The following is a 288,358-nucleotide window of genomic DNA, read 5'->3' as shown; positions in this document are numbered from 1 at the left end:
GTTCCCCAAGACTGTCAAATTTTGAAAAAATTCTGAGGTGTATGCAAAATAGACATAGACAGGAGTTCTGGGAAAATAAGTAGAAATTGTGAAAGAGAGTCATTGCTTATTAGAATGTATATATTTAAGCTTAGATAAAGTAACCTGTAAAGTAACCTGACGTCACATGTGATGAAGACCATGGAGCGGCTGCTGCTTCACCACCTGAGGCCACAGGTCCGCCTCGCCCTCGACCCTCTGCAGTTCGCGTAACAGTGGGAGTGGAGGATACCATCATCTTCATGCTACACTGATCCCTCTCTCACATGGACAGGGGCAGTGGTGCTGTAAGAATTATGTTTCTGGACTTCTCTAGCGCCTTCAACACCATCCAACCTCTGCTCCTTAGGGACAAGCTGACAGCATGGATTGTGGACTATCTTAAAGACAGACCTCAGTATGTGCGTCTCGGGAACTGCAGGTCTGACATTGTGGTCAACAGCACAGGAGCGCCACAGGGGACTGTACTTTCTCCGGTCCTGTTCAGCCTATGTACTGTACATCGGACTTCCAATACAACTCTGAGTCCTGCCAAGTGCAAAAGTTCGCTGACGACACTGCTATCGTCGGCTGCATCAGGAGTGGGCAGGAGGAGGAGTATAGGAACCTCATCAAGGACTTTGTTAAATGGTGCGACTCAAACCACCTACACCTGAACACCAGCAAAACCAAGGAGCTGGTGGTGGATTTTAGGAGGCCCAGGCCCCTCATGGACCCCGTGATCATCAGAAGTGACTGTGTGCAGATGGTGCAGACCTATAAATACCTGGGAGTGCAGCTGGATGATAAACTGGGCTGGACTGCCAATACTGACGCTCTGTGTAAGAGAGGACAGAGCCGACTATACTTCCTTAGAAGGGCTGGCGTCCTTCAACATCTGCAATAAGATGCTGCAGATGTTCTATCAGACGGTTGTGGTGAATGCCCTCTTCTACGCAATGGTGTGCTGGGGAGGCATCATAAAGAAGAATGACGCCTCACGCCTGGACAAACTGGTGAGGAAGGCAGGCTCTATTGTAGGCATGGAGCTGGACAGTTTGACATCCGTGGCAGAGCGACGGGTGCTGAGCAGGCTCCTTGTCAATCATGGAGAATCCACTGCATCCAGTAAACAGTATCATCTCCAGACAGAGGAGCAGCTTCAGCGACAGACTGCTGTCACCGTCCTGCTCCACTGACAGACTGAGGAGATCGTTCCTCCCCCAAACTATGCGACTCTTCAATTCCACCCGGGGGGGTAAACGTTAACATTATACAAAGTTATTGTCTGTTATACCTGCATTGTTATCACTCTTTAATTCAATATTTCTTGGGATTAATAAAGTATCTATCTATCTATCTATCTATCTATCTATCTATCTATCTATCTATCTATCTATCTATCTATCTATCTATCTATCTATCTATCTATCTGCGTGTTTACAGTATGCTTGTAAGAATATGTGAAATGGAGGCTTGGGACTTTAAGATGAACATGTTTCATGTTAATCAATAATCAGCCATACCATTGGAACTTATCAGTTGTCCCAAACTTTGACTTATGCAATGTCTTACGTAAGGCTGGGTTGTATTGTCAAAAGAGGCAGTCAACAAGACCCTAAACATTCCAAGGGTTTTAAAAAGGCACTGCCAGAGAGACGTCATAACTGCCAAAACTAGGAGGAGAGAGAGAAACAACTGCCAACGAGAAGACCACTCAGTCTGACTTTGCCACCTACAGACTTCCTCTTCGCTACCAAGCACCATGCCTGGGTTATGAAACCAAAGACTGCAACAATGAAAGCCAAAGCCACCTGAAATGAAGCTTGCTGTGTGACCCTGATTTGCATGATTCAGGTTCTATGTTTTTAAATCTTATATTTGCACTAGGTTTCTCCTTTCCATAAACATAATCAATGATTGAAATCGTTTGCGTATTGCTTTGCTAAAGCTGTCCTGATGTTTACTGACATTTAGCAAAGACCAATGATTGTTAATAAAATGAACTGTCTCCATTTAGGTATTGTACTGTCAGGGGTAGTGATTAACCCTTGGCTTCTGTTAGCTTGTGTAGCCCTTTCAAAGGTAGCCATCAAGATATGAAAGCCTGGCAGGAGTTGTCATTCCTGGTTTTTGCTAGGATGTTCTGAAGGGGGAGCAATCTGGAAGTAGATTGACATGTAAGTCAATCCCGGAAGGGACGCCTCGTGAGCGGAATGGCTTCTCACCCCTGGTAAGGTACCAAACTTGAGGTAGCTAGCCTTGGCCAGTGTTTTGATATCCTTGCACTGTATTTTGAGTTTTATCTGTACTAAGTGAATGTTGAATAGCTAGTTTTGCAGGACATATGTGTGATTCGAGGCTAACAGTTTAGGCATTTCCAGTATTAACTGGTCCACCAATACAAAAAGACCCTTAAGAGGTTAAAGTGCCACCACAAAATAGGGCTAAATGCTTAATAATAATTCTTTGCATTTATATAGCGCTTTTCTCACTACTCAAATTGCTTAGAGTGTCTTTCTGAGGACTCGTCACATTAAATTACTTTTCCGGTGATTTTCAGTTGTGGCCTTCATTTACATAATCTTAGCAAGTAAGAGGTAGACAGCAACGCTCCTGTAAAGGCAATTGTGTTACTGTAACATGCCCAGTGACTCAGTCTGACTAGTCTGTGACTCTCTCTGACAGACAGATTTGAATTGGTCTTTAGTCGTAGGAGCCGGCTGTGTGTCCCTGTGAGGGCTGACAGCCAATGAATGCGTATCCGGAAGTACAAGACGTGTAATGCAGCCATGAGACATGGGGAATGCAGATGTTTTAAACCACAAAGAGAAACTTGTCTGTCTGCTGTCTTGTGTTTTACGTACCACGTCAGATTGGGGAAAAAAAAGGGCACAGGTTGCAGCTGAACTTACCATACATGTTAACCTTTCGTACAACAGCCGCTCCATTATTAACTGGAAAGAAAAAGGGCAAGTACAGCTATGCTGGAAGGTTGGTATGCAATCACCAAATTTGACATACCTAGCGATTTTTGGTCAGGTAAATTGAAATGGTCTGTTGATAAGATCAGCAACTGCTGTAGACAAATGTGACATACCCATCAATTAGGTTTCTAATGTGATATTGGCTTAAGCCAGCGTTTCTCACCCTTTAAGTATTTGCGACCCGAGTTTTCATAACAGTTTTAATCGTGCCCCCCTAATGTTTTTTTGAAACCCTAATAAAATTTATTCCTGTATTTTTTGCTGCCGATACAGCGCTACAAGTTTAAAATTTCCCTACGAATAGCGAAATTACGCCACATATGGCAACATTTGCACCCCCTTTTTTGTTACTTCCCTAGGGGGGCGCACCCCATGGTTTGAGAACCTCTGGCCTAAGCTGCATTATGACAGAAAGGGCTACCACTAGGTGACAGTTGATAGTTGCACATGGCACCTGTAGGAGTTAGCAGCTTAGGGTCAGTAAAGACTTCACAGCCAGTAGCGTGCATCTTATGTGGGTTTTGCGTCTTTAAGATTTATTTTATTCATTTCTTTACTTTGTATTGTTTGTTTGACTTATTTTGTTTCAGGGTCAATGTTGACTGGCAAGTAATAACATTATGTGGGATTGGACATGTCATGGTATTGTCATTGTGGGATGTCACACAGGTGTAGTTCGGGCAGCCATTTTGTCCAACTTGAAAAATGTCAATGTAAGCACTTGATATCTTTTTTTTTTTGTTTTACTTGTTTTTTTGCGTGTTGTTTCCTAATACCATTAGCAACTCGGCAGTTTTATCTTTTAAGCAAATAGATTTTTAAGAGGCAACATGATTATTAAAGAAATTCAGTACAGTAGATCAGGCTGTTGCTTTAAAATGAGTTAAAAAAGAACATGGGGGTACGGTTGGAAGTTTGTTCAGTTAAATTGTGCAAAGCTTTAGTAACCTTCAAATCTCGAGTTCAAGTTATTTTAGATGGCCTTCTTGAATAGGATTGGTAAACTTTGCTGGGCTGAATTGCCTGTATTCGTCAAAATATTTCTAATGTTTTAACTCACAGTCAGGGCCTGCTCTAGCATTTTGTCATAGTAGGCAGTTGGCTAGGGTAGCAAAGTTTTGTCAGCCATCATAGATGTTGCATATACAAACACTTTCTCTTGAATGTCAATAAGGGATCCCACAACAATCTAATGTCTGTGTTATGTCAGGCTCAGAAGTTAAAGGGACCTTGACTTCAAGACTCAGTGGTTTGGGCGCAACATTTTCACTTTCGCCTTAGGCAGCAGAAAAGCTGTTCACAGTGGCGTCAAAGCCAGGCCCTGGGTGACTGCAGTGGCTGCAGGTTTTCATTCTAACCATTCTTTCAGGTGCCTTCTTATACAGGGTGTCCCACTCGGGAGTACAACTTTAAAAATGCGAATTACTCGCGAATGCGTGAACGTAAAGGCGAGCTGTAAGAACTGAACATACCTGTATTTAGTGGAAAACAAGTCCATATTACAAAAGGTGCTAAAAATGTCCTCCCCCAACGTCCGCGATGCTCCATATTTGAGAATGTCCTCTGCAACATGTCACTGTCGATGGAAACAATTTCACGCTCGATGTTTGCTTTCAGTTGTTCGATGGTCCTGGGTTTGCTTGCATAAACCTAGCCCTTTAAATATCCCCACAGAAAAAAATCTGGGGGAGTTAAATCGTGGCCACAAACCTTTCGAGATCACCCTGTCTCCAAAAAACGATCGGATCTCTTCCATACTGGCATGAGAGGTATGGCACGTTGCCCCGTCCTGTTGCCCCGTAGTGGCGCCCGCTATAGTACCCGCCTCTTTATGACACAGAATCAATTCTTCATTAAATAAGGAATATTTTGAACCTTGTTGCATGATGATACATGTACGCGTTGCAGAGTAATTCTCATTTTTAAAGTCCCGAGTGGGACACCTTATATAATGCACAGAGCACCTACTGTGATAGCCATGTCTACCTGTCTGTCTGTCTGAAACAACACATTCCACCTTGGACCGATTGTGTTGAAATGTGGTAATCCTGTTCTTCAAGGAAACTAGTCTTGAACAGATCACACTGTACACAGTTTTAAAATTTCAAAATCCATTATTGAAAATCATTGGTGCTTTTGTGAACTTGTCTGTTTTGTATATCTTCTTCTGTTTCCACTCCAACAGCAACTACCGATGGTAAGCAGATCCTCAGTACATCCATCCATCCATCCATTTTCCATCCCACTGAATCCGAACACAGGGTCACGGGGGTCTACTGGAGCCAATCCCAAGTTAATGAAATACCAGCAGACTGCATTTGCAGGTAGAACTCACCATCACTGGCTGCTTGCATTTGCACTCCTCTGTCGGTGAAGTCCGGCTGGGCATGCAAGGAAACCTCTGCATCACTAAGCTCCTTCTGCTTTATGAAGTCTTCCCAGCTTTGGACCACAAGCAAAAGACAACCAATGCATCAGCATTTTACATCTCCTAATGCTTTAAGCTGTAGCAGTACATTAAATGATCTTCCTAACCGTAAAATTATAAAATGCAGGCAAGTAAAACAAAATGTTATCTAGATATGAATGAAATGGCATGTTTTGCACACAGTAAACAAACATTTACTCCGTATTTACCTTACAGTGAATCAGCCTCACAGCTACGTTATCTACAGTTTATAATGCGTCGCTATTTCACTGTCAATATAGTTTAGTGGGGAGACCAGACATTCCTGAATTCAGGCAGTGTGTCCCAATAAGTGACTGAAGAATATCAAAATGTCCTGAATTTAACAGGCTACCCATCTCAAATGACCCCCCCACCCATACCACCCGTTTCCCCTCAATATAATAGCACAGTCAAAAATTTATTTATTTATTTGTCTCCACATCTACCATTATGAAAAATTGTATGTGCTCACTGATGAAAATGTTTGTTTTTTTTTCTCTCTCCGTGCCCTGTCCCCTCATTGATGAGAAGAAATCAAAGCAGCCATTAAACAAATGAGGATCGACTTTCTGCGTGGGCATACATGCTGCACAAGTGTTATAGTCTGAGACTTTGAAAATCTGCTTACATAATAATTTTACTATTTGAGTTCCACATGTACCTGAGAGCCATAATGGTCAGTCGTTGTAACAAATATTGTTTTTCACTTAGGTTATTACCTAACATTTCTCATAACTGAGTAGGTTTGCAAGTCCCATTTCTTGAAAATTACAACAGGTAGACATGCACAGGCCAGGAAAGTATTAATTCCAAAAGGTTTTTTTGATCCTGTTGAAACAGACTTTGGCTACTACAACTACAACACCGAAATGGACTGAGAAGTTGTGGAACCATCGTGATGAACTCAGTCCTCAAACGCACCTGCGTGCTACACCATGTGTAAATTTTCTAACTTGTTTTAATAGTAACTGATTACTACTGCTAATGGGACAGACTTCGTTTGATCATTATACAATATCTGATTAAATAAAATATATGTGTGGCATGGTGGTAGCACTGGTGCCCCGCAGTAAGGAGATCAGGGTTCACGTCTCGGGTCTTCCTATGTGAAATTTGCACATTCTCCTCATGTCTCTGTGGATTTCCTCTGGGGGTTCTGGTGTTCTCCCACAGTCCAGAGACATGCAGGTTAGGTGGACTAGTGATGCTAAGTTGGCCGTGGTGTGTGTATATTCACCCTGCAATGGTCTGGGCGTAGAGGCTTTTGGTGTGGCAAAGATCAATAGCCAGTTCTTTAGTTTTACTGATGTTAAGATTCAGATTCAGATTCAGTTGGGCAATGACAGTGAGACCTGGAAGGGCGTGATTGAGAGGAATGGTCCCCCCGATCTGAACCCGAGTGGTGTTTTGTTATTGGACTTCTGTGCTCATCACAGGTTGTCCATAACGAACACCATGTTCAAGCATAGGGTGTTCATATGTGCACTTGGCACCAGGACACCCTAGGCCTCAGTTCGATGATCGACTTTGTGGTTGTGTCGTCGGACTTGCGGCCACATGTCTTGGACACTCGGGTGAAGAGAGGGGCGGAGCTGTCAACTGATCACCACCTGGTGGTGAGTTGGCTTCGATGGTGCGGGAGGATGCCAGTCAGGCGTGGTAGGCCCAGACGTGTTGTGAGGGTCTGCTGGGAACGTCTGGCAGAGCCCCCTGTCAGAAGTAGCTTCAACTCCCACCTCCGGCAGAACTTCGACCACATCCCGAGGGAGGTGGAGGACATTGAGTCCGATTGGGCCATGTTCCGTGCCTCTATTGTTGAGGCAGCTGACCGGAGCTGTGGCCGTAAGGTGGTCGGTGCCTGTCTTGGCGGCAATCCCCGAACCCGTTGGTGGACACCGGCGGTGAAGGATGCCATCAAGCTGAAGGAGTCGTCCTACCAGTCCCTTTTGTCCTGTGGGACCCTGGAGGCAGCTGATAGGTACCGGCAGGCCAAGCGGAATGCGGCTTTGGTGGTTGCTGAGGCAAAAACTCAGGCGTGGGAGGAGTTCGGGGAGGCCATGGAGAACGACTTTTGGACGGCTTCGAGGAGATTCTGGTCCACCATCCGGCGTCTCAGGAAGGGGAAGCAGTGCAGTGTCAACACTGTATATGGTGGGGATGGTGCGCTGCTGACCTCGACTCGGGACGTTGTGGGTCGTGGGGGGGGGGGGTGTACTTCGAAGACCTACTCAATCCCATTAACATGCCTTCCAATGAGGAAGCAGAGCCTGGGGACTCAGAGGTGGGCTCCCCCATCTCTGGGACTGAGGTCACCGAGGTGGTCAAAAAACTCCTTGGTGGCAGGGCCCCGGGGGTGGATGAGATACGCCCGGAGTTCTTCAAGGCTCTGGATGTTGTAGGACTGTCTTGGTTGACACGCCTCTGCAACATCGCATGGACATCAGGGACAGTGCCTCTGGATTGGCAGACCGGGGTGGTGGTCCCCCTCTTTAAGAAAGGGGATCGGAGGGTGTGTTCCAACTACAGAGGGATCACACTCCTCAGCCTCCCTGGAAAAGTCTATTCAGGGGTCCTGGAGAGGAGGGTCCGTCGGATAGTCGAGCCTCGGATTCAGGAGGAACAGTGTGGTTTTCGTCCTGGTCGCGGAACAGTGGACCAGCTCTACACCCTTAGCAGGGTCCTGGAGGGTGCATGGGAGTTTGCCCAACCAGTCTACATGTGTTTTGTGGACTTGGAAAAGGCATTCGACCGTGTCCCTCGGGGAATCCTGTGGGGGGTACTCCGAGAGTATGGGGTACCGGCCCCCTTGATAAGGACTGTTCGGTCCCTGTATGATCGGTGCCAGAGCTTGGTCTGCATTGCCGGCAGTAAGTCGAACCTGTTTCCAGTGAGAGTTGGACTCCGCCAGGGCTGCCCTTTGTCACCGATTCTGTTCATAACTTTTATGGACAGAATTTCTAGGCGCAGCCAGGGCGTTGAGGGGGTCCGGTTTGGTGGGCTCAGGATTGGGTCACTGCTTTTTGCAGATGATGTTGTCCTGTTTGCTTCATCAGGCCGTGATCTTCAGCTTTCTCTCTGGATCGGTTCGCAGCCGAGTGTGAAGCGGCTGGGATGAGAATCAGCACCTCCAAATCCGAGACCATGGTCCTTAGCCGGAAAAGGGTGGAGTGCCCTCTCAGGGTTGGTAGCGAGATCCTGCCCCAAGTGGAGGAGTTCAAGTATCTCGGGGTCTTGTTCACGTATGAGGGAAGAATGGAGCGTGAGATCGACAGGCGGATTGGTGCGGCATCCCCAGTGATGCGGGCTCTGCATCGGTCTGTCGTGGTAAAAAAGGAGCTGAGCCGCAAGGCGAAGCTCTCAATTTACCATTCGATCTACGTTCCTACCCTCACCTATGGTCATGAGCTATGGGTAGTGACCGAAAGAACGAGATCGCGAATACAAGCGGCTGAAATGAGTTTCCTCCGCAGGGTGTCTGGGCTTTCCCTTAAAGATAGGGTGAGAAGCTCAGTCATCCAGGAGGGGCTCAGAGTAGAGCCGCTGCTCCTCCGCATCGAGAGGAGTCAGATGAGGTGGCTCGGGCATCTGATCAGGATGCCTCCTGGACGCCTCCCTGGTGAGGTGTTCCGGGCAAGTCTAACCGGGAGGAGGCCCCGGGGAAGACCCAGGACACGTTGGAGGGACTATGTCTCTCGACTGGCCTGGGAACACCTTAGGATTCTCCCGGAAGAGCTAGAAGAAGTGGCCAGGGAGAGGGAAGTCTGGGCATCTCTGCTCAAGCTGCTGACCCCGTGACCTGACCTCGGATAAGCAGGAGACAATGGATGGATGGATGGAAGATTCAGATAGTTTTCTTTGCACTAAAACATAATGTTTTCTACCTAACTCCGATACTCAGTCTTCTCCCCCATATCAATAAATTAATTTAGTGCAGAATATCTGAGAATTTCTTCAAGTGACGTGAAATCAGATGTTATGTTTATAGTCTGATACATACAGAGTAAAGAGGAAAGGAGGCAGGACTGTTACTTGTAGTGCTCCATTGTTTCACACATCCATATCAGAGACACAGCCACCGAGTCTCAAAACTGCCCTCTGTCTGACAGATAGTCCATCATACAAGACATGATGGGCTTATCCACCTGCAAATCCCTTTAACAAGGATGGTACTGGAAAACAGCACAGGAAAAAATATAATCCTCATAGTGCGGTAGATAATTGCATTTTCCACTCCAGTCTTTGTCCGCATTGGGTGGTCTTTCACAAGAAGATTTCTATAGTCCAGGACCATCCTCTCAAAGCTCTTCATGATGGGTGGCATAAGGGCCATTGGTCTGAAGTTGTTACTCGAAGATGAACCTGCCTTCTTTGGAACTGAAACAATGTAAAAAAACATGCTGCAAGAGTGGCACATTCTGAAGCCTTGGTGACAGACATGAACAGGTGACAAAGTGGGTCAATGTAGGCTGACTCCATCTGTTCCCAGAGCTTTTCTTGCATGTAGCCTCCTTAATTGGCACCTCACTTAGTCATTAGTTATCAATGGCTCATATTGATGGTCAGAGGTGGACTCATCACTGTCCATACCAGTTGAAGTGGTAGGAGTTGTTGATGTAGTAAGGATAGCGTGGAGGGACTGGTTGCTGGAAGAAGGTGGTGGCGGAAGGAAGAAAAAACTATTTACATGATTGGTTTAGGACGTTAGCTTTGTGCAGATTCCCTCCTGGCACCTGAGCTCTGGATTGCTTGGGTCCAGTAGTGATGCCCAGTTATTCTGAGCGAGTCTGTTTTCTATTTTAGCTCTATATGCTTCCTTTCCTTCAATCAGTTTTTTCTTCAAGATTCACAGTACATCCTTTAGATCCTCTTGGTCACAAGATTTAATGCTCTCTTCTTAATGAGGAGACTTTGTAGCTCCTTGGTAATTTAGGGCTTGTTGTTTGGAAAGCTGCATACTATTATTGAGGGTACAATAGTGCTGGCACAGAACTTAACATATACTATAAGCATATTCCAGTATTCCAGGTAAAGTCACCAAGTAACGCACATCAGAGGAACTGAAGCATCCAGGTACAAAACATGAATTCAGACAACAAGAGATCATCCAGACACTACGTAGGTAATGAATGGGCATCTACAGCTATGAGGCAGCATTCCTAGTCGCTGTGTTACCATGTCACTCCAGTTGACATTTTGAATAATAACAATCTTATAAAGGATGGAGGAATGTTCTGTTTGGGAGTGTTTAGGTGTCATAGACTTTATATGCATCAAAAATAAAGGCATTTCAAGACCTTCATGGCAGATACAGGGCCAATGAATAGAATAAGACATCGAGAATGCAACTAAGAAATGGAGCTCCACAAGACTGATGGAAGTCTGCCAAGAGGAGCGCAGGGAGGACTTGAATTACAGCCAGCGTCCACTCTCCACTGACTCACAGGTTTCTACTGAGTAACCTGGGATTGAGATGTACCAACTCTGTCAATGTGTTGGGCATATCAGTGGTGGTCAAAAACAATTTGACATATTGAAACCCTGCTGGCCTGCAGCACAGCTTCCACACTTGGCACTCCTGTTTGTGACGCATAGGTTGCCAAAACTGCCATTATGTTAAACATGGGCCCTCGAAGCAAAACCCAAAGGATTAGCAGTTGCCAGCTACTGTAGCACAACAGGAAATACGGCAAACATGTCAACAGCAAACAAATTGTTAACTGAGACGTGCTGGAAAGCTTAGTTAGCCAGTGCCACAAAGACCAAAGTCTAGTGTCTGGGTGAAAGGCAGGAACCAAAACTGAATGGGATGAAAGTCCAGCACCCTGGGTTCAAAATCCATGTCTAGTCAATTCAAACTGGCACCTCTGTAGGTGGGTGGGTGCCCCATTGTGTGTTGTTCCTAACCTTGCTGTTGGTATTGCTGGCATAGACTCGGGCTTCCATGAGCCTGAATTGGATTAAGTGGGTTTGAGAATATATGTATGAAAACTTTGGATTTGGGTTCATGCTATTGCCACAAAGGGATTGAATTCCCTGTCTCTGTGGGATTTGCACTTTCCTAAAGCTTGCAAGACCTTTATCAGGTTCTCTGGTTTCTTTATACATCTAGAGATATATGGGTTCAGCTGGCTGGCACATTTCGAATGTGGGCAGTAACACAAACTAGTGCCCAGTTATAACTAACCAGAGCACCTGCATGTCTCTCTTAATATACAATGCAAATTTGACTGACTGACTCATTCACTCATCAACAATCGCATTATTTCTCATTTAGTTAAAAAGCTGAAATTTGGCATGTTTGTACATCTAGGCCAGTAAGTATCCACTAAGAAAGCACATTTTCACATATCAATATATAGAGGTAAAAAGAAACGCAATAGAAAAACAAAATACCCCAAAATCTCAAAAATGCTTTGACTGATTTAATTAAGAAAAACATAATTAGCTAACATTTTTGTATTTGTCAATATTTATTAATTAACTTACATGTGCTGAGCGTTGTGGTGGCTTCATGCAAATGAAGGACACGGCATCAGCACAAGTCAGTAGGTTGGATGGATGACTGAAGAAGAGGTGGTGTCCAAAAACAGGACAAAATGGACTCAATCAATGACGTGTTAACTGGAAAGACACAGTTAGACGATGCTCAAGGTAGATGCAAAGCTCAGTGGTTAACAAGCGCTATAAAGCTTGAGTGCCGGTGCCAGACATTGTGGTTGTGAGCGTTGGTGTGGCATCAGTAGACACCAAAACGTCAGGGAGAGAGAAGCAGAGACAGAAATGGTGTTACTGGATCCAACACAAAGGGGATAGACATTGCAAGTTTAATTTAAACGAGTCTCCTATAAGCTACCACATTGTTATATACATTCACTTCTGTGAGCTTTGAAAGAGAAACCCCCACCATGCCCTCTGAAACTGTTTACATTTACATGAACGTCTTTACACATACATGTGCATCTGCAGAATTGAAAGGAGTAACCAAAGATTATTTAAAATTTCTTTAAAACACAGTACAAGAGTTATTTCCTTCCATTTCGAGCACTAGAGAGAAAAACTCCAAAAGTAAAAACATTCAATTCATTACTTGGGCAGCTTAAGTGTGCAGCCTGTAAACGTCATTGCTGTTTGTAATATGTTAAAGTAAAACACGACGTGTCAGAACTTTGTTCTCTAACTATGGCTACAGCAAAAAATTACAAGCTTAAACATACAACTGGTGAAAAGCATAAAAAGTAATACTTGAGTGAACAGCATAAACATCTAATGATGATAATATTCAAATTTCACATTAATAATACTGGTTACATATTTAAATTCTAAAGAATACACTGTTCCTGAAAAATTGTGTTTTGCAAAGACCATCAACAAAAGCCAAGTCACTAGGAAGAGCAGAAACTCATGTAATTCAGGAATGTTTTCCTCATGGGCAATTGTGTCTAGCATGTTCAAGAGTAAGCAGCTCCAGTGACCTGATGATGTTATTCTTCCTTATTATTTCACTGATGTGTTTATCCAAGGCGTCTTATAACATTTGAGATACAGTTTAGTTACATTTCATTTGTTTTTCCAGTTGGAGCGCAGACAAGTGAAGCGGCTTGCTCATGGTTACAGTAGCGGGACTTGAACCAACAAACTCAGGGTTCAGATCCTTCAAGTCCAGAGCCTTAATCAGTACACCTCAAAAACAATAATTATAATAAAAAAAAAATGCAAATATTATATACAGAAAATGTATATAGTGGTGTACTTCTGATAACATCCAATTAACTGAGGCCACTATAACTGATGCTCATTGTCTTAAGACATTTCCTGGGCAGCTAATTTGTACATAAAACAATATAATTTCTGTACTATGCTCTGTTTAGGGTAGGTTCCTGCCTGGCACCTGATGCTACCCAGATACACTCTGGGTCCTCATAATTTCGAAATTGAAGTACACAGGTGGATTATTATTATTATTGTTATTTCATTCATCCACTATCTGACCAGGCAATATAGCTGAGCTTTGTCAGATTCTGGGATTACCAACTGCAAGGCAAGAATCACTCCACGCCAGGCCACTAGTCCATCACAGGCATCTCACATTGTGTTTATTTGGAGCTGACATTTGGTTGAGCTTATCTGCTTTTGCGATGTAGTAAGAAAGTAGAGAAAAGAATGCAACAATGGTAAGAATGTACAGATGCCACAGAACTGGTGAACAGGTCAAGGTTTGAACCTAGGATTCAAATTGTGAGTCAAATGCATTGACCATTGTTCTTGGATTATGATTTATGTATTATACATATTGTACATATTTTACAAGCTACAGAGAGAATGTGGGGATAAATGCCAGCTTAGAGCTGTTTGAATACGAGCACACAGAGTGATGTGTCTCAAGCCAGCTAAAATATTTAGTCAAATTGCTTATTTTGCAGTCCGTCCTTTGTATTTCACAAGATAATCAGCAATCTAAAAACAGTGGGTCCTGGCACTTTGTGTGCCACATAGTTCACAAAGCTAATTTGCAGCAGCCCCCTGTGGTGCAGAGTATTTGTGAATGTGTCAAAGGGATTACAGTAGATTGCTAAATCCACATGAGCCTTTTTTTTTTGCCAGAATATGGATTTTACAGGAGGCCCTGCAGAGCAAGCCTGCAATTTTATCCTCTTTCTTTCACCTTTAGAGAGTTTTAACAATAAATTGAAGCTAGTTGTTAAGAAACAAAACGAACCCACACTGCAAAGTTGGCCCTGCTTTGAACTATAAAGATCACTTTTTATTCTCCGTTCGAAGGGTACACCAACGCCTGGCACCTTCTCAGTGTGTTTCTTCTCTTTGTGAGCAGTTTGCTTTAACACAGTGACACATTTGATGAGTTTACAGCAATTTTCAGTCGTAGGCTTCGTTTACATCATTGTAACGAGTTGGAGGCATTCCTGTGAAGGCCAGCTGCGTAGTTCGACATATAACCAGCAACTTACTCCAACTACTTTGTGACTCACTCTGATAATATCAAACAGGTTTAATTTTATCATTGGTAGTAGGGGTGGGCTTGTGGGCTTGAAAGCTAACAACCCAGTGAATGCTCATCTGGAAGTCGAAAGCAGTGTTAAATACTGTAATGACTGTAATAAGGGATGTGGATGTGTTGGACTTCACAAACAGAAGCTCTTCTGTCTGATGTCTCATGTTTTATGTACCATGACCGAATGGAGAAAGGACAAAAGGGGCAAAAATTGTGGCTGAATTCTCCATACCTGTTACCCATATACAGCTCAGTCAGGCAGCATGTTATTGATTGTCACAAAAAGGGACAAGTGTGAAGAGAGGACAAGTTGCATTACAGCAAAGAATACTATGCTATGTCATAACAGGAAGACCACAAGATAAAACCATGGGTCCGCGGTTCTTGAGGCTGATCCTCCAATTAGCTGTTAACCACCCACTCTCACTGAGATTGAACAGGTGGTGAACCAGCTGAGGGTAAGGAAGTCTGCAGGGATCTGTGGTATCCAGGGTGAACATCTTCAGGCTGGTTTAAAGGCTGTCCTCCTGGCATTGCAAGCAATCTCTGCTTGGAACTGATTGGAAAACAGGACTTGTCGTTCCTATCTGGAAAGGGTGATTGCGGCAACTACAGGGGGATAACACTGCTCTCGGACCCTGGCGAGGTCCTTGCTAGGGTCATCCTCAATAGGGTGTTTGATCACTTGCTCACCTACCAGTGACTGGAGCAATCTGGTTTCATATCTAAGAAGTCTACCATCGACTGCATCCTGGCACTGAGGGTTCTCATCAAGCGGAAACATGAATATCGCCAGAGTTCCTTTACAGCCTTTGATTTTCGTAAAGCATTCAATTTAGTTGATCGAGCTGCCCTGTGGGACATCCTGAGACTTTGTGGGATCCCCCAACAGTTGCTGGATATCATGGCCATCCTGTACACTGGTACTGTGAGTGCTGTGCAGAGTGGAGGCAGAACCTCTGCATTTTTCGCAACTGATTCTGGGGTTCACCAGGAGCGTTTTCTAACTCCTACTCTGTTCACTGCTTGTATGGACTGGGTACTGGGCAGGATCATGGGGGTCCAGCAGCTGTGGGGCATCTGTTGGTGAAGAGAGATTCACTGATCTTGACCTTTCAACGTTGCTCTGATTTTTGTGGAGTCAATGAAGGCTTTGCTCAGAGCTCTCAAGAGAAACATCCCCACATCATTGCACCACCACTAGCAGCATGAACTGTTGAAACAAGGCAGGTTGGATGAATGGATTTATACTGTTGACACCAAATTCTAACCCTACCATTCTTCTCTGACCTCTCTTATCAACAAGGCATATCTGCCCGCAGATCTGCCTCTCACTGGATGTATTTTGTAACATTCTGAATAAACTCCAGAGACTGTTCTGTGTGAAAATCTCAGTAGATCAGCAGTTTAAGAAATACTCCAACCAGCCCGTCTGGCACCAACCAACAAAACCACTATTATCACATTATTTCCCCATTCTGGTTTGTGATGTGAAGATTACCAGTAGCTCCTGACTTGTTTTTGCATGATTTCATACATTGTACCAATGCCACCTGATTGGCAGATTAGAGATTTGCATAGAAAAGCAGGTGTACAGGTTATCCTCTTAATTTGCTCTGTGAATGTAAATTTTTAAAAATCTTTTTTCATTTAATCCAAATTTGTTTTTGTAGGTGTGGCATGCGGCTGGGGGTGGTACCCAGCTGGGATGCCCAAGAGGACCGGAGGAGGGCTCATGCCTCCTCCAGACCACGAGGGGGCAACCACCCTGGTTGCTTTGGGGGCCCTGGGTGCGGAGCTTTGAAGCTCAACCCTGTAGGGGCCTGTGGTCACCGCCAGGGGGCGCCCGGATGCCTTGGCAGCCCTGGACCTCAGCACTTCCGCCACACCAGGAGGTGCTGGGGGGAAGAGGAGCAGGGACACCCGGAGTGCTTCCAGGGATGCAGCTGGCACTTCCGCCACACTGGGGCGTGTCAGTGGAAGATTGCCGGGACACACCTGGAGCACATCCGGGGACCTATAAAAGGGGCCGCCTCCCTTCATTCAAGGCTGGAGTCGGGTGGAAGAGGACAAGGTCTGGAAGGAGAGAGAAGGAGGCGATCTGAAGGAAAGGCATTTGTTGAAGGCCTGGACTGTGGTGACTGGTGCTGCGGCACTGGGTTTTGTGCGTGTTCACACATTGTACATATTGTAAATAAACGTGTGCTGGGTGACAAAATGATGTCTGTCTGTCTGTGTCCGGGCTGTTTCCCACATAGGATAAACATGCCTATTGTCTCATTTAGATAGATTGGCCATCTTAGGCTCACTCTATCATCTGGATGTCAGTAAGAAAGAGGCCAATAATTGGGTTCTACAATACAATAGCGTTATGGCCCAGAGTCCATCAGTCTGTTTTGGGTATGCCCAAGCCATTTGATAAATAAAAATGGCAAAGTTCCTTTACGGGCGGCACGGTGGTGCAGTGGGTAGCGCTGCTGCCTCGCAGTTAGGAGACCTGGGTTCGCTTCCCAGGTCCTCCCTGCGTGGAGTTTGCATGTTCTCCCCGTGTCTGCGTGGGTTTCCTCCGGGTGCTCCGGTTTCCTCCCACAGTCCAAAGACATGCTGGTTAGGTGGATTGGTGATTCTAAATTAGCCTTAGTGTGTGCTTGGTGTGTGGGTGTGTTTGTGTGTGTCCTGCGGTGGGTTGGCACCCTGCCCGGGATTGGTTCCTGCCTTGTGCCCTGTGTTGGCTGGGATTGGCTCCAGCAGACCCCCGTGACCCTGTGTTCAGATTCAGCGGGTTGGAAAATGGATGGATGGATGGAAGTTCCTTTACTGTTTTGTTTTTTTATTCTTGTTTTGTTGATTTGCTTATTCATTTTTGTTTTTTCATCAGTGCCTTTTGTTAAATTATTTATTGGTTCATTTAGTTGTTTTGTTGATTCATAAACTTATTCCTTATTTCATTTATCGGTTTGGTTACTCTTTGTTTGGCTTGGTTGCTCATTCATTTCTTCATTTATTGTTTGGTTTAGTTATTCATCCATCCATTTATTCATCTTTAGGTTGGTTCAATCATTCATTCACGTATTTATTCATTAGTTGTTTAATGGGTTTGTCAGTTCATAGTGATGCTCTGATCAATTGGCCGATCACAAAAAACAAGTTTTGTTTAGCATCTGCTTTCCTAAGCTTTACGGTAATTTAGTTCTTTGAGATATTATGGTTGTTGAGCTAGCACATTATTTATTTATTTGTTTGTTTGTTTATTTTTGATGAATTTACTACAGAGAGAGAGAATATTAGCCTTTACAGTAAAGAAAAGTGGAGTAATAAATTGAGAAGGAGTAATAGGAGGAGCCGCCCTGTGCAATTAGACAAATGACAAGAAAAGCTACTTTAATGAATTCAGACCTTTTTATTTTGTTCTTTAATTAAAACAGGCACTGCTTGTCTGAGTTTGAACGGAGAGGGAGCTTGTGTGAAGTACAGAGCACACATTTTCAATTAGAAAAAGAGGAGATAAAGAAAAACTGGAAAGTGCTGACTAGTAAAGAACAGGCTTGTTAGCTTAAAAGCAAAATCTGTTTTAATTGTAAACTTGTTAAGTATGTTAGCTTTGTATCTTCTTTATAAACATCTTATGAACATTTGATAGATTTGTGGCTTTTGAAAAGTTTGGACTTTTCTGTTTGTGTGTGTCATATGGTAGCAGTTTTAGTAAGAAGCAAGTACTGCATAATTACAATGGTAATCCATATTTATAATTACACTTAATAATTAGGAATATCTAACTTGTGCACTAAAAAACCTGCATAAATATAGTAAATGTATATTTTAACAGCAAATATATAGATATATAAATTATATTTATTTATATATATATATATATATATATATATATATTGTGGGACATGGCCGGCCTTTTATCCCGGCCAATACCCCCAGGCCGCCAGGTGGAGCCCTGCCTGCAACATAGAGGTGCCCCGAGTTCCAGCAGGGCATCATGGACAGTGGAGTTTTTCATCACAGCCCTTCTGGATACCATAGGAACTTCCAGGGGACGCTGCAGGAAGGCCCCGAGACTATTATGTGCCCTATAACCCGGAAGGATGTCGTAGTCATAGTGACAGGAAGAATGACGTGCTTCCGCTTTGAAGAAGAAGAGTTTTTATCTGACCCGGAAGTGTTCCTAGTCACGTGGACAGAGAGGGCGAAACACTTCTGGGGCAAGGACTATAAAAGGACTATGGGAAATCCCAGACGTCGAGCTGAGCTGGGTGGAAGGGTGGCAACACGTCTGGGAGTGGAGGATTGTAGTGACTAGAGCATTGATTAATTTATGAGTATTGTGGAGTGGAGGGTGCTTTGTGCACATTTATTATTATAATAAATAACATTTTGGATTTTTATCTGGTGTGTGAGGGTTCAAGGGGTCATGGGGACCCTCTATCTGTCACTATATATATATATATATAGTTTGGCATATGGTGAAATGTACATTTTTAGTTAAGCTTTGTTTCAGAGAAGTATTACAGAAGAAATTAAACAATAAGACAGCTAGTAATTATGAAAAGCATTTTATTTTCTTTTATGCCATATGTATTATGGATAAATACATATTTTGTAGTTAAAAAAAGCATGAATTTTAAGGTTTTTTTATTTATTTTTGTATTTTTATCTTCACTGAACAGTAAGTCTACATTTATTTTGTCAGTAAAAAAAGAACAATTAATATCTGTGGTCTACAGTTTAATTATAAAAATTCTCAAAGCTAACTCTTTAATATAGAACATAAGGCTTCTACGTACAGCATCTGGTTATGAATGGGCTTAGTTTTTTAAAGAGATAAAAAAAATTAGAATTGATATTGGAATCAGCTATTTGAAAATCAGTAAAAATAGTAAAATAACTTGAAATCAGTAATAAGCATCAGCCTTAAAAAAAAAACGGATCTCAGCATCCCTATAATATTTCACTTCTTTATTCATTGGGTGTTTCATTTGTTCTTTCATTATTGGTTTGTTTGTTTTTTCACTCCTTTCTTTCATTCGTCACTTAGTTATTCACTCACTATTTGGTTCATTCATTCATTCATTAACCAATGTGTTGCTTCTTTGATTGTTTAGTTTATCTGTTCATTTCCACCCCCACTTATTCCAATACTGGTTAAGAGGGGTAGAGCCCACCCTGAAGCAGTGGGCACAAGGCAGGACTCAGTCTTAGATTGGTGCTGGCCCACACAGATATCCACGTGTTTACCTACATTTCATTGAAGAGGCGTTAGTAGTTTTATTTGATTTCTTTTCCAGTCTGTTAAATATGCTTAAAGACTTCAGATGTCCACATTGTCCTGCACACTCTTGGTCTCTTTTGACCACTCCACTCTAGAAGATCATGCTGAACAAACAGAAATGCTGTACACATTGAAAAGACAATAAGATTGTTTTTGTCCAGAACAGAATTTGGGTCCCAACACATTTTATCCTGAAAAAAAATGAAAAGTATTGTGTTTAGCAGGCAGAGAGTGAATAGAAGCATTATATCTCAGAAATGGGCAACAAAAGAAGACTGAAGAAATATTAATTTGTACTTTCCACTTCATCTTCTCTGTTTAAAGAGCTCTCACATCCTGTCCACAACACAAATACCTTCTCCGTTTTAGAAGACCACAGTGCAGCAGGCCCCGAGCAGCCCCTTGGCTGTAAATGAGTCACGGCGAAGTGAGGACTCATCTGAAATGCTGCTGTCCACCACTGTCCTTGTTGCATTAACTTGTGTCAGAGGCTGCAGAGAGTTTGACAAGTGGAGGGCTGATCCAGTGTTGTAATTTTAGTTGTAAACATCTCTTAATGTTTTCCTTTTTCTCATTTCTTCTTGTGTTGAGGATGTTCATTTTCCAGCTTATTGCTTTCTTGATGTTCATGTACACCTTTTTTTTGCCGTCTTCTCTTATTCTTATGTCCTACATGGTTATCCTTCCTTCTGTCTTGATCCGACCCTGGCACCTCAGGGAGCTGAAACCGGACTCGCCTGCCCGGGCGACACGTTTGCTTGAGTTCTGCTGTCACCTCAGCTTTGAGAATAGACTTGATCACTGTGCCTTCTTGGGGTGCTTCAGAAACTTTCTTCTCTGTGTCAGTGTTTAAAGAGATTTCATTTGGTGTTTCCAAATGCTGGGCTACTTTTTCTTTTTCTTCCTCTACTTCTTTTTTTTGTTTTTCTTGTTCCTCTTCTGCTTCTTCGAAATATGGTGGATTAAGTGTCTGTTCATCAGGCAAGTAAGGATCAGCAGAAAGGATGAGGTCCTTTGGTTGTAGTTCTTCAGTTAAGAGTTTCATTTCATCCGTGAAACCCTCAATCCGCATCATTATAATCCAAAGCAATGGGTTATCTGAGACCAGCTCATCCAGTGCAATGGACTTGGACATCTGATGTCTGAGGTCTTTGTTAGCAGTTGAAAGGTTAGAGAGGCTGGCAGCCATCTTTGCCCACTTCTGGTGCTTTTGGCTTTTTTCACTCTCCAGCTTCTCGAGCTTCTCCTTCAAGCTGTGTAGCTCCTTCTGCATTGCAGTGAGCTGATATATGTTGCCTTCCTCTTCTTCCTCTTCTTCCTCCTTCTCCCCCTTTTTAGCCTCATTTTTGTCTGTCTCTTTATTTTTGATTTTCTCTAGAAGAAACGTATGGTCACCTTCTGACATTGGCTGAAAACAAATCTGGAAAGACAAAAGATATGTGTCTTAGAAATCAGGGGGAAACAACAAGAAGTGCTAAGGGGCCATATTTATAAAGGGCCTAAACTGGGCAAAGCAAAAACTGATGCTGGCAGCTGCTAGCTCTGTATATGTATCTGGTGCCCTTAAAAATCGAATAGTCTCCAGTGGTCTGTTAAACCGCTAAATGACTTCCCATGGGCTCTGAATACTGGCATGAGTCTGGCCCTGATGTGTCTAGCTTCCTGGCCTCAACAGGGTCACCCAGATAGGGGGCACTATGCTGCTACTGACTAAGATAAAGCCAACAAGCAGCTAGTGTGTGACGTACCCAAAGTGGTCATGTTGCATGTGGCCTTGAAAATTTCTAGTTTTAACACTGACACCCAAATTGAGCCCAAGAGTGACCTGAAAATGACCTCTGGAATGGCATTTAGAGTTAGGATCGAGTCTACATTCAGGGAAAAATGTTCAGACAAAAGGAGGGCATCTGGCTGGACTCTCAGTGAGGTGAAAGAAACGTAAGCGAATATTTATGCCACCTGTTACATGGATAGAAGTCATCTGTGCACTTTAAAAAGGAGCCACCTTCACTTCATTAAGTGCAAAGGCCTGCAAGAATGGCCATTTTTATAGTGATGTGGATATGTCTTTGAAGTGTGGGCCTTTGCCAATGCTACAAGAATAGGCTCTCACTCCTTGGCACCATGAAGTGAATTAGCAGGTTAGAAAATGAATGGCTGGAATATTAGCAGAAGAGTTCAGTCGAGGCATGTTACATGTTAAACTGTGAGAAATAATTGGTTGTGCTGTGACTTGCATTTGATTGTTCTGCATCTATTACCTTTGAATTGGATCCAGGAGGATCATGAAATGGATGGATTCATCCCTAATCAATTGAAGTCTTGTATGCTTGATGTAGATTTATGAAAATGTCTTATGCATCTTATTTGGAAGATGGTAGTTTTTCCTGTGACAACATGTTGAAGACCATTTGACTTTTTTTTCTGGAAAATGTTCATTATGTTACAGAAGCACTGGTGACAACACAAGAACCAGCCTTGGACAGAATGCCAGACTATCAGAGGGCACACTTAGGTCCTCAGAGGTGGCGCAGTGGTAGTGCTGCTGCTTTGCAGTAAGGAGACTGTGGAAGATTGTGGGTTTGCTTCCTGGTTCCTCCCTGTGTGGATAGTGCTTTGAGTACTGAGAAAAGCGCTATATAAATGTAATGAATTATTATTATTATACATACACTCCTTAACTCATTTACACTGGGCCAATGTAGTGACACTTTTCAGCCACGTCTTTAATGAAGTCCCAGAGAAAACTCAAATTGTTAAGGGGTGAGCATGCAAATTCCATGCACAGTGAGAGGCTAGTTTCTCAGCTGTATGACAGGTATCTCCATTATCACACAAAATGTTTTATTGGGATTAATAAAGATGTGGTGTGTGGTGTATGACGACGCTAACCCTGCCTCACCTTCAACAGGCTCAACGCACAAACCAACCCTGTCCTTTACGCACAGAGAAGTGGCAGATTTTATTACTTAGGTCTTACAGTCAACACTTTCAAAGTACATATGAGGCCATCCCAAAAATATCTGATTCATCTACTCATTTTCTGGTACACATACACCAATTCATGGTTGTGGGGGCTGGAAAATATATTTCCTAGCAGCACTAAGTGTAAAACAGGGTCCATCTCAGGGCACTTGTATTCATACATGACTCACTCATATTGGGCCAATTTGGAGCATCCAGTTAACACAAAGTAAAATTCTTTGGGAGGTGGAACATTGAAGTCCATGAAGAAAACCAGATGAGACCCAGAAAGAATAACAACTCGATAGAGAAAGCAATTTCAATCCAGGACTTTGAAACTGTGAAGCAGCAACACTAATAATTGCTACTGGCTGAGAAGTTACTAATTCCAGATGTGTTAGACACTCGACATCATGCTTGTTAGAAATTAAAATGTAAACCGTGTGTGTTTAAAAGCCGTAACTACTTCATGGGGACAAATATGGCACACAGTGGGGGTTTCACTGTCAGTAAATAAGCAGCAAGGCTTTATGTTTCTAGAATCTGGCTTGCTGTGATCCAGAAATGGCTTGTGTAGATTCAAGGAATGAAGGTATGAATGGTTTTAGGATGTGAAACGATTAGTCTAGAAAACGTGAACATGTTTTATTGCATAGTTATGAGTCTGTCAAAACTAAAATACAGTAGTTTATATGAAAAACCCACCTAAAAGACGGTTAGTTAAAACGACCTCATATTATGAGTTTTCTAAGTCTGCACAAGTGTCTCCCTCTCTCATAAGTTTGAATTTTCCTGTTCAATAAATTAATGTACAAAGGGACGTTACCTTATACTAATTGACTCTCTAGATAGAGAGTAGCCTCTTCTGATAGCAATGCCAATAAAACAGGTACAATTTACATAAAAACGAGTACTACTTTGTGATGATGGATATTTTACTCTTTAAAAAAAAGTATTTTTTTCAAAAACATTTCTAAATTTACCCAAAAAGTTCTATTTGACCAAATATGTTTTGTACCTCCACAGAAAAGTCCTAAAAACTTGACACCAATAGTGCGAGAAAATGGTCCTTTTGGCTATTCTGTTGAGGCACTTCTTTTGAAATGTTTTGTGTTCATTAAATATAAGCCTTTCTCATGTGAACAAAATAAAAAAAAATAATTATTAAAATGATTAGCAAAATCATATACAAGGTAAACTAAATAATTTAAATGACTAACAAAATCACATGACTTTGCATTTTGAAATGTATTAAACGTTTGCAATAAGGATGCAACGTTTTCAAGCCTCTCCCAATAATTCTAACCTCGGCATATATCTTTGGGAACGTGAGGGGAAAATCCGCACAGACAGAAATGTGCAAACAATCAATGTACAGATTCAGGATTCAAACCCCCAGAAGCTGACATGGCGGCACAGTAGCAAGTGTAAGTGTTGACTTCTCCAGGGACCTGAATTTGATTCCTATCATCATAACTACATAGGCAGAGCAGACATGTTCTCTCCATGCAAGTGTGAGATGTTACGATGTCCTTTTATATCCTCAAGATTTAAATGACTAGGAAATACTCTGACCTCTGACCTCTGGTCCTCGACAAAAAGCAGTTCATACACTTCTTAGCAAAATGACACCTTTTATTGGCTAACTAAAAAGATTACAATATGCAAGCTTTCGAGGCAACTCAGGCCCCTTCTTCAGGCAGGATGTACTTGCTTGGCTTTTCTCTACATTCATAATGGCTAACACGGTACAACACCCTAGTACTACAGATACACTTCTTACAAAACAAACCACCCCAGGTCACTCTGGCAAGTGTGCCACCATCTTTTTTGTATTCTAACGATGTTGCCGGTTCGAATCCCGTAAATGCAAATAGGGACTCTGCTCTGTTGGGCCCGTCAGCAAGGCCCTTAACCTGCAATTGCTGAGCGCTTTGAGTAGTGAGAAAAGCGCTATATAAATGCAAAGAATTATTATTATTATTATTATTATATGACTGTATTTTGTGCTTGGAGTGTATGAATTGCATTTCAATTGAGAACAATCAGGTGATCTGTCCAAAGTGCACCGCTGCTCTAATCCAATCATCTATGCCTCACAGCTGTGACGCTTTTTGTTGTGAAAAGGACCTGAAGCCCAGTTATGTTGCAGAGGTAGTTGCACCTCCCAATTCTTTACACTTGCATGACATTGTGATGCCTTTAAGAGTGTATGACTTGCATTTGCAATAAAAATGATCAGCGAGCCTGTGCAATATGGTTCATTGTCAGCAAATGTCACCATGGCTCTTTTCCTGTCAGTCATTTGCTGTGAGAAGGACCTGAAGCCCAATTACATTTCTGAGGAAGCCCAAAACTTTATTTGTGAGTCGTGTTACACGTATCACATCATAAGGTGTTGATTTAGACCGAGATCAAGGTTCACAGCTCAGTAGTTTATACGTTTTTGCTTTAGTCAGACAACCCCTTACCTTTTTATATTTATAGATAATAAAATGTAGTATTATTATTATTATTAACTCTAAACTGGTGTGATGTGAATATACAACGTGAAGAATTCATATTGTTATTGAGGAATGTTTTGTGCCTCATCCTCCAGCTTTGTCACTACTCAGAATTGAAATAAGCCTTTCAGAAAATGCATTTTTTCCCAGAATTAAACACAATGTTTTTAACATTCTGTCAAGATGAGATATGACATTTACTAATTTGGCCTTTGCAACATGGAGCACTTTCATTTCAGTGTATCTCTTAACCTAATTAACTCGTCTTTGAAATTTGAGAGGAAACCTACAAGAAAGGGTGAGAACGTACAAAGTCCATACACAAGTCTCAGCTTCTGTGGTCCAATGCTCTTGTTTTCCCTGTATCCCAATCTGCTAGCAGTGTTTCCCAAACTCGGTCCTGGGGACCCCCTGTGGCTGCAGATTTTGTCCCCACCAGCTTCTGTTTTTTAATTGAACTCCTGGGCTAATTAAGTGAACTGATATTTCCCAAGGGCAGCACGGTGGTGCAGTGGGTAGCGCTGCTGCCTCGCAGTTGGGAGACCTGGGGACCTGGGTTCGCTTCCTGGGTCCTCCCTGCGTGGAGTTTGCATGTTCTCCCCGTGTCTGCGTGGGTTTCCTCCGGGCGCTCCGGTTTCCTCCCACAGTCCAAAGACATGCAGGTTAGGTGGATTGGCGATTCTAAATTGGCCCTAGTGTGTGCTTGGTGTGTTTGTATGTGTCCTGCGGTGGGTTGGCACCCTGCCCGGGATTGGTTCCTGACTTGTGCCCTGTGTTGGCTGGGATTGGCTCCAGCAGACCCCCGTGACCCTGTGTTCGGATTTAGCGGGTTGGAAAATGGATGGATGGATGGATATTTCCCAAAGTTCTGTGTTTAGGGAATAATATAGAAATTAGAAAACTAAGTTTGCTACAAAAAAAATATTAAAATGTACCAAGCAGTTATATAGGAATAATGTATTTTTTTTCTTTTTAACAGTATTTTTATCTTGATTTTCATTCTACTTTTCTAGGTCTTCTAATTGTTTAATTAATCCATTATTTACTCATTAGTGGGTCCGACTCTAAAGTAGTTGCAGCCTTTGATTATTTAGTGTTGTTTGCCAGCGTGTCTGCTCTGCTCGTTTTAAATTGTCATTATTAAGATACAACAAAGGGGGAAAAACTGCACATCCATCTATCCATTATCCAACCCGCTATATCCTAACTACAGGGTCACAGGGGTCTGCTGGTGCCAATCCCAGACAACACAGGGCGCAAGGCAGGAAACAAACCCCGGGCAGGGCGCCAGCCCACCGCAGGGCAAAAACTGCACAGAGAAAGGGCAAAATATAATGAAATCAACAATAGAGAGTTAAGCATTTAAATTTTATAGCAAAAGCAGAAATATTTCTAAATGTTGTATAAATATAAAAATCATGCTGCTGTGCTTTTCTGAATGTCGAATAAAAGAAAAAATACCAGCTAATAAAATGAGCTCAGTGCTATCAGGTGTTGTCACTGATTAGGAGTCCGGTTGGAACAAAAACCTGCAGCCACCGGGGGTCCCCAGGACCGAGTTTGGGAAACACTGCACTAGAGAAATGAAGGTTAATGAGTGAGCTCCTCTGATATGAAGGTCGGCTGCCAAAGAAACAGCAGAAATCTGCTAACTGATCATTCATTTTGTAACCTGCTTATCCTGTTCTGGGTTGTGGGAAGCCTGAGCCTATGCAAAAGATGGCACAAACACACCCACACTCCCTCAGACTGTGCTAATAAGGAGTCACCAATTAATCCAATTGATCACGCAACCTCATTCCAGCGTTAACAGCCATCAGATTTTAGTTTTAAGGCAATTTGACTTTGTTGGTGTTCCCTGATAAATTTGCTTGGCATCAGAAAACAGTATGCTGAGTTTCATTCAAAGCTTTTTGAGCTGTGCAAACAACCACATTGAAAAGCTACTTTGAAAACAGCCAAGCAGAGCCCTGCCGAGTTGTCACCTCTACACTTACATTCCTCCCTGTTGTGTTCACCCTGCTTCTCTTTGCAGCTGCTCTCCGGTTAAGACAAGTGTCCCACGCTGCCAAGACGGAGACTAGCACAAAGAGGAACAGAGCTCTCACACGGATGCAGATAAATGGCAGAAAAGCAAAACCCGGCAAATGAGGATCCGGAGCTTCAGCCTCAGAACCAGGCATGAGCAAATCACGAACCATTTGGCTCTGCTCTCTAACTCTGTACTCAGCAGAAGGAGTGCTCACTTTACCAAGTGTGATTTTTTTAACTCAAGCCGGTCTCCTGCCTGACCTTGCACTCGGGAGTTCCAACAAAGCACTGACATACTTGGCAATGGGACCCACACTTATAGCTGTGATGACATCACAATTGCGACTCGTGCAGCTCCCTGTCAATCAAGTTAATCCTTGTATGACTTTAAAGGCCCATTACTGGCAGAGCAATCACCTAGCAGCAGCTTGAGTATGGGGTCATTATTGTTATACATGTACAGTGTATCAAGTACAATGATGTTCTGATTTGATTGTACTACTCAACATGCAACATGTCATCCTTTTCTGGCGCCATGATTAGTGAGTAAAACTACCTCACCTTAAAACTGTTGTCCACCTTTCCTGAAAAATCTTAGTATTTGTGTTAGCATACAGATTATACCCTTCTATCTCTTAAATGTTCCTATATAATCCACAGAATAGTTAACAACAAGCAAGTTTGGAAAACAAAGGTTATTATCACATATTCTAATAAACAAATACAAGGTGGCTCATTTATCCTGGAAACAGACATCATTGATTTAACACAGTGAGCTCCATGCCTGATTTGTTTAATTGGCCTTAGCATAAACTTTATTCACTTGCAGTCAGTCCATCCATTGTCAGACCCTGCTAAGTCCATTGTCTTCTCTTAATAGGCTCTAAGTACTGTATACTGCATTATATCAGGTTTGTCTACAATGGTGACCTCACTCTGATAAGCCCAGCAATGTAGCAAAAGAACGAGTGACTTAACCTGCTAATGAAGCAGTTTTCCTATAGTCTGGGAGACTGGGGCAAGTTGGGGACGGCACTATGCTGCTCAGTGAAAAAGTTCATCATTTAACTCGCCCGAATCTCTCTTTGTTCAGTGTGAATCTTTGCTGTTGTGTTCTGTTTTGTGTCGCCGTGACTGCTCCAGTTCTCCTCCCGCATCCCAGATGTGTATATTTTAGGTTTATGGATGACTTTAAATTGGACCAGTACCACTACCACCTTTTTGAATTGCATTAAGCGGGTTCAAAAATGGATAAATGGATAATATTCAAACATGAATCTATTTAATTCTTTAAAGTTTATTTACACTTGCTAGAGGCAGTAAAATTCTTATTTGCATGTGCTAATTAGCATGATACACATCATCTCTCTCTGGCACCATGATTAGTGAGTAGAACTACCTTAACTTGAAATTGCTGTCCTCCTTACCTGAAACATCTTAGAAAATGTTTGCCAATTGGGGATAACCTGTGCGCTTTGTTTGAAATCTTCTTATGTAAAGATGGCCTCACACTCATTAGCCCAGTTAAACTTTCACATTAAAGCCCTGCCACAATTGTGCATTGTCTAATTTTCCACTTTTTGTCGTATTAACAGTTGTAACAAAGGTGCTACAGTGGTGTGAAAAACTATTTGCCCCCTTCCTGATTTCTTATTCTTTTGCATGTTTGTCACGCAAAATGTTTCTGATCATCAAACACATTTAACCATTAGTCAAATATAACACAAGTAAACACAAAATGCAGTTTTTAAATGATGGTTTTTATTATTTAGGGAGAAAAAAAAATCCAAACCTACATGGCCCTGTGTGAAAAAGTAATTGCCCCCTTGTTAAAAAATAACCTAACTGTGGTGTATCACACCTGAGTTCAATTTCCGTAGCCACCCCCAGGCCTGATTACTGCCACACCTGTTTCAATCAAGAAATCACTTAAATAGGAGCTGCCTGACACAGAGAAGTAGACCAAAAGCACCTCAAAAGCTAGACATCATGCCAAGATCCAAAGAAATTCAGGAACAAATGAGAACAGAAGTAATTGAGATCTATCAGTCTGGTAAAGGTTATAAAGCCATTTCTAAAGCTTTGGGACTCCAGCGAACCACAGTGAGAACCATTATCCACAAATGGCAAAAACATGGAACAGTGGTGAACCTTCCCAGGAGTGGCCGGCCGACCAAAATTACCCCAAGAGCACAGAGACGACTCATCCGAGAGGTCACAAAAGACCCCAGGACAACGTCTAAAGAACTGCAGGCCTCACTTGCCTCAATTAAGGTCAGTGTTCACGACTCCACCATAAGAAAGAGACTGGGCAAAAACGGCCTGCATGGCAGATTTCCAAGACGCAAACCACTGTTAAGCAAAAAGAACATTAGGGCTCGTCTCAATTTTGCTAAGAAACATCTCAATGATTGCCAAGACTTTTGGGAAAATACCTTGTGGACTGATGAGTCAAAAGTTGAACTTTTTGGAAGGCAAATGTCCCGTTACATCTGGCGTAAAAGGAACACAGCATTTCAGAAAAAGAACATCATACCAACAGTAAAATATGGTGGTGGTAGTGTGATGGTCTGGGGTTGTTTTGCTGCTTCAGGACCTGGAAGGCTTGCTGTGATAGATGGAACCATGAATTCTACTGTCTACCAAAAAATCCTGAAGGAGAATGTCCGGCCATCTGTTCGTCAACTCAAGCTGAAGCGATCTTGGGTGCTGCAACAGGACAATGACCCAAAACACACCAGCAAATCCACCTCTGAATGGCTGAAGAAAAACAAAATGAAGACTTTGGAGTGGCCTAGTCAAAGTCCTGACCTGAATCCAATTGAGATGCTATGGCATGACCTTAAAAAGGCGGTTCATGCTAGAAAACCCTCAAATAAAGCTGAATTACAACAATTTTGCAAAGATGAGTGGGACAAAATTCCTCCAGAGCGCTGTAAAAGACTCATTGCAAGTTATCGCAAACGCTTGATTGCAGTTATTGCTGCTAAGGGTGGCCCAACCAGTTATTAGGTTCAGGGGCAATTACTTTTTCACACAGGGCCATGTAGGTTTGGATTTTTTTTCCTCCCTAAATAATAAAAACCATCATTTAAAAACTGCATTTTGTGTTTACTTGTGTTATATTTGACTAATGGTTAAATGTGTTTGATGATCAGAAACATTTTGTGTGACAAACATGCAAAAGAATAAGAAATCAGGAAGGGGGCAAATAGTTTTTCACACCACTGTATATTGCGCTCGACCCGACACAGATGGACACAGAGGCACGTAATGAACCAATGGTCTTTTTATTTTTCTTCACCCGTGGGTGCACGTCTTCCCCATGACCCACAGGCAATACACAGTCCCACAAAGCACAATTACCACACAACACTCTTCTCTTCTCTTCCTTTACCACCACTCCTCCTCAAGCTTCGTCTCCTTCCTCCCAACTCTGGCTGTCAAGTGGTGGTGGCGGCTGGCCCTTTTTATAACCCACCCGGAAGCGTTCCAGGTGCTTAACCACCTGGTCCTATTTGCACTTCCGGGTGGGGCTGCAGATTCGTCCAGCTGGGCTGTTGGAAGGAGACAGCCCTCCCTAGCGGCCACCCCGGGCCCCAACCAAGCTGTGGAGGACTCCATCTCCCATGGAGCCCTGCGGGAGGTTGGGGAATCAGCGTTGGCCAGGGAAGCTGCCACCAATCGCCCTGGGGGAGGTATTGAGCTGTCCATGGCTGCTCCCCCGGAACATACACAGCAGGGGCGACCCAGTCGTTCATCACACAGTGTAGTTTAACTTTATAATTAGGATGAGTTTTATAACCAAGAAATCATTTAAGTTTTCACTGACAATGTCTACAATAGAAAAAAAAGCAGCTGAGTCGAGCTTCTTTCCTTAAAAAGCAGTAGATTGACTTTTTAGAGGAGCAAAAACCTGCAGCCTTCTGTCATGAATCCCATTTTCAGTTCTGCTTTGCTTATGTCCATTTTGAGTATTATTATTTGTTTTTTGTTATCGTTATTTTGGTGATATCATATCAACCTATGGAGATTTCTTCTTGGTCATAGCCAACCTACTCATGGTTGCTATGTGGTTACCATGCATGGTGCCATCACCTGAGGGACAGAGTTATAAAACTTGCATATGCACAAAGAGTGGAAAGAACTTGCTTATATTTATGGCCACTCTGACCCATCCATATGTAACATTTCAAATAAAATAGGAAATGAAGACTCCCTTGGTGAAGTAGAGCAATGCAGCCAAACCGGCCAAATGACTACTCACGTGCATAATAATCCATATATAATGAGCTGTTATTACAATGGGTGTTTATGCAACAAACATATTAAACCTTAAAAGTGTTGAATATGATGTTACAGACTGTACTTTAGTTAAGAGGGCCAGTTCTGCGTATTTGCACTGAAGAACCTTTTCGGTTATTTGTTTGTTTACATCAGCAACCTGTTGTCACTTCTAGGGGAACTGGCTGACTGGTCAGGAATATCTCAACCAAGCTTCACTCCGTCATGCCCGCTGTGCTAGAAGCTGTTAACTGATTAACGAGGCACTAAATTCAGTTTTCACATGGTGGGTGAACATGCATCAAATATAACATTTTTTTTTTTTTTGCCAGCATCAGAAAGCAATTTATAGCCGTGTCAAGTTTTCTTAATGTAATCGGAGCATTTTACTGCACTTATATTGTAATAAGGGCACCAAATGAGAATGAAGCTGCACGTGTTTACCATAAGCAGTGACATTCCATTTTTGCACAAGTCACCTGTGATGCCAAGATGAGACTGACAGAAGTCGTGGATCAGTGACCATGGTCAATCTGTGATTCATTTATTTTGAGACAAAGTAGCTTTAGCAGGTTTGATGGTGCTGTACGTGGCAGCTGGCTTGTTGGTAAGGTAACTGGGTGAACTTTCTGTTTTTCATTAGGCCTGTACTAATCATTGTAACAGTAATCCTGTCATTACATGTGTCCACTCAGATGCTGGTGTCTTACACCTTTCCAACTCCCAGAGGGCAGAGGAGAAAAGCTAATATGCCATGCAGGGTCGTACGCACTCAGTTACGAAGCACAGTGTGTAGGACTCGATGGATCAGATTGGAGGCTGCTCTGCCAGTCAAAGTCTGCAGCATTGTGGTTGCATATGTACAAGTCTGATTAGCATTGATGTCAGGGTGGCAACTGGGCGGAGTTCTTGGAACATTCACATATGCACATTTACAAGATGATTGCAATTTATATAGATCAAATTATATAGAAATGTGAGTATTGCATGTTTTTTTGGCATATGCATTTTCCTGTTTTTGGCGTACACTTATTTCCATGCTCAAATCCACGCAAAGTTTTATAAATGGGACCCCTGGGGAGTACTCATGATGGTGAAGCAGTAGAATAATGGACATTCCAGCTTCTGGATATAAAACAAACAATTTTGTGTGCCTCGTGGTTTCTTTTATCATATGGGAAATTCATTTGGTTAGTTTGGATTTTTACCTTGGCTCATGTATTTGATTTTTGATTCAGTGTAGTATTTGAGCTTTGCCAGCTGTCTCTTTTTACTTTAAGGTTAATCAATCTCAGCTTTTCTTTTTGTCTTCTCCATTTAAGCTGATTTTTATATCTCAAAAGTCCTAGTGAACATTCTGTTTTTACTCAGAGCCTATCACAACAACCTTCAGGACTGAACACCAGCTCCCTTGGTCTAGTCAAAACCCAAAAGTCAGAAGCTAGCCGTGTGTTAACTATTGATAGTCATCCAATGATGAAACAAATTTAGGATTTATTCATGTGTGAAAATTTGTTAAAATGTTTGATTACAGGCAATTTGAGCAATTAACCATTTGGTCCAGCGACATATTATAAGCAAAAAAGACCAATAATAATATTTCTAAATAAACAACAAAAAAGTAAAAGCGATAGATAGATAGATAGATAGATAGATAGATAGATAGATAGATAGATAGATAGATAGATAGATAGATAGATAGATAGATAGATAGATAGATAGATACTTTATTAATCCCAAAGGGAAATTCACAAAGGTAAGTTCTTTGGAAACGGGTACAACCAGAATCTGTCCACACCTGACTTGTGCTCAGAAGCATAAACTGTGCTTTCAGCAACTTTGTCTGAGTTTTGGAGTTGAGAATGTCTCTGACTGCTTGACAGATCTTCAGCAGTAGGTTAGTGACAGTGTTCAAGGTGTATAATGTTGTCCCTTTCAAGTGTATCTTAACAGCTGTGCAGTTAAACTCTTATTTGTAAGTAGGATGCCTGAACAGTAAACATATGGTAGTCCATTTGTTCTGTTAGTGGCGGACAGTCGCACAGTGTTTCTCCATTGAGTTGTCTCAGTTGGCAGATGCTGCTGATCAGACATTGATCACCTTTTTGACTTCGTCCTCACACGATTTGCTTTCTGTTTCTCAACCTGAATCCTGAATTACTACTGTGAGGCCTCAGACCTGAATATAATTTAGCTGCAGGAAAACATGAAATGAGTACTGTTGGAGATTCACAGGACCTAAATGGATCAGCTTTTCTACCCACAGCAAACATCAAGCTAAGCTACTTTAAAGGTGTAGCAGTCAAACTAGAGGATATGACACCTCTGTTATACTGGAGGGATATACTGTAATCATATCAATCGTATTTGATCCCTCTTAGGCGCCTATGATGGTTTATCTGGCATCAAATCCCAGTTGTGTTCACAGTTCCTACACCGAATGGACATGTAAGCCACCTTTGTCCTGGGCTAGTGACAGAAATTTGGTTTAGCTGTGACAGCTCCTTATTGTAGTTACTCTGTGGAACATTTCTGCAGTATTTTACAATGGGAGTGGATTCCAAATTCCGCAAATGTGAGGTGGTTTGTTGGTACTGGGCAACACACTTTAGCAAGTGTGTCTGTAATAAATTGTGTAGTAAGCAATAAATGAGGAGTTCAACATTGCTAGCTTTATACACCCGGACAATCATTTACCACACCAGATGATAAATGTTCAAGTGGACATTATGTTGACAAAACGATTACTACTATCTCACAGGAATGCCAATGTTAAGTTAGTATGTTCTTCCTAGTTCTTTGTTAAAGTTCTCTAAGTATTTTGGTGGATTACTATATCCTAAAGATGTATTGCTCAGGTTAAATGCTAATTGCCAATATTAAGGTGAATATGGATATGTCATCATCATATCCATAGGTGTGTCCTGCCTCGTACTCAGTGTTGACAAAGTAGGCCCCGACAGCCATGTTTCTGAATTGGATTAATAGAGTTTGATAATGAATGGCTGAAAGACAAAAATAAAAATACATAAAAGTAGAGGGCTTCGCTCGTTAACCCCCCCGGCCAGTCACTTAGCGTATCTGCCGCTTGCATATGTGGATTTCACTTTCACCAAACAGTAAATCTTTTAATTCTCGCAGATATGCCTCTTCATTGGAAAGAAACACCACTTTTCCCTGATGGCAACACGAATTAGACGATCTGCAAGTCTCCGACTTAAAGATTAAATTCGAACAATATATTTGATCTCTTTTCGCTGTTCTGTTATTTCACCGAATAATAATTTCCGTTTGTTTGTGCCAATGTGATGTTTACTATCATTTTTTTAGACTTTCAGATTTTAGTACTTTCATTATCTCTAACCTGCTCTGCTGTGTATCGTACCAATGTTTTTGAATTCTTTACGACGTTCTACTTTGTCATCTACTCTTTGTTTTTTATTTCTGGCCCCGGGCATGGTTAAATCTCGGCACAAAGTCCAGCCTCACTCGACATGAAAATATCTCTCTGAAAAAGTCATGTCTCATTCCAGAATTTTTTTATTGTAATAGAGAGACATAAGTAATGAAGGACATGTAGAAATGGCAGAAAAGAAAATAAAGCATTTAGACAGAAATTCAATAGATCAGAACAAGCTGTAAAGCTTTGATTGTTCATTTTCCTAACAGAAAGGCCATTTTCTAGTAGCATTCTAAGAGAGTACAGCTGGAAATGGTAAAAGGCCAAGACAAATGGTCCAACAATGGAGTCATAACAGGATGTCAGAATGCTGCTTTTCTTATCTGCTGCTAGTCTGCTGTTTACAGAGATTAGATGACCAAGGGTGAAAATGAAGCAGAAGTATCCCAACAGTTGAGCAGAATTAAAGAGTAACAGTAGATAGCATTAGCAATGAATAATATTTTTGTAATTATTAATCATTGAATATGTCTTTTGTTGTTGAGAAGTTGTACTGACCCTCAGTGTCTTTAAGAGCCCTGGAATTCATTGGGAGTATAACTCAACCTTTCTTTTACTTCATACATCATGATGAGATACCTAAAATAAGTTCTTATCTTTGAAAATTCTGTGAAATATTCACCACATTTTATTAAACAGGTCCCATGATGGACTGACTTCCCTACCCTTGGTTATTTTCTAATTCACACCCACCTCTCTGCAACTCCATAAATAAATTTGCTTAATCCTTCTAACGATGTGGGCCTAGTCAAAATGCCTTGTTAAATTCTGTTAGACAAGCTGAAAAGGATTCTTTGCTGGTGGAAATTTTAGCTTCCAAATTATACCGATGCATCAGTCACCAATGCTGTCCTGTTCAATGTAGCCCTTTTTGAGTCATGGAGACCTGGCAGGGTCCTAAGGCTTTATTTATATTTCACACAACACGACGCATGCTGCAGAGGACGCTGCTGCTACGCAAGCGTTGAACTGTTTATACTTGCCCGTGTACTTTTCATGTAAATCTGGAGGAATCCACCAGGTGGCAGTGCGAGATATCATCACGGTGAGAACAGGTTCAGCTTCGCTGTGTTGTGAATTGCCTGGAACATCCATTAAATTCCAATGACACCTGAAAAGGATGTTTAATGATTAAATCCATCAGTCCAGGGATTTGTCCAGTTCAGCTAGCATTGGGCACGAGGCAGAAACAATCCCTGGACGAGGCATCAGCTCATCGCAAGGTCAATACAACCACTCACATACACTAGCGTCATTTTATGTAACCAAATCTGCATATCTTTGAAAAGAAACCCAGCAGGAAAACATGTAAACTTCAGGCAGGGAATATCAGCGATTTGTCACCCCCATGTGTGTAATTATTAACAGTATTCATTATTTAAACAAAATTACCAATTTATTGTATTGTAACATGTAACATACATACTTTAATGCATTTCATCATGAAAGTGATATCAAGTATACTGTAAATCTAAGGATTCTAAATGTGCAGAGAGTTGGAATATCATACATTTAATGTGCTCAGTGTGGTGATCTATTGCTGGCGATCCGCTGCTGTCAGGACCAGAGGAAGCCCTAGAAAAAAAGACGGCACAGAAGATGGTATGTGAGACTTTTAAAATATATTGTGTCATTACGATCGGGAATATGTGACGCTTGAATATAAAAGCACCACAAATACATCTGTATGTCGGCATTTTGCTTCACCACATCAAACCATACAGTACACCAAACATCAAAGCGTGCACACCGATCTCGTAGGATCCGCAAAGCGGCTTTCTGTCACATGTAGATAGTAAACAGAGATTCTGATGTCACATTCCAACTTTTAGCACACTGCGCCCCTCAACTTTTTGCTGGTACTGCAACTCGCGCATGCGTCGTGTTAATTTCTGAGGACCTGCTCAGAGGACACATCAAATGAAAGCTGGGAACGCGTGGCAGCCATGATGCGGGCGCATATGCGTTCTGAGCGTGAAGTATAAATGAGCCCTAATTCTGCTTCTGGGGTAGGGTCTTCCTGACTGAAGAGGAAAATGAAAAACATGTTAGTCAGTGGTGAGCTCATACCCATGACAAAAACCTATGAGAGATGAATAGAGACTTCACCAACTCCAGTCCAACTCATTTACAGTCTTCCTTCTCCTTTCACAATGTTAAAGGCATTTACACATTTAAAAACAGTGCATAGCATGCAGTAGCTGAATAAAGCACATGATAGTGTTCAATGAAAGCACAAACACCATACAAAATTAGAGTACAAATACTGTATACATTATAGAGGGAGTGTTGTGACTTTGAGGGTCGGCTCCTTGCTCCCTCTTTGTTTTTGGGAGCCTCTTGAACCCAACATCGTCGATAATCATGACCGTGATGAGCTGAGCAGATGAGGACAAACACACCTAGCAAGTCGATTGTAAAAAATCCACTTGCTTGGTGTGTTAAAAAGAAGTCAAAACTAAACAAGTGTTCAAAAAGTGCAGTGTTTCAATAAGTTCAGTAAATCAATAAATAATCCATAAAAAGAAGGTGACTCTGTGGAGGTTAAATTCAGAATAAATAAAGTCACTAAAACGAGGTCAAAACCAACTGGTAGGAAACTGTCTTTTCCTTAAAGCCACGTGCCTTCTTTCTTACTGGCGGCTCCACTGCTTATTCCATACAGGCCTTGCGACAGAGGAGTCACCCTACTGACAAACGCAATTGACTTTCCACAGGTCTGGGTTCTTGCTGTCCCATGGCTACAGTAAGGCTCCCTCTCTGGACTTGGTGTAGGTCCCCAGTGCCCATGGCGCTCACGTTAGAGCTCTCCTCCCAAGCCTCTTTGACCCCCACCGCCTTCCTGGCTTTCTATGGTGAGTTGCTCCTTTTAACACGCATCACTCTGCCTGCCTTCACCCACTCTCGAACTCACTCACATACACTGGCTCATTCTGCCTCCTGCCTTCTCTTTCTCTCTTCCTTTAACCTTCGCTCTTTTCTTGTTTTTTTTCTCTTTCACACTCGCGCTTCCCTTTTTAAACGGGGATGTGACACAGCTGCAGCAATCAGCAGCTCCCGGTGTCAATTAGGGTTGCGGGCCATCCTGCACCTGTGCACTAAGTGCAGGGCCGTCCGCTCCCACAGTGCGCATGGGAACTGCTCTTGCCACACTACCACGCCCCCACATGAAGACGCAAATCTGGCAATTATTTATTTAAAACAGCAATCAGCCGTGGACCTCACTTTACTACAGGGGTCTTCAGGAACTGGGCCACAACCAGCTTCCTTGTGTTTATGATGGGGGTCTGGTTGTAAGCTGTGCCAGTGGGTGATCAGTTTGGTCAATTTAATTTACTGTTTGTCAGGAGTTAATTGTTTGATGTATAGAGTTGTTCTTTATGTTTGTAGTAGTATACTGTGAACTTCTGTATATGGAAACATGGTTTCGTGGTTGAAAAAATGAAAGAGGGTAGAAGAAGCAGAGCTAATTTCTAGAACAATTGAACCTCGGTTTGCGAGTAACTTAGTTTATGAGTGTTTTGCAAGACGAGCTAAATGTTTTAATAAATTTTGACTTGATAAACAAGTGAGGTCTTGCAGTACGAGTAGTGTGTATACGCTTTGTCTGCTGAGTGTCCTGAGATCACAACTGAGCTGATGGTTCTTCTCTCTCTCTCTCACTGTGGGATTGTGGGCAATTGTCTCCTATTCTCCGTCTGAGTCGGCGTGCCTCACTCATATAGTCAACATCCGTACGAGCGTATACTGTTTACTACAGTATTGTGTGTGTGTGTGTGTGTGTGTGTGTGTGTGTGTACGTGTGTGTGTGTGTACGTGTGTGTGTGTGCATGTGTGTGCTGTAATGTGCGAGTCTCCATCTTGCACCCCAAAACACAAAGCTGAGTCTCAATACTTTAGCAACACCAGCTTTATTCAGTTTGAAACAGTAACAGCGCGGTTATTTATTGTAGCGGGATCTGCCGCTCTCCTATACACAGACACAGCAGTCTGGCAGGGTCGTGGCCAAGTAGTACTGTGCCCTGCGCATTTATAATGTTCCTTGTTCCTTGTATCACCCATCAACGGCAGGCACTTATAGCATGTCCACGATCTTTTCGGATTCGCTTTTACGGCGAACTACTACATCACTGAGAGACTGTGATTGCTTTGGGACGCTCTTCCACGTGTCGTCCCATTGGGTGGAATCCCACAAGAGTTTAGAAACTCACTCACACCAGCCATGATTCTTTTTAAAGGTAAAGTGCAGGTTAACTTGTTTTATGTATTTTTACTTTATATTTTGTATTAATCATTTTTATATGAATAGTTTTGGGTTGTGGAACGAATCATCGGAGTTTCCATTATTTCTTATGGGGAAATTCACTTTGATATACGAGTGCTTTGGACTGCGAGCACGTTTCCGGAACGAATTATGCTTGCAAACCGAGGTTTCACTGTAATAGTAGAAACCCCAGAGATCCCATATTACAGCTCCTTCTCCATTTATCACAGTATGGATTATGAAAATTCTGAAAGACACAACAAAGATGATACCCTGTTTGACCAAGGTGATCATCCAGAAGGGTCAAAGGAACAGTTTGATTATTTCTAAAAAGTTACAACTAGCTATTGCTTCATAACATTAAACTGTGAGGAATCATAAATAAGTCATTAAATTTGCTTTCCCTAACTACAAGTCAGTGACTTAGTTTGTTAAATGAGTGGAGTCCATATACGGTCTCCTCTCGTGGCACATACAAAGATGGTCACCAGACTTCACTAAGAAACAAAACAAACACCTTCAAAGAATCAAAAGTGCACATTTTCTATGAAATAAACTTAATAAAATGCATCTTATATGAATCTGATTATGTTCTGTATCCTTTTTGTGTGCTTTTCACATCACCTTCATAATTGATTCCAGTCTTTTTAGAGGTTTAAGTTTCAAAAAACCCCTGTTGCTTCCTGAGCACATTCGGGTTTATGTTACTGATTTTGAAATGCTAATCACAAAAATCAGCATTAAAATGTCTTGTCATACACTGTTTTATTGCAATTGCCTGTTTTTATGATCTAAAAGTGGTGGTACTGCTACTAGGAATGCACCTCAGATAAACCATATTACAGATGGGACAGCCATGGTAAAGAATTTCATTACATTAAAAAGAACTGGCCGCTCCGTAAGCATTTGTTTCCAGGGTACATAAATTACTTGTCGGTACAGCAAAGGTAACTTTTGCCTCATCTTTTTATAAAACGTGGGACTGATGAAGCACCAAACAATGCCCAGCTGGTTGACAGCATGCTTCAAGAATGCAAAACCATAAACTGGAACATTGAGGAGTACATCTGTGAGTGGGTAGGGATGCATATGGCCGACGACATAATCAGATGAATTCTACTCTGGTGATAGAGACACCATGTTGTAAGCATCCCATCGTGGAAATTATTAAAGTGACAACTGAGTGCTGATGTGAAACAAATGAGGCTGCCCCAGAATTTGAGTTTTTATGAGAATGTATTAGTTTTGTATTCATTCATTTCGGGCTTTTGTTGGGTTTTTCCAATATTGCCAGATGGGATGGATCTGTTAAACATGGCACACAGAGCAGTGAAGAGAGAGAAAGTTTATACAGATTTCCATCCATCCATTATCCAACCCGCTATATCCTAACTATAGGGTCACGGGGGTCTGCTGGAGTCAATCCCAGCAAACACAGGGTGCAAGGCAGGAAACAAACCCCGGGCAGGGTACCAGCCCACCGCAGGCCACACACACACACACACCCACACACCAGGGACAATTTAGGATCGCCAGTGCACCTAACCTGCATGTCTTTGGACTGTGGGAGGAAACCGGAGCACCCGGAGGAAACTCACGCAGACACGGGGAGAACATGCAAACTCCACGCAGGGAGGACCTAGGAAACGAACCCGGGTCTCCTAATTGCAAGGCAGCAGCGCTACCCACTGTGCCACAGTGCTGCCCTATACAGATTTCATTTTGTTATTTTTATTTTTATTAGTTTTTGTGAAGAACATCATGATTTTACACTTTGATTGACAGGGCACCAGCCCACTGCAGTCAAGAAATTCAGTCAATCAGAAACCTCCTTACCAGGGCCTGACCAGTTTCTGCTACCTTATGTTGTGGTCTTTTGCTTCTCCTAGGATAGACAATTATGCCTTGAATATGAATTCTGGATGAAGCATCTCTTGACACTATTCACACGTTGGAAGCAAGGTGGCACTGTGTATAACACCAGTACCTCACTGTTTCAGGGGCACAGGTTTGAGTCCTGGCATGGTTACTGTCTGTAGAATTTGAGTGTTCTCTCATTCAATTCTGATGTCAGGAAGACCACCATAACAATAAAAGGCCTGTGAAGAATGATTGCCATTATTAAAAAAAATCCATATGGACATTCTCACCAGCAGCTCTACACCTGAATATCTGAACTACACACCACACTGGAAAAAGTGTGGCAATTGAATTTGTTGAGTAATCATTCATCTTATATGGCAAGGAGCTCTTTTAAATATTTTTTTTCAAATTTTGTCATTTTTCCTAGTGGGATGTATACCTCCCCTGCTGTTATGTAGATTAGTTTGCTATTTGTGTAGGTTGGCATCGGTCACTTTCTGGGCCTAAGTGTGAAGTCGCTCAACATTTTTAACTTTAATCCCACAATGGAAGCCACCTCCTTGTCAGTTTTCCAAGTCAGTACTGAATGATTTTTGCAGTATGTCATTCAGTGAAGCAATGACTCCTATGCAAAGTGTCTGCATGCAAAATGTCCTCTTCCATCTGCATTAATGATTAATGAGGTGTTTAATTTGTATGGCATGACATACTCATGGAGCCACTGCTTGCCAGGTGCCCTTCACTTTCATGTCATCTGCTCCTTTGCTGGCCCTCTCGGCTCTTCCATCACATTGCCATTTCTCACAATATTCAGTGTCTGGTTAGGTAGTTTCTTAAGACTTGTATATTTTGTCATGGGATTGTCCACTCAGTAAGTGAGACTACAACATGGAGAGCCTTTTTCAAGTCTTGAAGACACACAGAGAAAATGAGACAGAAAGGGGATGTTGGGACCAAGGAGAGGGGCTCACAATTTTTTCTTGCTAGTAGGGCACTCCCTACTTTTAGCAGGTTTCTGAAGGCTGGCTTTTTTGATTACAGGTATCCGTAATATCTGCCTGCTGGAGGAGAACTAAAGGTTGGAGGGCTTCTGCACTTTTTCCATACTAACACTATAGATAGATAGATAGATAGATAGATAGATAGATAGATAGATAGATAGATAGATAGATAGATAGATAGATAGATAGATAGATAGATAGATAGATAGATAGATACTTTATTAATCCCAAGGGGAAATTCACAAATTAGTAAAGCCTACACCATATGTTGGCGTCAGAGTGTGTCAGCAGTAGGGACCTGCTGTTCAGAATAGGTTTACATTCAGCCATTGAAATAGTGTATCCATAAATCAGAGGCACAGTGGTCTTCCTGGAAGCTCTGGAGGTGACCACTGATCTTTTAATTAACCCTAACTAGGGAATTTGACATGTCAGGCTTGGCTAATGTGAAGCCCGGGCACATACAGCTGCTCTAACCCCAACACAGACAGGCAGGACACAGGTTCAGTACACAACACACACTTTTATTTTGCCCAGGGACGCTCTTTCCCTTGCTCCCCAGACCAACACAGTACAGCAAAGCACCAGCCCAGTCCCTTTGCCTCCCCTTCAGTCCTCCACACTATGGGAAGGCAGACTTGGAGAGGGAGGTGGGAGAAAGAACTGCTTCACATGAAGAAAAACCTCTACAAATTGAAAGGAATGCTAATGGAAGAAAAGGACATAAGTGGCCAACCAGTCAATCAAGAAAGAAAAGCTTGTTTAATAAAGCCTAAGCTTGGCAGAGAGACACTTTTTTGCATGGCCGTGTTGTAAAAACCCTGTTTTTGTATTGCTGGGTGTGATTTGTTTTGGATTTTGTTATTCTGCAAAGGGATGGATTTAGTGGACATAAAAGGATCTTAAAGGACAGCAGACAATGTAGACGTCTAGCTTACCTACTGAGAGTTTATAACATAAAGCATATGACTGCAGGTTTACTTACCACCACTAACAATATCTGTGACATGTGTCACAAAAACAACCATAAGACGTTGAGAAGGTTTGAGGCAGCCACCTGTATAATTGTTCCCGGCTGCAAAACTGATTCATAAACAAAGACATGTTCATTCAACTGAGTCCAAAACAGAACTGATTCTCTTGAGAGAAGATGGCGGCTTTAAAGGCCAGTGAAGGAAGTGATGTCATCAATACCGGAACTGGAAATGACATCATTGGCTGCCCCAGAGCTGGGCAGGGTTTCCCTAGAATGGTCTGCAAAAGATCGAGAGGGAAAATTAGTGCACTTCGCCACCCCCTGGTTTGGCATGGAATCACATGTATTCAAGCCCTTTAGTTGTCTCCTAAACACACGTGTGTGACACATGGAATAATTTGTCAGATATTTTAGTACTTATTGTAAATGTTCTAGGGTAAACACACAATGAACCTGTTACAAAATGAACACTCCCTCAACCAAACACCCAAACAGTGTTGAGGTCAAGTGGCTCTCCATGCAAGTTACAGGACCAGTGCTTATAAATGCTAGAATTCCAAGGCGTGTAATTGAAGAAGAAACCTTGACAACCTTTAGGAAGTATCTGTACGAAATATTAGGTCAGCTTGGCTATTTAGCTAAATAAACTAGCTTGATGGGTTGAATGGTCTCCTCTCATTTGTTACATTTCTGATGTTCTTGTGCTCTAAGCACAATATGAACCTCATTGCCTATACAGCTACTGATACAAGATGGCATTTGTAAGTTTTTTTGGATGATGAATTAGCAAAATAAATGAATATAACATTAACAGTCATCTGAGCATTTCCACACAGGAAGCAGCTCATAAATACGACAATCCATGAAACCAGTGACAGCCATTCAGGTCCTCTTACTGAATCAAAATCAGGTAGCAAGCTACTACATTCTAAACAATTTACTCCAGAGGAGCCCTTAAGGCCTTTTAACCTTACCTAAGTTATAGACTATGCTGTTAATAATTATGCTACAAGAGCAGCACAGTGTGGGAAACATCCCTGCAATCACACCTCTGAGAGACCAGGATTTACTGATCCACTCCGAGACTACAAGACTAGCCAATTAGCTACAAGAGAATTCAGAATTTAAACAACCATCTCTGAGAAGTCCAGGAACAGCATTCACTGCTGTCAATCCAAAAATACCTGATCACGTTTGAAAATACAACATTAACTTATTTTCTCTGACAACAGAAAACTTACCAGTTCTCACTGGGGCGAGTTATTGTCCTTCACAATTTACAATTAAAACATCTAAAAACAACTCTAAGAGTCAATGATAAACTCAAGGAATAACTGAGGACCTATGAGAGACCAAGGCTTAACATTCACCTCCAAGATTTAAAGAATAATTCTTCTTCTTCTTTTGGCTGCTTCCGTTAGGGGTTGCCACAGCGGATCATCTTCTTCCATATCTTTCTGTCTTCTGCATCTTGTTCTGTTACACCCATCACCAGCATGTCCTCTCTCACCACATCCATAAACCTTCTCTTAGGCCTTCCTCTTTTCATTTTGCCTGGCAGCTCTATCCTTAACATCCTTCTCCCAATATACTCAGCGTCTCTCCTCTGCACATGTCCAAACCAACGCAATCTTGCCTGTCTGTCTGTCTGTCTGACTTTGCCTCCCAACCGTTCAACTTGAGCTGACCCTCTAATGCACTCATTTCTAATCCTATCCATCCTTGTCACAACCAATGCAAATCTCAGCATCTTTAAATCTGCCACCTCCAGCTCTGTCTCCTGCTTTCTGGTCAGTGCCACCGTCTCCAACCCATATAACATAGCTGGTCTCACTACAGTCCTGTAAACCTTCCCTTTCACTCTTGCTGATACCCGTCTGTCACAAATTACTCCTGACACTCTTCTCCGCCCATTCCACCCTGCCTGCACTCTCTTTTTCACTTCTCTTCCACAATCCCCGTTACTCTGTACTGTTGATCCCAAGTATTTAAACTCATCCACTTTCACCAACTCCACTCCCTGCATCTTCACCATTCCTCTGACCTCCCTCTCATTTACACACATGTATTCTGTCTTGTTCCTACTCCCCATTCATTCCTCTCCTCTCTAGAGCACATCTCCACCTCTCCAGGGTCTCCTCAACCTGCTCCCTACTCTCGCTACAGATCACAATGTCATCATTAAACATCATAGTCCACAGGGACTCCTGTCTAATCTCATCTGTCAGCCTCTTCATCACCATTGCAAATAAGAAAGGGCTCAGAGCTGATCCATGATGTAATCTCACCTCCAACTTGAATGCATCCGTCGCTCCTACTGCAGACTTCACCACTATCACACTTCCCTCGTACATATCCTGTACAACTCTTACATACTTCTCTGCCACTCCCGACTTCCTCATACAATACCACAACTCCTCTTGAGGCACCCTGTCATATGCTTTCTCCAGGTCCACAAAGACGCAATACAGCTCCTTCTGGCCTTCTCTAAACTTCTCCATCAACACCCTCATAGCAAACATCGCATCTGTGGTGCTCTTTCTTGGCATGAAACCATACTGCTGCTCACTAATCATCACCTCACTTCTTAACCTAGCTTCCACTACTATTTCCCATAACTTCATGCTGTGGCTCATCAATTTTATCCCCCTGTAGTTACTACAGTCCTGCACATCCCCCTTATTCTTAAATATTGGTACCAGTACACTTCTTCTCCACTCCTCAGGCATCCTCTCACTTTCCAAGATTCCATTGAACAATCTAGTTAAAAACTCCACTGATTTAAAGAATAATAATTCTGAGAATTCAAAGGTGACCAATCACCTCCAAAATCTGAAACTAACTGATAAAATGATAATTTATTTCTCTTTTCTCACTCACTTCTACAGATACACAGAGAAGTCCATCCTGGTATGGTACCTGCTCAGCTCAAGACCGTGAAGACTGCAGAGAGTGGTGAACTTGGCACAGGTTGTTACCAAGCAGCCTTCTGTTCTGGGCAAATACAACACTCACTGCTTTAGAAAGGTAAACAGGATAATTAAAGGCTTCAGACATCTGGCACAGCCACTTCTCTTACCAGGACTATTGGCACTCGCACCAGTAGACTCAGGGAAAGTTTCTGTTTATAGGCCATAAAGTGATTGAACAGCCAATCATAATAACAAATACTGAAACAGAATATACTTGCTGGTATATATTATATACAGTATGTGTATATAATATATATCTTGTACTATATAATAAAATGCTACTCGATGTGTGTGTATGTATGTATGTGTCTGGTCACTTTAAGCAATCTGATTGGTCGGTTTAACTTTGGTGTGATTGGTCAATTTAATTTTTGCTGCCCTGTCAAATGTGATCAAGATAGGAAGACGTTGGCAAAAGTGATTGACATGCATGAGGATACAGAGAAAAGGCATAGGAGGAATGCTGAAAGTCACCTTCAGGCATGTGTTGTATTTGCAAGGATATGAGTGATGCTTTCTCAGCAGGCAAAGGGGGTCTGTCTTCCATTGGTGTTAGTCAAAAAGCAGATAGGAGGCAAATAACACACCTTGAAATGACAAAGTCTGTGAAGCAGGCTTTACGGGAACACAGATGAGAGAGGAAGACAGGTTGAGACACATGATGATACCGAAGAAAGGCAAAGGATGAATGCTGAGGGTACACTTATGGCAAGAGATATCAAATGTCAAATATTTTCTATTACCTATCTTCGACAGGTAATTCAGCTGGCATACATATCATTTATATACACACCCAGACATACTGTATGTAAACAATACTGTGAAAAGTCTTAAGCGCTTTAGATAGTTCACAAAAATATTTGTTTTTGATGGTTATTTTATGTCTTCTGAATCCATCTGAAATAGAAAATGTTCTAGAAAGTAATGTATTTAAGAGTTCTAATCATTACTTTTGAATGAAGAGATACAACAAGATTGTAATAGAGGACTTTACAATAAAAAAACTTGATCTCTGACACATTATCATTAAGTACATTCAGCTAATAAATTATTCAGCAGAAACGTGTCAGGAAACAGTAATAGGGCTCTCTTTATTTCAATGGCAGTACCACATTATAATGCTTCGCTGTAAATGGGACTGCTCTGTTTACCTTTAGCCCAGTCAGACGTTTTTGCTTCTTTTTAGTAATTGTGTGTGTCTGAGGTGTTTGTTGATGGTTGTTATAATATTTAATTATTCAGCTTCTCTAAAAAACTAAGTTTCACCCTTGGGAGAAATAAAGTGCTGTCCTCTCAGTCTATTTAGCCCAGTGCTTGATTAAGCATATGTAACAGATATTTGCTATTGATGAATGATATAATGCATAAAATGAATTCATGTGATTAACTTAAAGAGAAACATTTATGTAGGGAATAAAAATAGGCGTGGGACAACCATACTAAGAAGGTGAGGTTCTTTTAGATGTGACAACCTAAAACATTTTGTGCAAAATTGAGCATAACCACAAGGCACAAGGTGATCATCTTGCATCATCAAGGTCTCTCTCAAGCAGAAAGGTGTTTTCAGATGTGCTGTCCAAACTGTTCTGCAGAAGCACAAATAAATAAGCAAGCCTGAGGATAGAAATGCAGTGGTTGGCCATGAAAGCTGAGTGCAGTAAACAAGAAATACTGTACATCAAGCTTACCAGAACCGTTATCAGCTCTGAATTCACAGAAACCACTGAGACACTGGTACAGCCGCCCACAGTGCAGAGAAATCTTGTCAGAAGTGGTTTTCAAGGAAGAGCAGCAACCAAAAAGCCATTCCTCTGAGTTGGATATAAACGTCAGCTGACTCAACTATGCATGAAAACACAAGGATTGGGATGCAAAAAAATAGCAGTAGGCACTATACAGTAAATAAAGAGAGCAGGAGACTCAAAAAGGTTGGGGATGGCCACCCGGTACACTGAAAAATGCAACTGTAAAATGAAAAGACCTTGACACAGAAAGTGGTTTGGGACAGCCACCCGTATACTTGAATAAGGCTGCAAAAGTAAGATTTGGTTGCACAGAAGTGTACAGATTGAGTCCACAGCAGAACTGAGTTCATGCAGGAAGTGGTCTGGGTTTTCTGGCAGTTTTGCGGAAATGATGTCATGGCGGCCGGAACCGGAAGTGACGTCATGGACCCCAGAACCAGAAGTGGTGTCTTTGTGGCCAGAACCGGAAATGACGTCCCAGAAATTTCCATGTCACTGTTAGAAGTTGACCTCCAGCTCTCCTCCGGCTGTCTCCACGTCCATTACTAGGTCCAATGTCTGTTATGGGGTGGTGACTGTTAAACTGCTTTTACTATCTGACCAGTCTCTGGCTAATATTGCAGATAACAGTTTTTTTCATAACCATAAACATTACCGCCAGTTTTTTTACAGTCCCCTCGTAGCTGAAGTAGCATGAGGTGGACACCATGCACACAGGTTAGACTGGTCTTATGTTTAAGCCATTGTCGCGGTAACACCAAGTGGCTAGCAACCACTAAAATGTTACTGCTGGAATCAAATAATGCTGTTACTTTAAATCCATTTACTATAACCACTCCCATATGAGAAAAGGCCAGAGGGTTAGCAAGAACACAACACCTCTCTCTCTTTTTCTCCCCGCAGACCCCTTCGTCACCGCGCCGCCATGTATCGGGAGTTCCTGGTGTTCGCTTCCACAGCGTGAAAATGGGGGTCAGATGTAGAGACACAGGTACGTCGGTTTTACACAGGGCCCATTCTGGTTCTATCAAGTATGTCTCCACTCTTATGCTCTCTATGATCACTATTAGGGCCACCATGTTTTTAATTGGCAGTCCCCATGCCGACAGAGCAAGATCGAGAGGAAAGGCTCTGAGCAAAATTTGCACAGGCTATCTGCTCCACCACTTGTCAGGCATTATTTTTGATCTGGCCGTAGCCAGCACCTGATTTTAGCCCATAAGTGGAACACATGGGGAGCAGCTGGCAAAGATAGCTTCAATTCCCACTGGGATATTTTCCTTGCCTGCTGAGCTGGGGCACCCCCACCTATCTCAGAGGCTTTTTCCTTTGTGGGGTTCTGCAGAGTGGTTCCTTTTTTTGGGAGCCCATAATAAGTCCCCAGTGTGTCCCCCTCTGAGCCCGGCTCTAGTCCGTAGGCCCCTTGTCCACGTGCTTAATGGTCTATACTAGACCCCTGGGTCGAAGCTCGCCCCAGGTTCTCCTTACCCACAGCAACTGTCTCCAACCTGCCAACTCAGGAATGGTACTGTCCTACCTGGTCCTTTAAAGGTTGGTTGTCTTGGTTGTGTGTCAAGGTCTTCTTCTGATTCTACTCCTGGTCCCACAAGGAGGCAAACATCCTGCTGACTACACCAATGTATAATGAAAAGCCACCTGTATACTTGAATAAGGCTGCAAAAGTAAGATTTGGTTGCACAGAACTGTAGAGATCAAGGCCACAACAGAACTGAGTTTATGCAGGAAGTGGTCTGGGTTTTATGACAGTTCAACAGAAATGATGCCATGGAGGCCAGAACCGGAAGTGACGTCATGGACCCTGGAACCAGAAGTGGTGTCTTTGTGGCCAGAACCGGAAGTGCCGTCATGGGAGTCAGACAGGATTTCCTGTGTCTGATCTGCAGAGATTAAAGAGAAAGGTTTAAAGCACCCGCCACCCCCTGGACTGGCATGGAATTACCTTCTTTTTGTCCTTCTAGCTGCCTTCCATGCGCAAGTGTGCCACACAAAAAAAAAAAAAACCATGTGGTTACAACCAAGTCCAAATCAGAAATGAATACAGATGGGAAAACAGAAGCATTTATATGGTGGAGACAGGAAAGGAATGGTTCAGGGTGGCCAGAAGAGAAAGTGGTGTCTTTGGTAGGTGCCTGAGACTCCACGATTAACAGATTAATTCTGAGAGTTAAATTCACCACAGGTGAACTTGTCAACAGTACATCTGAGTGTTAGCAGACCTTGGTGTTTCCTCTTCAATGCCCTTCCTCTACTTTACCCATTGCTCTTTGTGCTGTTTTTAATCTTCCCACAATATTTTTATCCAAATGCTTGTCCAAGATTCCACATTGTTATGAGATACAGATGATAAAACACAATAAGCCTTTTCATTTGATAAAGCATTTTCTATAAAGTATTGAGCAATATCACCTGCGGCTATAGGGTGCCACTCAGTCTGTTGCCACACCCGAGTCCCAGCTGTCTGAATCCGTCAGATCACAGTGTAAGAGTTGAGGTAGGTGTGCTAGTATTATTTTAATCAGCACTTTAGACATATTCTACTGTTTTTGTGTGTTAAGGATTAAATTCTATATGTCAATAAGATCAATTACTTTCTACAGTCATTTTTTTCATGATTAGATTGAAGGAGGAGACAGAGTCGATCTCAGCAGCAGGTGCAAGGTAGTAATGTGCATTTGATGGAAGGGCAATCTGCAAACAGTAAAGTAATAAATAAATACCCTTATCATAAGATGGTACAACTTAAATCTAAATATACTGTATATATATCCAACACATATTATTACATTTAATTTTTGTAATTAATGAATTAAACAGATTTAAGCCCAGCAGTGGACTGGCAAACTTTCTTGGGGCTATTATAAGCCTTGTGCACCAGTGGTGTTGTGACCATAAATTGAACTAAGTGGGTTTAAGAGTGTTTACGTCATGTAAAATTGCCTTACCTTCACACCATTGCTAAGTTAGGTCCTCATTATATATTTTCTTTAGCATTAACTGACTAGTCCTTCTGACACTTGCGAAGGAGTTGTCATCTTTTTGGCTCCCCTACAGCTCATGACAGCTTGTGGAGAATGTAGATGGGTTGTAATTTAGGAATAGATTACAGTGTCAGAGCTTACTTGGTTCTGCCTTTTAGCTGTTGACATTACCATTAATTTGTACATCCATTTTCCAAACCATCTTATGTGCTGAATCACATCTGATTCTAGATGCTGTAGGACAAGTGGGCATTGCCTATCCTGCTAGGCTTTAGTGGCACACCAGGACTGTTAAGAAATCAAATTTAACAGGGAAGCAGACATCCATCTGTACCTCCCCCATTTGCATTCCAAACTAAGTGATTGGACTCAAGCTTGTACCGGGGTGTGCCTGGACTTCAGCTGATAACAAAGATGTAGATCAGAGTTGCACTGACATCTCTCCAGTGGCCCATCAGCAGCCCTCTTGAGCCAGAAGACATGAGATGGACTCAAGGAAGTACAAAGACCTACAGTTCATGGGATGACAACTCTGATGGGCAGAGGAACTTGCCAATGAAGAGACTCCAATTTTTTTAATTGAAAGTGACATTAATCCAATCAGAAGAAGGTTCAACCTTCCTTTAAAACCACATGCACCACATCCCTCAAAGAAGTGAGAAGAAGAAAGAGAAGCAGAGAGTGGGAAGAAATAAAGTGAGGAAAGAATGGACACTCACTGAACTCCCTGGCGTTTCTGTCAAAGATGGGGGAACTATCCAAAATGACTGAAAACATCTGAACCTAAAAGCCACTCTTGCTAGGAGAGCTGAAGCCAATGGACTCTTCTCTTTGTGAGCCTGAGAGCTGAGATCCAGATTGCCAAACTAATCACTGAGCCCTTTCTGCTTAGGAGTAGCCATTACTTCAAGAACTCTTGGGCCAGAATGAATAATGTCATATCCCTGTGAAGTGGAATAAGTCAGCAGAAGGCACGCTGAGGAGGTAGCAGCAAAGCAGTGACAAGAATCATGCAGCAAAGAGAAAGAGTGCACTCCAGTGCTTGAACCTGGAGCATCAACAAAGCAACAACTCCACACAACATCAGACATCCATAAAATCTAGGTATTGTAAAACTATTCATCTATACCAAGATAAAGTAGAACCCTAAATACCACTACACTGCCAGGTTATATGTTTGTCTGTCTAGTCTGTCCGTGTCCAGTCATCTATTCCAACATACAGTCATAGGAAAAAGTTTGTGAACCCCACTTAATTCTTTGAATTTTTGTTTCTCATTGGCTGAGCTTTCAAATTAGCAACTTCTTTTTAATATATGACATGCCTTATGGAAACAGTAGCATTTCAGCAGTGACATTAGGTTTATTGGATTAACCCAAAATTAGACAGGTGCATAAATTTGGGCATCCCAACAGAGATATAACATCAATACTCAGTTGAGCCTCATTTTGCAAATATAACAGCCTCTAGACGCCTCCTCTAGCCTTTGATGAGTGTCTGGATTCTGGATGGAGGTATTTGTGACCATTCTTCATGCAAAATCTCTCCAGTTCAGTTAAATTTGATGGCTGCCGAGCATGGACAGCCTGCTTCAAATCATCCCATAGATTTTCAATGATATTCAAGTCAGGGGGCTGTGACGGCCATTCCAGAACATCGTACTTCTCCCTCTGCATGAATGCCTTTGGAGATTTCGAACTGTGTTTTGGGTCATTGTCTTGTTGGAATATCCAAACCCTGCATAACTTCAACTTTGTGACTGATGCTTGAACATTATCCTGAAGAATTTGTTGATATTGAGTTGAATTCATCCGACCCTCAGCTTTAACAAGGGCCCCAGTCCCTGAACTAGCCACACAGCATGATGGAACCTCCACCAAATTTGACAGTAGGTAGCAGGTGTTTTCTTGGAATGTGGTGTTCTTCTTCTGCCATGCAAAGCGCTTTTTGTTATGACAAAATAGCTCCATTTTTGTCTCATCAGTCCAAAGCACTTTGCTCCAAAATGAATCTGGCTCATCTAAATGAGCATTTGTATACAATAAGCGACTCTGTTTGTGGCGTGAGTGCAGAAAGGGCTTCTTTCTCATCACCTTGCTATACAGATGTTCTTTCTGCAAATTGCACTGAATTGTAGAACAATGTACAAATACACCATCTGCAGCAATATGTTCTTGCAGGTCTTTGGAGGTGATCTGTGGGTTGTCTGTAACCATTCTCACAATCCTGCACATATGCCGTTCCTGTATTTTTCTTGGCCTGCCAGACCTGCTGGGTTTAACAGCAACTGTGCCTGTGGCCTTCCATTTCCTGATTCCAGTGCTTACAGTTGAAACTGACAGTTTAAACCTCTGAGATAGCTTTCTGTAGCCTTCCCCTAAACCATGAGACTGAACAATCTTTGTTTTCAGATCTTTTGAGAGTTGCTTTGAGGATCCCATGCTGTCACTCTTCAGAGGAGAGTCAAAGGGAAGCACAACTTGCTATTGACCACCTTAAATACCTTTTTTAATGATTAGACACACCAGTCTATGAAGTTCAAGGCTTAACGAGCTAATCCAACCAATTTGGTGTTGCAAGTAATCAGCATTGAGCAGTTACATGCATTCACATCAGCAAAATTACAAGGGGACCCACATTTGTGCACAGCCAGTTTTTCACATTTCATTTAATTTCAAATAACTAAATACTGCTTCACTAAAAATCTTTGTTCGGAAAACACCGCAGTACTCAGATGTTCCTAGGAAATGAAAGACATATCACTCTTATCTTTTTTGTTGAAAGTAGAGTAAATTATTATGCAGGCTGAGAGGGGTTCCCAAACTTTTTCATATGACTGTATATATGCAGTTATCAAGAAATTGTGATATGCTCTTTCTCACAAGAGTGGGCTTCAGTTACCTTGTTAGAAGTCTAAAGGCGGGAGACCTCCCTCATACCACAGAGACGGTTAAGGTACAAAAAGTAGTAGCATTACTGAATTATTGGATTAATTACTGGTATTTCCAAAGCTGATAATTAGTTAACCAAGTAAAAAAAATTTTTTTAAATCCCACATTTTTATGGCATCTTCCTAGATGTGTGTCTTATTGACTATTAATCATTAAAAATCCTACAACACATTCAACACAATGTAGAAACTAGCCTGAATCACACACAACCTTCCTCATTGACACATTCAGGTCAACAATTAACCTGATACATGTGTCTTTAGTATATGGCGGTCCCTGGAGTACTGTTAGAATATTAAAACCACTGCTTTTAGGCCAGGGATCAAACACAGGTCCCTAGTGCTAAATGACCTGATGTAACAATGTGTGGCATTACATGGCAAAAATTGAATAACAGAATATTTTATGTAAAAATTCTAGCATCCATTTTGTGAATGTGTTTCTTTCATTTCTGGTTTGTAGAGGGCTGGAGAAAATTCCATCAATATTGAATACAAAAAGGAACCAACGCTGAGTAGGGTGCAGGTCCACAGCAAAGCACACAAACACACACACCAAACGTTCACTCATACCAAGTCTACTTGTGTACCGTTACATTACTAATATATCACATTATGTAATAATAGTACTTTTTTGTGTCAGGAGTGCTATAATATACAGTACTCCTTTTGAAAAAATGAGAATATTACAATTACCTTGACTTGGAAAGTAACTTTTGACAAACTACTTACAGTCTGCACTGATTTTCTTGTTCCCGATGTATTAGCAACAGTACCCTGCAGGCAGTACACTTTCACTGCTGTATTATCATCTGTTTGACCACACATGTTAATAAAAATTGAAATTATTGAGGGAAACCTTTTACTTACTTTGCACAATATCTTGTGGGTCTGTGCCCCAGTGTCCTTAATGCAGAAAATGCAATGGTGGCAGGTCATCTGGTAATGCTAAATTGGCCCCGCATAAGTCAGTGTGCAATATAATGGACTAGCCCCCAGTCGAGAGTTGTTTCTGACTGTGTTCAAACAACCAGGTATTGGATTAAGTGGATCAGATCATGGATGGATGGCACACAATGATATCACAATGTCTTTGTTTCCAGTAATTTCTGAACCGTCTTTATCATCCCATCTAATACAAGAGCCAAATTTCTGTTGTACGTGCTCATGCCTATAAATTTGAGCCAGGGGTGTATGGTGGGGTTAGTATAACTCATTATTGCTATTCTTTAATTGTTTTCCAGGATGACATACAAAGCAATCAATAATCAACATAATATGAATGATTAGAAAGCACAACTCTAATTAAAGTTTCTGGGATTTTTATGGCAGTATATTAAATATATATTTCTCCAAAATAGGATGAAGTTGAAGGAGATCTTTAATGTCCTCTAAAGGAAGCAGATTTTGTCACTAGGGAAGCAAGTGGATTCCGGTAAGTTGAGAAGAAACAGATGATTGTGATTTCCTTATGCCACTCTTGAGGCAATGCCGCATTTAGAAGCAGCAATATGATATTCTGGAGAAGGAGGAAGTCACTTAAATCTTCTGTACTCCCAGACAACTATTCATGTTATTCCTTTGGTATTCCCCGGTAAACACAACTAGAAATAGAATTAAATCCATGCAAATGCCTGTCTTAGCTTTTCCCATGTAAAGTAAGATTGGCACACAGGGCATCATACAGGCTTTGGAGAAGATCACCTTTGAGACTGAAGTAGTGAAGGGTGGAGGAAGCCAAACGGTATGCTGTGCAGTTAAGGCCCCCTGTGGCTGAGGTGTGCTAGTTATCACCTCATAAAGAAGCTGCAGAACAGATGGAACATTATATACTCATTATATATTCATTTATAGGAGAGTAAAACTTCAACCAGTTATTTCACAGCATGCAAAATGAAAAATGTGTAGGGATCAGACAGCTAGACATATGTTCCAAATGAAACAGTTTTTTAGATAATATTTTCAAACCAACTTAGCCCCAAAAGTGTTTAGGGTTGGTCAGAGCCCATCCTGACAGGGTTGAGTGTAAGGCAGGAATCAGCTCCAGACAGGGCAGAAGTCCACAGCTGGCCCTTCTATAGCACACATCCACACCCACCGTCACACTCGTTCAATTAAATGGTGCCCATCACCCTAAACTACACGGATGGGAGAGGAAAATTGAAGTACCCTCAGGCAATCCCACATAGCCACAGGGAGAACTACCAGGTTTCAAAGTGGCAGCAATATGATATAAAAGAACTCACTAACGCTAACCACTGTGGTACTGGGCTGTTCCAGAGTTTTGTTGTTTATGTTAACATTTTTTCTTGAAATACTGAAGCGTGAGTCAATTATAATTTTTTTATTTATCAATTAAGCATAGAACAGACAGCAGGGTGGCACAGAGGTGCAGTGGTTAGGGTTGCTGGTTCCAGTTCTCCCACAATGACTACCTTTGTGAAGTCTGCATATTCTCCTGGAGTCTGTGTGGGTTTTGTCAGGGAACTCTGGCTTACTTAACACATCCCGACAACATTATGGTGTGTTATGGTAGTCAACATCAATAAATTTGAAATGCCTGGTGTTGTGTGGTGAGTGTGCTCTGAATGTGGACTGGTGCCCTGTCCAGTCTTGGACCCAAACTTGCGCAGGGTGTACGGTCTTGCCCCCATAATGCCTCCATAAGAGAATTAGCAAGGTCAGAAAATGGATGGATAACATTCAAATTTAACTTTTGTCCATTCTTACTTTCAGATGTTATTTGAGGTGTAACAGATCTGTATGGGCAATCCTTTAAAATGTAAACAACAAGACTGAAGGTTAACTGAAATTGGATTCCTGGCTGTACTTCTTACCGGCTGCCGCCTGCCACTGGCTAAGTGCTTGTAAAAAAAGCCTCAGCTGAACTCTTTAACTTTTCCCTCTAGTAATCACTGGCTTAAGTTGTGACACCCACTTCTCTTGATGTCTCAACAAAAGCCCTAATTGCGTGTTCAAATCTCTCTTTGGGACTAGAATGACATCATGGTCGGGGAGACATTCGACAAGTCAGCCAAAAACAGTTACAGCAAGTGAAGCAAGAAAGCTTGTTTTGAGCACGAGGAAAACTGTTATTCTTGGAAGGCGCTAGCACACAGCTGCAAAAGTAAATTACCTTGCGTCACAAGACGAGGATAGATGGCCTGCCACTCTCCCCACTCCAACATCCATCCATCCATCCATTTTCCAACCCGCTGAATCCGAACACAGGGTCACGGGGGTCTGCTGGAGCCAATCCCAGCCAACACAGGGCACAGGGCAGGGAACCAATCCTGGGCAGGGTGCCAACCCACCGCCACTCCAACAATAGGATGATTTATATACAGTACTTTATATAAAGTAAAAACTCACTGAGTTTGAAATCTCATATTCATTTGTGCTCTCTGAGCAGCAGAGAGGTGTACTGTTTGCAAAGATTGTCACAGTCTGTGCAGTTTTAAAAAGCCCATCAGGTACGCAGGCACAGGGTGTGGTGGAAGATGAGCCCATCCAGAGGCTAACGTGGGTAACCACAGATCACTAGGTGGCACTAGACCATTTATATTTATGGCCGGTCCCCTTTAAATGTAATCTTTAAGGAGGTGACACGGGATTCTGTAAGTCTGTAATTTATGTTACTCTGTGACAATTATCCATTTTCCATTGTTAGAGAGGTGCCAAGTACAGAGATACAATGATCCTGAACTGGGCAGGGATGCCAAAAGCCACCCAAGGGTACATAACTCTTTAAATGAAGGGATGTGTCTACCAGGTACTAGACAGGGTTACATGCTGGTGACTTTGGTACTTTATAATTAATGAGTTTCATTTTTCATTTCTCCTATACTGTAATTTTATTTGCCTGGAATATCGCAATTGTAAAAATTGAAACTCTCTAAAACAAAATTTGGGGTATTTTTAAAGTTTTATTTGGGCTGGAAAGCAAGGAATATACAGTAGTTCCCTCTGAGTTATTCTGAGGATGAAACCACTGTCCCCTTCTTGGACAGCCCTCCAATGTCTTGATGCCACGTGATCTTCTACAGCTCAGCCCACATGCTCTCATCTGCTAGCGCACTGCACATTTGCACCAATGGTTCCAGTTTGCAACACTTATTTGGAGTCAGGGGTAACGCTCACTTTTCCCTGCTCTGTAAGCTGATCCAAGCCAGGATCCTTCCAGAGACCCACCAGTAGTCATAAATTCAGCAAACAGACTGAAGGCCATGCCACCTTAGGTGATTTTTGGTCATAACCTTCATTTACATAATCATAGCAAGTCGGAGGCAGTTGCATACTGTGACATACCCAACGACTTATGCCAACACTTAGTCCACCACTCACTGCAAGCAGGTTTGATTTTTCTTTAGTCACAGGGACAGATTCTGTGTGAATAAAGTGCTGACAACCAATGAATGCTCATCCAGAAGTGCAATACATATAATGCAGCGACAATGCATAAAGAACTCAGGTGTTTCGGATGTCACTAACACGACGGGAAGCTCATCTGTCTGATAGCTCAGGTTTTACGTACCAGAACAGAATTCAAGAAAGAATTAAAGGGCCAAGATTATGGTTGAACTCGCCCATACCATACCTCGCCCAGCACTTTGTACTGCACCGTCTCCATCAGGCAACATGTTATTGACTGTCAAGTGCAAGCACAACTGAGCTGGAAGGTCAGCATGCAGTCACTAAATTTGATATGCCCAGCGACTTCAGCTGACATGGCCCGGTGATACAATCGGCAACAGCAGTAGTCTAGTCCGACATACCCCAATGACTAGAAGTCATGTAAAGTGGCATCGGCTTTAAACCACAGACAAGTACCCCAGAAGTGCATACAGGTTTGTGACCTCCACCTAAGCTCCCCCGCTTTCCACACTCTGCACCAGAATACATTTTCCCATCCTTTTGCACATGGTGTAGAGCAGGGGTAGGCAACGTCGGTCCTGGAGTGCCACAGTATGTGCAGGTTTTTGTTCCAACCCAGTTCCTTAACGAGAACTCAATTATTGCTGATGAAGCACATATTGCTTAAGTGACATTTTGATGCTTCATTTTAGTGGTCTCGCTTGTTAAGGTTCTCCAACCTTAATTGCTTATTTCAATCTTAAACTGCTGCATTCAGTGTTTTAATTGCTCCTTATTAGCAATAAGATGTAAAACGGGTAGGCAATGTCGGTCCTGGTGAGCCGCAGTGGCTACAGGTTTTCATTCCAACCCAATTGCTTAATTAGAAACCAATCATTGCCAATCTCAGACCTTATTTAATTTTATGGCTTGTTAGTCTGTGCAATGTAAGGCTCTTATATCGTAGATTTTTTTCCTTTCCAAGGATATCATCCAAATGATTTGAAGCCTAAAACAGATCATTTTCAGTCTGTCACATTTTTCTATTAAGTGTTTTATTAAATCAAACCATGCATGATGAACACACACAGATGTAATTGGAAAAAAGCTAGCTGGAGAACTGCTGGCTGCTTTGTCTTTTACATCTTATTGCTAATAAGGAGCAATTAAAACACTGAATGCAGCAGTTTAAGATTGAAATAAGCAATTAAGGTTGGAGAACCTTAACAAGCGAGACCACTAAAATGAAGCATCAAAATGTCACTTAAGCAATATGTGCTTCATCAGCAATAATTGAGTTCTCGTTAAGGAACTGGGTTGGAACAAAAACCTGCACATACTGTGGCACTCCAGGACTGACGTTGCCTACCCCTAGTGTAGAGGGTCACAGATAAGATGAAGATATAAATGCTAATACTGAGAATTCTGATGTTCGCAAAACACTATTTGTTTCACTAAATATTTCTGTGAAGCAAAAGTTTCTCTGAAAATACAAATTTGTGTCAAAGTCTGTTCACTCCTCAGTATTTGTACGATACCTGAAGTGACCTCAATATTAAACTGCCAGTTCAGAAAGAGGCAGAATTTTAAATGAAAAGACTAGGAGATAATTTAAGTCTTTAAAGAGCAAAGGAAATCAAACACCTAAGCACTGGCCAAAAAATGTGGTCAAAGGTAGTTGAATTCAAACACCAAAAAAGTCAAAGAAAAACACAAAAAAAGGTTTGTTTGTTTTCCACAATCTTGGAAATAGAGACTTGGTACATCACCATCTTAACTACCGTAGCATAGACATCACACAAAGCAACTTCTGGTCAGCACTTACTTGCAATGGGGCTCATTACCAGATAATTGCAAAATTGCGGTATCTGTGGTAAATACAGTAAATATGTTGATGAGAAAAATAAACAAAAAAATGATAAAAAATATTAACAAACTCCAAAACATTTTGAAATTCGGAAACAAGTGCAGAAATAATACCTCAATAATTTAATAGCAAATTCTGACTGACCTGTAAAGTGAGCAGATGCTTTTTGGGTCTACAGGTGGTCAGCAGTGCGCTCAGAGATGCTGCATGTAGGAAGGACTGGGAGGTCAGATGCATCTTTTGTGGGGGAAAAGAAAGAAGACCATCCCACCCTAATCATGATTTTTTGCTTGTGCTTCTTCAGTGATATTTAGTCATTTTTGTTCTCGACCCATGTGGGCTATCGGTTATGATTTTTAAGTCTACCACCCCCAAAAACACCCCCAGTAAGAGAATGTGTGGGCGTGTTAGGGCGCAGTGAGATGGACTGATGTCCTATCTGAGATTATTTCGTTTGTTTTTCATGAATTCACACATATACTGAATGTGATTAGCCATCTTTTATATCATGGTTGCCATGATCTTATACATCACATTGTGCATGCTTCACTTACCTAACAATCATGCAACATATTAGCAGCGAGGCGTAGAATATGGCAGCAACAATAACAAAAAAATGGTGTCACTACTATAATGCTAATGACATTCTGTCCATCTCTCATTATTTGAGATTCATCCTTTGTTAAAGAATAACAATGGAGACAAAACAAAATGAATATTTCAGTGCTTCAAGCAGCTATACAACACTCGATACAACATCAGAATTTCGATCTTAATTTTCTTGGGTATGTTTGAATGGTGAACCAAACCGTCCCTAAATATCTCCCATTTTATCTCCGGGATGGAAACCTCCAAAGTCACCTCAGTTCTTGTTGTGCTGTTTTCATAAGTACATAGTGTGGAAGGTCATTTGCATGCAATATAGCAGCAGAGTCTTGTTTAGACTGGCAAAAGTGCTTTCCTCTTCACTGTAACAAGTTTTTGAAAATTCTTTTCCTGCAGGCTATCATGACTCAAGGATCCGCCCTACAACAAAAATAATCGCATAGGTTGTAGTCGGCTAACAGCACTGCAGAAGAACAGCTGAATTATCATGTATCCACAAGGGCCTGAAATGCTGGCTTAATTATTTTTTTCTCTTGTCCTTTTCTGAGTTACATTAACAGCCTTTCCCAGATGGGACATTGCCTTTTGACTGCTGGATTGGATTCAGGCTTAAGTGCAACTCCAAAGAAAAAAACGGATGAACTGGCAGATGGATTTTAATGTTTCTTCATAGATGAAATGGTGTTGGGATAGGATTGTCCCTTTGGAAAAGGGGAACCTAGAAGAATAAAAGCCAAATTTATTGATGACATGAAGCTAACTAGTATGCTTTCTCAATGAATGAATGCAGACCCCCTAAAACTGAACATGTGCAAAAGTATATCAGTAAATGTTAGCATATACAATAGGGAGGGCACTTTAAGGATGTTCACAGAGGAGCCAGAAATCAAGCAGTTGTGCCAGGGAGTGTCAGTGGACAATGGTTAGTTCTTCTTCTTTTAACGTCACTCCTGCAATATTTGGTCCAGCAAGCCATGGAAAAGCAAAGGTGATAGAAAAAGGCAGTTTGTTTCTTAACTTTTCAACAGTAGCAGGCTTCTAAATTAGTATATATGAACATTAATCAGAATGCCTGTTTGCAGCTACATTGATAGTCATAGCAAAGAGTCCATTGTGGGACTCGGCGATGATGGTACAGTGTCATTTTATTCAGTTCATTTGTGGTTTATTTTTTATTTTAACTTAAATTTGTGTTAATGTCTTTTGTTATTTATGTGACGTTCTAAGTATTGTCACATGACCAATTGAGTTGCTCTGTTGACATCACAGGATATGACACTACAGATGTGGCAGAGTTTGTATCACTCACTATCCTTCGGTGAAAGGGAAATTGTGAAACCTCTGGCCCTAAAGAATAACCAAGGCAAAGTTTCTTTATTAATAAAAAATTGATTTAAAGGAAAAATGAATAATAAAAAGGCAAGGCAGGGGAAAAGGTGAAAATAGTTTTTACCTAAAAGGCAAAAACCTTAGGCTAGCAACCCAAATCAGAATTCAATAAACAGTAGTTTATAACAAAGACAGGGATCAAAAGCTAGTAAATCCAAATATGAAGCAGAGATGAAAAAACAGGAGACAAGAACAAAATTACAATGCCAAAGCTCCAGTGTAACTGGAACTGCCCCATAAATACTAACTGTGGGCAGTATCCCAGTAACATGTTTGGTGGCCCTGCCTCCTTTGGCTCCACGTAAAGTAGACAGCAGATAAATAATTAAAATACATATATTCAAATTTTAATACAAGAATATAAAATAGTCCATAAACACAGTACCAAAGTAAATCATATTATTACTCAACAACAAAATGAAACCAAAACAATATACAAAATTATATTGTGATGTGTGAGTCTCTGTCTTGCACCCCAAAAAACGAGGCTGAGTCTCAGTACTTTAGCAAAACCAACTTTATTCAGCTTGAAACAGGAACAGCACGGTTATTTATTGTAGCGGGATCTATCACTCTCCTATACACAGACACAGCAGTTAGGCAGGGTCGTAGCCAAGTTAGTGGCCAAGTAATTCTGTGCTCTGCATTTATAATGTACCTTGCATCACCCACGATGATGGCGGTTGTAGAGCAATGCAGTCAGCTTGGATTTGCTTCTGTGGCGAGCCGCTGCAATGCTAGGAGCCTGCGGTTGCCCCGGCAAAGGATAAGCTGTCTTCTACAGACGCAGAGATCGCGCTTCAGGATGCTCTTCGGCATGTTGCCCTGTTTGGGAGAGTCCCAAAAGAGTTTAGAAACCTTACAATATTAAAAAAAAATTAAAGAAGCAAAAAATAAGCCCAAGAGTTAGAGTGATTGAAATTAGTTTTCAACCCCACACACTTTTTCTTTTTTTTTTAAATTTTCTCTGGTTTTCTTTCTGTATTTTTCTCATGCTTCCCTTTTTTTTGCTTCAAATCAAAGGTTAGGTTTGGGCATGGTGGTGGGGGGGTACTGCTAGTCAGAAGGATCAGGTAATTGCAGGGGGTCACTGAGGTTGAAGTGTTGGCCACTATATTACACCTTTTCAATCTCAAAATATCTCACTGTCTCTGTCTCTCTCTTGGCTGAACTCAGTGTGTGGCCTTATAGCACAGCCACAGAGAGAGTGGACTGCTTGGAGTTGTCCTGGTAGTCTCAATGACCAGTTCATCCTTTATTTTACCTTAATTTTCAATGCTGCTCTATTAATCTGTTTTGGAACAACCTTACACATCAATTGCACAGAAAAAGAATGCTGTCTGTCATAATATGAGTGCTTTCCCAAACCCAAGTCCACTGACAGGCTTTGGCCTGCACATGCCTAAAATGGGGCCCTGACTTTAAAGATTTAAACTATATTTCAATACCCCAGAATATCAAAAATGCCCTTCAAGGGAGAGAGCAGACCGTAAAAAACCTTTAACCTCCTTAGTGTTACATTTTTTCTCACAAAAACATTTAAAAAGCATTGCATTTTTTGGTTTGAAAGTGACATCTTAATTAAATTTCATCTTTCTACTGAAAAATAATAATAATAATAATAAATTTTATTTATATTGCACTTTATATTTTAGCAATCCCAAAGTGCTAAACATGCAAAACACTAAAAGTACAAAGTCAGCAATGTAGAAAGTATAACAATATTAATAATACAAACAGTACACTGCACATATGCAAGTCACATGAGCGTCACTTTTGGATCTATCAAAATCCCTTTTCATTTCACTGTCTGTTTCAATTTCTGAGGACAGTCTCACCTCGTCATCACTGCTGATGAGAGGCGTTTCTTACAAGACGCCATTTTGAGGCTAGGAGAAGACGCATCTACACCATTGCCTGGGTAATGCTTGGGCCTGACGTTTACACAAGACATGCCTATGTCATTGCCCGAGTAATGCTTGGCACTAACGTTGTTGGCACTTTTACTTTTAACACTTACGTGAGACATGCCTATACCATTGCCTGAGTGACCCTCAGAACTAACACTTTTAGCACTATTTTTACAGCCATAGTGATGCTCAGGTCTGACATTAAGGAGGTTAACTTAAGGACAAGGCAAAAAGCAAAAAGTCTTCATAAATAGAGATATTTATGTGTAGGTCACAAAAAAGAAGCACAATTGGTGAAAGGTGAAAAAATAAGACAAATAGGTTTTGTCTAAAGGGTAATCCAGAGTAATCAAGTCCCAATACATAATCTAACTATTATGACCAGGAACAAAAACAAATATAATAAAAAATAAAACACAGAAAAATCAAATATTTACAATTACAATCTAAGAACTTAAATGAAGCACTTTTGGGACCTTCTCTTTATCTGAATATAAAGGTCGAGGCAGCTGTGCCATCAGGGTGGCCCCGCCTCCTGGGGTTCCACCTACAAACTACACTTAAAGATACTAATACTAAACAATAATTAAACATAGAAAATACATAAAAACATGAAAAATACTTCAAACACCACAAAAAAAAGAACACAACCCAGTGAGTAAGCCCTGGTTGTAATACAACAATATCACTTTTACACCAACTCTTCTGAAACAGTTCACCTTAGATTATGCCAGGAGCAGAATCAATGATCACATTCTGTGATATCCAGTGGGAAGGCGCTCTATAAAATGGTCTTCAGTTCATGAATGACTCAAGTTAATCAAATTTAAACTTGTACATCCTATGCCTCTGTCTAAGCTTAAATTCTCTGAAATGTTCCCAGTATTAATTATAATTTACAGGAGATGTAACCTTTGCCAGTACATAATGGTGTTACCTCCAGATTTTGCATTATTGTACTCATAATTGTACTCTTGGATATTAATATCATCATATAGGCTCGTTTTTTTTTCTTTTATATTCTGATAGTGTACAGGTAATTCAGTTGAATATTTCTAGTTTCTTATTAAATCTGCATCCATTTGCAGTTATGGCAGATGGGACCCCTTTCTCAGTGCTGAGCCTACTAAAGTGAATATAAGAACCAATCTTAGGAAGCTAATGTTAATGGTAAATTCATGTACGTTTTTGCATAATTAGAACAGAATGTAAGTTTAGCATCACTACATAGGTAATGAAAGATTCTGGTTTATCTCACGTAAGCTAACTTGTTAATGGAATATTTCTAATGCACTTCTGTATTTCTGGTGTGACAATAGAATGGTCTCAGGCTGTTAGACAGATACATGAACTGGGAGACTGATTAGACTGAAAGGTATAGCAGCATATAGATTTGTGAACGGATGTCAAAACGCAGGTCATTGCGTATGTGCTAACTTAGCTACCTTAAACTGGAACCTCATAGACAAGAAGTATTTTTCATTTTCACTCATTATCAGTGTTTTCCTTTTTTTTTGTGAACTTTTTGCTTTGTATTTCACTAAAACTTTTAAAATGAAGATAGTTGGACTTGAATTTTTTAAATATGCTAATGATATGATAATGCTCAAATATTTAATATAACTGTTTTTCAAACTGTTTTGGAACAAATACAGCTTCGATGAGCGTTATCGGGTGAAACCTGCTGTACATTTTCTCTGACTGGTTTAGACTTTTTTTGTATTGTATGAAACTGGGAAAAACAGTGATGGTCAACCTGTTGATTTTACGGTAGATTTCCATAAATGCCAATCTTTACTCTCAAAGTAGATAGCAGTTGTAGACATTCTTTTTGTTCTTTGCTTTTTTTACAGTTATCCTGATTCTCATCTGCACAAGGCAGAAGAGGGATGGAGAACATCACTACCTTGTAGAACTTCTTTCGTCTGTCTCCATTTATTTCAGTTTCTGGATAGCAAGGGGCGAAGCCTGTTCAGACAGCACCAGACTACAAGGTAAAAAAAATAAAACTGGGTGGGTCACTAATGCATCAAAGGCACATAGCCCATCCATCACTCAAGCTCTTCACTAATAGCACTGGTGATGGGATCTGAACCCTGAACACTCTGTTAAGCACTGTGCCACCATATTTAGTCATACAATTGCAATATCTCCATACAGGCTACTAAAAAGGTTAACTGTAAGATAGATGCCATCTTTACAATTCAATGTCTCGGGTGTTACAGTCAGGTTCAATTTTAGATTTCTAGTGTTTTTTAGATTAATAGATTCAAGCACTCTTGTATTTTCTCAAATTCTCTAAATCTAAATCATAAAATGAGATGTTGGTGAGGACCGAATGACCAGTGAAAATGTCACAGTACACTGTCAGAAGTCACTCTCCTTATTGGTGAGAATGCAGTCAGCTTTTGTCCTTGTCTTCCAGCTGTGCTTGATTTGTTTTACTGCACCTCAGACTTGCCACGTGTGTGTCTTTCGGCTGCAAACATTCCCGTTTAATAATTGTGCAGTATGTCTTCAAATTTAATAAGGTGTATTTTGGTGCTCTATGTATCAGATTAACAAGTCAGAGCCAAAATCTCACTTGGGAAAAGGCTTTTTCAACCAGAGAGAATAAGAGCAGGATATGGTCAAACAGACAGATCAGTTCATATTCTGCATTTTCAATTCTTAAATGGAAAAAACAGATCTACATTACAGAATCATGGAGCACACTGGCCAACACAACATTAGCTAATTGTTGGTTAAGCCTGTTATTGGGCAGTGCTACCATTTAAGAATGCAGCATCTTCATGAGAAAGGACATAGTTCAATGGAGCTACGAGGGTTGGATTATAAGTAATGAACATATTGGAATTGCCAGGGACATTGCCTGACAATGTTAATTGTGCCCTATTGTAACTAGAAGTTTCATTTGTCTTCTCACACCTAAATGGAACACGTTGTCCCCTGGTCTAGTCATGTGTGCATATTTCAATGAGAAAAACATACAACAAAAACACAGGGAGATGGAGGAGCTTGCTTTTACTCATGTACATGTGCCACTTCAACATGCTCATGGAGTACTTTAGAGTTTCAAATACAGACATCATCAATCCACCCCATAGCGACTATCTAAAACGACGCCACCACTGGAAGATGGCAGTCATTGTTAGACTCACTGTCACTTGGCAGTGTTGGCTGTTTTTGCAATCAATGTCTTGTGTGTTGCCAAACCAATCTGCCATTTACACGAGGTTCATCATTTGGTGCCTCAACTCTTAATATTTGTTCTTTATGTTTATTACACTATTTATAGTCCCAGACATGTAGAAGATGTAGGCTAGCCATTTTAGATGGGTGGGAAGACACTCATGGATGTCAAGAAAGTGTTGGGGTACCAGCAGGGTAACCCCTTTTAATCCTAACACAAATGATATTAATGAAAAAGAAAGCTTGATGGCGCTAATGGTAATTAAATAAAAACAAAAAGCAGTCTTCATGACTTTTCCTTCAAACGTAGTAGCTCGATAGAACAGGTCTTCCTCTGGAGCTCTGTTCTGGTGGCAGTTCAGGTCCGAAATGAGACTCCTATCTCTGGGATGTCCGCTCCTTTATAGGGACGGAGAAGGGACGGAGTCATTTGTCCTCAATGGGTGTCGTTCTGCTGCTGTGGGTGGAAAAAGAAACAACAATATTAGTGACAGCGCCCCCCAGCGCTTAAATCCAATAAACCTGGAAGGTGATCTTCCGATGTGCATGAAAATTTGTATCATCTGAAACGGCCAAGTGTTGGACTGAGAGTTTCCTCTTTGCTCACTGCATCACCCCTAAATCAAGCCAGTTATACTGGTGAATCTCTAATGATAAAAATATGGATCTTAAACTACAGTATAATTAGCTCAGAGTTGATATTTGCAGTGAATGGTGCGGTGTCAAAAGACACAGCTAAAGAAGTGTTAAAAAAATAAAAATTTAAGAATAGTCTTTAGTTGTTTTATACTGATATTTAAGTGCAAGGAAAACCCACACAGGCAGAGGGAAACTGTGCAAAATCTACACAGACAGCAACTGGGCCTGGCATTTGAGCTGAGGAGTTGCATCTGTGAAGCTGCAGCCCTTATCACTGCTCTACCATCCTAACCCTATAAATACATTGTGCACTGTAATTATTATAATCATATATAATAAATGCTACAATTATATCGGTTCAACTGAAAACAGGTCTCGTTTCAACACAAAAGGATAGATTCTGCAAGGTTTTGAATTAATCTCTAAAAAAGCCAAAATCAGATGAGCATAACGAAGACTGGAGGTGCTTTCTGTATACCGTAAGGACCATGGTACACTTTAAGGGTTCTCCAACAATGAAAACTGGCACCTCAACATCAAGCATTTATAAACATCTGCCATGAAATGAGGAAAAACACATCACCGGATACACTTGATGACACAGTCGAAGTTAGTCCAGTTATCACTTTATGTTTTTGCGCGCTGCGGATATTTAAGAGGAATTCTTTAAATTTGCCTTATGCCTTTAAGGATAATCCACCTTTGTTACTCCATACCGAAGCGAGCTTACTAATAGGCTTTGATTCCCCTCCTCTCTGTTTTCTGCTGTAACTCTTTGAGAAAGCGTCCATTCACTTCCAGCTGGACCTTGGCCAGAGGCAAAGGCCAACATCAATTGTAAAATTCCACATCTTGACAAGTTCAAGACAGCAATTCAGATTTTTATTGGGTGTAACTCTGACTGTCTTACTTATCTTCAATATTAGATAATACGTGAAATTAGGGAAAACACTAAATAAATTTATTCCTACTGAAGAATAAGTAATGTCAAATAAATAACTGATCTTATTCATAGTGTTAGAGTGTTTATTAGCTTATTGGTAGATCCTGTTATGGGGATCTTTTATCCAATCTATTTTATTTTCTTTGCATTCACTGCAGAACTTGCAAACAATATATAGTAAAGTTGCTCATAGTCTGAACTAGAAACTGCATGACCATCCATCTTCGCACATATGACTGAGTCTTTAGGAACATGAAATGTCTATGCACAGTGCATCAGACAGACAGACAGACAGACAGACAGACAGACAGACAGACAGACAGACAGACAGACAGACAGACAGATAGATAGATAGATAGATAGATAGATAGATAGATAGATAGATAGATAGATAGATAGATAGATAGATAGATAGATAGATAGATAGATAGATAGATAGTGGTCTCTAACAAGTATAAATAAGCAGACACATACAGCTGTATGGCGGCTTTTTTCTAATAATACATCTGAATAAGTTGGCAGACAGGCACATTGCTGACAGTCCATACGTGCACACGGTGCCAAGCACTTAGGCAGAGCTTATGCAAGTTCTGTTCTTGTTTGTTCTGAGTATGGACTCAAGCCAAGGGTCCAGAGATCAGAGTTGTAGTCTAACAGCGGTGTTGGGGGTGGGAGAAATCTGGAAAGAGAAAATGGACAAACCACAGCTAAAATTCTTTCAGTCTTTATTTCATAGTTTGCCATTCAAGTTCTAAATCATGAGGCAGCAAACTAGGATATGATTTCACTTTTAGGAAATTTTAAAATTTTGTATTATTTTTAAATTTGGAAAATACACTTTTAGATATTTCTTTATTTATTGTGTGTTATTTCTTTAAATATTGTGAGTGGTATATTAGTTGTATTTTATTTGGTGTTTCATTTTAACTTTATTGTATGTGTTGTATGCATAAGACACTTACAAGTTGGAAGTGGAACTTAAATTGATTTTCCTTCTTTGTCTCTGACAGGTTCATCGAAATGCACTGATAATTGTGTTTCATTTATTTAAGCAGCCATACCACCTACACTTCAGAACAGGTCACCCACCAGAAGGTAAGCATGTTTGGGCCCGGCCAGTACTTGGATGGAAGACCATCTAGGAAAGACTTTGAGTTGCTGCTGGAAGAGGTGTTGGCAAGGCCAGCAGGGGGTGCTTACCCTCTGATTGTGGATCCCGATGCAGTGATGGGGTCACTGTGCTGTACAAATGGTGCTGTCCTTTGAATGAGATGTAAAACTGAGGTCCTGACTGTCTGTGGTCATAAAAGATCTCTGGGTATGAGGATTCTTTGATGGGTGTATCCCAATGTCCAGACTAAATTGCCTATCACAGCCTGGTCATTCCGGCCCTCTAATCATTCTGTGTCCCTCACTGGCTGACTATCGCGCTCATGTAATGAGAGTACTGGTGCAAGGCTGCCTTCTGTCGCATCATCCACATGGATCCTATACATTGGTGGTGGTTGATGTGGCTCCCTGTTGTTTATGCAAAGTACTTTGAGCAGTTATAAAAATGCTATTTAAATCTGATTAATTATTATTATTATTATGATTAATTTAACAAACCACGATAACAAACCTGGGTTTTCCATTATAAAGTCATAGAACGATGGGGCCTACTTTTATCAGACACAAGGCTGTGATTGACCCTGGAAGTGACACGTCCATCACTTGACCCACTCCTGTCCCACTCATTACAGGACACTTCAGAATTTAGATTTCTAGTGCCTTTTGTCCTTCTTGCCTTATTTTTTTATTATGAATTTTGTCAAGCATTTTGTAAACCTTTGCTTATTTGTTGACTTGTGCCTGATTCTGAGTTGGATACATTAAAAAAAAAATGTTTTGGTTTTTTCCTATGGACGAATATTTCAGACAAAATTAAATAAATAAATACATATACAAATAGATAAATGCATTGTGGAATCTACTCTCTCTCTATATATATAAAAGCCTAAGCCTAAAAGTGCAAGAATTTTGTGCAACAATTTTATGTAATGTTTTTATGTCAAGTTTTATGTCACACTATTTTAAAACCTACATATATATGTTTGGCATCATTCTTTTCAGAATTTATCGAACTTTAATGTGATGTTGTTAGATTTTCAGATTGTTACTCCATTTTTAAATAAACTAAAAAATATCACGAACTCACGTCCTGCGAGACGAGACTTTGTGCAATGATATTTAACCACGCCTGGGCCGGAAATAAAAGACAAAGAGTAGGACAGCTGCTGTACAGGCTTTTAAATGTTCAAAGTGCCACGCGAGATGCAGATCACACAGCATGGCAGCAGCACCAAGCCAGCAGCTGGTCGAGCAAAGAGGAGGTAAAAAAAAAAAACAAACTGCATTTGTTTCCCATTGTATCACCATTTAAGAGGGGGTTTCGGAGGAGTGACTGCGTTTCCTTGGGGTGCATTCAGCCCCCCTCTTCAAAACACAAGCAGCAGATACATGAAGTGGCTGTGCATAGTGCAGGCCGGGGGGATTGGCGAGTGAAGCGAGCAGGGGGAGAACCCCCTAGTATGACAATAATAAGGAAATCATACATGAGCATAAATAATTAAATGTGTCCTGATATATATTTCTTGCTGCTTATTTATTTATGTACTTATTTAATTATTTCTTCATTAATTTATTTCAGTGATGCCTCACCCAGCATGAAATAGGCCTTGAAATGAAAACTGTCATTTTCACCCATCATAGCTAAGAGGGTGGGCTCTAGTGAGTCCTGTTTTTTGATTGGTGAATTGCCAGTAATGTGTTTGCTTAAAGTTGTGGCTGTTTGAATCCGCTACATTATACACGTTTTCAAACTATATAATGCGCTAGTGAGACCACATCTGGAGTATTGTGTGTAGTTCTGGTCACTATGGTACAAGAAAGACATAGCAGCACTTGAAGCTGTGCAGAGGAGAGCAACCAAGTGCATCTTAAGACTTATGGACGTGTCCTACTGTGACAGACTCAAAGAGATAAACCTGTTTAGTCTCGAGCAGAGGAGACTGCGTGGAGACCTACTCCAGGTATTTAAAATCATGAAAGGCACTGATAATGTAGATCCAGCAGACTTCTTTCAGCTTAAGGATGAATCACACACTTGAGGGCATCAGTGGAAATTAAGGGGAAGTTCATTTAGGACTGAAGCTAGGAAGCACTTCTTTACAAAAAGAGTTGTGGGACTCTGGAACAAACTACCAAGGCATGGAGTTGAAGCAGAAACCTGGACAACCTTTAAGAAGAATCAGGATAAAATACTGGGACAGCTTAGCTATTAGCTAAACAAACTGGCTAGATGGATTCCTCACGTTTTGTCAAATTTGTCATTTTCTATGTTCTTATGTACATTAATTCATGGAGCTGTCTACTGTTAATGTGGCTGTTGATGAGCAAAGATTTTCACCCACTCTGTCAATTCACCAATCAACAAAACAGTACGTGCTACAGCCCACCTTCTCAACTTTGAAAATGACAACTTTCATTTCAAGCTGTATTTCACATTGCATGCTGTGTCACTGAAATAAATAAATGAAGAAGTAATTAAATAAATTTACCAAGAAATGCTTGTTAGTTTTTATTTATTTTCACATTTCACAGTGAATTTGTTTAATTTCTTATTTGTCTGAAGTATTCCTCCATATTTCCCTGCTCATTTTGCTTCTTCTCCATGTGACTGCTTCTCCATATCTACACTTTTAGATCAGCATGTGCCGATCACTGATCATGACTTGGCATCTCCCTAGTCTTTACTGTCTGCATATCAGATGGACACACTGAGAAAGTGACTGTCTGCAATGATGTGTTAGTTTCGTGTTTGTCTACCACCTCATCTAGAGACCCCGCACTGCCACCTGTCGGACTGGAGGTCTTTTATACTTCACTCTGTCTTTTCTTGCCTCTGTTTTTTTATCTTTTCCAAGTAAAGGGTCAGGCACACTTAGCCCTGTTTTAACTTGGTCAGGCCTATTAGGTTTTAATCAGTTTTTATTTTATATAGCATCTTTAATAGAATGCAAGGCATTTAAAAAGCAAACAAGTTTACAATGCAGCTGACAAGATGTGACATATCTTGGTATAAAAACTGAATAAGTGAATGACTGATTATGATTAATGGCTGGTCTTCCTATTACATTCTTTAATCTGTTATTACATCTGTTTAATCCAAGTAAGTGTTGCAGTGCTTTATGTGAGACATTAGTCTTTATTTTCACCATTCATTCACACTGCCCCAACGATTTTAACCCCTGAAAATGGAGACACCGGATTAGTGTTCCAGTGTGGACAGATGAAAGTAGACTTTTAAAACCACACTCTAATCATGCTGTACATTTGTTTGTATTTATTATGCTGCCCTTCCCTTATTCACTCTTATTCATTACAATGTCTTGTTCCCTAATTGGTCCCACTTCATGGAAGAAAATCAAATTCCAACATAGCAGACATTAGGGAATCCATTCCCGGACGGGTTTATCCATTCCCAGGAATTTGGGAATCCCGCATTTCATTCCCGGGCTCCCGGTGATGACACAGTGCACGGGCATCTCACATGTGAACGGTTTTAGAATGACTGACACTTTTTTTTAATAAAACTACTGCAATATGTTGACACAAATAAAAAACTAACCTTATCAACAAACAGTTCATGCTGTCATAGAAGTACATGTATCTTTAGTTGCGGTAATAAGAGCGTAGAAAGTACAACGTCCTCACAGGTGGCGCAGTGGTAGTGCTGCTGCCTTTGCAGTAAGGAGACTGTGGAAGATTGTGGGTTTGGTTCCTCCCTGTGTGGATAGCGCTTTGAGTACTGAGAAAAGCGCTATATAAATGTAATTTATTATTATTAACGTGTCCAGCGTGCATTCGTCCAGGCAAGAACGCATCTTCGTGCAGAAGTACGCCAGCCACTGAGAAAGCAGCACAATCATCAAATACTGATACACTTGTTCAAAACAACGCCCGCGCTTGCCGTTGCTCTGAAACACCGCCATTTCAGCTTTTACTGATGCATCCAGTTTCTTGTCATCATTCTGTGATGGCATGTTTCTTGGCACAGATAATGCGGATGCAACAGACTGACGCATTGCAATTTCAAGTTGCTGTTCAAAGCTGTTGTCTGATGAAGTGCAAGCTGCAGCAATGGCACCACCTTAATTATTTTCAACTATAACTCTGTTATTTCTTGATCGATTTTTACACTTTTACACACTATATATGCGAGCTTGGCCATTCCCGTTTTCCCGGGAATGAAACTGCTGTAATGCAGGAATGAAAAATGTCCGGGAATCCCGGGCTCCCGATGGGATTCCCTAGCACACATAGAGGATTTGCTTTCCCTGGCGCTTGTTGTGTTGCTTACGTGTATGCATCTAAATTGTGTTTCGTTTAGTTTGAATGCTGCATACATGCGCAAATGGGAAATCATTTACTGCTTGCTACAGTTTTGTGAATAATCTCATGGCCGGAGGAGTTGCCATTCTGTGAAGGATTTTCTTGCCAGTGGAGGTGAATGTCTGCCTCATATGCGTTTTTGGACATTTTAGTGTGGACTGAGATACACTAGCAGTCAAACGTTTTAGAACACCTCAGTTTTTCCAGTTTTTCTTCAGATTTAATAAGTTGAAATGCAGTGAATGACCTAATTTTGTACAATTGACTTATCTTTTTTATTTGCCATTGTTTATTTGTTCTGTGCCAGTGTAATACTGTCCAAGTAGTACTTCAGAGGGCGTAGTAACACAATCTGCTCCAACTCTGCTTTAAGACAGACAGAAGGTTTTTAAGTAATCAACAGAAGTTGGGACACCTGTGCAAACTGTTTGATTCAACTTGTAAGGCTTAATTTACTTGAATTGCTGCAGAACATCTGTACGTTGTAACCAATTACCTGTTCCCTGAAGAAGACCTATATGTAATATTCTGATATTTCATTTTTTTCAACTTTTTGCTAACCTAAACTTTAAATTAAGATCTCTGACAGTTTACTGCTTACCTTTCCACCATTTTAGCTCATTCATTACATTTCAACTGATTAAATCTGAAGAAAAACTGATATGTTCTAAATCTTCTGACCTATAGCTCACTTCATAAAGGATATGGAAACACTAGTGTGGATAGAGATTGTTTTAATTTAAATACACTGTTTTTTAATTAAAATGCACTGGTGTGGATGTAGTCTAAAGAGTTATTAAGGATGAAATCCATAAGGAGACAAAAGGAACAAGCAAACTTCATAACAATAGTGACCGGGCAGGGATTCAAACCCAGGACTCTGGATGACTACACTGTGATGTACCACAAAACCTGTGACCGAAGTGAAATGAGCACCAGGCGGCCATTAAACCTCAGGAGCAATAAAACAGAAGATGGGAGCCTGGCTAGCTCTGACTCTTTTCAGTCATGTTAGCCATGTCAAATGGTGTCTAGAGAGCTGGCAGCACAAAGCTTTTTTGTTTTTTCTCCTTTTTTTTGCCAAAGATATGCATTTTTAAACCTGAATTGTTAGGCTGCAGAGAAGAGCATTCACTCCATGGATAAATAAGAATGAAAAAGGCAAATGGAGAACTGTCTTTCCATCTCGCTAAATGTTCTTTTTATACTTTGAATGGAATTATCTCGGCTTCACGGGAAGGGGAAACAATAAAATAAGGTTCAGTGTGTGTTTGTGTGTGTGTTTTAATGAAGTTCATTAAATTGCCCCAGTTTCCGCAGGACAAAGCTATTAATGACTGCGGCGGTACCAATTCAGCCAAAGCTTGTAAAACGGGTGGGGGTGGGCAAGGCGTCAGTGGGTTAAAGCCGTATGACAACGCATCGCTCATTTCTACTGACCCAGTTGAATTACTGTATTTTTTTGTTTCATTTATACAAATGGATGGATATACAGTATGAATTAAGCAGCAAAAATGCAGTGCCTTTTTAATATAATGGGGTGGGATAAGAACAGACTGGGGGATGGGAAGGGTCTAGTTGGAAAATGAGCAGTGGTTCATTAATTACCGCTGTGTCCACCCACTGTCTGACTTCAGAGTTATGGGGAACAGGAACTTATTCCAGGAGCATTTAGTGCAGGGCTCCCACACACTGGTCAGTTTAGAGTTTCGGGCTAACCTTGCACACACACACACACACACACACACACCCACACACACACACGTCTTTACAATGTGGAAAGAAAACTGGAGTTTTGAGAGAAAAACCTAAAAAAAGACATTGGCAGAACATTCAGACTCCACACAGAAAGGAACCTGTCTGCAATAAGGACCCTCGTCTCTTTGAATTTGTGATTTTATTATAAAGCAATACTGTAACATTGCCGTTGTTTTTACAGTAAAACTTACCATTCAATCACTTAATGAATCGTAACAGTAGTTTGCAATGCATGATGGGTCCCAATTTGAAATACAGAAGATATATTATGCAATAAACGATGAACACACCTACAGGTATGAGGGGTTCTGAATGTTGTGTGGCTATTTTACAGTAATATACTGTAATTCTTTTTTAAGTAGTTAACAATTTTTCATTGTGATTAACATTTTTTCCAGTTATTTACTGTAAACTCTGCAGTAAAATAATATTTCTTTACACTTATATAGCACCTTTGTCGCTGCTCAAAGCACTTTACACAATAAGTGGGGAGCCAATTCAACCACCTCTAATGTGTAGCATCCGCGTGGATGATGTGACGGGAGGCATCCTTGCACCAGTACACTCATCACGTGACTGAGATAGTCAGCCAATGAGGGACAAGGGATGATTAAGGTGCCGGAATGACCAGGCTGTGGTAGACAATTTAGCCTGGACATTGGTATACACCCTACTCTTTATAAAGGATGCCCAGAGATTTTTGATGACCACAGAGTCAGGAGCTCGGTTTTACTTCTCATCTGAAGAATGGCGCTATTTTTACAGCACAGTGTCCCTCATCCCTGCACGGGGGCATTGAGATCACATTCAGACCACAGGGTAAGCGCCCCCTGCTGTCCTCACCAACACTTCCTGCAGCAGCAACCCAAGCATTTCCTAGATGGTCTCCCATCCAAGTACGGGCCGGGCCTGAATACGCTTGATTTCAGGTGGATGACCCGTTGTGAAGTGCATGCGGTATGACTGCTGATGATTTTATAATATAATATGTAATGTATAATTTTATAGAGTGGTGTAGCGGGTAAGGCTTTGAGGTCAGGGGTTCAAATCTTACTACTGACACTGGGTGACCATGAATAAGTCACTTCACCTGTCTGTACTCCAATGGGAAAACCAAAAGAAATGGAATCAATTGTGTCTCAGATGTAGTAAGTCCCCTTGGATAAAGGCATCAGCCAAATAAGGAAATGTTCTGGTATAATTGTTATGTTTCCAATTATTTTATTGTAAAAATATTTTTCAATATAACATGGTCAATTTAGAGTATTTACAACCATTTATTGGCAACTTGAGTTTTCAGGTAACTACCGTAAATCAAGAAGATCCCAAGAAACTGCTGTAAACTTGATTACAAGTACAATACATTGCTACTGTAAAAAGAAACAAAAAACAGCCATAAGCTGCATATCATTTATAGGAAGATTATACATTTAATCTGGCAATATACTGTAATTAGTTTTCACAGTAATTGACAATTTCATAGTATCCTATTGGCACCTCTTTTTGCCAGAGTTGTACTGTAAAGTACAATACAGTTTACAATACAGTTTATTTTTGTATAGCCCAGAATCACACAGGAAGTGCCGCAATGGGCTTTAACAGGCCCTGCCTCTTGACAGCCCCCCAGCCTTGACTCTCTAAGAAGACAAGGAAAAATTCCCAAAAAAACCTGGTAGGGAAAATGGAAGAAACCTTGGGAAAGGCAGTTCAAAGAGAGACCCCTTTCCAGGTAGGTTGGGCGTGCAGTGGGTGTCAAAAGAAGGGGGTCAATAGAATACAATGCAGTACACAGAACAGAACAATTTCTCAATATAGTAAGAAATAAAAAATATAAATTTTAGAAGTACAGAGCAGAATTTAACAGTAGATGATATCACATAATAAGATTTGGATAATTTTAGACTCCTGGAGACCTCATCCATCAAGCTGCCTCCCCCATTTGGCCATTCCACGGCTGAAACAGTGTTGGGCCAGCCAATCCGATGAAAGGACCCCTCTTTCCCACGATTCCTGCGATCCTCCATCAGGGATGACTTTACCTTAGGCAGGCAAAACAACTTGGCAGGTGGGCCGTGGCACCAAGTGCCACATTTGAGTATCGAGAAGAGAAACAGAATAGGTGAGGGTTAGTGTCCAATTCTAACTATCATGTTACTTATGTTTTAGTGCTAATGACTAACAACAGAGATGCAGTCTGTACAGTTAATCAGCAGCTCTAGTCAGGATATGCTAAACTGAAGTAGTGAGTCTTCAGCCGGGATTTAAAAGCTGAGACCGAAGGGGCATCTCTTATAGTAGCAGGCAGACCATTTCACAGTTTAGGGGCTCTGTAACTAAAAGCTCGACCTCCCATTGTTATTTTATTAATCCTTGGAACCATAAGCAATGCGCTCTGGTTTGTAAGTCATGATAAGTTCAGACAAGTAAGCCGGACCTCGACCATTTAATGCTTTATATGTTAAAAGAAGGATTTTGAAATCTGCCCTAAACTTAACCGGGAGCCAGTGTAAGGATTTAAGAACTGGAGTTATGTGTTCATATTTTCTTGTTCTTGTAATAATTTTTGCAGCCGCATTTTGTATTAATTGGAGGCTGTATAAAGAACAGTTTGAACATCCAGTGAACACCGCATTGCAGTAGTCAATCCTACTAGAAATAAATGCATGAATTAATTTCTCAGAAATTAAAGTCTAAAGTAGATTTTTTTACAGTGAAAGTGTTGACATTGACAGAGCAGCTGGTGCCGCTGATTTACAACTCCAAACGCCAAGTTTCCATCCCAGAAGGGCAGATGCTTCTGGGATGCTGGCATTGCCATCAATGGCTTTAAAAATCATGGCACAGTCAAAGTGGCTGACATCACAGTTAATGCCCATTCTAATTTTTGGCCAAACACCTAAAATCATTGAGTTGCAGCCACATGGATTGGCAGTCTGGGGAGACGAGGTCTGTCTGTGTTTATACCTAATAAAGTGGCCCCTGGGTTTAAGTATCTGGTGTGATCACCTTTTTTTCTCATGGGTCAGGTTTTCAATCCATTAGGTGGGTTGGGTGAATGGGAAGTTCTTGCGAAGCTGCTAAACATTGAGTGCCGTTTCTTACGCCTTTACTATGATTAGTGCCATCGTGAACTTTGCTGCGCTCTCCTGTCTTCGAGGCGTACAGGTGGTTCTTTCTAAAGACATAATAATGCTTTTATAAGCAGAGCTGATGGAAGAGCAGTGTTACAGTGTAAGACAATACAAGAAACGCTATTGAATATCACAGGGTCTGTAAAAATAGTCACTATTCTATCATTCTGCGATAAAAAAAGAAAGCCCAAGAAAACAGCCATTGTGTGGGAATTAGCAGGGTTTTCAACAAAGGAATTATTGTTGTTACTTTAATCCTTTACAAAGTATTACTTCTTTACACACTGCGGACTAAACGGGGTATTTAAAAGCTTTTGATGTTTTTACTTTTAATAAAGAGAAAACTGATACACTTTATTCTTTTATCTAATTATGTGCCTTTTTATAGAAACCCTCGAAATGTAAGATGTCTGGCACAACACTTTGAAGCAACTGACATTAAGGATGATACAGACAGGTAAGCGCAGTGAGCCAGCTACATGGCACTGGAGATGGACGGCTTTATTTTATTTAAAACTTCCTGTGATAGCGTGTGGGTTTTTTCTAAATAAACGTTCTCTCCAGTACTGTAAGTCCAAGGCTTGGCACAGTGGTGGACATAATGAGACTGAAGTATGTCCTTTTCGTTGTTTCTCTTCCTGTCAGCAGCATAATGTGGAAGTGAGGAGAAAGTTTATGTGTGTTGTGAAATGTATTTTTTGAAAGATGAGTTGAATGGATTGATAAAATCATCTCATCAGCAAGGTGTTCTTACATGCCTTTCTAGTCAGATGTCATATTATGCCATTATCAAGCCTGCTTAATCTAATTCAGGGTCACGGGGTCTAGCAGCATTGAACACAAGGCGAGAAACAGCCTCAGTTCATTGTGGGGTCTACTGACACACACAAATCATTGCAGGTGAAACTTGCAGTATTCATTAGGCTGAATTCAAATGTCGAATCAGACTTTCTCTATCACGCATGCATTTTAAGTGACACGCAAATCAAGTTTACAATAAACATATATTTACACTGTACATTCATAATGAGGGCATCTCACCCCAAAGGTAGAAGTGTCCAATCTTCTGCTGTACTTGGCCTCTGGAGTATCTCCCCCCCGCCCCACCACCACCCCACCCCATAAGGGCCCAGCAGTAAGTTAGTAAGGACACGGGGACTCCACTTGCCTTGGTATCCTGGCCTTTCCATTTCACAAATGTCCTGATCAGACTTCGTAATGCTTGTTGCTGACCGTTCTGAGATTTCCAGGGAGAAAGTCAGTCAGTCGGTCATTGTCCAACCCACTATATCCTAACTACAGGGTCACGGGGGTCTGCTGCAGCCAATCCTAGCCAGCACAGGGTGCAATGCAGGAACAAATCCCGGGCAGGGCGCCAACCCACCACAGGGCACACACACACCCACACACCAAGCACACACTAGGGACAATTTAGGATCGCCAATGCACCTAACCTGCATGTCTTTGGACTGTGGGAGGAAACTGGAGTACCCAGAGGAAACCCACGCAGACACAGGGAGAACATGCAAACTCCACGCAGGGAGGACCCGGGAAGCAAACCCAGGCCTCCTTACTGCGAGGCAGCAGCACTACCCACTGCGCCACTGTGCTGCCCCCAGGGAGAAAGTCCAGGTGAGAATCCATGAAGTGAATTTGTAAAGATGGAAACACATGGATGTTTGCACTTTGACATCTGACCACCAACTGGCATGGAGCTGCGCCTCAGACAGGGAGTGAGCGCCTCACGTCCAAACAACTCGGGCACAACTGACTTAATTTGTACCCTTCTGGGTAGTTATAAATATTCACAAACAGCAATAAAACATTTTAAATCTGAATTTAACTTTAAAAAACCTGCCCACCTTAATAAGGATTTATATACTAAGTATACAGCCTTTTTTAAAAAAAGACATAACAACTGTGATTGATAGAAACATTTTTGAAATCAGCTTGAAAATGAGCTACTTTTAAACACCACCAAGTTCTTTATTGGCCGGGGAAAATACCTGGAGAAAAATCCATGTAGACATGGGAGAACATACAAACTCCATCAGGCAATGACTAAGCACAGGATTCAAACCCCTGGCAGTGAATCCATGATGCAGCAGCACTGGCCACCGTTCTATTGTAGTTAAATAGTTGTACTTATTACATTAAGGGAAAGTACATACGTTTGCTTACATAATAATGATTATAAAGTCTCCAAAGATGATATTATTATCTGATAAAAGATGGAATGAAATGAACATATTCTTTCTCTACAACTTCCCAGTCGATTTATCTGTCAGTATGCCATCATATACCTGATGCTGATTTTCTGCCTGCCTTATACCTTCTAATTCCAACAAATGTTTTTGTTTTTCTTTGTTTGAGGAAGCTTGACGGTAAGCCCCTGCTAAAGTTTCATTGGATAAATATTACCTTTGAATTCATTTTAAAATACTGGTTCTAACGGTATGCCTTATTTACACAAAAAAATATCATGTATGTCGGAGGCGAAACTGCCAGCCTCCATTATCAATTGCTTCTGGTTTGTAGCCCGTCCACTAAATTACACTGCCATGTAATTAACTACCAAGGCCTGTTGAGAGCCGAGTGTTTTCTCATTCATTGCCTTTAAAACTTCATTACAGCAGCTCCTGTGCACAAATCGATGAGTAAGCATTCATCAAACCCTTCTAATAAAACACTTTTCAGAAATGTGAATACATTAAAACATTACAGAACAAACATGTAGATTCTACATTAGCATATTGAATAACATTTTTTGTTGTATTGCTGTTGGTGAAGCAGAAGAAATCAAACAGGTACAATTCAATTAAAAAGTGCCTTACTGAGTCTTAAAATATGCTGCGATAGAACATATGCTGTTATGCGTTACAATAAAACTTAACAGTAATATCTTATTGATTATAGAATTATAAGGAATCAAAGCTTACCCAGCAGCACAGAGAGTTACGCAGGGGCCATCTCGTGCAAGACACAGGCCCTTTGCAAATTATATTCATGCAAACCTCCAAAATAACCCAATTGAAAGTTCTAGTCAACTTATTATCTACGTCTTTGGAATATGGAAAGAAATTCCACACAAAGAAAATATGGAAATTCAATGATTCCTGGTCCACCAAATTGTGACGTAGCAGCACCAATTGCTGTGCCACTGCGCTGAACATGATAGTAATGTTTGGTCTAAAACATGGTAATGAGAATTCATGCACTCTTCCATGGTCTGATTCCTGAGGCTGTCCGAGTAGCACACGTATCATGAACCGACCTCACGAGCACAAATCGCACACAACAAGCCAATGTAAAGATGCTAACAAACCTTCCCTGCACTTCTTTTGCATAAGGGCAGAAACTCATACGGACACCGGCAGAGCATGTAGACTCCACACAGAAAGTGGCCTGGCCTGTCTAGGAAATGTGCCTGCCCTGGTCCATAGATTTTAGAGGTGGCAGCACTAACTGTTGTCCATTGTTTGCTTTTTTTTAGTATTGTATACTCCTGTCAGTTTAATTCAGTGTATACGTAACATACTCTTGATTGATGTAACCTCCTTTCCAACCCCTACCCATATTTACCCACTCATACTCCAAACTCACATCCTTGAAAACCTCTCATTGGTGCTCTGGAATTTCAGATGGTGTTGAATAAATCGGAACATCTCGAGAAAGAAAAGAAGAAAATAAATCAAAGAATCTACCAAGGCACCAGCCATAAAAGCAATGAAAACAAATTGAAGCATGAGGGGGTGATACAGAAGTTAGTTCTGCCATGTCTTTGGTCCATCATCCTCTAAGTTCATATGCTGTGTCTGGTCGCTCATTGTATAGAGTGGGGCTCCTCAGTTACATCCTGGAGGGCTGCAGTGGCTGCCAGTTTTCATTTTAACCAAGATCTTAATTAAAACCCATTTATTTATTACTAAAGCAATATGTTCTTTGGGCTTAGTTTTAGTAGTAGGGTGTTGTTACTGTGTTAGCCATTATGGATGGAATGAGAAGTCAAGCAAAATGACACCTTTTATTGGCTAACTGAACAGATTACAATATACTGTACAAGCTTTTGAGGTAACTGAGGCCCCTTTTGTGACAACCTGCCTAAAGAAGGGGCCTCAGTTGCCTCGAAAGCTTGGCTATTGGACATAGTTTTAGTTACTTTGCTTGTTATGAGTCAAAACACTTAATCACCCATTTTAATTTTAAACAGATACACTTAGGTTTTAATTGTTGTCTTTTTACTTATCCAGCCATCAGTTAATAATGTGGTGCAAATGAGAAAGGAACCACCAGCTCTCCAGCTAACGTCCTTCAGTTTAAACCTGTGTATGTGAATCATGAAGTATCTGTTGTGGAGGACGGCCAGGGTCCATGCCTGGCCAGGACGTCCCTTCTACTTGTATTCCGGGGGAGCAGCCATGGACTCCTCAATACCTCCCCCGGGACGCTTGGTGGCAGCCTCCCTGGTTAATGATGACGCCTCAGTTTCCTACAGGGTTTCATGGGAGATGGAGTTCTTCCCAGCCCTGTGGGGACCTGGGATGGCCACCAGGGGGCGAGGCGGAGATAGTTAAGCCCAGCTGGTCTAATCATTGGGCTCACACAGGAGTGCAATTGGGAACAGGTGAGCAAGCAACAAGAGCACTCCCGGGAGGGCCATAAAAGGAGCCAGCAACCACCACTCAGGGCCAGAATCGGGAGGAAGAGGACGAGGTGCCTGAGAGGAGGATGAGGATGAGGATGAGGATGAGGATGAGGAGGAGGATGAGGAGGAGGAGGAGGAGGAGTGGTGGTGCCAACAGAAGAATTGCTGTCATTATAAAGAGGTGCTTTGGGACTGTATTATACCTGTGGGGTTCACGGGGAAGACGTGCCCCACAGGTGAAGAAAAAAGATTTATTTGTGTTGATTGTGTTAAGTGCTTGTGGGACTGTGTTGGGCCGGTGGGACACGGGGAAGACGTGCCCCACAGCTGAAGAGAAAATAAAAAGGTTTGTGTTCAATTTATACGTGCCTCAGTGTGAATCTGTGCCGGGTCGGACGCTTATATAGCGCCTTATTCACACTGTGTTAATAAAATGACAGTCTAGCGAGGTGGCTTGTACCATTTGTCCAAATCATAAACAACAATTACAAGACCTACTAGTGAGTCTTTGTCTTAATTTACTTCCCCGCATGTGAGCAGCCATTTAAACAACTAGGGGTTCTCTTCCAAGCTGTCCCATGCCCAATGGCATTAAAAATTAATGTCATTGTCTTAATATGTCTATTACTTTTGCCCTCTTGATGCTTGACAATGGCCAGTAAAGTGCTACTAGCTCCCTTCTGGTCGTTCCTTTCTTTTTAGGAGTCATAATCTCTACTTTTCTCAGCTCACCTTCTAGCTTCTCTGCTCTACTATACTGATTTTAAAACATGTCAGTATGATCTCCTAATGGCACCTGTTTACCCACACAGAATCTGGGGAAGTTCGCCCTGCCGGTGACAAGTCTTTTTACGTATGGTCCTCACTCAAGCTTTCTCGTGCCCTTTTCTGCCTGCAGCACTTGTCACTACTTGTATTGAAACACTATGACACAACAGATTTAAGAACTATTTTATTCCTAGAGCTATAAGCATTTTAAATTCTGTTACTTGTAGGAATGATGCTAAATGTTAAATTCTGCATTATTATTTTGTATACTGTTGAAAGTAATTATACTTCTTTGTGTTTGATCTTGAGTGTGTATTTATGCAATAACATTGGTTGTCAAATGTTGTGTCTTTGTTGTATCCATTGGATCTCTGTAACCATATCTTCTGTTTTTGTACTTTCCTGCTGCAAATGAATTTCCCTCTCAGATTATAAAGTCTACCTAAACCTAAACCTACGAGATACGACAGAAACAAAGAGTTGGAGCACCTCTGCAATGAAACCCAATTTAATTAAAAGAAAAGCAAAAAATTAAATATCCAGAGCAAAACTCAAAGGTTTGGATGGCCTCAGCTGCTTGGCACATAATATCAGGCTTGTGTAGTGCACAGAATAGGAGCTCCATCTCCTGTCCACTCTTGTCCAAGAATGATCAACCTGTTTGGTTGGTTGGTCGGTTTACATAGTGCAGGTCCCAGAAATGGCGGCACTTCCAGGGACATGAGGGAAGTGACCTTAGTCCTGCTATTGAGCACTCTTCAGAGCTGCTGAGAGAGAGAGAGAGACGGCATTAGCAACAGCGCCCTCTATTGGGGTGGAGTGGTACCACTTATACTATTAGAGCCCAGAATGTGTCCCCTAAGTGCTTGGGTCTGAGAATATATATTTAAATATATATGAAATCACTTATAAGCTTCACCGATGCATTTTACGAGACAGATGTTTTACGCTGTTATTCACATTTCTGTAATTACTCTTTATCGATTAAGAATGCTTCAGCGCATAATCAATTTGCCATCCAAACAGATCTGGAACTTTTTAATTATTTTTTTTAATGGAAAGACTTGAAGTTGACTGAAATTTGATGACTGTAATATTTCAAAGTCATTTGTGACCTTAAACGTCTAGAATAAATTACTTTTTAAAATTATATAGAACATTTAATGCCATTATTCCAGTGAACATTCACATGTACAGTAAATCCCATTTTATAGATTCATATGACTTGGGTAACGTGGCTTTCATGGAATTTAGACCTATGATCTTATTATTTTCAGTTATTTTTCTTACACTGTATGCAATATGCCATTCTTAGACACACACACTATTCGTGCATGCGCGTGGGCTGGGATTGAAGCACTGAACTCTGGAGCAGTGCTAACTACTGCACCACAATAAAATCTGAACAACCTAATTAATATCAACTTGAGGTTAATGCGCCCTTCTCCGCAACTCACAGTCTGGTCACTGTCTACATAGAGTTCTCCATCTATTGCCTGGGTGTCGAACTCTGGTCCTGGAGGGCTGCAGTGGCTGCAGGTTTTCATACTAACCATCTTCTTCATTAGTGACCAGTTTTTGCTGCCAATTAACTTCTTTCACCTTAGCTTTAATTAACTTGACTCAGGCCCCTTAGTTGTCTTTTTTTCCTTAATTAGCAGCCAAACAATAATAAGACACAAAACAAGCCGCCACATGAGCAGCTCACCTGTGCCCATCACACAATATTTGAAAATAAAGAAAGGTGATGGTCTCGGTAAGGTTGATCTCTCAGGTCACCAAAACATTTTGACGGTGTTCTTAGAAAAAACAGAAAAATCGACATGTTTTGGAAATGTCTGCTATGGCAGAATGACAGCAGCAACAAGCTATGGAGTTAAATAACAAGTTTAATTAATGGCAAGAATCAGCTTCTCATTAAGAGATTGGTTGGAGTTTGAAATCCCAGTTTAGCTGGTCGTTTGTTGGCTCGTTTCACATCTCATTTCAGTTTGGCTATCGTTTAATGAAGACTGAATTCTTAAAAACAAGGCTATTAAAATGAAGGGAAAAGAAGTTAATTAGCAGTGAAAACTCGTCACTGATTAGTAAAAGGGTTAGAATGAAAACCTGTGCCCCTCCAGGCCCGGAGTTGGACACCCCTGATATTGTGTAATCTTGTTAACTTTTCAATGAGGTTTGTGAAGCTGCATGATGATAACAGTGCTATGTAATATTATATTGATTGATTGACTCATTGATTAATTGTCTGATAAAACACAAGTCATTGTGGTGCTTAAGTAATCACCATTACATGCTATACTCCGCTGTGTATTTAAAGCAAAAGTTAATGTTTTGGTAAGAGGTGCGATTTCAGGAATTCTAAATTAGAATTTTTAAGTATGAATTAAACAGGTGATTATAATTTCCGTTATCAAATGTAATGTCCTCTTAGGCCTATTCTTAATCTAGTGGCTTACTACATGGAGATGGGGGCCCCTTCATATGTTTTCTCCTTTACTGTTTCTCCTCGTTTCTTAATCTTTTAAATTCATCCAAAGGGGTTAACTAAAAGGGAATCTGTAAATGTTATGTAAATGTAATTAAATTTCGTCTTGTTGAAATTCATCCAGTCTCACAACTCATTCAATTCCATTTAGAGTTCAGTTAAAATTATTTCATACTAGCCATAAACCCCCCAAAGGCGCCGCCTGCGTATTAGTGAAAAACTGCCTGGCTCCCTACTCCTGACGTCACGCTGCCCCCTCCCCTCGGCCTGCAGCATCTGTCTCGGATTAGCACGAATATATCACTCCTGCAAGCAAAGTATGATTGTTAGTGCGATGAGAGAAGTCACAAAATCAACCAGAATGTTCAAGCAAATTATAGAATAAAACCCGATCTAAATCCGTTGAGTAGTTCTCTCGTGAAAAGCGGACAGAAATACAGACAGACAAACGTTGGATTTTATATACTGTATATAGTAATAATGCTTTTCACAAGACAATTGGCAACATCATTATAAAAATTCAAATGAAGACCAATACAAACTAGCTGTAGTTTCCCTCGTCATCCCGTCCAGATGATGTGTACACTAATCTGTGCATTACATTTGGCCAACAGCAGACAAATTAGCGGCAAGACTTAACTGCACTTAATGGAAAATAACTTCGTCCTGTAGCAGAGACCACGAGACAAATCAGGACAAGAGGACAAGATGTGGCTAGAGACAGACAAGGCCGATACACAAGAATGGTTAGGGCAAATAAACAAAAGACTAACCAGAGGTACACATCAAGGGACAGGAATGAGACCAGGTGCACAATAAATCATTATCAAAAATGAAGTAGTGGGCTTTAAGATAAGTAAATCTGCAGGGTTTTAATCTCCAAAAGACATTTTACAATCAGTTTTTGTTATTATACACACCATGACAAACTTTTACAGCATGACTTTAATATGTTAGATTGTAATTGAACTATAAGAAGACCCCAACATTGAAAAAACAGCAAGACAGGACAGCAGGCCATACTGAATGGAGCACCAGTCAACTGCAGGGCACACACTTGCACGCTCTAATTTAAGGTTAATTTAAAGTCACCAGTCAACTCAGCAAGTACGCCTTTGGGATGTGAGAGGAACCTGGAGCACCTGAACAAAAAGAATGAATTAATGAATGAATGTGGCAGATGCAAAAAATGTAAGGCCTGGTTACAGAGCCTCATGGCTGTTTAGGAGCACAGCTATAGTAATGAGGTGTTTGCCTCTTTCTTTTTTCAAAGAAAATGTTTAAATGCCTTTGCGAGGCCTATTTCAGTTGTAATTGATTTCCAGCACTGTGATGTGTATTCTACATATAACACATGGAATCTGATTAATGTTTTTCTTACTTTATTTACTAAGTAATGGTATCTATATATATAATTCACTAAGCCGACAGAACAAGCAAGACAACCATGGGATACACAGAGCATAGCCACACCCGCCAACTCACAGAGACCCGCCCATAAACGCTAAGACCATGGGATACGATGACAACTCACAGAGCCCCGCCCACCAACAATTCACTAAGCAGCCAACATTGGCACACGCCCGACAACAATTCGAGCGAGAGTGAAAGCATTTGCCAAGAATGTTTTCATTAATCAAGAACGAAAGTCAGACGGTCACATACTCGTAGTTTCGACCATAAACGATGCCGACAGGCGATCTGGCGGCGTCATTCCCATGACCCGCCAGGTGGCCAACCGGGTAACCAAAGTCTTTGGGTTCCGGGGGGGAGTATGGTTGCAAAGCTGAAACTTAAAGGAATTGACGGAAAGGCACCACCAGGTGTGGAGCCTTTCGCTTAATTTGACTCAACACAGGAAGCCTCACTCGGCCAGGACACGGAGAGGATTGACAGATTGGTAGCTCTTTCTCGATTCTGTGGGTGGTGGTGCATGGCCATTCTTAGTTGGTGGAGCGATTTGTCTGGTTAATTCAGAAAATGAACAAGACTCCCGCCTGCTAAATAGATACGCGACCCAAGAGCGGTCAGCGTCCAACTTCTTAGAGGGACAAGTGGCTTTCAGCCACGTGAGATTGAGCATTAACAGGTCTGTGATGCCCTTAGATGTCCAGTACTGCACGCGCGCTACACTGAATGGATCAACGTGTGTCTACCCGACGCCGAGAGACGTGGGTAAGCCGTTGAACCCCATTCGTGTTGGAGACCAGGGCTTGCAATTGTTCCCCACGAACGAGGAATTCCCAGTAAGTGCGAGTCATACGCTCGCACTGATTACGTCCCTGCCCTTTGTACACACCCCCCCTCGCTACTAGCATAGTCGGGTGACTTGGTGGATTATATATAGAAAAGCAGCCGGAACTGCAAAGAACAATTAAAAGACAACGTGGCTCAGAGGTGCATGTGGACTATAGCAGAGACAAATGCGACTGAGGCGGTGTTTGGAAAATGAACAGTCAACGTGACTCACAGGTGCATGTGGACTATACACAGACGAAAGCAACTCAAGTGAGGAGTTGGGGGCGGGCACATGAGCAGGCAGTGCGTACTGAACGATGATTGTATGTTGGTTCGTAGCGTTCATTGTTGTAATGTTACTTTTCTTGGTGGTTTATTAAATTACGGATTTTTCAAATGTCATTTTTTTCCCTGTGCATAAAAATCATTAAAAAAGCAGCGTGATTATGTGGCCGCGGGTTGGCTAGTATGTTATAATAACTTTCATTGATATTTAAGGACTGACATAGTGAACCTTAGTTAAAGGAATACACAGGAGATCCAATTAGATGTCCACCTCTAATCTTCCTGTAGAAATCTTTAATCTTTTTTAATAGCCTTGGTGACAGTGTGTGAGGCAATACACTGACTCTGGAAACAAAGCTGATCTTGCTTTAATGCACAATTCTGTTTTATTACAAATCCTAATCTTTCTGAGATGTCTTAAAGTTGGGGGATTTTAGAACAATTCTTTATCTACCTTTTATAAACTGCTTTTTTATGTAGACTCCTAGGGCCAGTAGATGCCAATGCAAATAGAACATCATCAGATAATCAGTTCTTATTGGTAGATGATGAAAGGAGAGAAAATCCCTTTTACCAATTTTTTATCATATAAAAATAAAAATTGAGTGCCCATCCTGTTAAGACATTGAGACACACAACAGGCCTGGGCTCTTATTTCAACTCGCTCACTGTGTGCATGAAATTTGTCCATTCCCACTTTATCAGCATGAGGTTTCCTCAGAATGGCCTTCCAAAGACGGGTGCCTCTGTGTTGACCTGGCATAAATGAATGTTTAACTTTGAGCCAGACTGTCTTGCAATTGATCTTCCCATTAAGAATTTGCTTCCATGTGCCTAAATCACCAAGGGGCACCCCTATTCAGTGAAATGATGACGTGCCAACACCCCGAAATCATCAAGGAAGCCCACCTACTCAGTGAAATGATCAAGTGTCTGCATGCCAAGGGCAAAAATGGTAATTAGCGTGCTGCATGAAAAGACCATGTGTCCGCACGCTGCATTGTTAAAAGTATGAACGACACTCTGTTCATTAAATCACCCAGGGGCCTGTGGGGGTCTTAATCCAGGCTTGACATAGCATCAGTACATCACAGGACACTCTGAATTATGTCTAGATAACAACTGCATATTATTTGTAAAGTATGATGGGTGTTTACTTAATTTCAACAGTTAACCAGGATCGTTGGTAAAATACAAGGCTAACAATGGACCAAATACGTTATTAAACTCCTTAGGCCCATATTTAGGAATTACTTGTGTAACTCAATCACTTCTAATCTCTGAAGAGATTAGCAAAATCCCATGCTCAGAAAAATGACAAAAGAAATCCCAAAATGAAGCACCCTTTTTTTTTTTTACAGTGGACATAGAAGTAATCCATGTTTTTGCTTTATATATTTTGTGAATGCAGTTACTAGTTCTTTAAAGGAAATATCTGCTAATCTGATATTTTCTTATTGTTTTTTTCTCAAAATAAACTCCAAAAACACTCACGTTGCCACTCTCCGGTGTCATGATTGGTGATTATAACTACTGTAGCCACAAGGGTACGCCAGAGAGTGCCAAACCACAGACACGGCAGTGCAACACACATTGATGTGGTGAAATAAAGAATGTTAATTCACACCAAACACCTTTTCCAAATATCTCTCTCTAATAATCAGCCGCTGAGTGTTGCCTGCTGCCTCCCGACTCTGACTCGTCCATGTGTGGCAGTGGGCTCCACTTTAAGATGGACCTGGGAATGCTTCCAGTGTCATTCTGTCTCCTTGAGGAAGCACTTCCGGGCCATAGACAATGTTGGGTGGTCCTCCCCTGACAGTGCCCTCTTTAGACCTCAAGGGACCCCTACAGGGCTGCACTTCCATCTCCCTAGCAACCCTGCAGGTGTCCCGACTGGGTTCTCATATGAAGACCACTCCCACCTTGCGCATGGGGGATGGAACCACTTCCACTCCATGTCTTTTCCCCATCTGTCTGATATGATATATTGGCTGGGTGTAAATGTATTTCCTTGTCGTTCCGGCCCATTTGCTTGAGTCCTTATGTTGGCATCCCATACAAGTAAGGGGAGATTTTCAATTCTGGTCGGGAGATCCATTCCCCTCCTACACTACCTTACCTTGGAACTTCTGTGTTCCTTACCCATAATAACTATCTAACCTCGAAAACTGTTGTCTTCCTTTCCTGAAAAATCTCCAAACATATTATTAACAAAGGAAGAAAGATATTGATAACTGAAAATTGCTCAGCATAATTAAGCCAATCAAGATAATTTAGTTTGATTTATCTGCAGGAGACTGCAAAGGGGTTGATTGCTTGTGGCAGGTTGGTTAGCACATGAAAGTCAGAACTTCAATGTAGATAGATAGATAGATAGATAGATAGATACTTTATTAATCCCAAGGGGAAATTCACATAATGTACACAATGTACTCGGTCCATGTGACAATAGTGATGCTGTAAAGATATAAACCTGCAATATCAACTGTGTACAATTATTTTTGTTCTGTCCTGAATGGCATGCTTTGCTGTCTTATATAGTTGGATGTTTTTCTGGCTCTTGTACACCACTTCAGACTTTGACAAGGCCACTTCTCTTTGCTATGAAATATGACATCACACTAGTTATTATAACTGAGGTGTTATTCCACTTTATTCCAAAGTCCTTGGTCTCTTTCACAGCAAATTGTCCCAGTATTGTCCTATATGTAAAAATGGGTGGATGAACTGAATAATCAATTCATCACTTAGAAAATTCTGTAAATGAGAGACTGTTTAATTAATTGAGATCCATCCATCTTTTTTCTAACCCACCTGCCCAATTCCAGATCATGGAGAACCATTACCTATTCAAGATTTATTGGGCCCAACGCAGGAACCTGATTTTGCCATAAAGAGTTTTGAAATTCTTACTCTGTCTTTCTCTGTAATTCTAAAATTCCAAATTGAAATAGCTTGATTGGATTACTGATGATTGGTGCCCCATGGAGGGTTGTTTCTGCGTTTGACTTTGGCTCCCTGTGAACTTGATCCAGACTATGTAGTTTCAAAAAGTGGGAAGATGGATGGTCTACCTATGGCTGTAAAAAGCAGCCTATCACAAAGGCAGAACAAGAGACAAGCAGTGACTTTGGAATGCATGGTGGAAGAAGATCACAGGGTGTATGATGGAGAAATCATTAGAGCTCAATCATCACTGCTCACTGGAGTCACCCATATCTAAGGTGAAGTCAAAATATGGTGATTGCATTGGCAGAAACAAGGGACTCCTAGAATAGATACTGATGCCAAGAAAAAGGTAACATTTCTGATGTAGATAGCTAATGTTCTACATATAATGCCAAGAACTGGCGTGCATTATCCTGGAGATATTGTCCAGCTGGGCCAAAATACCAAAACAAGTGAATTGATCAAACAAAAAGGGAACATCCTAAGCAATAAAAATAATGATGTTTACAGCATCTGCATGCATTGAAACACATTGAAGTAATGGTTTATTACAAAGCAATAACACGATGTTGTAATTAAGTCTGCCTCAGGCACTACACAGTGATGAAGTGGGTAGACCTGCCACCTCACAAGTCTTGTCTTCCACTTTGATCCTGGCCGGAGCGCCCTCTGTGTAAAGCTTATAGGCTCGGTATGGGAATTCCCTGGAGGCTCACATTCCTCCCACGCACAGTCCAAAGATAAGCCATTAGCTTGATTAGCAGCTCTAAATTAGCTCAGTGTTCACAGCTTTAGCTGTGCATGATGATTGGACATTTGTCTAGGGATGGCCCTGTTTGGATTGGCTAAAGTTTACTGCAATACTGTGCTGAAAGAAACATTCATTAAATAAATAGATATATTCAAATATCTCTCTGCATGTACTATTTACATGCAGCAGTTTAATTTGTTTGAACAATGAGAAGAAATCATTAGTTAGGCCTTTCTTACATTTACATTAACAACTTTTGCTTAAACTGCCAGCTTTGAGCAATGTAACCATTTGCCACCTCTTGCACCCTAACCCTGCTACTCGCTAGTCACTCCCTCAGGCAGCCTTTTATGCATGAAGAACCACATAAAGTGTTCCTTTTTGGGTCAGAGACTGAATGATTTTTTTTAAGCTGTGTTTTTCCAGTTTCAATTCAGTCTGTTGTGAGGACTTAGCCGCTATAGACTGCACCAGACTTTACAACCTAACACCTACAGGCACTGGGACTTAGCATCACAACCTTTTCTATAATTTTCTCTAATGACTGAAATTAAGCCATTTTCAATTGGTCATACATTGTAACAGCAGGCTACTTTTCAATCTGCATTTTTCTGATACATTATGCACTGAAACAGGCCTATTGAGCCGTGCCATTTTAATTTAACATCTGTCTATATAAAGAAAGATAGACACTATGTGATAGATAGATAGATAGATAGATAGATAGATAGATAGATAGATAGATAGATAGATAGATAGATAGATAGATAGATAGATAGATAGATGTTTGTGTTATATGAAAATCTTGTTGAAAGAGTGCTGGTCACTCTTCCTGCAGTGTGGTGGGCATTGAACTCCAGCAAAAATAACAGAAACAGAACAGGCCACTTTTTTGTTCATGGGTGAAAGGATTGTAGGTTAATACTGTTCGTAGTCACCTGGATGTCATATTTGGTTTCCTTTATGACATTTTGTTTTATCTTAACGATATTTGTTACTCTTCATGCTGGAGATAGTGCGGTTATCATTTATTTATTTATGTATGTTACACTTGCCTTATACATCGCTATTTTAAAGTGAATATTTTCCTGAATGTTTCAGTTTAATTGCACTTTGACACGTCGTGTTACAAAAATAGAATTTCCCAAAAAAGTGATAACCTACTGTGTACAGAATTCAACGCAGTGTTGTCTTGTTGCTGTACATGTCCTTAGGAAACCGGCACAATTGTGTGAACAGAACGTAAGTGAATAAATACGAGTAAATAAATATATAGAAAGCATAAAATAAAAAAAATGGAGCTGTGATCCATGCCGCCTGATTGTGTACGATATACTTATAGTCCTTTGCTGCACCGAAACGCTCCAAGTTGAACGGCGCCTTCTCTTCTCTGTTTAAATGACGTTTGCGCGACTAAAAGCCGACCACGCCCCCAAGCCACGGGCCGTGACGTCAGGTCCTAACGCTAGTCCTGCAGCAGCTGGCGGGCGGAGCTGCTCCAGAGAGCTGCTGTCAATACTTGCCTAAAGCCGTCACCCGTGCTCCAGTGGCTCACTAAGATGTAGAGTAAAATACACAGAGCTGGACAAGGTCTTCTCTGAACTGAACGGGCCAGCTGCCGCGGTGAGTGAGCGAACGAACGTAGAGGACGACGTTGTCCCGCTAGGTGAAAGTCGCGCTTTTTATGTGCAGCGCATTGCTCACACCTGTAATCCCGCCGATCATGTAGCCGTTCCACGGGCAAAGAACTCGAGCGTCAAGAGCACCCAGGTGAAGCAACATGGGAGGGAATCTGGGCTGCCACCGCTCCATCCCTAAAGACCCGACAGATCTTTGCAACAGCAAACGCAAGTTCAGCACGGCATGCAACTTCAGTAATATTCTGGTGAACCAGGAGCGCCTGAACATTAACACTGCTACGGAGGAGGAGCTGATGACCCTCCCCGGGGTGAACCGCATGGTGGCTCAAAATATAGTGGAGTATCGAGAATGCATCGGCGGCTTCAAGAAAGTGGAGGACCTGGCCCTGGTAAGCGGGGTGGGCGCTACCAAGCTGGAGCAGATTAAGCTGGAGATTTGCGTGAGCAACAGGACTGGCTCCTCCACGCAGCAGTCTCCCAGCTCGGTGCGCCGAGAGCAGAGCCCCGAGCAGCTGGCAAGTTGCAGGATCAACATCAACACGGCCACAGCAGCCCAGCTCATGAGCATCCGGGGGGTCACCGATAAAATCGCAAAGAGCATAGTGGACTACCGTCGGGAGAACGGGCCCTTTAGGAGTATCGAGGACATGGTTAAGGTGCCCTGCGTCAACTCCTCATTTCTGGATAAAATCCGCTTGCAGATCTTTGCCGAGCGCTCAAGAGCGCCGTCCACTAACACAAATGGTGGGGCGCTGCCCCTTAGCGGCAAGTCGCACCCGAGCCCCACCTCCATTAGCCTGCACAGCGAGGACTTGGACTTTCCCCCAGGAGGGCCGATTCAGATCATATCTGTGAGACCCAGCGTGGAGGTCTTCTCAGGACTCAGGGACGGCAGGTGCGTGCTGCGCCTGGCCACTTGGAACCTGCAGAGCTGCTCCACCGAGAAGGCCAACAACCCGGGAGTACGGGAGGTGGTCTGTATGAGTCTTCTGGAAAATGGGTAAGTACTCGATCCTGTTTTAAAAGTGTGCGTGAGTACATACGCTTTTCAGTCAGATATTCACTAAAACATCTAGCCATTCAGTGAGTTGTCTTACAGGTATGTTCGTTATGTTTCATGAGTTCTGTCAAGGTGTTCTTCAGTTATTTCCTCCATTGCTACCGGATGAGGTGCTTTCCGTGCGAAGTTACATCCATTTTTAGTGTGGATTCAAACCAGTATACCAAGTTTCCTTTCTAAATGGCGAAGTAGTTAGAATGACCTGTCTGCGTGAGTGAGAATATGGTGGTCCCCTGAGGTGAAGTTTAGGACAATCCAGATTTAGTATCTTCCAAGCATAATTTCCAGGATGCAGCTGCAGTACACAGTTGGACAGGTTTATTGTAGTGAATTGCTAAACTCCCTGCCAGTCCCCGTAATAGCAAGTAAGTTAATCAACTCAAACGTAAAGAACATCATACTTAAATGTATACATGTTAATTCATTTTATTTATATAGCGCCTTTCCCATGCTCAATGCACTTCTCAGAGTCTCAGAAAGAAACAGCAGGTATATGTAACAGTGGATACAAATGTTTCTGGAGTAGAACACTTAAAACAGATGAATACAGGATATGCAAAACATTAACTAGAATAAAAGACAATAAACCTGAGTATAATGCTAAATTTAATACAAAAAGAAATGCATAACAAATCACATAATTTGTAATATAACACACACACAAATTCTCCTGAGCATCTGGTCAGAGAGGTAAACTGAAAGAAGGGGCAGAGAGTTAGGGTTAAGGTAAAAGCCTTCCTGAATGGATGAGTTTTAAGTTGTTTTTTTAAAAGAATGATTGGAGTGCACTGATCTAATTAATTTAGGGTGGTCATTCCAAAGTCTGGGTGCTATACGGCTGAAGGCCCTGTCACCCGCAGAGTGCAGGTTAGTGTGGGGCACGACAAGATCGCAAGACTCGGAGGGCCTTAGTGGGCAAACAGGAGCATAGCGATGGAGCAGGTCACCGATGGAGTCCGGTGTGAGGCCATTTAAAACTTTGTAGGTTAATAATGGAATTTTACATTCAAACCTGTAAGACACCAGGAGCCAGCAGATGCGAAGCAGGATCATTGTATGACGTGCTCGCTGTTGTGGTTCATGTAAGGACTCTACCTGCAGTGTTTTGAATCAAACTGTCATTAGCATGGAGAGACTCCTTCTGGGTATGGGGCCTTGTACAGAAAATAGCAGATGCAGAAAATGAATGAATACATTTGATATGCTTAAATTTTGCAAAGCCATTGTATTTTCCTATCTTGCCCAGGGCAGTCTCATCACCTAATTAGTTACTTAACATTTCTCTAGTGAGGGTCGTGGTGGCAACCTGCCGAGTTGGAAAATCCGGATCACTTTTTCTTCAGCAAGAGTCTGCAGCCCCTCTATGGGAATTCCCAGAGTCTCCCAAGCTAGCCAAGATGCATTATACGGCCTCTCCAGCCTTTCCTGGCTCTGCCCTGGGTCTTCTCCCTGTGACTCATGCTTAGTACACTCTGGTAGGAGACACAGGGAGCATCCTAAGTATGTGTCCAAACCACTACAAAAGGCCTCGCTTGGTCTGCAGAAGAAGCAGCTCTATTCCGAGGTCCTCCCATTTGGCTGAACTTTTCGCTTTTTCATGACAAGTGGGCTTCGCGCAGGAACCTTATTTCAGTTGCCTTACACTCACAGTCTCATTCTTCAAATCACTAGCCAGTGCTTGTGATTGATCATAACTAAGAATGGAGGTGAGAACTGGGTAATCAGTTTTTGTTTTATATAGTACCATCAAGACGCAATATAAGACTCGGTTCAAATCATTCCCTGTCACTGTCTGTGTGGAGTTTTCATGTTTTTCCTGTGTTATGCGTGTTTTTTTTTCTCTGAAGTATTTTACATTTCCCTTCTTATTACCAAAGATTCTCATATTAGATTTATTGGCAACTGTAAATTAGCTCAGCAAGTGTGAGTGGGTGTGTGTGTGAGTGTAACATCTCTGGGTCTGCTTCCTGCATAGTGCTATATACTTCCAGGATGGTGATAATTCAGGGAAATGTCCCCCATCTGTGAGAAAAGAAACGGATGCACTGCTGGAAAGCAAAATGTAGAATTCAGGAGAAAAAGATGATATGACTCTGCTACTCCACTTGTATGTAAAATATATGTGAGACGTGGCACTTCAGCAGTGAGTCAGTTGCTCATGTGCTTTTGAAATTGGCAAAATGAAGGAGAGATCTGAAAGCAATGTGCAAATTTGTACCCGATTTCTGTCTGTAAGATGAACGTTGCTTATCAGCATCCAGCTGTGCTCCATAGTTGTTCTTAAAGTTTGGTTCAGCTTTTAGTGTTTACCTTTGTACAATTTTGGATGTGTCAGTAATTTGTAAGTGCTCTGTTTCACTGTTGCTGCAGTTTTCTTCTCCGACAGATTTACTAATCCGAGCCGGAGGTTTTGCTTTAATTGTGTATCCTGCACAGTTCATTTTGTCTCTGGATAGCATAGTCCAAGTGTTCTAAGAACAATTAGAAATTAGATTCTTTTATGTCTTTTTTATAGTTTGTAGCTCATTCAATTACTATCATTCAAAATTTTCTTGTAATCTCTTATTAGGCTTTTTATATTGTTTATTGAGTAATCAAAGTAAGAAGTAGTCTCAAGTAAAAATAATAATAATGTGCTGTGGTTCACACATGCAGCTAGCTAATTCCGCTGTTTCTCAACCTGTGTTTAAATCAGACGTCCTTTTGTTGTTGTTAATCGATCCTTTTGTGTAATATGACACTTTGTTACGGATCTCAAAAATTCACATTTGCATGAAACTTCCTTGTGTTTTAGTACTCATGGCCATTTATTTTTCTGCATTTAGGCCTTATCTTAAACTGTGTAAGAATCTCTCACCTTACACGTTTCCATTAAAACTAGCAGACAAGGATGCAAGTAAGGGGGAGCAAAGAGGAAGAGCTCATTCCATGTTATTTCTCTTTTCTGAGATTATGAATTGGTGAGCTTTAAAATATTTCTAAAAAAAAAAAAGAACAAAACAGCTTCAGGTGCAAAGAGGTGTGCTCATTTTTTGATATATTGGGGGGGGGGGGGGGGGGATGGGAATGTCCCAATTTCTAATGAAGAAAATATATGATATGAAATATAGACAGAAGCTCTTTTGAAAGCTGGTGTTATTTTGTTACGTTTTCATTGTCCACCTAGGGTGTGAGCACTGAACGTGTTAGAGTTTGAAAAGAAACATGGCACTTTAAATGTGTTAACAACTGCAAAGCCTTAGATCTGTTGTTAACAACTGCTGTGGTATTCCCCTAACCTTTAGAGTCCCCTTTGTAGCCCTCCATCCTACCTACATCAGCTTTATATTCTTTCAAGGAAAGTGGCAAAGGCCCTCTGACCACTGCACCCCCTACCCGTTTAGTACACTACTGACATTTCTGTCTATTTATAAACCCGACTAACACAAAGACCAGCAGCCACGGGGTTCTCCAAGGACTAAGGCTAAGGAGCATTGATTTACAACTGGTGTGTTTTGAGCATTCATTAAAAAAATGGAAAGAAATAAAAACAAAACCTTGAAAGTTAATCCAATATTGTTGAAGTTCTATAAAAAGCAAAACATTCATCAGCTTTAATTATGAAACTGAAACCTCCATTGAGTTTTTCCAGATACAGTTTGTGCTGAGTCCTCCATTGATGAATGTGTTACTATTATTATTATTATTATTATATTTATTAGTTGTTTTTTCCACTGCTTTATTGTTATACTGCGCTAAATCACATTTCATTGTAGCTTTTGTGACATTGATCCACAGAAAAAGACTCTTTAATGTAAACATGAAAATAGAACTCTGCAAAGTGATCTAAGTTAATTACAAAGTAATATGACCCACTGGTGCAGCCAGTTGATTTTAGAAGTCGCATAATCAGTTAAATGGAGATCTGCCTGTAGTCAAGGGGCTTCAAGTTTATAGAAATGGTAAATCGAAGATGCTGAGTGGGCTGAGGTGTGTGTGAGTACCCAACATTGAGCTGTCATCCACTCTCTTGGTGGGCCCGACTGATTTGCACCCACTGGGTCTTGAAAACAGATGAATGGATAAGGTTAACAGAGTAACCTGCATCTTTCCATAGGCAGCAAGCTTGAACATTTCCTTTCCTATTCTCATTCCCATTTATGTATAATACCCTGCACTCCCTTAGTGGCATTACACAAATATTTCAAGCCGTAACGTTTGTGTAAAGTGAAGGCCAGAAGAAGACATAAAAGCACAGTATGAGGTCATTGCAAATCACGCCTCTGACTGTGAAGTAGTGTCCAGTGTGAAGAAATGTTTCTCTTTTTATGGTTCTGTTGTTCCTTAAGGTGATTTTTTTAATGTGTGAATTGTTAGGAAGATTTCAGTTTATAATTATCTGAAAATTTCAAATAACTGGCACCATGCAAAAGCAGACAGGCCTTGTCCTAATGGAACTTTGCTCGAGTATTGTATACAGCACAGGTGTCAAACTCCGGTCCTGGAGGGCCGCAGTGGCTGCAGGTTTTCATTCTAACCATCTTCTTCATTAGTGACCAGTTTTTAATTCAAATTAACATCTTTTGCCATTTTTTAAATCAGCTTGACTCAGGCCCTTTAGTTGTCTCTTTTTCCTCAATTAGCAGCAAACAATAATGAGACACAAAACAAGCCGCCACATGAGCAGCTCACCTGTGCCCATCACACAATATCTGAAAATAAAGAAAGGTGAAGGTCTCCGTAAGGTTGATCTCCGAGGTCACCAAAACATTTTGACAGTGCTCTGAGAAAAACAGTTTTGGAAATGTCTGCTGTGGCAGAATGACAGCAGCAACAAATCATGATATTCAGTAATGGCTTTAATTAACAGCAAGAATTGGCTTCTCATTAAGAAACCGGTTGGAGTGAAATTGGCTGGAGTTTGACGTTCCAGTTTAGCTGGTCATCTGCTGGTCATCTGTTGGCTCGTTTCACATCTCATTTCTGTTTGGCTGCCATTTAATGAAAAAAGGAATACATTCAGAGGACTGACTCCTTAAAAACAGGGCAATTAAAATGAAGGGAAAAGAAGTTAATTAGTAGTGAAAATTGGTCACTGATTAGGAAGAGGGTTAGAATGAAAACCTGCGACCCTCCAGGCCCAGAGTTTGACACCCCTGGTATACAGTTTGTGATGACAGCTGAGTTTCCTAAGTGTGCTTACTCTACAAATTTCACTGAAAATGAGTTTTAATCTCTTACTGCTTTTGGTATATTTGTTCATTTGTAAATTTCAGTATACTTGTACTGTATATTTCGATCTATAGTATATGCGATATACAGTATAACATGCAGAATGCTCAAAATTCTTAATATTTGTGAAAAGATACACATATATACATTTCAAGAATGTTACTTTGATGCCAGGATATGCTGTTGCTTCTAGGCAGACTACAGTGAGTTAAGATGACTGATTAAATGGAAGGTTGAATTTTCACTTCCAAAGATATGTCATCCTTCTGGTTGCTTTAATGCAACAGGCAGGGCTGGTTCTACCAATAAGGGGAATTCGGCGTTTGCCTAGGGTGCAGATCATAAGGGGTTGGGGGGGGGGGGGACCCAACTGCAGGGGTTAGCTACCAGACAGTCGCTTGGCCTAGGGCGCAAAATAACCTAGCACCAACACTGGCAACAGGAAAAGGAAAAGGAGGATAAAGTTGGGAAAGGTATACTGGTTGTCCAACGTCCAGGTGCTCCTTCCACACCAGCTCACAGCTAGATGCTCCTAAATATATCATACCAGTAACGGTGCACTGCAGAATACACTTGACTTGAGCATTCCTAGCTTTCATACTCTTTCTCTGTATGTTTATAGTATTCGTTTGCTCAGAGGTTGATGCACTTGCTGCTTCCTGAGCAGCTCTTCTTTCCTTTACCCTAGTGGCCCGCTTCTTCTCTTCTTTCGTTTGCATATTTTCGTGTTAAAACTGATTAAGTCAGTGTTTGTGCTGCAATTACTTAGTACGTTTTTCTTAATTTTTCACTTAAGCTGGCACTTAAGTCTTCCATCTGCCTCAAGAATGATTTAAGATATGAAGAGGTAGGGGAAGTGACGGCGAAGGTAAGGATTGAGAACGGCGCCTGTATGCAGTCAAGAGTTGATTCTACAATAAAATAAAATAATAATAAAAAGAGGAATAACCTTGGAGGTCAATCATCACCCCGAACGTGGATAGTAGATGTCATGTAGTATATGTGTACCAAATTTCAGGTCAACAGTTCAAACAGTCTGTGAGCTACAGGTGATTTAAAATCCTGGACAGACAGACAGCCACAGTAGCGTATTATATAAGAAGAGCTTCAAAAGTAGCGCCACCATGGACGATCCCTGTGCCTGATCTTCTTTAAAAAAAAAAAAAAAAAAATCATACACCAGCTTTAATGTATAAAATCACAAAACAAGAAATGGATTCAAAGGTTTGACACACTAGGGAAGGGTGTGAATTGATTGATTGATAGTCAATTCATGGCGCCTCATGTTCTAAACATAACCTTTTTTTAAACACTTTGCATTCCTGCTTTTTGGGATCACTTAGTGTGTTTTAAAGGTCTTTGTCCCACACCCCTTGCTCTTTTTCGCCTCACAATGGTGCAGGAGGACTGCACTAATGTGGTGGTTTGTCTTCTGAGGAAACGTCTGCACATTGTATTCTTGAGACCCTTGTGTTCTCTTTCAGGTAGGGTACTTTGTCTGATCGATACCTGCATGTTGGCTGCTAGGAGTTACACACCAGTCTTATTTTATATGCAGTACTTTGTAAGGTAAAAGAGAAGCATTGAAACAACACTAGTCTTCTGAAACAGCCAGTTGGGTAAAGCTGTAAAGCATGTTTTGTGTGTTAAGTGGATCTATAGATAGCTGCTTTCCAGGTCTGTGCTTAGTAGTAGGGTGTTGTACCGTGTTAGGGGCCTTGAAAGCTTGCTTTGTATAGTTAGCCAATAACAGGTGTCATTTTGCTTGACTTCTCATTGCAGGTATGTGTTTGTAATCTCATTTGAATCAGTGAGGCATTGATGACTGTATGAGAACTCATCGTACTGCTTGTACAATACAGGGTGTGACATATGTGCACGCGCCCATGATTTATATGTTTTTTTCCTTTTTTTATTTCTAATTGTACTGTTTTCCCTCCACCTTATATTCCAAATGTTTTAAATGCAGGTAATAACTGCAATTATCAGACTTTGAGCTTTGCAGTTGAAAACTTCTTTACAGTTCAGTGCTAAAACCTTTAAGACGTGACCAACTGAGACATGACAGGTGTGATCTCTCCTAATATACTTGAAAACTTGCAGAACACCAAGAGGGGTACAACATGTGCCAAGCATGAGAATGAGGCAAGAACTTCCGTTTTTTTTTTTTTTTTTTTTGGGTCTCCCTAAGTCATGCTGTTTGAAGCGAGATTCACCAGCGCACTTCCCAGAGGCCCTGCAGGCTTTCATTCAAACCCATTTTAGAATGAAAAGTCAGTCGTTGCAGTTGCTGCATTGTGTCCAAAAGTGCTGGCTTCTAGTGCTAGTCCCCCCTTATGTTTGCGTGTAATTGTTCGTTTGAAGTTAGTAAAGTGAAAAAGAAGCAATGAAGGGCTACATGTAGTGTGTCCATCCATCCATTATCCAACCCGCTATGTCCTAACTACAGGGTCACGGGGGTCTGCTGGAGCCAATCCCAGCCAACACAGGGAGCAAGGCAGGAAACAAACCCCGGGCAGGGCACCAGTCCACCGCAGTACATGTAGTGTGTTTTAAATGTATTACCTTCATGGCACTGAATCTTAACTAGCAAGTGATGGGTCACAAATTTATAAATAACAGCAGGACTATTCAAGTGACTTACACCTTTACCAGAAATGATTGACTTCTAAATAAAAAAAATGGTTGGAATAAAAAAATTGCAGCCTTCCTCAAACTAAGTGCAACACCCAACTTTAGGGTTATGTGTCTGATTAGGAGCTAAATAAATCTGGTGGTGTTTGTTTTGTCTTGGAAGAGTAATATATTACTCTACTTTCCCCTTTTGTATTCTTTAATATGTAGCCTTTGTCAGAATGCCTCAAATCTGTTTATAAAGTATCATACCATATCTCTTCTCCCCACCTTCCCTTCTACATCTATAACCTCGGGCAATAGGCAATTAGGTGTAGTAAAAGACAAGCAGGAGTTAAGTTACAATTTTAACAATGTATTATTGATAATATTCATAAATAATAACAATATGCAAAGTACATTTGAATACTGGCAACCATACAACCTGATAAATGATGATGTGTAGTTTCAGGCGGCACACAGACTTGTTAGTTACTTAAAATGTTTCTAGTTAAGGCATCATTTGTGGTCAGCTTTCTTCAGGACAGGCCGCATGCCTGTCTCAATATGGCTGCCGAGCTGTGCTCTTCATTGTGTTGTCCTTTTCAGTTTATGGTGTGTGAGATGGTCTTTCATCAGTTTGGTAAGAGAGAGAGAGAGAGAAGGGGGTAAAGCAAGCACATTTATAGGTTTTCTGTCCAACCCCTAGAGCCAATAGGGCGTCATGGTACTTAAGGGCTTCTGATACAAGCCAATTCCAAACACCCATACTTCAGACCAATGGGGGGACAGAATACCTTTACACCTGCCCCCCAAACCATGTTTTAAGGTGAAGCTTGGCAGTTAGGCAGCCTGGCTTTCCTAAGGGACTGAGAGACTCCAGCAGAGAATCACTGGCCAAACTTGTTGGAGACACTTCCCCCAACCCTGTCGTAAAATTCACTTTCCTGACTTAGTCCTAGGGGGGTAAACATGAATGCTTCTCACTATTGTAACACTAATATTACATTGCTTTGCCTAAGTTACAAATAAAGACATACAAATTATTTATCAACATATATGCAAAATTTCACATCACAACAGTGTTGTTTGTCCAGAATTGCAGGTACAAAATTTGAAATAGATTAAGTTAAGATTTGTTAATGGCACTTTGATGTAAGCTGTCCAGCTGAAAAATATTCAGTATATACTGTAACTTTGTGCTGCACTTTTCCATGGGAGATCATGGAGGTCAAGCAATAAGTAAAGGGTGACAAAAGTAAATTTCATAAAACGTGCAGTTCTTTTGTGTTTTTCTGACAAAAATTGTTGTCCTGTATAAAGTGTATTGGAAAATAAGTTGTTTTTCCAAGGGCTCCAAAAATAAAATAATTTTACTTCTGCTGATATTTAAATGGATGGCACAACAGGTGCAGTGGTTAGCGCTGCTGCTGTTTTCCATTCAAATCTTTGTCCCAGACATTGCCTGCAGTATTTAAAGTTTTCATATCCTCTTGTGCACCTGCACACATTTAAGTGTGGATACTCTAGACTTCTTTCCAGCAACCAAATATATTGGGAGATTTATATTAGCTCGGTGTAAATGAGTCTGGGGGTCCGTGTTAATGTACACTATGATGGAGTGCTTCCCCTGTCCAGGAGCATTAATAAGGTTTCTGAAGAAAAAAACAATTAGGGGTTCTGTTTTATTTCTATTAAAGCGAATGGACTCTTGAAACTCCTCTCATAGAAAGCAGAGCATATTGCAGTAATGCTAAACAAAGTAACACCACCAAGTGTATTATACGACATTTTAGAGGCAATCATTCAGTTCATCATAGCTAATAGCTAAATTGTCCCAATATCTCAGCCAGATAGGATTTGTTGTTTAACTGAAAGAATTCCACTGAATCCACTTTATCAGCGGCTTGACAATGTCAAAGACCTGGATTAGGTCCTCTTGCAGCCTAAAGAGGTTTAAGTCCCTCAACTTGTCAGAGCTGGACATGCCCTCTCATTCACAGTTTCATGAGCTGCTTTGTCTTTTTGTGGTGTGGTGACCAGAACTGCAAACAGTCCTCCATGATAAGTCTTAATTGCCCCTTGATTTATATTGGACAATTTCTGCAATATATTGACACAGGTTATTTGCTTTGTGGCAGATGCCCAGAACACAGACAGACACACAGACTCAGAGGTCCCAAAATCACACACGTTTATTTTGTTTCTTCACTGCACACAGCACCATGCACCATAAATATCTCACAATTACTCAGTCCTTTACTCTTTCTTCTGCTGCCTCCACTCCCTCCTTCGCAAGCTCCGTCCTCTGCCTCCCTGAATGGTGTGAGGCGACCCTTTTTATAATGCACCCAGATGTGCTCCAGGTGCTCCTTGATAACCTTCCTGCAGCACTTCCTGGATGCACTCCGGTTGTACCTGGTTCCTGTTCTGGCAGTACTTCCTGGTGTGGCGGAATTGTTCGGTCCATGGCTCCGGAACCATCCAGGAGCTCCCTGGCGGTGGCCACGGCACCCTAAAGGGGTTGAGTTTCCAAGCTCTGTGGCCCCCATGCAATCCAGGGGGGCTTCCCTCTTGCGTCCCAGGGAAGATACTGCCCCTCTCTCGGTCCTTTCCTTCTCCAGGTGTCCCGGGGGGGGGGGGGCAAGGTCCCCGGTCATCTATCAGCTATTTGATTGCTTCATCATGTTACCTACATGCTCAAAACATTGTGGATTAATTGACAAATTATAGGCAGTGCATTCAAAGCTAACAGACAAACTTAATATAAGTATACAGTGTGGAAGTGAGAGTTCTGCCTTACAGAATAGCTAGAACCACTGAAATTTCTAAAGGAAGGGACTGCATTAAAAAAATTTTAAAAATATAGAGAGAAATTATTTTTTATCGTTCTAAATATGAATGTCAAGACAGATGGAAACTTACAAGTAATATGTTATATTGTTCCTTGTTTCCTGGTGTCTTCGGCTATACTTTAGTAAATTTGGTGGTCCTTTCTTATAGGATCCTGTAACTGTTTTGTTATTTATTGAATTGTAAAGGAACATAACAGGCACATTTGATTATTGCTGTGTGTACGTTTGCCTTGTGCCCAAATACGAAGGCAGATTTCAAGCTTTGATTTACTAAATTAGGTTGAAAGTGATTTGATTTAAATGAATGAGTATTGGCATTAAAGGTAACTCCCTCACCCCGCTTTTTGGTAAAGATGTCATTCCCAGATCCTTAATATCATATGGAAAGTTTCAGATAGTTATGCTTGTGTATTGCCTTTATCTCATTTCATGTTGTGTTGGTGTTAAGGAAAATGTGTTGTGCTGTTTCAGGATGTTAGTCAGCTGCTATGTGATGTTACTCTGGTAGAGTGAATTTTATTTTTTACAAATCCTTCAGTTTGTACTTTCATTTTGATGCCTATTCATGTCAATTAGTGCAAAAATAATTGCTTACTGCTTTTTTACTTCTTAATTTTAGGCTATGTTATGACAGGTTTTCGTGGTGCTCCTTTGCCTCTTACAGCCTCCAAGTCATAAATCTCAGACTTCATCCAAGCTTAATATGTACATAAGTAATGAATTAGGAGATCTTTGTATAATCACATTCTCATGAGGAGTCTGCACATACAGTACATGTAGTCCGTCAAGGAGGAAAAACCACAGCGTCTCCTAAATCCAAGCACGGATAACAGGTTAACGTTTCATGCCATCAGTAAGTAATAAGCTGTCAGTGAAGTGAGACCGATAATCAGAATCAGAATATCTTTGTTGTCATTGTAACAAATACAACAAAATTAGGTGCAGTCCCTGCGGTGTCAAAATATAAATACAGTAAATATAATTACAAAAGGATAAGAAAGGATAAGAAGAAATAAGGTAGAACACAAACATTCAAATAAGACCTTAATTGCACAAGATGTCATCTATTGCACTGCTGCATTGGAGGTGATTAGGTGACATTCAGTGCCCTAATAGCACCAGGTATTGAGCAGTCCTGGAACACTGACGATTTTATACTGTATACATGTACTGTATATATATATATATATATATATATTTTATACTCTGCGGTGGGCTGGCGCCCTGCCCGGGGTTTGTTTCCTGCCTTGTGCCCTGTGTTGGCTGGGATTGGCTCCCACCCCCGTGACCCTATAGTTAGGATATAGCGGGTTGGATTATGGATGGATGGATATATTTTATACTGTATATATACAGGTATATATTTTGACTGGGTAGGAAGGACCACCTGGAAATTCTCGAGGAGGAGTCTGTAGCTGCATCTATATCACTATGTTTCCATTTAAAAAAAAAAAAAAAAAAAGTGTTTCCAAACCACACTTTCACATCTTTTGCAAAAGTCTCTCCATCCACAGTTAAACGACTGAAAACACATGTGACATAAACATTCGCCTGCACTCTGTATGCACACATTGGCAGAGAAATCCTTGCAGGAGTGATAACACTGTCGGCCGTAGTATTTAACACAAAACTGTAGCAACTGGTAAATTATTTGCCTTTTGCACATGTATGCAGCGGGTCCTCCCTGCGTGGAGTTTGCATGTTCTCCCTGTGTCTGCGTGGGTTTCCTCCGGGCGCTCCGGTTTCCTCCCACAGTCCAAAGACGTGCAGGTTAGGTGGATTGGCGATTCTAAATTGGCCCTAGTGTGTGCTTGGTGTGTGGGTGTGTTTGTGTGTGTCCTGCGGTGGGTTGGCACCCTGCCCAGGATTGGTTCCCTGCCTTGTGCCCTGTGTGACCCTGTGTTCGGATTCAGCGGGTTGGAAAATGGATGGATGGATGGACATGTATGCAGCATTCAAACTGTACAAAACACAATTTAGATGCCTACAGGTAAGCAACACAACACACACCATGGAAAGTCTTCAACACCCACTCTGTTTCAATAGGGTTTTTTTTATTCCGTGAAGGATAACCAGTTAGGTATTGAGATGTTATAAAGAGCAGGACCCAATCCAGAAAGGGCAACATAGTAAGCATGAACCAATCAGATTGTGTTAGGTAATGAGATGTTATAAAGAGCAGGACCCAATCCGGAAAGGGCAACATAGTAAGCATGAACAAATCAGAATGTGTTTTTGCCCATCCACACTAAAACCCTAAGCTGGTGTTTTCAGAAGTATACAACTCTGGAGGGAGTTTTCAGGAGTATTTGTTTCCGTGGGTTGCAAAATGCTGGAGTAGTGTGGACAAAAGGTATAAATGGAGACTAATATCTGCGTTTTTTTTTTTTTATGAAAACATAGTGGTGTGGACAGGGCCAAAGATAACCAGGCAGTGCAGTGCAGTGGTTAAGGCTTTGGACTCCAAACCCTGAGGTTGTGGCTTCAAATCCTGCTGCTGACGCTGTGTGACCCTGAACAAGTCCCTTCACCCACCTGTGCTCCAATTGGAAAAAGAAAAGAAATATAACAAATGTTGTAAGTCACTTTTGATAAAGGCGTCAGCCAAATAAATAAATAAATGTAAGCAACCTCTTCCTTCACAGAGACCATACAATCCTGTAGGTGCATATTGTTCCTGTTTAAATATATTATTTAACAATAATACTGAACAAGTAGTAAACTAGCTAACAGAAAAGCAGATTTCAGTAATTCGTATGCGTACTAATCAGACAGAACTGTTATAATTTATTTATTAATAATGTTGGATTGAATTAATCTAAATTTGTGTATAAACACACTTAAATACCCTCCCTAAACTCTTCACAAAACCTAAAACTCATACTTTTTATATTTCTGACTTAATGGTAAACAAATTCAGTCCACCTTTCTGAACATTCACAGTTCAATCCCATTAAAATAACTGATTACCAGGACAGCTGCAGCTCACAATTTTTTGTTTTTTCTTATGCGTCTTACAGTTGCCAGTTTGGCCAAACTCTCCACTCAGTTGTGACCTCTTAAGATTTCTCTTTGGGACAGCCATTTGTAACCTTAACCCCATTTAACAGTTTGAGTAGGTGAATGGACAGACATTCAATTTTTAAAATAGGACAAATGGAGCTTTTATTTGTTTGCTATGCTTCATTGTTGCTCCTTTGCACATATAAACTGCACCTTTATGTGCGTAGGTTTAATGGCTGCTAAGGGTACATATTAATAGAAAATGTAAAATTGGCACACTGCAGTTAACGAGAAAACATAGCTGCTTAAATTCTCACTAGACTTGATTTTATTTTAGAAGAAGTAAGTGGACAGCACTGGGGAGCTTTGGTAAAATGAATGGTCTGTTCTCGTCTAGATTGTTGTAGTGATAAATCCACGATAAATGCAAGTTAGATGTGTTATCATCAGTTTTATAGTTTTAAACTACTAGCTGACTGAATTGAAGCAGGGTTATGGAAAAAAAAAATGAAACTCAAATTACAACATGGAAAATGTTGTATGTAATAAAAATCACTGTCTTTTGGTCTGCAATTGGCATTGATCTTCTTTATAAGCAATGGTTTCAGTTTTGTGTGGTTACTGTTTTTCTGCCTCGTCATGCATAGCTTAGAGTAGACTAACAATACTAAACCATGCTATGTTAGCCCTTAATAATACTTTAACATGCTAATGTCTCATTTTTAATTTCTCTTTCCCCATATCACCAATAAAAGTCATTTAATTGAGTAGCTTGGTAGGATGAACTTCTTAATTTCTACTTAATAATAATAATAATAATTCATTTCATTTATATAGCGCTTTTCTCAGTACTCAAAGCGCTATCCACACAGGGAGGAACCGGGAAGCGAACCCACAATCTTCCACAGTCTCCTTACTGCAAAGCAGCAGCACTACCACTGCACCACCTGTGAGGACTTCCACTGGCTTAATTTATGTCTTATTTCTAAAAAGGGTTTAAGCTAAGTCTAAAGTACCTGAAAAGTGGACGTGCCAGTGTGGAACCCAAATGCCAGGCAAATTATGTTTTCCTCTAAAAGAGGCAGGCAAAGCACGGCTCCTTTTGCCAGGTTTTGCCAGTGTGCTACAATACATTCACCTAAACTGCTTGATAGCTCTCCATGCTTACCAGGATATTTTTTGATATACAAAAAAGTAAAATGACACTTACAATCCAACACAAAACAGGTTCAATTAGAAAGAGTTAGCAATTTTGTTAGCATAATAAACACTTGGATTTCCAATTTGAAATCAGATTGCACTTTATTAAGTTAAGTATTTCAGGAAATGCTATCTGCACCCTGTCTTTTAATTCTATTAAATAACCTACTTACTCAGATTAACGGCTAGAATGATTATGTTATTATGTAACTGACAATCACAAGCAGCATACATCTGAATCTGTTGCTGTTCACACTGAAGATAAGTCTCGTCTGTAGGCTGTGTTTCTGAATCCATGCAGATTGTGCTGATAATTTTTTTTTCTTTAGCAGCTCTGAGAAATAATGTACATGTTCATAGAACTTACTTATTATTCAGGAGAAGGAACATAAATATCTTTAGTTACTTTCTTGGTTACTGGGTAACTATTGAGCACCTTATTTTTAAACACACAGATGCCTTTCTCCTTGAGTGGTTTTGTTGTCTACAATAAAATACAGAAGAAAGAAACAGTATGATCAGACATATTCACAGTAAAACAAGGTTGATGAATATAAATCAATTGCTTCAAATGTTAATCAACCAGTTTTCATTTTCTAGCACCATTCATAATAATGACATCTTTAGTAGCTTAATAGCACATGTACAATTTTATCCAAGTACTTGGAGTCCATGCAGGTGAGGTAGGTTAACAGGAAGTATAGGGAAGTGGGATTTGTACTTGCAAACATGTGGTTCAAAATCCAGCTACTTAGCATACTAAACTATGCTTTCTCACATTGACATGATCCATGGCTTATTATTTGATCGTGTTTTCATTGTCAAACATTTTTGTAGTATACAGTAGGCTGTTGTTCTGTGGTACTGATGTGGCCTTTTCTTGAATTTCTGTTTTTGCTGTAGCCACCATCTTAGGAAATCTGCAGTGACTACCAGCATCTGAAAATTATGTTGCTTATCTTCTGCATATTTTAGTAGGCAGGCACTGCATTTATCTAAATTTGAGCTGCACCACATCCAGGTAGCTTTTTTCTGTTAGTATTGTAATAATGCTTAATACTTTGTTAGTTAGTTTATTCAAGATGTTACTATAAAATTTTGGATTCAAACGTTTTCCTTAAAATTTGCTTGGACCTGCTGCATAATGAGGCAGGAAACTCATACCTGAATGGAAACAACAACAAAAAAAAAAAACACTGCATAGTTGGACTAAACAGACTATTTCAAAAGTCACTGCATTTAGCCTTACTTTTAATAGTATTTGAATTTACAGTGCATGGTACTGCCTGGATTTGAATCCCTGCCTATTAATTGCCTGTGTGGAATTTGTTTCTCCCAGAGCCTTCATGGGTTTTTCCTCTGGCAACTGTCATTTTTCCTGACACCTCCAAAAGGTGCATGCATGTTAAGTTAATTGGTGTCCATAAACTGGCCTGTTTTGATCCATTGTGGGTATTGTGGCTGTGTCTAATGGAGTATGTGTATTTATGTGTATATAGTATATAGATATATATTATTAGAACACTCTAGACAAGAACAGGCCATTCAGCCCAACAAAGCTTGCCAGTCCTATCCACTTATTTCTTCCAAAAAAACATCAAGTCGAGTTTTGAAAGTCCCCAATGTCTTACTGTCTACCACACTACTTGGTAGCTTATTCCAAGTGTCTGTCGTTCTTTGAGTAAAGATAAAATTACTAATGTTTGTTACGAAATTTACCCTAAGTTTCCAGCTTTGTCCCCGTGTTCTTGATGAACTCATTTTAAAATAACAGTCTCAATCCACTGGACTAATTCCCTTCATAATTTGAAACACTTCAATCATGTCACCTCTTAATCTTCTTTTGCTTAAACTGTAAAAGCTCAGCTCTTTTAATCTTTCCTCATAATTCATCCCTAGTAGCCCTGGAATCAGTCTAGTCGCTCTTCCCTGGACCTTTTCTAGTGCTGCTATGTCCTTTTTGTAGCCTGGAGACCAAAACTGCACACAGTAGTCAAGGTGAGGCCTCACCAGTGCATTATAAAGGTTGCACATAACCTCCTTGGACTTGTACTCCACACATCCTGCTATATAACTTAACATTCTGTTAGCCTTCTTAATGGTTTCTGAACACTGTCAGGAAGTCGATAGCTTAGAGTCCACTATGACTCCTAAATCCTACTCATAAGGTGTACTCTCAATTTTCTGACCGCCCATTGTGTATTCAAACCTAACATGTTTACTTCCTGTGTGTAATACTTTACATTTACTGACATTAAATTTTATCTGCCACAAATCTGCCCAAACCTGTATGCTATCCAAGTCCTTCTGTAATGATATAACGGATTCCAAATTATCTGCTAATCCACCTATCTTGGTGTCATCTGCAAACTTAAACCATCTTGTTACTTATATTCCTATCTAAATCATTTATATATATTAAAAATAGAAGCGGCCCTAGCACTGACCCCTATGAAACACCACTCTTAACATCGACCAGTTCTGATGAGGTTCCTCGCACCATCACCCTCTGCTCTAGTGTCTGAGCCAATTCTGCACCCATCTAAAAACATCACCCTGAACTCCCACTTCTTTTAATTTGATGCCCAACCTCTCATGTGGCACCTTATCAAATGCTTTCTGAAAGTCCAGATAAATAATATCCTATGCTCTACTTTGATCGTATCCTTTTGTTGCCTCCTCATAGAATTCCAGCATGTTAGAAAAACACGACCTCCCACTTCTGAACCCATGCTCAGAATAACTCCTGTCCTTACCAGGTGTTGCTCAATCTTATCCTTAATAATTCCTTCCATTAATTTTCCTGTGATGCATGTTAAGCTTACTGGCCTATAGTTGCTTGGATCTGCCCTGTCACCCTTTTTATATAATGGGATGATATTTGCCATTTTCCAGTCCTTCGGAATCTCTCCAGGGTGCAGTGACTTCCTAAAAATATGTGTCAAGGGTTTATATATGTACTTGCTAGCCTCCTTAAGAACTCAAGGGTAAATATTATCTGGTCCTGGTGATTTTTTTGATTTCAGCTTATTTAATCTGAGTAGCACTTCTCCCTCTACAATTTCCAAATCCCTCAGTACCTCCTTAGTAGTCCCTGTTACCTCTAGGAAGTTATCCACTTGCTCACTTGTAAACACCTCAGAAAAATGTAAGTTTAGGGCATCCGTTATTTCACTGTCTGTATCTTTTAATTCCTCTTTACTATTTCTGATGCACTTGACCTCCTCCTTGACTGTTCTTTTACTACTAAAATACTGAAAGAATCTCTTAGGGTCGTCTTTCGCCTTATCTGCTATATTCCTTTCCAACTGTTTTTTAGCCTCCCTGATATCCTTCTTAATGGTTGCCCTCATGTTCTCATACGCTCTATGATTCACTTTGCAGTCATTAGTCTTATATGCCTTATAAAGCAGTTTTTTCCTTTACAACTTCTTTTTTAAATCTTTATTAATCCACCGTGGAGTTCTTTTTAGTTTCCTATTAATTCCAAATTTAGGTATGTATCTGTCCTGCATTACATGTAAAACATTTTTAAACCTGTTCCACTGCCCCTCAACTGTCTCCACACTTGAAAGCTTATCCCAGTGTATCCTACTTAGACATTGTCGCATCTGCTCAAAATTAACCCTACCAAAGTTAAACTTAACAATTTTAGTCTTTGCATCTATACTCTTACAAAATACTGAGAATTGTATTACATTATGGTCACGTGACCCTAGTGGTTCAATCACCTCTACACCATCAATTCTATCCTGATTATTACAAAATACTAAATCCAGACAGGCTTCACCCCTTGTTGGTGCTTTAACATGCTGTGTTAGAAAACAGTTACTGATTACTTCTAAGAACTCCTGCTCTTGTGCTCCTCCATCTGCAAGGTTATCCCAGTTAATATTTGGATAATTAAAGTCCCCCATGACTATAATATGTCCCTCTAAACTTGCCTTTTTGATGTTACTATAAAGATGTGTGTTGAAATTACTGTCTGAATTGGGTGGTCTATAACACACTCCTAAAATAAGACCTCTTTCCCTAAAATTTTCCAGGCGAAGCCACATGTCCTCACTAAGATGGGGCTCATCATCCAATTGAAGAGGACTTACATTTAAATCCTGTTTGGCATAAACAGCAACCCCACCTCCTTTTCTGTTCTGTCTATCCTTCCTAAAAAATGTGTATCCCTCTATGTTACACTCATCCCCATCTTTGTTATTTAGCCAGGTTTCCGTTATTGCTATAATATCATAATTATGCTCTGCTACATACAACTCCAACTCACTTATTTTTGATACGTCAAGCATTAAGGCAAGCTATTTTTAATGTATTACTCCTTCTACATTTAAATGTTTGCTTAGAATTTACATTAATGTGCATTTTTATTTCGACACCATTGTTTGTTCTTCCATGTATAGATCTAAACCTGGCCTGTCCTAAACTCCCCCCAACCCCCCCCCCCCCCCCCCCCCCCCCCCCCCGGCCCTAGTTTAAACAATCCTCGACTGGTCTACACATACGCCTCCCCAATACATTGGTGCCCCTCCAGTTCAGATGTAACCCGTCACGGCGGAATGTAGTACCTGTCAAATAATGCATATTTGGGGCTCGAACTTCAAACATCAAGGCGGAACACATGTTGTGTACTCTTTGTATTATTTCACAGGTACTCTGTGAAATATATATAATGATGGCTATATACTATATATATAATATTCTATTGGTAAAGTGCTTTGTCAAATGTGCCCTTTGAGGGGTGCTTTATAAAATAAATATTGATTAACCTTTCGGGCGATAGCATGTGGGCACAAACAGGAGAAACAGAAGTTGTGTTGCCCATTCCAGGGTAAGGTCTTGCAGGGTCATCATTATATTATAAAGGAATGTGCTATTGTGATATTTCCTTCCAAACTAAGGTTTACAGGGAGTAGCAGCAAGCTTTAAAGCCGCATAATGGCAGAGTTACGCTTCAGCATATTGTCAGGAGGAGCACCCAAACAAAGGCTTGCCCTGTGGTAGAAAGAGATCGGGATCTTCTTTGAATTAAGTGCTTTGAGCATGGAAACAGTGCAATGTAAATAAAATGCATTCTGATTTAAAAGGCTGTAGGTTCCAAAAATCAAAGTCACCACGAGTCTACATCCAAAGATCTTGCCCAGCTCCAACTTAAAAGATAGGCCTACAGCTTGTACATGCCCCAAAAAATGGGACAAGGCTTTTAAATAGCAAAATATTAAAAATGTTTGCAAAAGGAGGAGAGGAACACTGTTAAAAACTCTGGTCCAAGTATAAACAAAGATCCTTTAATGTTTTTAAAAGATTTTTTACATAGATTCAAAAGGATTTAAAAAAAAAAAGTATACAGTGATCCCTCGCTATATCGCGCTTCGCCTTTCGCGGCTTCACTCTATCACGGATTTTATATGTAAGCATATTTAAATATATATCGTGGATTTTTTGCTGGTTCGCGGATTTCTGCGGACAATAGGTCTTTTAATTTCTGGTACATGCTTCCTCAGTTGGTTTGCCCAGTTGATTTCATACAAGGGACGCTATTGGCAGATGGCTGAGAAGCTACCCAACTTACTTTTCTTTCTCTCGCGCTGACTATCTGTGATCCTGACGTAGGGGGTGTGAGCAGGGGGGCTGTTCGCACACCTAGACGATACGGACGCTCGTCTAAAAATGCTGAAAGATTATCTTCACGTTGCTACCTTCTGTGTGCAGCTTTTAAGTATGCTGCATGGTGCTTCGCATACTTAAAAGCTCAAAGGGCACGTATTGATTTTTGACTTTGTTTCTCTCTCTCTCTCTCTCTCTCTCTCTCTCTCTCTCTCTCCCTGCTCCTGACGGAGGGGGTGTGAGCTGCCGCCTTCAACAGCTTTGTACCGGCGGTGCTTCGCATACTTAAGAGCCAAACAGCCCTATTGATTTGTTTGCTTTACTCTCTGTTTCCTTTGAAGAGGAAGATATGTTTGCATTCTTTTAATTGTGAGATGGAACTGTCATCTCTGTCTTGTCATGGAGCACAGTTTAAACTTTTGAAAAAGAGACAAATGTTTGTTTGTAGTGTTTGAATAACGTTCCTGTCTCTCTACAACCTCCTGTGTTTCTGCGCAAATCTGTGACCCAAGCATGACAATATAAAAATAACCATATAAACATATGGTTTCTACTTCGCGGATTTTCTTATTTCGCGGGTGGCTCTGGAACGCAACCCCCGCGATGGAGGAGGGATTACTGTACAAGAAAAGGAAGGCAGGAACAAAAAGTAAAAATCTAAAAGTAAACAAATCTAATTAAACACGTTCCCGAAATAGTACTTTTAATTGGCGGCAAGGGGTCAGAGCCAGTATATGCAACATCATACAGAATCACAAACCAAATGACAGAAATCAAAAGCAATTTCTTCTTATATACTGCAAGGAGGCTGTCCCACCTCTCTAGGCTCAACATGTAGGAGACAGGGCAGAGAACAAAAACATACATTAGTAACATGACCCTAAATAGCGAATAATTAAAATACAGTAACATATTCAATAAAAAAACTTATAACTGAAAATGCAAAACAACATGTAAAAGATGACAAAAATATCAAACAGAGAAAATATACGAGAGCTGACTAAAACATAATAGAAAGGGTCAAATGAGGTTATATCCTTGAAACAATATTCATTATCTGACTGATAGAAAATATTTTACTGAGAGATGATAACCTAAATGTGTGTTGTACCAACGCTAGCATGAAAACAAAAGTAAACAAGAGTTATGAAGTGTGTGGTTAGGTTGTCTGAGTAGCAGTGATACACACCAAGGCATGGCACATGACATTCAAGTTTCTAACAGGCTCCAGCTGTAACCTGTAAAAAAGGATCTAGAAAGAGAAGGTTAATGGTTTAGCCTACAAGGCCTTATTTAGCTCACAGCGTAACCAAACTTGAGTGCCTGCCTAGCTGAATAGATGCCAATGATCCAAAAAAACACTAAAAACCAGAAAAAAAAATCATTTTTGTTTGGATTATAAAAACAGTCGCATGAAAGTAAAAAAAAATGCAAATCTACAAAAGAAGGTTACCGCTAACAAAAAAAAAAGAACACTGCAGAAATGATGTCTGGCTTTCTAATGAAATCACAAAAGCTGACAGTCTCTTGGTTTATGAGTTCCTTTTGTGGGCAAAAATTGGCCGCAGTGACATCACATACACAGCACATATGCATCGTGGTGTAGCACAGAGCACATTAGACAAAGTTGCCATCTGCAAAACATCTGGAGAGACTGAAAATAACTTAATAAACTGAAAAATGCTTAACTACATTGTACTTACTTGGCGGGAGAACTTGACTATGTGTTTTGTGAGTGATACTCATTGCATCCTGTACTACTTTAGTACCATCTGTATAAGAACAGTTTACCAGTTTGAATGTTTGTAGGGATGGAGTGCAGGAGGGCTGAGACACTTGGCCTGTCACCTATGCCAAGTTCAAATTGAAGTGAGCAAATTCTACCAAGGCCTATCCAGCTTCCTTTTGGACTGCATGAATTAAGGCCATATCTAATTTAGAAGAGGAATAGACTTGGCTGCAGCTAGGTAAGACAAAACCTGTAGAGCAACATAAGTTAAAGAAGACAGTCAAGCAATAAATCTGTATTAAATTTCGAATAAAGCTATAGATGAAGAGATTAGAGGAGATCCATTAGAAGGGGCACTCTTTGGGCTGGAAACACTCTGGGCATTTGAAAAGCCTTTGTACAGCAAAATGTCAGCATGAAGAGATGAATGCTTATCAATGTTTTCCTATAATTGATTTTCCTGATCAGCATGATTTTTTGCAGTAGACTTGTTTTTTTAAGTAGAGGAGCCTGATATGCTATTAACGTGTCATGTTGTGTTAAGCAATGTACTGTTCTACAAAGCTGCATGTACATGGTGTTACAGTAGACATTTTTTATTAAAGAGGAATTAGTGTTTTTGTAGCCTTTTCAAAACAGAGTTTTTAAAGACAAAGAAAACCAGACTTGGTGTTATTGACATGTCCGATGAAATTATTCTGGTGTTTGGTTATTGGCTGTTTATCTAGCACTCAGCAGTCTCTAAGTCACATGCCTCCTGTTGATAAAGAGAGTCCATGTTGGCTCTTTTCCAAACAGAAACTAAAGTAACTTGAGGTCAATGAACTCCTTAGCGGTGCAGTTTTATTAAAGGTCAGCACTCAAGGATTCTTCATCTTATACTCTGGAAGTGCAAGCAGATATTAGGACTGTATTTCCAGCCTTCTCTTCATCTGAATCAACAAAATGACATGTAACACTTTTACAAAATGACTTTTGGGGTACATTTCTATTTTAAGAGACAGTCATAAGCAGTCTTGTTGTTTTAGTGTCTTTCCTATAAAAGGTTAAAGATTAACTTTTGTATGCAGTGTTAGTTTATTATTGTCATAAAACCTTTTTGTATTTAGAGATATATAAAATACCTATTTTGTTAGACTAGACATGCATTTTAAATATGGGTAATAATTTCTGGTAAAAATTAAAATAGCTGCATATCTTTTAAAAAAAAAAAACATAAAAAAAAAAACAGTTTTCCCAAAGTTTGTTGTATGGCTTACGAAATAAGAGAAGAGAAACAAAAGAAGGGTTGGGGCACCAGGGATGACCCCTTTTAATGACCGAGTTGAAAGTGAAGAAGAAAATGGCATAAATGGATACATCTGTGTTGTGGTTAGTTAGCTTTCTTTACAGAGATCCATTCTACTTGGAAGCAAGGTCCAGACTGATGGGGACTTCCTGGGTAAGCGGTTTATATAGGGTGGCGAAAACAGAAGGGACATAGTGGCTGGGGTCCAGGGTGAAAGAGATGTCTTTGGTACTCCACATAATTTAAGGTTTAAGGTTTCTTTATTTAGTCATGTTTACACAAGAAAACATGAAATTTGCCTTCTCAGTTGCATCTAATAACAGACAGAATGAAATAAAACAAACAAATAGAAACAAGACAGGTTAAGGTAAGGCAGTTAGATAATGCATATTTACATCAAAAAAAAAAAGGTTACAGGATATATATCAAAACCTTATATGTATATCTACGATATTTCTTATTGAAAAGTCAAATGACACAAGGAAGAAAGGAATTTCTGGAACGATTTGTGTGGGTTTTCAAAGCAACTATCCTTCCTGATTTACTGAAGTTTAGTTCTACTTGTAATGGATGTCTGTCATCAGTTGAGATGATTTCCAGTTTCTTTAACATTTCCCTCTGACACGCACTAGTCAAATCATCTATATCAGCCCCAATAACTTTAGCTGCATACTTCGTAATCTGCTGGTGCACTTTTGAGTTTTGGTTTGTCAGACTATTAAACCAGGCAATGAAACTGAAAGTGATCACAGACTGGATCAGACTGCGATAAAAGGACAACATGAGGTCCTTGTGTACTTTAAGTAGTTTGAGTTTCAAGCAACTAGAAGTAGTGTTAGTGGCAGGTTCACGTCCAACTTCTTCTGCATTTATTAGTCGATATCAGACCCATGAGACATGCCAGAAGCTCATGTGTGGCAGGCTTATAGTGCAAGTCTAGTGTTTGCGAGAACTCGAGGCACATAGAAGCTGTTATTAATTAGATTTCCAGGTAGGAGGATATGGAACACCACTGAAGAGGAACAAACCGGGGTTACTGATACACTGTTCTAAAGACTAGACCCCGATCTTCTAGATCAGTGTTTTTTAAGCTTTTTTTTTTTCTTCAACAACCCAGTCTTGCCCCTTTTAGTGTTTTCCAGACCACGAGAATCACTGCCGACAGACATTCCATCATGGGTGGGGTCACTATGGGAGAATCGCCACCAACAGTCATAGTGGAGCAATGTCAATTGCTTAAACAGGCCATTGGATCCAATCGCAGAACTCTTCACAAATCATACATGACCCTTTTCCATTAAAAGCAATGATGAGTCACAACTCTGCCCGACCCAAAAGACGGCAACTCATGAACCCATTTTGGGTCACCGCCAATAGTTTGCTCCAGATAGATCAGGGCATAATAAAAACAGGTTCACACAGGATTGAGCTTCTGAATTAAAGACCTGCCACTCCTCCTCATTCATTGGTCAAGAGTCCCATCTTCAGTTCAAAAGCTTGTTCATGTGTTCTTTTTATTGCACAAGTAATGTGAGATTTTTTTTTCATAGATAATTTTTATATTATTTCTTGTGGTCCAGTGTTAGTCTCTGTAGATGTTCATTCTGTCAGAAAGTTTGTTGTATTTGTTTCCCAGGAAAGTATTTAGATTTAAATATTTTCTCCGCCATCACTACAAACTACATGAGGTAAGTAAGGAGAGGGAGGTTGGGAGTGTGTACTAATTACAGAGTGTTGCCGTACCTACCACACGGCAAACCATCCAGATTGAGATCTGAGTTCAGCTGTGCAACGGGTGACACCTCAGCACCCCACTGAACAGTTTGAGTTTTTTTTACAGTGGCTGGAGTGCCAATCCTGCCACCAACCTCCAAGTTGGAGAACCTGCTTGCAGGGCTGGAAGCAGATTAACGTCATACCAAGGATGGAGCAATTGCAGATTAAGGGCCTTGCTCAAGGGCCCAAAGGAGTAGAGTCACTGCGTAAGTAACATATAAGAAAAATATTAGTTTTGGGTGGAGTATTCCTTTAAAATCTCAAAGATTCTGCCAGAAACCTAAAGCATGATGTGAACATAATAGCACAGATTTGGTTAATCGCCTCCCACACTTGATCTTGTGGAGTTTGCAGCTTAATCTGTTATTTGCTTCAGGGTTTATGTTGTGATTCATATGTTGTTCGAGCAGTCAGCACACTGGGGTAGCAGCCACTGTGAATCCTACTTGACATTTTACAGTCCAAATAGCCATAGTCTTTCCAGTCAGTAGCACTGGAATTCTATGAATTTATTTTCATTGATTTGTTAGCAAGCTTAAAGTGCTATTGACACAGTATTAAAGATGCTACGTTTTTGAATTTTTGTTAAGAAGGAATGAAATTGTCAAAGTTATGCTATACATAGCAATAAGAATAGTGAGGCATTTTTAAGAAATACTGAACATTTATGAATTTGATGATATAGAATAGAAACTTAAAAAATTGTATTCTAAATAAAATAAACTTACATTATCAGTCATTCCTGAATTTCATTTAGAATTTTGGGAAATCAAAAAGTTTGAGCTCAAGACAGAAACCGCCACTACTGTTTCTACATGACGCGTGAGCGTGCATTCTGCATTTCTTTTGGCTTCTCAGTACAACTTGAATATTGTCCATATTCATTTCAGTTCAATTTCATTTTTATAAAGGGCATTTCCCATTTAAAGTATGAGAACACTAGTTGCTTAACTTAAGATTTTGAAACACATTTCTGTTTCTGAGATGAGGGAAAGCCAATGCCTATTGTGGCCCTCTCATACACAAGTCAGGAGCCAAGCCTGTATGAGATAATAGGCCTTAATCGTACCTTCTCTCAAGGGACAGTTATCCTTTCAAGCATGTCATTGGTGGGCGGGGGTGTTGGGGGTCTATAGAAAATTGAAATACCAGGGGATGAAACAACAAAGAAACTGAGAGAACTTCCACATATAACTATACATTCAGCTACATATAGTCTTATAGCTGTAAAAATCTTAATCCCCTCCTTCAAAAATAATACCTTTCCCTACCCTCCAGCTCTCAATGTGCTAGGCTTTTTGACATGGAAAATTCTTTAAAGTCAGTGGGACCTTGAAAAGGAGATTTTAACTACTTTTAATATGGAATTCAGATCATGCACAAGCTTAAATTGGCATAGCAATTATTTGCAGGGCTCTGATCCCGCATGCCTTCCAAGATAAACGGGCTTCTGAATGAATTCCAACTGCAAGTCCGTCCGGATTCCAGGTTAAAAAATGCTTTACAGCAGGTAACCCTGTACTTGATAGCATAATATATTTACAGGCCTTGCTTCTGAGTTGCTGTACCACATAGAGAATCCGTAATGAATGTGCAGCGTGGTTACGTAACATTGTGTCTGTAAGGCTGGACTTCTGACTTAACTCTGGTTACAAACACTCTATGGCTGTGGCCCTCGGCTTAAATACAATTGATTTTTATATTATTTCAATTGTTTATTTCAATTATTTCGTTACTGCATATGTAACTGATGAAATGTATGTTTCTATAAGAAAACTGTCTGTTGAGAAGGTGTGAAATAAAGACTAATGATTTGTCAGTTCTCTTTTCAAATCCCTGGATGATGTGGTGTGTTTACTGATTTGAAAAGCTCTGTAATATATGTAATGTTTTTCAATGGATTCATGGAAACGTCTCATATTTCCTTGAGTTGCAGAGCTATTTTTAATTGTTTTGTTTAATGACAGGATGTTTGGGAGTGTGATAAGTAAGCATTTTTCTCCTTTACTTAGAATATGAAAATGAATGATTATTTGAGCAAAGTACACTATGAACTGGAGTCGGCTGCTAGTCTTTCTTTGGCTAGGATATTAATTGTGAATTTCCCATTGGGATTAATAAAGTATCTATCTATCTATCTATCTATCTATCTATCTAATGAACTTGGGTCACGTTTGGGAATGACGGCAGGGTGCAAGTTCTTGATTCTACAAATCAATTTAAAAAGAGTGAAAGAAATGTGCTCATATTGAGCTTCTTACTTAGAATACAGCTAGTTCTTAAATAAATCTTCAATGAATTCATAAGCCAAAGTAATGAGAGAACATGCCTGAAAAGCAGGACAAAGGTGAATGCACTCTGCCTTCTTTCACTGTGAACTTTCTGCCAATGGCCTGTTGCAGTTATTACATCATCTTTTTCAAAATGTCCTGGAAGGCATTTGCTGATGAGCTGTCACTGCTTTTTTTTCTTTTTTTCTCTTGAGTAATGACTAGTAAATGACTGATATTTTTGTATTAATGAAAGGCTTCACAGTGAGTGTTTTACCCACTGCTTCAAATTACTTGAGCAAGTGTGAGCAAAATCCTTCTGTGCCATATTTAACTCTGTATTTATCTTTTGTTGTCTTATCATCTTAAGTGGGAAACAATATTGCACTGGGCAGTACCATTAAGTTTCCCAGGGGTTACCCATCCATGTATCTGACTAATGTCATGTCCATGATTATGAAGAAGAAGAAGCTAGGTAGCTGAGCTGCTTTAGTGACTTGCCTAGATCAGAGGTAAGCAGACTCGGTTCTGACTGTGGTTCCTGTGGCCATTTTAATGGTGAAATGATACATAATTGATTTAACTAAACTCCATATTCCATATCAGTTTTTATTTTAGCAAGTTTATGTTGTCATTCAGCCTCTTTTAGTCTCCTCTTTTGTGAAGATGACTATAACGGAATGAGTTTGTAATGAGCAGACACTGGTGTTAGTGATCAAACCATCCATCAATTTTTCAATTTACTGAAAAAGCCAGGGCCTGTCCCAGGCTGCACTGGGACAAGACAGGAACTTCCTCTTTTCAGGGCACCTTTGAGATTCACACTCACACACACACATGCCAGCACTGCCTCAAAATGCACCAATTTATAATTACCAAACATAAATGTTTTTGAAATATAGGTGCAAGCCAGAGAAAACCCAAACAGGCATGGATTGTGTGGAAACTCCTCACAGAAAATGTCACGCCAAGCAGTGAAACCAAGTTGTGATGCTGCCATTAGTAGTTGCTTCATGACTTTGCCATACTTATTCATTAAACCGTTTCCCTTACTCCCTTTGTCCAATTTATGGTAAAAGATAATCTGAGATTGTTCTGACAGAACTAGCCACAGGGACCATCTCATTTTAGGTACCATAACATAGCATTCTCAAATCTGTTTAGTTCGGGATCATAGGGGGCCATCTGGACAGTGATGGGTGTAAATAAGGAATCAACTCTGACAGGGCACCAGCCCAACTGAGGCTCATGCGCGCGCACACATACACACACACACACACACACACACACACACACACACACACACACACACACACACATACAATCACAGTGAATTTAGAATTGTTTGTTAACCTAACAAAAATCACAGTACCTGGAGGAAACAATTAACTATTTTGGCACTAGATCCATGCGACAACAGTGCTAAATATCACACGGCCATGCCACTCATGCACAACCCATTGGAGATATTAAGTATTATTGTAGTTAGTAATTTTCTATTCATACACAGTGACCATAATTTTAGGAATTGTGTCCTCTGAAGTAAACTGCAGAGTAAGTGACATAAATCTGTGTTAATATTTGGGGAGAAAAGACCCTACAAAGTTATTTTAAATGTATGGAGCTAAAGAAGATGTAGCATTACGCATAAGGCACACTGACTTGAACCAAGTGGTGAAAATCGACGGAGCTGCTGGACTGAGCTTACCTACCCCGAAGTTCATATTGCTGTATTGCCACAGACTTCCTGGCTCAAAATGGAAAACAAATGTCTGCCATGGGGGTGTATCGCATGTTGGTTGAGCATGCAAGTTTAGAATTTCAGTATACAGTGCGCACCTGGCATACATTTACTTAGAATATAAGAAATTTGACAAACAAGAGGAAGCCATTCAGTTCATCAAGCTTGCTTATTTAGCTATTAGATAAGTTGTCACACGATTTCTTCCAGATACTGTACAGTAGTTTTTAAAGGCTGTCATGGTTTCCGCTTCAACTACTGTACATGTCTTGGTAGTTTGTTCCAGATTCCCACAACTCCTTGACTAAAGCAGTGCTTCCTTCTTTGGGGGGGGGGGGGGGGGTATGCACTAATACACCATATTTCTGCACCCACCGCACAATAAACCACCTCATGATCAAAAATTAGGACCCAAGCACAGCCATGCTATTGGTGACACCTTAGCTCCATGTTGGTCTGAATGGAGTGGAACAGTGTGAGGTTTTTTTTACAGTAGCTGGAGTGCCTGTCCTGCCACCAAGCCCCAAGGTTTCCCTGCAAGTTGGAGGACCTCCTCGCAGGACTGGATGCATACCCAGGATGGAGCAATTGCACGTTAAGGGCTTTGTTCAAGAGCCCAGCGGAGTGGAGTTGCTTCTGGCATTTATAGGATTTGAACTGGCCACCTTCCAATTACCAGTGCAGATTCCTAGCCTCAGAGCCACCACTCCACCTGATATCATCAAATGAATTAATAAATAACAAGTGTGTGACAGGTCAGCATTGAAATGTACTTGTTTGTGGCAGGTGTGGTTCATAGGCGCAAAAAGGCAGAGGATGAGGGCACTTCTACACTGGCATAGACGGCAAAGTGAAGTCCAGAGGCTTCTTCCTTTCCTTGCTAAAAAATGGTAGCTGTTTTGGGTAGTGGAAAATAAGTGGCCATCTGTTAGTCCTCAGATTCTTTTTTAGAAAGAAGATTATCGCTTTTTAAATGTACTTTCATTTTTTGATATTTGCATGTGAATACTGCAGATGAATACAAGTATGATCAACAGCTGGCCATTGTTCGCTGCTCGCAGCGGCATTGCTATGCATACCACAGCAAGGCACAGAGAATAAGGGCAGCGGACGAGATGAATAGCAATTCCACTGGGAAGATGAGTGTGAACTCCTCAAACTTATAAGAACGCTCCACCCTTACTGTAACAATGCATATTTAGTTAAAGTTCCACTTTTGAGTCAATTAATAAAGGAACCACCTGTGTGCAAGCATTGTGGCAGAGTTATATGTCCCCTTTTTCCCCTTTGAAAAGAGTTTAATCCTGTTAGATTGACACCATCCAGTGTTGTTTCCTGCCTTGCTCCTGAAAGTGGCAGATCAGGCTCTAACTTGAAATCGTATTAAGCAGGATGGATGAATGGGTAGGTTTAGTACAGTCATATGAAAAAGTTTGGGAACCCCTCTCAGCCTGCATAATAATTTACTCTACTTTCAACAAAAAAGGTAACAGTGGTATGTCTTTCATTTCCTAGGAACATCTGAGTACTGGGGTGTTTTCTGAACAAAAGATTTTTAAGGAAGCAGTATTTAGTTGTTTGAAATTAAATCAAACGTGAAAAACTGGCTGTGCACAAATGTGGGTCCCCTTGTAATTTTGCTGATTTGAATGCATGTCACTGCTCAATGCTGATTACTTTCAACACCAAATTGGTTGGATTAGCTTGTTAAGCCTTGAACTTCATAGACAGGTGTGTCCAAAAACACAAGAAAAGGTATTTAAGGTGGTCAATTGCAAGTTGTGCTTCCCTTTGACTCTCCTCTGAAGAGTGACAGCATGGGATCCTCAAAGCAACTCTCATAAGATCTGAAAGCAAAGATTGTTCAGTCTCATGGTTTAGGGGAAGGCTACAAAAAGCTATCTCAGAGGTTTAAACTGTCAGTTTCAACTGTAAGGAATGTAATCAGGAAATGGAAGGCCACGGGCACAGTTGCTGTTAAACCCAGCAGGTCTGGCAGGCCAAGAAAAATACAGGAGCGGCATATGCGCAGGATTGTGAGAATGGTTATAGACAACCCACAGATCACCTCCAAAGACCTGCAAGAACATCTTGCTGCAGATGGTGTATCTGTACATCATTCTACAATTCAGCGCAATTTGCACAAAGAACATCTGTATGGCAGGAGATGAGAAAGAAGCCCTTTCTGCACTCACACCACAAACAGAGTTGCTTGTTGTATGCAAATGCTCATTTAGACAAGCCAGATTCATTTTGAAACAAAGTGCTTTGGAATGTTGAGACAAAAATTGAGTTATTTGATCATAACAAAAAGTACTTTGCATGGTGGAAGAAGAACATCGCATTCCAAGTAAACACCTGCTACCTACTGTCAAATTTGGTGGAGGTTCCATCATGCTGTGTGGCTGTGTGGCTAGTTCAGGGACTGAGGCCCTTGTTAAAGTCACAGGTCAGATGAATTCAACTCAATATCAACAAATTCTTCAGGATAATGTTCAAGCATCAGTCACAAAGTTGAAGTTACGCAGGGGTAGGATATTCCAACAAGACAATGACCCAAAACACAGTTTGAAATCTACAAAGGCATTCATGCAGAGGGAGAAGTACAATGTTCTGGAATGGCCGTCACAGTCCCCTGACTTGAATATCATTGAAAATCAATGGAATGATTTGAAGCAGGCTGTCCATGCTCGGCAGCCATCAAATTTAACTGAACTGGAGAGATTCTGTATGGAAGAATGGTCACAAATACCTCCATCCAGAATCCAGACACTCATCAAAGGCTCTAGGAGGTGTCTAAAGGCTGTTATATTTGCAAAAGGAGGTTCAACTCAGTATTGATGTAATATCACTGTTGGGGTGCCCAAATTTTTGCACCTGTCTAATTTTCTTATGATGCATATTGCATATTTTCTGTTAATCCAATAAACTTAATGTCACTGCTGAAATACTACTGTTTCCATAAGGCATGTCATATATTAAAAAGAAGTTGCTACTTTGAAAGCTCAGCCAATGAGAAACAAAAATCCAAAGAATTAAGAGGGGTTCCCAAACTTTTTCAAATGACTGTAAGTGGATGGATGGTTTTCTGCCTTCTAGTTTGTGGTCAGCCCAATAACACACATTGTGGTACCTCAGTAACCGTAATTTCCACATCATACATGCAAGACAAAGTTTTAAAGATAAATCTGCACCTCTCTAGAAAACATGTGCTGTGTCCCACTAGAAAGGTGAGTCTTCTTAATATGTCAGTGGGAGTGCATTCTGTTGTGCAGTGAATTGGCTCCAGTGTGAGTGAGTTTGAGTGTATGAGTGAGTACTGGTGAACTTGTCCTGCGGTGGACTGGTTTTCTGTCCTGGTTTTATTTCTGTCTTGTACTTGAAGTTCCTGGAATTAGCCGTGGCTCCATGCAAATCTAAACTGGCCCAGTACGAATGACTCTGGGTGTGTGTGGGAATGCGCCTTTCACCTGATGTTGTTGGGCTATGTTGTTGTTCCACAGAACCCTAAATTAGATTAACCAGGTTTGACTGACTTAGTATTGCGTATGAAAGTGTTAAAGAGGAAACTGCCAGTACTGAAGGCCTACTTTGTGTCTTTTACACTTGAATATTGCACATTAAAGCGTAACACCCAATGCCACTTTTTGAATGTGTGATTCCTTTTGTTAAGCACACAATCCCCATAGGAGCGCTTGTGTGCGATTTCATGCACCCTGAAGAGGAGGACAACCAGAATTTGCAGAATGCTCTGCTATTCGAAACCATACCTGTTGGGGGTTTTTGGTTCCTGTTTAGATAAATTGGAGATATCACTGGCAGGTACTTATCAAGGTACGCGTTATCTGTCAGTGTGTGTAATTGTCCTTGACATCAGCTGTTTTCAGTCATGATCATAAACAGTGTCATAATGGATTTTAATCTTTTTCTACACTGTGACTGGTAATTCCATCTCTTTTACTTAAAACGTTATTAGGAATTATCCTTCAATTATTAAATTTGCTTAAACCAATTCAGGATCTCAGAAGAGGTATGGCTGATTCTGGCAGCATTGGGAGTAAAGAAGAACCCAAATTTGGATGGGTCAGCAGACCATTGGCAAGGTAAATTCACATACAATCCCACATACTCATACAGGGCCAATTTTAGATGTTCCAAATAATCAAACACTCACATCTTTGGGATATGGAAATAAAACCCACAAAGACATGGGAGAGTATTTATAATTTTCAAATAGGCAGTGACCAAGATGGGACTTAAATCCACAATTCTGGTGCTGTGGTCAGCAGCACTAACCAATACTCCTTCATATAAAGAACTAGCTGTGCTACTGTGTTGAAATCTAAGTAATCACTGTAGACCCCAGCGTTAGCGTTTGTAGTGTGCCATCTATTAGAATGTATTTCGTAATGCATGTAGTTTTTAATTCAACAGATGGTGCATCACAAACATTTGTAGTGTTAAAATGGATTAGTACAAATCTTTGTGATGTGCCATCTGTTGGAATGACAAATGCAATGCACATGTCTCTGTTAGATGCTATTTGGTATGAGACTCGTAATAGCAGTGTTAACATATGTGATGCACCATCTGTTGAAATGACAAATGCAGTGCATTGTATTAGATAGATAGATAGATAGATAGATAGATAGATAGATAGATAGATAGATAGATAGATAGAAATGCTTCCAGTGCACCATCTGTTGAAATGACAGAGACATAGCAGTTGGACAGACACAAAGACACTTATTTTTTATTGTGGATGATAGTGTTCAACAATTCAGGAAGGAGTTGAATCTGAAAGAATAGCTTAGTGTCCTGTCTACTGCATGTCTCTTGAAGGAGAGCTGGAAAACTGTGAACATTTAACAGCGACTGTGAATTTGTAGATATTCTAGAGCAGGGGTTTTCACACTCAGTCCTGGGGACCCACGGTGGCTGCAGGTTTTCCTCCAGCCAGATTCATAATCAGTGACAACACCTGATAACACTGATCTCATTTGATCTGCTGGTACTTTTTTTCCCTCTCCTCTTATTCTACATTCAGGAAAGCACAGCAGTAAAATTTTTACATTTATAATACATTTAGAAATATTTCTGCTTTTACTATAAATTTAAGTGCTGAACTCTCTTTTGTTGATTTCATTATATTTTGCCCTTTCTCTGTGCAGTATTCCCCCTTTGTTGTATCTTATTAATGCCAATTAAAAACAAGCAGAGCAGACACCCAGGCAAACAACATGGAATAATGAAAGGCTACAACTAATTTAGCGTCAGACCCACTAATTAGTAAATAATGGATTAATTAAACAATTAAAACACCTAAAAAAGTAGAATGAAAATCAAGATGAAAATACTGTTAAAAAGAAAACAAAATACCATTATTCCCATATAACTGCTTAGTACATTTTAATATTTTTTTCAAACTTAGTTTTCTAATTTCTGTATTGTTACCAAAACATAGCATCTGGGAAATAACAGCCCAGGAGTCCAATTAAAAACAGAAGCTGGTTGGGACAAAAACCTGCAGCCACAGGGGGACCCCAGGGCCGAGTCTGAAAACCCCTGCCATAGAACATTAGGTTGAAGAATGGTTTAGCCTGAGGCAATGTTTCTGTTATTCATCAACTAGCAGAAAGCCCATAAAGGGGTTTAGAGACCCCTTTGTAGGGAGTGGGAAAGAGTTTCAACCACATATTAAGATGTAATACTTGCTTTTCTGTGCATTGTGTTTCTTGTAGGTGTCTTTGTGGGCATAAAGACACGTGACCATGGCGTGTTGACATGCCTGCCATGTGAGGGCAGGCCCTACAGTACGGATCAGTGACTCGCCCTAGCATGCTCTGGCTGTGCTACAAATGCCAAGAAGTTATATTAGTCATAGTAAGCCTTAAGAAAGCTCAAAAATACTTGTGTTGACAGGATTTGAATGGTGTGCTAATGTGCAGAAAAGAGACAATAATGATGCAGCCAAAAAGCTGGAAAGGCAAGGGTAGCACATACCTAAAAGTAATGTGCATCACTAGTAAAGCATGACAATGCTCAGACTGGAAGACAATCACTGATAGAATTACTGGAGATTATGGGCACCACACGGAATCATAAGTGCCCATCAAGAGTGTGACATCGAGGTTTTGGAATAGTAAATAGGCCAGTTTCTTAGGTCTTTGACCATTTTTACTTCTAACTTACCATAACACGTTGCAGAAGATATTAGATCCAGTTTCAGGAAGTTAAAGGTGAACCCCCTATGGTCTTGAAAAGGTAGCTAAACAGGACAGATGAGACAAACATACGAAGCTGAAAGCAAGGGCCTGTATGACCTGCTTTACTCTTGGCTTACACAGCCGTAAATTCAACTCCCCAGGCCGCTTATCATTACTGCTTGGCCGATACAAGCTTGATAGACACCTCGGATCTTCAGCCTTCTTGCCATTCCAAAGCTTTAAGGAATTGTCATTTGTGTTTTATAGCCTGCATTCTGTGTTTCAGTCTCTCCATGAGACTACTGTCAATGTTTAGATTCAAAAGTTAATATTTATTTTGAATGTTTCCTTACATGTGGAATCTGAGTGTTAAAAATTACAAGAATTTGATAAAATGTATTTATTCACACAGACCAGGATAACCTGCTATTTTCTTATATCGATCAAATTCTTTCATGACAATCCCATCTCACTGGGGGTGGAGATTTGTGACCACATACAGCCCAATATTTGTTGTTTTTGAGTGAATTTAAAAGGGCCAGTGAGCAGCAGTGATCAAGCCTGCCACCACGTTTTTCTGCCTATGGATCCATTTTCCGAACCTAGTTCAAATAGATATATTTGTTTTGCCACCCTGCCCAAGAGCCAATCCAGGCAGCATCAGGTACAAGGCAGGTGCTGATGATCGACTGAGGGAAAAGTTTGTTTCAAAGGAACATTCATTTTATTTTCAATATTTTTCCTGTTTAGTGTGACCCTATCTCTCAACAAAATTGTGCTCAAGTCAGCAAGTCTGTATAGGCGTAGTGAAGCACTCACTTAAACAAACTCGTACTGAGATGTCTTAGTCTCCAATTAACTTAACATATCTGACATTTGAATGATGAAGGAAAACTGGGAAACCTAGACAAACGGCTATAGACTTGTGACATATGGTGGCGTGTGGTGCACATATTCCCTGGTAAGCATATCTGTGATATTCTTCCACTTTCAGCATTGTCAAGCTTTACTAGTGATATAGATGTCTAAAGTCCTCTTCACTAGTGACCTAGTTAGAACCTTCTAACAAGGGCAGTGTAATATCACTGATCCCTCAGTCTTTGCATTGTAGAAAGAAACCTAAAATGAACATTCAGAGTTGACATAAAGGACAAACCAGCCAGGTATCAGCTTGTGTTTTAAGCACTGTGAGGTGGTAATGGTGCCCACTATCCCATGCTATATGTGTCTTTAACAATAAGGCCATTCAATCCAAACCACAGTCAGCCAGTTAAAGAAAAACTTCACCACCTCCATAATCTATCATGGGCCATTGTTCTCTCAGCAGAGAGCCACCATGATTATATTATATACACCTCACCTTTAACTGTTTATTATTTGAAGCTTTGCACTGGGATCAGCTGTATGGTGCCGTCCCCAAGAAATTAATGAAGGCAATTTAAATGCTATTAAAGACAAGCAGTCTATTGTAAATGTTTCTTTGTTTAAATTTAGATTTCTCTGATTATAAAATGAAAACCTTATCAGCCTATAATGAGCCTGTACAATCAGACAGCAGAAGTGACTAAACTTTCCTCTGACTTCCTTTACTATTTGGCTTGCCTTCTGTTGTGGTCAAAGCAAGAAGCACGGAAGACCTCAGCAGAGCACGTCATGTCCTGTTTAGTCATGCTGCTCCTGCTTTGTTTTTCTTGTTGCTGAGCATTGGTTTAAAATTTTAGAACTTTTTTTTTTTTTATCAAAAAGTATACTGTATGTGGGGCAGTATGAAGAGGTTTCCTTTAAACCTAAAAATGTTGACCTCTTGTGCTGTTTCCATAGCTCCTCTTCCACTATTGCCATTCATTTTCTTTTCTTTGGCTTATTTTATGACATGGTAATTATGAAGCAGTCAATCAGCAATCATTTTATATTCAATTAAAATGTGTTTTTGTAGATTCTCCCTATTTGTAAATGCTTAAGTGAATGGATGTTAAAAATGAACAAAGTCATATTGACAGCAGAGCAGAGAGAAACAGAAACTGCAGCATGAGGAACAAACTCTTGGTAGGGGTATGATTGTGGCAGAAAGTAAGTTCTCATCCAGCTGAAGCTAGTAGGCCACCAGTACCCAGAAAATGCCATCTAAGCAATTGTCCATGACTGAGGCAGTGATGTGACAATGACAGTCAGACTCTAACATCAAACTAAGCCTTCTAACATATCTTATCATTTGGTGAACCTCCTGCCATAATGAGCAGAAGTTGGAAGTATTTAAGTTACTATATGCAGTAGCCAGAATTACAGTACATTGGTAAAGCTGTCAATCCATAAATTTAATTTATATGAAACCGCCTTATTCAGTACAGAGGTGCGTGGATCCAAAGCCCATTCTAGCATCATCAGGAACAAGGAGATGGAATTGTTCCTGGACGGGGCATCAGTCCATCGTAACTTTCACTCATTTACACACACACACACACATTCCCAGCTTCTTTAGAGTCTTCAGTTAATGTTGCATTCTTGTTTGTTAGGGGGGGGGGGGGGAATACAACAACAGCATTTCTGTAGCATGTGAAAGTAGCTCAAAGTGCTTTACAGTAATAATGGCTAAATGGAGTTACAAAACAAAGTAAAAACTAAACAGTTATGAATAACAGTAGAGAATCAAAATGTTCAGTGTAATTAGAAATGATGATCAGATGGCCATGAAGGACAGGAAGATAAAAAAAAAATCCAGTTGGCAGGATGTTGGAGAAAAAAAAAACTGGGGGTTCCAAGGCCAAAAGACCACCCAGCCCCATCCATGCATCCTGCAGTTCAGGAGTGTGTCACCCTTAACAGGATACACTTGTGGAGCTCTCTTCATCTTCACTGCATCTTGGGTGGCTGCAACATACATAGACCAGGTGACGCAGTGGGGCATGGTGTCACTACGGTGTACCGGGAGGGAAAAATAGCACAAAAGTCGTGATACGTGGCCAGCCTATTTTCTCCTCATTTATTTACTTATTTGGCTGATGCCTTTATCCAAGGTGACTTCCAACATTTATGATGCAGTTGGTTGCATTTCGTTTTGGTTTTGCAATTGGAGCACGGGCAGATCGAGTGACTTGCTCAGGGTCACACGGTGTCAGTAGTGGGATATGAAGCCTCTACCTCAGGGTTTGAAATCCAAAGCCTTCACCACTACACCACACTGCCTCCTCCCCTCAGAATAAAGAAATGCTATTAAACCCAGTGATTTCCTAAATGTCAAAGGAATGCCAGGTTAAAGAGGTGGGCTTCTAGTATTTTTCTGAACTGTTCAACTGTACTGGCCCGGCAAATCTCTGTCTGTAAAATATTGGTGTCAACAACCGCATCAAAATGTGGATTTATAAGGCAACCACAGGAGGAAGCCACCGCAAATCTTCAAAAATCAGTTTTGTGATTCAGATGAGCCTTGGTGAACACACATCAGTTTTTTCATTGCCTAGTTTTGAGCGTTTTAAATTGATTTGCACTATTTTATGTGTTTACTTGGTAAGAGTCTAAAGCTCATCTTTTGTTTCATCAGCTGGCTGGCTGCCTGAGGTTGGTGTCTGACTTGTGTTCTCTATGTGCTGAAACTCACTATTAGTACAATAATTTAAAATAAGGCCATGTCGCATTATGCAATGTTTCCAACAATTTTCACTCACAGCGCTCATTTACATAATCTAAGCGGCAGTTAGTGACACACTTCCGTGAAGTCAGCTGTCAAATGTGACATGCCCTGCAACTCACTCCATCAGTCCATGAGAGGTTTGATTTTGTGTCCGTGTGTCTGAGAGCCGACAGCCAATGAATGTTCACCTGCAAGTGCAATTCATATAATGCAGGAATAAGAAATATAGATGTTTTGGTCCACACAAACAGAACAGAATCTTGTCTGTCTGATGTCTTGTGTTTTACGTACCACGACAGAATGCAAAAAGAAAAAAAAAGGTCAGAGGCTGCAGCCGAACTCGCCATAACTGTTAACACTTTGTGCAGTGCCGTTTCCTTCAGGTGTCACATTATTGGCTGTCAGAAAATGAGGTGAGACCCGGTGTACTGGGAGGCTGGCACTCAGCTGGTAAATGTAAGGTGCCCAGTAAGTTTCTGTCATTTAAACTGACATGGTCAAGCAACAAAGCCAGCAAATGCAGTTGGCAGGTGTAATATACCCAATGACAAGAAGTCGCTTAATGCGACATTGGCATTTAGGATGACCTGGGAGGTCATAGTTGCAAGTTCAGAGATTAAGATCATAGACAGAAGCATGACAGTGTATTAACTAGGAGTAAAAAACCATTAAGAAGACCATTACCTTGAGCACATCCAATAAATTGTATCTAGAATGGTGGTTGTTGTTCTTAGATGGTTGATTTATTGTATCCTTAGAGCTCTTACCTTTCAGTCCAGGGTGGTAATCCAAATTGTTTAGTAACATTTTAAAGGAACTCGGATCTGTCGTTTATTGATTTTTGTTGTGCAATGTATTGAGCTTTACTTTTTATGGCTGTGCAATAAAAAGTATGCAAAACTCTTAAATAGATTTGTTCAGCAATGTGATGGCTACAGGAATAATGGAATGTTTATTTTGGCCAGCGGCTGACCAAACACTGTAAGAAAACAAGGCACACGTGGCATAAAATTAACATGTCCTATATTTAAGATAATCGCCTTTCAGTCATTCTTTACATTTTCCAAAAAAGAAAAGAAACAGTATTTGCATGCTGTATAAGTAGGTGCTATCAGCATCTGTTGAAAATATACACTTGTTACTTGCACATGTTCCGACAAGATGAAAATAATCAGGTCAGGTTTATTTTTAGCAGTCAAAGTCATTCAAAAGGAAAACTTATATGTTTAAAGCGCATTGGTCTTGAGCAAAACTTTATAAAGAGCCTCACAAAGTGGGCATAATTTTGATATCTCTACACATGCAGTACAGCTCTTTACATTTCCGTATTTCAATAACTTGATTTGTTTATTGGTGCTTTGCGCTTTCACTGTTATATTTTAGCACCAGCAGAATGTCAAGTATGCTACAGGGAAGAACCACTTTAATCTGACGGAGATACAAAATGTACCCTAAAACCCTGTTGTGATGGTTGTCTGTGCATTGTGGGATGGGATTGTGTAGCAACACCATTTTCATGTAGTGGTTAGATCACTAAGCATAATGGCAAAGCACAGTCACGAATCAAGGGGAGAGGCTGGAGAGTTTCAACTAGGAGCTTATTCAGAGACTGAAGGGGCCAGAAGTTAAAATCATGTTTTCTGTTTTGACTTGGCTTTTTACTCATACAAGTATCAATGATTCATTCATTAACTGTGAAACTCTCAATTTATTTCAAGGTTACAGGGAACAGAGTCCCTCTTGGAAGTATTGTGCCCAATGAAAGGACTAATCTGAAAGGAGCTGGATTCCATCACAGGGCTCACTTACATGAGACCAGTTTAGAGTTGCCTGTTCACGTAACATTCACATGTTTGAGATGTGGGAGCAAAACCCAATCCTGTAAACTACCCACACACATGAGCAGTTCACTGCATTTCTTAAAAACACTGTGAAAAAGGCAGCCATACACTAGTTACTTCATCCTTCTGTAACACTCGGTGTGAATTCCCAAAGACATTTGGGCCGATCACAGCCTGTCACCAGGCAAACCTCCACACACTCAAATGTCATGCTACCCTGATTAATAATTCACTCGGTAATGTATCACCACTTGTGATTGGTTGAAGAGAGGCCACTTGTATTAGTTTTATGTTCAGACTTTCATTCCTTCTCAAGGAACTAACCCTTTATAAACATTGCCAGTCCTTATGATATTCTTCTGATGCTTTGTTTATCTAGTTTTATCACTTACACAATCTTGTTTTATTATGATGGTACCAGGCTGTAACTCTCTGGTATAGATGAGTCACTTGCAGATAAGGGGGTGTCCTTATTGATTGGTTTACGTGTTGGCCTGGTTTAGTGATCTAGTCAAGTTGATAGACATTTTTGCACTGTATCTGCAAAATATGGTAAAGAACCATTATAAAGTTCATGTGGCACAGACTCTCCCTGCACATTTTAACAACACACAGCCCAAAAGTGCCTGATATCCTTTTGAAGACCTAAGGTAGTAACATAACGGATGTCCATCTTGGACCAAGCTAGACCAGTCTCAGCTGGAATTGGACGAGGATCAAAAGATCAAAATGGTCTTCATAAGCTGGACAGACAGTAGTAAAGTCAATACAAACTGCTTCAAGCTTCCATTCCATCTTCGATGAGGCAAGATGACCACGGCTGCCGTTCATTCTTGTCCAGGGCCGGATTAAGGCATTTGCAGGCTCAAAGCACTTAAAAGATTTTGGTTCCCCCATATATATCTAATTCAAAATATAATCAATAAAAAACTGTAAAATAAAATTTCATTTTTCGAAGTGAAACAAAATTTACCGTAAGATGGAAAATAATGTTTATTTTTGTATACTTCCACATTATTTATATTTGAAAAAGTAGTTAGTATATAGCGGGTTGAATAATGGATGGATGGAAGTTTTCTCTTACATTTTCTAATTACAAAGTCTTGGATGAGCTCCTCAAACCTAACACTTGTGCTTCTATACTTAGTAGAGAAAAGGCATACAGCTTGCCTTGTTGCATAGTTGTTCTGTTGGGATTTTTAATATACTTCAACCGAGAAAATGAACACTCAGCTAAGCAATATGTGACCATTAATGTTAATAATAATATTAATTCTTTACATTCAAAATATACCAAAGCAAATGTCTACATTTGGAAAGGCACACTCAGTATTGTCTTCTACAATTATTTTATATATTTCAGCATGACTGGACGACTGACCAGGACAGCCGACATGACCAAGACGAGAACAATTACGTGAGCCTCGGTGGGCCTTGTGGCATTTACCAGATTCTAATTTTGTTGTATTCCTAAGATTAATATATATCATTAACCTGTATTATTATTATTTTATTATTATTTTTATTATCGTATATATATATATATATATATATATATATATATATATATATATAATATAGTGTGTGTGTTTGTGTGTGTATGTATGTATGTAATTTTTTCATTTGATGTGGGCGCCCCTTTTTGTGGAACCTGGTTCAGCTGCATCATTTGCAGTTTTGCACCATATGGTCCATGGTAAAACCAGTAATAGCACATTTTTGTGGTGCCCCCCTTCTCTTGATGCCCTAAGCATGTGCTTATTTTGCTTACTGGTTAATCAAGCCCTGTTCCTCTCCTACTATCCAGCTAACATTACCTATAAATGATCTGTTTAGAATTTGTAAAATGTTATTTTATATCTCTGTACAGTTTACTAGTAATTGAAAATATAATGCCATTTTATAAGGAAGAACGAGACATTCCAAAAAAAAGAGAAACATTAAATATTGAATTCAAAGAACATCTTAAGAAGTTAGTTACCCATTTGAACAAAATCACTAGCTTAGAGGGCAGATCTTGTAATTCTATGCAGTTGACTCCCTGGTTGGCAGCGTTTTAGACATGATACCAGACAGTGATCCTCCGTTATTTATGCAATGACAATGGCCTCTTCTGAAGCAGTACTATTTATTTCTACAGTGCCGAGTTGCATTTTACCAACTGAGTGTTCACCCTGCACTAGTGGAGTTCACAGTACATACACATCTACCACTCTCAAGATTCCATGCATATTTATCTTCATGCAATATTGCACTTCAGCAGTGTCCAGTTTCAGGATTCTTGAAGCCATCATGGATCATTTTAGGTGACTTCGTCATTATCTGATAGTGAATATGGAGCATTGAAATTCAAGTGTAAGTTGCAACAATAAATATACAACTGACCTTCCCTTTCAAGTACTGTATATGAGTTGATTTCAGTTGAATTGACTATACTCTTTTGTGTCTTTTTTCAATTTATAAAGCTCGAGAAGCAGGGACCAATACCTTTGATTTCATGCAATGACATGGGATTATGCTGAAGTATGAGACCCTCTCTTTCAGTCCATCTCCAAAAAGTAGAGTTTGAAAGAAATTAGGCACCACTTACGCTGTTTTTTCCTAGTTAACAGGGCACAGCAAAGGTAGCCAGCCTTCAAGATTTTAGCTATTGTTTTATACTAATTAGTCATTTTAAAAAGAAAACTTTAAAAAGTAGTAGGACCAAATGATCACCTTAATAATTAATAGACTCCTGTCCCTGGGGTGCTCATTGGAAATTCTGCCTATGGTTAAGGGACAATTGGAAATGAAAATTGCTTACTAATTGTACAGGAAAATCTCCTTTTCATTTAAATTTATTTGGCCTGTGTGAAAATAATCAGCCTCAACGCAAGAAAAAGGTTTGGGGCAGCCACCCATATATTGTCCCTGGCTACAAAAGGGTTTTTGAAAATTAGCACACATGTGCTCTTGGTTGAGTTCCAACTGAACTGAACTATTGTGTGAAACATGGCGGCTTTAAAGGCCAGGACCGGAAGTGATGTCTTCAAGGTTGAATCAGGCAGGTTTTCCTGTGTTTGGTCTGCAGAGACAACAGAAGAAGGTTTGGCGCACCCCTCCACCCCCTGGCCTGGTGTGGAATTACCCTCACTTGGTCCATACAGCTTCCTCCTGCTCGCACATGTGTGACACCTGTAAAATCAAAAATGCTTGAAACAAAAATGAGATTGGCTTAAATCCTAAGGTCTGCCCTTTGGTTATCATGATATGATGGTGTGAGGAGTATATCTGTCATTTAACACCATATATTACTGCTCATTTTTATCCTTGCTGTGCCTCACCCTTTGTCGTATTTGTCACACAACGATTACATTGCCATTACCATCTTTTTTTTTAAATCTTTTTGGTCTCTTTTAACTGAAGCAGCACCTATTTAACACCTGATCGGCTTGCTGACCACGTTGCTTACTGTTGAGTATGTGTCTCAGTCCTGTGTCTATCAATCTTAGTTAAATTTATCCAAACTTTAATAATGTCACTCTCTCTAACTTAGTCTCTCCAAAACCCGCTGAGACTTCTGCGATTTCAGACAACCCTTAACTCAGCTATTAGAGAAGCAGTCCGGTGGGGGGCAATTACAGCTTGTGGGTCAAAGCAAGCAGCTGAATTTTCATTGTTGACTTGTTTTTGTGCATTACAGTTGGCTTTCCCTGAACATTTGACTGTTCAGAGTTTCAGCTAACACCATACCTCAGAGTGTGCCTAGCTTAGAGACTTCAGTTGTTCGCGTTAGTGGCATACTTAAACCCAGGTAGCTTATCCATTGGCTCATTTAATTTAAAACCTGACGTGGTTTGGTTTTTCACTTAATGTATTTAAGACAGGAATCTTATCTTAATGGTTATGTATTATTAAGCATTGATGTTAGTTTAGTGTTGTGTCCTGATCACAAACAAAGAGCAGAAAATTGAAGTAGAGTTGGTAAAGATTATGAGAGGGAGTGTGAATTGAATTATTTTACAGGAAAAATCAGTGTGACTACTGTTGTTGGTCAACCTGGCATTTTAATTCTCCTGTTAACCCCAACAAACCACTGGCTCAGCTGACCCTAGCGATCGTATCATCGTTGAGATCTCTTCTTATCCCTTGTTTACTTGTGAGAAATCTACTATTGTGCAAACAAACCTTCAAATGGCATATTGGAAATCTTAATATAGCTACATCAACAAGACTTGTCTGCCAAAAATGGATAAACAAGGAAATGAAATGTAATAATGATGAAAATATGTTTGCTCTTTACCTTCAGTCTGTCCATTATAAGAATGAACTGAATTTGACAGATTTCTTTAATATTTTTATTAAATATGGTGTTTGTGTGTGCATGGAGGTTTTTTTCTGGGTGCTGTGATTTTCCTGCCGCATGTCAAAGATGTTTGTGAATGTGCTCTTGATGATCTGGCACTCTCTTTTCTTCCTTTTGCCAATACTTTTGGGACAACCTTTGAACAGAATCAGATTGATTTAAAAATAGCATGTGGCAAGTTATATGACATACCTCTATGCTGTGGTGCGCTGGGCTGGTAACATCACCTCAAGAGAGGCCCACCAAATCAACAAACTAATTAAAAGGGCAGGCTCAGTTATAGGACACACTCAGGACCCCCTGGAGGTCATAGCGAAGGAGAGAATGCCATTGTGAGCAATGCTGCTCATCCACTCTGTGACACACTAACACTGAGGACTGTCAGCCAACAAATTGTTTAGCAGAAGTTTGTCAAGAAACTCAATGGGGGCTCATTTATATCAACAGCAAACGTCTACATCACTGTGACTGGGACTGCCAAGTCAGAACTTTTCTTTCTTTTGAATTTTCTTGCATTACAGTCATTCTGGTGTGTTTTCAGACCCAAGTGTGTTTGTATATTTATTTATTTATAGAGCTTCTGTAAAAAGTCACATTTCTCACTGGGAAAAATAAAGATCTGTCTAGCTAGCTAGCTAGCTAGTTACTAAGCAACAAAAAATCAGACTTTTGTTTGTTTGTATTCTCTCCTTATGAAAACTTATGGTTTACAACCCCTTCTTAATTTCTTCTTAAACTTTATTTTCTTCAGATGTTCAGTACCCTAACTGTATGCTTTTTACTTTGTAACTTTATTTTTTTCTAGTTAACTTGATTTTAGAATAAGAAAGTTAGCAGTAGAAACAATATTTCTATGGCAACACCAAAAGAAAACACCTTGGGTTTACTGAGGAAGTACCCTGAGTAAGATCTTACAGAAATGATTCAGCAAGTAGTTACCAGAGAAATGATGAACTATTTTTTTCTCTAAAGTCTTAAAAATATAACTTGAAGTCTTGCTAGCAATTAGTGACTAGTGAGTTTCAGTCTAGGAATTCATGTTTTCTTGGCCTAAGCTAATGTTTTACTTCTGGCAATAATATTGATTTGCTGACTTTGAAATACATGTTGGTGAAAAAAGCAAAAAGTCATATTTGAATTGTTGCTGAAGACTCATGAATGTGACCAAAAGTAACCTTTTAAGTTTTGTGGGTTTGATTTTTTTTCCCTGATTGAGCAGGTTTTTTCTTACTAATTACTCAATAGGGATGAAACATTACGCTGCTTGCAAAAATTCCAGGAGTGTTACAAAAGCCATTTCTGCATTCATGAGATTTTGGATGTTACAGTATTCTGATTGTTAGAGACAATTTACAACAGTTATATGGTTGACAGCTTGTGTTTTCCACTGTCACACTGAATTATACACTGAAAAATAAACAACATGTAATTGAAGCATATTCAACAAACAAATAAAAGACTGAATATTTGACAGGCTTTATGGACATTACTATTGTGTAGCATCGCCAGCCCATCACCACTCAGTTATTGCTTCCTTACTTTCATGCCTTATAGGTGGTGTTTGAATGTTTTGTCAGTGCTGACATAAATACATCTTGTAAATTAGTACTCTCATAATTTTACAAACATTTTAGATGTATTCAAATGTTTATTACAATCAAACTGAAATTTTAAAATGCTACCTGCTCAGCTTTGTGTTACTCTTGTCACTGCCACGCAATATTTTGTAGGATTCACCATCTAAATCAGATGTATTTGGTCATCACTTCTAGTAGCACGATATTTCTAGTTTTGGACAGATAACTTGTCATTAATGAAATGGGTAGCCTACCATCTAGTAAGAGATAGTGACTTGGTCTTTTTTAATGTGGGCTGCTGTCCAAAACTCTTGTGATTTGTCTTGACTGTCCCTTTTAACTGGATCTGCAACATTAGGACTCAGCAGACACTAAAAATGGTTTGAAAGCATACTGGCGAGTCCCTAAGATCTTATTAGGCAACAGATTACCAGTAATGTTGAATGACCTCCTAACCTGCGCTAAAAATCATCCTGACAAAAGAACTGAAACAGAGGCCTAATGGTCTCGCCTTTCTTATATTCAGAAATGAGCACCTTCTTAACTTAACTATCACCTAAAGAGAACAAACCAGCAGCAGAGTGCTGAAAAAGGAAAAATAAAGTACAATACGTAACCTTGTAAGAAATAGAAACTGTACATTGGATAACAGCACAAATGACAAGAAAAGAAAACAAAAAATATTGAATTCAATTAAAAGTGAATCCCATGGAGAAATGGCATATTTCTATCCTTCCTGCCCAGTTTTATGGGGGAAGATGGCTTCAATTTGATCACATACACCTTGAGATTCCAATGCAGTCATTTTGGATCTCTGCAGAGAAGACAACATTGCAAGCGAAACAAAACAATAAGCAAAAAGAAAAAAAGATACCCTTTACAATAATAGAGCAACATCTCACTCACTTACAGAGGATGTGTCACTCTTCTGCTTAGGTGTAAAGATAAAATGGAGTAACACAATTTTCTACGTGCTGACAGTAGGACTGTTGGACAAATGAATCTCAGTGCTTGAGTGCCAGAAGTGATTTCATAAACTTGCCTGAAAGATTTCAGTTTGTGGCCTTAACTGACAACATGTGGCTATGAGATCTCGTTAGGGTTATTAAAGTTTAAATCTGTGGTTGCTGGCCTGGGATTGAAAAATACAAACGTACTGAAGAGTGGCTCTGATGTACAGCAGCGTCACCTGACTGATGCCATTTGTTTTAAGAGACTGTGCTGGCTTAAAGCTGCCCTAAAGGCTTATAACTATGAAAATCAAAATCTGTAAATATACTCTATTCTGTTTGTTTTATTTTTTTTTACAGCAAGAGGAAACCTAAATGACTTAGACTGCACATTAAACATGATTTTCCATTAATCCATGCACACACATTCATCCGTTTTTATTACTTAAAGTTACCTTCTCTGGGTGCTACCAGAGGCTGGAACAGGAGCTCTCAGTAAACTGGGGCACTTAGTCCTCAGGTGCATCACAAATGAGACAATGGACTGTACTGTACGTCATATTGTAATAAGCAGTAAGTGATTCATCATTATTATATTATTTTACATAAAATAGATTTGAGCAAATAACAAAAAAGTCAGTCAGTCAGTCATTGTCCAACCCACTATATCCTAACACAGGGTCATGGGGGTCTGCTGGAGCCAATCCCAGCCAGCACAGGGCACAATGTAGGAATAAATCCTGGGCAGGGCGCCAGCCCACCGCGGGTCTCACACATACATTCACACACATACACCCACACACCAGGCACTCATTAGGAACAATTTAGGGTCACCAAGGCACCCAGCCGGCATGTCTTTGGACTGTGGGAAGAAACCGGAGCACCCGGAGAAAACCCACGCAGACACAGGGAGAACATGCAAACTCCACACAGGGAAGTGAACCCAGGTCTCCTTACTGCGAGGCAACAGTGCTAGCACTGCGCCACCGCGCCGCCCCTAACAAAAAAGTAAACATTTTTTCTTATTTTATTTTATTTATAAAACAAACAACAATAACAAACCACTCAATCAAGTGAAAATATCATAAGGAAGTATGGCACTGCAATGGGCTGTCGGTTTGCACCTCACTATGCAAACCTATTTATGGCAAAATTGGAGGAAGATTTCATGTCAATGTGCATCGTAAAACCAATGTTGTATCTCCATTACATAGATGACATCTTCATAATCTGGACTGCCAGTGAGAAGGACCTCCTCCATTTTCATAATAAATATAATTGTTTTCACCCCAACATTAAGCTGAAGCTGAATTACTCAAAAACAGAAGTCAGCTTCCTTGACACCACCGTTCAACTGAAAGACAACACCCTTGTAACTTCTGTTTTTCACAAACCGACAGACAGACAGACCTACCTGAAAAGTGATAGCTTCCAACCCAAGCATACTGTATAAGGTGCTCCATTATTTTCAGCCAAGCAATACGGTACAATCGTATTTGCTCAGACCTGACAGACCGGGATCAACAACTGCAGGAGCTCAGACAAGATTTCATCAGACAAGGTTACACCCCCAAAATAACAGACACTCAAATAAAAAGAGCTACTGCCATACCCAGAGACAACCTTCTGGAATATAAAAACAAAGACAACAAGAACCGCATTCCCCTTGTAGTCACCTACAACCCACATCTTGAAACACTTCGAAAAATTATAAAAGTACTTCAGCCAATACTAAACAATGACCAAACAGTGAAAAATGTATTTCCTGAACCTCCCCTCCTGGCATACAGACAACCACCAAACCTTCAACAACTAATTGTCTGAAGCTCCCTAAGTGAACCAACAGAAAATGGCACATCTCCATGCTTACAGAAAAGATGCAAAACATGTGCCCACATCTATGATGCAGACCGTATAGTTATACCACACTGCAGACTTGAACATCACATAAAGGGATTATTTTCCTGCAGATCTTCTAATGTAGTCTACCTAATTTTGTGCATGAAATGTCCTGACACTGCACTCTATGTTGGAGAAACTGGACAAACACTCCGCCAGAGAATGAATTTACACAGGTTCCACATTAAACGTGGCAACACAGATGTTCCTGTAGCGGCCCACTTCAACAGCCATGGACACTGTGAGAGGGACTTTAAAGTCACAGTGCTTATGGGCAAATTCAAAACACAGCAAGAGAGAAAAGAATGGGAAGTTAAACTCATGCTAAAATTTAATACATTACAACATGGATTGAATAGAGAGAAGAGTTTTATGGCCAGATATGAGGATTGTTTACATCTCTCAGAATGACAGACAACCTGTCTACAGATCCACATTGTTTTGAAAAAACTCATTACAAACTTCAAAAGACTTTGTTGGACAGTTATCTTATCCAGAGATCTTGACCATACATTGTTCTTCTCTCTCTTGTTAAATTAACCATAGCCTGAATGAATCTATTAATTTTTTACATTTAAAATTTCTCCTTTAAAGATTTACCAATGTTGTTTCTTGTCCTAGAGTGTGTATATAAACACAGGGAACTCCAGTCTCTGTATTTCATCTTGCCTGAAGAAGGGGCCTGAGTTGCCTCGAAAGCTTGCATATTGTAATCTTTTTAGTTAGCCAATAAAAGGTGTCATTTTGCTTGGCTTTTCTCTATAAGCAAGTATAATACTTTATTCCAAAGACACTCCATAATAAGCACAACAGTGTAAAAAATTAACAAAATTTTAAAGTAGACAAGAAGCTTAGTACTACAGTTAGTCCCAATGGTAGATGAAAACCAGCCGTCTACCAAAACCACGGCTGGCTGACAATGAACAGGGGCTATGTAAGCAGTAAGTCCCGAAGGACTGTAGAGATTTGGAAAGTCTCAGCGGGACAGTTTGGATATTTGCAGGCTACTTCCATTACTTCAGTATCTCACTGCGATTTTATGTGGTATTTGAGATAGCTTGTAATATAAGTATGACATGCTGTTTTGAAATATATGCATCTGTCTTCAGTCTTTCTAACAACAGTATGTGAATACTGAGCTCTTCGTTATATCTGCAAGTGCTCTGATGGCTTTTTCCAAATTATTCTGAGTTTGCCCTCCAAATGAATTGTAAATCCAGCCTAGGCTGCAGTAAAACATGATGGGCAAAAATGTATAAAAGAAAGTCCTTAAAAACTGGAATAGGATTTAAAACATTGCAGTACTTTTATCATAAATATATACAGTACTGTGCAAAAGTTTTAGGCAGGTGTGAAAAAATGCTGTAAACAAAGAATGCTTTCAGAAATATAAATAATGATTGTTTATTGTTATCAATTTACAAAATGCAAAGTAAGCGAACAAAAGAAAAATCTAAATCAAATCAATATTTGGTGTTACTACCTTTTGCCTTCAAACCAGCGTCAATTCTTATAGGTACACTTGCACAAAGTCAGGGATTTTGTAGGAATATAGTCAAGTGTATGATCAACCAATTGTACCAGACAGGTGCTAATGATCATCAATGTCACACGTACTGTAGGTTGAAACACAGTCATTAACTGAAACAGAAACAGCTATGAGGAGGCTTAAAACTGGGTGAAGAACAGCCAAACTCTGCTACCAAGGTGAGGTTGTGGAAGACAGTTTCATGTCATGGCAAGATTGAGCACAGCAACAAGACATAAGGTAGTTATACTGCATCAGCAAGGTCTCTCCCAGACAAAGATTTCAAAGCAGACTGGGGTTTCAAGATGTGCTGTTCAAGCTCTTTTGAAGAAGCACAAAGAAACGGGCAACGTTGAGGATCGTAGACGCAGTGGTCGGCCAAGGAAACTTAGTGCAGCAGATGAAAGACACATCAAGCTTATTACCCTTTGATATCGGAAGATGTCCAGCAGTGCCATCAGCTCAGAACTTGCAGAAACCAGTTGGGACCCAGGTACACCCATCTACTGTCTGGAGAAGTCTGGCCAGAAGTGGTCTTCATGGAAGAGTTGTAGCCAAGAAGCCATACCTCCGACATGGAAACAAGGCCAAGCAACTCAAGTATGCACGAAAACATAGGAACTGGGGTGCAAAAAAATGGCAGCAGGTGCTCTGAACTGATGAGTCAAAATTTGAAATATTTGGCTGTAGCAGAAGGCAGTTTGTTCGTCGAAGGGCTGGAGAGCGGTACAATAATGAGTGTCTGCAGGCAACAGTGAAGCATGGTGGAGGTTCCTTGAACATTTGGGGCTGCATTTCTGCAAATGGAGTTGGAGATTTGGTCAGGATTAATGGTGTTCTCAATGCTGAGAAATACAGGCAGATACTTATCCATCATGCAGTACCATCAGGGAGGCGTCTGATTGGCCCCAAATTTATTCTGCAGCAGGACAACGACCCCAAACATACAGCCAAAGTCATTAAGAACTATCTTCAGCGTAAAGAAGAATAAGAAGTCCTGGAAGTGATGGTATGGCCCCCACAGAGCCCTGATCTCAACATCATTGAGTGTGTCTGGGATTACATGAAGAGACAGAAGGATGTGAGGAAGCCTACATCCACAGAAGATCTGTGGTTAGTTCTCCAAGATGTTTGGAACAACCTACCAGCAGAGTTCCTTCAATAACTGTGTGCTTGTGTACCTAGAAGAATTGATGCTATTTTGAAGGCAAAGCATGGTCACACCAAATATTGATTTGATTTAGATTTCTCTTTTGTTCATTCACTGCATTTTGTTGATTTGATGAAAATAAATGATTTAACACTTCCATTTTTGAAAGCATTCTTTGTTTACAGCATTTTTCTCACCTGCCTAAAACTTTTGCACAGTACTGTATATACTGTATATAAGGCACTATATAAGAGATATGAAAGGCTCTTTATTATATATTTAATTAGACATATATAAATGAAAGACCTGTGTGTGTTTATGGAGCAGTCCGCTCTGCTCATGATCAACCACAACCACTAGATGGCGTATGCATGCACTTTTAAATTTTTTCAGCGCTTGCCTGCCCCTCAGTTCTCACTACGAAAGACGTGTGTGTGGGTGTGTGTATGGGAAGCAGTCCACTCTGCTCACACTCAACCACAGCCACAGGAGTGAGAGTGAATTCTACAAAAGATGTAGAAGCTTATACATGTATGACTTACACTTGGTGAGATGGCATATGCATAAAATTTTACATTTTTTCAGCGCATGCCTGCACCTTAGTTCTCACTACGAAAGGCGTGTGTGTGTCTGAATGGGGAACAGTCCACTGTGCTCACACTAAACCATAGCCACAGAAGGTGCTTGCATACACCTCACCTCTCATTCAACCCAAGCACACAAACTCAGCTTTGTGGTACATGCATGTTATGCGTTAACACAACGAGCTACCATACGTTTGCCTGGCACAGGTTCCGGCCTGTTCTGCTCAATTTGTGCCACAGCTGCACTCGACTACACATCCGTGTCGGACAAGATGCAGCCGTTCTCGGCCCACTTAGCTGATACCTCTGTAAGGTCCCCAAGATAGTAAAACCGCTAGGGAGCCTTCGGGTTGTTTTTTGTCCTGAAGACCACACACAGCTAGCTTAGTTGATATTTAAGATACAATTGAACTTTTCATTTTACATTAATGCCATGATCTGTGTAAAACTTGAATGATTTATTATAAAAGTGGCAAACTATTTTCATTGACTTTCTGTGAACACATGAACGTAGCCTGCAGAATTTTAAATCCATAATTAAATATATTTGGCATGGCATGAGTGAGTATGAAAACAATTACTGTGTATCATTCTAACCATGTTAAAAAATTGTACGAATAGATTTGGGGAATCCAACTGTGCTTTCATTAGTTTAAGAACCCATCAAACATCCATTCACATTTAACTTCTACAGTAGGTGAATATTTTCAATTTAATTCTTTTGCAACTCTTGTCTGGATTATGTTGTTTTAAAATGAGGTGGACGGTAGATCTCCTATATTTTCAATTCAGTTTATTTTTGTATGGTGCTCTTCACTGAGTGCAGGCATAGAACACTGTGGCAAGTTCTCATTTAAAATGCAAGTGTACATTTTTCCAGTTACTAAATACAGGATTAGTACACATACACACAAAGATTTGTTTAAACACATAGGAAAACAAAGTAGTCTGAAAGTGATTAACATTAATGGAGCCAGGCACTCTCTGTCCATTAATTAAATGTTGAACTGTAGTAAGTTGACTGTGGAGGAGAGGAAAGCAAAGCATCCACTCAGTAGAATTCCTGGAGATAATAAACCCCTGGATGGTCCATGATCAGTTATAACAGAAAACGTTAAAGACAAATTCAAGACACAGAGATGTGGAGACCCAGAGCCAATGCTGGGCCATCCAATCTGATGACAGAATCTTTCCATCTGATGATTCCAAGACTCCCAGTATCTTGGAAAACTTTTCTATGTGCAGAAGAGCAGCTTGGCACTAGAGCAGTAGCACCAAGTGACACAAGAAGATATCGAGAAGAGGGTTAGTAACAGCTTATAATTGTTCTGATTATTTTCTTACTTAATATTTTTGTACAAATGACTAAGAAACAAAGATGCAATATGCACAGCTAATCGGCTTCTCTAGTCAGGGTCGGTTCAGCTAAATTCGTGAGTCTTCAGCCTGGATTTGAAAGCTGAGACTGAAGGACATCTCTTAAATAAACAGGCAGATCATTTCACAGCTTCAGAGACCAGTAACTAAACCTTCCTACTTTTATTTTATTAATCCTTGGACTTTTAAGCATTTTGACATCCTAATAATGCATGCTCAAGTTTGTAAGTACTGATAAGTTCAGATAGGTAAACAGGGCCTTGGCCATTTAAAGCTTTATATGTTAAAAGAAGGATTTGGAGATCAGCCCCAAGCTTAACTTGGAGCCAGCCATATTTGACTCCAGCATAGATTTTTTTGAACTTTATCCTTTTTGCCAGGACTGTAAAGGTATACCCTTATCCTCCTGTTTTTTTTTTAAACACTGCTTGTATGTGATACCCAAAAACACTGGACATGAACCAAATGAAACAAATTGCAAAGATGTAGGCTTTTACACTTGGAGCGTGGGCACACTAAACAGCTTTTACGCTGAGATCATGCAGTTGCTACTTGCTAATTATTACATGTTAATGCAAGCCTCGATGTAAGACCTACTTAACTTGGAGTTTGTTCAGGCTTTCATTACATGAAAATTTGATGGTAAGTTTCAAAGCTTGGCGTCACAGCGGTGGTAGTCAAATGAGCTGAACGTTTCAGTAGATTGAGAGCAGCGGACCTGTGGCTTTAATATCTCAGCTCTCGATAAATGTAATTTAGGGGAAGTGCTTATATCCAATAAGGGGTTTTGTAAACTAGTCTGAAAAATTTTGGTTTGTGGCCTTAACTGACAACATGTGGCTGTGAAATCTCGTTAGGGTTATTAAAGTTTATATCTGTGGTTGCTGGCCTGGGATTGAAGAAACAAACGCACTGAAGGGTGGCTTTGCTGTACTGCAGTGTCACCTGACTGGTGCCATGTATTGTAAGAGACTATGCTGGCTTAAAGCTGCCCTGACAGGCCTATAACTATCAACATCCAAATCTGCAAATATACAGTATTCTGTGTGTGTGTGTTTTTTTTAGTAAATAATTTTTAAAAGAATGATGCAGTCATTGTAGATCAAACCCTTAAAAAGAAGTTCTCATTTGTGTGACAGCTGGCATCTCCTAACTGCTGAGCTGACTCCTATCTTGTGAATATTTTTCAAAACTGTGAAAGTGGTGTTTGGATAGCAAAGCAAAAAAAAAAAAAGATTATACAGGAGGCAATAAAATTAAAGAGCACAGTCAACCAGGTAAACAACTCTTTCAACTGTAATCCTTAACAAAACATTACCAGGTAACTTAAAGCAGGAACAGCTCAGCAAGTCAATAGTTTCTTTGTGATTGCAGATGAACTTTTGATTTGCTTCCGTCTTCAGACAAGATACAAGACCTCCTTCTGCTATCACCTAACCCAATTTATGATTACTTGTAACAAATTAGAGTTCAATTGTGACTGTTGTCATTTTTCATTTAGTTTTTATTGCATAATGTGCACAATGTTTTCAAATTCTTTTGTTGAATATAATGTTGTAGTGATTTTGTATGGTAATTATATGTTACTATTCCCATATCCCCCTCCTTTAACCGCCACCTTATCGTGGTGGAGGGGTTTGCGTGTCCCAATGATCCTAGGAGCTCTGTTGTCCGGGGCTTTATGCCACTGGTAGGGCCACCCAAGGCAAACTGGTCCTAGGTGAGGGATGAGACAAAGAGCGGTTCAAACCTTCTATGATGAATGAAAACTTTGGACGCCGTTTTCCCTTGCCCGGACGCGGGTCACCGGGGCCCCACTCTGGAGCCAGGCCTGGAGGTGGGGCTCGATGGCGAGCACCTGGTGGCCGGGCCTGCACCCATGGGGCTCGGCCGGGCACAGCCCGAAGAGGCAACGTGGGTCCCCCTTCCCATGGGCTCACCACCTATGGGAGGGGCCAAGGAGGTCGGGTGCAGTGTGAGTTGGGTGGTGGCCGAAGGCGGGGACCTTGGCGGTCCGATCCTCGGCTACAGAAGCTGGCTCTTGGGACGTGGAATGTCACCTCTCTGAAGGGGAAGGAGCCTGAGCTAGTGTGCGAAGTTGAGAGGTTCCGGCTAGATATAGTCGGACTCACCTCGACGCACAGCTTGGACTCTGGAACCAATCTCCTTGAGAGGGGCTGGACTCTGTACCACTCTGGAGTTGCCCCCGGTGAGAGGCGCCGAGCGGGTGTGGGTATACTTATTGCCCCCCGACTTGGAGCCTGTACATTGGGGTTTACCCCGGTGGACGAGAGGGTAGCCTCCCTTCGCCTTCGGGTGGGGGGACGGGTCCTAACTGTTGTTTGTGCGTATGCACCGAACAGCAGTTCGGAGTACCCACCCTTTTTGGAGTCCCTGGAGGGGGTGCTAGAAGGCATACCTTCTGGGGACTCCCTCATTCTGCTGGGAGACTTCAATGCTCACGTGGGCAATGACAGTGAGACCTGGAAGGGCGTGATTGGGAGGAATGGCCCCCCCGATCTAAACCCGAGCGGTGTTTTGTTATTGGACTTCTGTGCTCGTCACGGATTGTCCATAACGAACACCATGTTCAAGCATAGGGGTGTTCATATGTGCACTTGGCACCAGGACACCCTAGGCCTGAGTTCGATGATCGACTTTGTGGTCGTGTCGTCTGACTTGCGGCCACATGTCTTGGACACTCGGGTGAAGAGAGGGGCGGAGCTGTCAACTGATCACCACCTGGTGGTGAGTTGGCTTCGATGGTGGGGGAGGATGCCGGTCAGGCGTGGTAGGCCCAAACGTGTCGTGAGGGTCTGCTGGGAACGTCTGGCAGAGCCCACTGTCAGAAGTAGCTTCAACTCCCACCTCCGGCAGAACTTCGACCATGTCCCGAGGGAGGTGGGGGACACCGAGTCCGAATGGGCCATGTTCCGTGCCTCTATTGTTGAGGCGGCTGACCGGAGCTGTGGCCGTAAGGTGGTCGGTGCCTGTCGTGGCGGCAATCCTCGAACCCGTTGGTGGACACCGGTGGTGAAGGATGCTGTCAAGCTGAAGAAGGAGTCCTACAGGACCCTTTTGTCCTGTGGGACCCTGGAGGCAGCTGATAGGTACCGGCAGGCCAAGCGGAATGCGGCTTTGGTGGTTGCTGAGGCAAAAACTCGGGCGTGGGAGGAGTTTGGGGAGGCCATGGAGAACGACTTTCGGACGGCTTCGAGGAGATTCTGGTCCACCATCCGGCGTCTCAGGAAGGGGAAGCAGTGCAGTGTCAACACTGTATATGGTGGGGATGGTGCGCTGCTGACCTCGACTCGGGACGTTGTGGGTCGGTGGGGGGAGTACTTCGAAGACCTCCTCAATCCCATTAACATGCCTTCCAATGAGGAAGCAGAGCCTGGGGACTCAGAGGTGGGCTCCCCCATCTCTGGGACTGAGGTCACCGAGGTGGTCAAAAAACTCCTTGGTGGCAGGGCCCCGGGGGTGGATGAGATACGCCCGGAGTTCCTCAAGGCTCTGGATGTTGTAGGACTGTCTTGGTTGACACGCCTCTGCAACATCGCATGGACATCAGGGACAGTGCCTCTGGATTGGCAGACTGGGGTGGTGGTCCCCCTCTTTAAGAAGGGGGACCGGAGGGTGTGTTCCAACTACAGAGGGATCACACTCCTCAGCTTCCCTGGAAAAGTTTATTCAGGGGTCCTGGAGAGGAGGGTCCGTCGGATAGTCGAGCCTCGGATTCAGGAGGAACAGTGTGGTTTTCGTCCTGGTCGCGGAACAGTGGACCAGCTCTATACCCTTAGCAGGGTCCTGGAGGGTGCATGGGAGTTTGCCCAACCAGTCTACATGTGTTTTGTGGACTTGGAAAAGGCATTCGACCGTGTCCCTCGGGGAATCCTGTGGGGGGTACTCCGAGAGTATGGGGTACCGGCCCCCCTGATAAGGGCTGTTCGGTCCCTGTACGATCGGTGCCAGAGCTTGGTCCGCATTGCCGGCAGTAAGTCGAACCCGTTTCCAGTGAGAGTTGGACTCCGCCAGGGCTGCCCTTTGTCACCGATTCTGTTCATAACTTTTATGGACAGAATTTCTAGGCGCAGCCAGGGGGTTGAGGGGGTCCGGTTTGGTGGGCTCAGGATTGGGTCACTGCTTTTTGCAGATGATGTTGTCCTGTTTGCTTCATCAGGCCGTGATCTTCAGCTCTCTCTGGATCGGTTCGCAGCCGAGTGTGAAGCGGCTGGGATGAGAATCAGCACCTCCAAATCCGAGACCATGGTCCTCAGCCGGAAAAGGGTGGAGTGCCCTCTCAGGGTTGGTAGCGAGATCCTGCTTCAAGTGGAGGAGTTCAAGTATCTCGGGATCTTGTTCACGAGTGAGGGAAGAATGGAGCGTGAGATCGACAGGCGGATCAGTGCGGCATCCGCAGTAATGCGGGCGCTGCATCGGTCTGTCGTGGTGAAAAAGGAGCTGAGCCGCAAGGCGAAGCTCTCAATTTACCAGTCAATCTATGTTCCTACCCTCACCTATGGTCATGAACTATGGGTAGTGACCGAAAGAACGAGATCGCGAATACAAGTGGCTGAAATGAGTTTCCTCCGCAGGGTGTCTGGGCTTTCCCTTAAAGATAGGGTGAGAAGCTCAGTCATCCGGGAGGGGCTCAGAGTAGAGCCGCTGCTCCTCCGCATCGAGAGGAGTCAGATGAGGTGGCTCGGGCATCTGATCAGGATGCCTCCTGGACGCCTCCCTGGTGAGGTGTTCCGGGCACGTCCAACCGGGAGGAGGCCCCGGGGAAGACCCAGGACACGCTGGAGGGACTATGTCTTTCGACTGGCCTGGGAACGCCTTGGGATTCTCCCGGAAGAGCTAGAAGAAGTGGCCGGGGAGAGGGAAGTCTGGGCATCTCTGCTCAAGCTGCTGCCCCCGCGACCCGACCTCGGATAAGCGGGAGACAATGGATGGATGGATGGATATTTCCATATCTAGGACTTTAACACAAAGATTAAATCCTAGCAACTATGTACCTTGGTAGAGAAGTTTATGTATTCATGCATTCTTTCATTCTTGAACTCTTATCCCTTCTCTATTCACAAAGCTCATTCCCTCTGAAAAGTTAAGTGTACAGTAGACTGAAGCATCACCTCTTTGTTGTTGCATCTAAAGCTTCTTGGCAATCATGTTTCTCCTTCTTTTTCTTTATTTGAGGTCCTGCCTTGTTGTTTTTTTCTGATTGTAACTGCAGTTTGGTTCATGCTTTCTTTTGGCCCGTTTTAAACCAGAATATAAATTACTTTGTGATACTCCTCAATTGAAAAGGCCCTATTTTAAATAGAGAAAGTGTATTTCAGCTTTTATCCCACAGGTCGATCTCCGTGGACATAGATTTTGAACCCCTTAGCTACACAATCGTATGAAGGTTATTTCACTTTTTATAAAAGACTAGCCAAAGTAATAATAATAATAATAATTCATTACATTTATATAGCGCTTTCCACAGTACCTGGTGTCGCCAGTAAAAATAAAATTTGAACTTTTTTTTTTGAAAATTCAGCATGGCTAAACACAAAAATGTGAACTGTCAGACAAAAGCTGTAATCTAGCAAGGCAATGAAACCTTTCCAGATTAGTTAAGAAGAAAACACTGTGTGTACCTGTGGTCTTTGAGATTGTTCTTTGGCCACTAGAAAATAATGGCACTCAGTGTTGTTTTAATTGTCTCCTTCACTATGACTTCCAGAGGGTCTAGACTTTGTACTATAACTGAGCCTGCCCTTTTATTTAGCTTGTTGATTCAATGGGCCTCTCTTGAGGGGACGTTACCAGCCCAGCACACCACAGTGTAGTAGAATATCACACTGGCCATCACAGGGTTGTAGAAGATGTGAAGAGTTTGCTTTGTTCTTTCTTATATAGTTTTTCTGTGTTGCGAAGCCTGTCATTGATGTGAACCCTCAAGTACTTGTAGGAGTAGACCACCTCAACATCCACTCCCTGAGTAGTGACCGGACATTATCAGAACAAACTTGTGTTAGAACCTAAATCAAATATAATCCTTCACATTCAGGAATTAAACTCTCTTCATGATGTTCTGACAGCATTTCTAATTCACAGTTGCTTACTTTGAAGCACAGCCGTTAGAAATGATGAAGCTTTTGTCCATATCAGAAAATCTTTGTTAACTCAGCTAAACATGGTTTTGCTATATCTAGCAGTTATTATTGTTGTGATGACTGGCTGCCTGAAAGAGCCATCATCTGAACTCTAGAAACCCCTGCAAACCTCAGACGTACAGAAGCGCGTGCCTCTGCCAAGCTGGCTAAAAATAGATGCAGTCAGTCTTCGCTGTCACACCGCTCAAATTTTATTAACATGCTGAAATTGGTGTCTTCCGTCGTTCATTTTTTCTTTTTCCTGTTGATCTGTAAAAATTGTTTTATTTTGGATTAGGCATCCCAGAGATGTATTCAAATTAACATTTGCTGCATCTAAATTGTTTTGACTTTAATAAGTGAAAGCTTATATTTTCACATTGTTATAAATACATAATCCTCCTCCGCAATAAAGTTTGCCTCATTCAGCTTAAACGAAACTGCATGAGTGGGCCCATCTCGATCAATATGGAGAGTTTTCGGTCTCCCAACACACACATCACAATTTTTCACCTCTGCTCTCTCTCATTTTACTTGTAATCCTTTCATCTTCTTGCACATTACAAAATTGCTGCAGGTATCTGTCTTTGCTACCCTGTGCTTAAGATGTGCTTTTATGCCCCTGTGTGTATTCCAAGTGCATTTCCTTTGTGTTGACGATTCGTATTCCAGTGCACCCCTCCAGGGATTCATTTTCTATCTCCACAGTGTATCTATTCACTATTATCATAGGGGGGATAGAGCTGTCTAAATGCCATTCAGATTTGCTGTACTGCCCATTGCTGGGCACCTTTGGCCTGAATATTTTAGTTTTTCTTGTAATTAAAATTACTTTTTCTGTTTTTTTTTCTATAATTTTAAAATGATATGATTACAGTCATGATAACAGAAGTTCACTCATTCCCTAGGATTGGCTAGTGTTCTGTTTTATTTAGAATTTTCTTATCTGTACTATGCCATATGCCAATGTTCTCACGTTATTATTTTCATTCATTCATACATTCACTTTGCTTGCTGTGTTTGCCCAGGTCAGTATGTGAGAGCCTGGAGCTTATCCTGGCAGCATTAGGCACAACTCTGGACAAAGCCAAATTAAAGTCTCCAGTTAACTTAACCTGTACATCTTTGGCATGTGGGGGGAAAAGAAAACCCTGGAGTTCTTGGAGACATTCCTGTGTAGACACAAGGAGAATGCACAGATACCCTACGGACACTAACTGACAGAGCTTTAAACACAGCACTCTGGATCTGTGAGACGGAGCGTCAAACACTGCACCATCATGCTGTCAAAACTATTTTCACTTTATTTTCAAGAAGTTCCCTGCATTTTCAGGCAAGACAATCTTGTGTCTGCAAACACAATGCCTGGCCAGGTAGTCCTCTAGTAAACATAAATATGAATTGAAGATATATAAAGAAATTATAGACCAGGAATTGATGAGTGAAAATATTTAGCATTTGACTGTTCACACAGGATTAGGTAACAGTTTTTGGGTGATATCACTAGATAATAGGCCGAACGACAGGACCAGCTGCACAGTATTGTACAGAATAAGCAGCAAAGGCGAGGAGGCTGTGGGGTTCAGTCTTAGATGCTCGTCTGTGAGTGTTATGGTTCTGATGGTGATCGGGTGATCTGCTAGAAGCTTAGAGTTTATGGCACTTATTAATAATTAGGTTCCTGCATTGTAACATCACAACAAGAATGACTTGACCACCAGGTCTATGTGTGACTTCCTAAGTACATGCCACTCTCATCTGATTTGTTCTTGAAATGCCCTGCCTGTTTGTTTAGTAATGTCCTTGTTGTGTTTCTGGCACTCCCTCCATTGATTCTCATCATTCTCTAGAATCAAATAAAGAGAAACGCAATATGATGGTGGCACCCGAGGTTATACAAGTACATAGTGACAAGGTGTGGTGATCATTAGCCTAATCAAGGTTAGGATTTTGTCCTGTGGGAGGCTGAAAATTACAAAGTTTAGGCTAAAGCTTATGGATTTCCCAGCAGGCATATGGCACAACTGGTGTACAACAGGAACAGCTGTTCATAAATTCTGTGGAACAGGAGAGAGTGCTTTTACACCTGGAACGATGTCAGGCAAACTTAAAGATAAAAAAAAGTTTGTTTATCCCTATCATAAGTAACTTTATAATAAACACTGGGAGTATAAAGTATAATGTGAACAGAAGCAAACCCTGCCACCTTTCTGGACCTGCCTAAATAGGTCTTTCTGTTAGGTGGGGTGCCCCTTTTATCAAGTGCCACAGCACACTCATTTTCTCACCTTCTGGCCATCTCTCTGTCCTCCTGTACTGGTCTATCCTCCGTTTACTACAAACTCCAGACTCGGTTGTGCCTTTCTTTAGGTCATGTCTGGTGTATAATCGCCCCAAGTGTCCTTGTGCTCTCCACATTTCACTAGTTCTAAAAGGAGCAGGCAACACTTTGGTTGTCCAGTCTTTAAAACAGTCAGCTGTATTCTTCCCTTATAGTGGCTGGGCAGTGATGCTCTGGCTTCATATCAGTCTTCCTTAAAAGGGCATCCCAGCTGCCTTATCCAAGGGGTAGTATGGAACCACCTTTCAGCCAGGAGGTCTTGTGCCATCTTACCTGTCCTCCAGGAGGTCTTGTGCCATCTTGCTTATCCTCTACAGTCTGTTTTCTCTCCTGTTAGACAATAAGCTGACCCTGACACATGCTACCTTCTAGTATCATGGGGTGGCATGCTTCCTGCCATAACGCCTCTGCTTTTCAGTCATGCCCTTACCCCACTGCATTTCTGAGAAGCGTGTCTAACATGTGTTTATTGACTCTTATCCCAGCCATTGTGGATCTTTCTGTATTTGAGATTTGCCATAGAGTCTTTCGTGGCTTTTGTCATTGTAGTGGTGCTCTTTCTCCAGAAAACAGCTTGCCATCTGGGTAACCGAAAAAATATGGCCAAATCCTCTTCACATTTTCATGGTTTTCAATTTAAATGCTATGTTAAATGAAGAATGATTGCCTGAACTGATGTGCTGACCAGGCCTGGTTCCTGTCTTGCACCTGATGCTAGGTTAAGGTTACAGCTCCTGGAACCCTAAACTGGTATTATCAGGCATGGCTAGACAATTGACCGATCTTTCAAATTGCATGCCTAGCTTGGTTTTCTTTCTTTAATCAAGGACTTGTATTTCCACATCAGGTTTCTTCTCTGTATTTGACTATTTAATTGGTGTTTTTAATTTGTGGTGTAATTCAAGATGGTGTGGCCAGTAGCATGGAAGATAGAGCATCAGGGCACAGACTTTACAGTAACCTGCTTGGGATAGAAGAAAAATTGACTTCATTTCAAGAGCAAGTTGATGCGCTGCTGCTGATCTGTGGCAATCTTCAGTCCCAGGGTTTGGGTGTCAGCCAGGCACGCTTTGTCTGGTCAGCAGAATGTAATTAAATGGTTTTAGTTGCAGCAGCCACAGGACCAGGTAATGAGGTCAGATCAGCTTGTGCACCCTAGCAGTACAGATGGAGCCTAATATTGAACTGCAGCATTTAGAAATGATTGGAGTGACGCAATGTCTTACTGGTAGGTGCTTCTGTCTCACAGCTTCAGAGACGTGTGTTCAAATACCAGTCCTGGTCACTTTCTGTGTGGAACTTACATGTTTTACCTGTGTGCCCCTCTGGGTTTTCACCCATGTAATCTGCTTTTCCTTCTGCATCTCATTGTAGTAAGTGGCAACTCTAAATGCTTCAACTGGGTGTGTACCCATCTCAAGGTTTATTTTTTCCTACACTTTGATTCATCTGGGACCGCTAGAGTTGTATTTAGCAAGTATGCAAATGGAAGGATGGACTTAGCCATTTCTTGTCACCTTTAATGTCCTTTTACTTAAAAATGTTCCTCTCTTGGAAGTAGGATATAAAATGCTTTAGTGAAGGGTGGGACAGAAGTAGTTGTTTTTGGAGTCTGTGACATAACACTGAATAGCATAACATTCTCAAATATGCTTAATCCACATGAAGGTCACAGAAAGGCAGAGCTTACCCTGGTGTGTGTGATGTTTTCTGAAGAACTATATGGGAATGACACCAAAAATTTAGAGAGAGCCCAGTATATACCTGGAGATCACAGCCTGAAAACCGGAAATGCTCATTGTGTTTTTATACTTTCTGGATGCTGTTATAATAAAATAATAAAAGTCTCCAGAACGCAAAATAGGACCTTGAGCAGACATAGACTCAACCTCAGTCAAAATTTTGCACAACAAAAAGAAATAATTACTCAACACTTCATAAGATAACAATGTTACAGTAATTCTGGGAAATTCTGGTGAAGTCTGCTAACATGTTTTTTTTTTGTTCTCCTACAGTGGCCCTACATTTAATAGCACATGGACTTAGTCACCAGTTTCTGTTCTAACTGGAAAATTAATTAGCCCCCATAAAAAAACTAGCACTACATTATGTGCTAAAATCCTGCTGCAATTTTCATAAAACAACATTGTCATAGCTTCATCTGGGAGGTATTAGGTCACTGGAAAACACATGGAAGGTAATGCTTTATAGTGATCACTTTTTATTTTTAGAAACGGTCTCCTCTTAAACCTTCAGTCAGTCTGATATGCAAGATTGACTGAGCCTCACAAATACGAGGTGCTAATTATGTTGCTAGCATGTATTGAGAAAACGTTTCAGCGTGGCTTTAAACTCTGAGACAGTACTCTGTAATAGTATGGATACCAACATACATATGGAGAGAGTCTGTCAAGTAAATGAGTGCGAAAAGGGCGAAGGCCTCCACAAAATCCACAAGCAAGGCCTTCCTCAGGCAGCCTGACCCCAAATTCCACAGGCTGGCTTGCACAGGCCTAAACGCTGGCACTGGCTTTTACATTTCAAAATATCTCTTTAATTTTCAAAAAATATAGTGTCACTGAGCCCCAAGCCACAGGTACGGCTTTGATCTCAAATAAGTAATTTTATTTGACAACAAGCACCTTTCCAATTGAGTACCTACCAGATCAACACAAGAATGTACACAATTAATAAGTTCTTCTCTCCTTCCTTCCTCCAAGTGATTTTTGCCCGCTTCCTCCTGACTCCGATTTCCTGAGGAGATTCAGCAGGCTTCTTTTAAATCGGACAAGGGAATGCTTCCCGTGTCACAGCAGTGGTCATCCGGAGCTCTTCCAGCTTATACAGAAACAAGCTCAATCTTCCCCTGGCAGCACCCTCTTGCTGACCCAAGGGTTCTGACAGGGCTGCACTCCTACACTACAACTCTCACGCAGCCCTGCAGGAGTCCTAACTGGGACCAGCCTGGAGGGACACTGCCACCTATTGTATGGGGGAAAGAACTACCTTTGGCATCCATTTTTGCCTAGTTCATTCATTATCTTTTTTATCTTGTCTGGGATAAGGATCACTAACCATGCTGGCTGGATTGTAGCCTGTTCTGTTATGGCCTTCCGGCCTGGTAAGCAGTCACTCTCCATCTTAAGCACATTGAGCTACATTATTGTATGAAAATGTGCTATATAAATAAATGATGTTGTTGTTGTTGTCACATTCAGGATGCCAGTCCAATTGCCTTGGCACCTAAAATAGCAAAATAAATGGTCTTCTAGGAAGAGGCACTTTATAAAATCTCTGACCTGTATCTTTATAAGTGCAAGATTGTTTTTAAGGTATCGAAAGAAGGAACAAAAATGGCAAAAAATGTAGGAAAAGGGATTGACTAATGCTAGGCATATACTGTGTGATTTTTTTGGTGTTATTTTAAGCCCGATTTGCAGTTGCAGAATGCCCACAATGATATGGTAGTGAATCAGCAAACTCTGCCTTGACAGATACGGAGCGGAGGATTAAACTCAAGTCATGGGTGCCAACGGTGTTTGTCCACATTAACGATTTTGGTTGAAATGCATGTTTCGTTAAAATCCAGCCTTCCTTTTATTGTCTAATATCCGTTTCCTAGATTCTTATCTCTAAAGACTTTTAGGCAATCTGTAAATCTTCATGTTATATCAGTGGCATTCACCGTGAGAAGTGTCACAAGGTGTTTTTAATGTATAACGTGCTGATGAGTTACATTACAAGACAGTAAATAGCCTGAAAGAGAACACTTGATTGTTTTCTGGCATTATAACTAGTTTCTCCTCTCATTGTCAGCCCTGGACCATGTGCTCAAGGAGATCTGACTTTGAGGTGTAAAAAGCGTCTGTGAGGCTATCCTGCTTGCAGTCCTTGGCACTCCTCTGTGGTGGGGTCATGCTGTACGTGAGAAGACACAAAGGCCCATGGAGCACCCAGACATGATCACATTACCACACTATGCTGAATTACTTTGTGTTCATATTCAGTGCAAATGTTCAGAAATATAATTTCATAGTGACAGTGGAGACCTGTGTGTTGTTAAAGTGCTGATGTTTAGTGGGCTTAAGCATTGCTGCCTTTTTCTTGTAAACGTAATAAACATAATGATATCCACTGACTGGTGGTTTTGATTTGCTACTAGAATATGTACAATGTTTTAATGTGATTAAGATTTAGATTGCACTTTTTAGTTAGTAACTCACTTGTCATTAAAAGCCTGTGAACCTTTTTTTTTTTATTCATGTTTCTTAAGCAGCACAAATATCTATCGATCTGTTCACCATCTTGCGCAGGATCGGGGGGACGTTGGAGCCTTTCTCAGCAAGCATAGGGCACAAAGCAGGAACCATCCCTGGACAGGTGGCCGGTCCATCATGGGGTGAACACACACACAGGCCAATTTAGCTTTGCCAGGCCCCTAACCAGCATGTCTTTGGACTTTGGCAGAAAGTCAGATCACCCAAAAGCAACCGACACAGATATGGAGAGAACATGCAAACTCCACACAGGGAGCACTCAGGACGTGAACCATAGCCTCCCTGTCACAAGGAAGCAGCCATACCACTGGGTCACAGTATCTCCCAGCAGCACAAATATTTAAAAGTTAAATTGCTGAGTCCATGTTAGTGGTCAATGTATATTTATTTAACAAATAAATACTGTAATGAGTTGCCTTGTAGGAAAAGGTGGCAAAAGACAAAGGCCCAAGTAAGTCGTCAAACTAGAGACAGTAGCAGTATTGTCCCATGACAGTAGAGGACAGATGACCCAGTAGTCCACTCAGATAATCTGTTTAGTTTTAGGACGCAGAAGAGATTCCTCTGCTAAAAGGAATTTGATAGTGTGTCACACATGATGATAAAACAATTGTTGGCTGAAACCAAAAAGCTGACCAGAAAGCAAAATCAAAAATCAAATAAGTATCATAGCAAAAAAGTTCTGTGGTGTTTTTGTTTTTTTTGTAAGTCAAAAAAGAATTTGGCCTTAATATTTAGATGTTTCTGTCATCATATGGCAATTTTTTATAACCATGACTTAATGATACCACATGTAGACAAGCTTTGGAAGCATGTGATCAGCAACAGAAGGCTTTAGTATGAATAACATGGCTGTGCCTAGGAAAACCTCTCCAAAATGGCTGCAGCTACAAAAAATACAGACTACAGAAAATCGTAGTGGTATGGTATCGCAATAACATTAAAAAATTTTCAAATCTGAAAAAAAAAGTTTACAGCATCCTAACGTAAAGAACTAAACATATGTGAGCAAGAGGGTGGAACACCTCCTGAACGACAGATGGCAGCACTTAATCTTGGAATGACATTGCATTGCACCTGGTCTGGCAGGAAGTGCATTACAGTAATCCCTCCTCCATCGCGTGGGTTGCGTTCCAGAGCCACCCGCGAAATAAGAAAATCCGCAAAGTAGAAACCATATGTTTATATGGTTATTTTTATATTGTCATGCTTGGGTCACAGATTTGCGCAGAAACACAGGAGGTTGTAGAGAGACAGGAACGTTATTCAAACACTGCAAACAAACATTTGTCTCTTTTTCAAAAGTTTAAACTGTGCTCCATGACAAGACAGAGATGACAGTTCTGTCTCACAATTAAAAGAATGCAAACATATCTTCCTCTTCAAAGGAGTGGTGTCAGGAGCACAGGCTGTCAGAAACAGAGAGCAAAGCAAACAAATCAATAGGGCTGTTTGGCTTAAGTATGGGAAGCACCGCGGCACAAAGCTGTTGAAGGCGGCAGCTCACACCCCCTCGTCAGGAGCAGGGAGAGAGAGAGAGAGAGAGAGAGATAAAAACAAAGAGTGAAAAATCAATACGTGCCCTTTGAGCTTTTAAGTATGTGAAGCACCGTGCAGCATGTCGCTTCACGAAGCAGCTGCACACAGAAGGTAGAAACATGAAGATAATCTTTCAGCATTTTTAGACGAGCGTCCCTATCGTCTAGGTGTGCGAACAGCCCCCCTGCTCACACCCCCTACGTCAGGATCAGAGAAAGTCAGCACAAGAGACACAGAGAAAAGTAAGTTGGGTAGCTTCTCAGCCATCTGCCAATAGCGTCCCTTGTATGAAATCAACTGGGCAAACCAACTGAGGAAGCATGTACCAGAAATTAAAAGACCCATTGTCCTCAGAAATCCGCGAACCAGCAAAAAATCCGCGATATATATTTAAATATGCTTACATATAAAATCCGCGATAGAGTGAAGCCGCGAAAGGCGAAGCACGATATAGCGAGGGATCACTGTATTGCCCTCTCCCCCATTGGAAGGAATGGGATGGTGTTGTTCTTTTCAGTAAGCAGCCCAGTGTCTACCTATGAAAGTGGATCCTTTATGGACTACAGAAGGCTTAAGATGAATCTTGGAAAAACATAAAGCCACAAGCCTTTATATACCTAGCCACTTCTAAAATCATTCTTATTCAGCTTTGAGGTGACCACAAAAAAGATTTTAAAGTCACCCCCAAAACAGAAGACCTTTGAGTCAAGGCTCACAGGAGAGAGATCTTATACCAGCAATATTGGGATGCAAGACAAGAACCAGGGAAGGACAAGGCACCAGTCCATCACACTGAAAATCAATTCTTTTATATCAGTCCTAGGAAAACCAGCTGGGTGTATGTGCTTCGGTTTCCCATAATGGTAGTTTAAGATCTTGTTGGATGTTTTCAGATTGACATGAGAGATGTTTTTACTTGGAACCCTTTATAGCACCAGATTGTATTAACTAAAGGAAAATTGATAGTTTGTAACTTTTTTTCTTTCAGGATCAAGCTTTTGGCAGTTCAAGAGCTGACTGACAGAGACGCTTTGGAAAAGGTACAGATCTTTTTGTAACTTATCTTAACACAAACTTGCAGCTGCTAATGAAAAAAATGATAGAAGATACTTATCTGGATGTGCTGTAGTCCACATAAATGAGATTTAAATGAGATTCAGTTATCTACGCGAAAGACTTCATTACAGATGACCTGCCTTTGTCAGCCTGCCATTTCCAGGATGGCTAGGGAAATAATTTTGGCTATTGTTACAAACTTGATTTTATTAAATAGTCTCATCTTGCTTTCATATTCATTTTGAGCACACTTAAGTCAGTTCAATGAAAATATGGGCAATGTATAGAAGTGCTATATACAGTACATACGGTATACTTAATCCATCCATCCATCCATTGTCTCCCGCTTATCCGAGGTCGGGTCGCGGGGGCAGCAGCTTGAGCAGAGATGCCCAGACTTCCCTCTCCCCGGCCACTTCTTCTAGCTCTTCCGGGAGAATCCCAAGGCGTTCCCAGGCCAGTCGAGAGACATAGTCCCTCCAGCGTGTCCTGGGTCTTCCCCGGGGCCTCCTCCCGGTTGGACGTGCCCGGAACACCTCACCAGGGAGGCGTCCAGGAGGCATCCTGATCAGATGCCCGAGCCACCTCATCTGACTCCTCTCGATGCGGAGGAGCAGCGGCTCTACTCTGAGCCCCTCCCGGATGACTGAGCTTCTCACCCTATCTTTAAGGGAAAGCCCAGACACCCTGCGGAGGAAACTCATTTCAGCCGCTTGTATTCGCGATCTCGTTCTTTCGGTCACTACCCATAGCTCATGACCATAGGTGAGGGTAGGAACATAGATCGACTGGTAAATTGAGAGCTTCGCCTTGCGGCTCAGCTCCTTTTTCACCACGACAGACCGATGCAATGCCCGCATTACTGCGGATGCCGCACCAATCCGCCTGTCGATCTCACGCTCCATTCTTCCCTCACTCGTGAACAAGACCCCGAGATACTTGAACTCCTCCACTTGGGGCAGGATCTCGCTACCAACCCTGAGAGGGCACTCCACCCTTTTCCGGCTGAGGACCATGGTCTCGGATTTGGAGGTGCTGATTCTCATCCCAGCCGCTTCACACTCGGCTGCGAACCGATCCAGAGAGAGCTGAAGATCACGGCCTGATGAAGCAAACAGGACAACATCATCTGCAAAAAGCAGTGACCCAATCCTGAGCCCACCAAACTGGACCCCCTCAACACCCTGGCTGTGCCTAGAAATTCTGTCCATAAAAGATATGAACAGAATCGGTGACAAAGGGCAGCCCTGGCGGAGTCCAACTCTCACTGGAAACGGGTTCGACTTACTGCCGGCAATGCGGACCAAGCTCTGGCACCGATCGTACAGGGACTGAACAGCCCTTATCAGGGGGGCCAGTACCCCCCACAGGATTCCCCGAGGGACACGGTCGAATGCCTTTTCTAAGTCCACAAAACACATGTAGACTGGTTGGGCAAACTCCCATGCACCCTCCAGGACCCTGCTAAGGGTATAGAGCTGGTCCACTGTTCCACGACCAGGACGAAAACCACACTGTTCCTCCTGAATCCGAGGCTCGACTATCCGACGGACCCTCCTCTCCAGGACCCCTGAATAGACTTTTCCAGGGAGGCTGAGGAGTGTGATCCCTCTGTAGTTGGAACACACCCTCCGATCCCCCTTCTTAAAGAGGGGGACCACCACCCCGGTCTGCCAATCCAGAGGCACTGTCCCTGATGTCCATGCGATGTTGCAGAGGCGTGTCAGCCAAGACAGTCCTACAACATCCAGAGCCTTGAGGAACTCCGGGCGTATCTCATCCACCCCCAGGGCCCTACCACCAAGGAGTTTTTTGACCACCTCGGTGACCTCAGTCCCAGAGATGGGGGAGCCCACCTCTGAGTCCCCAGGCTCTGCTTCCTCATTGGAAGGCATGTTAATGGGATTGAGGAGGTCTTCGAAGTATTCCCCCCACCGACCCACAACATCCCGAGTCGAGGTCAGCAGCGCACCATCCCCACCATATACAGTGTTGACACTGCACTGCTTCCCCTTCCTGAGACGCCGGATGGTGGACCAGAATCTCCTCGAAGCCGTCCGAAAGTCATTCTCCATGGCCTCCCCAAACTCCTCCCACGCCCGAGTTTTTGCCTCAGCAACCACCAAAGCCGCATTCCGCTTGGCCTGCCGGTACCTATCAGCTGCCTCCGGGGTCCCACAGGACAAAAGGGTCCTGTAGGACTCCTTCTTCAGCTTGACGGCATCCTTCACCGCCGGTGTCCACCAGCGGGTTCGGGGATTGCCGCCACGACAGGCACCGACCACCTTACGGCCACAGCTCCGGTCAGCTGCCTCAACAATAGAGGCACGGAACATGGCCCATTCGGACTCAATGTCCCCCACCTCCCTCGGGATGTGGTCGAAGTTCTGCCGGAGGTGGGAGTTGAAGCTACTTCTGACAGGGGGCTCTGCCAGACGTTCCCAGCAGACCCTCACAACACGTTTGGGCCTACCACGCCTGACCGGCATCCTCCCCCACCATCGAAGCCAACTCACCACCAGGTGGTGATCAGTTGACAGCTCCGCCCCTCTCTTCACCCGAGTGTCCAAGACATGTGGCCATGTATACTTAATACATCCTATATATTTATATAATGATATATACACAGGTACGTACTGTAAGTAAAGGAAACACTTGAGGAAATTGAACATAACAAATATAGAACAGGTGTGTGCAAATATGTAGGTGTGATCATCACATTCAGCAATTAGCATTCCACCACTTTTAGGGTCATTCATGAAACTTGGGTTCTCAATATGATGGCTGCTGTGGCTCAGAGGAGATCTCAGACTGATGACTGAGCCGAGTTTGTCAAGAGATTCAGTGCTGAGGATTACTCTACCTGCTGATGTTACACAAGGAACAGTATGAGATCAGCAAGGGGCAGCTGTGGATGATAAGACCAATTGTTTGATTCTAATGTGGTTGCATTGCTTTGTACTGCAGTCCTAAATATGAGATGTGCATTTCTAAGTTTCTTTTTGCAACTTTAGAGAAGTCTTCACTTCTTAAAGAGCAATAATTCAAGAACTCCGAGGAGATTTTATCATTGGGTTGTAGTTGCAAAAATCCAATATTATGCTTAAAAGTGCACTTTTATTGGAAGCATTGTGTAAACATCACAAGTGGTGATCTCCTGGGCAATGGAAAAATATCTTCTTACCACATCAATTACATTTCACCATAGTGTCAATAAGCAGACTCATGTTGTAAAACTACATTTTGATGCCTAAAGAAATAGTTTTCTCCATTTTTAGGTTTTTATTATTTTAATGTTATATTGATGTCATCAAAGCACAATTTTAACTGCTTTTTTGCCACACTTGCTGCCATGTCGTGCTTGATGCTGATGACCACTTTGTATATATCTACAGTACATTGCTCTGCCTGCGTCACTGAGTGCGCTGCTATTATGTGACAGTATTTAACATCGCAACTCAGAAGCTTGTGTGTCTTAGTTTTGGGATTACATAAAAAAAAACTCTGCTTTCTGATTACTAAATATTTAGGTTGTCTTTCTGGTTTAGACCCTTAGGCTTTGTGTTTCTGGCTCATATTTTGACTACAATTTTTTCAGGTTTTGTAACTGTTGCAGTTTCTGACTTCCAACCATCATTTGTGACGTTGGCTAACCCCTGACAAGATCTCTATCCGCTCTCCTTTTTTTTCCCATTTCCTTCCTTTCCTTTCCTCTCCTTTACTTTCATCTCCTGGACTTGTTTTTTTCATTCTGCCTATTGACACTTGTGAGAGTTTAGCAAACCAGAACATAACAACAACAACAACATTTATTTATATAGCACATTTTCATACAAAAAGTAGCTCAAAGTGCTTTACATAATGAAGAAAAGAAGAATAAAAGACAAATAAGAAATTAAAATAAGACAACCTTAGTTAACATAAAAAGGAGTAAGGTCCGATGGCCAGGGTGGACAGAAAAAACAAAAAAAAACTCCAGAAGGCTGGAGAAAAAAATAAAATCTGTAGGGGTTCCAGGCCACGAGACCGCCCAGTCCCCTTTGGGCATTCTACCTAACATAAATGAAATAGTCCTCTTTGTAGTTAGGGTTCTCACGGAGTCACTTGATGCTGATGGTTATACAGACTTCTGGCTTTTAATCCATCCATCATTGTTGGAACATCATGGTGCTTTGGGTAGATGGTGGTGGCACAAGCCACCACCAATAGGACACCGGAAAAGGAAACAGAAGAGAGAGTAGGGGTTAGTACAAATTTTGAATGAATAGTTATTATAATGAATTGGATATACAGAGTGTCAGGATTAAATTACAGTGAAGTTATGAGAAGGACATGTTAAAGTAATGTGTTTTCAGTAGTTTTTTAAAGTGCTCCACTGTATTAGCCTGGCGAATTCCTACTGGCAGGCTATTCCAGATTTTAGGTGCATAACAGCAGAAGGCCGCCTCACCACTTCTTTTAAGTTTTGCTCTTGGAATTCTAAGGAGACACTCAGTTGAGGATCTGAGGTTGCGATTTGGAATATAAGGTGTCAGACATTCCGATATATAAGACGGGGCGAGATTATTTAAAGCTTTATAAACCATAAGCAGAATTTTAAAGTCCATTCTGAATGACACAGGTAACCAGTGTAGTGACATCAAAACTGGAGAAATGTGTTCGGATTTTCTTTTCCTGGTAACAAAACACGTCCACAGACCTGAATGTTTGTTTCCAGGTTCTGGTAACTGTCTTCTTGTTATGGTCTGCTGTTGCTCTCACCGTGGGACTTTGTTTCTTGTTGCTTTTGTATCATATTTTTTTCTCTTTTTCTTGAGATGTTCAGTTTTGCTTAGTTTTTTTTTTTCATTATTGTTAACCATTTTCTTTTAGTTTATTTTATTAGTTTAATTGTACCCTTTGTCTTTCACTAATTATGATAAGTGTCTTATTGTGTTTAATGGTGGTGTGGTAAGACCACTAATTAGATTACAGGCGGCAGTTGCATTAATTAGCCAGAGTTCAAAAGCTGGAGACTATTCAAGGTTCTTACAGCCACTGCCTCAGTGCATTAGCATTAACCTAGTATTCTGTTTTTCTGTTTTGCATTTTGTGCTTTATATTTCTTTCTCACTAGAGAGAAAGATCGAACGAGTTGCATCGACAGGGTCATTCCATAGAAAGGTGAGACAAAACAGAAAGAGAGCCAAGTGCAGACGTAGGTTGGGAGCATGCGCTGATGGCACATTGCTGCACACAACGAGCCACCTGGAATGGGACCCGAGTGCAGCAGGTGATGCCTCAGCAGCACACTGGAACAGTGTGAGGTTTTTTACGGTGGCCACCAACCCCCAAGTTTTCCCTGCAAGTTGGAAGACCTGCTTGCAGGACTGGATGCAGATTAACGTCATACCCAGGATGAAGCAATTGCAGGTTAAGGGCCTTGCTCAAGGGCCCAACAGAATAGAGTCACTTCTGGCACTTACAGGATTTGAACCGTCAGGCAGAAGATCCCTAGCCTCAGAGCCACCAGATGTAAGGTTGTTGTGAATGTCAGGTGACTTGTAACATTAGTTTGTTTTCTTGCAACTGTTCTCAAATTTTGAAGTTATAAAATGAAACTGGTCCAAGAGCTAGACAACTACATTTGTCAAGTGCGGTTAGTAAGCCAAAATACTGTTTGTGCTGGAGCCCCTTAACTGCTCTTTTTCAGATGACAGAAGGTAAGAGAAGAGGTACGATCCAGTACTTGGCTACAAGATCTGCTCACTGTGTGCTACATGGGTCACTGTAATTTAAATCAACAATTTGCATTATTTAGAGGCTTGGACTCCATTTCTCAACACATACCTGTTCAAGAAGCAATTTGACGCTGATGTTGCACTTCATTTTTATATGAAACATTTATATATTAAATCCTATAAAAGAGGTTTTCTATGGTAGCATAACAATTTCTGACTTCTACTGATTGTATGAAATACAATATTTCAGTTTGTGATCACCATATAAATCTACATTCATTTTCAAGCAAAAACACATTACCTTTGTTAGTAGAGTGCTTGAATCACTAGACATGGAATTAACAATATGTAAACTTCTCAGACTTCCAGATATTTGCCAGATCATACTATAATGGCTGAGCAGAGTACACCTCTTTTGACTATTTACTGTAAGTTCACATTGATTATCACCAAAGTCAGAGCAGCGAGATTGCGTTGGTTTGGACATGTGCATGGGGAGAGATGCTGAGTATATTGGGAGAAGAATGCTAAGGATAGAGCTGCCAGGGAAGAGGAAAAGAGGAAGGCCTAAGAGAAGGTTTATGGATGTGGTGAGAGAGGACATGCAGGTGATGAGTGTAACAGAACAAGATGCAGAGGACAGGAAGATATGGAAGAAGATGATCCGCTGTGGCAACCCCTAACGGGAGCAGCCGAAAGCAGAAGAAGAAGAATTTAAGCTCAAGAAACATTTAGGTCTTAAGTTGCTATGATGCAAATTCTAAAATTCTAAAAGCGCAATCTTCTCTGTACAGTATACACACTTCTTCATGGACGAGACAAACAAGACTTGTTGATAATATATTGAGGGATTTGAAGGTAAAATACCATTTAAGCAAGCAAGGCTGAAAGCAATAGCAATATCAAAAGTATAAAGCAACATAGAAAGTCAGTATAATTAAAAATATCAACTATCACAGCAGCTTTCTTTAATTTGTGTACCTAGTACAAGGGGGGACCCAAAAATAATCGTAAATTTCTCAGAACATTTCCAAACTTTAATCACCCTCAAAATACTCTCCCTGAGACGCAATACTCTTGTCTCACCGCTTTTTCCATTGTTCAGAACTGTTCTGAAATTCTTGCAAAGAATAGCATTCAGTGCCTCCGTCGTTTGCTTCTTGACCTCCTCTACATCCTGAAAAGGCTTTCCTTTAAGGTCTCTCTTCATTCTTGGAAATAAGAAAAAATTGTAGTGTGCAAGGTCCGGGGAGTAGAGGGGGTCGGAAACCGTTGTCATCCCATTTTTCATGAGAAGCTGCCGCACACTCAGTGCTGTGTGAGCGGGAGCGTTATCGTGATGCAGAAGCACCTCGCCTGATTGCTGCAATTCAGGTCGTTTTCTCCGCACTGCATCACGCAATCGCTTGAGCATTTCAAGGATGCCACTTGGCCTAATAATACAGAGGGCAGTCTAGTACACGCACCTAACGGCAAACGTCGGAACTAACTCCTCTCCAGCCTCCAGAAAAAATTTTGCGTTATTTTTGGATCCCCCCTCGTATATAACATAACATTGCCAAACTCATTTAATGTGATTCAGGATGACAGGAGGGCCAATCCCAAAAGTATCTGGCACAAAGTACTGCACACCCATGGATGACACCAGGGCAATTTAGAATTAAGCTAACACACTTGTCTTTGTGGATGTGAGAGTAAAACAAGAGTAACCAGAGAAAGGTCTTACACACACACAGGGAGAACATGCAGTCCTCATGCAGACAGTGACCAGACCTGGGATCGAAATTCAGGATGAATGGCGTTCCTCTCATAGTGCAGTGCTTTGAAAATGTACCTTACTTACAACCTCTTTCATCTTCTGAATTATTGAATACTTTTCACAATAGATTGGAATAAGCAGCTCTGGAAAATCTTACCGAGTCTTTGAAGAAAATCTAGGCACAGCCACAAATTATTCATATTAATTTTTTTAATGTATGCCCTGTGTAAAATTTGAATTTTCCCTTTGGCATAAAAACTGCTTAGAACCTTTTTCCAACTGTAACTCGATACCAGCATCTCCTTTTATTATTGATAAGCTTATTGTTAGGCAGTGCAGGAATTTTGACCCAATGCTCCTTACAAAACTGCATCATATCAGTAATTACTTGAGCTGAGACACTTCTTTAAGGTGCCATCACCACACATCAGTGGGGCTGAGGTCTGTTTTTGGGCTGGGCCATTCCAGGATTTCAGTTGTCCTTTTCTTCTTCCATTCCAATGTAGACTTGTAGACTCCTCTATTGCAGAGCTGAATTTATGAGCCAATCAATGATGGCAAGTCATTCAGATCCTAATACAATAAAGTGTCTGTAAGTCGTGACACTGACTTGGCTTCACTTGACAGCTGGTGTGAAGATTTTACTGTCAAATGCACTGTTAGCTGTTCATCGGACACACATAACAACACTAATGTGAACCAAAAAGTTTCTCTTATAAGCAATATTTCTGTTGATCAATGTTACAGCAGTCTTTAGGACAATTTGACGTGAAGTATTTTTTATTATTGTTTTTCTACTATCCAGTCTACAGTGAATCCTGTCTTTGCACCTTGCCTTTGTGACGATGGACTTGAGAACACAGCAGATCTTCAGATTTCTGCAGACCTCTCCATTTCTGCAGTCCCCTTCAGTATTCGAGCATCTGCCTACCGCAGCTAATTCATAGCACCCAAGTAAAATTAATTATATTCTGTGGGACCTGTTCTTATCACTGTGGAGGAGTGCTGTGTAGTTAAAAAAAAAAAATTGATATGGTGCGTATTTCTTCTCCTTCCTACACACTTAAATTAAACAAGAAGCAGATGTATGCAGAACAGCGCATGAAGACACGTCAACCTGTGAAAATGAATGTGCATTAATGCGTGCAAAAAAGCAAAGGTGTGAATCTAGACTTTGGGTTCTTTGAGGGTTCCAGTAGAATTGTTCTTCTTGCTAATTTGGAATTGTTGGCAGATAAAGTCATTCTTGGAGACATTGGTTATTGTCTGGAGTGGTGGACAGCATGGCTTTGACTGTGGTTTATTTGAGCCCAGAAACCTAATACATTTAAAGAATAATTCACATCAACAACTTTTTATTTATTTATTTTCTCAGATATTTCCAAGAATTTCCTTTAATTGCGACGTGAAGTGCCTCTAGAAGTTGTGTACTGGCATAGGCGGAGTGGTGGCTCTGAGGCTAGGGATCTGCACTGGCAATCGGAAGGTTGCCAGTTCGAATCCCGTAAATGCCAATAGGGACTCTGCTCTGTTGGGCCCTTGAGCAAGGCCCAAGGCAATTGCTGAGTGCTTTGAGTAGTGAGAAAAGCGCTATATAAATGCAAAGAATTATTATTATTCACTCATATTTTAAGGGCCATAGTTCAGTAATTCAAAGTTAGTCTCACCTGATCGCTGGATTACTAACCCAAGTATTCAAAGACTGACTTTAATTATCCAACATATTGGGGGCAGTGATGTTTTTAGATCTGATGGCATATTTGATTATCTGGTACACCAAATAAGTAAAAGATGCGCTCAACTTTGGAGTCTTTTTATCTTTAGACTCTCCTCTGTTCTCTACTTCAGCCTATTCAGGTATAAAGACCTGGCCAAATTCACTATAGAAAATATGAAGTACTCCAGAAAATGATACCATTGCGAGGGGTTACGTGTTTTTTCACAGCACTGCATTTTCGTTTTAGGTTTCTGTGCTTCAAGTCAGCTTTATAGTATGTGTGAAGTCTGCAGCAGAAAGCCCAAGCAGTAACAGACATTTTTGCAGATGTTATATTTCTATACATACACCAGTTAGAGTAATTCTGATTAATTGTTAATGATTCTTGCTCTCTGTCGGCTTTTGTGCAGGTAGTTGTCTAATTCTGTTATTTTCTGAGAGGGCTTAAAGCAGGCCCATCAGGTGCAGCCTGGCCTGTCAGTCTCACATGTTCCTCCAGCAACGTCTCTCTTGAGGATGAGTGTGACCTGCCAGCTGACTTTTCACCCACTCCATATTTGACAGCAAGGTGCAACAAAACAAAATATGGGAAACAAATCACAAGATGTCTAGCATTGCAAGAATAGTTATTACCAGTTGCTTTGTAATGATGCTGCCTTCAAAGAGTGGTGTTCTTGTAGCCATCTGCTTTCCGTTTCCTCTTGTGATGGACGGCTGGTGTCCTTTTCTGGCCGGGAGACCATCATAAAGTAAGAACCGGGGAGCAGATGTGCACAAGGCACTGCCTCCCCCGGAGCACTAAGTGACAGCCCCCTTAAGTTGCAGTGGTGCCTTGGATTCCTTCAGGGCTCCATGGGAGTTGGCACAGCCCAGTTGGTTTCCGTGGGGGTGCCAGGGTGAGCTGCAGAGGCCTACTATGGGCTTCCACCACCCCTAGGAGTTTTTCTAGATAATGCTGATGTGTCACCTGAAGTGTTCCCAGTGGCAGCATAAAAGGGACCTCCTCACTTCACTCAAGCGAGTCAGAGTCGGGAGTAGGAGAACGAAACTTGCTGGAGGAGGAGTGGAGGCAGAAGACGGAGAGAGAGAAAAGGAGAAAGAAGAAGAGAAACTGCTGTACTCTGCTGTTTAGTGGTGCGTTGTACTGTGCTGAGCACTGGGCAACAAAGTAAAGGGTTTCCACAGCGGAAGTTAAAACATGTGTGTTGCTGGACTTGTGCCTGGTGTCTGTATGTGTCGGGTTTGGAGATCTGGTGCGCCCCCTGCAGGCCCTTCTCAGATATTTTATTCAAGAGTGTGCTTTGTTTATTTTTAGGGGCTATGATCCCTGCAAAACTATGCCTAACAAAAGATAGGAAAGTGCCACGAGAGACGGAACAACCAGAAACGTCAACTAACATTGGGTTTCGTTGTGTGCTGTATGTGTGAATCTGTTTGCTTTTGTCCTGTTTGCTTTTGTGTAATTGTTCTTTCTTGGGGAATTCCTCTTATCGCATATGACCTGCGCAAATAATTTATGGCATCGGAACAGGGCACAAGGCTCTTTACAAATTAAACAATAGTCCGTTTTAAAGCAGTATAAGGAGAACACTTTATAAACTAATCATATGACCTTGGCTGATGAAGCTCAAACTGCAATTTGTGATAGTCACCATCCCAACAGGCTCTCGGAAAAAGAAACAGCACACCTTACAGTCCTCACTCTGTGACTTCCTGAATGTCACACAATGACTTTAGAGGGAGATTTACAAGCACAGCCTTCCTTCTGCCTTAACGTGTAGATCCAACCAGACCAGTGATGCATTTGCATTTGATGCAGTGGTTCATGCTGCTGTTTCACATTTTCAAAGTCCTGGGTTCAAATCTTGGCATGATCAATGTGTGACATTTGCATGCTGTTCCATTGTTTTAATTTTCCTCCCACATCCCAAAGACATTTGTGTAAAATGAGTTGGCAGCTCTCAGCTGCCCCTATATAAGGTGGCTTCGTGCTTGATTGTCCCCTATAATGAACTGTGACTCACCCAGGGTTGGTTCCTGTCCTTTCAATGCTGCACAGACGTGTTCTGGCTCTTCGTACTCTGAACTGGATTAGTTGCTTGTGAGAATGATATGTTAAAGTAGATTAATTTTACTTGACAACTCTAAACTGACATGGTGTTGAGTGAGTGTGGCTGTGCTCGTGAGTGTTCCCTGTAGTGAACTGGCACATCATTGAGGGTGGATTCCAGGGGTAGGCTCTGACCACTGCAGCCCTGAACTGGACAATAATGGAGAGAGGCTGGCAGACGTATTTGCACAATAATCTGGGGAGTCATTGAAAATTTTCCCAGCAGTGCTTTGAAAGCTTAGCCGAAATGAAACATCATTATACTGTATACCTTTTGAAGCCAACTGAAATACTGCAGGGTTGTAAGAAGAGGGTGAAGCACCCAATTTGAATCCATTTAACTGTATGTTAAGTTTGTGTAGCTTTTATTTATGATGTGAAGCATATACGTCTGTGGTCATAGGTAACAAAACAGCAGAATTAAATATGTTTTACACACATCTCTCATTATATAACCATACCTCATTTACAGTGCAGTTCGACCACCTCTCATATAACTTGGAAAGCCTCCATTGAAGCTGTAATGACACCATCAATGCTGTCAAAATGAAAACCCCACAGTGCATCTGTGAGTTGAGGGGTGGGGAGCATGCACTGATACACGACGACCCACCTCAGGACCCCAAATTAGAACCCAAGCACAGCTGTGCAACAGGGGGGTACACCTCAACACCACGCTGGCTTTTTTTTTTTTACTGTGGCTGGAGTGCCAATCCTGCCACCAACCCCCTCTGTTTTCCCTGCACCTTGGAGGGGTTGCTTGCAGGGCTGGATGCAGGTTAACATCATACCCAGGGCAGATCAATTTGGAGGTTAAGGTCCTTCTTTAAGGGCCCAATGCAGTGGAATTACTTCTGGCATTTACGGGATTCGACCTGGCAACCTTCTGATTGCTGGTGCAGATCCCTAGCCTCAGAGCCACCGCTCCACCTTGAGTTGAGGAAATAAAAATGCAAAGGTTGCTGAGTGAATAATGGAGAGCATGCCACAGTATACGTGGCAGTACCAGCATTCCGTGTTTTGCCAGCTCCTGCTGGTTACATGGCATGGCAGCATTGAAAGCGAACACAACATAGCTTGGTCACCATACCGCTGCTCTAATGTCTGCAGGCCTTCAGTTATTGATTTACCAAGAAGCCTGCAAAATCTGACTAGCTGGTTGCTCAAAAGTGGAACGTTTTTTGCTTTACTGATACACAGTGCACACCTTACCTTAAACCTCACCTGACAACTCCTGACCAAGCGAATGTTTGGCTGGTGTGTCAACTCCTCACAAAAAAGCTTACAACCTCTTCACTGTGCCGTGTACTGCACTTCACATTAATGTACTTCAGTTTCTTTAGTTTTTCTGTCCCATCTTCTTATATAATACGCTACCGTGGCTGTCCGTTTGTCTGTCCAGGATTTTAAATCACGTGTAGCTCGCAAACTGTTTGACCTATTGACCTGAAATTTGGTACACATATACTACGTGACATCTACTATCCGCTTTCTGGGTGATGATTGACCTCCAAGGTTATTCCTCTTTTTATTTTTATTTTATTTTATTGGCTCGGCAGTGGCCAGCAGGGCGGCTGTGCAGCGCATATGTAACAGGCACCCTTCTCATCCCTACCACCTTCGCCGTCACTTCCCCTACCTCTTCATATCTTAAATCATTCTTGAGGCAGATTGAAGACTTAAGTGCCAGCTTAAGTGAAAAATTAAAGAAAACATACTAAGTAATTGCATCACAAACACTGACTTGGTCAGTTTTAACGCGAAAAGATGCTGACGAAAGAAGAGAAGAAGCAGCCCGCTAGGGTGGAGAAAAGAAGAGCTGCTCAGGAAGCAGCAAGAGCATCAACCTCTGAGCAAACGAATGCGAAACATACAGAGAAAGAGGATGAAAACTAGGAATGCTCAAGTCCTGTGTATTCACTGCACGGTATCGGTTTTCATATATTTGGACATTGTTCAATTAGCTTTATTAAGTTCAGAGTCATTTCCGCCAGTACTTTATGCAGGTCAGAAATTAACCTTGTGTGGGATGTCAGTCAGAAATGTATAACGTTTTAATGAAAAGACATGTTTTCCTGGAGACACAGAGGCCAGTGGATACAACACAGAATTGCAGGAAAAGTCGTGTAATGTGACAGGGCCTTAGATTTTTAGTACTACTGCCTTTTCTCATTCACATTCACTTTACCTTAGTTTATTAATACAAAAAAATGCTCCCAGGCTGTGAAGTTTTTCTTCTGTGACACACATTTCACTTTTTTATCATTTTATTTTATTTAATACAGTATAGCTCTTTTTCAAACAATACACAGTAGCGATGTCATCAATTATGTATACTGAGTGGTTTATAAAAATTATGAGAAAAAGACAAAACAGGACTTGTTCTGTTAGTACAGTAATGCGCGTTCCTGCATTTATATTTTGGTTTGTTTGTTTTTCAAGATCAACATTCCTGTCCTGTTTACCTTGTCTTTGTTTCAAGTGTTGCAGTGAATGCTTTGTGCTGCACGGCCCCTGTGATCAGAGCCCTGGCTTGTTTTGTTGAAGGGACCAACGGCCTTTAAACAACCAGTCACCATGTCAGCCAGGTGTGTCTTCCTGGGTTTCCGTTCACAGCAGGAACCATGGCGCTGTGTGCATCTCATCTTAAGAGGTGCACAGTCTAAGTAATGCGACAGATGTGCACAACAATCGGGTTAAATGTGTCCATGTGCATAGTGCTCATGGCTGTAAACTCTCACTTTGACTTGGGGGAGTGCTTGTTTCCAGCACACCCAGTTATTCATTTAGTTAAAGCTCACTAATGCAAGGTAAACAATGTAAAGCTGGACTTTTGTTAAAAGAATAAAATATAACTCAGACATGAGGTTAGTGTTCAAAAGTGTCTAACTGATTTAAATAAAGAGATTCTTCTAAAATCAGTGAACATACTACACAGTAATGTTTCACATCATTGAGGTGTCTGGCATCTCAGTGTTAACTTGCTGGCTTAGTAACTCTGCCCAAATATGGTAGATTAAGAATTCATAAATAGATAATTCAGACCCCTTCAATTTTTCAAATTTTGTTATGTTGCAGCCTTGTGTTAAATTTTTTAAATTCGTTTTTCCCCCCCATCACACAACATGAAATACCCCCAGAATGACAAAGCAAAAACAGGATTTAAGAATTTTTTGCAAATTTCTTAAGATTAAAAAAAAATTAAATATCAGATTGACACAAGTGTTCAGGCCCTTTCCTGTATCACTTCAAATTTGGTTTGGTTGCATCCCGTTCCAATGATCAGCACTGAGATGTTTCTACAGCTTGTTTTGGAGTCCAGCTGTGGTCAATTCAGTTGACTGGACACACCTGTCTATAGAAGGCCCCACAGCTGACGAGGTGCTTCAGAGCAAAATCCAAACCATGAGGTCAAAGGGGCTGCCTGCAGAGCTTAGAGACAGGATTGTGTCAAAACACAGATCTGGGAAAGGCTGCAAAAACATTTGTGCACTGAAGTTTTCCAAATGCACGGTGACCTCTGTAACTCTTACATGGAAAATATTTGGAAAAACCATAAGCAATTGGTGGAGAAGAGCCATAGTGTAGAGAGGTGACCAAGAACCTGTTAGTCACTTTGGCTGAGATCCGTGTGTGGAGATGGGAGAAACTTCCAGAAGGTGAACAAACCATTCTCCACTAATCTGGGCTTTACAGCAAAGGAGCCAATTGGCATCCTCTCCTAAGTAAAAAAAAAAGACATATGAAAGCCTGCTTGGAGCTTGCAAAAAAGAAACTAAAGAACTTTCAGACTGTGAGAAACAAGATTCTTTGGTCTGACAAAACCAAAACCAAACTCTTTGGCCTAAATTCTAAGTGTCATGTCTGGAGGAAACTAGGCACCATCCATCACCTACTCAATACCATTCCAATGGTGAAGCATGGTGGTGGCAACATCACACTGTGGGGTTGAGGACTGGGAGACCAGTCAGGATTAAGAGAAAGCTAAATGGAGCATAGTACAGATATATCCTTAAGGAAAACCTGCCTCAGAGCTGTCCAGCCCTCAGATTGGGCCTTCCAACACAGGAGTTGCAGAGTTGTGAATGTCCCTGAGTGGCCCAACCAGAGCCCGGATATAAACTCAATCAAGCACCTCTGGAGAGACCTGAAAACAGCTGTTCACTGACATTCTTGAAAGGATATGCAGAGAAGAATTACAGAAAATTTCCATATTCAGGTGTTTGAAGCTTGTCACATCATAGCCAAGAAGATTCCAGGATGTAATCACTGCCAAGAAGTGCTTCAATGAAGTACGTGGTAAAGGGTCTGAATACTTCAATCAATGGGGTAGTTCAGTTTTTTTATTTTTAATAAATTTTCAAAACTTGTATTACTGGTGTCCTGCAGGATTGTGTCCATTCCCCACTTCTCTTCTCACTATATACAAATGGCTGTACCTCTCGTGATTCATCTGCCAGAGTTCTTGAATTTGCAGATAACCTCACACTAATAGACCTCATTTCAGGAAACAGACAATTGCTCACCTATGACTTGCTGTAAATGGTTCAGCCGTTGGGACAGCAGAGTCATTTAAGTTACTGAGCACTGTACTGTCACAAAACCTTAAGTGAGACAAAAACATCACATGTATTATCAAGAAAGCCCATTAGAGAATGTTCTTTTTGCTCCACCTGAGGGAAAATCTCCACCAAGCAATATTTGTCCAGTTCTACACAGCCATCATTCAGTCCATTGTGACTTCATCTGTAACTGACTGATCAGTGCTGTCTCTGTTTAGGCTAAGGTCAATTTGCAGCACATCATCAGAGCCTGTCGAAAGATCATAGGCTGTAACTTACCACCCATTGGAGTCCCGTGTAAGTCCAAGGTAAGGAAGTGTGCAGTAAACAGCGTTGGTGATCCAAGTCACCGTCAGCATCAGCCATTCCAAAGACTTTCCTCTGGCAACCGCCTTCAGTGAAAGTTCAAAGAAAATGTCACTTCAGTACTTTCTTTTTATTTTATATTTTGTCATATTTTATTCTAGTGTGTTGCATCAATGCTTCCAAGACAAATGCCTAGTCTACCTAACCAATTAAGCGGATTCAGATTCTGAAATAATCAGTAAGTGTTTCATTTCCTTTAGCACAGGTTCCCAACCTTTTTTTGCCCCATGTACCCCGTGGCAACGTTTCAAAAGTAAATTTTTCCTCACCCTGTTTTGTTCTGTAATTTGAGTTCATACTTCTACCATAATAAAGCGATTGACAAAGGGGAAATTTTAAGATACCATTTTTATCATTTTTATTTCCAGTTCATATAACAATAATAGTAATAATAGGACACAGTAATGCTGTTTCACTTATTTTAAAACCAACTAATGATGACCAGATAACAGAACAAAACAAAACACACAGAGTGGATGAGAGCACATCAACCAGTGAGACACTTGTTCTCATTTTTCATATACAATTTTGGATATTTTTGACACAGTTGTTGAAAAAGGAACTCTCATGTCGTCCTGTTCATCACGAGATCTTCACGACTTAACCTTTTTTAAGCAGATTTACCCCATGACTAGGTGAAATTTACCCTCAGTTGGGAAGCTCTGTCCTATAGCAACATTTTGGTAATTCCTTTGTATTAAAGCACACAATCCTTCTCCCATTTAGAGCACCATTCCCAGCCAATAAGGTGACTGATAGGATTCACCTCCAAATTTGCTAGATTTACAAAATCTTCTATGACATGCCAGTGGTCACCTGATGGTCCGTGGTCACTTTGCAGGTGCTCAGATTGCACGTGTTCTCACTGTTTGACAAAGGCAATTGAAATTATTTAGGGGAGTTATGGAATTTGGCGGAGGCACCTACTGTGAGATTATTTCTGCTATACCAGCACTAAGATAATAGTCATTTGGTAAAGAATAATGTCTTTAACTCCTGCTATAACAACAAAAAATCCCTGCAATTTGCCTGCAGCGCGTGCACACATGTCAGACCAGCTGTACGCGGATTTTACTGTCTTTATCCATGATTACTAGTCCCCTTGGGAGCTGGCCCCCCAAACACAGTCTTGCATTCGTTTCTCATTTTGCACACTTTCCATTCCGTGCTTCTGTTTTAGTCCCAATGCAAATTCTTTCCACACAACGGGCACATGATGGGAACAGACTGAGACAGTAATAACCCTTACTGGCAGAGCGGATTCCATATCACAGCGCATGACTTGCCTGCAGTAGTCTGGTGAAGATGGACAAGGACCAGTCTGACCACCATTCCCAGACAATAGACATATTTTTGCCAGTCCCTTTGCAGTTTGATTTTTCTTTCAAAGTAAGAATCTGTTTTAGGAACAAAAAATACAAAATAAATATCTGTGATGATTGTGTTTAATAGAACAAAACTCTTAATTCAGCTGGCGGCAGAGACCAGTAAGGAGGGCTGTAATGCAGGAGGCTGCCAGCTGTGGTTTAAAAGTCACTTTGGATAAACACATCAAATAGATAAATGAACCTAAATGCAATCAATAGGCTAGTGACTAAGGGGGTGTATTACAACTAGAGGGGCTGAAAGGGAAATTAGAAATTCAATTCCTTGGCTGTGAAACTTAAACAGGAGACATTATTTAACATAAGGCCCGTTTGTATATCTTAGTTGGATTTGTTTTATTAGCCTCTCAGATCTCCCAATTGACTCTTTGCCCAACCTATTTTATTACCTCTTTTCCCTTTTGTTTAACTCAAAATGTGTTAAAGCAAGAGGAAAATACAAATCTAGCACTTTTCAGAGGGTTATCCATAAGTTTACCAGGGTTGTTTAAGTTTATAAAATGACAATAGTCTGTTTTTTCCCACACCTTCAAGTTTACAAGGCGGCTTCCTCCCAAGTCTCTCTTGTGTTTTGTCCTGCCGCTCCACTCCCTTTTCCTCGGAAGCTGTGCCTGCCGTGCGTTGTCGTCACACCCCACTGCCGAGGTCCAGATTTTACACGCTGCCTTCAGATAAACAATGAAAGATGCCAACAGTGACAGAGGTGAGTGCTGAACTGGCACTTCCATATGTGCCTGTGAACAGACAACTGGCAGATTAGCTCTTTTTATTGTTTTAGGTTTTCATTTACTTATCAAATACTTATCTTCAAACTGTACGTTGCATTTTTTGATATCCGCTTAATCTTAATGATGGACATGGGGGGAGCTAAAGTCTACCTATCAAGAGAACTGTTGGAAATAGTTTTTGGAAAAACATTAGCATTATTGCATATCCCACCCAGAATTCTTCATTTCCCTGGAAACAGGCATCACAGACTAAAGGGTCCGTGTTTTTCAGTATATTTAAAAGCTTGAGAAAATGGGAATAAAAGAAACGATATGTGCATTAATGTTTTCAACAAGAAGCCAGAATCATTAATAAATTAAGCCCTTGAATTTCTTGTAGACCCAGATGTCTTTTATACCCAGTAAGTTATGTCGACTCCATACAGCTCATTTCTAAGTGGTCTGCCATTCAGTAGTAAGCTGTAGGTCTGATTTTGTGGTTAATGCGTTTGCTTTTAAGTATGGCATGAGGCTATAATTTACGATAAAAAATACAAATGTGAGAAATGTCAGTCTGCTCAGTGGTCTCTTTTAAATGCTTCTTTCTAAAGCTGCCATAGTAGCTCTTTGTGCTGACTGTCCTCCCCAGAAGAAGGAACAATAACTGAGACAATCGCTTTGCTGGCCTGAGCTCAGCTAGCCAATGGCAGCGCTGAGTGTCTGAGTGCGGTAAAGCAGCCAAACTGATGAAAGCCCTGCAGTCTCATTAGTAAGAGACCCCATCACTGACAGAAGAATACATTTTTTTTCTTTTTTTTTTAGTAGATGGCTTACAGTATGTGATGGCATACTCGGTCGTGTTTTTAAATGTCTGCACATATTAGGGGATTACAAACACGTATTTCCTTCAATGTACAATTATCAATCATGTTTTCAACAGGCATTTGCCATTAGATGATTGCTGAGGAGCCACAAACATTTGAAGCAGAATCAGACAAATGGGAGCCACCAAACCTGGATGAGAAGCATTGTTGAGCAGAATGCCTGAGGGAGCAGTGATTGTCACAGAAAGATGTGGCGCAGTGGTAGCGCTGCTGTCTCACTGTAAGGAGATCATGAGTTTGTGTTCCGGGTCCTCGCTGCATGCAGAGCGCTTTGAGTAGTGAGAAAAGTGCTATATAAATGTAAAGAATTATTATTATTATAATCGCAGACATCCACAGCGTCACTTACTCATGCAGGAAAAAATCATGCGAGGATCTGCAATGATGGAGAAGAAACAGAATAGCTGGACATAATCCACATGACCACAGGGAGAACATGTAGACACCACACATGAGAATAATGACCGGGCATGGAGGAAAATCAAGGTCCTTGGAGCTGGGAAGACAGCAAAGTGAACCAGTCTGCCGCTATGATGCTTTATAAGATACAGAATATCCAAAACTATTAAAACAGATAATTGATTTATTGTTATTTTTTTTTTACTACACTTTTTCCGTTTTTGCTGGAACAGGCTGCAGCCACCCACAGTTTCACACTCCGCACAGGAGTTATTAAACATGAATGCAGTTATTCTGTTCAGTCCACCACAAAGGTGAAATACTATAGAGGGATGTAAGGTAAGAACCAGCATTGAAGATGACAGGGGTGCAGGTTGATAGGGAAGGGGCTTTACATGGCCCTGATAGTTTGGACCTAACAAGTGCCGCAGATGTAGATATGCCAGGAGCCTAGCAGGGTCCAACCAGGACTGGCAACACTCATGTTTGTGAAGAGCGCCCCAGAAGTAACAAGTCTACGGTCACAGACATTCAGGGAGGACCCCTAATGTGACAGGTGGCAGTGATGAGGTCTGACACAGTGTGTGTGGCCTCCTTCCATATGCCCAGACAGGGCCTATAAAGAGTATTCACCCACACATTTGCATCATTGTGGATGTCATTGGCTTTTTTGACACTGATCAACAGAAAAAGGTTATTTTAATAATCTCTTTAAGTGGTCTAAATTAATTACAAATACAAAACGCAAAATAATTGATCATATAAGTATTCAATCCCCTTTAATATAACACACCTAAATATGTGTCATCACTGGTGCAGCCAGTTGGTTTTAAATGTAACATAATTAGTTTGGGTTTTTTGGCCATCAAATTAAGCGTCTGATTTGTTTTCCAGCAAGATAACGAACCCCAAGCAAAAAAGCCAAAGCTACACAGGAATGGCTTTAAAACAACAACAGGGTGTCTGAGTCAGTGTCCAGATCTCAATCCAATTGAGAATTTCTGACAGGACAAACCCAATGCAACTTGACAGAGCCTGAGCAGCTTGGCAATGAAGAATGGGAGGATAATGGCAGTGCCTAGAGGTGCAAGCAATGACTGTTGACCCGGTGCTTTGCCAGTCACAGCCCTATGGGAGAGTGGCAAAGAGAAAACCACTATTTAAAAAAAATGCACCCAACGTCTTGGCTAGAGTTTGCCAGAAGGTGCACGGGGGACTCCAAAGTCAGCTAAAAGAAGGTTCTGTGGTCTGAAGAAAATTGGGCTTTTTGGCCATCATACTAAAGCTAAGTTTGAACAACTGTATATTATCAAAAACACGCCATGGTGGTGGAGCATCACGCTGTGAGGATGCGTCTCTGCAGCAGTCGCTAATAGGTCCCAGTCTAACTGAGATTTGGTGGCTGGACTTGATCTGATAGAGAGGCCTGTGCACACAGACTCAAAGCTGTCACGGCTGATTAAGGTGCACCTACTAAACACTGACTTGAAGGAGATGAAGACTTATGCAATCAATTATTTTGTTTTTTATATTTGTAATTATTTTAGATCACTTTGCAGAGATCTGCTTTTGCTATTTTTCAATATTATATAACAATAAAAGGTGAAAACTTCAAGGGGGTGAATACTTTTTATAGGCACAGTACTATGTACGTGTCTGTCTAACCATGAAGGTCAACTCCCCAGAGGTTTTTAGTCAGTCATTATCCAACCCACTATATCCTAATACAGGGTCACAGGGTTTCTGCTGGAGCCAATCCCAGCCAGCACAGGGCACAAGTCAGTAAACAAAACCTGGGCAGGGCACCAGCCCACCACAGGACATACACACACACACACACACCAAGCACACACTAGGGACAATTTAGGATCGCCAGAGGAAACCCACGCAGACACGAAGAGAATATGCAAACTCCACGCAGGGAGGACCCGGGAAGCAAACCCAGGACTCCTTACTGCGAGGCAGCAGTGCTACCACTGCGCCACCGTGCCGCCCAGAGGTTTTTATTTTCTAATAATAGATAGATAGATAGATAGATAGAATACATGTTATTAAAATAGCACCTTTCCTCTCCTCTTACAGGGGCTGTGGCCTGGGATTTTTGTTTTCATCTCCTCTGTTTTCAACTGGCCATTTCACGATTATAACATGAATGAAGTTATTCTGCTTTGATTGTTTGTTAACTAAATTGGATTTGCTGCATTTTAGTTTTTGTTTAGTGAGAGTACCACAGTGGATGGTCAGGCATCCCAAAGGGGATGGAGGATGATTCCTTGCCTGACAGGGACACCATAATAAAGGAAAACAGACAGACGGGCTTTACAGCCAGGAGGCCAATATATTGGAAGGACCAGGAGTGACAAAGATTTGGTTGCTTTACTTCCCAGTACACTAGATGGCAGCATCCCTGGGTAAGGATTCCATCACAGACAACCACAGGGCATGCTAGAACCTGTAGTCCAGTGGGGCAGCCCGGTTTGGTTCTGAGGGGGCCGCCAGGGGGATCTGCCGGGATTGGTAATCCCTACTTTTAAGGGCTTCCATTTCATCCCGAATTGCTTCCAGTGGGCTACACTCTAGTACTGAAAGTACTCCTTGGTCAAAGATAAAAGAAGCTGCTTGACCTCCTCCATGGAGTCGGAGTTGGGAAGCAGAGGACAACACTTGCTTGAAGGAACAGGAGAAGGAAGTGTTGTGTTATATAGATGATTCCAGAAAGCCCTCTAATGAATGTGCTGGAATGAATAAATCCTCATGTTTGAACCTGTTCTGTGTCCAGGGTTTGGGGGCTCAGTGACACCCCCTGTCTTTCAGATTAGCCCAATTTGTGTTTTATGTATGTACATTATGCAGTAGCTATAAATTTGTAAAGAGTGCTATACAAACATAAGTGGCCATGATGGCATGGATCACTGGGCTGGTAGATGAAGTTCTCTTCACTGAGTGCAGGCGCAGAGAGCTGTGAACAATTCTCATTTAAAACACAAGTACAGATTATACTGATTATAACAAGAATGGCCTCAGGGACTCCACAGAGCAGTCATGTGGGGGGGTGTGGGGGGGGCTCAGTTTTAATCCCTGGTCGTCGAGGTGTTAAAGCCCCTCCTAACCAGAGCTGACAGGCAGGTGGAAGTGTGGCCAGTTATCAAGAGGGTACAGAAGGGGGAAATTTGAGCGATAATTTACAGTGTTTACAGTTGGGCAAGTGACCAAGCCATCTGACGTGACTGACAGGCTTTCAGACTGGTTGAAGCAGGCCCAGAGAGGTGGTATTGTTTCATGTTTTTTCCTTTTATTTTTCACTTGATTATTCCCTGTGTTCATTCCCTTTCTTGTTTTCTTTATTTTGATCAGGAAATGCCATATGGTTGGCCTCTTTGGCATTTATTTTGGTTTCAGAGATACCTTGAGAGTGACCCATGTCATCTAAAACGTACAAAATGCCATAGAGGCAACTGTTTCAATGTCAGGTGGAAACTAGCATATCTGGAAGAAACCCACCCCATGCTGACAAGACATGTACACTCCACACACCGTGGCCTGGCCTCCAAGCTGCTGATCCACTGAAATTTAGTAATGTGAATAACTGGAGATGAATATTTAACCAAACTGTAAACAGAATTTATGTAGTTACACAGTTATTACATTTTGCTGACTTAACATTACAAAATCAGGATATTTTAGAGTTCTTTCAATGCTTTCTTTTACAGTGGGAGTGAGGCAGGTTACGTGATTTCTTTAGGACCACAAAGTGAGTCAGAGGTCGGAAGTGAACCGTCAAGCTTGGGGTTTAAAGTCCAATGCCTTGGTCATCCATTTGCACTACAGGCCTAGCCCAGCAGCAACAGGCAGTGATCCAGAACTAACCCTGGACAGCAAACACTCATGGCCATCACGGTGCTGGGCTGCTTATGGAGACGCCTGTCTACCAAACACACACACACACCTTTGGGCTGTGTGGTAACACCAGAGGGCCCCTGTGGAAGCCATGCAGATTCTACACAGAGTGGCGAGGCTGGAAATTGAACCAAAATTTGTTGTCACTGTGAGTTTGCACTGCTAACCATTGTACCACCAAAAAGCCATACAAGATTATTTATGTCAAGCCTAATTTACTCTTTCAGGACCACCTTCACATCCAGGGTCCACTCCACCACACACTTAATCTTTCCATGGTGGGTTCTTGTGCCTTCCACCATGTACTGTATTTTTAATAAGTCAGTTTGGAAAATTAAAGGATGGATGAATGTTCAACTTGTTTATTATTGTGAGATAATTAAGCAGACCCCAAAACCTCTGGGATAGAAAGTTGAAATTAAACAGCAAAGAAGCTGACTGGCTTTCCGAAACAAACTCCTGACTCATGGAATTGGAATGGAGAGTCTAACGGTTTTAAATAGCGCCTGGATGAGATCTTGGGACAACTTAACTATTTGTTGCTCAGATGAACTTGATGGACTGAGTGGTCTTCTCTACTTTATAAAGTTGGTGCTCTTAAGTGATAAACATTATGTCCCTCTTAAACTCAGTGTTGGCCCTAGAAGGGATTTTTAACAGATGCCAGCTGACAAAATGCAGCGGAGCGTTAAAGGTTTTTTACGACTGCTTTGGTTATTTTAAAGTGATTCAGCTAAAGCACTTAGTCGGGATTTTTTTTTTTTTTTAAGAGGATCATCAGTTGAAATTCAAAGTAACTTCAAACTTGAGAGGCTTCTGATTGGCTCAGGCACCAAACGCTTCTAACGATAAACAGCAGCATTCTTTTAGCATTCGTCAGCGTTCCAAACTGTCGAAAAAGAGAGGCTTTAAATACAAACTGTTACACGCATCCGGGTGATTCATTTCTGGACATTTGCAGCTTCACTTTTGGGATCAAAAACAGGCATAAAACAAACAAACCAACCAATAGCTTCATATCAGGGTTTTACTTCCTTTTACATTTTGAACATCAGGCCACTCTGCCAATTGTTCCAATACAGAGTTTCTCCTTTCTGAAGAAGAGAGAGACAGACAAAGTGGCTTAGTGGACAGTAACTGACTGGACAACAGTCTGCCTTCAGCTGGACTTGGGTTGGGTTATGAGGAGAGTCTAACTGGTTTAAAGAATGTGGACGAGAGTCCCTAAGGCCCATCAAACTAGGGTCTTAATGGCCAGCCACCCTCATTCACCCGTACAGTAATCCCTCCTCCATCGCGGGGGTTGCGTTCCAGAGCCACCCGCGAAATAAGAAAATCCGCGAAACCATATGTTTATATGGTTATTTTTATATATTTTAAGCCCTTATAAACTCTCCCACACTATTATAAACATTTCACGCACAGTTATACAGCATAAACCCTTTGTATTCTCTTAGATATTAGGTAAGATTCGTTGAATACAGTAAAACCTAAATATTATTTTAAAGATATCGAGCGTCTCCGATATCAATACGTTACAGCCATTACAACAGACAGGCCACGAGCAATAAATACGTACAATACAAGAAAAATTGTATACAGTAAAATGTGTGTACAGCGACACTAAACTATGTACATGTAATAAGTACTGTACGTAAATAATTAATTATGGTTACTCACCAACAATGACACGACGACTTGTCCGATAACGATGAGTTTAATTTTACTGCACAACAAAGGATAGCGTTACAGCTCTTCTAAAGGAGCCTCTTCAGGCGACTGTTTAGCACCGCCGTTGTTCTTCTTCCATCACTCTTCAATCCAAATCCCGAAAGCAGATTCCATCCATACTACTGCCTTATCACGTCCAATTGCAACTCGTTTTGCGCCCTGATTAAAGGACACTGCGGCCGTAGATCTTATATGCTTTTCCTCCTTTTTAAATAAAAAGAATCGTGGACTCATTGATGCTGTAATAATGTCCTGCAGCGGTGTAGCTGTTCCCTTCCTTCAACATATCCAAAACTTTTACCTTTTCTGCAATCCTGAAGCATTAGCAGTAATGTGCATTAATTCTGAATGAGTGAGATTAGACTTCCTGGTTAATGCAGCATTCCATTGCTGAGCCAATCAGCAGCACACAGGAACTTAACCGCATGCTCTGATTGGGTAGCTTCTCAGCAATCCACCAATAGCGTCCCTTGTTTCAATTCAAATGCGTCCCTTGTTTGAATTCAAATGGGCAAATCAACTGAGGAAGCACACGTACTGTAGACCGCAGACATCCGCGAAGCAGTGAAAAATCCGCGATATATATTCACATATGCTTACATTTAAAATCCGCGATGGAGTGAAGCCGCGAAAGACGAAGCGCGATATAGCGAGGGATCACTGTACATCATGCAGAAGACTAAAGCCTCCCTCACATGCTGCCTGCTGCTGCCACCACCGCCAAACAACTCCTGAGTCCTTTACTGAGATCTCGGCCTAGTCACTGGCTGTGTGCAGTCTGTGTGCCATCCCACCTGCACTTCAGAACAGGTCATCCACCTGAAGCTAGGTGAGTTCATACCTGGCCAGCACTTGGATGGGACACCATCTAGGGAAAGTATGGGTTGCTGATGGAAGAGGTGTTGGTGAGGCCATCAGGAGGCACTTACCCTCACAGGTGGCGCAGTGGTAGTGCTGCTGCTTTGCAGTAAGAAGACTGTGGAAGATTGTGGGTTTGCTTCCTGGTTCCTCCCTGTGTGGATAGCGCTTTGAGTACTGAGAAAAGCGCTATATAAATGTAATGAATTATTATTATTATTACCCTGTGGTCTGTGTGTGGATCCCAGTGCAGTGATGGGGACACTGTGCTGTAAAAATGGCGCTATCCTTCAGATGAGATGTAAAACCGAGCTCCTGACTCTCTTTGGTCATAAAGGACTCCTTGGCAACTTTCAAAATAAAGTAGGGTGTTTTCTGATGCCCTGGCTAAATGGCCCACCATTGCCTAGTTATCCTGGCCCCCTAATAATCCTAATTTTCTCAGTCATCCTTTGACCCCCTAACAGCTAATGTGTGGTGAGCATACTGACACAAAAATGGCTGTCATCGCGTCATACAAGTGGATGCTGCACATTGGTGGTGGTTGATGTGACTCTCCACTGTTTATGTAAAGAACTTTGAGTAGGTTAGAAAAGCGCTATATAAATGTAATTATTATTATTTGGAGTTTGTTTACTAGATCTTCCTGTCTCTTACTCTCACATCCCATAAACTTACTGTAAATGGTGATTGTAAATTGACCAGGTGTGTGCACTTGAGTGCCATGACACCAGGTCCAGAGCTGGTTCTTGCCTTGTGCCCAATGCTGCCCAGGTAGGTTAAGATGCATATTAAGAAGTCTAATAACCAAGAAGATTTCAGTTACAGGTTAGTGAGAGATCACTAACAGCCTTTGAGACTACTCATAAAAGCAGAGTGGGACCCCCTGGCCAATTCTGCCTCCACCTGTACAAAGTCAGAGGTGTCTTCTGGTGGACTCCTCCACAATGGAGTCCCACATCGTTATCATGTATCATTTACAGAAGCCTCCTTTACGTCAGATCCCATGTGGCTGCTGCCACCTAATGGCTACCTCATAAACTGCACTTTTTACTGTCAGGGTCATCATCTGCCAAACGTGCCATGCATTTAGCATCATTTAGACCCTTGACTAGTCACCTGTGTGCATGTTGTCCCATTCAGCTGACCCAGTAACCTGCCACACATCCTCACAAACTTGTTTGGGTCTCTGTTGCCATATTACAACCTCCTGTGTTTTAGTGCGACAAAATGTCAGAGTCATTTGAGTTGACGGAGGTTAAAGAGGACAGCTTTGTGATTGGACTCCATTCACCCATGGCTGCCAGCACTGAAGTGTCAGGAGTCTGTTTTGTAATAATTGCATCAGGTGATAATAGTGGAGGACATAGTGATGGCTCAGTGGTTAGTGCTGCTGCTGCTGCTGCTTCAGGCTCCATTGAGTAAGGGTCACTTCCCAGCCTGGTCACCATCTCTGTTGACTTTGCATGCTCTCCTGTTTGTGTGGGTTTTATTTAAATATTCTATTCTCCATCCATCCATCCATTTTCCAACCCGCTGAATCCGAACACAGGGTCACGGGGGTCTGCTGGAGCCAATCCCAGCCAACACAGGGCACAAGGCAGGGACCAATCCCGGGCAGGGTGCCAACCCACCTTGTATTAAAATATTAAACACAAAAAATCTTCAGTTTTATTTCTGCAGGGTTATGTTAAAAATCTTTTTGTTAACACTAAGCAGGACAGACAAAGTGCACTCTCCCATGCATGTCTGTTATGCCCAGTGCCTTTGAACCTTTGCACGTGGCACATCCCTGGGCATCTTGTAGTTTATGAATGGAGCTAAACCAGTGAGAGGATGAGAGACACAGGCAGGAAACAGCAGATGGTGCTAAAGAGATGTTCTTCAATTAATAAGTGACAAAAACAAAATCAAGTGCCGTGTCATGCAGTCAGACCAAACAGTTCAGTAATGGTAACACACTATAAGAAATAGATTGCAAAGAAAATATTTATAGAAGGAAACAGCAAATCTTTTCTTCTTCCTTCCACAAAAAAGCTGATCAATGGTATAAACAGGTTCTTCAAAGAAAACTACACAAGCATAATCACAAGTTGTGCTCACCAGCTTAACCGCAGCCATTACCCCTAGCGGACTTAATATCAGGAACTGTGATGCGCTTCTCTCCTATAGCTTATCCTGAAGGTCTTGCACTAAAAGACGACCCCATGTATCTGCAGATCAGTATTAGATGGCCGCTGGGTTTTCATAACCAATCCATGTCGAAGCCCATCCTGTCCAGCTCCAACTGGGGAGGACATTGTGACACTGGCTACGCTCCATGCTCACTCCAACAGGGGCACTCAGACTGACTCGTGTGTGCATGGCCACAACTTCAACACCCCCATCTCTGTGGTAAGTACTCCTCAGCTCATTACCAGAGACATCCTGGTACCTAACAGCAGTTATCAGGGTACTGTCATCCAGCATATGGAGGTCTGTGTAACGCTCCAAGTTATGCCACCCCAGGCCTTCACTCACCCAACGCCAAACTAGTCATGCTGGATGACATTGCAGGCTCCATAACGTTCATCATAGCATCTCCAGACTCTTTCACGTCTGTCACATGTGCTCAGTGTGAAGCTTCTCTCAACTGTGGCGGAGATGCCATTTATGTATTCTCTGGTGAATGCCAATCAAGCTGCACGGTGATGGGCTGTTAGCACCGATCCCACTAGAGGACATTGGGCCCTATTGCCACCCTCATGGAGTCTGTTTCTCACAGTTTGGTCAGAAACATGCACACCAGTAGCCAGCTGGAGACCATTTTGTAGGGCTCTGGCAGTGCTCCTCCTGTTCATCCTCACAGAAAGGAGCAGATACCAGTCCTGCTGCTGGGTTGATGCTCTCCACGGCCCTGCCAAGCTCTTCTAGTGTAACGGCTCGTCTCCTGGTCTCTCCTCCATGCTCTTGAGACTGTGCTGGGAAGCACAGCAAGCCTTCTTGTGACGATGCATATGGATGTGCCATCTTGGAGGAGCTGGACTACCTGTGCCATTAGAATCAGCTGCAGGTACCACCTCATGCTACCAGTAGTGACAAGAACACTAGAAAAACACAAAACTAGAGAAGAATCAGTCAGGAAGGATAAGGAGAGAGCAAGTGTCCGTGGCCACCGCCTGTAAAGCCATTCCCATTTTAGGGGGTGTCATGCCATTGTCTCTCCAGTGCACCTGTTGTCACTTTCATTTGCACCAAAGCAGGTGACGTCGATTCACAGTCGCTTATGCTTACTAACTGGACAGATTGATACCCTGAAGCTTAATTGACTTGGTGTTAGCCAGCGAGGATTAAGTGTTTCCTTCATTTTTTTGAGCAGTGTAGTTATTATAACAAAGACAAACTAACCCTGTGACAAGGCCTGCCACAACGGCCATTCCAAGTCACTTTGACAGAAGCCTTAAGCCTGTGCCAGCAGCGTCGATTGCAAGGCACCATTCCATGAGAGCACACACACATTCTCTCCCCAGTTACCCTCATGCATGGTTCTCGAACCTCTCAAGTTGCTGATTATTTTTTTAATTGAGTTACTTTGGATGAAGTTGACCCACGAAGACTTAACTACCTTGGTTGGAATCATCATTTTTATTTTTTTTTTTTTTGCAATTGTAATTTAGGTTGATTATAAATAATCGCCTGTCATCTAACAGCTCATACAGGCACGCACCTCTCAGCAAGTGGACACCAGATGAGCCGAATTCACTTGTCCAGATGTTGGGGCTGCATTCCAGATGGAAAAAGTGTGATTTCTTAAAGGCCGGAGTTTAATACACTTCCCACATGTTGGCTTTTGAACTTTGAGCTCTTCATCTGGAATTTCTTTAAGTCGCCACCCTGTTTCAGGCATTCAGGGGAAACACATTTCCAGCATTCCTTCTCACTTATGTTTCACCAGCAGCAGTGGCAGCCATTCTCATCACTAATGTTGCATTCACTACTTAAGCAGAGTTCAGACCTTAATGGCCACTACGTCTACAATCTGTGTGTAAGGAAAGCCTTTGTCTAAATTGCCTGCACTGGAGATGAATAGCTTGTGAGGTGAGACGTGTTGTTACCTCAAGCTGGCCACTGAGGCTGGGTGGTGCTGTGTTTAGCTGAGTTGACTGCGCCTGTGTCTGTGTATGTTCTATAGGAGCTCCTGTGTCTTTCCCATAGATGTGGTAGTTTAAAGACTAACTGAGTGAAATTCTCCCGCTCTCAGTGACTGCGCCCTGCGATGGACTGGCATCCCACCTAAGGCTGTTTCCTAATACTGCCATAGACCCTGAATAGCTGGATGAATCCTTTCAGTGGCATCCCTGCAAAGCTTTGTCTTCCAAGAATTGAGGTAGTACGGTGAAACACAGCTTACCTCAAGCAAACATTGCATCTCTCATGATGTGTTTTCAGCAGAAAACAACGGGCACTGGGAAGGCATTATGATTAAAACACTGCAGCAGTGCTCCACCTAAGAGACACTATGATGTGCTTTCTAAGAGTCTCAGTAATGAAGGAAAGCTCCAGCAGACATGTCACTCGATTGCTCTTTCTGCAGTCCAAGTCTATTTAGGTGTCGGCCCAAAGCTGTGAGAGCATCATGTGAATTCTAGTTATATTTAAACATTCCAGTCAGGTTTGGCTGTCAAGCCGCTTTCCTTTAGACTCCATCTTAAAAAGCCTTTAGAATATACACTGAACACAAGTTCATTTTCACTTATCCCTTTTGGAGTTAAAACTGCTTTATTATCAATCCTACCCATAATGACAGTCATCAGATTCTCAGTACTAATTCAATATTAAGTATTATAATTCTCCACATCTGGAATTAGGATTGAGTGATTGTGCAGCCAGTAGGTAGAATAATGGAGAGCGGTAAACAGACAGGAGATGGAAGGGAGAAAGGGCTAGTCAAGAAAAATAATCTTTAGTCTTAACAGGTTGAAGTCAAAACTAAGTGAGAATATTTGAAAAAACAAAATCACCAAAACCCAAAAATGTTAATCAGCAGTTGAAGTCAAAGCACACATGAAGATTCTAAGCCCTAAAGTAGTTTCAAATAACTCATCTAACACTATAATCCAGAATCTTGGATGCCACGATTACAGTTGCTGTCTCCTTTTATACCCCCTGGTGATCAAGTCACGATGCGCTATATTCTACCGGCATGTAATGATAACGGCTCAACATTGCTATCTACAACGTGATCAGCGATCCACAAAATGGTGGCAATGAGCCAAATAATAATAAAGAAACCCAAAATAATCATTCATAATTCTTCCAAAACACACAAAATGACTAAAATATACACCAAATGAAAACTGCGATAAGCCTGTTTAATCTGGCATACAAGGTGAAATTCTTCTTGTGATATGAATTACGAAAAAAAATGTTTTACCCGTATGCTAAAAAATCATGAAAAACTTGCAAACACATTTATGTGTAAAATGGACCCTCTCGAAAAAATGTGCAAATCTGTGCATGCAAAAGAAAACAGGAAATGTGATTGTATGTTGGTGTATTTGTACTCCCCATTCTGCTCTTATGAGTACTGGCAGTTATGGTTTGGGCCCAGCGCTTCCTGGCACTTCTCCCCTTAACCAACTCGTATTTTTACACTTTCAAGGTGGAACCGCCAACCTCTCCCATCAATCTGCACTGTAGATTTTCGTTATCATCATTCAGAATGACCTTTAAGGAGGACCCCCTCCTCACTGCTGTATGAAATTGTTCCATTACTCATCACCCAGAACAATGGGGGGTGCTGCCAGTTCTTTCTTTCCACTTTAACTCCTGCTTAAAGGTATTATATTTGCGTGCTCTTACCTCAGGAAACTTTTTGCCACTCGTGACACCCCTCACAAACTCAAATCAAAAGTAATGTTGCAGGAAATTTGTGCCAAACAGCCAAAATACGGTGGAACATCAGCTAAAAGACAAACAGACTTCTGACGTGTTGTAAATGGGAGGCCTGGTGAAAAGGCGTAGTCAAATGGGAAACATGACAGGCAATGAGAAAGCAGATAAGCACTTCTGGGATATTCACGCTTTGAACCCGAATTGTGTTACTCACTCAAGTTGGACGGGGAGACCAGAGATATGGGACTATATGGCTGTAGCAGAAAATGACTGGCATTAATGGAGTTTAAACATCTAAAGGGAGCAGCGGAGGAGTGTGACATTGGCCTGACTGTTCATTTATTCACAATGCTGACAAATGTAAATGTCTCTCAAGTAATTGCAGTCTGAAGGGTCAACACGCTGTAGTGACTGACTCTGGTGTCAGGAGACCTGTGTTAGTCCATGATACATTACTGAGTTCCTCCCCAGGTTGTACAGGTTATCAAGTGTCTCTTTATTGAAGTACTAAGAGGAACAGAAGACTGAAGCTACCACTCCTCCGTGTCTCAGTAATCTCCAGACCTTTTATAGACTATTGTATATGGAGCCCGATACATCCATAATGTTGAAAACACCACTGTCACTTGAATTTAGATGTGCATGATCTTGATCGGTGGTCTTTAGCCCTTTTGACTTGTAGACTAGCAGAAGACAGAAAATCTGCACGGACGGTGGGCATGGAAAACATAATAACTTATTTTGTCTGGATCATGATTTGTCCAACCTGTTCCTGAAGTAGAAATAAGTAAGCGCCGGTACTCGGTCTGATTTCTTAGTCGAGTCGAGATTCTGCTGTGCAGATTTATTAACATTAAACTGGAGAGCGTTGTTGCCCTGCGAGTTTCGTACATCTGGCTTTACTAACATTGGATCAGAGGCACGGGTCCTTCTTCCAAGTTTCGAGCATTGAAAATTACTACCATTAGATTGTAGGTCGAGCTCTCCCTTAAAGATAGGGTGAGAAGCTCAGTCATCCGGGAGGGGCTCAGAGTAGAGCCGCTGTTCCTCCACATCGAGAGGAGTCAGATGAGGTGACTTGGGCATCTGATCAAGATGCCTCCTGGACGCCTCCCTGGTGAGGTGTTCCTGGCACGTCCAACCGGGAGGAGGCCCCGGGGAAGACCCAGGACACGCTGGAGGGACTATGTCTCCCGGCTGGCCTGGGAATGCCTCGGGATTCTCCCGGAAGAGCTAGAAGAAGTGGCTGGGGAGAGGGAAGTCTGGGCATCTCTGCTCAAGTTGCTGCCCCCGCGACCCGACCTCGGATAAGCAGAAGAGTATGGATGGATGGATGGATGGAGATCGGAGGTCGCCTGCTTGGAATTTCCAGCATCCAGAGAGAATATGATGCGATTTTTCATTCGAAATGTTATCTGAAAAGTGTTCATGTTGGTTTAAAAACATCTTGGAATTCACTGATTTTTGCGAACCAGCAATACGGACCGCCATGGGTCCAAGGATCAGCTTTTGGGAAACACTGATTCAGATGAAGGGCATCAAATTGACATGCAAAAGTTATTGTTATGTTTAAGCCAGGGTTCCCCTTCTGGCTTATATTTAAATATAATTTTTATGTCTTTTTTGTGTACTTTTGACTCTTTTTTTATTTTGATTTTATTTTCTATTAATTTAGTTTCCATGTGTGTAATTTTGTTTTCTGATATTCCGTGTATTTTGTGTGTGGGTCCCCAAGAGATGGGGCCACCTGTCCATCATAGTTTAGGGCAGTTCATTTGAATGCACTCTGCTGGATGTTGGTGGTCCACTGAGTGTTGTGTTTTGCTTGGTTTGCATCTCTGTTTTTTTTCGACTAATTTTGTGCTGCTTCTTAGGATCGTTCTTGTGGATTTTGTATTGGGGCTTGTTTGCTTTGGATTGCTTTGTGGGCAACTCCTTTTGCCTCCTTTTTTTCTCTTTTTGAATATTTTATTATTTTCTAGTCTTCTGACTAAATCCTTTATTTATAAAAATTATTTTTAGGATTTCATTCATTTTACAGTTCTCCCTCTTGTGCAGCATATTTTTTTTTTTTGAGACTTTAAAGAATATTTTGAATTGTTGGTGCCAGAGCCCCATTTGGCTTGGTGTAGGCCAAAGCCAGCCTATAGACTGGGAGCTCAGGCTGCCTTGGAGTGTTGTCTTCTCGGGGCAGGCTGGTGAGGATACCAGCCTGCTTTTGGCTTAGTTTTGGTGGCCGCACACTCGCAGGCTGCTGAAATAATGACAGATAAAGCCTGTTGCTCCATGATCTTCATGTCATCAGTATCTTCCTCATTAGTCATGTGTAGAGATCTTACAAATTTTATACACAGAGATGTAGTCTGAATGCTGAAAGACATCAAAGCAAAAAATAACAACAGGCAAGATACTGATCTCATTGTTCCAAGTGTTCGCCTGGTAGTAAATACATGGAAAATCATTTATTAAACAAAGTAATAATGTGCTTATTTTTCTATTATTTTCATCAATTGAGTTATCACTTCATTCTGCAGAGTTTGAACATTGTGGGAACAAGCAGGTGTCATGCGCTCCATTTCTCCAACTGCACGTACAGTATTTATAGTGGTGTTAAATTCAAGTGGGTTATATAATAATCTGTATTTATCTCTGCTAAACCTCTAGGTTGTGTGCATGGAGGGTTCGTATGAATGGTTGAAAAGTTAACAAAAGATGAACCAAAATGATCCACCACACCTCCTGCAGCCCAGTAACCTTTGCCTCCTTTGACGTTCTTACATAATGACTGATTAGCGCCATCTCTTTTGCAGCTTTGTGCAGAGCTAAACCAGTCGACTCTGCCCAATGTCCGCAAGTGGAAAGGCTCAAGAGGATCGTGGAAGTGCGTCGTAGCTGACAGGCCTGCAGGACACTTTCACAAGGTAAAGTCTTTAGGCCCAGCTAACTCCTCCGACCTGCCCGGCTGTGGCAGATCCACACCGAGTTTTATGTGCTTTTACAGTTTTACCTCCCCGAAATGCCTCGAAAACATAAACGTTAGTTTAAGAGGTGACTTTAAATCAGTGCGTGGTGCCCACCTCCTGCATTACACTCAGTGCAGCTGGAATTGGTTCCAGTCACACACAACCCTGGTTTTAAATAAGAGTGTTTTGTAATGTATGGCTGCAAGGATTATAAAATAACATTTTTATGAAATATTCCCAGCAGGCGGCAGAGTGGCACAGTGGTTAGCACAGCTGCCTCATGGCATCAGAGACCTGGATGCAGATACGTGGAAGTGTGGTGTGTGTGCCGACGTACTGGTGTCTGCTCAGGCTTGATTTTTGTGCCCAATGATGTGAGGAGAGGCTCAGGCTCCCAGTGACTTTAAACTGGTTAAGTGGGTTTGCAAATGTCTAAGTGAACACTTTTACAGCACAAAAACAGATAGTGAAGTTACTGAAGGGCTGTGTCAGTGTGTGTCTGCAAAGGAAAAAGAAGGGTTACCGGTTATCAGATAGATAGATAGATAGATAGATAGATAGATAGATAGATAGATAGATACTTTATTAATCCCAAGGGGAAATTCATATACTCCAGCAGCAGCATACTGATACAAAAAACAACATTAAATTAAAGAGTGATAAAAATGCAGGTAAAACAGACAATAACTTTGTATAATGTTAACGTTTACCACCCCGGGTGGAATTGAAGAGTCGCATAGTTTGGGAGAGCAACGATCTCCTCAGTCTGTCAGTGGAGCAGGACAGTGACAGCAGTCTGTCGCTGAAGGAAGCTGCCTCTGTCTGGAGATGATACTGTTCAGTGGATGCAGTGGATTCTCCATGATTGACAGGAGCCTGCTCAGCGCTCGTCGCTCCGCCACAGATGTCAAACTGTCCAGCTCCATGCCTACAATAGAGTCTGCCTTCCTCACCAGTTTGTCCACGTGTGAAGCATCCTTCTTCTTAATGCTGCCTCCCCAGCACACCACCATGTAGAAGGGGGCACTCGCCACAACCATCTGATAGAACATCTGCAGCATCTTATTGCAGATGTTGAAGGACGCCAGCCTTCTAAGGAAGTATAGCCGGCTCTGTCTTCTCTTGCACAGAGAATCAGTATTGGCAGTCCAGTCCAATTTATCATCCAGCCGCACTCCCAGGTATTTACTGTATAGGTCTGCACACTCTGCACACAGTCACCTCTGACGATCACGGGGTCCATGAGGGGCCTGGGCCACCTAAAATCCACCACCAGCTCCTTGGTTTTGCTGGTGTTCAGGTGTATGTGGTTTGAGTCGCACCATTTAACAACGTCCTTGATGAGGTTCCTATACTCCTCCTCCTGCCCACTCCTGATGCAGCCCATGATAGCAGTGTCGTCAGTGAACTTTGCACGTGGCAGGACTCCGAGTTGTATTGGAAGTCCGATGTATATAGGCTGAACAGGACCGGAGAAAGTACAGTATTAACATGCTAAAAAGGAAAAAAGGTTAAAGACCTTCATCAGGTGTGTCACTGAAGAGGAAAGAGCAGGTCACATACAGTATATAGGAGAGGAAGGAGGGAACAAAGCCATGGCAGATGAAAGGAGAGGAGGTGAGAGTAGCAGCCATTTAAGAAGATGGAGGGAGAGATGTTTGGTCATTAAGAGCTGGAGACGTGTGAAGCTGGGGTGAGAATGAGCTGAGCTTCTTCTGTTTTTACTTTGAGAAGTGGCTCTCCTCGGTGAAGTGAGTCGTGCATGAGATGATTGTGTAGGTTAGGTGATCGATATAAGGTTAGAAAAGAGGATCAGTCTGCAAAATTGGGAAATTTTGTTTGATGACCTGCGGGAGACAAAGAGTGTTAGTGTGAAATGGCAGGACCAATGGGATGTGGGGTTCATTATTGGGGCTCCTCTTAGATATGAGAAGGATATTAATATCACAAGTCAACTTGGTAGAAGACCACCAAGATTCATTATAAACCCAAGATGGGGTGGATGGGGTTCCTCCATTAGAACTTTAAAAATATGGAAGTAAATCTGTAATAAATATTTACACTTCCTAAAGTTTTGTGGCGTCCCTTCAGACTGTAAATGTCCCAAGTGGTAGCTTGTTTAATTAATGCCTAAATCTTACTCTGCATGGGAACCTCCTGCTCACTGACCCCAGAGCATTCTTGAAGTCTCCCTCAGGCCTTCTTTTACCCATTGCCTCCTAATTGACTGGCCTGGTCCACATGTGGCCGCTAGTTCTGCTGAGGGTCAGGCCAGGCCACTGATTCCTAGAAATGACTCGCAGCCATCCAGTGACCTTTACATTATTTCTTTCTGCAGATTCCTAGGATTATATTAATAGTAACCCAAATATCACTGCCAAAAGGTCAAAAACCAGGCATTCTGTCACTACTGTAAATTAACTTTTGCTGCTTTCTATTCTTGTTCTTATTTTTCCTAGACGGCTGAGTTTTCAGGTTTCCTATGGGACAGCAGTTTTGGGATCGAACTCAAAGAGTGCACTTTACTGGAGAGCCCTCCTGCTAATGGCAATGGAAAACAGACTTGCCCCAAACCATATCTTGCACATTTCAAGGTAGGACTTTTTACCAAGATGTTTTTAATCTTTAATATATTTCTGATCACAATTGTAAACTCTGCCATCATGGAAATCAAACAAAGCTGTTACTAATTATAATCAAAGAAAAAGACATTTAATGAAAGGTTCACATCAGATTGATGCTTAATCATTCTTAAATGCCAGACCTCTTGTTACAGATTAATTTCTTAAGGAGTCTTCTACAGTATAAGAAGAGGTACATTAAAACAGGATTCATTTTCATAATCATAGGCGATCAAACACTTCCTTTATGGTGTACTTGGAAAATTATAATAATTTTTGTAAGAAGTTTTCATGACGTTGACAAAGTTAAGAAAGAAATGCCTTCTGTAACCACTGGTCAACTCGGAGGCACGCAACAGAAAACTGATGTGGGCTAGAAGAGGATAGATAGATGGATAAATAAAAAGGCACTAAATAATAAATAGATAGATATGTGAAAACACTATATAATAGATAGATAGGTAGGAAGGGTGCTATATAACAGAGAGATAAATGGATAGGGGTTAGGGATCATTTGTAACTTCCTGTCTATAGAAAAATGGTCAAAATAATAAAGTGATATTTTCAATACATTCCCTCCTCTAAAAAGACTAATTTTCTCTATAGATATATAGATAGATAAAAAGGCATAATATAACAGATAGAGAGACAGACAGATAAAAAGGCACTATATAATTCATAGATAGATAGATAGATAGATGCGAGGGGCACTATATGATTGATAGATAGATAAATAGATATGTGTAAAGCACTTTATAATAGATAGACAGATATGTACGTACTTGATTTGTCGTTACAGTAAATTTGGCTTGTTACAGAAGCTCAATAAATAAGTAAGCATTATAATATAACAAACAACAACCACAAAATGGCCAATAGGAAAGAAAACTAAAAAGAAAAAACAACCTCTCAGTCCCAGTGAGGCTTTATGCAGACATATTCCTGTTGGTATAAAGGAGCCCCAGTCGTGTTTCTTGACACACTTTTGCTGACCGAGTCGTTGGCTGACAGTCCTCAGTGTCTCACAGAGAGGATGTACAGCTTTGTTCATAATGGCACTCAGTTTTGTTTGATTTCTCTCCTTTGCTGCAACCTCCAGTGGGTCCAGAGTGTGTCCCATAACTGAGCCTGCCCCTTTTATTAACATGTTGACTTGGTGGGCCTCTCTTGACGTTACCAGCCCAGCACATCACAGCTTACAAAACCACACTGGCCATCACAGTGATATGCTGTAGAAGATGTGAAGGATGCCACTAGACACATTAAAGGTCTCCTAAGGAAAACCGCCTGCTCTGCTGCCCTTTCTTCTCTAGTTCCTCTGTGTTCTGAGACTAGTCCAATCCATCATTAATGTGGATCTCCTTGTACTTGTAGGAGTGGACCACCTCAATGTCCACTCCCTGAACAGTGACTCGGTGCAGTGACTGGTCAAATCACTGGCTCTTTGGTTTTGCCAATGTTCATTTGCAGACAGTTCTCCACCCGACTCCAATATTGAGTCTCATCTCCCTTACCAATACACCCCAAAAGTGACATTTCCAGGGTGTCAGTCCTGTTTAATTTGTTCACACTAACAATTCTCGCTGGTTTCTTTTGTTATGGAGAGAGACGCTAAAGCAGTGGTGTGGAATTTTCACCATTTTCCTGTTAAAAAAGCACACTTATTAAAATAAAAAATGTATAATGAAATTAAAAGCACCTCAAAACCTTATCTAATGATATTTTTTTTTGGGTTGCAGATTGCAGGCTCCAGTTTAATCCTGGTTAATATTCACTTGAAAAAGGAGCTAGGAGGAGAGAGCAATGGCAAGCTTCACAGTACAAACCACAAAGCGTCCCACTTCACAGAAATACTACAGGAAACGCTGAGAGGTAGGAGGTTTTCATTGCGGTCCTCATTTGCCTGCTGCCTGTGAATGCCTTGAAGCCTTTTGCTTGTAAATTTGTTCCAGAAGGTCACATTGGAGACATCCTGGCGCACAACTTCAAAAGCACCTTTAGCACCCCGTTGGTTACACGCTGCCTTCTCATTTCTTCACCTTCCCAGCCTCCTTGATCAGATGGAACAGATTCACAAGCTTATCTTAGCCTTTCAGAAGGTGGCCTTAAAGTCTCGTAAAATTTAAAAGGCTCTGTGCAGTGCATAGGTACCTCGGCGGGTTCATGTCACTCCTTATTTGTGTTTGTTTATGCCATAAAATAAAAGCAGCCAGTGAGGACAGAAAAAATATTTAAGCCTAAACTGCAAACTGAATATCTTTCATAGCTCTGGAGTCGTAACACCTTTAGGCTAACAAGGGTGGGAGTCGGCGCTCACCATTCATGAGTTACAATAAGCAGGAAAGTCATACGCTTCATAATATTTAACTGCGCAATCCACAAGGATTAATGTGCTGTTTAAAGTGTGTAAACGCTCAGGCGTTCTGCAGTATTCAAAAGCTGGAGCTTTGTGTTTCACTTTGCTGTACCAATTTTGTTCCACAGGAGAAAAAGAAGTGATCATCTTGGGAGACTTCGGCCTCCCAGCAGAAGCAGCTGAGTTTGACCTGTTAAGAAAGGAGAAGTTCATCCCTGTGGTCCCCTCGAGCACTTTCACCAACATTAGCACAAAGAACCCGCAAGGATCCAAATCACTAGACAACATTTGGATCAGCCGCCATCTTAAGAAAATTTATACAGGTTTGTGCCATTCTTTCTTTCATAGAAATGACAGTTGTGTCATGCAGAAGGGATATTTTTGTTGCATGTCATTTTGTGTTGCAATCTGCTGTAATGTTTAGTTAGTGTATAGCAAACTGTGCAGAAGTGCACTTTATGAGAATATATGAAACCGGCAACACTTTTGGTACTGCAAAAATAAATCGACTGTTTTACTGACATACACTTATATAGCAAGACCTTAACAAAGGCTTCTTTTGGTCTTAGTAACACTTACAAAGGGCCTGGCACATTGGAATGGTCAGGGGTGGCTCAAGTGAGACGTATTTCATGTTCACAAATCATTTTACTAGTGCATCCCAAGCTGTTAGTGAGATGAATGACCACTTTACTGACGCTTCATACGTGTTATTGAACCTGCCTTTTAGGCCGCTGGACCCAGTTTTACAGTGCATCCGGAAAGTATTCACAGCGCATCACTTTTTCCACATTTTGTTATGTTACAGCCTTATTCCAAAATGGATTAAATTCATTTTTTTCCTCAGAATTCTACACACAACACCCCATAATGACAACGTGAAAAAAGTTTACTTGAGGTTTTTGCAAATTTATTAAAAATAAAAAAACTGAGAAAGCACATGTACATAAGTATTCACAGCCTTTGCCATGAAGCTCAAAATTGAGCTCAGGTGCATCCTGTTTCCCCCGATCATCCTTGAGATGTTTCTGCAGGTTAATTGGAGTCCACCTGTGGTAAATTCAGTTGATTGGACATGATTTGGAAAGGCACACACCTGTCTATATAAGGTCCTACAGTTGACAGTTCATGTCAGAGCACAAACCAGAAATGAAGTCAAAGGAATTGTCTGTAGACCTCTGAGACAGGATTGTCTTGAGGCACAAATCTGGGGAAGGTTACAGAAAAATTTCTGCTGCTTTGAAGGTCCCAATGAGCACAGTGGCCCCCATCACCCATAAGTGGAAGAAGTTTGAAACCACCAGGACTCTTCCTAGAGCTGGCCGGCCATCTAAACTGAGCGATCGGGGGAGAAGGGCCTTGTCAGGGAGGTGACCAAGAACCCGATGGTCACTCTGTCAGAGCTCCAGAGGTCCTCTGTGGAGAGAGGAGAACCTTCCAAAAGGACAACCATCTCTGTAACAATCCACCAATCAGGCCTGTATGGTAGAGTGGCCAGACGGAAGCCACTCCTTAGTAAAAGGCACATGGCAGCCCGCCTGGAGTTTGCCAAAAGGCACCTGAAGGACTCTCACTCAGACCATGAGAAAGAAAATTCTCTGGTCTAATGAGACAAAGATTGAACTCTTTGGTGTGAATGCCAGGCGTCACGTTTGGAGGAAACCAGGCACCGCTCATCACCAGGCCAATACCATCCCTACAGTAAAGCATGGTGGTGGCAGCATCATGCTGTGGGGATGTTTTTCAGCAGCAGGAACTGGGAGATTAGTCAAGATAAAGGGAAAGATGATTGCAGCAATGTACAGAGACATCCTGGATGAAAACCTGCTCCAGAGCACTTTTGACCTCAGACTGGGGCGACGGTTCATCTTTCAGCAGGACAACGACCCTAAGCACACAGCCAAGATATCAAAGGAGTGGCTTCAGGACAACTCTGTGAATGTCCTTGAGTGGCCCAGCCAGAGCCCAGACTTGAATCCAATTTAACATCTCTGGAGAGACCTTAAAATGGCTGTGCACCGACGCTTCCCATCCATCCTGATGGAGCTTGAGAGGTGATGCAAAGAGGAATGGGCGAAACTGGCCAAGGATAGGTGTGCCAAGCTTGTGGCATCATATTCAAAAAGACTTGAGGCTGGAATTGCTGCCAAAGGGGCATCGACAAAGTATTGAGCAAAGGCTGTGAATACTTATGTGCAAAATCCTCAAGTAAACTTTTTTCACGTTGTCATTATGGGGTGTTGTGTGTAGAATTCTGAGGAAAAAAATGAAATTAATCCATTTTGGAATAAGGCTGTAACATAACAAAATGTGGAAAAAGTGAACTGTATCTACCACCATAAGGGTCATTTTTATCCCGAATGGCACATATTAACAAATGACTTTAAGCATTTTTTGTTTTGTTTTGTTTTGTTTTGTTTTTAAACTTAAGCTGGCAACACAATGAGAGCAACTTGCAATCCATAAAGGTTGAAGTATTAGGGTGTTGTACCGTGTTAGCCATTGTGGATGCAGTGAGAAGTCAAGTACAATGACACCTTTTATTGGCTAACTAAAAAGATTACAATATGCAAGCTTTCAAGGCAACTCGGGCCCCTTCTTCAGGCAGGATGTACTGTAAGATATAATGTAATGTATACATAATTACATCTTACATTACATTATATATCTTGTCTGAAGAAGGGGCCCGAGTTGCCTTGAAAGCTTGCATATTGTAATCTTTTTAGTTAGCCAATAAAAGGTGTCATTGTGTTTGACTTCGCATTACAAAAAGGTAGAGAAACTCTGATCAAGACCATAAGAAATGTTTAAGGAGTTGCAACCACAAGGGGGCGCCAGAGAACTACAAACGTAAGACCCAGTATAACACCAGACGTTATATGAATAAAATAACAGCCATTTATTTACACCACACACCTTTTCACAGACCTCTTTTCAGCGATGTGCCACAATTATACAATAAATGAACAATAAATCACCAATCCTTTCTCCTTCTCTCCTCCCCTGAGTGCTGCCTCCCAACTCCGAGTCGTCCATGTGTGGCAGCGGGCTCCTTTTAAGCTGTACCCAGAAATGCTTCCAGTGTCATGCTGTACCTCCCTGGGAAGCACTTCTGGGCCATAAAGAAAGTAGGGAGGTCCTCCTGCGACAGCACCCTCTAACGGTACCCAGAGACCCCGACAGGGCTGTGCTTGCAGACTCCAACTCCCAAGCATCCCAGCGGGTGTCCTGACTGGGTTCCCATGTGAGGACCACTGCCCCTTATTGTATTGGAGATTGAACTGCCCCCCGACTCCCGGCTGTCTCTGGTCCTTCCATTAATTTCCACCGGCCGGGTACAAATGTATTTATTTGTTCCAAGAGCCAGTCCATCTGCGTCATCACACTGGCCTCCTGTCCGGGTAATGAGTTCATCTCTTTTCTAGCCAGGATGCCTGTTCTCCTCCTACAGTCTGTTAAATAACAGCATATGAGTAATGGAGACATTTTTGCAGTACCAAAGCTGAGGTGTTACCATTAAATTGAACTGGTGTGTGTGTAGAGCTAACACAAGTTGCATACGTAGAAAACATACACTCTGGACAACTGCCATCCCATTCAGGGTTATCTTCTTCCTTGTGCCAAGTGTGTGCTTTTGCAATAATCTCCATCTTCTTGCAACCTTGTAATGGAAAGAGCTGGTTCAGGAAGCTTATGGGTGGTTTCAGGGGTAGGATGTGATACCTAAAGCACCTGAAATCTCGAACATAAGACTATCAAAGATACTGTGTCTATACAAAGTGTTCACCCCTTAAAGTTTTCACAGTTTATTGTTAGCAACTTTGAATCACAGTGGACATCATTGGCTTTTTTGACACTCTGATCAAAAGAAAAAGACTCGTTAACGTCAAAGTGAAAACAGATCTCTGCACAGTGGTCTAAATTAATTACAAAATAACTGATCACATACGCATTCACCTCCTCAAGTCAGTATTTAGTAGCTGCACCTTTGTCAGCCATGACAGTCTTCAGTTGTGTTCACAGGTCTCTATCAGCTTTGCACATCTGGACGCCGCCATTTTTCCCCGTTCGACTTTGCAGAACTTCTCAGGCTCTGTCAGGCTGCATGGTGACTGTGAGCGGACCACGTTTTTCCAGTCCAGACACAAATTCTCAATAAGACTGATGTCTGGACTTGGACTCAGCCTCTCCATGGTTCCTTTTAAGCCATTCCTGTGAGCTTTGGCTCTATTCCTGGGGTTGTTGTCTGTGCTGGAAAACAAATCTTCTCCCAGCTTGGTGCAGCTTTCTTGCAGACTGCGTCAGGATCCTCCCCATATTTTGCTCATTCATTTTGCACTCCACCTGCAAAAGCCTTCCAGGGCGTCCTGCAGAGAAGCATCTTCACATCATGATGCTGCCACCACCATGCTTCACGGTGGAGAAATGTGTGTTTTTGATAATGCGCAGTGTGAGCCTTACATTAACATGGCGTTTTGTGTCATGGCCAAAAAAGCTCAGTTTGTGTCTCATCAGATCCAAGAACCTTTTTCTGGGCTTCTGTCAAACTCTAACCAAGATGAGCATTTTTTTTTTTCTTCTTCTTCTCTTTACCCCGCTCTCATAAAGTTACTGCTGGTAAAGCACCCAGGCATCGGTTGTTGTTTGCAAGGTCTCTCCAGTCAGAGACAGTGTAGCTTGTCACTCCTTCAGGTCTCTTGGTGGACTGCATCACTCCTCCTCCTCTTCTTGCACCAACACTCCGTTTTGTGGACGGCCTGCTCTAGGCAGCTTTACAGCTGTGTCATCCTCAGTGATTAACTGAACTGGATATTCAGGGTCTTGGACATTTTCTTGTCTCCATTCCCTGACTTGTGTTTTCCAGTCATCTTTTTCTGGAGTTGCTTGAGCTGTTCTTTGGTCTTCTTTGTTAAGCCACCGTACTGGCTCGCCACAAATAGCATTTCCAGATAAGGGGCATTTAGACAACAGTCAGTTGAAACCCCTTGATTACACTTACCGTATATCCTTAAGTTCTCCTGCGGATAAGTCAGGGCTTGATTTTACCGTATAATTTCCGGCATTTTATAATGTCGGTCGTATAAGTCGAATGTGGAAAACTCACGCTATCGGTCCAAGAGATTACGATCTGCTAGCACCCACCTGAGAAAGTAACCACGGAGCACACAGACGTTTTTTTCCATGTATTGTGACTACGTGACCACACGTTAATACCCAAACTATTCTGAAGCAATGTTTGCACTGTTTTGTGTTTTTTGTATCTCACACCCTCATACACCTTTATCGTAAGAGCATCCCTTATCTATGATGGAGCATTCAATTTGAAAAAATATGAAGATGGATTTAAATTAAACATCATTGAAGTGGCAAAATAAATTTTGCACCAAAATTCAATGCATCTGAGAAACTGGTGTGAGATTGGAGGAAACAAGAAGATGTAAAAACAAAAACTGTAAGTGTCGTATTTTTGAACGGCGTATAAGTCGGGGTCTGATTTTATGATCGATTTTTTGGGTTTCAAGACCCAACTTATATGCGAGTATATACAGTAGGTGGTCCTCTTTGAGCTAATTCTGTGACCTCTAAAACCAATTGGCCGCACCAGTAATGATTTAGAGGAGTCATATTAAAGGAGATGAATACTTGTGCCATCAGTTACTTTATGTTTTGTATTTGTAATTCATTTAGACAAATTTGCAAAGATTTGTTTCCACTTTAAAGAGTTATTTTCTGTTAATCAGTTTCAAAACAGCCAAATCAAATCCCCTGTGATAAAATGTTGTACAGCCATAAAATGTAAAACTTCCAAGGGGGTGAACACTTTTTTTTGCAGAAGTGTATGGTGGTGTCCAAAGCAGCTAATAATGTTTCTGTCTGCACAAGTGGACTGTGGTGTGACACTCAGCTGCCGCCCAGAGCCTCAGTCTGTGGAGGTTTACTTTTCTCTGGTGGTAAAAGGCGTCAACTTATCCTGAAGCCATCAGGCCTGAAAATCAGATGCACTTTTTTTTTGCTTTGCACCCTTGCCCACCATAACCTACTGCCGATCGGGGAGGAGCAAAAGATTTGTCAAAAATTTCGATCACCAGATTTCGATGAATTTCATCATTTTAGGGTCCCCTGATACCAAAAACATTGATATCTCGGTGATGGGTGTGTGTGTGTGTGTGTGACGGTTTCTTGAGGACGGTATAGAGCTAAAACTGCTGGGTGGAAAAAATACCAAACTCGAAACCTAAGCCAGTTATGAGATGACGATGTGCTGATTAGTTTTTGAGCCAAATCATGCAAGAGAAAGAGGCATTCTAGAGGAACCCTCAAATACCGTAATTCTGAATTAATTATGAATTCTTCTCGTCAATTGCTGTCGTAAAGAAAGATCAGCATCAGAGCGGTAAATAATTACTGAAATGTTATAGAGTAGTTTGGGTAACTTGGTCTCTAGGGCACAACGCCTGCTGACGCTCCCATACAAATTTTGTTTTATTTCTTGCTATGTTATGATGCGTTTGTGTATTACTGTATTTTCACGATGTTATTACAGGCCCATTCTAAAATTTAGCTGCAGTAGGACTGCTTATTCTTTTGCTTTCATGTTCCGACTTTCTCAATTTCTCTGACTTTAATTAAGCCTACTTTTGCTTGCCACCCTCCTCCTTAATGACGTAATTTCCTGCCCAGACAACATGCTCTCCTCTCGCTGGCCCTGATTTGTGTTCTGACCTCTGCCTCCACCCGTTACATCCTCATCTAACTTGTTCCTCAGTTCTCTTGCACGCTACGCTCACTTGTAGGGGTGTTTGTTTGTAAGCCTGGACACCCAAAGAGAAAAGGCAGAGGTCTAAGGTGGGATGCCTAGTATCTGGCACTGTAGCTCCCATTGTGTGGGCCACTTTCGTGTCCTCTAGTCAGTTTCTAAACAAGTCAACAGTCCATCTGTGTTGCCATCTCAGATGAGGGGATGTTTTGGTGCCTTCTACTGCGTTCACACCACAGAGAGACCGGTGCGCTGACGAATGAGCGACAGAGAAGCTATGGCTGGTGCTTGGCATTATCTTTCATGCTAAACGTCTTTAATTCGTCTAAATAGCGCTGATCTCAGTCATGCTGTGTGCTTCTAAATAGTATTAAATGAGTACGCCTTCTCTTTAGCGTAGCCTTTTAATAAATTCTATATGTATTCTTTTCTTTCCTGACCTGCAGGTCACTGGGATGTCATAAGGGAAGGCCTTACTAATCCATGGATCCCAGACAACTGGTCCTGGGGTGGAGTAGCTTCCGACCACTGTCCCGTTTTTGCTGAATTTTATATCAACCCAGTAAAGAAGGAGACTGTTCCTAATGGAAATGGGGTGACCGTTGTGGAGCACACAGAAGCAAACCCCAAACATGAACGGTGACAGAGGCCCACGTGATGTCCCAGACAACGTAAAATGGATGTTTCTTATGCCACTGAAGAGGAGAACACCAAATTTGCCTTCACGCTCATGTCAAAGTCACCATAGGACTGACTAAAAGACAGAATGATTGTTTGTGTTGACCATTTTGGAAAAACAAAAGAGTGTTTAAAGAATCGCACTAGCAGCAAACACTTCTGTGGATCTTCAGAATGTGCCAAAAACTGTTTCAACTTCAGTGGAACAAAGCATTCTGTTCTGGGAATTCACTTGTGACATGTTGTGATCAGGCCTTCGTGGAAGCTAACATTTGACCTTTGACATATTTGGGGCTTTCCATCTCCTCGCTATCAAAGGACAGAAAGTCAGCCTGGTTTTAGGGTAGCGTCCTTGTTTCTCAAGTCTCGTGCCGTCACTGTGACGACCCGGACCCTCACAGTCACTTGAATTGCTTTTCTGTCTAATGATATTACGGTGGGTGTTCTGAAGTTCACACAGTCTACGCTAATCCCCCTCAACTACACTTACTGCTAATTGGAGGGACCTTCCTTTGTGTTAATCCTCCCTTTTGGGTTGTGTGTTTGTCTTTCCTTTACCACATAATGAATAAGCAAAGTGTATGCCAGAGGGATCCTGTGCAGCTTCAAGTGCAGTAAGCCCAACCTGAAGGAGTCCTCAACAGTCTGGCAGTTTCAGTGAAGCAAGCTGGTCAGGGTCTATCAGAGCAGAATCCCTTCAGTCCCGTATGTGGCTGCAGCTCACAGGCTCTGCAGAGGTAAGGTCTCTGTTACCTGAGATTCACTTGTTCAATTTTTAAAACCAAGATCATGGAAAGAATCGTCCATTGGAATTTATTCGGATGCATTGGTCACATGGACGTCCTCATCCCACCATGTAACGAAACACTCACATGCACCATTGTATGGCTAGAGAAGACATCCTGGTCTACCAGAATTGACAAAACAATAGGGGAGAAAAAAAAGTGCCCTGGCTTTTCAAGATGGCCGATGGTGGAATGAAACCGTCAGAAAAAAAATAGAAAAATTTCATAAGCGATCCAGCAAGATGGTAAGGGGTAGAGTATGTCTGGAAGAAAGTGCTAGGCTGAGGGCCAGAGTGTCAGAGAGTCTGAGCAAGCAGAACAGAATCGACATCGATGGCGGGAGGTTAGAGGCCATCTTCACATCCTCTGTGCCAGTAATGAAACAATTCGGTATGTGAACATAACTTTATTATCCTGGCCTTTTCTGTTTAAGGAGGGTTAACGGAAATTTACTAAAGTGAAGGAAAAGAAATCCAACTAAGAGTCAAGAAGTCGACCTGTCTGTCTGTCCGTCCATCCATCCATCGCCCGTGGCTGATCACAGTGAATTCGCCAGGACGCCCCAATAATGCTTCAGTTATAGCCGTCAGAATCGCGAAACGACATTTTAGAAAGTTCTGGATGTAAATTAAAATTATGGATGACCAATCAGATTTTTGATCATGAACAGAAAAAAAAACCCTGTTTTATTTTTTAAGCAAATTATAATATCAAATGATAAGTTAGGGTTGGGGTTTTTTAATTTATTGTCCTTCTTCTAAATATTATAAAGTCCACTGAAGTGAATGCTTCAGGAATTAAAATGACAGCTTCCCCCATAAAAAAATTTAATTGTGAACTCCCGTGGTTTGCATACCAATTTGAAAAAAACTGTGGACTTTCAAAGAATTTTAATGAATTATATTCAAAGTAATATTTCTAAAATATACTGTAATTATATTCAGAACGAATTTGAGATTGATGGATTTTATTGCTGGGTAAGTGAAGCTCTATAACAGGCCCTTACATCTTTTTTCTTCCTTATTTTAAATTCATTTGCTGAAAAAGCCCCGGAAAACGTTTGTTTGAATTTGTCTGGTTTGACTTGGCATGAATCTGTACAATCAAAATCTCAAAATGTCTTTCATTGTACAAACCCATTTTGGCCCAGAAGCACACAGCCATGAAGTTCGAGGCGCCCGCTGTCACCCCATGCAGCCGTGCAAGTGAAAGTGCTTGCTTGCCATGACAGAGGGGCTTTGCTGTGGCACCGGCCGGGTGGGGTTTGCATCCTCTCCCTTTGTTCATGTGACTTAGTGCTGGAGTTCCCTACGGTAGTCGTGACTGTTGTCTATCAGTGTGTGTCGTGATGGCCTGGCAGGCAGCCCCCCCAGTTTGGTCTCGTTTTGTGCTGCAATAGGCTTTGGCTCCTCCATTTGAGCGCTTTGAGGAGTGAGAAAGGCGCTATATAAATGTAAGCAACTACTATTTTTATTAAGATCCTGACCTGTGACACACAAATTCATCAAGCACATGGATGGATGACCTCATGCTTTTGTCCTCCATTGTCCTGTTAGACGTCTGTGCCTTCACGACTTACTCACTCGCTGCCCTCACTTCTTCTGCTTTGTCTGGGTCTCCTTGTGACGCGGCCTCACCCTTGTCTTACACACGCTATGCACCCTCAACATTTGTTCATTGGGTTAATGATCAGTTTGCCTTTCCCAGTGTCACAGAGTCCCTAAAATGGAAAATTATGGAAATGAACCCAGCCAAATAAACCTTTAAAGGGAAGGTCCGTTTGAATTATTATTTTGTTTGTGTTTGTTTTGCTATTTGCACTTGAATGCACTTTGTTAAACGTGTTTCACCTTCGATACCCCATATGCACTGTGATATTTGAAGATGACCATCACGTCACCCAAAATGATCCGTGATGGCTTTGAGAATCCTGCAACTGGACACTTTTGAAGTGCAATATCATATGAAGGTAAACTGGCATGGAGTCTTGAGACCGGCAGAGGTGCACTGTGAACTCCACTAGCGGAGGGCGAATACGCCGAAAAATGCAAAGCTTCGCTGGAGAAATGAACGGCACGTTAGCATTGAAGAACTGGGGGTGGGGGGGGGGGGACCACTGCGGCCCCGTGAACAATGGACGGTCACTGTCTGGTGTCGTGCCCAAGGCGCTGCCCACCAAGGAGTCAAGTGCCTACTGTTAAAAGACCTGCCCTCTAAGCTTGTGATTTCATTCAGACGTTAACTAATTTCTTAAGATGTTCTTTTAATTCAATATTTAATGCGTCTTTTCATTTGGAATGTCTTGTTCTTCCTTGCAATGTGGTACTATATTTTCAGTTACTAGTGAACTGTACAGAGATTTCAAATAAAATTTTACAGATTCTAAAGAGATCACTTGTTGGGTTGTGTTCGTTGGGGACATGAACAGCAGTTGTGGATGGAGTGTACGTCTGGAGGAGTTTGTGTTCACTTTATTATCACCTGGCCAGTTTATGAACACCATTTTGATCTTTTGCATGTCTACTGGGATCCTCGCCCAACTTCAGCGGATGGACACCCTTTGGCCGTCACTACCTCAGCTTGAATTGTTTCAGTATGTTGTTAAAATGTTCTGGGACGGTCTGCGCCACGTGGCCTTACTGGCGATGGTTTACTATAACATTTGTATGGCGGTGTAGTCTCGTCTCCCTTTTGCCCCTTGGCCTTGTCTCCTGTCCTTTTAGTCTCTCTGTGCCTTTACTGTTTTAGCTTTGCGCCAAGAAAAACAGAATTACACTGAGGCCATCTAGTGGCCAAATCAAGAAAGGCAGACCATTCAAATTTCACTCCATAATCAGATAAAATAGCACCTGAAATGGAGCGCAGGGAAGAAACTAAAGTGGGGCAAAGCTGTGGACACGCAGGCTGAGCTCTCTTGTTTTGCACACTTTGAAGTTCTCATATGGCATCTCTCTTGATGTCAAATGCAGGCTTAAAAACTTCTACTAGTGATGTGTGTCGATCACAAGAAGGGCAGGAAGCTACTGAATGTGTTTTAAGATCTGGAGACGACGTGTGATGGGGTGCCAGGTGGTGAGGTGGGCACTGAGAAAAGCTGGAGGTAGATGAAGGGCTGGCTCTGAGGTGAAGGTGGAGCTGCACCGTCCATTGTAGAGTCTCTTGCTTTTCGTGATGATGGTGGAGTTGCTGACCAAAGAAGTGTGTGAAGGATTGTCACGGGAGCTCCTCTATGTTTTGATGGCAGTAAGTGAAGTGGAATCAGAGGAGGAGAAGAAGAAGGTGAAACTGAATGGCAGTTTGTAAGTGAGAAGCCTCGGGGTGAATGGCTGGAGGTGTGAGGCCTGGGAGAGGCAGACAGTCGTACGGCGTGTGTGGTAAAGGTGTTGGGAGAAACTCCCACAATGCACCGCTTGTTACATAGAGGGGGGTAACAGGGAGTCTGTAGGGTGTGTACGAGGGGGGTGCGGACATCCAGCTGAAGGGTCCTGCTGAGTGGAGTTGGAAATGCGGACGACGCAGCGTTTGTTGTGGTCTTTCCCGTTGTGACACTCGGGGTACGTACAGCCGCCGTGACCCCGACACAGACGGGCAGGAGGCGACTTTGCCACACAGCACACAAATCACCAACACACAAGGCTCACAGAGCCCAACATGGCTTTTGCTGCCAGTCCTCCTCAGGCTTTGTCCTCTTCCTCCTGACTCTGGCCGTTGAATTGTGGCAACTGGCCCCTCCTTATAGGGCACCTTGAAGGACTCCAGGTGGCCAATGAGCTTCTTCTGGGTGTGGCGGAGGTGCGGCTAAATAAGGACCTGAAAACGTCCGTGTGCTCCCTGGTGGTGGCCATGGCCCCAGCAGGGTTGAGCTCCCGTACTCATAAGCCGTGGCACCCCTGGGGACCAAGGGAGATGCCCTCTGTCGGTCCAGGGAAGAAAAATACTCCAGTCATAAAAATACAGTCTCTCCCTGGGTCCTTCCATACTCGGGCCATCCGCCACAGTGTGTTAGCTCTGAATCCCGTCGACACCAAAGGTCACGTTGTTCTCAGTTTCCTTTTGCTTGACGTATTTTAAACATTATAAGATTTCATTTTGCCACAGCTCCATGGTGTTTATCTTTGGGCGCCACCATTTTGCGGTTCTGTTGCCAGGGTGTGCGTACTGGACATTGGCTCGACCAGCACTGCATTTCTTCATTTATCGGAGATTGGGGATCACTTCTCTCCGACGTTCGCCCGCAATTCTTCATTAAATTCCCAAGTAATTTTGACTTTTGTTTTGTTTTGTTTTTTTTCCGCACACTCCTGCGTCTTCCTGGTTTTGTCTCTCGCTAAGTCTTCTGTTTATGCGTCGTCTCCTGTCTTTTTTCTTTTACCTATCCTGATGCAGAACAGTGACTTAACGCCGCTTGACTTGGGTGTTGGTATTCTGACTTTGGCCTGACTCCTTCCTATTTCTTTGCTTGCTGTCTAATCCTAACGTCGTTTCCTAGTCCGTCCACTCTTGCTTGTCCAAGACAGCATACACATGCCTTGGCTCATCGTGAAATTTTTATGCCTTCCATTTGGTAAGAATTTAGTAAGACATCTGCCCCTGACTGCTGCACTAAACGTTTTCCAGTCGGACACCATCACTGCATTTACACGCGCTTCAGTGTCCCAATTATTCATAGAAACCCGACGTCTAGGATGCCATGTAAATCCTTTTCCAGTAAGAGACATCGGGTGACTGGCCTCTGAGAAGCCTGACTGTCACGGGTAGATTTCACCACAATTATGTGGCCATGTAAACCTGTAGACGGTTAACTGTATGCGCATGTTTGTTACGCTAGGTTGCCCTGCGCTTGTATTTGTTTTGCACCCGCTTACAACAGCCAAGTGTTTGCGAAAGAAATTACCAGATGCAAATGTTTCAGCGATCGCATTATTTCTTCTCCTGACTGAAACAGCTTGTGTCAATGTTTCAGAAATCGTTAAATTTGTGTTGATGAGCTGAAGTGCTAAACTCGGCAACGCAATCTCAAGAGCTGTAGGGTAACACAATAACAGTATTGTGCATCACATGGTCTGTTTACCATATATACTCGCGTTTAAGTTCTCCCACGGATAAGTCGGCGTTTAATTTCCCGTTTATTTTCCGGTATTTTATAATGCCGGTCGTATACAGTAAGTCGAATGTGGAAAACTCACGCTATTGGTCCAAGAGATTACGATATACTAACACTAACCTGAGAGAATAACCACGGAGCACACGGCCTTTTTTTCCTATGTATTGTCCCTCGTGACCACACAGTAACACCCAAACTATTCCAAAGCAATGTTTGCACTGTTTTGTGTTTTTTGTATCTCACACCCTCATACACCTTTATCGTAAGAGCATCCCTTATCTATGATGGAGCGTTCGATCAGAAGAAAATATAAAGCTAGTTTTAAATGAAGAGTCATTGAAGTGGCGAAAGAAATTGGAAGCTGTGCTGCTGCAACAAAATTCGATGTGTCTGCAAGAAGGCAAGAAGATGGAAAAAAAAATGTGTCGCTTTTTTGAACAGGTGTATAAGTCGGGGTCTGATTTTATGATCAAGACCCGACTTATACGTGAGTATATACGGTAGTTTTCAAAGGCAACACTTAGCCTTCTTGAAGTAAAAATCCCTGCGTTGTTGTTATTCTGGCATCACTGGATGTATGACAAGAAGATCATGTAGCGTGTCGGTCCTGTGCAGGTCTGAATCGCACAGCCCAGCAGAAAAGAGTTGGCTGTGTGCAATCCAGCAACACCAAAAAAGCGTCAATTTGACTGAACATATTCATAAAGTACGTGGGGCGGCACGGTGGTGCAGTGGTAGCGCTGCTGCCTCGCAGTTAGGAGACCTGGGTTCGCTTCCCGGGTCCTCCCTGCGTGGTGTTTGCATGTTCTCCCCGTGTCTGCGTGGGTTTCCTCCAGGCGCTCCGGTTTCCTCCCACAGTCCAAAGACATGCAGGTTAGGTGGATTTGCGATTCTAAATTGGCCCAAGTGTGTGCTTGGTGTGTGGGTGTGTTTGTGTGTGTCCTGTGGTGGGTTGGCACCCTGCCCGGGATTGGTTCCTGCCTTGTTGGCTGGGATTGGCTCCGGCAGACCCCCGTGACCCTGTGTTTGGATTCAGCGGGTTGGAAAATGGATGGATGGATGGATGGATGGATGGACAAGAAAGTTCTCACTGGTGTCACGCTTGGTTTCAAATTTGAGGCAGCCGTTGATGACTTGTAACTCTTTTTGTGCATTTTAATGACATCAGGGACTCCAGAAGATTACTTTCTTGTGTGTGTAAATGTGGATTTTTAAGAAAGCAGGTTTCTGCCTTAAGCGATTTATTCCCCTTAGCCTAACGCACCCTGCTTTGCTGGAGCCCCCAGTGCCTTACAAATGGCTTTCGTTTCCCTTTCCAGACTGACAGATCTCCACAGCGTTTTGCCCCACCGGTGGCTTTCGGGTTGTTCTGCTAGGGCTGTGTGATGCGTCTCTTGGAGCCCATGAGCTGACGACTCCATTCTGATGGTCTGAGCCAAAGGTTGCCAGGTTTAAATTAGACAGTGCTGGTCTAAATGAGGCCTGGCCGCTAACTAAATAATCCAAGCAGATGACCTCAGGAATTCCCTTTATTTGGCTTGAGTTCACCGGCGGGGCAACAACCTTTTGGGTCGATGTGATGTCCTTGGGTTTCTGTTATTCCTGGAACAACATGTCATTGCTGCCATATTCACGACAGTCGTTCACTTTGTAGCAGTTGGCCTCTGACACCCTATAGCGCAGGGGGGGGGGTTGGGGGGGGTGCTGAGTGTACGCACAGAGGCACACGTTTCACATTCTTCAATGACAGTGTATGTTACAGTCCGCTCACGTTAGCTGTGTGAATGACGACACATTCTGCTCAGAGGAGTTTGCATGTGTTTGGCTGAATGACAAAGCAATGGCCGCCTTCCCATCAAACACTGCTCTTCACAGGCCCTTTTGTTCTTTGAAGAGCCTTTTGTGTAAAGCTGACGGCTGCAAGGTCAGAGTTGATGGGTGAAGTTCGTCAAAGCGTTGTTTGCAGCGATTACGCCGTGTTCACCTGTGACTTTATTCGCCAAATATTTTCATGAAACTTTGCTGTGAGACCAGCTTAGACAAAAATATTTTTTTCTAGCGGCCCATGATGCTTTGCGAGGTCAGTGTGACATCACAGAGCTGTACCAGCCAATGCTGGGTAGAACAGCCACCTCACCACCACCCCAAGTATTTATGGGTGAAAATCAGAGGAAAACCTGCAATTTAAACACAAAACACGCACACAGAAGGAAGCTGGAAATGTTTCGGCGTGTAGGTAATGTCGTTTTGTGCGGACCTTTGCGTGACCTTGGTCAGACGTGAGCCTACCCCTTTAACAGTATTACCCAGAGTGCTGTGCACTTGATGCAAACAGGCGGCAGTGAAGAGTTCACATTGCACTTATTTGGTAGCAGCGGCAGTGAAGAAGCAAAAGCATCGAGGAAAGAGAGAATCATTGTGGGGGCAAACCTCCGTGAGCTCGTGCTTCATGTCTGCAAGACATTCTACGGTTGTGAAATCAAATTCATTTCCTGTTATCTCAGGGAGGCATAGTGGCACAGTAGTTAGCACTGCAGGCTCACACTTCACATCCCGCTTTTGGCCACAATAATTGATTCAGCTCCTCCAGCCCTCAGGGGAAGACCACTTAAAAGATCACTGTCCCATTAAAACCCACTCAAGACTCGTTCAGTGCCTCCTTCCCTACTGATGTCAACGTATTTCAGTGTCAGAGTTTGACAAAGTTCACAAACGTTTTCGTGTTTTCGCCAAACTCGAGGTGAAGCAAATTCAGCAGGATTCATTCAGCACTACTGCAGGGGATTCTCAAATGGCGGATTTGATTTAGTGCCAGGAACAAATCAGACCCACCTAACCAGAGGCGGCCTTAGGGGTGTGCGGGGCCTAGAGCTGACCAACTTCACGTAGGGCCAGTTACGTCAAACGCTGTTACCGGTATGTGTTGACTGTATAAACATGCGCGAGAATTTAATAAAAATAATGTTAACATACACTGGATTTTCTCATTACAGTATTCAGCTAGATTTGTGTAAGACAACACACAGACTTTATCAAAATATAACGATATAATCTATTAAAAAAGTGCAATTCATAATTCATGACCTTACCACGACAGTACGAAATGTGATGCGGTGTCATGTGGAAATTAGCAGGGCCTCTTCTAGAAAAGGACCCAAACTGCAAGTATACTCTGAGTGTCGATATGCAGGATGTCATAGTCATAACTCACGTCGATGTCATGTCAGTCGGTTATCATTAGCGATACAAGTTTTTGTGCATTAATATTTGAACTATGGGATGTTTTCAAAGATGTACATGTATGGAATCTGACCTTGAAGAGGGATTTTAAAAGGGTTCCTCTTAGAAGCATCTCAAATATATATATATATATATACTGAAGAATATAACTTGACAAATCCACTCGAACGAGGGACACGCAGACCTCAAAAGCGGGGCCCCCTTAGGTGCGGGGCCAGGAGCGGTCGCCTCACTTGTCACCCCAAACGCCGCCGCTCTTGCACCTAACAGTTCTCACCCCTGCAGGTATTTGTTACCATGAATTGCAAACACATTTTTTTCTCTGCTGCTATACAAAATGTGTTATCCAACTGAAAAATAAGCAACAATGAACAAAATCAGACACGTGTAGTCAATAAGCTTCCCAACTTGTTAGATCAACGAAGTTCATAAAGATCTGTATGTGGTGTGAAGTCACTCAAGCCCACCATCCCTGCTTTATGTCCTCAGTCAGAAAGCTCCATGTTAGTCATTAGAGCTACAAGAAGACTACATGGCTGGCCACCTTCTCCTCACAGCTTTGCTAACCCTTGCTGCACTTTCTCCTTTTGCTGAGTGACACCAGACAAAGGCCCAGGTGTCATTTTAGCTGTTTTGTGACACCAAAGCTCCAAGTTTGTGGCCTGCCTGTCCACAGGCCTGTGCCGTTTCCTGCCTGGTGACATTTCACAAGAGGTTTTTTTGGACGGTCCAGTAATGACTGAAGGTGTCCTGCTCTCTCAGCTGGTCCACTTGGCGTCGCCATCATTAGGATGTTCGTAAAACAATCCCACAACCTCAGAGCCCACCGCACTTGTTTGCTCCACAGAATTCTTTAGAGGGAATTTTACTTGCAGGTGGACACCATTTGGTCCATCAGGCTTTATTTGAGACCTGGCTTGAGCCTCTCCGAAGCTCCATGGGGATCTGCAATTCTTTAAGGACTTCTGCGGGGGACTTTTATGAATTCTGAATCCACAGGTTGAACTTTGGACACTAATGCAGGTAAGCAGTTCTTTGTGGCTTGAATTCAGGACAATTGATTTGACCTTAACATGTCCCTGCTATGTCTCGCGTTATGAATTATTAATAGTCCTCTGTGTCCGGGGTCTCTGCCTTGCAGGTTTGATTAGGTTATCTTTTATTATCAGGGTCTGCGTGTGCTGCTCTCCCAGTGTGTCACGGCTCTGCTGTGCTGTTTTACTTTTATTTTGATGGCTTCTTGTTTCTACAATGCCAACAGCCTGCATGAGACAGCGACTCAGCCTCCTTATCACAGATGGTTGGGCCTCAACTCTGCCAAACTGCTCACCTGGTCAGTTGAGTTTCTTTCCTTTGTCTGACCTTCTTCATTGCTGCCATACTGTTTGATGGTGTATGTGACTGTTAGCCTTCGTTTACAGAACAGTTTTCTGTAGACAATCATGTGGACGGTGCATCTCAAAGAAGTGTGGCTATGCAGCGCCATAGGACTGTACACCATGTCCAGCACCCGGCACCTAAACTACTGCAGCTCCAGATGTATACAATTATATAAACATTTTGAACGTACGTGGATCATTATAAAACGGGCACGTAGTATTTACAGAGAACAGCCGAGCTGGCATGATTTTTGCAGGTGTGTGGCGGTGCGGCCGTGGACCAGCTATACCTCAAGGGGCAAAGCAGTAGGCAGTCGTGATTAGTGAATACATGAGCAGGGTACAAGTGTACTTATGAGTCAGGCATACGCTCCCTTTCAATATGCTCCATATTCTGCTTACTGAAGGCGTGCCAAATGAAAGTGTGCAAAACTTGCAGCATTCTACTTAACAAAATATATCACGAATTACCCAAACTAAAGGTCACATCGCATTAGTTGACATTTCGTGCAATTTTCAGGCGTAGCCTACATTTACATAATCTTAGCAAGTCAGCAGCAGCCGGCGCCGCTCATCCATGAGGCCAGTCGTGTAATGTGACTTGGCCAGCAACTCGCTTGTTCATTCTGCGACGTACCCCAACAAAAACCAGAAAGGTTTGCTTTTCTCTTTAGTCGTAAGGATTTGAGAGCTGAATGCTTATCTAGAACTACACGGTATAGAATGCAACGATGAAGAAGAAGGAACGCAGGTGTTTTGGACCTTGCAAACAGAAGAGAAGTATGTCTATCTGATGTCTTGTATTTTACATACCATAACAAAAAGGGGGCTGGGTGGGAATACGACTGAACTTACAGAACCTGTTGACCCTTTGTATGGCACCAGCTCCGCCAGGCAGCATTGTTAGAAAAATGGAAGAACATGACCCTGCTGGGAGGTCAGCACACAGTCGCGTAATCTGACATGTCATTTAGTAGACGCAGTCCAGTGATGAGATCAGCAACTGCAGTAGGCAAGTCACATTAATAATGTGACATTAGCTAAATGCTGTAGTATCTGGGATAAAGGCAGTACTTGAATTTCTTTATAATCAACTGTTGATAGTTGCAAATGATTATAAACTTTTAGGCACCACTTTAGTGTTAGACTGGTGCTAAACTTTTGACTTCAGAATCGACACCAGCTTTCAGTCCTCAGTACTGCCACCGAAACGGCACCAAAGTACATAATGGATCCCTCCCTGTGTCCCAAATCACCGCTGCTTTGTTCACAGCCCAAAAACACATGCGCCTCCCTGCTATGCCACACTATGAAAATTCTAAAGAGCAGCAGGAAGAGGGGGTCCAGCAAGTTTATATTAATAATAATAAATTACATTTATATAGCGCATTTCTCACTACTCAAAAGTGCTTTTCATAGTGAATGAGGAGCCACTTCAATCACCACTAATGTGCAGCATCCACCAGGATGATGTGACGGCAGCCATTTTTGCACCAGTACACTCAACACATGAGTGGCAGTGAAGGGGTGAGAGAGAGAGACAGCCAATTAGAGACCAGGGATGATCAGGGGGCCAGAATGACCAGGCCATGGAGAGCAATATTTTGGGGGGGTACTCCTTAGTGACTCAAGCTAGATGTGAATCAAAGAGTTAGCATTCACTTGTGCCCAAAACTACATCACTTTTAACATTTATACCTGATGTTGGCCAGGATACAGAATGTATTCCTCCTACAGCCAACATGTTCTCTTTAAGATATTACCACATATATCAGACATGCCATTTTGCTGTGGTTTCATTTTGTCCTCTTTGGTTATTTTGAGTTCTGTGGTTTTGTCCATTGTGGAACACAAATCTAGCTTTGCTTTGTAGATTCAGAAAGTTTTTCTCAAAGTCATTAATGTCTTCCTGCGTTGCCATTGTCGTTTATTCATGTACATACAGTAGCTATCTGGTGACTCCGTTTTGTTTCTGGTTGTCCGACTGCACGATGTGTGACGTCAGTTGCATGACAGCACAAAGGTCCAAGCTTGCAGATATAAACAAGACCTCTCGCTAGCGTGGGCTTTGCTTATCACCTTCATCGTTAAGGAACCTTTTTTCCACAAGTTCTTGGCTACAGTTTTGATTACGGTTAAGGCTTTGTTAAAAGATAGGATTGACTTTTCAGTGCTGACTTTTGGCTTGTGGTTTTGACTACGTTTTCTCTTCTGTTCCTTCCCATCTAATATTCTTCCTTGTGTGGTGGATTGCCGGCTACATATTCCGGCCCTCACCCCCAGGCCGCCAGGAGGAGCTCTCCTGACAGCATGGACGTGCCCCGAATTCCAGCAGGGCCTCATGGACTTTGTAGTTTTTATGCACAGCCCTACTGGATACCTTGGGGACCACCAGGAGTCGCTGTAGGGAGGCTCATGGACTCTTATGTGCCCTATAACCTGGAAGTGCATCCTGGTCACATGAACAGGAGAAATGACGTACTTCTAGGTTGAAGAAAAGGACTTTTACCCTGACCCGGAAGTAATAAGGACTTGTGGACTGTTGGGCAGGAACACCTCCGGGTCAGGGGGTATAAATGGACTCTGGGAAAGCCCAGACACTGAGCTGAGCTGGGAGGTAGGGTGGCGAAGTGTCTGGGAGAGGAGGATTGGTATTGGTTGAGTATTGATTTATTATATGAGTAGTGTGGAGTGGAGGGTGCTTTGTGCACGTAATTATTATACAATAAATAATAATTGTACAGTTACCTGGTGTTTGGAGTGGTACCTGAGGGTTCAAGAGGTCGATAAACGCCTCTACTGCTACACTGGTGTAGTCAGCAGGATTCTCTGGCCATCTGTTGGCAGGGGACCTGTATTTAAAACAAATATTGTGTATGCAGACGACCCTAAGAAGGTCCCGCTCAAAAGCACGGAGGTGAAAACGCTACCCTCTACAAAAAGCACTGCGATAGTGAGCCTTGTGTTACTTCAGACCGCGATGGGGAGGAAATCCAGCAAAAAGAATGGTGCGTACTAATTGGGTGCAGACCCTAACAGAAGCCGAGAAGACCTGGACTTACCTGACTGGGAGTGAGGAAGACCGGGAGCTGATAAAGGCTGAACGAGCCCGAGCAGCGCAACAGCAGGAACGCTTTTAGCAATCGGACACGCTGGAATCCCTAAATAGATTGGGAACACAGCTGCCAAGTTTGGAGATATGTGCCGGGAAAACGCCCGAAGTGCCGGGGCTTTTTTATTCCTGTTTTGCAGAGGCCTGCCTCCAGAAAGCAGACGGTGATTCGGATACCTGCCTCACACCTCGGCAAGATGGCCGCGATACCAAGAAGGCAGGCCAGGCTAGGAATCGGCAAGCGACAAGCCCATACGAGGAGGACAATCACGTGGTCTCGCGCAAAGGATGTCGGGAAGGAGAAGGTCAGTCTCGGCCCTTTGGTGAGGTCAATGGTTCCCTGTCAGATCCGAGCTTCCAGAAAGGGAAGGGGGAGGCGAGCGAAGCAGCGCCGAACATAAATAAAGACAAAGAGGGGCGGGATGTGACTGAATGGTCTGCCGTTAAAGACAAAAAGGCAGATCACAGTCAGCTCGTAGTAGCCACCCGACCCTCGGAAGACTCCAAGTCCCAGGAGCCTTTTCGCGACCCAGCAGAACACGTGCCCGGAGAGGACGTGCTTATTGGCAGGTAAGGAGAAAGCGGAAGCAAAATTACCTCCGGCCGAATTAAATAACTTTGTGGACGTGCGGGATCTTGAGAAGTACCTCGAGCCCGTATACAGTTTCTTTCAGGGCTTAAAGGAGCTGAAGGAACGAGTTGAAGAGCTGGGAGCAATGGCCGAGGCGCCGCTGAAAGGTCTAATGGAATACCTACAGCGACTGGGTCGAGAAGCTCCGGTGATGATCGATGCAGGAATACAGGTGAGTCCGGCCCGTATCGTACAGTATAAAGGGACACAGTGCGAGCCGGCCCCATGGTTAATAAGTAGCGGGTGCCAAAGCACCGTGTGCCTGACAGTAGAGCAGGGTATGGTAACTGAGTGGTCGGGGGAAGGACCGATCGAACCGGGACAGCCATACGAGACGGCTTCCAGGAGAGATGTGGACCTCAAGACCCCGACCCGCAGTATAAGGGAGTTGTCGCTGATAATTGGAGGAGCGGAGGAAGCGCTGATCGAATCGGTACAGCTGAAAAGTGCTGTTGCCCGGAGCGATGCGGTGCTGATGACGCCGCCTCCTAAGAAGTGTAGGACAACGGGCGTGCAGACAGGAAAGGGGCTCTCTTTTTCCAGTAGAGAGTCCCCAGCTGTGCACAAGCCCCAGAGTAAGCAGGAGATCCCCAAAATAAAACGCGGGTCTCCTGACAAGATGGAGAAACGGGCTGAGAGCAGCAAAGTGGCCGTAGAACCTTCTTTAGCGGAGGAAAGGGCGGAGTTGACAGAATTCCCGAGATGTTTCTGGTCTTGGGGAGAAAGACAACTGGGAGGACGATGGCTTTGTCATAATTGTCATCAGCCGGGCCACGTTTGGCGAAGTTGTCCTCGGAGGACAGGGAAACGGAGGAACAGCCGATACACCGTTCCCCCTAGGTTCTCTGGGGGGCCTAGACAACACGGCCGAGGCCCGACTGACGCGTCCTCCTGGAGGAGGACGTCCCTCGCGGGGCTGGACGATCCGCCCCAGTTGGCTTTGCTAAGGGGGGGGGGGGAATTGTGATGGATGGCCGGCTACATATTCCGGCCCTCACCCCCAGGCCACCAGGAGGAGCTCTCCCGACAGCATGGACGTGCCCCGAATTCCAGCAGGGCCTCATGGACTTTGTAGTTTTTATGCACAGCCCTGCTGGACACCTTGGGGACCACCGGGAGTCGCTGTAGGGAGGCTCATGGACTCTTATGTGCCCTATAACCTGAAAGTATGTCCTGGTCATGTGAACAGGAGAAATGATGTACTTCTAGGTTGAAGAAAAGGACTTTTACCCTGACCCGGAAGTAATAAGGACTTGTGGACTGTTGGGCAGGAACACCTCCAGGTCAGGGGGTATAAAAGGACTCTGGGAAAGCCCAGACACTGAGCTGAGCTGGGAGGTAGGGTGGCGAAGTGTCTGGGAGAGGAGGATTGGTATTGGTAGAGTATTGATTTATTATATGAGTAGTGTGGAGTGGAGGGTGCTTTGTGCACGTAATTATTATACAATAAATAATAATTGTACAGTTACCTGGTGTTTGGAGTGGTACCTGAGGGTTCAAGAGGTCGATAAACGCCTCTACTGCTACACTTGTTTTAATGAGACATAATACATTTAATCTGAATATGTCCCATATACATTTAACATTTGCCATTTGAGACAGATATTTGACAGAAACATTTGACATTTCCCTTTACAAGATTATTATAATTGCCATTTGCACTGAATATTGGACATATGCTTTTGACTATGCCATTACTGTTTGATATCTGGACATTTCCAAGTTTAGTGTCAACCAGCTCTGGGCAGGTGGCAGTCCGCTGCAGGACACCGTCACACATTCACCTAAAGGAGGTCTGAGTGATGAACTCGCCAACAGATTTTCTTAAGTTGTATTCACATGTTTAGCTTTACACAGATGACTAGATAATGGAGGGTTCTGTCTCAGCCAATACAAGCCAACATGTGAATGGAACCTGTCTGTCACTTTTCTGCAATTCTGGTGTAACCGTGAAATAAATTTACTAGTGACCAGGTATAAGGCCATACTCTAATCCAGGAGTATCATAGCAATGTAATAACAAAGATATAGAAGCCTGAAACTGAAAATTGACATGAAGTTCTTTTTCGTGTGTGTTAAAATCTTTTCAATTTTTGCTTTGAATTTCACTAAACATTTATAAATGAACTTACTTGGGCCGTGGAATGCCTTGTCCTTTGTGTCATTTAGACCAGTTTGTAGAAATCTGTTTCAACTTTGATTTTAATTAAAGAGTCTTTTCCTAATAATCAATGTCAAAGAAGTCAAATTAAATCTGCTGTGATTCAATGTTGTGTAACAATAAAATGTCAGATCTTCCACGAGGGTGTACGCCGTGTACAGAACATTAACAGACAGCCTGGATGTTTATTTTAATACCTTCTTTTAAGTCTAGCTGGTTAACTTCCCTTTTATTATATTTAAACATTTGAGCTGCCTGAGCTACATATTAATATAAGTAGCCACTGTATGCGTGACTGAAGTATCCCGCTGACTCCACGTTGGAAGGGCGCACAGTTACTCAGTGTTTATTATCCTTTTGATGTTTCTAACAAAACCTCCCAGAGCAGTTCAGTCAAACTGGTTCTGCGCCATCAGGTTGGGTGACTTGTGGTATTTGAACCTGTGGTTAAGTCTGTCACTTTAAACACAGCCTGCTTGTAACAGAGTGGCAGAACGTGAGGTAAAAGTGTAGGATACAGGAAATGATAAAGAGAAACGCCAAACTGTAACTTCAAGACAACACAACAAACAACAAAAACACAAAGAAGTCCTGCTCTCTCGCCCTTATCACTGTTTTTAGAATCGTTAGGTTGTGATCTTTTTGGAGAGGTGTTATAAATAGTGTAATGTACCAAATGCATTTAAATCTAATACTGTAGAAATGCTCAAAACAGCCAATAAGGTCACGTCCAGTACAATCCATATTACAAAGGATGAGTCTGCGCATTGCCACCTAAGTAAGCTGCAGCTTCTCCTTATTACTAAGCTGCAGTAATTCATACATTTCAACCATTTTTATTATTTGCAAATGGACCACTTACCACAATTATCTTTACAGACCTGCCTAACACAGGAGGCAGATGTCAGCTTTGACTTGTGCTACGTGAAGAGTCTTCTTAGTAATGCATGAAAAGGGGAGCCTCGTGAATCTCGATATATGGGCTGAAAGAAGACACTGCGCTGTGTGCATTTAATCGAACATCTTAGCACCTGAAACATCTTTAAAAGGTGAACACCAAGCCTCAGCGCTTTACCTGAAGAGAGACGTAGAGCAGAAAGTTTAAAAAGGGCCTACGCCACAGCTGGTTTTTTTAAGCAGGTGGTCCACAGATTGTTGGCTCGCTCAGGGTCCCAGAATGATCCAGATATGGGCGGTGACACCTGGGAATGAAAATGTTAAAGGGTTTTTTTTTTTAAATGATCAGATCCTATATAGCTCTATCCATTCATCCATTATTCAACCTGCTCTATCCTAACTACAGGGTCATGGGGGTCTGCTGGAGCCAATCCCAGCCAACAGAGGGTGGAAAGCAGGAAACAAATCCCAGGCAAGGTGCCAGCCCACCGCAGGGCACACACACACACCCATACACACTAGGCACAATTTAGGATCACCAATGCACCTAACCTGTATGTCTTTGGACTGTGGGAGGAAAATCACGCAGACACGGGGAGAACATGCAAACTCCACACAGGGAGGACCTGAGAAGCGAACCCGGGTCTCCTAACAGTGAGGCAGCAGTAGCTCTACCCACTGTGCCACCCTTATATAGCTCTATACAGTCATTATTGTCACATGTACAGAGTACATATTCAATTAAATTAAATATAATATTTATATTAAATTCTTACTTCAATGTCAACCAAGTATTTTAAATAATCATGACAAACTCCAACATAAAATCAATTTATTTTAAAATATATTAAAAGTACGGTCCAATGAAACAAACATTCTTTGTCTACTCAACAAAAATATTCATATCTGTTAAAAACAATCAGCTGTTTACTCGTTCCCGGTACTCAATAGCATACCTGAGGTTTTCAGTGATGGGATCCTACTACTGACCTTCCATTACCTGAAACCATCTTGAAAACGTTTGTCCTGTTGCTCAGCTGTTAAACAGCACAAAAGAGAAAACCAACAAACTGTAGTTTAGTTTCATATTCCTGTCGTACACATCAGCTCTGACTTATTAGAGCAGTGAGATTTTCCTTAAAAGGAAACCGCATGTATGCTAACTGCAGTTGATACTAAGACAGTCACATTCAAGGAATCATTCCAGAGAATTTATTCTGTTAAAAGAGGTCAAAATGAATATCTTCACTGGATGGCATGTTTGGCTTGAGAATGAAAGTGCATTTAATAATAACACAACTTTTTTTGGCAAATGTTCAGTTGATGACTGATAGCAAATGTTTGTGCGATCACAAGCACAGTATATGAGGATACTAAAGTCGGCTTAACACTTCACAGATTGTGTCGGTTCTCAGAGCAGTTCTGTTTTTGGCTGGACCACCAGTGAGCCACTGCACACAGTCTTCTGATTGGCCACCAATTTCTCCGGACAGCTCACTTACACACTTTGTAAACTGTAAGACTCTAAGATTTGTAAAGCTATGTATTGCTGCCAAGTTAAAGAATCAGCCTGCTGACCTCACCAACCCCACTGCACAGAGATGACGGTGGCTTCCTGAGCTCCACTCCTTTAGTTTAGGAGGCCATGTTACACTTGTTTTTCCACCCAACAGTTGGACTAATCAGCAAAAAGTCATAGACTTGACTCCAGGTGTGGACCCAGTGGCCAAGGCAGCATGGACTTGTTATAAAAAATAAACGTATATTACACCCATAAACCACCCATAAGCCACGCAATATTACTCCAAGAAGTAAATAAATTTAAGCTCCATCCCTGCCTTTAATCAGATATCAGAAGCGTGTGTCTATGCTCTGCCTTTGTTTCATCCATGCTGTTCAAAGTAACTGTATGAGCAAAAAGAAAATGGAAGAGTAATCAATGTAAACAAAGTCAGCACTACAGAAGAGTCTGAAGTTCAGCATCCGTTAGATGATTAACTTCCATAATTTTGTTCAGCTGCTCTTTGTAGCGGGCTTGATCCTGAAGAAAATGAGGTATCCGTACATTGTTCATTATGGCAAGTCCCTTCAAGCGGTCCACATCTTCATAAGAGACCTTTAAATACAATCACAGAAAAGCAAGATCAATGAGCAAACCTCACTGAATTCACTTCACCTCAACTTCAACAAGATTGCTGAAATGTTCGGGAATTTTGCCGAACTCCATGAAATGAACTGAAGTCAGTGGAAAAGGAGAAGCTGAACTATAGTAGTTTAGAAGAGATTCTAAGAGCTCAATGGTCTTTTAAGTGTGCCTGACAGCTAGGGAAACATCTGCCAACTATGTTGACCGATTACTGGGGCCAAAAATGTGACCTGGGTGGTGAGGCAAAAGTGCTAACTAGTGTGCCACCATGCCTCCTAGAGATCTAGGAATAGAATGATATATTCAAACAGTAAAATGAATTCACTAAATGTTGACACATATTTGATAGCCGATACTCCCCAGTTTGTACAAAATGCTTTTGCTCATTTATGCCGCTGCTACCAAACAAGTGCAACACGAAAGCACACAAATTTTTCACTTATTCCTGTTTGCATCAACTGCACAGCACTCTGGGTAACACCATTAAAGAGGTAGGCTCACGTACTACACACCGGTCACATAAAAAAGTCCATACAAAATGACATTACTTTTAAGACACAAACACATTTCCAGTTTCCTTCTGCGTGCATGCTTTGCGTTTAAAAGTATTCACAAGTTATCCTCCAATGTTTAGTCCACTAATAGAATCAGTGTTTTATACTTTGGGGGGGGGGGGGGGGGGGGGGTTGGGGGCTGTCCATTTCAACATTGACTGCTACAGCACAGTCATGCTGGCCTTGCAAAGCATCATGGGGTGCTGGGGGAAAAAAAGTTTGTCTAAGCCATTTGGCAAATGAGGTCACTAGCAAAGAGAGAACAAATCACTAAGAAAAATGCTTTGGCGAACTTCACCATTCAGCACCAACTCTCACATACAGTATATCTACGCCTTTAGCCTTGTTGTAAACTTGTCAAGCCTCAGTAATCAAATTCAGGGTGCAATGTTTAAACCAGGGGTTTCCTCTCATGGCTTATGTTTAAATCCTTTTTATGTTTTTTTCTTTCATTTTTTGTCTATTATTGTTTATGTTAATATTGTTATTTATTTTTTGTCTAGTTATCTATTTTATGTCAATGTTAGTTATTTTTTGTCTGGTGGGTCGTACACTCAAACAATAAAGGTGTGGGGCTTCTCAACTAGAGTCGAAAACAAGCCAGTATCCTACCTAGTCTGCATATATATATATATATATATATATACACACATACAGTTGTGTTTGAAAGTTTGTGAACCCTTTAGAATTTTCTATATTTCTGCATAAATATGACCTAAAACATCAGATTTTCACTCAAGTCCTAAAAGTAGATAAAGAGAAACCAGTTAAACAAATGACAAAATTATAATACTTGGTCATTTATTTATTAAGGATAATGATCAAATATTACATATTTGCCACTTATATATAATGAAAACAAACAGGATTTCAAATGTGCATTAATGACTTTTAAAAAGTCAGAGTCTCCACTTTTTCACCATCCTTGCCTTCCATAGATGACTCCAAGTGTGACTACTACAGATTACTAAAGAAACAATAATAATGGCAAATTCCAAATAATAAATTGCCATAAGCATCACCATTTTTGAAGCATATTGTTTGATTACCTATTATATTTCATAATTTACCTTTCCAAGAGCAGTCAGAAGTTGAAAGTCAATTGTTTCCCTGTATCTTAGTATTTTAAGAATGCCATCCAAATACACTTGATCTTTACTGAAACAGCCTGAAAAACAAAGAAAAGAAATTATTTTTCATTTATATTTACATTTGGAGCACTTCAGCAGGTACCAGTCACATAAACCTAAATAACAATTTCAGCTTCAGCTGGCAGGACAGTGGTGTCAGACTTGATGACTCTCATCACTTTGAGGATGTCACATTAACATGCTGCCTGACCGCACCAGTGGCTGTGCAAATGCATTCCCGATATATTGAGTTCAGCAGCAACTGCCGTCTTTTTTATCCTTGTTCCATTCTGTCATGTTATGACCAACATGAGACATCAGACAGATATGCTTCTCTTCAGTTTGTGCAGTCCAAAACCTTCACGTTCCTTATTCTTCACGGCTGATTTTTATGCAATATATTTCTGGATGAGCGATCACTACTTGTCAGCTCTTGCACACACAGAGCCCACTTATACCACTTACGACAAAATTAAACTCATTTGATTTTGTCAAGGCACGTCGTTGACTGGCTGGACTGGCTGGACTGACTTGCTGGGGATGTTAAACAAACATGACTGCCCTAGACTCACTAAGATTGTGAAAATGAAGTCTGCAGCTGAAAATCTCTGGAAAAGCCTTGTAGTGTGACACTATTTTATGAGCCATCCCAGACAGATTAAAAATCTTAAGGGAGGTATAACAAAGTTCTGGGGCCTAACAGCCCAGTCCATACAACGTACAGTATAATCAGTAATTAGTCTTATCCAGCTCTATGTTTTCAGGTTTTCATACATCCAGAAGACAGAAAGCAGAACAGACTGTGGTACAGTTGCGTTATGTGAACACTGCTACTTCTATTTCCTATTAAAAAACTTCTGTTCCATCATGACTGTATACCCATTCTGTTACTAAATGGATATATTCAGACTGTCATGCATGGAAACACAAACACAAATCCAACTGGACAAACATATTAACAGACTGGACAGCGCAAAGAGATGGATGGACGGACGGACAGACAGTGTGCTCCAGTGGGTAAAGCACAGGACTTTATATAGCAAGGTTGCCGGTTCAGTCTCCATCATTGTGTGATCCTGAGCAGATTGCTTAATTTACCTGCACTCTAGTTGTAAAAAGTTGTGTTACCATTTGTGCTATACTTCTGTAGTTGTAAAATGCCTCATGCTTCTATAAAAAGGTGCAATAAAAATAAAAGATGTATATTAATTGATCAACAATACAGAGTAATGGGGATTGTGGAAGAGAGGTGAAAAAGAGTGCAGGCAGAGTGGAATGGGTGGAGAAGAGTGTCAGGAGTGATTTGTGACAGACGGGTATCAGCAAGAGTGAAAGGGAAGGTCTACAGGACGGTAGTGAGACCTGCTATGTTATATGGGCTGGAGACGGTGGCACCTACCAGAAAGCAGGAGACAGAGCTGGAGGTGGCAAAGTTAAAGATGCTAAGATTTGCATTGGGTGTGACGAGGATGGATAGGATTAGAAATGAGGACATTAGAGGGTCAGCTCAAATTGGACGGTTGGGAGACAAAGTCAGAGAGGTGAGATTGCAATGGTTTGGACATGTGCAGAGGAGAGATGCTGGGTATATTGGGAGTAGGATGCTAAGGATAGAGCTGCCAGGGAAGAGGAAAGAGGAAGGCCTAAGAGAAGGTTTATGGATGTGGTGAGAGAGGACATGCAGGTGATGGGTGTAACAGAGCAAGATGCAGAGGACAGGAAGATATGGAAGGAGATGATCTGCTGTGATGACCCCTAACGGGAGCAGCCGAAAGAAGAAGAAAAAGATTAATATTGTGGAAGAGTAAAGGAATAAAATGGCTTCAGGTTCTGTATGACAGTAAGTAGGATTTAATTCTCTGATGTACAAAAGTAGACAAGAAAATCATCTATTAGGTCCTGCTTATCTCTATTCAGAGATGAAGATCTCTGTCATACAACAGAGATAAAATTTAACTCTTTGATATACAAACGTAGATAACACCCAGTTTACCCAGTCAAGGTTCTTCTCTTTGTTATAAATGGTATCTTTCCTGGAAAAAGACTTTTTTGGCTGAACAGTGCACTCTCTCAGTGTACTGCCAGCTCTGGGGACTCTGTTAAAATAAACTACTTGGTCCACGTGGGCATCTGAACTCTCTTCTTTTAAAGAATGTCAGTCAGTCAGTCATCGTCCAACCCGCTATATGCTAACACAGGGTCACAGGGGTCTGCTGGAGCCAATCCCAGGCAACATAGGGCGCAAGGCAGGAACAAACCCTGGGCAGGGTGCCAGCCCACCACAAGGCACACACACACACCAAGCACACACTAGGATCACCAATGCACCTAACCTTGGGTTCAAGTGCGGGGAGAACATGCATATTCCACACAGGGAGGACCTGGGAAGCGAAGCCTGGTCTCCTAACTGCGAGGCAGCAGCGCTACCCACTGTGCCACCATGCTGCCCACCTTTAAAGAATGTGAAAATCCTTAATTGAAAGGTAAACAGCAGGAAGAAGCAGAAAGGAAATGAAAGGCTAAAAAAGCCAAACATTTTGTTTCTGTTGTATTAAACATACTGTATTTGTATTAAATAGTTAATAACAACAGTGGTAATGTATACAGCATAAGACAGTGTTCTGATTCTGAACCCCCCTTAATCCTGCTCAGCATCACAATCAGAACCTTAAATTCTAAACAAAAAAAGTTCCAAAAGACATAAATAATAAAAAACCTCAGAAAGACAAAACAAAATTGAAAAGAGGAAACAGCAAAGTTGAGAGAGGAAAGTTGTAAAGCGTCTTTGGCTTGGCTCTCATCACCTAGGTGTTAGTCAGTGACTACTTCACACTTGGGGGCAAATTTCTTTTAACTTAGATTTTTAGTAGTGAGTGTGATTTATTCTGTTGGTATGTACACTGGGACAATACTATACACTATTAAATGCATTTTCAGTTTTTCAGGCCATTAATATTTTATAAATGGTATTTTACAGTCAGCTGCACTCCTCTTCAGTCTTCGAAGTTTCCAGCAGAATTCAACAGAGACGCTTCACTCCTTAGCAGGAATTCACATCTGAGGTATGGAGTAACATTTGCTCCAGTCTTTACTACAAATAAAAGAAATGTGCGTCTCAACATCACCTTATGTTCAGAAATGCTTCTGGATGTGGTGGTCTCTCATGAAGGCCTTCATCCACCATATTCTTGGCAATTTTGTGTTCCCCCTTTTTTTTTTGATGTGTCTTGCCAGGTGCGAGTAGGCAGTGTGTGATGCCAGGGGTGAGCTACAATACTGTATGTCCAGCACTGTTTGTTCTCTTAGAGGTTTTCACCATAATTGAGGAAAAAACACACATTTGGTGACAGACAATCGTTGTCCACAAGGCTACAATGATCAAAATGTGTCCGGGGAGATCCTTTGATTTTCACACACCATTAAAACTGGAAAAGAGCTGCCAACTCTGGCTAAAGGCACTACATTTTGGGGAAAAAAAAACACCAAAGCAGCAGTATGTGAATTCCTTTCACTTTAAAATGACCATCCCAGTCCAGGAATGTGGCTTGGCTTGGCTATGGTACTCCCATTTTAAAGATGGCAAGAATCATTGTGATCCGTGAGAAGTAAAGGCAGGGAAAAAGTTGAAAAATTGCACCTGGTGAAGTAAAAGCGACGGTCAAAAAACCCAGAACACAAAGCAAAACAAAATGTCCAAATCAAAAAGAACATGCAAAAGGTCTTACGCTCTGAATACTTTTTCAAAACACTAACTCCAAACATCTCCAGTGTTTGTTTTTTGGACATCAGGATGATCGCATATCTTCCATGTGATGTGGTCACAATGTGCAGTTGGCTTTTGTCACACAATGGCAATTGAATATGTGGCTAGGCACAGAAGGGCAGCTGATGCCAAAAACAAAATGGTGGCAAATGCAACAACAAAATAATTAGTTCAAAATAGGGCAGCACGGTGGTGCAGTGGGTAGCGCTGCTGCCTTGCAGTTAAGAGACGCGGGTTCGCTTCCCGGGTCCTCCCTGCGTGGAGTTTGCATGTTCTCCCCGTGTCTGCGTGGGTTTCTTCCCAAAGTCCAAAGACATGCAGGTTAGGTGCATTGGCGATTCTAAATTGGCTGTGTGGGTGGGTGTGTGCCCTGCGGTAGGCTGGCGCCCTGCCTGGGGTGTGTTTCCTGCCTTGCGCCCTGTCTTGGCTGGGATTGGCTCCAGCAGACCCCCCGTGACCCTGTGTTCGAATTCAGCGGGTTGGAAAATGGATGGATGGATAGTTCAAAATACTTTCAAAGATTAGTTCTTAATATTGAAAACTGTATAACTTAACAGAAAAAACAAGAAAAGTAATGTTTTATAATATCATACCACCTATGAATGTAGGGTAGGCAGACATTGTTTCAATTAATTTTCCAGCCTCACAGTCTTTACCAAAACTTAGCATCTAGCACTGCTACCTGCTCAGGAGTCCATTGTTCAAGTCAACCTACACTCTTGGCCAATGCATTTCATTTATTTCACTATTATTTAGGTGAGATCATTGAATCGCCATTTTGTGTATTTGTTTTCTAGGAGTGCCGCCTTTGTGTGTTTTATATTTCATGTAAACCACAATGATGTGTGTTTGATTGAGCAATGCTTAATATATCTATCTATCTATCTATCTATCTATCTAGCTATCTAATGCTTGCTAAGCATGTGATTTACATGCCATGTGAGCTATGACATCATGAAGGCAGTTAACAGAATCAGAGTATGTGTTTACCTGGCAGAGAAGTGTCCTTTTGTCCCCTCTTGGCACGCACACAGTAGTCCCACCGGGTATTAGGATCCTTGACAAATCTGCCAACATTGTGAAAAAGTTGTGCAAAGGACATGTGGCTGGCCTGGTACACAGTATAGTACAAGAGAGCTGCTCTCCAGAGGAAGGGGTCCTTGCGGAAGAGTACACTGTGAATGCTGGCCAGACCCTCTTCTGTGGGGTTGACTGGCTTTAAGCCGTGCTTTTTACGACCACTCAAGGTGCACCATGGCTGGAGGGCATTGTTAACACCACGCACATAGTGAGTTCCTGGGAGCAAAGAACACAGTTTCAGAGGAGCATTTTATCTGAAATCTAGAATTGTATAATATCTTTACAGTAAGCATTATTGTTACTTAAACATGAAATAATTAAGTAAATCAAAACTAGAAAGCTGCAAGCAACTGTGAATAGCACCAAATAAGAAGATAAGAAATTTGACAATTGAGAGAATACCATTCAGACCATCGGGCTTATTTGTTTAGCTAAATAATTACATAATTCATAAATCAAGTCATTAAAGTGAGAGTAGTTTTGAAATATAGGAGATCTGATTTCTTATTGTTGTAAACTTCTTGTAAAACTCATCAGGCAGATAAAACTCAGTATTTAGCTGGATGTAAAAATAAACAGCCGTCCTTAATTGCAAAGGAAATGTGCATCTCATCCAAATTGTGCTGTGACTTGTGTCCATTACAGTGCTATGTGAACAGTGGACAGTTTGCATTTATAATTCAATAAAAGAAATACTTTCAGATAAGTGATTGCTGGGAGAGTTGTTTTCCAAATGTAATATACTGTATACACGGATATCCAATGGGCTTTACATTTTTATTTCATCTGCTCAATAGTGATAAAAATAAAATAAGCAGGTAGAGGGCCAATACTGAGAAGCTTTGTGTAATCTCTACTTGTTCCTTGGTGTGAACCTTATGGCTTAGCCACCTGATCCAGGATCGCTTGCACCTGATGCTGCAGGGATGGCTGCTTGTCAGTAAGTGTCGTTTTTCTGTAGTGTGTTAAGAAATGTAAGCTTTATTCCAAAGTGAAAGAAAAAAGAAGTGCTGTTTTTATAAATCATACAGCACACCATGGCTGGCATATCTGAACAGGCAACACAACAGGCAGTGCAAAAGCCATAATAGCTTGGGTCTCCCAATCCTATTTTTTGCTAAAATATTAATAAATCCAAGCAGTGCTAGAAACTGCAGCTCTTTTTGTGTTTTGGACACTGTGAGCACACCAGTGGATAAGTGACATGTGAATTATGTGACACCACTAACATACATATTTTAAATGGATGTTTTAAAGTTGTTTGCTGTTCTTCAAAGTTGGCCTCCTGGTGGTCCCCATTGAAGCCCCTTGTATGAGAAACTTTGTTATCTCTGTAAGCCTTCACTACAAATAACAAGGGAATGTAACAGATAAAAAATGATCAGAAGATATATAAAAACATGATTTGTATTTGTGTCACACACATACCGATTTCATGTCTTAGCATGCCCTCCAGCCAGTGTTCCCGTGCACTGGACATGTTGATGGTTAATGTTGGACGACCATTAACTACTGTCATTGATGCTCTGGACAAAAGGTCATCTGTCAAATGAACCACAATCTACCAAAGATTTAAAAAAAATGTTCAGATGTAAATTCTAATCATATAGCACATTTAAAACAACTCAAATTTGACCAAAGCGTTTCACAACATTAATAAGAAAGAGTTTACCAAAAATAGTGACATTCAAAGAAGACACAGAAAATAAAAATAACATCAGACAAAACATGCAAGTATAAAAGACAGCATACAATTAGAGAATAAAACATCAGTATTGGAAACTAATCACTTTAACATATAAACAAGACAATAAAAATATAATTTTAATGTTAACATTAAAAGACACTTCACTGCAGTAATGAATCAGCTTTTAACCTCCACATCAGTGCTGTTTTTTTTTTTTTTATTATTATACAGTACTTTATTAATCCCGAAGGAAATTACTCATTTTTTTTTGCATACCCCTTGGGGTCAGAGCGCAGGGTCAGCCATTGTACAGCGCCCCTGGAGCAATTGAAGGTTAAGGGGCCTTGCTCAAGGGCCCAACAGAGTAGCATTTCTTTTGGCAGTGACGGGGATTCGAACCAGCAACCTTTGGGATACCAGCACAGATCCTTAGCCTCAGAGCCACCACTCTGCCCTAATTTATACTTGTTGTGGCCCAAAGCTACTGTAACTAAAGCTTGTAGGCCCCTTGTTAAAAAGTTACACTATAAGGTCTTACAAAAGCAGCCAGGGGTGTACATAGGAGAGCGTGGGGTTGTCCTTGGAGTAATGGGCATGACCGAAGACGGGGGGGAGGGAGGGAGGGAGGGGGTGCCCCTTAGGCCGGGTTTATACTTTACGTGATGCAACACATGCTCCAGCAGACACTCCTGTTACGCAAGCGTTTTACTGTTTATACTTGTGCACGTACTTTACGTAAATCTGGAAGAATCCACCAGGTGGCAGTGCGAGATATCACGGTGAGAACAGGCTCGGCTTCGCTGTGTTATGAATTGCCTGGAACACCCATTAAATTCTGAGGACACCTAACTGCAATATCTCTGAAAAGGATGTTTAATGAATAAATCCATCAGTCCAGGGCTGTGTCCATTCTAGCAAGCATTGGGCACGAGGCAGAAACAATCCCTGGACGGGGCATCAGCTCATCGCAAGGTGAATACAAGCACGCACATACACGCTGGCATCATTTTAGCATCACCAAATCAGCATGTCCTTGGAAGGAAACCGGAGCACACTGAGGAAACCCAGCAGGAAAACACGCAGACTCCAGGCAGGAAATATCAGCGACGTGACTCCCTGCGAGACAGCAGTGCTAACGCTCCGCCACCGTGTCACCCCCATGTGTGTAATCATTAACAGTATTCATTATTTAAACAGTTAATGATTTATCTGTAAAATGTAACATACATACTTTAATGCATTTCATCATAAAACTGATATCAAGTATAAATCTAAGGATTGTAAATGTGCAGAGAGTTGGAATATCATACATTTAATGTGTTCTGTGTGGTGATCTAGTGCTGTTTGCTGCTGCCGACAGGTCAGGAAGAAGCCCCAGAAAAAAAAGACACAGAAGATGATATGTGAGACTTTTAAAATGTATCGTGTCATTACGATCGGGAATATGCAACGTTTGAATATAAAAGCACCACAAATGCATTTTGTATGTCGCCATTTTGCTTCACTACATTGAAACATTCATCAAACATCGAAGCGCGCACACCGATCCTGTAGGATCCACATAGCGGCTTTCTGTCACATGTAGATAGTAAACAGAGACTCTGGCGTCACATTCCGTTTATCACACTTCGCCCCCCGACTTATTGCTGGTACTGCAACTCGCACACGCGTCGCGTTAATTTCTGAGGACCTGCTCAGAGGACGCATCAAATGAACGCTAAGAACGCGTGGCAGCCATGATGCGGGCGTGTATGCGTTCTGAGCGTGAAGTATAAACGAGCCCTTAGCAGGATGAGTGCAATCAAAGAGAGCACTCATTCTTGGAGGGATGACTACTATCGATAAGTGGTTCCCCACTAGAGAAATTATGGCAATCAAAAAGCAGAGCAGCTCCCCTTTAGAATGTTCAACACAATCATTTGTCAACTTTCACTTGCCCATTTTTCCTATATTCAAGCTGAGCAGACAGGGGCCCCCGCTGGCCATGGGACCCTATGCAGATGTTTAGTTAACTTATGCCTTGGGCCGGCTCTACTCAGCATTTATTAATCAAATTTGAAACTATGGTCAACAACAACATAAATGTTTTTGACATGAGACCTGATGTGCAGGGTTAGCAGATACAGGCTGCTGATGATACGGTTAATGGAAGTTGGGGAGTCAAAAAGAATAACCTTTGTTTTTAGTTTATTTAGCTGAAGAAAATGTAAGGCCACCCAACATTTAACATGGACAAAGAGGCTAAAAATGCCTGTTATGGTAGCCTTATCATCAGACTTCAAAGGAAGGTGGATTTGGATGCACTAAGCATAGCAGTGACAGGGGATTGTATTCTTTTTTTTTTTAGAATTGATGCAGGCCAGTGACATTTGACATCAAAAGTATCTCATCTTTCATCCTGCTTCAGTATTATTTTAGTTTATTATATGAATATGCACTCCAAGTTCATGTTTATTGGCGTGTTACTGTGTCCATAGTACATTGGAATTGTTACTTGCCTGTCTCCAGCAAACAGCTGACAATAATAGAATAGAAACAAAGATGCACACAAACATAGAAATGTATAAAAAGAATTGCTGTTCAGTAATATTACAGCTCATGGACAGAAACTGTGTGAATCTAGTGATGCAAGTGACAATAGTCTTGTACTTTTTGCTAGAAGGAATGAGTGAGAAAAAATAACTGTACAGGATGGCCGAGCTCTTTAATTATACTCTTTGCCATTCTAAGGCAGCAAGTGTTAAGAACAGGAAACTTGACAAACGCCAGGAAACTTCAATCCATCACACTCAGTTGTTTAGCTAACAGCTAAGCCGTCTTTACTCTCACACATGACTAACAAGTTAGGTCTGACTGCTCGGAAATGTATTACATAAAATGTTACATGTAGCTATGTTTGTTTTATTTTATACCATTAGAAACTTCTATTCACAATTTATCTTCCTACAATAAAAATAAAATCAATTTATCAGCCCATTTCAGTCATCATTTGATTTGTATAAAATGTAATTTATGAGTAGACTGAGTGATCTTTTTCCTTCTGTAATAAAACTGCAAATGTATAAAAATATTCTTCCAGGAGCATACAACATTAGAATATCAATTTTTTAAATGCTAATAAATACCATACATTCATTTTCCAAATATTTTATTTGGCATAGCAAAGACGCAGAGCTGGAAGCATCAGATGAAAGGTAGAATCTCAGTCTAAACAGAAAAACCAGTCGATCAAAGCGAGCGAACAAAGACATTTAGTGCAGTTCTGTCATTCAGTGTCACCAATCAGCCTGACGACGTGTGTTTAGTTTCTGGTGTGAACCAAACAAATACAAGAAGAAAAGGGAACTTTAGATGTAAAGCCAACAGCTCAAAGCTGCTACGTAGTCAACAAGCCGTAAAAGTCACCAACACAAGGGGACTTAAACCTTTATATATGTAGACTTCATTTTATTAGAACATGCTTAATTCAGACTTTATACAATATTAATATTTTAGTTGATAACTTAATGCATTACTGTAGGGTTCTATTTATATAGTATAGATAAATTTACCTCTCCTAGGCACTCCTCTTTTTCCATATATTTCTTCACATGAAACCATATTCGACTCTTTGTAAGAAGACTTCCTCCAGATGCATATTCAAATTTTTCATAGCTACCATATTTTTGCAAAGCAACTTCCATGATCTTGATTGCCTGAAAAAAAATTAAGAAAATCCATTTTCACGTGTGTGATCATTCAAATGAGTCTGCAGTTTGTAGGAGAGACCAGGAAAGGCATACATTTGTTTCCTCCACTTGCTGAAAGAAAGGTGATCCCAACCTGACCTGGTTCACCTCTCCACCACTCCAAGTTGGTCAACAGTATAAAAAGGTCCCACCATTCTTGGAAGCAGGACTCACCGAATGTGCAAAAGACATCAGTGTTGTGCAAGTTCACACCTCACAAGAACTCACTCAAAGTTCAGTTTTTTTCTCTTTTTATGAATTTAGAAAAGTAGGGTGAGATTTGCAATTACGAAACATTTAGATATATTTGTATTTTGCAGTTGTTGTAAATGCCTCTCTCTTTCTTCTTATTTTCCCATTAATACGCTCTTTTCCTGAGGTGTTTGCTGACTTGATTAAAAACAGAAGCTGGTTGGAACAAAAACCTGCAGCCACAGTGGACCACAGGCCCGAGGCTGGGAAACACTGCTGTAGGTTATATTTGTGGATTGTGTTTGTCACGCCAAACCTAGGAGTCCTTATGTGGAGAACTAAGGAATGAATGGCTATGCAAACATCACTCATAATCAGTGCTAGTGTGGATAGAGTCTGGGTGTGTGAGGTTTAGGCTGCGAGAGTAGTCTGATTCAAGAACAAACCAGATCAGTTCCACCCAACTCATGATAATATAAAGATTGTGATTTTCCTTCCACTTGTACTGCTCTTCTGGTTATTTAAGACATCATTCACTAATACCACTCACTAGCAGGTCTGACAATAAAGTAGCCACATCCTTTCAGCACTGAGCGTTATTTGGCTGATTGACAATTTACTGTGAATGAAGTAGACAATCAAGTAAGCAAACACCTCAGGAAAAGAGTGTATTAAATGGAAAATAAGAAGAAAGAGATAGGCATTTACAACAATTGCAAAATACAAATATATCTAAATGTTTCGTAATTGCAAATCTCACCCTACTTTTCTAAATTCATAAAAAGAGAAAAAAAGCCAGCTAATTAAGCAATGAGATCAATCAGAGGAAAAATAACTCTGACTGTGAAGCAAATTGAAACAAAAACCTGCAGCCACAGTGGTCCCCCAGAAGTGAACTTCAGAAGCACTTTGTTACACTCATTCGCCAAATTGTTTAGCCTAGCTGGAAGAATGCTAGCTCATCTTCTGTAGTACAATGGGAAAAAGATGACCTGCATTACTTAAAATGCAAAAACAAAGTAACACTTTCTCACTTGCTTAATCCAATTCAGGGTCATGGGGACCACAATCATAATGAATGACCGGAATAAACCAGGCCATTGCAGGGCACTTTCAAACACACACTGAACACCGGGCATATCAAACCAATATACAAGTCTTTGAGACATGGGGAGAAAAAACAGAGCCTACAGAGAGGAAGCAAAGTGACCCTGCTTGCATTACTTAACTGTTTTATGCCCATAACACTTGTGAGAAAGGTGCTATATAGCGCCCGACCCGGCACAGACTGACACAGAGACACGTGTAAAAAGAAATAGGCTTTTATTTTTCTTCAGCTGGACAGCACGTCTTCCCCGTGAACCCTCCAGCCGCAACACAGTCCCAAAATCACTTAATATACACAGACCAAACACTCCTCCCAGGCAACCTCATCCTCTTCCTCCCAATTCTGGCCCAGAGTGGTGGTTGCCGGTCCTTTTTATAGCCCACCCGGAAGTGTTCCAGGTGCTTGACCACCTGGGTCCAATTGCACTTCTGGGTGGGGCTGAAGAGTTGTCCAGCTGGGCTGTGGGATCCCTGCAGCACCCCCTGGCGGCCACCCCAGCTCCCAATTGGGCTGTTGAGGACTCCATCTCCCATGGAGCCCTGCAGGAGGTTGAGGCATCACCGCTGGCCAGGGAGGCTGCCACCAAGCATCCCGGGGGGGGTATTGAGCTACCCATAGTTGCTCCCCCGGAACATATGCAGCAGGGGCGTCCCGGCCAGGCATGGAACCCAGCCACCCGCCACACACTAAAAATACAGAACTGGTGTCTCATTTTAGGGTTAATGTTATTATAAAACCAGACCAGGGATGCTGTATTTTACAAGTACTGCATATGGCACATTTTCTTTAAGTTAACTAAGCTGAACTAAAAGTAAAGTTCTGTAATGGATTTGTCTGGACGCTACACAGGCACAAGTTGTTGTCTATTTTACTAGACAGTGTTTTCTGTTGGGTTAGCTGGCATTCATTCATTCTCTTTAACACTCTATTTAAAAAAAAGTCTATTGCTACCACAAATAAAGCCAAATCTGCAAACCTGTTGCATGCACCGCCTGTTCATCTGCTAACTTTCTTAGCTGGGGCTACTCTGAATAAACAGCCGCCTCAAGTCCTTTTTACCTTATAAAGGCACAGAAAAGTACCATACGGAGAAGATGTCAGTACACATGAAGAAAGTTTTTTCCTTAGTTGTTTTAATTCCCTTTGATTCTGCACTCAAAGCCAGGAAATAGTCATAAAATGTACAGCGTGATCAGGAGCCTAACTTAGTGATTGCTCTGTCATGGAATGAAGAGTCCAAAGTATCAAAATTAATGTTGTTTACTGAAATCAAAACAAATGTGAGGGAAATATAAATAGAAAACAACAAATACTAAAGAGCAAATTGACAAGCAAATGTCACTGAAGTCCCAGGTGCCATCAAATGTGAATTCTGTTACTGACCACTAAAACTGTCATACCTTTAAAGGGGCAGACCTGTTAGTCAGCTTCCAGGCTACCTGCTGTTTTTTACTGGTCAAAACAGTTCCATCTGTCCCAGTCAGGATTCCCCAATCTGCTAGTCATCTGCTAGCCCTGCACATCCTACTCTGGTGCCCATGGATTTCCCGTTTCAAGTTCACAGTCATACTGTAGGAGACAGGGAATAACCTGCCTAACCCATTCCAGAAGCCAGAGGTGCTTTGTGCTTAACGGCACGAGTTTCTCTCATTCTTGACCCTCTTAACCCCCTTCAATATTTTACTACCCCCAACCTCAATGATCATTTATAAACTTTTGGAAATTGAAACCAAGCATGAATTAAGTCCCATGAGAAAGCTTGGCACATATCCATAAACATTTTGAATACGTGGTTTGTTTTTTAGAGAAAACGGTCAGAACCACAACTGGCAAAAGGACAGAGGAAACGCACAAACAACACAATCGTCAAAGGTAGAGATCCTATGGCTACCTCTATTTAGCTGAAACTGATTTAAAGCCTGTAATTCTCCACATAATTAGCAAGAATTTCAGGGAAAGATACATACAGAAAGTACTGCTGTCCTCAACATGAGCAAAAAAATTGTTATACTGTACATGACCAAAACATTACAATATGCAAACCTCTGGAACTGTGCTACAAGATCAGTAGGAAAAATACAGTATGCAAGGCATGTATGGTTGTTAATAGGCACACAAGTAGGGGAATTAACGAAAAGACTACCCTAGGCTATAGCCTAAGGGTCCGACTAATTTGTAGGGTCATGACTTGGGAGTAAATAAATATTTTTTTTAATTTCTTTATCTGTATTTCCATAATGTACTATCATTACTATACATAACCAGCGGTGAATAACTGGCCATTATGAACTTTTGGAACGACCCTCATTTTCTCTCCCATTCTCTCTAGTATGTGGCGTCGGACTTGAACAGCGAGCGAGCGAGCAAGCGCAACACAGAAGGCGCGAGAAAGCCGTGACGTGATTGGCTCATATGACATCCTCAGGGCGCCCTGTTTAATCACATGATCATATTACACCTCTGCAATCGCCACATACCGCCTCAATGCCAAAGAGAAACACCCAAGAGAAAAGTAGAGATGGAGGGTTTTGGTTTTTAATTAACTTAACAAATTAGCGGTTTGTGCGCAAAGAACTGCAATGGGATCAGCATGAAGGAATCCATGAAATTCGTACTACCACAGCTCCTCAGAGCAGCTGAAAAAATATATAAACATTCTTTATATACCAGGCCTGTCCAAAAAGAAACCAAACTTTTTAAAAAATATTTACAGTATAAATATGCGTACAACCTAAACAGACTTGTCTCCCACAATGTATTCCCCCATTTTATTTATAAATTGCTCCCAAATCATTTGTTTTTTTTTTCATTTCTGGAATGCGTCCTGGAACAACTTTTGTGAAATGACACGTAGGTAGGCCCCGTTACGAATTTCCCATCGTTTGAAATTGGCGACCTTTCTGGGTGGATTTCAACCACAGGAACAAAAACAAGTCCGCTTCGGTGATACACCCACGTTACTTCACCTCTGACATGCTTCAGACAGTTTTCATCAGCATTTGAATGATTTAACATCTCATGACTGAGTTTGGCACAGTTCGCTTTTTGCTAATCTAGTAAGAGATACAGCTGAAATATTTCAGCAACACAATGCAGCTGCAGTTGTGACATAAACCTTTATTGATGACTACTTCTTCAGCAAGTTCATGGACAACTTAGGCGACGATTATCAGGAATCGAAACACACACTCTCAACGTGATCGCCGTCCAGTTTTGGGATCGTCTGACCGATGGTACCGTTCGTAACATTGTGAGCTGATTAAATAATCCTCTCCATAAGATTGCTGCAAAATCTGAAAAGCCTCAGTAAATGTTTTTGACAGCTTCACGCAGAATGGAAACACGTTGCTCTACAAGACCACACATATTTCAACTAATCGAGCTAGTAGGGGTTTTAAAGGCTATCGCGACTCTGCTCTGTCCGCTTTTAGACAGACCTCGTACATATGGAACAATATCCTGACACAATGTGTTATGTTACAATTTTTTCTAAAATAAATTTAAAAACGTTTTAATCAATGCCCACAGTGATGAATGGTACGTTGGAAGATTAGGTACACCCAGTGTGTTATCAAAACAACGTTCCCCTTTGGTTTTATCTAAACTACGTTATTCTTTATTTTACAAGGAAGTTTAATTGGGGCCATGTTAGACGCACACATTCATTTCTGTAAGGGTTCGTCCAAGTGCAGCGTCTGCAATGAAGCAGCAGAGCTGGTGAGAGGCAGGAGGACAAAGCAGCTGCTGGAGGATCAGAGAGGCATGAAGACATAGCCTGTGCCTGCATGGCAGGGGGTCTTCATACCAGGAGATTCCCTGTGGCTACAGGATTTCCTCAATCCGAACCAGCTTTATTTAATAGGACTGCTATTACTATTAATAACAAAAAATTCTGTCTTTTTTGGTATCAATCCAGAAATTACATGGTAGTTCTGCTAAATGTTTTACTGAATGAAGCTAGAATTTGTATGTTAGACTTTTTCTTTTAAGATTTTTCTGCCTTATAGTATTTTGTTCTTTTTAACATTCTGGTTATTCAAGCCTTTGTTTACTAATAAGAACACACATGTATAATACTGAAATAGTTACGGAATATTTTGCCATTTATTGTTGTTTGCCCCGAGGTCTGCTGTACCTAACATCAGTCCTCAGCAAGCACACAGAGTTAAAAAATAAAATGACCTAACAAAGTTAAGCATTTCAAGATATGGCAAAAATACAGATGTTAATTGTAAATTCATATAGCTTTGACATTAATGCATTTTTTAATGCAAAGCAAAAGAAATAAAAAAGTTCAGATCATTAAAATAATGAAATCAATAAAAGAGAGAGTTGATGCACTGATTGTAAAACTAGTTGAAACAGCAAAGGAAGGCTGGGGTTACAACTGAACTTGAGAACTAGTGCACTACACTACTAATAAATCAATGAAGGGAATATTATCTACAGGTGCATTGTATGCATTGAAAAGGGTATAAAAATAGTTGGCACCTGGCTGACTGTGGTGTGCCAGTCAGGCCAAAAATTCCAGATCAGTTTTTTTTATCCTAGTCCATCCTGGATTACCTGCCACCAAAGGTAATGAGGAGCTCTTTTTATCAAAGTTATCTTGGACATAAAATAGACTGAGGTCTACAGTGCAACAAGAAAGAGTCAACAGTCTGAACATCAGTGCCCTTTGAAAGTGATATCCTTCAACAACTGGAGTTAACAGGAATTATAAAGGAGTTTGTTGCAAAGAACAACAGAGCAAAAACCGTATGAAGGTAGGCACACAGATTTTGCTGTTGTGCTAATTTGTGTTGTACATTCATCTAAGGTTTCGCAAATGTTGGTTTGGCTGACTAGACAGGAGTTGCCACTTTGAGGGCTTGTGGAAGTGACATTGTTGCACTTATTTTGTTTTTTTGCAACTGATTGACATTGTTTGGTCTTTCATTCAGAGTTGCTGATATCATATAGATGGCCTAAAAGTCAGAATGGAAATTCATAGTGCACATTTCTATGGCTCATAATACTGTATATTGTTACATTCATAAATTAAAAGTAATGTGTGCATCACACGCCACACCATGATTTGCATTTCATACTAGCTATAGGTCAATTCCTTTAGGTATAAGGTGCAGAGAGATGGGGTATTTGTATTAACAGGAAAGTTATGGGGGGGGGGGTGCAAAGCTGACCTCGGCGTAGCGGCCCCCAACTTAGTTAATCTGCCCCTCAGTATTAAATAATTTACTTTTCACTGCTTTCTGTTTAAAGGTACTGAAACATTGAATCAGCTGGAAAAGAAAGTGACTCTGTATAATGTACGATTCATCTATAAAAAGCTCTTGAGACAAATGTGAGCAAAGTCTATCTCTTCAGTGGCAGGTTTGTAAGATGTGATAGACAGCCCGACCACAGACTGACACATACCAGATGTCGAATACCACACACAGTTTATTAAACTATTTACACAAATGAAACAGTCCTGCACCGTGAACAGTGCTCCAGCACCAAACACCCTCCAATACGGGCCTTTAAATGTCCGTGGGCCACCTCTCTTCCTCCTGTCGCTGGAGCTTCATCCACCTCCAGCTCCCGACTCTAGCTCCTTGACTGTAGGAAGTTGGACCCCTTTATAGTCACCCGGACGTGCTCCAGGTGCTCGCTGACGTTCTTCCGGCGCCACTTCCTGGTGTGGCAGAAGTGCCACATGAGCACCCAGAAGCACTCTGGGCATCCCTGAAAGGTCCTCCATCAGCCCTCCCAGGTGTGGCAGAAGTGCAGATATCCCGGGCTCTATGAGGCTTGGGGCGCCCCCTGGTGGTGGCCACGGGTCCCAATGGGTTTGAGCCTCCATGCTCCATCCCCATGGTCCCCACACTATCCAGGGTGGTTGCCCCCTCGTGGCCTGGGGTACATATAGTCTGCCTCCCGATCCTTCCAGGCATCCCGGCTGGTTCTGGCCCCCAGCCTCCTGCCACAAAGAGGACATAGACAAAAGAAGTGAAGGGTGCACAGAGAGTCACTAGCCTTTTGCTTCTTCCCTCAGCACAGAAGAATCCCACCAAACAGACGACTCGTAGCACCAGCAGACCCCTGGCTCCACTAAGGCTACCATTCTCAAACCAGGTCAGGTGCCAGACAAGCTGGTGTTTATAATACACACAAGCTTTTTTTGCTTGACAAATAGAGCAACTTCATTAAATGAGATAGCCCATAGCTCCCTTACCATTCCTATGTTTTCTTGTCAGCTAACTAGATCCGTTGATCAGTAATTACATCTGTGCCACTGAAAGTTTCCTACAACCAGAAGTGTAACACGTTCTGATTCAGCAAGCAATGCTTAAAAAGGAAAGTGCTGGAAAGCAACTCAAACAGATATAAAATTAGGGACCAAAATGGAACAGTTAAGACAATCAATTACATGTTAAATTTGTAATAAGTGTGTCTGCACAACACAAGGTACACTAATACAAGTTTGTCAGTCCAAAACTTAATTAATCAAAATCAGAGACATGGGGGTACAGAATCTATCCTGACAGTACTGGGCACAACACATGAAATGGCCCTGGACAGGGTGCCAGTCTGTCACAAGACCTACTCATACACGCACAAAGCAGCCAGTTTAAAAACACCAGTTAACCTAACCAGAACATTTTTGGTCATATGGGAGTACAACAGAATTAACCAGGGAAAAACATACAAACGTGTAAAATATGCAAAGTCCACCCAGACAATAACTGGGCATAGGATTCAAAACCTGGATGTTTCGACTGTGAGGCAAAACCAGACTCCACTGAGACACCGAGCTGACCAACAAGCTACTGTAAACCTATGACAGCTGATTTTTCTAAGAAATACAAACCCTGGTAGAAGAAACAACAAGGTTTACTATTTCTGGAGCAGGGCTCAAGTCACAGATTGAGCACATGTGTTTTAAGACCAGAGGTAATTATGCTGAATGACAAACTGCAAACAATATATCCATCCGCTCATCCATCCATCTTCCAAACCCATTTTAACCTGAGCAGGGTCAAAGGGCAGCTGGAGTCTATCCCAGCAAGCACAGGGTTCAAAGCAGGAACAATCATTCAACAGGGTGCCAGCTGTACCTACATACATACACTAGGGCCAATTTAGCATCACCGATCCACCCAACCTGCAGATCTTTCAAGTGCTAAAATAAGCATCCCAGCATTTCATGTTGTTCAAGAGCAATAAACAGGACCAGACATATGGAACCATCCAATTACCATTTAATTTATATAATTACCTAATTAATAAACAAACTGGAGAATCCCTTGAGAGACTGAAATAGTACTGCCAATGTGAACAATCGTTGGCCTTCCCAGGTACCACATAGACACAAAGGGCAGCATCAGTTGTTGGTGGTGTATCATAGTGGATACTACACTGGACTCTAAACAATATGCCTCTACAGCAGCTGTCATCTCCCACACTACCATCAAACCCAGAGCATAGTAAAGCCTGGCACACTTAACTCTTTCAGGGCTGATGTCAACTCTTGTCAAAAGGAGGAGTTGACAATGCTAATCGAATAGATAGATAGATAGATAGATAGATAGATAGATAGATAGATAGATAGATAGATAGATAGATAGATAGATAGATAGATAACTTTATTAATCCCAAGGGGAAATCGACTATAAACTGTGACAAAACCAACCATTATGTTTTAGTTGGACTCTCGTTGCTAGAAGGAAAGTTAGCCTAATTGGCTTTGACCAAGAGTTCCTGCCCTTGCATGAGTAGCAAGGTGCAAACAATGGCAAAAATGGCACTGACATCTGGTGAGAGATCAAAGCGAATGAGTAAAGCAAAATACTCTCTGGACGACGTTTTGCTTGTTCTCTCTGAATTGGACTATGACTTGTCGGACTCCGATTTTGGTATATGTGATCGCAAACAAATGGTGATTGGTCCCCAATCGTGGTGCTGAACAGGTTCATGTAGCTGACACACCTACAGCAATGTTCAGCTGGGAGGACTGCTACTTATAAACAAGTGGTAAAAACCAGATTGCAATGCATTGTGACCGTGACCGCTGCTGCTGCCCCTGCCACGCAAAGACAGCCTGGCAGCAAGCCTGTCACACATTCTTGTCAAACTGTCAGCCACAGCATGCAGCAACAGATGTTTTATTTTGATTTCTGTGTGAAGCCATTGCTTTTCAGAAAACTGTTTTTTGGAAAAAATATTCAGCCCTCAAAGAGTTAATATAAGATAATTAACCATCATAACCCACCATGTGAGCTATGCATTAAACTATAACATGTCTACTAAACAGGGTTTATGCAATGGTACACGTTTAGTCGTCAACACCATGACACACAATGTTATTGAAGCAAAACTTCTTACAGGATCACATGCTAACAATACTGTTCTAATTCCTACAATCGACCTTACAAGTTCTGACCTGGAATTACCTTTTACACTTAAACGGAGACAGTTCCCCATTAAACCTGCCTTTGCCATGACCATCAACAAATCACAAGGACAAACCATGGACAAGGTTGGCATCTACCTCTCTGAGCCCGTTTTTGGACATGGACAACTTTATTTGCTTCCTATATGCGTCATCTACACCTTCACACTATGCTATATCTCATTCATACATCACGCTCTTTGTAATTTAACACCAGGGGTTGGCGAGCGAAGCGAGCAGGGGGCGGAGCCCCCTAGTGTCTACAATAAATTGTTCCTCTGCCATACATTTGTAAAGACATGTAATATTGAGATAGATTATTTGTGTATCCCGTATATTTGAATAATAGCTCTGAATAACTACTGAGAAAATAAGAAGAGGGAGATTTTCCCAGAATTCAGGCAGATTAAATCTTTTGGCACTAGTGTGCTTACTTTGAGGAGGCATAATTACCCTGCCAGAGAGTGTTTAAAGTTAGACATGGCAAAGTGTTTAGTTATGGGTTGTGCCTGATAAAGCAAAAACATTATGTAAGTCAGAGTTGAAAATGATATTAAATAATATCAGTAGCAATAATAATAAGAAAAGCCAAATGTATATTAAGTACTGTTGAAAATGATCTTGCTTTGAATTTGTAACAGAAACTGGGCCGAACAATATCAGATGTTTAATTCAGCTCTACTTTGGCTATATTGATGACTGGCATGAATAAAGAAGATGAAATTATGGTTACCTGTCTAAAAATCTTTTGGAGAAATGAATGCTTGCCACCACATATATAATCATGCTATCCATGTTCAGTCACATTTTTGTAAACAATAATTGAAATTTTGGAATAAACAATGAAATTTAATGACAAGAGCAGTTAAAATAATAGGGATTGATTTATTGTGTATGACTTTCAGCATTAAAGCTAATAATTTTATTTGTATTCAGTGAAGATTCCTCTTACCTAGTTCTTTTGCACAAGTTTGTAACATGTGTTACTAATGTAGCTTAATCATTGTAGTTACTTTGCATGGTGTTTTGACTAGGTATAGTTACTGCCTAGACTCCCCCAAAGGAAAGTATATCTGGTGTTTTTATTATGAAGTATTATTTGACTATAACAATTAACTATATAAATACCTGAAACATATTGTGCTGGACTAGCAGGAGGTTACCAGGGGCAAGGTAGACTCAGGGTGGCTGCATATCACACAGAAAACCTTCAAAACCGAGACAGAGACTGAGACAGAGACACTGCCGAGGGGGTGGAGGCCCTGCATATGCCGGACTGTTAACACTGTGTCTACTAAAGGGTAGTACTGCCTTCATGCTAGATGCCCTGGAAGAGAAATATGACAAAGTTGGGGCCTGACAGATTTGTGTGATTCCCTTCTAAGGGGGCCCAGACGTTAGACAACCCAACAAACACTAGAAACACCTAACCCACTACTTAGAAAGTAGTATGAACATCTATGAAAGAGCTTAGTGTCCACTAAGGGAAATACAGAGAGAATTGTCCAGGAGATGAAGTCATCATTGGGAGCAGGCTAAATCATGCTCTTAGGACTGGCAGGAGTCAAAAAACACAGGCAAAGTCCAAGACAAATGATCATCAAAACCAAAGCAAAGTCCAAAAATCAACAGTAAAACATATTTTAAGAACTGTTAAACTCAAGCAAACCATTAACTTGCCCAAACCAGAATAATTCATTTGCCCAATCTAAAACAATTAAAGCAAGAGATTTTGATTTTATCTTAAACCTACAATGCTTTCTGCTATTCTGTCTTTTTAAGTAGCACTCATGTGATGATGTCACATGTATCAATGCCAGAGAGCAACTGGGTAACTATCATTATCAACATGACCAAGGCCTTTTAATAACAGAATGGTGGTATCCACTGAGAAAGGTTGTACTAAAATGGAATATTAATGACATAACTGACATAACAATAAAATTAAATAACATCCAGAGAAACTAAATAAATTTGCATAAAGTGTTAGAATGAGAATCAGAACAACATAGAGAGAGAAAATTAGGCCTGGACTGTTGTGATCTGGGAGTCCCGAAAGCACAGGTACCTGAAACAATTCCAAGGTTGCCCACTAGAAGGGAAAAACACAGTCAAAACAAAAATGGCCGAGATGAATCTTGATAAAAATAAGAGGTTTATTTTCACAAAAAAGCTGTTCCAAACACCAAAGCTCTGAAAAACACAAGGAAAGGCAGACACAGCAAACAAGTCCCAAAATAGAATCTAAAAGTCATAGTCAAAAACAGAGCAGAGGTTCAAGAAATAACAATAAACACAGTCCTACTCTGAAATCCAGAGGTGAGGTCAAAAATAGAGCAAGGGTTCAAAAAAATCAATAATCACAGTCCCAAACTGAAATCCAAAGACAATGTAGAGAAACAAAGCACAGGGTCAAAGATCCAGAAAACACAAGAAATAGCAATGGCCCAGAAACTCACCAAAACTCTCCATTTCCTAGCGCATTCAATGAACAACAAGGAACTATGGAGACACTTCCTTAAATAGGGTGAAGGGCCATTCCTGATGGTGATTGGCAGGTGGCCCCACTCCTTGGGAACCCATCCACAAAATAAGGGTTATAACCAACACCCCACCCCTTTCTCAACACACACACAGTAAAAGGTACAAAAGAAACATTAATACAAATATAATAGAAAATTATACAAAACAGTGAACACCAGCCAGGGGGAAAATGCTGGCTGAAACATGACAAGGAGATCTGATCCCAAATTGTAAATGTGCCCATAAGATAGACAGCATAATGCATGCTGTCTTCAAGAGCCATCCCTTTGACCCTTGAAGAGTTTGTAGCCGAGTGCCCATATAGGAATATTCTTGCTCTTTGAAATAACAAGATTGTGTATTTGTAGTGTTTAACTTTTCATCAAGGAAGACCAACAACCACCACAATAATAATAATCATCCAACCAGAGAAGCATATTAGACATAGGTAATGACATCTTACTAAGAAGATAAAAACTATGGAGGAGGATTATTTAGCTACAAGAACTGAACTTTGCTTTTTGTCATGTAAAACAACATGAATAAGAATATAAAAAAAACAGCTTGTGATATGAATAATAATAAATGGCCAAAAAAACACTCCAAACTCACTTGCATTAAGAATTTATCCGATGCACTGCTATATTTTTCCAACACGTATGGAGATGCTGGATTATCATATTCAAACTGAGGATTGTAGGTGAATTCTGACTTGAAGAACTTGGCCTTTTCTTTTTCCACATTTGAAGGCTTGATGGCAGTCAGTATACAGGGCCTCTTGGTAGAGATCCCACACTCCTTGCCAATAACTTTTGGAAGCTGGGATGACTTTGTCTTCTGCAGGCTGGAGAAGTAATGTCGTTTGCTTTTTCCCTTAGGTCTAGGGGACAGTCCTATTTGGTTTCCGGTAACCGCTATAGGGCGGATGAATGCACCATTACTGGAGAATGGGCTTCCTAAAAAGACTTCAGGTGACCTGCTTGAATTTTGCAGTTTATTGGCTGGCAATGGCACTGAGTGATTTGCCTTGCGATGTTCCCGGCTGTGTCCTGTTGGTGACTGTCTTGCAGATTTTCTAACCTTTTTGTGATTAGCTGAAGAAAGTTTTGGCATTTTTTTTTCTTCTTTTGTCTGAAGAAGTACATTGTAGCTGTTGGTGCTGGTCGTGAAAATGTCTTTTAGGACAGTGGAGCAAAGGCTATATAAATCAATCTGGCTGGCATTAACTGGGTTATCTGTAGGGCTGAGAAGGTACTTCTTGGAGAGCTCAAACTCAGGCCAGTGAAGCCTTTCTGAAAAGGAATGGAGATAAACATCCAATAATTATCTTCAAATAAAATAAGCAATCACATGAAAACTCTATTTACGTCCAATAATTCATACTATTAATACAATGATTTAATGGTGCACAATTTTCACAATTAATGAACCTGTGTAATTTAAAGGTTTATGCTTTTTTAACAATTGCAAATGGTATATTTAGCAGATGCTCCTTAAAATAAGATAAATATCAACTAAATTGTATCTGCTCCTATCTACTCATTAAAAATTAGTAAAACCAAATGTTTCTTTGTTAATCAGATGTGAAATAATACCCAAGAAGTGAATTGATGTGCATGAGGTAGTGTGCCTAGTACTTAGATGCAAAAAGAAAACGTGATTGACTGTTTGTATTCCTCTGCATTGGGTGGGCATGAGTTTGCATTTAGTGTACACTATGATGGACTGGCACCCACACCAGGGTTAGCGCCTGTCTTGCACCCATCACTGTTGAGATTAGCTTTAGCTCCCTACAGCCCTAAAAATGAATTACTTGGCTTCAGTAAATGGAGGAAGGAACAGATGGATGGATCTCTCTCTCTCTCACCGTAGAAATATTTGTCTAAAACATTAAGAACATTCATTGATATTTTGCACCTATGTGTCTAATTCAGGTTCACAACAGAGCTCATTCTGTCAACCAGGAACTGAACCCAGAAGGACAGCAGTTCATTGTAGAACCACCATTTACATGAATCCACCCTCACTCATGCAGACCCAATACTTAGCACTTTTGTGTTTCTGTAGATGTGAGTTGAATATGCATATTATACAAAGACAATGACATGGCCCTGATGTGAACTTAACCCCCTAGATTAATACAGGTAAAATTCCATTACAATGAATATCTTTACAACGAAATTTTCATTACAATGAAGTATTTTTATGGTCCCGACAGTTTCCCCATATGACACAAGTCTATAGAAATCTTGTTACCATGAAGTACATTCAGCAGGTACTTTCATTACAACGAAGTGCACAAAAGACCTTGAAATGCCAGAATGAATCATCCACAGAGCAGTTAGTTCTGTGGCCGCAGCTCAGTGGTGCACAATGATCCCCAAACAGAAACACTGCCATTTTTTTTCTTTCTTTGAACTTTCCTCATACTTTGTTTTTCTTTTTTTTTTTCTTTTTTTGTTTCCTGCGGTTTTCAGTGATACCTTTTAGTTATTGCTCATCAACATTTGAAAAACATCCATTGGATTTTAACTCATTGTCACCCTCCTATATAAACATCCATCCATCCATTATCCAACCCGCTGAATCCGAACAAAGGGTCACGGGGGTCTGCTGGAGCCAATCCCAGCCAACACAGGGCACAAGGCAGGAACCAATCCCGGGCAGGGTGCCAACCCACCGCAGGACACACACAAACACACCCACACACCAAGCACACACTAGGGCCAATTTAGAATCGCCAATCCACCTAACCTGCATGTCTTTGGACTGTGGGAGGAAACCGGAGCACCCGGAGGAAACCCACACAGACATGGGGAGAACATGCAAACTCCACGCAGGGAGGACCTGGGAAGCAAACCCAGGTCCCCAGGTCTCCCAACTGCGAGGCAGCAGCGCTACCCACTGCGCCACCGTGCCACCCAACTATAAATACAGTTTTAGAAAAATTATGAATGTGTTGCAGGGCGGCACGGTGGCGCAGTGGGCAACGCTGCTACCTCACAGTAAGGTGACCTGTGTTCGCTTCCTGGGTCCTCCCTGCATGGAGTTTGCATGTTCTCCCCGTGTCTGCGTGGGTTTCCTCCGGGCGCTCCGGTTTCCTCCCACAGTCCAAAGACATGCAGGTTAGGTGGATTGGCGATCTTAAATTGTCCCTGGTGTGTGTTTGTGTATGTGTTTGTGTGAGCACCCTGTGGTGGGCTGGCGACCTGCCCGGGGTTTGTTTCCTGCCTTGCGCCCTGTGTTGGCTGGGATTGGCTCCAGCAGACCCTCGTGACCCCTGTAGTTAGGATATAGTGGGTTGGACAATGAATGGATGGATGAATGTGTTACAGAAAGTAAATAAATGTTAATACAGAGTATTTAACTCAATCCTGACAAAGACATACCATTACACCATTCTTAGTGGAGGCCAAAAGTGCACTCCTTAATCTACACTTTTAATGGTTCTAAAATAGCACTTTACAGGGTTGTGACCATTTCATTCTGGGAATGGTTCTTTGCATATGAAATTGCTTCTTTGGTTTTTCAAATTGTTCCTAATATGGGGTGGCACAGTGGCACAGTGGGTAGGGCTGCTGCCTCGCAGTTAGGAGACCCAGGTTCGCTTCCCGGTTCCTCCCTGCGTGGAGTTTGCATGTTCTCCCCGTGTCTGCGTGGGTTTCCTCCGGTTACTCCGGTTTCCTCCCACAGTCCAAAGACATGCAGGTTAGGTGGATTGGCGATTCTAAATTGTCTCTAGTGTGTGCTTGGTGTGTGGGTTTGTGCCCTGCGGTGGGCTGGCGCCCTGCCCAGGGTTTGTTTCCTGCCTTGCGCCCTGTGCTGGCTGGGATTGGCTCTAGCAGACCTCCGTGACCCTGTAGTTGGGTTGGATAATGGATGGATGGTTCCTAATATGTGAACAAAACAGAAATCTTTATTGTTAGTCTAATTCAGATACCTAGTGGGATACAAGAGGTCAAGAAAACAATAAAATTAGCCTGTGTTACTGTAAGCAGCAAGAGTCCTTTTAAATCCAGGAACTTGTTGGCATTTCACAAATCTGTTATAATCTATTTAGGGTTATTTATGAAATCTGTCACTCATCTAAATAAATAAAGGTTCTGTCTGGAACCTTTAATTTGGATGGTTCGTTTGGGAACTGAATAATGGTTCCCCTATGGCATCACCCTAATGCACTACTTGGCATCTTTATTTTTAACAGTATAATCTCACTAGATTTGGCGTCGAGTATATCCCAGCAGCCTTCTGAACTTTCTGATCAACAGCTCAGTAGATGTGTGCGTGTGTGAGTGTGCATGAGTGTGACTTCTTACAGAAATGCCATGCTGTCCAGGATTGCAATCAATCCTCATGAGGACCCTTTAATGTAGGGAGCAGGTTCAGAAAATAGAGGTGAATGGGTGTTCCACATAAAGACCACTGAAACAAAATCTACATTAACAGAGTGCACCTGGGATGAGATGGGTGTGGAAGTGACAGGTTCTCATTCAAGTTTGGTTTTAATCATACAATGACACAATTTAAAATGATTGCTCTTTTTCGTTTTTGTCTCTTTCTTGAGTAGTTTGACATAGGCCTTTACTGTACAGTTGTGAATATACTGTATACTAACATCACTGTTGAAGTCATCACATTACCATATTAATTTCTCTTATAAATGTTCATCCTGTTAGTACCCTATTGAAGTACTGTAAATATAAATGGAGACTGCTACCGAAGTGCTCGCTGATCAACAGTGTGGATAAAATTAAATTAATTATGAATACAAACAATATAATTAACAACAGCAAAAATACAAAATGCGTTTTTTTTAAATCATCCCATTCTATGTTACTAAAAGTGAGCCGGATAAAAATCACCTATGTTTGGGCAAAACCTATAATCTGTTACTGGACTTGGTAAAGACGACACAGACATTGCTGTAAGGCTAACGAAGGAGTAGCTCGTCTCCCAACAGCCGCGTCTCTTTAGGATTTTTTCCTGTAAAATATCGATTAACCCCTACAGCACCAAATGATTGGGCTTTTCGTGATGATCAATAGCTAAAGCCTAAGAAGCAATCCACAGGAGGAAAACAACCGCAATGCGACAGACACACTTTATGATCGCAGCTGCCTTCGGCAATTGGACCAGGCAAATCCCGCGTGCAGTATGGTGCCGTACCTACCGGTAACGTTGATTGATTCAAGCATTACTCCGCTCGAAAATGGAGCCGGTCGGCTGAGCCCTGCTAGGTAACCAACATTCGGAAAAATGTCTGACAAAACAACAATAAGCAGATGACCAAAGAGTGCAGAGAAGCAGAATCTAAAAACCCGTATCCCAGCAGCCTACCAGAGACAGCGAGTCTGTCGGAGGTGACACGCGATGTCCGCCTCAGTTGAGTCCAGGGCAGCCGTTACCATGGCTACGGCTCCGCGTCACTGGCTGCAAGTTGTCGTTGAGAAGTGCGCCGTAAGGACTCGGAAAAGACGATAAAAGTAACTGGTTCAGTGTGAACCCGATGAGCAGGTCTGTGCTCGGGATGGCGTAAGAGCTGGAAAGTTACGTCAAGACAAGTGCAAGTGCCTTTAGCTTCATGAGTAGAGCCATAGACTTTAAACTCAATTGTGTGACCACGAGCAAGTCCTTTCTGCTGTAACAAATATATATGAATAGTTGTCTCTGTACTTTTAAAGTATTTAAAGCATGGAAAGGCACACAATAAATAAAACATTGTTATTATCAGTGTATTATTATAGTTGGAAAATTATTATTCTAAACGTTACAAACAGCATAAGTACCCTGAAATACGCTGACTTTGTGGAACACCAGTGCCATCCATCCATCCATTTTCCAACCCGCTGAATCCGAACACAGGGTCACGGGGGTCTGCTGGAGCCAATCCCAGCCAACACAGGGCACAAGGCAGGAAACAATCCTGGGCAGGGTGCCAACCCACCGCAGGACACACACAAACACACCCACACACCAAGCACACACTAGGGCCAATTTAGAATCGCCAATCCACCTAACCTGCATGTCTTTGGACTGTGGGAGGAAAACGGAGCGCCCGGAGGAAACCCACGCAGACACGGGGAGAACATGCAAACTCCACGCAGGGAGGACCCGGGAAGCGAACCCAGGTCCCCAGATCTCCCAACTGCGAGGCAGCAGCGCTACCCACTGCGCCACCGTGCCGCCACACCAGTGCTTTTCCATAAATTATGTTTTCTTATTATAATAATTTACCATTCATTTTACACACCTATTTATTTGAATACAATGTCATCATTAGAAAATATGCATGCCACCCTGATACAAGTTCCATTTCAATATTTGGTCAATACCAAGGATAATCAGATTTATAATAGTCAACAATAAAAAAATGACTTTGTAAACTTTGTTTGAGGTGCTAAATAATGGTAATGTTTAACAAATCAAATTTATGTGTTTCATGGTTGGTGAAAGGATATATTTTCCTGACGTGCATGAGTTGAGGGTGTCCAAACTAAAGATACAATAAGATATATTTCTTGATATATACATTATAGCAAGAAAAAATATATATACATATATATGTATATATATACAGTATGTAAATATACATGTTGTCACACATGCGTGTTTAGGGGACAACCAAAGGGCCTGAATAAATGCAGTTCCACGCCGGACCAGGGGGTGGCGAAGTGCGCTAAATCTATCACTTAATTCTTTGCAGACCATTCTCAGGAAATACCACCCTGTTTTGGGGTAGCCAATGACGTCACTTCTGGTTCCGGTCCTGATGACATCACTTCCCCCGTGAGGGTTTAAAAGCCTCCATCTTAAAGAAGATACTCAGTTCTGTTTTGGACTAAGTTGTATGAATGTGTCTTTGTCTTTTGACAGATTTTGCAGCTGGGAAATATTATACGGGTGGCTGCCCCAAACCTTCCCAATGTCTCTTGGCTATTTTTGTGACAGTGTATGTATATATATATATATACATATATATATATATATATATATATATATATATATATGTGTGTGTGTGTGTGTGTGTGTGTGTGTGTGTGTGTGTGTGTGTGTGTGTGTTTAAGAAATTAAGTGGACCACATGCAACGTGTTCTTCATATGGCTATATTAAGATTTCATCTTCAATTAAACAGTATCTTTAGATAAAGGTGACATAAAATGACAAACGTCACGGTACGTCAGTAATCCATTGTATAATTTAAATGCACATAATTGCAGGTTGGGACAGAATTCTTCCTGCAACCTTAAAATAGAAAAAGCAGAGTTAAAGGAAATATTGAATGAATGATTAAAAGCAAAAATAAACTTTTATTTTTTTTAATATAACATTTGCAGACCCACTTAATCTTATCTGGAGATACAAGTACCAAGCCTGGATGGGGTGCCAGACTTTCAAAGGCCCCCTCAGAAACACAGTCAGACAAGGCGAATCATCAATGAACTTAATATGCACATCTTGAGGATATGAGAAAAAAAGCTACTTATTTATCTTCTAAGTGTGGAGACCTTAATAATATTATATTCTGTTTTTGTAGAAATATCAAATAAAATAAAAGATTTTTTTAATAAATTACCAAGTTGTGGAGAGCAGAATCACAAGGCTGGAACAAACAAAACCTGGATACACTCACCCTCACTCACTTAAACGAGGACAGTTTAAAGGCACCAGGCCACCTAAGTCTTATCACACAGACAGTAGCTCGGGTCACCAGGCTGTTCATGGAAACTGTGAGGCTGCAGTGCCAACCCCTGCTGCCAACCACTGTGGCCCCATGCTAGCCTTCATCACACCGTGCAACCTTCCATTATCTCATGTCCTTATTCAGGTCACAGTGCAGGGCATTGGTGACAATCTAAACAGCACTGGGCACAAAGAAAGAACCAACACTGAATGGGGCACTAGTCCATTACAGGGTACACACACACACACACTTTAATGAACACTCACTCATATGACTAGTTCAGAATCACTAGAGGTCCCGGAGAAAAGCCCACACAGAAATATGACAAATGTTCAACCTCAGTAATATTAATGCTTGTTTTTAGGGCATTTCATATTTCTTAATTATTAGTTGAGCTGTCATCAAATTGTATAAACTGTATGGGCTTTTGTATAACCTTTATTAAAGTTTTTCCCCTTAAAATAAACTATAATTAAATATAATTTTAATTAAATATTTAAAATAATCATTTAATAAAACATGCACTACAGAATGTAAATCATTTCCTCTGTTATAGTTATGTGGTAGTTCGTGCTAAGATCATCCCACCTGCTTTACCCAAATGTTTGAGTATATTTAGCATACTATAAAAAGCAGAAGAGCTTTTGGCAGTTTTTAAAATTTTTTTAAGCTTGAGCCTGATTCAGCTCCCCACATAATGTTATTTGTGAAGCACTTTTTATCAGTTTATTAACTTGAGAATACTCAAGCAGGTTTGAAGAAATGAATGGAATTTCGCTTCTTCTGCTAATCTGTCTTTGTGCAGACCTAACAGGTAAGAAATTTCATTAGTAATACGCAAGCTTTTAATAATGGTGTGGTCTATCTATCTATCTATCTATCTATCTATCTATCTATCTATCTATCTATCTATCTATCTATCCACTTCTGTGAACACTGGTATTGTATTTTAAACTGAAGTGATGCACATCTACAAAGTGCCTGCTATACTCTGATAATGCATGCTGTTAACAGCTTACTTTAAAATAATGATTGATTTGTTGATCTTAATTTTTACAAAATGCTATATTGGTTATACAGTCGTAGGCAAATTATTAACAATGTTTTACTGTGATAATGGAAAACTGACTTTGCCATTAGAAGATTCAACTGTTCAATGTAGATTAAAAATCAACAACAAAGCTGTAGGTATGATACAAAATAAAGTTCCATTGTATTCAAAGTCAAGGGGTTATTTTATCAGATTGTTATCAGATGCACCTAACACAAAACGTACTAACTCATCTATTAATGTGCCTCTAAAATGGGTGACAGACAGAAATGTCAAAATCAGCTAATCTTGTCATCAATCAAGGGAACACAATGTCCACAAAAAAGTATTGGGGCATCAACCAGGTCACCCCTTTAAATAAATGCAGAGTGTTAAAAATAAACAGGCACTCGATGGCACAAATAATTACAAGAAAACAAAACAGCCAGGTAAGGCTGAGGGTGGTTCATAGCTTTGACGATTTTCATGTAGGAGCTCCTTCCTTCAGTCTGCTCTCTTCAGAATGAGACGTCTCAGGTTTATAGGTAGTGGCTGGGCTGGAAGGAGCGGGATCAGTTGTCCTCATTGGGTGTTTTTTCTGGGCTGTGGGTGAAAGAAGAGATAATCCCATCAATGACAGAACCACCTTGTGTCCCGGAGTGGTAGTGCTCACCTCTGATGAGCCGGGAAGGCAAGCCTCAGGTGCGTATGAGTGACAGTTTCTTCTCTGTTATTTCCTGCCCGTCTCATTGTCCATTTTGCACCCCTCTTATTCAACCCTAGGAACCATTAAGGTGTGCTACTTGCTGACGGGGACTTTCTTTACTTTCACCCCCTTACTTCAACCAGGTTTACCACAAACAGAGGGCTGCTCAAAGTTGTCCCCTTGAGTACTTAACGGAACACAGTTAGGCAAGGAATGGAAATATCAAATGAAAAAAATCATTTTTTACTAAATTACCAAGTTGTGGAGGACACAATCAGACACGAGGCTGAAACAAAACTTGGATGCAGTCATGTGAATTTCCCCCTGGGATTAATAAACTATCTATCTATCTATCTATCTATCTATCTATCTATCTATCTATCTATCTATCTATCTATCTATCTATCTATCTATCTATCTATCTATCTATCTATCTATCTATCTATCTATCTATCTATCTATCTATCCACATTTGCTTAAACAAGGACAATTTAGAGACATCAGGAATGATCAATCTTAACTTTTCAGCTCACTAGTAGCAAATAGCCAGAGACATTGATTTAAACTTTCACTGCTAGCAAATATAACAAATACAAAGAATCAGACAACCTGAGGAGGACCATGCAGTCTTCATTCAGTTCTAGCAGACAGTTCCCAGATGGTCCAGTTATAACATGAAAAGAAAAAGATTTCTGGAGAGAGAACTCCTTGTTAGTGCCCAGCAGCTAAGGAAGAACATTTCATTTATAGCAGCGAGAGAGAGCGGAGGGAGCACATTTGCTCTGCACCCTCCATGTGTTCTAAATTTGCTGTTGCAATTCCACAATTCACACTCATCAATACAAATGAAAGTATAGAGTGGTGTACAAAAAAAAACGGATTTCAATTTTGACTTTGATTGAAATATTTAGTTGTTTTTAAAAGCTTTTAATTCTGATGCTTTAATCAGTTTTAATATAGACCGTTCAACAAAAGGATAACAAGAAAAACAAAAGAGTATTTTTTTAAGGTCAAAATTTAGTTTTAAATATTGGATAGTTTTTTCTTAGTCTGATCCTATTTTTATATAAAATTGAAAACCGTTTATGGTTTTGCCTTTATTTGTAATTGAAGTCAATTCGCCTGTCCTTCTCCACGAAAATCTCCATCACGTTCTTGTAAAAGTCCTTTCTTATTTTCCTTTAGTTAATAATCTTTATCTTAATCTTCATTTTTGGGAGTCAGTCGGAACAGAAAATAAAAATAAACAGACCGCTGCAGTGCACTTGACTTTCTGATATCACTAACTTATTGGAGCCTCTGCGTAGAAGAACAGCAGCAGTTGAGCTTACATGCGCCCCCTTCGGAGCAGCACGGTGCTGTCTGCCTCACTCACCTTGAGCCTTTTCACTGCGGTTTTCTGTCCGATCAGTAAGACTAAATATGTCACACACATTCATTAAAGATGTTAGCCAGACTGTGGAAAGTCAGGGTGTATAATAAACATGTCTGCAAACATTATATTGGCGACATACAGAGTGACAGCAACAGGCACGCGTCAATTGCAGGCATCAACCCCGTGAGTAAGGGAGAACGCAGTCTGAGGGGAGGTGAGGCTCGTCGTTGCCGCACCTCACATTTCTTTAATGTATTTGAACAGGAAATGCGCAAATTCATTGATTTTGACTATACAAATTATTAAAATTATTGGAATCATACAGAAAACAAATTTATAGCACAGACCAGTGGACAATTTTATTTTATGTTATCATTCTTAGTTTTTTTACTTTTCATGATGACCCTCACCTGCCTCCCCTGACCGCACCTCCCTAATAGAGGTGCTGGTTTATTCAGATTTGTGAAAAATCCAGCTTCTGAAGGCTGTGGTCATTAGAAACAGGGAAGTCACACTCTAACTTATTTTGTCCACCATGGCACCAAACCTTTTTCTGGTTGTTTACAATGTATTATGGTGTAAGCTAGTGGTAGTAATGTTTAGCATTTAATTTGAAGCTTTATTTGGAGGCCAGGATTCAGTCTTGGTTTCTCTAGGGATCAGACTGTCAGTTTGGTCTCATCTTTTGTATTACTGTATATGTTATCAGGTGGAAGGTGATGAGATGGCCTGCTAATCAAAGTATTCTTGTCACTAATTTTAATGGTGATGTCTGTTCACTCCTGAGTTAGTTGGAAAGGAAGCTACAGATAGATGTTATGCTAAAGATAGACCAGCTTCTTACATTTTATGTGATATTCATTCATTGACCACATGTCCTCTTTTGGTTGCTTTTGTTTCTATCTGTTTTTCATTATACAGGTACTGCATTCATGGGGGGCAGAGTTCAAATAGCAAGCAGTCAAGACGGAGGGAAGGTGGAGGTAGCAATTCCTTCACTTACCAAACCTGCTTAATTCATGACAGCATGACAATGTGCTTGATCCTATCCTAGATTAAAAAATCTTTCTGATACACTTAGTGACTTAACCTAACATGTAAAGTTATGAAGTATGGGAAGAAATCAAGGTAGCTGGAGACAAAGGGAACCTAAAATTTGTGCACTGGTAAGTGATTGACCCAGAATTTGGACCCTGTTTCTTAGATTTGCAGCGAGTTCACCTGACTCCAGTGCATGAATAGATTGTGAATTGTACTCATAAATCTACAGTGGAACCTCGGTTTGCGAGTAACTTGGTTTACGAGTGTTTTGCAAGACGAGCTAAAATTTTTAATAAATTTTGACTTGATAAACGAGCGAGGTCTTGCAATACGAGTAGTACGTATACGCTTTGTCTGCTGAGCATCATGTGATCACAACTGAGCTGATGGTTCTTCTCTCTCTCTCTCACTGCGGGATTGTGGGCAATCGTCTCCTATTCTCCGTCTTAGTTGGCGTGCCTCACTCATATAGTCAACATCTGTACGTGCGTATACTGTTTACTACAGCATTGTGTGTGTGTGTGTGTGTGTTGTGATGTGCGAGTCCCTGTCTTGCACCCCAAAACACGAAGCTGAGTCTCAGTACTTTAGCAACACCAGCTTTATTCAGTGTGAAACAGTAACAGCACGGTTATTTATTGTAGCGGGATCAGCCACTCTCCTATACACAGACACAGCAGTCTGGCAGGGTCGTGGCCAAGTAGTACTGTGCCCTGCACATTTATAATGTTCCTTGTTCCTTGTATCACCCATCGACGGCAGGCGCTTATAGCATGTCCACGATCTTTTTGGATTCACTTTTACAGGGAACTGCTACAGTGCTGGGTGCCTGTGATTGCTTTGGGATGCTCTTCTGAGTGTCGTCCTGTTGGGTGGAATCCCACAAGAGTTTAGAAACTCACTCACACCAGCCAGGATTCTTTTCAAAGGTAAAGTGCAGGTTAATTTGTTTTATGTATTTTTACTTTATATTTTGTATTAATCATTTTTATATGAATAGTTTTGGGTTGTGGAACGAATCATCGGAGTTTCCATTATTTCTTATGGGGAAATTCACTTTGATATACGAGTGCTTTGGACTGTGAGCACGTTTCCGGAACGAATTATGCTTGCAAACTGAGGTTCCACTGTAGTCTAAAACTGATCTAAAGGTGAAATGGTAATCCTGGTGTATGAATGGCAAGTCTTATGACAGGTAACACAGAAATGCTTCAGTTAGTCTCAGTGAGTTTCAGTATAGCACTCCTCATTGAGTATAGACTCACAGCACTATAACAAATTACAAAGGACTGGAATTACAAGTAACTCTGTGGTTTCACTTTGAGTTTACTTTGTAATGTTATATTTGTGAAGAATGTCCTTAATTACTAGTCAAGTATTTTCAATTTTAAAAAGTAGTACTAGGGTGTTGTTACCGTGTTAGCCATTATGAATGTAGTGAAAAGTCAAGCAAAATGACTCGTTTTATTGGCTAACTAAAAAGATTACAATATGCAAGCTTTTAAGGCAACTCAGGCTCCTTCTCCAGGCAAGATGTAATGATTGCTTGATTTGATTTGATGGCACTTAAGTGGTCAATCTGCCTCAAGAATGATTTAAGATATGAAGAGTTAGGGAAAGTGACGGCAAAGGTGGTAGGGATGAGAACGGCACCTGTACGCATGGGCCGCACGGCCGCTCTGCTGCGCTCTGTCAAGAGTTGACTCTACAGTAAAATAAAAGAAAAAGAAGAGGAATAACCTTGGAGTTCAATCATCACCCCAAAAGCGGATAGTAAACGTCACGTAGTATATGTGTACCAAATTTCAGGTCAATAGGTCAAACGGTTTGTGAGCCATAGGTGATTTAAAATCCTGGATAGAAAAATGGACAGCCCTGGTAGCGTATTATATATAAAGAAACGTCTGGCTTCAGCGAGACTACCTCCACCCCTCACATGAGAGAAGCTGCCATTCCCCACTAGATTAGATAGAGAACTACCTACTGTATATTTAGTTAAACATAAAGAAGCTTTGCTTTTCATTTGTTTCTTCTTTGTTTGTTTCCATGCTCTTATTCCTCCACTGTGTTTGTATTAAAACACTTAATCCCTGCCTTACACCCAATATTCTCAGGATTTGAGTTCAGGCAATGGATATGCATATTTGAGGTATTTTGGGCTTATTCAATTATTTTATTCTTGGTTAGGATGGCACTTATTATTTTACAACACTTACATAGTACAGAGGAAGATAGGAAAGGATTCTGTCATACAATGTGTCATATTTTTTTTCTTTAATTACAGGAGCAAAAACATCAAATGAAACAAATGTAAAAGGTAAGGTTGTCTGATAATGTTAATATAGAAATAAAGAGAAAAACTTTCTTATTTTTATTTTGCACATTTAAAATTGCAGTAACAAAGCAAAGTGAGGCATTTCGTGAGTGATTCGGCTAATCAGTATTGCCACATTTGATATAAGCTGAAGTTTGTGGTGTCTTTTTAGAGAGCAAGAAAATGAGGGGAAAAGCCACATATGTTGATAAGTTAAATGAATTGCATTGGCATCTTAGTGGCTGACTCGTAATCTGATAAATAAAAGGCTCATCACAACCCAGTTTATAGAGAGATAGTGGGAGTACACCTGAGCACCCTGCTAAAAGAGTAGCGTGTGCATGTCACCGATATGAAAGTTTCATGGACACAAGGAGAATCAGATGCTTCAGAGATCTGCGATGTGACCCAGGATTTGAATCCACAAGTGCAGAATTATTAAGTAGCAATGCTAGCCATTGCCCACCCTTAAAATCTTTACCCTTGATTAAATTTACTGTAATGCTGAGAGCTGAAAAGTACTGATAATAAGCCATTTCATGCAGTTAGTGGAGGGCCGTGTCAGCATGTGTGTGCAAAAGAAAAAAACAGGAAATGCTAAAAGAGCTATAAAGCCGCATCATGGTGTTTCTAACCTTCCTTTCTCATATTTTCAGAACAGAAATAGCCTTTATCTGTAAGTTGTTCATATGAAGTAGAATACAAAATGATATAATTATACAGCTATTAATATCCCTTAAAGTTTTAACAGTGCCACATTGAAATATAAGTGTGGACAATCATTTGTTTTGACATCAACACTAAAGTGTAAAGTATGCAAAAGAAAACAAATGGGAAGCTTGGCTAAAGCACAAGCAGAACCAAGCCACAATCAAAGTCATTCTCTATAAGTTGCTGCTTAGTGTTTTTCATCTTATCTTTATCATAAAGTCTATCCTGGAGGCATCTGGTGCAAGGCAGGAACCAAACGTGAACAGAGCAACAATCCATCACATCACAGAGCTCACTCACAGACACAGGGCCAATTTAGAGTTCCCAGTTATACTGACACAAAGGTTTTTGGGATATGAGAGAAAACCCCATGAAAACCTGGGGAGAATTTGCAAACAGCATACAGTTAAGAATCAGGAACAGGATTCAAACTGAGGAGGTTGAATCCATAAAGCTGTAGTGCTATCCACGTCACTACTGTACCACCTTATTGCCTGCATGATGTTCTCAGATCCTCCTCAATTTAAGTATTTATAAAGGTATCATGAGCATTTAGGAATATTTATAACTTTCCCAACAGTTCTCCCTGTTTTGTCAAGTTCAATCCAGTGTATACAAGATGAGGAAAAGGTCACTAGAATACAGTCTCGATGGCCTCCTTTTCCTCTTCTGGTGTACTTGGAGCCATAGCTGCTGGAACTGCTCACCACAAATATGATACTCACCCTGGCTAGATTAAACAGTTAAAGTAAGATATTCTCCCTTTTGTCCTTTTAATATGCTGACATTTTTTTCTCTTGGTAGTAGATGGCAATAGTGACTGGAAGCAACATCATCATGAACATTTAAAAGGACGCAGAAATTCCCCAGGTCTTAACAGATACTGTATCCTCTGAGGTAGATGCAAATGGCTATACACAGTACATACAATAGTCAAGGAATTAAAACATGGCACCAGAACAAATTTACCAGGGGAACTGGGCTTTTATTTTTGATGCATGATTGCAATACAAATGAAAATGACAGCATTATCAGATTTCAACAAATATAGCTGAGTGCATACACAGTGAGCCAAGCAAAAGCTCTTATCTTTCAAACATGCATAGATGCCACCAGTAAATACATGGGCTCACGCATATCTAAAACCCAACACATGGCACTTCAGTACCATCCAATACAACAAAAGACCATAAAATAAAACATCATTAAAAATAAACAAACACAGGCAGAAACTGTATAAACTCAACTATAACTCTGCCTACCACTGCATGCAACTTATACTGCTGCTAAAATAAAAGCTGTTAATGTACTGTCAGCTTAATATTTAGTTGTCAAAGTACTTTACTGTAGGAAAAGGGAAACTACACAGAAGTCGATATGTGATATTGTTGGGTTAAATACGTTAGCAGTTTTTAAATGTTTTAACATTTAAGGTAACGTAAACCCCCTTGGTAATAATTTCTCCAAAACATATATGGTACACATACTGTATACTGTACTTAGAATTTCAATTATTATGTACAAGCCTGTATATACTGTATACTGTAAATTGCTCAAAAAAATTAAAAGAACACTTTGAAAACACATCAGATATCAATAGGAAAAAAATCCTGCTGGATATCTACACTGATATGGACTGGGTAATGTGATAGGAATGAAAGGATGCCACATCGTTTGATGGAAGTGAAAATTCTCAACCTACAGATGAAAATCAAAGTGAAAAAATGATGCATCAGGCTAGTCCATTTTGCCAAAATTTCATTGTAGCAACTCAAAATCGTACTCAGTAGTTTGTATGGCTGGCACGTGCTTGTATGCATGCCTGATAACGTCGGGGGGGGGGGGGGGGGGGGGGGGGTTTGGCATACTCCTAATGAGACGACAGATGGTGTTCTGGGGGATCTCCTCCCAGATCTGGACCAGGGCATCACTGAGCTCCTGGACAGTCTGAGTTGCAACCTGGTGGCGTTGGATGGAACAAAACATAATGTCCTAGAGGCGTCTATTGGATTGAGGTCAGGCAAGTGTATTGGCCAGTCAATGCTATCAATTACTTCATCCTCCAGGAACTGCCTGCATACTCTCGCCACAAGGCCGGGCATTGTCACATCAATAAATGTTTGCTGTGTCTCCCAGCACAGTGTCAAGAGCATTTAGGAGATTCCAGGAGACAGGCGGTTACTCTAGGAGAGCTGGACAGGGCTGTAGAAGGTCCTTAACTCATCAGCAGGACCGCTATCTGTTCCTTTGGGCAAGGAGGAACAGGATGAACACTGCCAGAGCCCTACAAAATGACCTCCAGCAGGCCACTGGTGCGAATGTCTCTGACAGAACAATCAGAAACCGACTTCATGAGAGGGTGGCCTGAGGGCCCGACGTCCTCTAGTGGGCCCTGTGCTCACTGCCCGGCACCGTGGAGCTTGATTGGCATTTGCCATAGAATACTAGAATTGGCAGGACCACCACTGGTGCCCTGTGCTTTTCACAGATGCAAGTTCACCCTGAGCACATGTGACAGACGTGAAAGGGTCTGGAGAAGCTGTGGAGAATGTTGTTCTGCCTGCAACATCGTTCAGCATGACCAGTTTGGTGGTGGGACAGTGATGGTCTGGGGAGGCATATCCATGGAGGGATGCACAGACCTCTACAGGCTAGACAACGGCACCTTGACTGCCATTAGGTATTGGGATGAAATCCTTGGACCCATTGTCAAACCCTATGCTGGTGCAGTGGGTCCTGGGTGCCTCCTGGTGCACAACAATGCCCGGCCTCATGTGGTGAGAGTATGCAGGCAGTTCCTGGAGGATGAAGGAATTGATACCATTGACTGGCCAACATGCTTGCCTGACCTCAATTCAATAGACACCTCTGGGACATTATGTTTTGTTCCATCCAACGCCACCAGGCTGCACTTCAGACTGTCCAGTAGCTCAGTGATGCCCTCGTCCAGATCTGGGAGGAGATCCCCCAGGACACCATCTGTCATCTTATTTGGAGCATGACCCCCCGACATTGTCAGGCATGCATACAAGTACATGGGTGCCATACAAACTACTGAGTATGATGTGGAGTTGCTGCAATGAAATTTCTGCAAATGGACTTGCCTGCCACATCATTTTTTCACTTTGATTTTCAGGGTGTCTTTGAATTCAGCCCTCTGTAGGTTGACAATTTTAATTTCTATCAAACAATGTGGCATCTTTTTGTTCCTAACACATTACCCAGTCCATATCAGTAGAGATATCCAGGCATGATTTTTTTCCCATTGAGATCTGATGATTTTCAAAGTGTTCCATTAATTTTTTTGAACAGTTTTATATATATACTAGACATTAAGCCTGTTACAATAACAGGCGCTAGAACAGTAGTGCATTCTCTTTGATCATTTTCTTTACGCTCATTTTCCTGCTCTTCTATAGATCTATTTGGTCTTCTGAGTCTTTCTCTGTTAGCGTTTTTCTGACGCTCATTATCTTTTTCTTCTTTTTTGGGTGGCATGTTGTTAGTAGATAGTCACAGTAATATAGGCTTGTATGTCCGTAATATTTTCTGTTACAGTAATACTTGCTTGTATGTGGCTGTAATATGCGTCACTGTATTGTGTGCCTTTAATTTTCTCTCGCAGTAATACTGGCTTTGATGTCCGTAATATGCATTTAATTTTCTGTCACAACAGAATCAACAGATTCTCCCCAGCAACTGATGTAATGTGTGGCATGTAGTTGATAACCGTGCTTGTGGCATCTCTCCAGCAAGTACTGCGCAGTTCCCCAACAAGTATTTTAATCTGTGCTGGCGTGCAGCTGATTATTGTATGTGTGGCATCTCCCCAGCAACAGATTTTATGTGCGCGAAAATAAATCTACTTTTAAAAGTCATCCTATTGTAATATCATGAAAATTTTTATATTTAGGAAAACCCCTTCAACGAATGACACTTTACCGGGCCAAGCTTCTTAATCGCAAATCTGACATCCTCAGAGTGAACACTTGCACAACCACAAACACTAATCCCACCTCTTTAGGGAAGCTGGTCTCCACGTCTCAGTACCCGATCAGATTTTTCATGCCTTTTGTTTTAAGTCTTACCTCATTTCCAGAAATCCGATTGGATCGTCCACGCGATATTTTATAGGTCTCTCTGTCTTGTGTGACGTGTCAGGCGGCCTTTGAAGCACCTGCTTTGAAGCATCGCATACATCTATACATATATATCTATATACATATATATATATGTATATGGTCACACCAAATATTAATTTGAGTTGTTTTTTTTACTGTGTACTGCTGTTTATAAAAATGTTTAATATTTGGAAAATTTTCATTATCTTTTTTTTCTTTTGCTTAACAGATTTTGTTGACTTGTGCCCAAGACTTTTGCACAGTATGTTAATTTTAGCAAAAAATATTTAATAAATACTTGTGCATATACTGTATACAGTGTGTGTCAGAAACTATTACCCTCAGTTTGTAAAAAAAAAAGCCATGAATAATAGAGGCTCAGCAGACATTGAAGGAACCATTCACTGTATTCTGTACAGGTGACCACAGACTCTAACTTAGTAGTCATGTCAGTTAATCTCATTAAAGTTATTTTGTTACTTCACTTCATGTATTTGTTTCTTCTAGGTGAATTCTACACTGGAAGAGTAATTGTTGTTCACTGTAAGCAATATGTTTCTTAATATTTATTTTTTACCAATAAAAAAAAAGATTCAATGTTTGTTTTGATGGTGCAATATCCAAACAGCACATTATGAACTCGGGTGATGTTAAGTAAGTTAAATATAATAAATATTGATTACTAGTGTCATGCAAGTCAGCATTAAACAGGAACTGTGCAGTGTTAGATTTTGTATCTTTGTCAATTTTTTCTGAAGAATATAATTTTTGCCCTGGAATAGGTTCCTTAGGTTTTGAAAAGTGTAGAATTCGGTTTCACTTTCATTTTCTGCATTTATTTTGTTATTGGATTAGTTATTTTATTTATTGATTATATTTAAGAAAACCCGCTTCATTATCTTGTTGTTTTAGCATGTCTCACCTATTATCCTTGAGCAAGAAGGGCTACAAAGTTTAAAGGGATAACCAGGAGAGAAACATAAACTGCCATAAAAGTTCAGTTCCATTGAACATCAATACTGAAGTCTAAACCCTGAAAATCATAGTAAGGGGAATAAAAGCAAAAGTCAGAACCGGGAGATCCTAATAGCACTACTAACCTATGCATGAGGATACTGTGCCAGTTCTCGTAGTGTTGTGTTGATGCCCACATACCATAGCAAATATAGCCACGCCATGACAACAGCAACACAAGAATGTGATGCCCAGGAAAAAAACAAAATAGTAATGAAAATGCTGCAAAATAATTTCTAGGAGCTGATAGTAATTTCTGTGGTAAAAATAAATGCAAAATATAGATATAGCATCTCAAAAAACTTCAACTGGTAAGTCACCATTAATAAAAATGTAGAAAATATATGCGTGGTGTAACATTCAGGTGCATTCCAGGACCGTGCAGGCACTGTAGACCTTGATAGTTGAGTTCAGTAGGTCAGTTCTACTGTAGAACCTTCTCAGTTTCAGGGTCGGGTGGGCAAAGAATATACAGTATCACCAGAATTGGGCAAAAGGCTAAAAACAGGCCTGGACAGAACTCTATTCCATCAGAGGAACTACTCTCACTCACATACGTTCTTATACACACACACACACACACGCACACCATATCCACACTCAGTGACAATCTGCAGTTTGCAAAAAACATAAATAAATAATTTGCAGTGAATTCCTCCTTGGCTTGAGCATGTCTGGCTATTCTAATTTCTTGATATGGGACTTGCAAACGTTTTTCAGTTATAACAAATGTTAGGGAATAACAGAAGTGAAAGGCAAACTGACCATTTTGGATATCAGGTGAATGTGGCACTCAAATGGTAAATTATAAGGTGACCAGATTTTGAAAAAGTCCCAAACCAGGACACTTGTGTAGCATGTATGCCCATGCATAATGCCCATCTTCATGTGTTTAATGCCTGCTTTTACTCATCTTTATCTCATAGGGATCAGGACAAAAAGGAAAAAACACTTTCATAAATGAACATATAGGATTCTTCAAAGTGGCTGAAGTAGAAACTAATAATTAGTAGTGCCGTCTGTTTTTCTTTGCTTCTTGGTCGTCCCTGTGATGCTGTTGAAATTTAACCCAAGTTTTTAACCAGACTTTTCCCTTCTGAGTTTTGACAGGACTATTAAGAGTATATTACATTAGTTTTGCAGGAGGGGTGGTTTGGGAGAGTTTTGTATATGTAATTCTAAATATATTTTGACAATGTTTGTTTTGGTAGAGCAATGTTTTATTAGATGGACAGCCTGTTAAACCCAGGACATTTTGATATTCTTCAGCTATTTATCTGGACCCATAGCCTGAAATAAGGACTGTCCCTGTCACCTGGATGTCTGGCCACCCTAGTAATTATTTTGATAGTGAAATAGTGAATCATTGTAAACTGCAGATAATAGAGCTGTGATTTTGGTTTAATGTAAGGTAAATACTGAGTAAATGTTTACTTGTTCTGTGCATAACAGCTTCCACACCATTTAGTACGTCTTTCATAATTAGATAACATTGTTTTCCTTGCTTGCATTTTATACTCTTATGGTTAGGAAGATAATTCAATTTATAGCTCAAAGCCTCAAGCTTTGAAATACTGATTGACTGGTTCTCTTGTGCTTGTAGTCAAGCTGCTCTGAAGCTTTCATAACGTAAAAACAAGTTGGTAATGCAGAGGTTTACACGCATGCCTTGCGGGACTTGCCAAGACAAGACTGCCGTACTGCGCAAGCTCATCCAGCCAACAGAGTGTTCCTGTCCACGCACATGCTCTGCAGTTGTTTCATTAACTGGTATTGGGAAACTGCCAGCTTACAGTAGTGTCTATCAGATGTGAAGAAGAGGAAAATTTACAAACTATACAAGCTGGTGTAACTGCTATCAGGGTAAAACTGGAATGGCAATGGGAAATTTTTAAATTAATACTGTTTAAGACATCTCAACAAAAATTCTGTCTCAACAAATTTCCTTGAAGAATAAGCATGCCATATTTCAACAAAATCGGTTCCCTGGGGCAGTGTTTTTTCATCCAGACAGATAAAAACAGCTATCAAAATAAGTGCTTCACACATTACATACCTAAAAAAGGCTTGATCAAATGTACAGAATCATAACGCCACCATTTTGACCTTCACCCAAGGGAAATCCTGCTTGGGCCAATAACATCACAATCAGTTCAGGGCCTGATGACTTCCTCCTCTATTGTGGACTATATATATATATATATATATATATATATATATATATATATATATATATATATATACTGTGAGACCTGGTCCGAACAACATCAGAAAGACATCAGTATCAGTACAAAAACACACACGTTTATTCTTATAAAGTCCCAACACAGCACAAACACCCCAAATCACGGGCCTTTCAAACGTTCATGGGCTGCCTTTCTTCCCTCTGTCACTGGAGCTTCCTTTACCTCCCGCTCCCGACTCTGGCTCCCCAACTGTAGGAAGGTGGCCCCTTTTATTGTCACCCGAATGTGCTCCAGGTGCTTGTTGATGAGCTTCCAGTGGCACTTCCTGGTGTGGCGGAAGTGCCACATGAGCACCCGGGAGGCACTCCGGGTGTCCCTGGAAGGTCCTTCCTCCACCTTCCCAGGTGTGGCAGAAGTGCAGATCTCCCAAGCTCCATGAAGCTCTGGGCGCCCCCTGGCGGCGTCCACGGGCCCCAGTGGGTTTGAACCTCCTTGCTCTGTCCCCGTGGTCCCCTCTTTATCCAGGGCGGTTGCCCCCTCGTGGCCCAGGGGACGTATAGACCTGCTTCCAGGCGTCCCGGCTGGGTCTGCCCCCCAGCCTCCTGTATGTGTATACATATCTATGTATACACACTGTTAATCATGCTACCTCTGCTGCAGCTACTACTATGACTATTATGTACATACATAATTATGTAGGCATACAAATACATTGTTTTGAAATGACAGCCAAGTCGAGATTCATATCTAAACCCCATATACATTTTCCACAAGCAATTTATCTTGCTAATAAACCCATAATTGTTAGCAAGCCGAAGCAGTGTATTTTGTATGAAGGAGTCTGTTTCCTCTTCGGCAACATAAGAGACTGAGCAGCAATTATACTAAATGTTTTAGCAGTGAAAGAGTTGCAAAAGGCAACTGAGTCTAAGAATGTAATTGTGTCTTTACACATAGAATTTGGAGGATGGGTGGTTTTGCACGCATAAACACAGAAGTAGATCACAGAGCTAGGATCCCACATAGATAAAGCACAGCTTATTAATTTGAAAACAAATGTTAAGTGTGTACACACACACTTCTAGGAGAGAGTATTACACAGATTCTTGAATGGAAGGATATAGGGAGTTGCTTCTATTCGGGTTAACAGACAAATCAGCCAGTAATACTTTGGATGTTTTTAAAAGATGTGTTGAAGAGAGAAAGCTTAGATTAATTTATCTTCTTGGACTGTGGAGGAAACAGAGAAACACATCATCCTGCTCTTAGCTGCAATCCCTTCCTTTGTTCTCCGTAATTATGAAGATTGGGAAAATAAATTAAATGGATTGGTTTCTGCCTCTTGCCAGGTACAGCCAGAGTAGATACTGGCCCTCAAGTTGCTGAAGTAGATAAACAAGTTCAAAGATGGATGCTAAGATTTTTTCTAGGCAGATTTTGTTCATATTTTATGAGCAAAAACTTTAAAGCCTTTGTGGAAACTTCATTAATTGTAATATTACCATTTAAAGCCTTCAAATTCTCACAGTTTGCCAAAGTGACATGCTAAATACATGGCTGGATTAAGAAACCCAAAGGCCATAGGGTGTTGAAGGTCAAAAGTACTCCTTTCCCACCTCACCCTCCAGGCACCCACCACATATACTAACACATTATGCACTGCACATATGTCATTAATAAACTGGATTCAGTTATTTAAGTAAATCCATCCATTTTCCAACCCGCTATACCTCAACTACAGGGTCACGGGGGTCTGCTGGAGCCAATCCCAGCCAACACAGGGCGCAAGGCAGGAAACAAACCCCGGGCAGGGCGCCAGCCCACCGCAGTAGAAGTGATGCATTGATGCAAAAAACTAACTTTTTGCTTTCTTTTTATATTACATGCTTACCAAAATTCAAACTCTTGAATTCTCAAGCTGAATTCAGAGCTTTATGTGTGACAGAACAGTCACATTCTGGAGAGTGACAAAAATGAGCAAACACTCATAAAATGCAGAAGAATGTGAATGTGTTTTCACAGAATGCTACCTTGTCGTGCTCTTGTCTCCTTGTGCCACACTGGCCGCCTTTGGCTAGAGTGGCTACTGTTTACCTGACCCCTGACTCTTAAACGGCTCTGAAGTGTGAACTTGTCTCCTTCCCTGTTTCCTTTTCCACCCTAGGCTTTCCTGGGCCTGTGGTATATTACACCACATTTGGGTGAGCAACAAATAAACAGGTGGTTTTGAACAGAAATATGTTTCATTTTAATTCTGCATAGAGACAGAAGTGGAGACAGCAAATTTTGTTTATTCTTTGAAGAAAATAGGATATCATGTATCTTGTGGCTAAAACTATAGTGTAAACTATACGGTGTATTTTACTTCATCTTTCATTCAACTGTGTCTCCTCATTTATAAATAATATTTCTGTTTCTTTTTTCTTTCTCTCTTTCTCTCCCTCTTCCTCTCCCTTTTAGGGCTCCCTGCAGAGTGGTACCGCTACTTTTTATTCACAGTCTGGATGTTAGATATTATACTCATCTTTATAATCATGCACCTGATGTTGGATTTAGCCAAGTATCAACAAGCTTGTGGGCATTTGAAACATTCCACATCAATAAATCTAAGAGATACATGAAAGTAAAACAAAAGGTTTTTAGTGTTAAAGGACAAGTTAAAGAATGACTAAACCAACTCAAAAATAAAAAAGTAAAATAAATGTTGACTTCTAATTGTTTTTTTTAAGTATAAATGAATCAAGGGTCAACAGAGTGGTACTGTTACCCAACAGTTACAGCATTAAAGTTTCAGCCAGCCTGGTCACTGTCTCTGTCAACCTACAGAGGGCTGAATTCAAAGACACCCCGAAAATCAAAGTGAAAAAATGATGTGGCAGGCGAGTCCATTTTGCCGAAATGTCATTGCAGCAACTCCACATCGTACTCAGTAGTTTGTATGGCCCCCATGTGCTTGTATGCAAGCCTGACAACATCGGGGGTTGGGGGGACATGATCCTAATAAGACAACGGATGGTGTCCTGGGGGATCTCCTCCCAGATCTGGACCAGGGCATCACTGAGCTCCTGGACAGTCTGAGTTGTAACCTGGGGGCATCGGATGGACCGAAAACATAACGTCCCAGAGGTGTTCTATTGGATTGAGGTCAGGCGAGTGAGCGTGGGGGGGCGGCCAGTCAATGGTATCAATTCCTTCATCCTCCAGGAACTGCCTGCATACTCTCGTCACATGGGGCCGGGCATTATTGTGCACCAGGAGGCACCCAGGGCCCACTGCACCTGCATAAGGTCTGACAATGGGTCCAAGGATTTCACCCTGATACCTACCTAATGGCAGTCAAGGTGCCGTTGTCTAGCCTGTAGAGGTCTGTGCGTCCTTTCATGGATATGCCTCCCCAGACCCATCACTGACCCACCATCAAACTGGTCATGCTGAATGATGTTACAGGCAGTATAACGTTCTCCAGGGCTTCTCCAGACCCTTTCACGTCTGTCACATGTGCTCAGGGTGAACCTGCTCTCATGTGTGAAAAGCACAGGGCACCAGTGGTGGACCTGCCAATTCTGATATTCTATGGCAAATGCCAATTGAGCTCCACAGTGCCGGGCGGGCAGTAAGCACAGGGGCCACTAGAGGACGTCGAGCCTTCAGGCCTCCCTCATGAAGTCGGTTTCTGATTATTTGGTCAGAGACATTCACACCAATGGCCTGCTAGAGTTCATTTTGTAGGCTCTGGCAGTGCTCATCCTGTTCCTCCTTGCCCAAAGGAGCAGATACTGGTCCTGCTGGTGGGTTAAGGACCTTCTACGGCCCTGTCCAGCTCGCCTAGATTAACTGCCTGTCTCCTGGAATCTCCTCCATGCCCTTGAGACTGTGCTGGGAGACACAGCAAACTTTCTGGCAAGGGCACGTATTGATGTGCCATCCATCCTGGAGAAGCTGGACTACCTGTGCAACCAACCTCTGTAGGGTCCAGGTATCGCCTCATGCTACCAGTAGTGACACTGACCGTAGCCAAATGCAAAACTAATGAAAAAACAGTCAGAAAAGATGAGGAAGGAAAAATGTCAGTGGCCTCCACCTGTTAAACCATTCCTGTTTTCGGGGTCATCTCATTGCTGCCCCTCTAGTGCACCTGTTGTTAATTTCATTAACACCAAAGCAGCTGACACTGATTAACAAGCCCCTCTGCTACTTAACTGACCAGATCAATAGCCCAGAAGTTTCATTGACTTGATGCTATACTCTGATTAAAAAGTGATCCTTTAAATTTTTTGAGCAGTATATATATAGTGACGGACAGCTGGGGCCCCTTCCCAGCCGGAGCGTTAGATGTCAGCCCCCCCTGGTTGCATCTGTGCCTCATATTCCCACATGGCTCCATGGGAGTTGGAGTTTAGTACAGCCCTGTTGGGTTCCATGTGGGCCGCCAGGGGGAACTGCAGAGCCATACTTTGGGTTTCCACCATACCTGGAAATACTCCCAGATAATGCTGATGAGTCACCTGAAGTGCTCCCAGGTGCAGCACAAACGGGACCTCCTCACTTCACTCGAGCGAGTCACAGTTGGGAGGAAGAGGAAGGAAGCTTGCCAGAGGAGGAGGAAGAGGATAAGAGAGAAGAACAGAAATGGAATTGCGTGCTGTATATTGTGCTTCATTGTACTGTGTTTGCTGTAGGGGGAACGAAGGGAAAGTATTTCCCCTTTGTAAATAAAATGTGTGTGTTGCTGGACTTGCGCCTAGTGTCTGTCTGTGTCAAATTTGGGGAGCAGTTGTGCCCACTGGAGCATATATATATGGCCAACATTTTTTGCTAATTAAATCATATCTTGCTAAGTTCTTATTTTTTAATCATTTTTAATGATTCAGTGTTGATTGATTTTCTTAAGACTTATTTTCATTATATTTAAATGGTTTCAGATTTTACAAATACTGTATATTTGAGTAATTTTGTATTTATTTATTTTTGCCTCTTATGCTGTGATCCATAAGCAAGCTGTATAATTTGTTTTTTGTACGTTATAAGTGGATTCTTGTCCACGACTGGTTTCTCATCTGCACCCAATACTGACAGGAAGGTCTTCAATCTTCTTTGTCTCTGCATTCAAAAAGGAAAGGTTGGGCAAATAAACGAATGCATTATTTAGGCAGATTTTACCAATGAATAATACATAGAAGAAAACACAAATCTGCAACAAGCAGGTATGTACTGTCAGTAGGACTAATGGATAAACACAGAATTACTACCTGGAATTAAAAGGAGGACCCATGAAGATAAGAAATCCTTTCAGCTGCTCCTCCATGTATTCTGCTGACCCATTGTTGCTGCTGCTGATGATGTGCTGCCACCTAGTGAAATATTAGATGCTTTTGAAAATAATTTCTTATGCACTTCAATTGACACAGGGCACAACCCTGTTTAAGAAAGCATTTATGCAGTCTTGGAGAATTAAATATATTTTTTAAAAACACTTGAACAAAATGTTTATCTAGGTCTTATTTCCAAGTAACATGCAAAAAAGGTGGATGTACTGGGTATCCAGTTAGACATAAATCTCACTTTAAAAGTGGTTGGAATCTGAAAAAAACTGTCATGCTTTAAAGAAAATTACCTGCCACCCTTAATGAGAAAAATGAATGATAATGTTGAAGTAGTGGAAGTCCTCACTACTCTGATTAGGTGATTGGTGTAACCTTTGATACCTTGTCACTGAAAATCCAAACTCTAACCTGACCAACAAGTTGCACCACCTGCTTTACCAGACAAGTCTATATACAGTATATATTGTGATAAAGGCGCTATATTTGTGCCTGATCAAAATGTTTCTGATCATCAAACACATTTAACCATTAGTCAAATATAACACAAGTAAACACAAAATGCAGTTTTTAAATGATGGTTTTTATTATTTAGGGAGAAAAAAAATCCAAACCTACATGGCCCTGTGTGAAAAAGTAATTGCCCCCTTGTTAAAAAATAACTTAACTGTGGTGTATCACACCTGAGTTCAATTTCCGTAGCCACCCCCAGGCCTGATTACTGCCACACCTGTTTCAATCAAGAAATCACTTAAATAGGAGCTGCCTGACACAGAAGTAGACCAAAAGCACCTCAAAAGCTAGACATCATGCCAAGATCCAAAGAAATTCAGGAACAAATGAGAACAGAAGTAATTGAGATCTATCAGTCTGGTAAAGGTTATAAAGCCATTTCTAAAGCTTTGGGACTCCAGCGAACCACAGTGAGAGCCATTATCCACAAATGGCAAAAACATGGAACAGTGGTGAACCTTCCCAGGAGTGGCCGGCCGACCACAATTACCCCAAGAGCACAGAGACGACTCATCCGAGAGGTCACAAAAGACCCCAGGACAAGGTCTAAAGAACTGCAGGCCTCACTTGCCTCAATTAAGGTCAGTGTTCACGACTCCACCATAAGAAAGAGACTGGGCAAAAACGGCCTGCATGGCAGATGTCCAAGACGCAAACCACTGTTAAGCAAAAAGAACATTAGGGCTCGTCTCAATTTTGCTAAGAAACATCTCAATGATTGCCAAGACTTTTGGGAAAATACCTTGTGGACTGATGAGACAAAAGTTGAACTTTTTGGAAGGCAAATGTCCCGTTACATCTGGCGTAAAAGGAACACAGCATTTCAGAAAAAGAACATCATACCAACAGTAAAATATGGTGGTGGTAGTGTGATGGTCTGGGGTTGTTTTGCTGCTTCAGGACCTGGAAGGCTTGCTGTGATAGATGGAACCATGAATTCTACTGTCTACCAAAAAATCCTGAAGGAGAATGTCCGGCCATCTGTTCGTCAACTCAAGCTGAAGCGATCTTGGGTGCTGCAACAGGACAATGACCCAAAACACACCAGCAAATCCACCTCTGAATGGCTGAAGAAAAACAAAATGAAGACTTTGGAGTGGCCTAGTCAAAGTCCTGACCTGAATCCAATTGAGATGCTATGGCATGACCTTAAAAAGGCGGTTCATGCTAGAAAACACTCAAATAAAGCTGAATTACAACAATTTTGCAAAGATGAGTGGGCCAAAATTCCTCCAGAGCGCTGTAATAGACTCATTGCAAGTTATCGCAAACGCTTGATTGCAGTTATTGCTGCTAAGGGTGGCCCAACCAGTTATTAGGTTCAGGGGGGCAATTACTTTTTCACACAGGGCCATGTAGGTTTGGATTTTTTTTTCTCCCTAAATAATAAAAACCACCATTTACAAAACTGCATTTTGTGTTTACTTGTGTTATATTTGACTAATGGTTAAATGTGTTTGATGATCAGAAACATTTTGTGTGACAAACATGCAAAAGAATAAGAAATCAGGAAGGGGGCAAATAGTTTTTCACACCACTGTATATATATATATATAGTCTATACACAGTATATATATATATATAAATATATATATATATATATATATATATATATATTTTAGGGTTTCATGACTCCTGCTGCTTGTCTTTAGTGGTTTAATCTGTATATTCCTGTTATGCCTCTTCTCTTTTATAAAGAGTGTAATTTTTTTTGACAGGTTAGGTTATTGCCTCCCATAACTGCATGTGGAGTAAGTGGTAATTAAAGAAAAGCCAATGTTTATCTTACTTTAATATGTCACTTTTTAATTTACATGGCCATGTCTGTCCTTTTCAGACAGAAACACGTTACCATTTCTGTGCAGGTTGTTAGAAGTTATAATGAGTCTGCATTTGAAAATGTTACTGAACATGTTAATGAATGACAGACATGTTGCAGCATTTTCTTTGTATTACTCTGTTTAGGAGCTTCATATTGTTTAGGAGTAGTGACTTAACAAAAAAAAAAAAACGATAATTAAAAAACGTGTATTTTCTTCCAATTTTGATTGTATATTTTGGGTAGCATGGTGACCCAGTGCCAGAGCTGTGGGTTCAAATGTTAGCCTGTCTATGTGGAGTCTGCATGTTCTCCCCATGTCTGTATTGGTTTTTCTGATGGTCCCCCGTCAGCTTTATGAGAATGCCTAATAGTGAGTGTGTTTGTGTGTCTCCTGTGATGGACTGGCACCTCATCCAGGATTAGTTTCTGCCTTCCACTCATTGCATCCCCAGCAACGTCTGGACTGTGGACCTCCTGTGTTTCTCCTCAGTTCACAGGTTTGGGAGAATAAATGAAATGGATTGGCTTCTACCTTGTGCCAGTAACTACATTAGTGAGTTCAAACATGAATTTATTTTTCATGTCAGACTTTATTTCTATTTTATTAGAAAAGGCTTTATTGAAATTGCAGTTACTTCATAAACTGCAAAGTAAAAACTACACTTCCACCCATTGCAGAAATAATCTTTTAAATGAGATTGCCTCTTCATGATTCCAAACTGGAAAATGTAGGCTTAGGAAGATATGGAACGATGAATGGATGTGTTGGGTTTGAACTTTAAAGTAATATTTCTTTATTAATTTGTCAAAACTACGTATTTCAGTACCAGGTTTTTGAATTGATAGGGCCTATCTTAGCAGCATCTGCCACACAGTAAAAACTAGATGTTGCAAGGATGCCAAACCATCATAAAACCCTCACAAACACACCCATTCTAACTAAGGTCCAATCTGGCACTTTCAATTAACCTGACCTTAATGTCTTTTAAGATTTGTGGGTAGACACTGTAGTGCCTTAAGACAACCCAAACAAACATGGGGATCAACTGCTAAATCCATACTGGTGGTGAACATAAGTGTCCTGAACCCATTTCCTTACCATGGAGGCTGTAGAGCTAACCAGTGTGCCATCATGCCATCCTTCCAATTTTGAAAATGTCTTTATTATTTTCTTACACATGTGGACAAGGAACAGCCGCAGTTTTCAGTTGGGGATAAGCTGATTAATAGTATTGTTTACAGGAAAGGTGTTGTCTGCTGGAGGGTCTGAGTTGCTGCTGATTTTTTTATCCAGACGTTTCTTATTTAGAAGTCAGTAAGTCTTGTGTGTTTTTCTTCAATATACATTTCTTACTTATTATAATTCAGAGTCATTGATTGTTTCTTTTAACTCTGCTGAATCCCCTTTTTTATTAACCAGTTTCCAATTAAAGGGTAAGTTCATTATATTTGCATGATCATGGCATGCTCTCATTTGCTTCTGACATTTTCTTTGTTAGGTGTGCCCGTATGTAGTTATTTAATGAAAAATAGACGGCCTGTCCACAAGTAGCTTACAATCAGGACCAATCGAGTATGAGTTCTAACATGAAGTCAAATCCTTAGAACTTATTGAACAAGTAAGTTTTCAAAACAGTAAACCCCACTTTACAAAACAACACCCCTGCTTTCAGAGCTACGCTTATGACAATAAACAAAGTTGGACATAATTTTATTGCAGGTTTGTGGAACTTAGAAATGGGGTAGAAAAGAAAAGGAAAAGGTCACTTATTTTGTCTTTTATCAGAAAGAGTCATCGTAAATACCAGAAAAATTAAACATTTTGGGTTGGCATTGCGTTTTCAAGTATGGTTTAAGGCAGGCATGTCAAACTCACTACCATTGGTGGGCCGCTTCGACTGCCATACGTGCGTCAGCGGGCCGCACTGTAATATACTGAAAACTTTAAAAAATGTAACACTTAAAGTTTAAAGAAAAGCAA

General features: G+C 41.4%; 2 protein-coding genes and 1 long non-coding RNA gene across 4 annotated transcripts; 2 read left to right on the top strand and 1 right to left on the bottom strand.

The window, feature by feature from the left end:
• The first annotated feature begins 94,575 nt into the window (after positions 1-94,575).
• On the top strand, positions 94,576-216,063 carry eepd1 (endonuclease/exonuclease/phosphatase family domain containing 1). 2 transcript variants are annotated; one of them, XR_007936638.1, is made up of 8 exons: positions 94,576-95,743; positions 165,476-165,527; positions 200,323-200,433; positions 202,935-203,069; positions 204,836-204,968; positions 205,581-205,775; positions 212,656-215,567; positions 215,599-216,063. XR_007936638.1 is itself a non-coding variant. In XM_028818141.2 (7 exons), exons 1-7 carry the CDS (start codon positions 94,884-94,886, stop codon positions 212,850-212,852), a joined length of 1,683 nt encoding a protein of 560 aa, XP_028673974.1. In that variant the 5' UTR covers positions 94,576-94,883; the 3' UTR covers positions 212,853-216,063. The 2 variants fall into 2 exon arrangements, 1 of the variants encoding a protein (XP_028673974.1); XM_028818141.2 differs by having other exon boundaries at positions 212,656-216,063.
• A 15,466-nt stretch (positions 216,064-231,529) lies between these two features.
• On the bottom strand, positions 231,530-261,872 carry matcap2 (microtubule associated tyrosine carboxypeptidase 2). Its single transcript, XM_028818140.2, has 7 exons — positions 261,712-261,872; positions 257,154-257,833; positions 244,108-244,251; positions 240,298-240,430; positions 238,780-239,085; positions 233,967-234,064; positions 231,530-232,312 (listed from the first exon to the last, which is right to left on the bottom strand). The coding sequence occupies exons 1-7, from the start codon at positions 261,734-261,736 to the stop codon at positions 232,154-232,156; spliced, it is 1,545 nt and encodes a 514-aa protein (XP_028673973.1). The 5' UTR covers positions 261,737-261,872; the 3' UTR covers positions 231,530-232,153.
• An 8,358-nt stretch (positions 261,873-270,230) lies between these two features.
• Positions 270,231-281,407, top strand: LOC127529997 (uncharacterized). The gene is made up of 3 exons (XR_007936562.1): positions 270,231-270,692; positions 276,029-276,064; positions 281,182-281,407. It is a non-coding gene; the product is annotated as an uncharacterized LOC127529997 (long non-coding RNA).
• Positions 281,408-288,358: the final 6,951 nt, after the last annotated feature.

This window comes from Erpetoichthys calabaricus, chromosome 13 (genome assembly GCF_900747795.2).
Source record: "Erpetoichthys calabaricus chromosome 13, fErpCal1.3, whole genome shotgun sequence".
NCBI lineage: Eukaryota > Metazoa > Chordata > Cladistia > Polypteriformes > Polypteridae > Erpetoichthys > Erpetoichthys calabaricus.
This window is presented reverse-complemented; position numbering and strand designations above follow the sequence as displayed.

Coding starts and splice junctions, on each gene's coding strand:
- eepd1 (XM_028818141.2), top strand. CDS start 94,884: ATGGGAGGGAATCTGGGCTGCCACCGCTCCATCCCTAAAGACCCGACA. Junction 165,528..200,322: donor ACAGAGACGCTTTGGAAAAG/GTACAGATCTTT, acceptor TCTCTTTTGCAG/CTTTGTGCAGAGCTAAACCA. Junction 204,969..205,580: donor ACTACAGGAAACGCTGAGAG/GTAGGAGGTTTT, acceptor TTTGTTCCACAG/GAGAAAAAGAAGTGATCATC.
- matcap2 (XM_028818140.2), bottom strand. CDS start 261,736: ATGCTTGAATCAATCAACGTTACCG. Junction 244,252..257,153: donor CGGATAAATTCTTAATGCAA/GTGAGTTTGGAG, acceptor ATTTTTTTTCAG/GCAATCAAGATCATGGAAGT. Junction 240,431..244,107: donor AAGAGGAGTGCCTAGGAGAG/GTAAATTTATCT, acceptor AATCTTTGGTAG/ATTGTGGTTCATTTGACAGA.